The sequence below is a fragment of the Coregonus clupeaformis genome, chromosome 34, assembly GCF_020615455.1.
Source record: "Coregonus clupeaformis isolate EN_2021a chromosome 34, ASM2061545v1, whole genome shotgun sequence".
In the NCBI taxonomy this organism is placed as follows: Eukaryota; Metazoa; Chordata; class Actinopteri; order Salmoniformes; family Salmonidae; genus Coregonus; species Coregonus clupeaformis.
Window position 1 is genome coordinate 37,336,139 of NC_059225.1, and position 288,358 is coordinate 37,624,496.

The 288,358-nt window shown below is 43.7% G+C and overlaps 2 protein-coding genes and 1 pseudogene across 2 annotated transcripts; 2 read left to right on the forward strand and 1 right to left on the reverse strand.

The window, feature by feature from the left end:
* Positions 1–1,799, forward strand: part of LOC123482481 — a 43,399-nt pseudogene extending 41,600 nt beyond the window's left edge.
* Positions 1,800–36,013: 34,214 nt separating this feature from the next.
* adck1 (aarF domain containing kinase 1) lies at positions 36,014–217,020 on the reverse strand. The gene is made up of 11 exons (XM_041848296.2): positions 216,942–217,020; positions 199,557–199,699; positions 195,242–195,325; positions 142,318–142,521; positions 99,199–99,357; positions 98,789–98,947; positions 98,328–98,444; positions 67,133–67,282; positions 51,306–51,503; positions 38,782–38,975; positions 36,014–36,766 (listed from the first exon to the last, which is right to left on the reverse strand). The coding sequence occupies exons 2-11, from the start codon at positions 199,689–199,691 to the stop codon at positions 36,598–36,600; spliced, it is 1,569 nt and encodes a 522-aa protein (XP_041704230.2). The 5' UTR covers positions 199,692–199,699; positions 216,942–217,020; the 3' UTR covers positions 36,014–36,597.
* A 68,392-nt stretch (positions 217,021–285,412) lies between these two features.
* On the forward strand, positions 285,413–286,994 carry LOC123482482 (saxiphilin-like). Its single transcript, XM_045210358.1, has 4 exons — positions 285,413–285,509; positions 285,713–285,868; positions 286,248–286,331; positions 286,623–286,994. The coding sequence occupies exons 1-4, from the start codon at positions 285,413–285,415 to the stop codon at positions 286,715–286,717; spliced, it is 432 nt and encodes a 143-aa protein (XP_045066293.1). The 3' UTR covers positions 286,718–286,994.
* The last annotated feature ends 1,364 nt before the right edge of the window (positions 286,995–288,358 follow it).

Genomic DNA, 288,358 nt, shown 5'->3' on the forward strand with positions numbered 1-288,358 from the left:
CAAAGATGGGTGGCTCAGTTAGCAGTGTTTGACTTCAAGGTCAAGTACTGCCCAGGACGCTGCAAAGCAGCTGCAGATGCCCTCTCTTGGCAGCCGTTTGTAGGGGAGCCTGAGCCTGGTAATGATGATGCAGAGTATGACGATTGTGTGGCCATTTGCAATGTCATTCGAAAGGGGACAGGTTTGGAACCAGACTTAGTGACAGCAGGAGCCAAGTGCTATTAGATCAGACAGATTCGTGCCTCAGAAGCCAGGGTGGCTACTGATAGTAGTGAGTCTCGGGGTAACACACCAACACTTCCTGGTTACTCTAAAGATGAGTTCCGCAAGTTTCAGGACACAGACCCTACACTCAGCGGGTTCAGGAAGTTTTGAGACAGACAGAAAAAACCTACTCACAAGGAGAGGTCAGGATTAACTAAGCCAGTTATGTCGATGCTGAAGCAGTGGCATCGAGTAAAAGAGCAAGATGGGTTGTTGTACCATGTGATTGAGGACACCCATGTAGGTGAATGTCACCAGCTCTTGTTGCCAGCTTGCTTGAAAGAACCAGTACTTGAAAGTGTACATGATTGCATGGGACACCAGGGGATAGAACGCACAGGGAACCTACTGAGACAGATATGTTTCTGGGTTGGGATGTATGAAGATGTCGAGCAGTAGTTGAAGAAATGCCAGAGATGTATTCTGACAAAGATACCATAGCCCAAAATACATGCACCAATGAAACCCTTCCTAGCTTCACGGCCCCTTGAAGTTGTTGCAGTGGATTTCACCATCCTTGAACCTGCGTCTGATGGACATGAGAAAGTGTTAGTGGTACCGGATGTTTTCACTAAGTTCACTCAGGCGTTCCCTACACGTGATCAGAAAGCGGATACTACAGCCAAGGTCCTTCTCAAGGAGTGGTTCATGGAGAAATGTTGAGAGTGAAGTAATCAGCGAGTTGTGTAAGCTTTATGGAGTCAAGAAAACCTGCACCACCCCCCATCACACTAAGGGGAACGTTCAGTGTGAGAGGTTTAATAGAATGCTCCATGATCTCCTGCGCACACTGCCTCCAGAAAAGAAGCGCCGTTGGCCTGAGCAGTTACCAGAGTTGGTGTATGCCTACAATGTGACACCCCATTCCACCACTGGGTACTCGCCGCACTACCTGTTTTTCGGGTTCCATCCATACCTTCCTGTTGATGCTTTGTTAGGTCAAGAGCAGGTGCTCGACAAGAAACATGACTGGTTGGTTGTTCACCAGGAGAGTTTGAATGAGGCACATGCAAGAGCAAGAGAGTACACAGAACAAAAAGCAGCAGAGAGAGTTGAACTTCACAAAGACAAAGTGTACTGTCCACCCATTGATGTAGGCCAGCTGGTTTACTTACGCCACCGACCTAAGGGTAGAAACAAGATTCAGGATGCTTGGGGTCCTACTGTGTATAGAGTGATCGAGGTACCAGGTACTACACATGCAGTCGAGCCGTTAGAGGGTGGGCCTATAAAAAGGGTACATAGGGTTAATCTAAGGCCATGTGTAAAATACCATCCTGTCCCTGCTCCTAGGCTAGTGAAGAACAGTTTGCCAGTAACCCCCATCACCCCTCCTGTTAAGTCTTTGCCAGAGCCTTCTGCTCCTGAGTTTGTAGTTTTAGAGGAAGTCTCCTATCCAAAGGTAACTCGAGGGGAAAACAGACAACCTGTGGGTAATGCTGATAGTGACAGTTATTTTTCTGGTAGAGAGGAACATGAAGATGTTACTGAGGAACAAGATGTTTCTGAGCCAGTTCATGCAGATGATTCTGTGAATGAACAAGAGGTTGCCCATTCCTGCTCCGCACAGAAGTACCAGAGCAAACGCTGGGGTACACTCAAACCCGTATAACGTTCCTAAATCAGCTTGTAATAATGCAGTTTCATTCAGTCCCGAAGTGTTGTCCCAGGTTATAACCTGTCTGGGTACTGTATTATTCAGAGAAGCTGTAAGAGAAGTTAGAAACTTGTGCTAAGTCACCGAGGATGTTGCCTTTGTGGCAGTGGAGAATGTAGCCAGGTGGTAAAAGCACATAGCTGTATTCATTTATATACACTAGATGGCACTGTCCCTTTAAGAGATCCATAAATAATGTGTGCAAGCGGTTATGGGATTGCGCATGAGCAGTGTGTAAGAGTGTGAGCAAGCAATTACACTTGAGAGCTGTTGAAATCTATCGTGGGTCCAACGCTACTTCAGGTGGATTGACATGAGGATGTTAGCTTCTTGCTAGCTGAATACCAGTGCTCTCAGAACCACGTGGAGTTGATGATAACATTATTTGAAGCTGCTGTATGGGTTAGATGAGGATCTACTGTTCCATGTGGGGTTAGGGTATCATGTGGACAGTGTTTAAAGCAAAGCCACTACCGTTTATGCATTTCACTTTGTACTTATTGTACTCAGATTGTTTACTAACAAATGTATTTCACTTGATTGTGATTTAGACTGAACTTTACTTTATGATGGTTTCACCTTGCGGTGATTTCCCTCCTACATGATCCTATTTTATATTTAAGCTTCTACAGAATAAACAATCCCACATTAGTTTGTGTCCTGTGCTGGGTTTACTTTCGCCAGGCTACATATATCTATGGTAAAATAGACAGGATCTTTGCTGGTCTGAGGGAGATAGACAGGCTCCACCGTAGACAAACGGCTCACTCAGTACAAACTGCTTCTTTACAAAAACCTTGTAAACACGTATGACTGTGTAGCTGAGTGCTGTGAAGTGAAAAGCTCTCACACACACTCTCCCTCTCTCTGCCTGTCTTTCTCTAATTGCATGCACCAATTTGAACAATTCTCTACTCGCCTCTCTCTTTAGACAATAGTCATGTGTGGATAGACATCATAAAGTGGGAGCTGTATTGATCCAGCAGGAGGTTTTTGACACCATAGGCTTGCAGATACCAGTTGGGCTGGTCAGAGCTATGATATGTCTGGGTGTCTGAGCCCGTGTATTTAACAGAAAGGAATACCCCACATTAATAATGGATGGAGAACGATGGGAGACAAGAATGCTTAATTGAGGACTGGATGGCGTGATGGCTGAGTGGGAGGAGGAGGGAGGAAGGGAGGAGAGTGCTCAAGTGCCCTCCTTCCCTTAGTTTCACCCTGCAGACAGAGAGCGGGAGAGAGAGACAGAGAATAAAGCAGACAAACAGAAAGAGAGAGATAGACGGAGAGGGGTGGGTGGGTGGGTGGGGGGGGGGGGGTACAGAGGAGAGAGTGAGAGACATAGACAGACAGACAGATAGACATACAGACAGACAGGTCCATTAGGATTTGTATTGCCCTCCACCGGCGTGTCCTCTGGGTGCAGAAACTGAGTATGTTTAGCCACCAAAGTGCTATTGATCAGATCACGGTGTTATCTCCCTCGCTTGAGCGTGTATAAGTCATGGCTTCCCTGAGGGACCTATGGTATGTGTGTGTGTCTGAAAAGCTGAGAAGTGCTGTGACCACACACATACACCAGCAAAGTCAGGTTGACAAGCCAATGACCTGCTGTGTCAAGCCATTGAGACTCTCTATAATACAGAGTGCTTACTCAGCATGTTAGTTCACTCCTGTTCAAATCAATATGTAACAACTACCAGTGTCATCCAGGACACTTAGGGAGAGATTTCACTCAGTGGTGGAAAACGTACTAAATTGTCATACTTGAGAAAAAGTAAAGATACCTCAATAGAAAATGAATCAAGTAAAAGTGAAAGTCACCCAGTAAAATACTACTTGAGTAAAAGTCTAAAAGTATTTGGTTTTAAATATACTTAAGTTTCAAAAGTAAATGGAATTGCTAAAATATACATTAGTATCAAAAGTAAAAGTATAAATGATTTTAAATTCCTTATATTAAGCAAACCAGACAGCACCATTTTTTGTTTTGTTTTTTATGATGGATAGCCATGGGCACACTCCAACACTCAGACATAATTTACAAATGAAGCATTTGTGTTTAGCAAGTCCACCAGATCAGAGGCAGCAGGGATGACCAGGGATGTTCTCTTGAAAAATGCGTGAATTGGACCATTTTCCTGTGAAAATGTAATGAGTACTTTTGGGTGTCAGGGAAAATGTATGGAGTAAAAGTACATTCTTTTCATTAGGAATGTAGTGAAAGTAAAAGTAAAAGTTGCAAAAAATATAATTAGTAAAGTAAAGTACAGATACCCCCCAAAAATACTTAAATAGTACTTTAAAGCATTTTTACTTAAGTACTTTACACCACTGCTTTCACTGTCCATCAGATTCAGGACTCTTCAGACATTATTCATCCCAAGGAGAAATACAAACAAAACGACACACTGTACATACACATACTGTATGTACAAAATGGCTGTTGAAGAAACATGTTGTTTAAATCTGAGAGTTGTGAAAATGGGTGTCTATTACCAATACCTCTCGTGTTACCAATACCTCTCTGCAAGTCAGTCAGCCTTAAATCGATTCTGCTGGGAGTTTTGGATGTACAGTATGGTATGTTTTGACTGTTCATCGGTCTGTCAGATCTGAAGTGGAGGAGAGCTGGAGGGATCAATGAGGGATCATTTTCTCCTCTTCTCCTCCGCCAGTCACTCTTTCTGTAAGCTTTGTCTAGGCCTATTGATTGGGTATTGTGTGTCATGCTCACTGCTACCCTTCATTTCCTACCAAGATAAACTGAAGAAGAGAGAGGGAGAGCGAGTTTGTGTATGTACAGTATGTGTGTGTGTGACAAACTTCTACAAGACATAATTATATTTAGCCGTCAAATTGTTCAATAATGCCTAGCAGACCAAAAGACAGAATGCAACACATTACAAATAATTTATCCTATTTTCCCACATATTTCGAAATGTTTTCTACTAACAAAGTCAAACGCAGCACGACGGCGTAGGGAAATGTGTCCATGTCACCAGCTAATTGCATCGTTGTCCATCCTATTAAGCAATGTAAAAGGTGAATGCAATTTGCCTGTCAGTGGATCTCACAACGTTTTATGTAAGCCACTTGGGATGTTGTTGATGCCAGTCCCACTCAAGCCAGCAGAAATACACTTACATAACCAAATGTGCCAGCACCAACTAGGCCTGTCCCACTCTCTCCACATGTTTACAGAGGGCCCGGTTCTCTGTAATGACCTTGTTAAAAAATCTTCTAATCCTCCCTCCTTTCCCTTTATCTGCAAAGAAGTGGACAGGTGAAAGCAAATCCCCTGTATAAGCATCAATCATACCACGTTAACCTATCCTGTATGTTTTCAGCTCATTGCTGATGGAGAGGAGACGAGGAGAGGAGGCCTCTGTAGACTATTGAGGCACACCCCAGCAGTTCCCCCAGCAAGCCTCTCTCTCGGTGGCTTCCAGCACCGATGAAGGAGAGGAGATGACAAGTAGGGGAGGCATGCGTAGACTACTGAGACACACCCCAGCTGTTTCCCCTCGCTAGCCTCTCTGTGGTTTCCAGTACCGATGAAGGAGATGAGACGACAGCCTCTGTAGACTAATGAGACACACCCCAGCAGTTCCCCAGCTAGCCTTTCTGTGGCTTCCAGCTCCGGTATAGGAGACGAGGAGAGGATGAATCTGTAGACTATTAAGAGACACCCCAGCTGTACTGTTTCCATTAGCTAGTGTTATGGTAAGGTGGCAGCATCAACCGGGTCAAGGGCTGTGCTCTGTAAGGAAGCCTGGATAAGTCGACAGGTGAGAGCTATCAGGATGATTGGCATTCTGTGACCAGAGGCCTCTCGGCCTTCCAATGTTTGTTGTTGTTCTGTGTTAGCTAACCTCTTTAGTTTAGGCATGCCTCTTTGTAGTTTTATTTTTGTATATATTTATTTTGGGTCCCATTTTGAACAAATACTAATCTGCTTGGACTGCCCAACCATGCGAGTCATGACTGAGCTGGCCTTGAACCATACCTGAAGGTAAGGGCGCTGTCAACACCTGGTCGCATATGCTTACTTCTCACCTTTATGCACACATCAAATCAGGTCACAGACCATATAGCTAGGCCTAAGACCCCTAGACATAACGAGTGCAGCAAAACTAGTAGGCTAGTTAATGGTTTCGTAACACTAGCCTGTCTATCTGTGGCTTCCAGCACCAATGAAGGAGACAAGGAGAGGATATACAATGCATTTGGAAAGTATTCAGACCGCTTGACTTTTTCCTCATTTTGTTACGTTACAGCCTTATTCTAGAATTTATTAAATCTTTTTTTTTACTCATCAATCTACACACAGAAAATATCTTATTTACATAAGTATTCAGACCCTTTGCTATGAGACTCGGAATTGAGCTCAGGTGCATCCTGCTTCCATTGATCATCCTTGAGATGTTTCTACAACTTGATTGGAGTCCACCTGTTGACATGATTGTGTTGAGGCGCGAAGAAGTTGTTGCACACAGAGTTGCAAAGAAAAAGCCATATCTCAGACTGGCCAATAAAAAGAAAAGATTAAGATGGGCAGTCTGAGATATGCCTTTTTCTTTGCAACTCTGCCTGGAAGGTCAGCATCCCGGAGTGGCCTCTTCACTGTTGATGTTGAGACTGGTGTTTTGCGGGTACTATTTAATGAACTGCCAGTTGAGGACCTGTGAGGCATCTGTTTCTCAAACTAGACACTGTAATGTATTTGACCTCTTGCTCAGTTGTGCCCTGGGGCCTCCCACTCATCTTTCTATTCTGGTTAGAGCCAGTTTGCGCTGTTCAGTGAAGGGAGTAGTACACAGCGTTGTACAAGATATTCAGTTTCTTGGCATGGAATAGCCTTCATTTCTCAGAACAAGAATAGACTGACGAGTTTCAGAAGAAAGTTATTTGTTTCTGGCCATTTTGAGCCTGTAATCAAACCCACAATTGCTGATGCTCCAAATACTAAACTAGTCTCAAGAAGGCCAGTTTTATTGATTCTTTAAATCAGCACAACAGTTTTCAGCTGTGCTAACATAATTGAAAAGGGTTTTCTAATGATCAATTAGCCTTTTAAAATGATAAACTTGGATTAGCAAACACAACGTGCCATTGGAACACAGGACTTATGGTTGCTGATAATGGGTCTCTGTACGCCTATGTAGATATTTTATAAAAAATCAGCTGTTTCAAGCTACAATAGCCATTTACAACATTAACAATGTCTACACTGTTTTTCTGATAAATCTGATGTTATTTTAATGGAAAAAAAAATTGCTTTTCTTTCGAAAACAAGGGAATTTCTAAGTGAACCCAAACTTTTGAACGGTAGTGTATATATATATTTTTTTATTCATTTGCAAAAATTTCTTAAAACCTTTTGGTGCTTTGTCATTATGGGGTATTGTGTGTAGATTGATGAGGGATTAAAAAAAAAAATCAATTTCAGAATAAGGCTGTAACGTAACAAAATGTGGAAAAAGTCGAGGGGTCTGAATACTTTCCAAATGCACTGTATCTGTAGACTATTGAGACACACCCCAGCTGTACTGTTTCCCCTAGCTAGCCTCTCTGAAGATTCCAGTTTAGATTAAGGAGAGGAGACAGTGAGGCTGTATCTGTAGGCTATTGAGAAACACCCCTGTTTCCCCTAGCTAGCCCCTCTGTAGCTTCCAGCTCCAATGAAGGCGACAAGGAAAGGATGTATCTTTAGACTATTGAGACACACCCCAGCTGTTCCCCCTAGCTAGCCTCTGTAGCTTCGAGCACACGTAAAAGAGACAAGGAGAGAATGTATTTGTAAACTATTGAGACACAACCCTGTTTCCTCTAGCTAGCTTCTCTGTGGCTTCCAGCTCGGGGGATGCTAATTACATTAAACACAGATAACGAGCCACTTTGATGATCGATTAGAGAGGAAGTTGGAGATATGGCGCAGCGGCGTGTAAAGTGAATCCTGACACCACCCACGAGAGAGCAAGAGAGAGAGAGGGAAAAAAAAACACTACTGCTTTTGCTCTGGATGTGAACTTGAGAAGAGAACATAAATACATCATGTTTATCCTATTTGATGGTGTGCACTACACAGCGGGAGTACAATAATGACATTCTATGTGCTCTGTGGACATTCTGTGGTTCTGTGAATGCCCCATACCACTAACTGATAGATACATGTTTATTTATTTCATTATTCCATCTGGAGGGAAAGATTGCAGACTCATGCAGATGCTGGGTCAGCACAACATATATCTGGATAATATGAAGCTGGGAATGATATTGTAGTGGAGAAGAACACATTGAAGCTAATAATAATGCACAGATCACTAGTTCAAAAGGGTTACATTCTCGTCTTTGTGCTGGACCATTATGTTCATAGGGTCCTTTAGAAAAGTGTCTGGAGCCCTGGGGAGTACAATATAGCAGGTACCAGATACCTGTGTTTAATGTTTTAGACACACACCCCTAATCTCGCTCTGTTTCTAAGGCTACAGGAAAAGCTATTTCTTTCATTGTTCAGATTAAATTGTTCGACAGGTATGCTTTAGCACTCTCATCCTCAATCCATCTCACTGTACGATGATGGGAATAGGAGAGTAGTCACCAGATGTCCATGATACAGAGGAAAACATTTGCTTTATCAACAGAATTGATGAGCAAGTATATGAGCTACTTGTTTCTTAATTTAGGATTAGTTTTAAAGTTAGGAGTGAGGTTGGGGTCAGGATTAGGGATTTAGGTTTAAAGGTTGAAATAATGTTTGTTTTTTGTTGAGATAAAGCATCATACTTCTGTCCTTTGTATCACAGTCAGATAGTGATGCCCCAGAACGGCTTGTAGGAAGTAAATGCTGTTCTGCTGCTGGCTCAAAGCAGCCATGTTGTTAATACTAATGTAATTTCATGCTATCAAATGAATTCGCTTCCAACTGATGCAGAAACACAGTACAAGCACACTGATTTGTATTGCATTTCTGCCAGATAGTAGTTGCTATGATTTCTGTTTGGTTGTGTTGGTTTGTAATATCTCTGTCAAATGGCCTAACTGTATCACAGAACCACCTGGTACATACAGTATACTGCAGTGCGATGTACAGTTTGTCCGAGTATTTATCTAATACGTTTGTGTAGTCATTTCTGGGCAGGATAAATGGAATGATTAATCTTAGTCATTGTTTGGTCAGACCTCTGTGGTGACGCTACTGGGGAAACAAGTACACACACACACACACACAAACTTCCCCATACACACCCACAGGATCTGACCCAATGAAAAACAGACTGTCAGCTGTGAAATTGCTTTAACCAACCTCCACTGCCACGCATGCTTAGACTGGAAAGTCACTGAGGCACATTGACAGGCAGCAGTCCCCCCTCCCACAGAGAGTTAGGGAAGGAAGGAAAAAACACTCTCATCCTGATTGTGTTTCTCACTCTAATCTGTGATAAGTCAATTCTGTTTGAAATTATATTTCTTGACAAGCTGCTTATAATACCACAGAATGAGATTAGATGAGGGATTGAGGTCTCGGGCCTCCACCTTGATTGCACTTTTATAATGTTTAGATTTTCAGTGTTATTTATATTATTAATTTTAGCTTATGATTAGGGGCAAGATACCCACTGGGCACAAGCTGGTTGAATAAACATTGTTTCAACATAATTTGTCAACGTATTGTGATGTGAATTCTATTGGAATTGCAAAATGTCATCAACGTGGCAGTAAACTGTTGTTTTGAGGGTGAAATTTCAACCACAGAATTATGTCATCATGTTAACCACTTTTCATCATAGACGAACCTTGTCTATGTTGAATTTGGACTTTCGAAACAACGTCAGATCTTCAACGTTATATCCACCCTCAGAAAACACTATAGGCTGGGCAGCACCTCCTACTGGAGAGTTGATCTATCTACAGCTATCCATTTTGTTTCCCATCCAGGGTTTTAACCAAGCCCATCTTTGATATTTATCACTGACTACCACCAATGTGCTATCGTGAGAATGATTATTGAGAGATCTCTTAATAACTAAATAGATTCACTGTTGCTATCGAAGTCATTCCAAAGGGTAGTTTTAACAGAGCAAATGAAATGTAACCACACTCTATAAGTCATACGTCTCATCAATTATACTATATAGCATTTGCAAAGTCATCAACAGCTATTATTTGAATTCATCCCAGGGTTCAACAAAAAATAGACAATACATAAAGTGCCTTCGGAAGGTTTTAAGACCCCTTGACTTTTTCCACATTTTGTTATGTTACAGCCTTATTCTAAAATGGATTAAATAAATAAAAATCCTCAGTAATCTACACACGATACCCCATAATGACAAAGCGAAAACAGGTTTTTAGACATTTTTGCAAATGTATTAAAACTTAAAACCAGAAATAACTTATTTACATAAGCATTCAGCCCCTTTGCTATGAGACTCGAAATTGAGCTCAGGTGCATCCTGTTTCCATTGATCAACCTTTAGATGTTTCTACAACTTGACTGGAGTCCACCTGTAGTTAATTCAATTGATTGGACATGATTTGGAAAGGCTCACACCTGTCTATATAAGGTCCCACAGTTGACAGTGCATGTCAGAGCAAAAACCAAGACATGAGGTCGAAGGAATTGTCTGTAGAGCTCAGAGACAGGATTGTGTCGAGGCACAGATCTGGGGGAGGGTACGAAAAAATTTCTGCAGCATTGAAGGCCCCCAAGAACGCAGTGGCCTCCATCATTCTTCAATGGAAGATGTTTGGAACAACGAAGACTCTTCCTAGAACTGGCCGCCCGGCCAAACTGAGCAATCGGGGGAGAAGGGCCTTGGTCAGGGAGGTGACCAAGAACCTGATGGTCACTCTGACAGAGCTCCAGAGTTCCTCTGTGGAGATGGGAGAACCTTCCAGAAGGACAATCATCTCTGCAGTACTCCACCAATCAGGCCTTAATGGTAGAGTGGCCAGACAGAAGTCCCTCCTCAGTAAAATGCACATGACAGCCCGCTTGGAGCTTGCCAAAAGGCACCTAAAGACTCTCAGACCATGAGAAACAAGATTCTCTAGTCTGATGAAACCAAGATTGAACTCTTTGGCCTGAATGCCAAGTGTCACTTCTGGAGGAAACCTGGCACTATCCCTATGGTGAAACATGGTGGTGGCAGCATCATGCTGTGTGGATGTTTTTCAGCGGCAGGGAGTGGGAGACTAGTCAGGATCGAGGCAAAGATGAACAGAGCAAAGTACAGAGAGATCCTTGATGAAAACCTGCTCCAGAGCGCTCAGGACCTCAGACTGGGACAAAGGTTCACCTTCCAACAGGACAACGACCCTAAGCACACAGCCAAGACAACACAGGAGTGGCTTCAGGGCAAGTCTCTGAATGTCCTTGAGTGGCCCCGCCAGAGCCCGGACTTGAACCCGATCGAACATCTCTGGAGAGACCTGAAAATAGCTGTGCAGCAACACTCCCCATCCAACCTGACAGAGGTTGAGAGGATCTGCAGAGAAGAATGGGAGAAACGACCCAAATACATGTGTGCCAAGCTTGTAGCATCATACCCAAGAAGGCTCGATGCTGTAATCGCTGCCAAAGGTGCTTCAACAAAGTACTGAGTAAAGCGTCTGAATACTTATGTAGATTTGATATTTCGTAAAAAAAAAATATATATATATATATATATATATATATATATATATATATATATATATATACACAGTGAGCTCCATAATTCATTGGACAGTGACTTTTTTTTGTTATATTGGTTCTGTACTCTAGCACTTTGAGTTTGAAAGGATACAATAACAATGAGGGAAGTGCAGACTGTCAGCTTTAATTTGAGGGTATTTTCATACATATCGGATGAACCGTTTATAAATTATAGAAGCTTTTGTACATGGTCCCCCCCATTTTCAGGCATCAAAAAACATTGGACAGTTTAACATAATGTAGAATAAAGTAATCGTTGTTAATATTTGGTTGCATATCCTTTGCATGCAATGACTGCTTGAAGTCTGCAATGCATCGACATCACCAAACGCTGGGTATCTTCCCTGGTGATGCTCTGCCAGGCCTGTATTGCAGCCTTCTTCAGTTCCTGCTTGTTTCAGGGACTTATTGCCTTCAGTCTCCTCTTCAGCATGTAAAATGCATGTTCAATTGGATTCAGATCAGGTGATTGACTCAGCCAGTCAAGGATTTTCCACTTTTTGGCCATCCAAAACCCCTTCGTTGCTCTAGCAGTATGTTTAGGGTCATTGTCTTGTTGCATGATGAAGTGCCGTCAAATGAGTTTGGAGGCATTTGGTTTTATCTGAGCAGATAAAATATTTCTGTAGACTTCAGAATTCATTGTTCTACTTCTGTCTGCAGTCACATCATCGATGAAGACAAGTGAGCATGTTCCACTGGCAGCCATACAGGCCCAAGCCATAACACCCCCTCCACCATGTTTCACGGATGAGGTGGTATGCTTTGGATCATGGGCATTTCTTTTTTTTCTCCACACTTTCCTCTTTCCACCACTCTGGTACATGTTCATCTTTGTCTCATCTGTCCACAATACTTTTTTCCAGAACTCTCGGGGCTCTTTTAGGTGCTTTTTAGCAAACTGTAATCTCGCCTTTCTGTTCTTCAGGCTTATCAGTGGTTTGCATCTTGTAGTGTACCCTCTGTAGTCCTGCTGGTGTAGTCTTCTACGTATGGTAGACTTTGACACATCTACACCTGCATCCAGGAGAGTGTTTTTGATCTGTTGGGCTGTTGTCAGGGGGGTTTTCTTCTCCATAGAGAGTATTCTCCGGTCATCCACTACAGCGGTCTTCCTCGGTCTACCGGGTCTTTTGACATAATTTAGTTCACCGGTTGTTTTTTTTTTGTTAATGACGAACCAAACTGTTGACTTGGGCATGGCCAGGTTTTTTTTGCAATGTTCCTGATTTTCATTTCTGAGCCTTATGATGGCCAGCTTAATTTGCATTGACACTGCTGTCTTCCTCATGTTGTCACACCCCAACAAAAACCTCCAAAGGCAATAGCAAAGTCTAGAATCAATACTATTCATCAACAGCTCTTCTGCATTCACTAACGACACATATGAATACACCTGCCTAACGACACACATCTGTGAAGCCAATTTAACAAATACTTGTAGTACCTTAAAATGGGGGGACCATGTACAAAAGGTGCTGTCATTTCTAAACGGTTCATCCGATATGTATGAAAATACCCTAAAATTAAAGCTGACAGTCTGCACTTCACCCTCATTGTCATTGTATCCTTTCAAACTCAAAGTGCTAGAGTACAGAACCAAAATAACAAAAACATTGTCACTGTCCAATGAATTATGGAGCTCACTGTATATATAAATTAGAAGAAAAACAACAACCTGTGAAGTAGATTGATGAGGGAAAAAATAAATGTAATCCATAGTAGAATAAGGCTGTAACGTAACAAAAATGTGGAAAAAGTCAAGGGGTCTGAATACTTTCCGAAGGCACTGTACAGTGTAGGCGTAAGGTTTCAAGCTTTGGTTGATGTCAAATTGAATCTTCAATTTAATAATGAATGTCGGATTCACGTCTACATTTCAACCAAAAATCTATGTTAAAGGATAGGATCAAATCAAACTTTATTTAAAATGCATTTAAAGTTTCATTTGATTTATTTATATGCTTGCGGAAGTGTCCGTAGGACAAGAGAAGTTAACCTCAGCTACAGTATCACATGACTCTAAGGAGGAGGGAAGTGGCTCATTCACAGAGACAGTATGGTCAGTGGAGACAGCAAGGTTGCCTGTGACCATACTTGGTTGGTCTTCCAATCCATTAGTGGGATCAACCGATCCACCAAGTCTACTCCGAGTAGCAGGGGTACACTTTCAAAGCTGGTAACATACACAGGGTGAACAAGCAATACGTCTTGGAAGTGTAGTTTCAGCATGAGTCGCATTGTGAGAGGCGAGGTAGTCTGGGTGAAACCTCGAAGTGAAGTATCGCATTGTTCCGTTTTCAACAAACGTTTAGCTGGGTTCAAAGCCCTTTTGAGATCATTGAACAACGTTTGACAGATGAGCGATATTGTCGAGCCCGAATCAATTAGCGCATGACAGGTTAAGCAGTCCTCCAGGACTGTTTCCAGGTATGGGCTGTTTGAGTCGCGTTTTGTGGTCATATTCCCCACAAAGTGGAGTGGTCGTTCGTAACGACTTGATGTGTCATTTCTGTTCATGGTGAAAACAGATTGACTTATTGGGTTTCGAGTGGAATTGGCTCTTGCGATGTGTTTGACCATTTTCTTCGCAACATTTGTATCAGAGACTATAGACAAAGCTTGTGGGCTTGTGTCTTGATCAAGCGGGCCATGGATAGGGTCTCGAGTGAGAGTGGGAGTAATTTGATTGTTAACGTCCTTGCTAAGGATGTTATTTCTGGCGGACCTGTTGTCCGGCAATTCCACGTCTAGTCATAGTGACTTGTCTTTTTTCTGTTTATCAAATTCTTTCCGGTTCTTTATTTCTCTTAGCAGAGCTTTTAGCGAGTATTGGCGTATGCTTCTGTCATCATTGAACCCTTTTTCACCCTTGTTACCCTTGTGCTCGGACACGTTGGGTGGATTGGGTGCAGGAACTAAGCTATCCGGTCGATTATAGCGGTAGTCATTTCACTGACAACGTACTTTACAGTTATTTCGAACGCGGTGGGTATTGGTATCGTGGTTTTGTGGTAGAAACAGTTGTTGAACGTCATCTCTTGAAGCTTCAATACTTGATAATGCACCCTCTAACTGGAGTGAGTGCTCCTGTTCAAACTCCAAAATGTAGATGTCAGTGCTCTTAGCGCTGCGCACTTTTGATGCCTCAAAACCTGTGCTCGCAAGCTCTCCGACTTCTGAGCTTGGCAAACCAACGTGGGCTGTAGGGCCCAAGTAGGTAATGAAGTTGGGATACATGTTTGACAGAAATATTTGTTTGAATGGTAACAGCTCTTCCATTCCTGTTTCAGTGAGTCAAGGTATTGGAGTGGCCATCAAAAAGACCTCAAGCCTATAGAACAATTTAAAGGCAATGCTACCAAATACTAATTGAGTGTATGTACACTTCTGACCCACTGGGATTGTGATGAAAGAAATAAAAGCTTAAATAAATAATTCTCTCTACTTTTATTCTCACATTTTACATTCTTAAAATAAAGTGGTGATCCTAACTGACCTAAGACAGGGAATTTTTACTAGGATTAAATGTCAGGAATTGTGAAAAACTGAGTTTAAATGTATTTGCCTAAGGTGTATGTACATTTCCGACTTCAACTGTAAATCGGCCGGTCCTGGCTCGTAGCATTCAGTAGTTCACTCTACACACTGACTTTTCGTCAGATATACAACACCGGAGGCAACCTCTAGTACCTTGTTCAAATGGAAACACACACACCTCAACAACAAATCCTGCCGACGGCTCTACTGGTGTATAACGTCATGTGCTGCGCAATTCATATAGACTGAATTCAACATTAAGGCTTCATTCTATCTTAGATTCCTTTCACGGGGTGCTCCAATATGTCGAGACTTGACTTACTTTAATGTATGACTGTTATTTTTCGAATCAAATTCCTAATCAGTTAATTGTTACGTGATTAATTTAATTGATTGACAATTAAACATAGTTAGGTGATTCAATAAATGTCACTTCACGACACAAATTGTATGTTGGATTCACATCTCCAACTAAAGTAGCCTAAAGCTAAGGCTCTTACAAACTAATGTAACAGGTTTTATTCAACCTTAAAATGAGTAACTCATCCATGGCCACATTTTGAAGTTACTGTAAGTCTTATGTAATCATAGAAAGCATGTTCAAGATAGCATGCAAAAGTCGCAGGTCTGTGGGGATCTTTACAATAAAAATATCTGTGCAGAATCAGCCTTGATCACTTGCACTATATTTACTTTTAATGTAATCTCAACTACAATCCAGATCATTTGTGCTATTAGATGAAGCACAGTGATAACACATTAAGTTGTATATATACAAAATATCTGACATTGTACTCCCATTTGAACTTTGTTGTGCTTTTATATGGTTGAAAGTTTAGTGATAACACATTTAGATGACAACTAAACCAAAAATCAGACATTGTTTTTCCAGTTGACTTTGGTTGTTCTTTTAGACGGTTGAAAGCATAGTGATAAAACACTGGGAATTCAACAAACTTCTGGCTGTCTTTTTGAGAGGGTGTATAAAGGTTGAAATCTCATTGATCAACATCTCAACCAAAAATTACACACATTTCCATTTTGAAATGACGTGGTGTGCCCAGTGGATATATTTCTCTGTTCCACGAGACGACAGGACAGGACAGGACAGAGGAATGGTGGGCAGAGATGAGAGGAGGAGGGAGAACGGAAAATAAGGATAAAATTGCCGTAATCCTACAGGATCACCATCTGAGCAAAATAATCTTGGTCTCAAAAACGGGGCTTTAACAACTGCAAACATGCAGACAGTGGGAAAAGTACTTCCACCCACCAGCAGCAGTATGGGGAAGTCTGTGTGTAGATTTTTGCATTGTTGTGCATATGCATGTGTGTGTGTGTGTGTGTGTGTGTGTGTGCGAGTGCAAGTCTCTCTCTGTGTGTGTGTCTCTAATGTTTCTCAGTACAGAAGGAATGAAATTGAAGCTTAAACCTAATGTGCTTTTCCATTAGCAGATTACAGGACGTCTTTCATGGTTGCCTTTTCACTTAAATCTGGGGCCGGGGCTTAAACCACTGTTACTGGGTGGATAGCCTCAAAATGTCAAGGGCCGCATAATGGCTTTCCTATAGAAACAGAATATATAGGCCTATAGATCTAGAACATAGAACACTTTCTAGATCTAGAAAATAGTAAATACAACCTTTTCTATATTGGACTATTGATCCAACGCGCTTCATTTTATCCCAGATATAAATAAAACGTCATCGATGACTTCAGTGACTCAGAAGTCTGCAAGCTCTGCAATAGGCTCTCCAATTCCCTGTGCCGGACTTGACACCTTAACACTGCCATAAATTAGAGAGGAGGAGAACGTATCTCTGGCCCTCTAGTATGGTGAAAGGAATGCCTTTGTTTCAGATACTTTTTGCCACCCAAAAACTTCAACATCCAACAATGAACATTGGGACAATATATTTAAACATCCACGTTGGGAATGATGAGAAATGGAATATGGAAAATGTATGTCTATTTTGTGATGTCATTCAAAATTGTATAAAGGCGCTGTAACAAATAATAATAATTCTTCTTATTTAAAAAAAAAAAAAAGATTCCCCTTTATTACTATCCAACCCCGCCACCCTTTCCCTACTTGGAGTAAACTAGTGAACAACAATGCTTAGGCCTCTACTTCCAGCTTATACTTACTATCTACATTTTATGGACACAGTGAATTTTACAATAATTATATTTTGTTTGTTTTTTCTCCTGAACTTCTTCTACTCTCAACCTCTCCGATCATTATCATGATGTCCATCCGGTTTGCTTCTATATGCCATATCTTTCTAACTGTGCTCTTTCACAAAAGCTCCCAACCTACAACCTATATACTTAATATGGACACAGTATGCTTACATTATTAGTTATCTTGTTATTATTTGTTGTTAGTTGTTATTAGTCCCATCCTTCAATTCCATTCAACACCTCCCATCTATCTCTTAACACCATCCATCCAAGGATTTCTATTTGCCATATATATTTCAACTGTACTGTGATGTCTTACAAAAGTTCTGAACCTTTCTATTCTCATTGTTTCTACAGATTGTGAATTGAAAATAATCATTTTTGCTAAAAGTATTATTATATTATTGATCGATTGACTATGACTTTTCAGATCACCCTATCTGCAAGGTTAGCTCAGGTAAATATTGCAATCCTTTAGCCATTCCTGGACCTGTGTCCAAAAACAAGCTACAAATGGACAGTACCAAAACATATGATCTAATGATTCTGTCTCTTCGCAGCAAAATCTGCAGAGCTGGGAAGATTGTATCCCCCATATAAATAACATTCTATTGGTAGCAAGAATTTTATATAATAATTTAAATTGAAAGATTCTAAGTTCTGAATCCGGTGTCGTTTTGCGTATCAGTTCATAAACACTCTGCCATGGGATCGGTACGTCAAAAATCTCTTCCCAACTATTTTGCAATCTATATGGGATGGCTGTCAATCCTTTGGTCCTTAAATTAAACTGATATACTTTTTTATTTATCACAGTTTTCCTTAACCAATTATGTTCTTTAATGCAAGGCTGACAGACAAGTTCCTTACTTTCTCCCCCTTTCACTTTCCTCTTCCATTTTTGCGGTAAGGCTGCAATTATTTGGTTGTAATTTTGGGTAGAGCAGACATTTCCATATGTTTTTGTTAACTGCATTAACTCCACCAGTCCTACCGATGATATCATTTACGAAGATTATACCTTTTTTAAACATTGGTCGTTTCTGGAGGATTAAATTGAAATTGCATCCAACTTTCTATGGCTTGTTTTAGAAATAGTGATATTTGGGAGATTATTTCCTTTTCAAATAACTGAAAGTGAGTGGTTGTAATCTGAATAAAGGGAAAAAGGCCATTCTTGAACATTGGGTGAGACAATCTTACTAATTTGCTAGAGAACCAGTTCGGATTGAAGTATAACTTTTGTATGACTGAAGCTTTTAGTGATAGGTCTAATTCTTTAATATTTAATAATTTCTGTCCTCCGAATTCATATTCATTATATAAATAGGCCCGTTTAATTTTGTCTGGCTTGCCGTTCCAAATAGAATTTAATATTTTTTTCTCATATAATTTAAAAAACGGTTTGCTAGGCGTAGGCAAGACCATAAGCAAATAGGTAAACTGGGATAATACTAAAGAGTTAATCAGGGTGAATTTTCCACACATTGACAGGTATTTACCTTTCCATGGTAGCAAGATCTTATCTATTTTTGCTAACTTTCTATTAAAATGTATTGAAGTGAGATCATTTATTTCCTTTGAAATATGTATTCCGAGTATATCCACATCACTATCAGACCATTTTATTGGTAAACTACATGGTAATGTAAAATTTTTATTTTTTAGTGATCCAATACGTAATATAGTACATATGTCATAATTTAATAATAAATAGATATGCCGATAGTGGACAACCTTGTTTCACTCCTCTTGACAGTTTAAAACTTTCTGAGAAATAGCCATTATTTACTATTTTACACCTAGGGTTACTATACATGATTTTGACCCATTTTATAAGAGATTCTCCAAAATTGAAATGCTCCAGGCATTTATATATAAACCCCAGTTATACTTCATCAAATGCCTTTTCGAAGTCTGCTATGAAAAGCAGGCCTGGTTTCCCAGATTTTCCATAGTGTTCTATTGTTTCCAATACTTGCCTTATATTATCTCCAATGTATCTTCCATGTAAAAAACCTGTCTGATTAGAATGAATAATATCCAACAATACCTTTTTAATTCTATGCGCTATACATTTTGTATCACAACACTGAAGTGTAAGGGTCCTCCAATTTTTTAAATGGACTGGATCTTTATATTTTCCACTTGTATCCTGTTTCAGTAATAATGAGATCAGACCTTCTTCTTGAGTGTTAGATAATCTATCATTTACATAGGAGTGGTTAAAACATGCTAATAACGGTCCTCTTAGTATATCACATTTTTTTTGGGTATACCTCGACTGGTATGCCATCCAACCCTGGAGTTTTCCCGGACTTAAAGTCTTTAATTGCATCCAGAAGTTCCTCCTCAGTAATTTCACCTTCACATGAGTCTTTCTGTATGGCTGTTAATTTTACATTATCAATAGAAAAAAAAATCTCTACAATTAGCTTCAGGTAGAGGAGATGGAGGCAACTGAAAATAAAACATATGCTTAAAGTACTTTGTTTCCTCCTTCAAAATATCATTTGGTGAATCATGGGTGACTCCCTCAATTGTAACCAGTTTCATAAAATTATTTTTGGTAGCATTCCTATGTTGAAGATTAAAAAAGAATTTGGTGCATTTTTCCCCATATTCCATCCAGTTTTCTTTATTTTTATAATATATTACACTATATTACATAGATCATTCTTGAATAAGTTTCTCCATTTCTTTTTGTTTTTCCTCGAATTTATTCTGAGCCTCTATGTTACAGTTTTTATTGCCATCTATCTGTTCTGTTAGATTTCCTTTGTTAGTATAAACTCTTAAAATTAATGTATATTTTGTGATGTCTAATGGCATTATAACGAAAACTTTGACTTGAAGAGCTTTTACACTGTGTATATCAGGCTTACATCCTTTAAGTTGTGTAGAAAATATGAAGGAGGAAGACAATGTTTTCGTGAAGAGAGGAATGTGATTTTAGCTTTCTAACAAGATCATAGTGATAATACTTTTGCCTCAGAGAGCGTGTCAGTATGACAGAAACGCCCCTCTTTACCAGAGTGCATTAAAGATTGAGTTAAGAATTATCAGATCAGACGGACCTCAAGCTGCAGCTTTTGTCCATATTGGTCCCGACCCTGAAAATCAACACGAGGTGAAGACGACAAAGTAACAATCAATGTTACGGCCGAGTAGCTGTTCTAAGTACTGTATCTAAGAAGGTGAATTTAAGTGGGATCATCATGTTACTCTCTTCAAACCATCGTCTACTACACTGCTCTCATCACCCCACAGGGGATCATTGACACGGCTGATTAGCCGTCCTCAGAAGACCACTTCCAGAACGAGTGAAAGTAAACAGACAACTAAGAAGAAGGACATTGTGACCTCGTGGACAATTTGAGCCTTACATCTAAAAGGCCATGTTACGGATACAGGTATCCTGTGTCCTGTGTTTTTCTCTCCTTCTGCCCTAATCACAGGTGTCCTGTATGTTCCTGATTGGTGGTCGTTGAGGTGTCTGCTGATTGGACCAATCAGTGAACATTCCTGTTAATTGCACCACCTGTTATTCGTTTGTACAATCACACATCCCATGTTATAAAAACCAAACTTGTGTGTGTTGCAAGAGAGAGAGATTTTTGCCATATGTGAGTATGGACACGGTGGTGTCCTGTGTGTTGTGTACTCACTAAGTTGTTGGTTACCCTATTGGTAACTTTGTTAGAAGCCATTTCTTTATGTGAGTGTGGATACTGTTGTGTCCTGTGTATTGTGTACATACTTTATTGCTGATTACCCTGTTTTGTAGCGTGGTGTGTTTCTGGGAAAAGGGGAGTTTAAGCTAGATGCCCTTGGGCGTACATTACCCGTAGGAAGAAATCTGTCTATAAACACCAGTTAGACCTGAGCGGACCACCCACTGTATTTTTGTATGGTAGCAGTAGCCTAGCGGTTCTTGAGGCAGGCAAGATCAGTTTAGGGGGTTTTACACTATTGTTTCATTTCTTGGGTCCTGCTCAGCCCTTTTTCCCAAACCTTTACCGTGTGTTTAGTAATAAACCATTTATGTTTGACGGTAGTTCATGGTTGTTGTGTCATTTTTGGTTCTCACTGTTCCAGGTCACACTTATAATTTGCATAATTTATGTTACGGGTCTCATGTCCATCCACCCTAGACGTTTAGAGCCACGGGGTTCGTAACATAAAGTGGGGGCTCGTCCGGGATCTATCCCGTGTTACTCATGCAAATTAGCAAGTGTCTGGTTCAGTGTTGAGCTTGGCAGCTGTACTACCTGTTTTTTTTGTGTTCAGTAGTCGACGGCTCGTGTTGCTAGTAGGATGGCTACTTTTGAGTTAGAGGCATTTTTGGAAAACCCTACGTGGGGGTTTTTGAGAATTGCCGTGAGAGTGGATCTACAGGCTTTGGCTGACCACTTTTCTGTACCCATACCGAGGGGTTTAGTGAAAGCAGAAGTTAGGGAAGTAGTGCTAGCGATATTGTTAAACGAGCGAGTGCTTGAGTTACCGCCGCCTGAGTCTACTGCTCCTGTAGGGGATGTGGTTGCTGTTCCTGTAAGCCCATCAGTGTCTGAGGACGAGGCTAAGGCTCCAGCCACATTGCCCCGTTATGACCCACTCTCCCCACTGACTGACAGTGATGCCAGGATCGTTGTCCGCTCGACACGGCTCCAAATGGAGGCGGAAGAGCGGGCACAAATCAGGCAAGACAAGCTGGAGATGCGTAAGCTAGAGGCAGAACAGGAGACGCGTAAGCTAGAGGTAGAACTGGAGACGCGTAGGCTTGATCAAGAACTGGAGACGCGTGAGGCTTGATCAAGAACTGGAGACGCGTAAGATGGAACTGGAGGTGCGTAAAATGGAACTGGAGGCAGAAACAGCGAGGTTAGTCGCTGCTCGTACTATGCCTGCTAGTGAGCCATCCTCACCAGCTGTGTCGGCTGCTACGTTTGATATTAGTAGGCAGATCACCTTGGTACCTGTGTTCAGGGAGTCAGAGGTTGATTCCTATTTCAGTGTGTTTGAACGTATAGCGGTAGCATTGAAATGGCCCGAAGAGGTATGGTGCCTATTACTTCAGTGTAAACTAACAGGTAAAGCCCAAGAGGTTCTGGCAGCGCTACCTCTTGAAGACAGTTTGAATTATGAAGTGGTCAAAGCTACTGTTCTTCGGGCCTATGAGCTTGTTCCTGAGGCATATCGACAGAGATTTAGGTCTCATAAAAAGTCTCCTACTCAGACTTATGTGGAGTTTGCTAGAGACAAAGGAAATCTGTTTGACAAATGGCACAGTGCTAGTAAAGTAACTGATTTTAACTCTCTACGGGAGTTAATCTTGTTAGAAGAGTTTAAAAATTGCTTACCGGAACGCATTGTAGTTTATCTGAACGAACAGAAAGTATCCTCACTGTCGAAGCGTCTGTTTTGGCAGACGAAGTTTGTGTTGACGCATAAGAGCGTGTTTTCGGCTCGTACGGAGAGCAGGGCTGCGGAGTTGCTAACTTTTAGTCCTAGTCGACCAGCAGTACATCCAGCACGCCCAAAAGATGTGCGTCACTGTTTCTATTGTCATAAGGTGGGACATTTGGTTAGTGATTGCTTTTTGCTTAAACGCAAGCCGGGGATGACTCAGCACGCCAGGCCGCCAACGGGTGTTGGGCTGATTAGTACGGTTGTAGGCCAGAATCAAGACAGAAGCCTCATAGTGAATGTGGTTTGAAAGTCCCTGTCCCAGATCACAGTTATGAACCGTTCATTTTGAGGGGTTTGTTTCTATATCAGATGACGAAGCGTCTCAGCGTCCAGTTAGAATCCTCAGAGATACTGGTGCGGCGCAGTCGTTCATACTCGCTGATGTGTTGCCCTTGTCTAATAATACATATTGTGGTTCCAATGTGTTAGTACAAGGAATTGAAATGGGATTTGTCCCAGTGCCATTGCACTTTGTGAACGTACACTCTGAGTTAGTCAGTGGATTGTTCAGAGTGGGCGTACGTCCTATGTTGCCAGTAAAAGATGTGACATTTATAATGGGCAACGATATTGCCGGAGGAAAGGTAATACCCGTATTGGAGGTAATGGATAAAAGTGACCAGTCTCTCTCCGAGGAGCTGGCACAGGGTTATCCAGATGTGTTCCCCGCTTGTGCTGTCACACGTGCTCAAGCACGACAAGTGGGTGAAGTGGTAGATTTGTCAGACACGATTCTTTTCAGAGAGTGTGACCCAGAGGATAGTTCGGGTGCTACCTCTGGTAAGCTGGTGCAGTCTGACCAACAGCCCAGAGAAAGGAAGAAGGATGTGGAACTTGTTGCTGAGGCAATACAGTTACCAGTTACTCGTGAGCAGCTGATCGCTAACCAACAGGTTGACATTAGCCTGGCTAAATGTTTTTCTAGTGTTGTCTCAGAGGAGGAGCTAAAGAGAAGAAAAACATGGCATACTTCATTGATGGTAATCTCCTCATGCGTAAATGGACATCCCATGTTGACGCTAAAGGCGGAGATTGGAATGCTGTTTACCAAATAGTGATTCCTACAGCCTTTCGACAAAATGTTTTATCCTCGCTCATGATCACCAGTGGTCCGGACATCTGGGAGTCACCAAGACTTATGATCGAGTTTTGCGACATTTCTTTTGGCCTGGCTTAAAACAAGATGTGGCTCGGTTCTGTCGGACTTGCCACACCTGTCAAGTAGTTGGGAAACCGAACCAGGTTATTTCCCCAGCGCCTCTGTGTCCCATACCGGCCATAGGTGAACCATTCGAACATGTGATGGTTGATTGTGTTGGACCATTACCAAAAACAAAATCTGGTAACCAGTTTATGTTGACAATTATGTGTGTGGCCACCAGGTACCCAGAGGCCATTCCTCTGCGAAGGATTACTGCTCCAGTGGTGAGTAAAGCGTTGATCAAATTCTTCTCAACTTTTGGATTACCTAAGGTGATACAAACTGATCAGAGTGCAATTTCCTTTCTACACTTTTCAAACAAGTGTTAAAATCCTTGTCAGTTACACACCGTGTGTCAAGCGCATATCACCCAGAGTCTCAGGGTGCGCTTGAACGTTGGCATCAGACACTGAAGTCTATGCTCCGTAAATATTGCATGGAATCTGAGAAAGATTGGGATGAGGGAGTTCCTCTAGTGTTGTTTGCTGTCCGTGAGACAGTACAGGAATCCCTAGGGTTCAGCCCAGCTGAACTGGTGTTTGGACACACCATGAGAGGACCTATGAAAGTCCTTAAGGATCAGTTTTTGTCACAAGAGTTGTGTGTGAAAGAAAATGTGTTGGACTACGTTAGTCGCTTTCGTGAGCGCCCACATGCTGCCTGTGCTCTAGCAAAGGAAGCGCTGTCTTCCCTCACAGAAACGGATGAAACGACACTATGACACACAGGCTGTTTCTCGTTCACTGCAGCCAGGTGACCGAGTTCTTGTGTTGTTGCCTGTGCCAGGAGCGTCATTGTCAGCACGTTTCTCTGGTCCTTATGTCATTGAAAAGAAACTAACTGAAACTGACTATGTGATACAGACTCCTGATAGAAAACGCCAATCTCGTGTGTGCCACGTTAACATGTTGAAGACATACCACACCAGACCCGTCACTCAGGTAGACAGTCCAGAGAAACTGGCCGAGTTGGCTGTCTCTGTTGCTGCTACGGCTGTAGTGGGAGGTCATGTTAATGATGTGGACGGAGATGGTTTGGAGTTGCGCAATACTCAGCAGCAGTGTGCTAGATTGCCTAATTCAGAGATGCTGCTGTCTCTCCCGTCAAGCCTGATTCATTTAACGGACAGACAGTCAGATGATATTGTGAGACTATTACACAGCTTTCCATGTCTTTTTAATGATGTTCCTACATGTACAAATGTGTTAGAACATGACATTAATGTTGGAAACGCTGCACCTATCAAGCAACATCCGTATCGTGTCAACGTCGCTAAGAGAAAGATAATGAGGGGTGAGGTCGGTTATTTGCTGGAGAATAACTCTGGCTATGCCAAGTTCAAGTCCTTGGAGTTCTCCGTGCATTCTGGTTCCTAAACCTGATGGGACATCCAGATTATGTACGGACTATCGGAAGGTCAATGCTGTCACAGTGCCCGACTCGTTCCCGTTACCCAGACTGGATGACTGTATTGATACTGTTGGTGCTGCTACTTATGTAACCAAACTAGATCTTCTAAAGGTTACTGGCAGGTGCCGTTAACCCCCACGTGCCTCCGACATCTCTGCCTTTGTGACCCCAGATCACTTCCTACAATATGCTGTCATGGCATTTGGGATGCGGAACGCACCAGCCACTTTCCAAAACGCCTGGTTAACACAGTATTGGCTGGAGTTCCTAATTGTAGTGCTTACCTGGATGATCTGGTCATTTATTCAACTGAGTGGTCTGATCATGTTAACACTCTAAGGGTAGTGTGTGAACGTCTAGCAACCGCTTCTCTAACCCTGAACTTAGCAAAGTGCGAGTTTGGGAAGGCCACTGTTACGTATCTTGGTAAACAGGTCGGCCATGGTCAGGTGCGCCCTGTAGATGCCAAGGTCTCAGCTATAAACGCATTTCCGCACCTACCACCAGAAGAGAGCTACGCCGTTTTTAGGGATGGTTGGCTACTACCGTAGTTTCTGTAAAAATTTCTCTGCGGTAGTTGCTCCATTAACGGATTTGCTCAGTCCAGCGAGGAAATTTGTATGGTCTGAAGATTGTTGTACTGCTTTCAACACTGCTAAAGCACTCTTGTGTAGTACTCCTGTTCTTGCTGCGCCAGATTTTGAACGGCCGTTTAAACTGGAGGTAGATGCAAGTGCCAGAGGTGCTGGTGCTGTTCTACTGCAGCAAGACCAGAGTGGAGTGGACCATCCTGTCTGTTATTTTTCACGGAAATTTAACAAATGTCAGACAAACTATTCCACCATTGAACAAGAAGCTCTAGCTTTGTTGTTAGCTCTGCAGTACTTTGAAGTTTATGTTGGTTCCAGTGCATTACCAGTAATAGTGTATACTGACCATAACCCCTTAGTTTTTTCTCCACCGGATGTACAACCAGAACCAACGCCTTATGCGTTGGGCACTTGTCGTGCAAAATTATAATTTGGAGATCCGCCACAAAAAGGGGGATGGATAATGTGTTGGCAGATGCTTTGTCTCGTGTGTAATGATCTAGGTTTTTTTTTTTTGTTATCCGGCAGGATGATTTGTGAATTTGGGTGTTGTGATAGTACGTGTTTCGCAAACCATTGTGGTTTGCTCTTTTAAGGTGGGAGTGTTACGGATACAGGTATCCTGTGTCCTGTGTTTTTCTCTCCTTCTGCCCTAATCACAGGTGTCCTGTATGTTCCTGATTGGTGGTCGTTGAGGTGTCTGCTGATTGGACCAATCAGTGAACATTCCTGTTAATTGCACCACCTGTTATTCGTTTGTACAATCACACATCCCATGTTATAAAAACCAAACTTGTGTGTGTTGCAAGAGAGAGATTTTGCCATATGTGAGTATGGACACGGTGGTGTCCTGTGTGTTGTGTACTCACTAAGTTGTTGGTTACCCTATTGGTAACTTTGTTAGAAGCCATTTCTTTATGTGAGTGTGGATACTGTTGTGTCCTGTGTATTGTGTACATACTTTATTGCTGATTACCCTGTTTTGTAGCGTGGTGTGTTTCTGGGAAAAGGGGAGTTTAAGCTAGATGCCCTTGGGCGTACATTACCCGTAGGAAGAAATCTGTCTATAAACACCAGTTAGACCTGAGCGGACCACCCACTGTATTTTTGTATGGTAGCAGTAGCCTAGCGGTTCTTGAGGCAGGCAAGATCAGTTTAGGGGTTTTACACTATTGTTTCATTTCTTGGGTCCTGCTCAGCCCTTTTTCCCAAACCTTTACCGTGTGTTTAGTAATAAACCATTTATGTTTGACGGTAGTTCATGGTTGTTGTGTCATTTTTGGTTCTCACTGTTCCAGGTCACACTTATAATTTGCATAATTTATGTTACGGGTCTCATGTCCATCCACCCTAGACGTTTAGAGCCACGGGGTTCGTAACAGGCCATCTGAAAGAGAAGGACCAATCGACCCCTTCCCACGAAGGCCTGGGTCCAACAGAGATACACAACGAAGACCCCCAACACGTAAATACATGCATTACTTCTTACCAAATGGGCAGCAGTTCAGGGCAAAGTATTAGGATTACTGTGAGCGTAGGTCCATGTGTATCCAAGTGTTTTCTCTCTCTTTAACTCACCATCTTTTGTAACAAGTGTCATATTGTGTTAGTCCGCCAGGGACCTGTTTTCATTGTATTTAGTTGATAATCCCTACATATACCGTGTACGTGTTTGTATCTTGTGTTATCATTTTAATTAGTTAGTAAATAAATAATTACATCAATTTGTGTGGTACGGAATGATCAGTAAGACCTGGGTTCGAGCAGACTCAAAGAGTCTACGATTTTCAGAATGAGACTGATATGAGGTAAATGATTACATTTACATTTACATTTCAGTCATTTAGCAGACACTCTTATCCAGAGCGACTTACAGTTGGTGAATACAATTGATTAATAAATGACTGTTAAATGATAAGAGAGATCTTCAGAGTTAATTCGGGAAAAGGTAACTCGTTAAACAACTTTTCCCGTGATGCCCCAAATTCCTAATGAGTTAATTGTTACATGATTCATTTAATCTAGTAACAATTAAACATAGTAGGTATTTATTCGATAAGTAATAGTCCTCACAATAATGAAAGTCACGTCACGACAGCAACTATCAGCGAAGTGAGGCCATCAGTCAATCAGGAGATGAGGTCGACATCTGACACACTGACATGTAAACAGATTTCAATGATAGCAAGGGAGCAGAGTGGACAACAACAATGAAAGGGAGGGAGAAAGTGAAAGAGGGGGTAGTGGAGTAGGAGAGGGCGAGTGAGGGGTGGAGGAGAGAGGGAAAGAGAGGGGGATGGAGGGGGAGAATGAATAAAGGAGTGGAATAAATACATTTTTTACAGTGGTGCTCTGAGGGAGAGAGAGAATTGTACAGTGGAGCTCAAAAAGAGAAAGGCACCATTACTGGGTAGATTAGTGTTGGCAGCACTGGGCAGGTCACAGTGACAGAGATGGATGGTTCTCTTCTGGCATCCAGACACAAGCTGGACACACACACACACACACACACACACACACAATCTCCCTGCCTTCATGGGCCAGCGTCATTAGGACAAGGGGAGAGAGATGAGGAGGTGGTTGTCTGCCGGCTCCTACCTAGGGAGAGAGCACCCAGGCTGGGAGAGACATACAAACTGTGTGGGAAGGCTAATCAAATCAAGGCTAAGGGTGACAGACAGGTCATCTGTGAGAGGTGTGAATTTCAGTCATAACATACACTACATTATCAAAAGTATGTGGACACCTGCTCGCCGAACATCTCATTCCAAAATCATAGACATTAATATGGAGTTGGTCCCCCCTTTGCTGCTATATCAGCCCCCACTCTTCCAGGAAGGCTTTCCACTAGATGTTGGAACATTACTGCGGGAACTTGCTTCCATTCAGCCACAAGAGCATTAGTGAGGTCGGGCACTGATGTTGGGCGATTAGGCCTGGCTCACAGTCGGCGTTCCAATTCATCCTAAAGGTGTTTGATGGGGTTGAGGTCAGGGCTCTGTGCAGGCCAGTCAAGTTCTTCCACCCCGATCTCGACAAACCATTTCTGTATGGACCTCGCTTTGTGCACGGAGGCATTGTCATGCTGAAACAGGAAAGGGCCTTCCCCAAACTGTTGCCACAAAGTTGGAAGCACAGAATCGTCTAGAATGTCATTGTATGCTGTAGCGTTAAGATTTCCCTTCACTGGAACTAAGGGGCCTAGCCCGAACCATGAAAAACAGCCCCAGACCAATTATTCCTCCTGCACCAAACTTTATAGTTGGCACTATGCATTGGGGCAGGTAGCGTTCTCCAGGCATCCGCCAAACCCAGATTTGTCCATCGCACTGCCAGATGGTGAAGCGTGATTCATCACATCAGAGAACGCGTTTCTAATGCTCCAGTTCCAATGGCGGTGAGCTTTAAACCACTCCAGCCAACGCTTGGCACTGCGCATGGTGATCTTAGGCTTGTGTGCGGCTGCTCTGCCATGGAAACCCATTTCATGAAGCTCCCGACGAACAGTTATTGTGCTGACGTTGCTTCCAGAGGCAGTTTGGAACTCTTATTGAGTGTTGCAACTGACATGTTTGTCTATGGAGATTGCATGGCTGTTTGCTCGATTTTATATACCTGTCAGCAAGGGTGAAATAGCCGAATCCACTAATTTGAAGGGTTGTCCACATACACTATATATACAAAAGTATGTTATACATTGTCTGCAGCAGATACTGTATTTACTAGAAATTACAGTCAATGTGGTTGATAGTCAGCCAGATCACCCATGATGCAAGTCAGTATTCGATGTCCATCCATGTCTGAGGACTTCGGGAGATGAAGTGGAAATTGGCCACTAGGGGCAACAGTGAGCGCTGATTGGCTTCAAGTAGGTTTTGGTTTTTGACAACCGCAAACTTCAAGGAGTAGGCCATTCAAGGAGTTGGTCTGATGTGACGTCATCGGCCTCCACCCTTATATGCGGAACATTAGAGGACAAAAGAGATAAGTTTGTTGATACTTTTTTATATTCCAGTCATCAACGTTTTCACTAACCACTCAAGTGGCTGTAGGGTATAAATCCTGCAGGATGTATTCAAACACAACCATGACGAATTCCAACTCACCTGACTTGGCATTGAAAATCACCACACATAGGATCTCATTAACTCCATCATAACCCTGCATTCCAAGAACAGGAAAATATTATCAATTTCTGCAAGTGCTAAATTTGTCAATTATGCAATTTGTGTGGATGTAATCCATACCGCAAAGTTAATAAGCACACTTGACTCTTGCTGGGAGTGGGTGGGTGTGTTAGCAGAGATTGGTTGCCATGGGACTTGATGCTGTAAATGAGTGTGACATGGGACTCAGCAGTTCCATTTCAGCCATGGTGGCCATAGTCACAGTCACCACACACACACACACAAACACACACAAACAGAGAGAGGAAGTCCTATGCACAGAGCCCACCTGTTGGAGTGATAAGTGAGTCTGGCAGGAAAGGACAGCATGAACACAAAGGATTAGTCAGGACTGTGTGTGTGTGTGTTAGCAGGCCAAAGCTAAAGGAGGTTATATTGGCTATAGCATAAGTGGCAAACAATATATAGGGCAGAGAGTGAGAGAGGGAAGCGACAACAGCGAAGTCCTGTATGGCAATACTTTGAGAAGTTAAATGAGAAGGTGGTGAAATGCAAACTTTGCGAGGTGGAATTGAGCTACAGTGGCATTACAGTTGCAATGCTTAACCATCTGAAAGGGAGGCACCGTGAGACCCAAACCGTTGCTGACAGCAGCGCAGGCCCCCAACAGACAGACAGGCTCTTCACACGAAAGAAGTGTGATAAGGGACGGAGTGAGTAAATCACAGCACTGATTACAGAAACGGATGGTCGGCTTCAATGCCCTGATGGCATATCTAGAACCAGACAACAAGATACCATGTCGAAAAAACCGTGACACCCTGGATTGAGAAATGGTACAATGATTGCTCTGCAGGTACAAAGCACAAGCTCTCAAACACCATACATGGCTCAACAGATTGTTGGACGTCTATGAACACGCTGTCATACATCACTGCAACACGCCATGACATTAATGAGAAGTGGGACATGAAGTCCCATGAACTGACCACTGAGAACATGGAGGAGAGACACAGCAGAGAACCTAAAAATGGCATTAAATACCATCGTTGCTGAGTGGGTGGGGACCAGCAGTAAGGTGATAGCCTTGACTGCAGTATATGGAACTGCACTGCCCCCTAGCGTTCATATGCAAGACCATTATCTGCATTGTGATTTTTTTTTAAAATCGTTTAAACAATCAGAAAATTGCAGTTGAAATGTTAAGACAATTTTTACACTTGTCATATCTCTAAAAAAGGATGTATTTGGGTGTTCTTGGAGCCTTTGTTCAGGTTTTTTCTGTGCCCCTGCAATTGCAGAACGAGCATGAGGAAGTTTATCGCTGGTGGGGTAAGTTTCTCAAAACCAAGTGAAATCGCCAAAACAAAAGTGTCTGGTGACTTCTATAAACTGCCATTTACAGTGCCTTCAGAAAGTATTCACACCCCTTACATTTTTCCACATTTTGTTGTGTTACAGCCTGAATTTAAAATGGATTACATTTAGATTTTGTGTCACTGTCATACACACAATAACCCATAATGTCATAGTGGAATTATGTTTTTAGACATTTTTACAAAATAATAAAAAAATAAAAGCTGAAATGTCTTGAGTCAATAAGTATACAACCGCTTTGTTATGGTAAGACCAGGGAGGTTTTCCAATACCTTGGAAAGAAGGGCACCTATTGGTAGATGGATTAAAAACAAAAACAAAAAAACAGACATTGAATATCCCTTTGAGCATAGTAAAGTTATTAATTACACTTTGGATGGTGTATCAATACACCTAGTCACTACAAAGATACAGGTATTCTTCCTAACTCCGGAGAGGAAGAAAATCGCTCAGGGATTTCACCATGAGGCCAACGGTGACATTAAAACTGTTAGACTTGAATGGCTGTGATAGGAGAAAACTGAAGATGGATCAACAACATTGTAATTACTCCACAATACTAACCTAAAGGACAGAGTGAAAAGGAAGCCTGTACAGAATAAAAATATTCCAAAAAAATGCATTCTGTTTGCATGCAATAAGGCACTAAAGTAAAACTGCCAAAAACTTGGCAAAGAAGTGAACTTTATGTTGTGAATACAAAGTGTTATGTTTGGGGCAAATTCAATACAACACATCACTGAGTACCTCTCTTAATATTTTCAAGCATGGTGGTGGCTGCATCATGTTATGGGTCTGCTTGTCATCGGCAAGTACTAGGGAGTTTTTTTTTGGATAAAAATAAATGGAATAGAGCTATGCACAGACAAAATCCTCGAGGAAAACCTAGTTCAGTCTCCTTTCCAACAGACACAGAGACAAATTCACCTTTCAGCAGGACAATACACTAAACACAAGGCCACATATACACGAGTTGCTGTACAAAATACAGATTTAGTTTTTTTTTTAAAGTGAACTTGTCCTCTAAGACCATGACTTTTCCACAATTTTTGTTCCTCTCACTCCATCTTTCTCACTACTACCTCACAACCCCCCCCCCTTCCAGAACAGACAATGAAACTAACAGAGAGAGCAGTGTGTGTGTTCAGTTGGGATTATTTCCATTTATTTATATTCCCCATGCAAACTCATTATGAGTGAACAGTAACTCATCTCTCCTCCACCAATAAATAGGATAAATAAAATAATTCACAGAAAAATCAACAAACTAACACATATTCAAAGATGACAAAAAATTAAATGTGATACTAAATTGTATCACTTATTTTCAAATTAAATCCGTATAATAAAATGATAGCAATACCAATGCTAAACATAATGTCTTGGTACAGTTTGTTGACAATGGTTAAGGTAAAATTAAATTATAGTTAATAAAATAATATGTTACAGAAAGGCCATAACCAGCAGATATAAATCACATTACAAAAAGCTGGACAGTAACAGCAAGATGTTCTGAGGAGATTAGAGAGCGAGGTAGAAGAGGGAGAGAGGAGGGAGAGAGGTAGAAGAGAGAGATAGGTGAGGGAGAGAGAGAGAGAGAGGTAGAAAAGAGAGAGCGGTAGAAGAGAGAGATAGAAGATGGGGAGAGAGGTAGAAGAGAGAGATAGACGAGGGAGAGAGCGGTAGAAGAGAGAGGGAGGTAAAGAAAGAGGGAGAGAGAGAGGTAGAAGAGAGGGAGGTGAAGAAAGAGGGAGATTGGAATTGTTGCAGAATCAAGGGGGAAAAGCAGAGGAATGTAATGTGGAAAACGGTCCATCCATTTCTGAACAGAAATATGACACTTAAAATCAGCATCAGTGCACATTTACAGTCCATACAGTACTGAGGTAACATGAATAAATACAAACTGTTGTTGCCATTTATGTACAGTGAGTGGCTTTGACCATATCCCACTGGGCCCAGCTGTCAGTTCAACATCTATTTTTGATTTACAATTGATTGAGTTGTCAACGAATGTGAATTCAATGTGAAATCAACCAAACAATGAACCATGTCATTGGATTAAGGTAGAGAGTTGGGTGAAAAAATAAAACTATTGTAAATCCAATGAGTTTTCCAGGTTGATTAAACGTCATCACATAACATATTTTTGTTCAAATGACGTGGAAACAATGTTGATTCAACCAGTTTTTGCCCAGTGGAATATGACCACTGAAATGATTTATTATGATTTTACAGATCCTACACTGATCAAAAATATAAATGCAACGTGAAGTGTTGGTCCCATGTTTCATGAGACTAAAAATAATAATCCCAGAAACGTTCCATATGCACAAAAAGCTTATTCATCTAAAATTCTGGCCACAAATTTGTTTCCATCCCTGTTAGTGAGCATTTCTCCTTTGCCAAGATAATGCATCCACCTGACAGGTGTGGCATTTCAAGAAGCTGATTAAACAGCATGATCATTACACAAGTGCACCTTGTGCAGGGGACAATACAGTGAGGGGAAAAAGTATTTGATCCCCTGCTGATTTTGTACGTTTGCCCACTGACAAAGAATTGATCAGTCTATAATTTTAATGGTAGGTTTATTTGAACAGCGAGAGACAGAATAACAACAAAAAAATCCAGAAAAACATGTTATAAATTGATTTGCATTTTAATGAGGGAAATAAGTATTTGACCCCCACTCAATCAGAAAGATTTCTGGCTCCCAGGTGTCTTTTATACAGGTAACGAGCTGAGATTAGGAGCACACTCTTAAAGGGAGTGCTCCTAATCTCAGCTTGTTACCTGTATAAAATACACCTGTCCACAGAAGCAATTAATCAATCAGATTCCAAACTCTCCACCATGGCAAAGACCAAAGAGCTCTCCAAGGATGGAATGGGCTACAAGACCATCGCCAAGCAGCTTGGTGAGAAGGTGACAACAGTTGGTGCGATTATTCGCAAATGGAAGAAACACAAAATAACTGTCAATCTCCCTCGGCCTGGGGCTCCATGCAAGATCTCACCTCGTGGAGTTGCAATGATCATTAGAATGGTGAGGAATCAGCCCAGAACTACACGGGAGGATCTTGTCAATGATCTCAAGGCAGCTGGGACCATAGTCATCAAGAAAACAATTGGTAACAAACTACGCCGTGAAGGACTAAAATCCTGCAGCACCCGCAAGGTCCCCCTGCTCAAGAAAGCACATATACAGGCCCGTCTGAAGTTTGCCAATGAACATCTGAATGATTCAGAGGAGAACTGGGTGAAAGTGTTGTGGTCAGATGAGATCAAAATGGAGCTCTTTGGCATCAACTCAACTCGCCGTGCTTGGAGGAGGAGGAATGCTGCCTATGACCCCAAGAACACCATCTCCACCGTCAAACATGGAGGTGGAAACATTATGCTTTGGGGGTGTTTTTCTGCCAAGGGGACAGGACAACTTCACCACATCAAAGGGACGATGGACGTGGCCATGTACCGTCAAATCTTGGGTGAGAACCTCCTTCACTCAGCCTGGGCATGAAAATGGGTCGTGGATGGATATTCCAGCATGACAATGACCCAAAACACACGGCCAAGGCAACAAAGGAGTGGCTCAAGAAGAAGCACATTAAGGTCCTGGAGTGGCCTACCCAGTCTCCAGACCTTAATCCCATAGAAAATCTGTGGAAGGAGCTGAAGGTTCGAGTTGCCAAACGTCAGCCTCGAACACTTAATGACTTGGAGAAGATCTACAAAGAGGAGTGGGACAAAATCCCTCCTGAGAAGTGTGCAAACCTGGTGGCCAACTACAAGAAACGTCTGACCTCTGTGATTGCCAACAAGGGTTTTGCCACCAAGTACTTAGTCATGTTTTGCAGAGGGGTCAAATACTTATTTCCCTCATTAAAGTGCAAATCAATTTAAAACAATTTTACATGCGTTTTTCTGGATTTTTTTGTTGTTATTCTGTCTCTCACTGTTCAAATAAACCTACCATTAAAATTATAGACTAATCATGTCTTTGTCAGTGGGCAAACTTACAAAATCAGCAGGGGATCAAATACTTTTTTCCCTCACTGTAAAATACCACTTTAAAATGTGCAGTATTGTCACACAACACAATGCCACAGATGTCTCAAGTTTTGAGGGTGCGTGCAATTGGCATGCTGACTGCAGGAATGTCCATCAGAGCTGTTGCCAGAGAATTGAATGTTCATTTTTCTACCATAAGCTGCCTCCAACGACATTTTAGAGAATTTGGCAGTACGTCCAACCGGCCTCACAACCGCAGACCACGTGTAACCACGCCAGCCTAGGACCTCCACATCCGGCTTCTTCACCTGCGGGATTGTCTGAGGGGGGGGGTGGGGGTGCTGAGGGGTATTTCTGTCTGTAATAAAGCCCTTTTGTGGGGAAAAAACTCATTCTGATTGGCAGGGCCTGACTCCCCAGTGGGTGGACCTGCCTGCCAAGTGGGTGGGCCTATGCCCACCCATGGCTGCACCCCTGCCCAGTCATGTGAAATCCACAGATTAGGTCCTAATAAATTAATTTCAATTGACCGATTTCCTTATACGAATGTAACTCAGTTAAATGTTTGAAATTGTTGCATGATGCGTTTATATTTTTGTTCAGTATACATTCAGCGGACACTTTGTTGTAAAAAATAGAACTGATATGATTTTACAGTACATGTATTCACAACAATCGCTTACAGCGCTCCATATGATAGTCCTCGCTGAGCACAAACTGTTCCTGAACTTTCCTCTTCAGCCAATGGACTAACAGCAGAGTAGTACCAGACGCTTGACCCAGCCACTTTCTTTTATTTTCTACTTTCTTTTCTGTCTGTCTGTTCTATTGATACCTACCTCTCTCTATCCATCTATTTACACAGTTGTTACACTGTCTCCGTGCGTTTGGAGCGGATTGCCTGTGCGTGTGTATGCATGTGTCAAGTTTCATGACTCTACGTCCCAAAGGCCATAGTGTGAGGGTGTGTATGTGTGTGTACTCTAAGTGTGTGTGCATGCGTACGCCCATAACTGTGTATGTGTCTGTCTGTCTGTGTCGTCGCCTCTCTTCTCTGATCAGTGTGTGTAGTGTAGACAGCTGAGCAGTGAGCCGACCCAGTCTCCTAGTGTTGAGCCCTTGACCCACAGGAACAGTTCGTACAGGCTGATTTGCCACAGGGTCAGAGACTCCGACATGGTGATCTGGAGACGCCGTGCCCTCGACTGCGCCTTGCTCCGCTTGTGCCTGACAGGAAACAGGATGTTATGTTAGGAGCCAGTAAGTTAGGAGTGAGAAGAAGAAAGGGGGAGATGGGGAGAGAGAGAGAGAGAGAGAGTGCGAGAGAGAGAGAGAGAGAGAGAGAGAGAGAGAGAGAGAGAAAGAGCGGGAGAGAGAGAGAGACAGTTTGAGCGAGAGAGAGAGACAGACAGACAGAGAGAGACAGAGAGAGATTGAGAGAGAGAGCAAGAGCTAGCGAGAGCGAGAGAGAGAGAGGGATGGAAGGGGACAGAAAGAAAGAGGATGAGACAGTGTGTACAGTGCAGTACAGTATAACAGGAATCCCAGTGCATAACACCATGGTGAGATTATAACATGACTGACTACTGAATGTTTTATAAGGATCATCCTCCACCACACTGTAGTGTTGTCACAGCGCAGACTGGGGAGACATTATTAACTCTGCTGTACCAGACAGCTCTCTCTGGTGTGTGTATGTGTGTGGCCTTGCCCTGTGGTAGGACAATGTGTTCTCCTTGAGGAAAGAGTTGAAGTGACATCTTGTCTAAGCCATCATTCCTCCTCTCCCAACCAATTACACAGCACATGGAAAGCCATCGCAAAGTCTCTCTCTCTTATTATATTTGTTTTCTTTCAAATAATTTGATCGTCAAATTGAATCTGCCTGAAGGGCCAGAGCAAATGGGCGGGGTTTGCACTTTTGGGACTATTTTTGAAGCAGGGAAGCTCAATTAAGCCCAATATTTCCCCATCTAATGCCCTGTAGATCTGCATTCTGTGTTCTACTACTGCTTAGTTTTAATAGAGAGCTGCTGAAGCAAAACACTGAATTTCACGTCTCACTGCCTCCCCCTCTTCTCCCCTCTCCTCCATTGCACCCCTCTTTTCCTCATCTATCCTCCCCTCTCTCCTCATCCCTCTTCTTTCAATCTCCTCGCTCCTCCTTTCCACCCCTCTCATCCCCTTTTTTTCCCCAGAGGAGTCCAGCACCCTCCCCCCATCCCTCCCCCATCCTCTCTGTCCTAATGATTTTTCTCAGAGACAATCATGGAGTTGTTCGTTAAAATGGTAAGACTGAATCAATATGGCCACTGCTGACTGCCACTGAAAGTACAATATAATCACAGCATTCAGCCAGCCAATTACACACACAGACATACAGAGAGGAAAGGGGAGGGGAGGGAGGAGGACAGTGAGGAGGGGGAAGGAGAGAGAGTAAGACATTTTGACATTTTCCTAAAGCTTAAATAATGATTACTGAAACTGATGTGATACAAATGTGTGTGTCAAAGCGTGTGTGTGTTGCTTGTCTAAGGGGATGCAAATAGATTAGTGGTGCGTGTAGTGGATTGATACAGAGCAGCAGATCTATCACAGAGGGACTGGAACCCTCAGGTCTGCAGAGTTAGGGCTTGGGGTTAGATTTCAGGGGTTAGAGGTCAGAGTCTACCTGGCTACAGCCCTGGTGCAGCATCGGGACATGTTGATAAAGGAGGAGGATGAAACTCTGGTCTGCAGGGTTAGGGGTTAGAGGTCAGGGTCTACCTGGCTACAGCCCTGGTGCAGCATCGGGACATGTTGATAAAGGAGGAGGATGAAACTCTGGTCTGCAGGGTTAGGGGGTTAGAGGTCAGGGTCTACCTGGCTACAGCCCTGGTGCAGCATCGGGACATGTTGATAAAGGAGGAGGATGAAACTCTGGTCTGCAGGGTTAGGGGTTAGAGGTCAGGGTCTACCTGGCTACAGCCCTGGTGCAGCATCGGGACATGTTGATAAAGGAGGAGGATGAAACTCTGGTCTGCAGGGTTAGGGGTTAGAGGTCAGGGTCTACCTCTCTACAGCCCTGGTGCAGCATCGGGACATGTTGATAAAGGAGGAGGATGAAACTCTGGTCTGCAGGGTTAGGGGTTAGAGGTCAGGGTCTACCTGGCTACAGCCCTGGTGCAGCATCGGGACATGTTGATAAAGGAGGAGGATGAAACTCTGGTCTGCAGGGTTAGGGGTTAGAGGTCAGGGTCTACCTGGCTACAGCCCTGGTGCAGCATCGGGACATGTTGATGAAGGAGGAGGCAGCGGCTCTGGTCTGCAGGGTGGTCTCGATGCCTCTGAGAAGATCGTTGGTCTTCAGTAGCAGCAGCATCTGACGGGGCACGCGGTTCAGCAGGTCACTGATCTGGGGGAGGTAGAGAGCTGCGTTCGCCCTGATCTCCACGTCCTGAGAGAGAGACGCACAGACGCACACATAGACATGAGAAATACGAAAAAATAAAATGAACAATACTCAAAGCACATACATTCATGTTTAAAACAACGGATTGATAATTTGTCAGACATTGATCAGGAGATGCAATTGAAGAGGTAGAACAAGAAGTCTCTCGCTCTCTCTAAAGTGTGAAGTCAGCTGTGATTCCTCCCTCCCTCACCCCCTTCTCTCTGTCTCCTTGGTCCAGCCTCTTTCAGTCTCTCAGAGTCAGAGTGAGCAGTCAGTCGGTGTGCGTCCCAGAGGATGTGTTTTTGTTGACAGGGCTTAGAGAGATCACAGACTGGTTGCTTTCTGCTGACTCATTTAATACAGTCTCTCCGTCTCTGTAACAGCAATACAGACACACCGTTTACACTGCTAGAAATGCTATTGACTTACTTCTAAAAACAGACGCAAACGCATGTAGACACACACAACTTTTCCCCCAAAGTTTGCTAAGAGTCGCTAGCAAGCTGATTAGTCGGCTGTTAAAACCAGTAAAAGGGTGCTTTGCTATTCTTGGGTAGCGGAATGACTTTGGCTTCCCTCCAGCTCGAGGGAGAGGGATAGTGTTAAAGGAAAGGAAGGGTAGACAGAGTGTCTGATCTGTAGACTGTTTAATTCCAGGATCAAAGCAGCCAGTCTGGTCCCTGGTCATCAGTGGTTCAGTATACCAGACAGCAGTAGAGAACATTTTGTCTTAACCAGCTACACTTAACTCACCTTGTCAGGAAAAAAACCTAAATAGTATGCCTAACAAAATAGTTATTAGACTGTAGTGTTTGTGTGCGTGCATACAATGCTATTTCTCTGTAAACAAATTAACAACAGACTTTCAGCATGTTTATAGAGAGGGGCACACAACATGTACTGCACGTACTCAAATTACTGATGATTGGTTGAAAGAAATTGATAAGATAATGATTGTGGGAGCTGTACTGTTAGATTTCAGTGCAGCCTTTGATATTATTGACCATAACCTGTTGTTGAAAGAAACATATGTGTTATGGCTTTTCAACCTCTGCCATATTGTGGACTCAGAGCTATCTATCTAATATAATGGAAGCTTCTCTAATGTTAAACATGTAAAGTGTGGTGTACCGCAGGGCAGCTCTATTGGTCTTCTACTCGTTTCTGTTTTTACCAATGACCTGCCACTGGCAATCACCAAAGCCTGTGTGTCTATGTATGCTGATGATTCAACCCTATACGCATCAGCAACCACAGCTAGTGAAATCACTGCAACCCTAAACAGAGTTGCAGTCAGTTTTAGAATACAGTATCAGTCAAAGGTTTGGACACACCTACTCATTCAAGGGTTTTTCTATATTTAAAAAAAACTATTTTCTATATTGTAGAATAATAGTGAAGACATCAAAACTATGAAATAACACATATGGAATCATGTAGTAAGCAAAAAACTGTTAAACAAATCAAAATATATTTTATATTTGAGATTCTTCAAATAGCCACCCCTTTGCCTTGACAGCTTTGCACACTCTTGGCATTCTCTCAACCAGCTTCACCTGGAATGCTTTTCCAACAGTCTTGAAGGAGTTCCCACATATGATTAGCACTTGTTGGCTGCTTTTCCTTCACTCTGCCGTCCGACTCCCAAACCATCTCAATTGGGTTGAGGTTGGGGGATTGTGGTGGCCAGGTCATCTGATGCAGCACTCCATCACTCTCCTTCTTGGTAAAATAGCCCTTACACAGCCTAAACCAGATGGGATGGCGTATCGCTGCAGAATACTGTGGTAGCCATGCTGGTTAAATGTGCCTTGAATTCTAAATAAATCACAGACAGCGTCACCAGCAAAGCACCCCCACAAATTAACTTTTAAGAAGGCACACCTGTTAATTGAAATGCATTCCAGGTGACTACCTCATGAAGCTGGTTGACAGAATGCCAAGAGTATGCAAAGCAAAGGGTGGTTATTTGAAGAATCTCAAATATAAAACACATTTTGATTTGTTTAACACTGTTTTGGTTACTACATGATTCCATATGTGTTATAGTAAAAATATGTGTAATAGTAAAAATAAAGAAAAACTCTTGAATAAGTAGGTGTGTCCAAACCTTTAACTGGTTGTGTAGGTGGCTAGTAATAAACTAGTCCTGAACATCTCCAAAACTAAGAGCATTGTATTTGGTACAAATCATTCCCTACGTTCTAGACCTCAGCTGAATCTGATAATGAATAAATGTGGCTGTTGAGCAAGTTGAGGAGACTAAATTACTTGGTGTTACCTTGGATTGTAAACTGTCATAGTTAAAACATATTGATTCAATGGTTGTGAAGATGGGGAGCGGTCTATCCGTGATAAAGAGATGTTCTGCTTTTTTGACACCACACTCCACAAAGCAAGTCCTGCAGGCTCTAGTTTGATCTTATCTTGATTATTGCCCAGTCATATGGTCAGGTGCTGCAAAGAAGGACATAGAAAAACTACAGCTGGCCCAGAACAGAGGCAGGTCTTGTTCTTCACTGTAATCTGAAGGTGAATACCAATACTATGTATGCCAGTCTCTCTTGGCTAAAAGTAGAGGAGAGACTGACTGCATCTCTTCTGGTTTTTATAAGAAACAATGTGTTCAATTCCAAATTGGTTGCATAGTCAACTTACACACAGTACTGACACACACATACCCCACCAGACATGGCAACAGGGGTCTTTTCACAGTCCTGAAACCCAGAACAAATTCAAGAAAGCGTACAGTATTATATAGAGCCATGATTGCATGGAACTCCCTTCCATCAAAGATTGCTCAACTGAACAGCAAACCTGGTTCCAAAAACAGATAAAAGCATCACCTCACCGCATAACACCTCTCCACTATCTGACCTAGATATTGTGTCTATGTACTGATATGTAGACTATGTGATGTTTTAAATTGATGTAGTTCTGTCCTTGAGCTGTTCTTGTTATTGAATGTTCTTTATTATTTAATGGTTCATGTTTTGTGTGGACCCCAGGAAAAGTAGCTGCTTCTATCGCAACAGCTATTGGGGATCCTAATAAAATACCAAATACCTCTCCCTCCCTCCCACCCTCCCTCCATCCCTGTTAGAAGAGCAACTCTGATCCTGCTACTGTAAACCGGTCATCTTTAAGTATGTTGATATTTCAAAACAGAGAAACAGAGAGAAAGAGGGAGGGATAGAGAGAGAGAGCATACCGTACCTACAAACCAAACAAACCACTGCTGAGTCCGTAACATGGGCTACACACATACAAGATATACAGTGAGCATACAAAACATTAAGAACACCTGCTCTTTCCATGACATGGGTTGACCAGGTGAAAGCTATGATCCCTTGTTGATGTCACTTGTTAAATCCACTTAAATCTGTGTAAATTAAGGGGAGGAGGCAGGTTTAAGAATGATTTTTAAGCCTTGAGACAATTGAGACATGAATTGTGTACGTGTGCCATTCAGAGAGTGAATGGGAAAGACAACAAATGTAAGTGCCTTTGAACGGGGTTTGGTACTAGGTGCACCGGTTTGTGTCAAGAAATGCAACGCTGCTGGGTTTTTCACGCTCAATAGTTTCTCATGTGTATCAACAATTGTCCATCACCCAAAGGACATCCAGCCAACTTGACACAACTGTGGGAAGCATTGGAGTCAACATGGGCCAGCATCCCTTTGGAACGCTTTCGACACCTTGTAGAGTCCCCATAATGAAAAGTGAAAACACGTTTTTAGACATTTTTGCAAATGTATTGAAAATGAAATATAGAAATATCTCATTTACATAAGCATTCAAACCCCTGAGTCAATGTTAGAATCACCTTTGGAAGCGATTACAGCTGTGAGTCTCGCTGGGTAAGTCTCTTAAGAGCTTTGCACACCTGGATTGTACAATATTTGCAAATTATTCACTAAACATTCTTCAAGCTCTGTCGAGTTGGTTGTTGATCATTGCTAGACAGCCATTTTCAAGTCTTGCCATAGATTTTCAAGCCGATTTAAGTCAAAACTGTAACAAGGCAACTCAGGAACATTCAATGTCATCTTGGTAAGCAACTTCAGTGTATATTTGGCCTTGTGTTTTAGTTTATTGTCCTGCTGAAAGGTGAATTTGTCTCTCAGTGTCTGTTGGAAAGGAGACTGAACTAGGTTTTCCTGTAGGATTTTGCCTGTGCTTAGCTCTATTCCGTATTTTTTCATCCTAAAAACTCCCTAGTCCTTGCCAATGACAAGCATACCCATAACATGATGCAGCCACCACCATGCTTGATAATATCAAGTGTGGTACTCACTGATGTGTTGTGTTGTATTTGCCCCAAACATAACACTTTGTATTCAGGACATAAAGTTAATTTCTTTGCCAATTATTTTAGTGCCTTATTGCAAATAGGATGCATATTTTGGAATATTATTTTTTTCTGTACAGGCTTTCTTCTTTTCAAATCTGTCATTTAGTTTAGTATTGTGGAGTAACTACAATGTTGCTGATCCATCCTCCGTTTTCTCATATAAACAGCCATTAAAGTCTAACTGTTTTAAAGTCACCATTGGCCTCATGGTGAAATCCATGCACCATTTCCTTCCTCTCCGGCAACTGAGTTAGGAAGGACGCCTGTATCTTTGTAGTGACTAGGTGTATTGATACACCATCCAAAGTGTAATTAATAACTTCAATATGCTCAAAGTGATTTAAATGTCTGCTTTTTTTTAATTTTTACCCATCTACCATTAGGTGCCCTTCTTTGCAAGGCATTGAAAAACCTCCCTGGTCTTTGTGGTTGAATCTGTGTTTGAAATTCACTGCTGAACTGAGGGACCTTATAGATAATTGTATGTGTGTGGTACAGAGATGAGGTAGTCATTTGAAAATCATGTTTAACACCATTATTGCACACAGAGCATGCATGTGACTTCTTAAGCTAATTTTTACTCCTGAACTTATTTAGGCTTGCCATTACAAAGGGGTTGAACACTTATTGACTCAAGAAATTCAGCTTTTCATTTTTAATTAATTTGCAAAAGTTTCTAAAAACATAATTCTACTTTGACATTATGGGGTATTGTGTGTAGGACAGTGACAAAATGTAAATTCAATAAATGTTAAATTCAGGCTGTAACACAACAAAATGTGGAAAAAGTCAAGGGGTGTGAATACTTTCTGGAGGCACTGTAGAGTGTAAATGGCATGTTATAGAAGTCACCAGACACTTTACATTTTTTTATTTCACTTGGTTTTGAGAAACTTACCCCACCAGCAATAGACTTCTTCGTGCTCTTTCTTTAGTTGCAGGGGCACATATAAACCCTGAACAAAGGCTCCAAGAACACCCAAATACATCCTTTTTAGAGATGTGACAAAATAGTCTATGCAACTTAATTGTACTCCTGAAATTATTTAGGTGTGCCATAACAAAGGGGTCGAATACTTATTTGACTGAAGACATTTCAGCTTTTCATTATTTATGTTTTGATTTATTTTAATAATAATAAATAAAAACAATTAAAAACATAATTCCACTTAGAAATTATGGGTTATTTACAAAATCTCAAATTAAATTCAGGCTGTAACACAACAAAATGAGGAAAAAGTCAAGGGGTGTGAATACTTTCTGAAGGCACCAGAAAATTTGCCTGAACATTTGCCGCATTGCAAAACAACTATTTATTATTTTCCCTTTAAAGACCATCTTTCATTCCTCCACTCTGGTTAAAAGTGTACTTTGGGGGAATATATGGTGGCATTGAGGTTTTGCACGATGACTGGCTGCAGATTCTATTCTATTCTAACTGGCCATTCTCCTCCTCTTCAACAACCTGCCATGTTAATAGCTGTCTATCAACTATATGACTTAGAGAGAGAGCTCGGGAAACATGTCAAAGCTGCGTTTATTTGACTTTGTTTATCCCATAAGCCCCTTAAAAGGAGGAGGAAAGGAGGAGGGGTGGAAGGCTTAGGGCCTAAATTAAGTGGCTTGAAGCCACTTAATTTAGGCCCTAAGCCTTCCACCCATCCTTCTGCTGCTACTGTGGCTGGTATGTGTGGGACTCACATTGGTTCCAGAAACAACGGAAGAATAGTCCAGATTATATAAATGCACACAGAAAAAAAGTGTTTTTTATGGAAGAAAAGTTGGCAATCAGAAATGAAAGACTGAACCCCATCACACCCTCATCCTTCTCCTATCCCCTAGCTAACCCACAACCTTCACTCCTAACCGTAAACTTTTTCAATCCTGGCGAGAGGCGTGTCAACAACAAAGAGAGCCAAGTGATGGAAGATGCTTAAGTAGACTAAAGTAGAATTTACTGGAATCCAAATAAACAGATATATCAACCCCCGACCATGTGCCCCTTGGCCTAGAGTTCATCCAGTGTGTGGTTGTGTGTGTGTGTGTGTGTGTGTGTGTGTGTGTGTGTGTGTGTGTGTGTGTGTGTGTGTGTGTGTATACGTAATATTATAATCCTGACCAGAGTATAGCGGAATAATGTAACAGCCTAAAGTAACAGTTAACGGAAATCAAAATAAACACATCAACATTATCGATCGTCTGGGCCGATGCCTTATCTGTCCTGGATGCATTCTTTGGTGTTACTCCCCAGCCCTCAAACCTGAGATACGAGTCTGGCCCGACACACTAAACCACGCTCGGACTAAACACTTCCTGACTCATGTACACCAACTACGCATTGGTCGATTTAAATGCACACAGTCTCCTTACTGGACGACTTATATGCATGCCATCTACTTATTGGTAGATTTACACCACGCATTACGACCTCAGTCACACAAATACAGAGCGCCCTGTGTGTATGTGGGCATAGATCTGTTTGGTAGGGTGAAATACTGCCTGCACCTAGCCCATTACTCCTCCAGTGTGTGTGTTTGTTTATGATCGCCGTTCAGTCAGTCCCTCTGATTTATTCTTCTGTATTCCCCATTACTATTGTTGTGTTAGTGAGTGAGTATGCAGTGTGTGTGTGTGTGTGTGTGTGTGTGTGTGTGTGTGTGTGTGTGTGTGTGTGTGTGTGTGTGTGTAGGAGTAATAGCTATAGGGTGAATCTCAAGTCTTCCCTCGATTCCTTGCATTCTCTGTTCTCAAAACATCAGAGGGAAGTGAAAAGAGCATTTAAGGGACGATCTGTGTAGCGTATTTTGGAATTCAGTACATGGATTAAAGCTGCAGGGTCTTGTCTTTCACTTAGCTCTGTCTGGTCTAGGTGTCACAGCTACTTTCCTATTTCACAATAAACTCAATTTCAGATAACAGACGCTGGGCAAACACCTACTGCTGATGCCACTGTGTGTGTGTGTGTGTGTGTGTGTGTGTGTGTGTGTGTGTGTGTGTGAGAGAGGCATTGGGAGGATGAGATGTGTTTCCTTGGCTAAGCACACTCCCACTTCCTCCTCAGAAGTCAAGAGAGTGTGTGTGTGATGAGGGTGTGATGGGTTTCAGTCTTTCATTTCTGATTGCCAACTTGTCCTCCATAAAAATCACTTTTTTTCCTGTGTGCATTTATGTAATCTGGACTATTCTTCCGTTGTGTGTGTCTGTCTGAGAGGCAGGGGAACAGACAGGTACAGGAGGGTGTGTGATGTTAAAACAGAAACAAAGAACAGAACATTACAAATACAGGGTGACTTGGAAATGTAATCAAGTCAAGTAAGGTCTATATAATTACAGGATATTCCAAATCAAAATGCTATTGTCATGAGAACCTAAGTGGCACTCAGTAGAATGCAATCATCTCTGAACATTTGGTGGCAACATGGATGATAATTATCATAACGCTGTATACCTCTCTGGCTTTGGCACACACATGACACATGGGCGTCTACACGGCGCACACACAAACGATTTTGTGTTCCATGGTTAGCCCAGTAGAAGATGGAAGGGACATGCTTTGTGGACTAGACAATTAACACAGTGACATTTGAAAGGCTTTGACTGACAGACTGATTTCATGTGTTCCCAACAATTACCTAAGAGAATGGATGTGCTTTTCTCTTTCTTCAATCTCTGTCTGTTCTCCCTTCATCTCTTCTTTATCTTTCCCTTTTACTCTCTGTATCGCTGCTGTTGAGCTTCTTTCTTTCTCTTTCTTTCTTTCACTTTTCTCCATTCTCGCCCATTGCTTTACTCTTCAACCCCCTACTCTTTCTGTCAGTCTCCCCACCCATCTCTTCCCTCCCTCCCTTCTCTCTCTTTCTCTCTGCCGGCAGCGGTGATTGCTGCTTCCTATTCAGCCTCAAAGCAATAGTTATTTTTTCATGCCACAATAAATGTAAATTGCGTTCATTCCAATTCACTGCTAATGTTCCCACTTTTGTTCTGTTTGGGAGCCTAACAAACCGACTGGAAGGAGCGCTACATTGCCTCAGAGATGTGTGTCTGTGTGTCATCAGCTTTCACCATGTCTTTCTGTCACTTCACATAAGGATTTCTGTAGAGTTCTTAGTGATTGGAAAAGAACAAGCCATACAAGGAATGATAAGGAAACGTGTAATTTTATTAACTGCATAATGATCTTGATCGAGGAGGGGATTGAATGTCTCTAGTCTGGGTACATGTCTTTTTAGCTAACATTCCACTCCATGTCATTTGCCAAAGAGACTGGACTTTCGGCAATCTCAACATTCAATATGCAGCTGGATTTACAGCAGAGTTGCTCATTGGTTGTTGGAAATAACATTAATATTTTCCATGACAACATGTGGAGCCTCAAAAATTGAATTTGAATTATAACGAAGTGAAACAAACGTTTAGCTGTTAGCTAGGCAAGTTATTGTATTTTGAGGCTTAAGATCGAAGCAAAGAGGTTTTGTGTTTGGAATTGCAGTATGTATTTAGTTCGAGAATTTAGATGTGAGCTAGCAACTTTTGACAGACTGGTTTCGTCTGGACAAAAAAGGATACCAACGTCTTCTGTGATGGAATTTTTTTTGGGATAATCGTTGTGATTGGAGGATAGCTGTGAGGGTTATCGAATCAGGATCAACTCCTCTGTTCTCCTTGAGCTCATTAATAATAGAATATTAATATTTGAAGGTGGCAGAAAGGCCAGTCTCTTTGGCGATGACAAGGAGTGGCAAGAAGTGGAATGTTCTAGGCTAAAGTGACTAGTACTCAGGCTAGAATGTCTCTGCTGTAACCAAGAAGCTTGATATCTAGCCACTTCACTAGCAAGTTAGCAAACCAAATGCAAAGCTGGAGCCCTGCGCTGGATATAATTTAGTTGACACATCTTAGATTTCTTATAGTTATGCTTAACTTATAGTTATAATCAGTGACGTAGCACGCAGCCCCCAACCCCAAAAAGAAAAATGATTATATATATATTTTTTAACGGTATTGAAAATCTACCGTCGGTATTTCGAAATACCCCGGTATGCGGTATAAACATATATCGCCCAAGCCTAAATGCATTGCATAGGAACTCACTTTTACAGATGAGGAAAGACAGCCAACCAGACAGGGTCCGATACATAGAGCCAGGGCCATAGAGATCGATAGAACAGAGGGAAATACAACAGGAGTGTGTCTGTCCTTATGACTAGGGCCTGTCCAGTCTCACTGATCACGTCACCCTGCTCTTACTCCTTTTTCTCTCTGCCCCCCTCTTTCTCTCCCTCCCTCCCTCCCTCTGATGAAAGCTCTCTCTCCATCAGTCTCTCTCTGCCTCTGTAATTATGCGCCCCACTCAGCCCTGATAGAAAAGCCACAGCACTGAACCCAGCTTATTACTGAGACACACACGCACACACACATACGCACATACACACATTTAGTGGCTATACCAGAGCTTTTATCTGTTCTCTCTCAGATATGAAGGCTCAATTGAAGTACTGAATAACTACTATGTCCTAAAGTTCAGCATATTGCTCTTTCAGATGGGATCTGATGTTAAACTCACCACAATACACTCCAGCTGGGAGCGCTGACCTCTCTCTTCCCTCAACCTTCCCCTCCTCTTCTCTTCTCTCCTCCTTCTCATCACTCGAATTAGTAATCTGAATATGAAGGGGTCCCTGAATAATTGTTGCTGTCACAAAAGGGGTCCCCGGCTCCAAACATTTTGAGAATCCCTCCCCTACACAAGCTAACAGCTGTACAGGCGAGGTGCTGCTGAAAACTTAAGTAATGACATAACCGAACACACACACAGATAGTGACTGTACAGTATTCTCTGTCCATCATTATGATTACAGGTAAGAAAAGAAAGAAAGAAAGAAAAGAAAGAAAGAAAGAAAGAAAGAAAGAAAGAAAGAAAGAAAGAAAGAAAGAAAGAAAGAAAGAAAGAAAGAAAGAAAGAAAGAAAGAAAGAAAGAAAGAAAGAAAGAAAGAAAGAAAGAAAGAAAGAAAGAAAGAAAGAAAGAAAGAAAGAAAGAAAGAAAGAAAGAAAGAAAGAAAGAAAGAAAGAAAGAAAGAAAGAAAGAAAGAAAGAAAGAAAGAAAGAAAGAAAGAAAGAAAGAAAGAAAGAAAGAAAGAAAGAAAGAAAGAAAGAAAGAAAGAAAGAAAGAAAGAAAGAAAGAAAGAAAGAAAGAAAGAAAGAAAGAAAGAAAGAAAGAAAGAAAGAAAGAAAGAAAGAAAGAAAGAGAAAGAAAGAAAAAGGAGAAAAATGTCATAACAGAGAGCGAGAGTGTGGCCGGCGGCACATAGGCCTGTTAAGATTTTTTTATTGCGCAATTTCTTTGCTACACTAATCTATGATGAGCCTTTGGCTGACCATGTATTCCTGTCGAAGAGAGGAGGGTCTCAGCTTTCTGTACGTATCATTTTTATTCTCAACTCTCAATATTCAGCTCAATAGCAACGATTCTACAACCACATATTTGATATGGCTTTGAGATATGAAACGCGCTCTGGCCATTGCGAGGTCTCATGGGTAGTAGCCTCCAACTGCTACTTTTTTAGGTCAATACATTTACTGTTGGATGAATACATAGATACTAGGAGTATTATATTTGTAGTCAGCGATCTAGCTAATGTGTTTTGAGTTTCCACTTCCTCAGCTGTTGAACCCCAAAATAATTAGCCTATGATATTAGTTAGTGCACATAAAGATACATGTAATTCATCTCTATTGAAATAAAAAATGCTGGAGTCCTATTTTGACAGTAAAATATAGCAACTATAGTCTAATTGACAACCCAAAATTCATGACAATCACAGGATTAGGTTGCACATAAAAATATATTGAATCATGCATTCCTGCTTGTACGTGTTAGATGAAACAACATATTTCTTGAAAACCTCGATAGTCTATTTATTATATTTTGTAACAAAGCCCTATGAATTATTTCACAAGATGATTACTCATGATTTGGGTCTGACCAAATCAGGGCTGGTGCCACCAAATGTAAAAGTTAGTGGCACCGGTTACAACAGGGGAAAATGTTAGTCTCGAGCCCTGTAATAGTAATTAACACTTAGGGTAGGTGTTGACTCAAGGGAAATATTTGAGTGTCTAAGTTTTGTTTTGAAACTGTAAAAAGTAATGCCGCTTTCAGACAGTGTATGTGCATACTGAAAAACAACCATCAAATGTTCTCTTCCTCCCCTCTCACTCTCCCTATCCCTCCCTCCTTTCTCTCCCACTCCCACTCCCTCCCTGCCTCCATCTCTCCCTCCCTTTTACAGGGCCTATTATCATGTGGCTCCAATGCAATGTTCTTATCGTCTCTTTCTTATGCTAATGTGCCGGCGGCTCCCTTTCTGCCCGTGTCAGAGCTGTATGTTGCCAACCTGACTTTATAATTACACTTAATTACACCAGAGCAGACTACTGACAAACATCCCCTTGTAGTCTGACTGGAAGAGGGGATGGAGCGAGAAAGGGTATGAGAAAGAGAGAGAGAGAGAGAGAGTCAAAACAGAACACAATATGTTGTCATAAATGTGCTCTCCTTGGAGGTTGTGATTGTACAAGTTTGGTATCTAGTTTGTTGTGTTCTGATAAACAGTATTATGGCAAATAGCCTTGCTATCATGATTATTATTATACATGTAATATTCTGGCAGTACATACTAGTGTGAACCTGTGCCCGTGTTGCACAACACAGTCCCTATCACTCCACAGATGGCACTGTACCACCCATAGACACACTCCTGCTTGGTCCCGGTCCCCCGCATTTGCATGCATGAACACACACACCCAAAAAAAATGCGTATGTGTTTACCTCCGTGTGTACGGTGTGAACTGTGTGTGTACCTCAAAGTGTGACGTGTGTGTATGTGTACATGTGCGTGTGTACAGTGCTTCGGAGAGTGTGTCTACACTACCTCGCGTGTGTGTGTGTGTGTGTGCGCGCGAGTGAGAATGGGTACCTCAGAGTGTGTGACGGGGGTGTTGCCGATGCCTGCGTTGACAGAGGTCCAGGAGCGTGCAGTGAGGACACAGGCGAAGAGGGGGTACAGGTCCCCCACCCCCAGGCGTCGACTGTACCTCTCAATCCCCTTCACGTCTCCCTTTATCAGGGACTGCCACAGACGACAGTAGTCTAGCCTGAAGTCTGGCAGCAGGATCTGGAGGGAAAAGAAAGTACAGGGGCTTAAAAATACATCAGTAGTCCAGCTCTCACTGAGAGTATCTAAAATAGTGAGACTTAAACTTCCACTCTAAAAACTGAACCTGTGAAATAAAAAACGAAAAGTATGTATGTCTGTGTGTGTGTGTGTGTGTGTGTGTGTGTGTGTGTGTGTGTGTGTGCGCGCGCGCAGGCGAGCGAGAAAGAGAGCGAGAGGTAAGACACAATCATTCTGATGCATTAAGGCAACTCTTACTCACTCTATACGTATGTGTGTGTATACAGTGCATTGGGAAAGTATTCAGACCCCTTCACTTTTTCCACATTTTGTTACGTTACAGCTTTATTCTAAAATGTATTAAACAGTTTTTTTCCCCCACACAAAACCCCATAATGACAAATGTTTGCAAATATATAAAAAATCAAAAACGGAAATATTACACATACATAAGTATTCAGACCCTTTACTTAGTACATTGTTGAAGCACCTTTAGCAGAGATTACAGCCTCAACTCTTCTTGGGTATGACGCTACAAGCTTGGCACACCTGTATTTGGGGAGTTTCTCACACTCTTCTCTGCAGATCCTCTCAAGCTCTGTCAGGTTGGATGGGGAATGTCGCTGCACAGCTATTTTCAGGTCTCTCCAGAGATGTTAGATCGGGTTAAAGTCTGGGCTCTGGCTGGGCCACTGAAGGACATTCAGACACTTGTCCCGAAGCCACTCCTGCATTGTCTTGGCTGTGTGCTTAGGGTTGTTGCCCTGTTGGAAGGTGAACCATCGCCCCAGTCTGAGGTCCTGAGCGCTCTGGAGCAGGTTTTCATCAAGGATCTCTCTGTAATTTGCTCCGCTCATCTTTCCCTCGATCCTGACTAGTCTCCCTGCTGCTGAAAAACAGTCCCACAGCATGATGCTGCCACCACCATGCTTCACCGTAGGGATGGTGCCAGGTTTCCTCCAGAAGTTACGCTTGGCATTCAGGCCAAAGAGTTCAATCTTGGTTTCATCAGACCAGAGAATCTTGTTTCTCATGATCTGATTCCTTTAGGTGCCTTTTGGCAAACTCCAAGCGGGCTGTCATGCGTAATTTACTGAGGAGTGGCTTCCGTCTGGCCACTCTTCCATAAAGGCCTGATTGGTGGAGTGCTGCAGAGATGGTTGTCCTTCTGGAAGGTTCTCCCATCTCCACAGAGGAACTCTGGAGCTCTGTCAGTGACTATCAGGTTCTTGGTCACCTCCCTGACAAAGGCCCTTCATCCCTGATGGCTCAGTTTGGCCGGGCAGCCAGCTCTAGGAAGAGTCTTGGAGGCCACTGTGTTCTTGGGGCCTTACAATGCTGCAGACATTTTTTGGTACCCTTACCCAGATCTGTGCCTTGACACAATCCTGTCTCGGAGCTCTACGGACAATTCCTTCGACCTCGTGGCTTGGTTTTTGCTCTGACATGCACTGTCAACTGTGGGACCTTATATACAGTGAGGGAAAAAAGTATTTGATCCCCTTCTGATTTTGTACGTTTGCCAGAAAAATCCAGAAAAACACTTAAAATGTTATAAATTGATTTGCATTTTAAATGGGGGAAATAAGTATTTGACCCCCTCTCAATCAGAAAGATTTCTGGCTCCCAGGTGTCTTTTATACAGGTAACGACCTGAGATTAGGAGCACACTCTTAAAGGGAGTGCTCCTAATCTCAGCTTGTTACCTGTATAAAAGACACCTGTCCACAGAAGCAATCAATCAATCAGATTCCAAACTCTCCACCATGGCAAAGACCAAAGTGCTCTCCAAGGATGTCAGGGACAAGATTATAGACCTACACAAGGCTGGAATGGGCTACAAGACCATCGCCAAGCAGCTTGGTGAGAAGGTGACAACAGTTGGTGCGATTATTCGCAAATGGAAGAAACACAAAAGACCTGTCAATCTCCCTCGGCCTGGGGTTCCATGCAAGATCTCACCTCGTGGAGTTGCAATGATCATGAGAACGGTGAGGACTGAAATCCTGCAGCACCCGCAAGGTCCCCCTGCTCAAGAAAGCACATATACAGGCCCGTCTGAAGTTTGCCAATGAACATCTGAATGATTCAGAGGAGAACTGGGTGAAAGTGTTGTGGTCAGATGAGACCAAAATTGAGCTCTTTGGCATCAACTCAACTCGCCGTGTTTGGAGGAGGAGGAATACTACCTATGACCCCAATAACACCATCCCCACCGTCAAACATTGAGGTGGAAACATTATGCTTTGGGGGTGTTTTTCTGCTAAGGGGACAGGACAACTTCACCGCATCAAAGGGAGGATGGACGGGGCCATGTACCGTCAAATCTTGGGTGAGAACCTCCTTCACTCAGCCAGGGCATTGAAAATGGGTTGTGGATGGGTATTCCAGCATGACAATGACCCAAAACACACGGCCAAGGCAACAAAGGAGTGGCTCAAGAAGAAGCACATTAAGGTCCTGGAGTGGCCTAGCCAGTCTCCAGACCTTAATCCCATAGAAAATCTGTGGAGGGCGCTGAAGGTTTGAGTTGCCAAACGTCAGCCTCGAAACCTTAATGACTTGGAGAAGATCTGCAAAGAGGAGTGAAACAAAATCCCTCCTGAGATGTGTGCAAACCTGGTGGCCAACTACAAGAAACGCCTGACCTCTGTGATTGCCAACAAGTGTTTTGCCACCAAGTACTAAATCATGTTTTGCAGAGGGGTCAAATACTTATTTCCCTCATTAAAATGCAAATCAATTTATAACATTTTTGACATGCGTTTTTTTCTGGATTTTTTGTTGTTATTCTGTCTCTCACTGTTCAAATAAACCTACCATTAAAATTATAGACTGATCATTTCTTTGTCAGTGGGCAAACGTACAAAATCAGCAGGGGATCAAATACTTTTTTCCCCTCACTGTAGACAGATGTGTGCCTTTCCTGTCAATGTCCAATCAATTGAATTTACCACAGGTGGACACCAATCAAGTTGTAGAAACATCTCAAGGATGATCAATGGAAACACTATGCACCTGAGCTCAACTTCGAGTCTCATAGCAAAGGATCTGAATACTTATGTAAATAAGGTATCTATTGTTTTTTGTTAATACGTAAACTGTTTTTGCTTTGTCATTATGAGGTATTGCGTGTAGATTGATAATACAGTGCCCTCCACAATTATTGGCACCCCTGTTTAAGATGTGGTCGAGGACTTCCAAAAATTCTCCTTTTTTTTTAAACAACATAGAACCCAAATGCAAAAAAATAGAAAAATCCAACCTTTTATTTAAGTACATTACTTTGGTGTAAAATAAAAAAATCACACATTTAGAAAAAAAAATACTTGAAATCATGTGTCCCACAATTATTGGCACCCCTGATGTTAATACTTTGTACAACCCCCTTTTGCCAACAAGACAGCACTTAATCTCCTCCTATAACATTTCACAAGATTGGAGAAGACAGAGAGAGGGATCTTTGACCATTCTTCTTTGCACAATCTTTCTAGATCATCCAGTGTCCTGGGTCCTCTCTTATGCACTCTCCTCTTTAGCTCACCCCACAGGTTTTCGATTGGGTTGAGGTCTGGGGACTGAGATGGCCATGGGAGGACCTTGAGTTTGTGACTGCTGAACCATTTTTGTGTAGATTTTGCCACATGTTTTGGATCATTATCCTGCTGAAAGACCCAATGACGACCCATCTTCAGCTTTCTGGCAGAGGCCATCAGGTTTTTATTTAAAATGTCCTGGTAGTTCAAAGCGTTCATAATGCCATGCACCCTAACAAGGTTCCCAGGGCCTTTGGAAGAGAAACAGGCCCACAGCATCACAGATCCTCCACCATACTTCACGGTGGGCATGAGGTGCTTTTCGGCATACTCATCTTTTGTTTTACGCCAGACCCACTTAGTTGCCAAAAAGCTCAATCTTAGTCTCATCTGACCAAAGCACACGATCCCAGTTGAAGTCCCAGTGCCGCTTAGCAAACTCCAGACGTTTACGTTTGTGAGTGTTAGTGAGAAAAGGCTTTTTCCTTGCATGCCTCCCAAACAGCTTGTTGGCATGTAGAGAGCGTCTGATGGTTGTTTTGGAGACTTTGTGACCCCAAGATGCCACTCTTTGATGCAATTCTGTGACAGTGAGCTTAGGACTTTTTTTTTACTTCTCTTACCATCCTCCTCACTGTGCGTTGTGGCAAGATAAACTTGGGACCTCTTCCAGCCTTGTTTGTCACTGTTCCAGTTGTTTTAAACTTCTTAATGATTCCTCTGACTGTAGATACGGGCAAGTTAAGGCGAGTGGCTATTTTCTTGTAGCCATTGCCTGACTTATGAAGGTCGACACAAATCTGCCTTACTTGAATGGTGTGTTCTCTTGTCTTTGCCATGTTGACAAATGGGTAAGATAATTAGGCCTCTGTGTCACGTCATATTTATACCCCAGGGAAACAGGAAGTCATGAATGACTAATTAAAAGTTCCTAGATACCCTGACCAACTTTAGCAACTACAGAAAAATATATTTTTTTAAAAATCAATTAAAATTTTCAGCGGAATTGTTAGGGGTGCAAATAATTGTGGGACACATGATTTCAAGTTAATTTTTTTCTAAATGTGTGATTTTTTTTTTTACCACCAAAGTCATGTACTTAAATAAAAGGTTGGATTTTTCTCTTTTTTTGCATTTGGGTTCTATGTTGTTTAAAAAAATGAGAATTTTTGGAAGTCCTCGACCACATCTTAAACAGGGGTGCCAATAATAGTGGAGGGCACTGTATATATATACAGTACCAGTCAAAAGTTTGGACACCTACTCATTCCAGGGTTTTTCTTTCTTTATTACTATTTTCTACATTGTAGAATAATAGTGAAAACATCAAAACTATCAAATAACACATATGGAATCATGTAGTACCCAAAAAAGTATTAAACAAATGAAAATACACTACCGTTCAAAAGTTTGGGGTCACTTAAACATTTCTTTGTTTTCCATGCAAACATACATGAAATGAGTTTGAATAGGAAATATAGCAAAATTAATAGGAAATGTAGTTATTGACAAGGTTAGAAATAATGATTTTTAATTGAAATAATAATTGTGTCCTTCAAACTTTGCTTTCGTCAAAGAATCCTCCATTTGCAGCAATTACAGCCTTGCAGACCTTTGGCATTCTAGTTGTCAATTTATTGAGGTAATCTGAAGAGATTTCACCCCATGCTTTCTGAAGCACCTCCCACAAGTTGGATTGGCTTGATGGGCACTTCTTATGTACCATACGGTCAAGCTGCTCCCACAACAGCTCAATAGGGTTGAGATCCGGTGACTGTGCTGGCCACTCCATTATAGACAGAATACCAGCTGACTGCTTCTTCCCTAAATAGTTATTGTATAGTTTGTAGCTGTGCTTTGGGTCATTTTCCTGTTGTAGGAGGAAATTGGCTCCAATCAAGCGCCATCCACAGGGTATGGCATGGCGTTGCAAAATTGAGTGATAGCCTTTCTTCTTCAAGATCCCTTTTACCCTGTACAAACCTCCCACTTTACCGCCACCAAAGCACCCTCAGACCATCACATTGCCTCCACCATGCTTGACAGATGGCATCAAGCACTCCCCCAGCATCTTTCCATTTGTTCTGCGTCTCAAAAATGTTCTTCTTTGTGATCCGAACACCTCAAACTTCGATTTGTCTGACCATAACACTTTTTTACAATCTTCCTCTGTGTTCTTTTGCCCATCTTAATCTTTTTATTGGCCAGTCTGAGATATTGCATTTTCTTTGCAACTCTACCTAGAAGGTCAGCATCCCGGAGTCGCCTCTTCACTGTTGACGTTGAGACTAGTGCTTTGCGGGTACTATCTAATTAAGCTGCCAGTTGAGGACCTGTGAGGCGTCTGTTTCTCAAACTAGACACTCATGTATTTGTCCTCTTGCTCAGTTGTGCGCCTCCCACTCCTCTTTCTATTCTGGTTAGAGCCAGTTTACGCTGTTCTGTCAAGGGAGTAGTACACAGCGTTGTACGAGATCTTCAGTTTCTTGGCAATTTCTCGAATGGAATAGCCTTCATTTCTCAGAACAGGAATAGACTGACGAGTTTCAGAAGAAAGTTATTTGTTTCTGGCCATTTTGATTCTGTAATCGAACCCACAATTGCTGATGCTCCAGATACTAAACTATTCTCAAGAAGGCCAGTTTTATTGCTTCTTTAATCAGCACATTTTTCAGCTGTGCCAGCATAATTGCAAAAGGGTTTTCTAATGATCAATTAGACTTTTAAAATGATAAACTTGGATTAGCAAACACAACGTGCCATTGGAACACAGGACTGATTGTTGCTGATAAATGGGCCTCTGTACGCCTATGTAGATATTCCATAAAAAAATCAGCCGTTTCCAGCTACAATAGCCATTTACAACATTAACAATGTCTACACTGTATTTCTGATCAATTTGATGTTATTTTAATGGACAAAAAAATTGCTTTTCTTCCGAAAACAAGGACATTTCTAAGTGACCCCAAACTTTTGAACGGTAGTGTATATTTTATATTTCAGATTCTTCAAATAGCCACCCTTTGCCTTGATGACAGCTTTGCACACTATTGGCATTCTCTCAACCAGCTTCATGAGGTAGTCACCTGGAATGCATTTCAATTAACAGGTGTGCCTTCTTAAAAGTTAATTTGTGGAATTTCTTCCTTCTTAATGCGTTTGAGCCAATCAGTTGTGATGTGACAAGGTGGGGGGGTATACAGAAGATAGCCCTATTTGGTAAAATAAAAGTCCATATTATAGCAAGAACAGCTCAAATAAGCAAAGAGAAACGACAGTCCATCATTACTTTAAAACATGAAGGTCAGTCATGTCAAGAACTTTGAAAGTTTATTCAAGTGCAGTCGCAAAAACCATCAAGCGCTATGATGAAACTGGCTCTTAAGAGGACCGTGACAGGAATGGAAGACCCAGAGTTACCTCTGCTGCAGGGGACAAGTTCATTAGATATACCAGCCTCAGAAATTGCAGCCCAAATAAATGCTTCAGAGTTCAAGTAACAGACACATCTCAACATCAACTGTTCAGAGGGGACTGTGTGAATCAGGCCTTCATATTTGAATTGCTGCAAAGAAACCAGTACTAAAGGACACCAATAATAATAAGAGACTTACCTGGGCCAAGATCCACGAGCAATGGACATTAGACCAGTGGAAATTTGTCCATTGGTGTGGAGTCCAAATTTGAGATTTTTTATTCAACCACCGTGTCTTTGTGAGACGCGGTGTGAATGAACGGATGATCTCCGCATGTGCATTTCACACCGTAAAGGAGGAGGTCGTCGGGTAAGCTTGGCGTCGGGTAAGCTTGGCTTTATACATAGCTTGGGCTTTGTCGAGTAAGGCTTAAACTATGTATTTAGATTGTAGTTAGGTATTGTAGGTAGGTATCGTGGGTTGTTGTATGTAATTATTGTAGGTTAGTATTGTATTCGGCTGTGCCGGGTGTAGCACGAAGCTAGCTAGCTAGCTAACTCACCACCTGGACTAGCTGGCGAGTAGCTATTAGCAACGGTATAGTTGTTTCACGCCTGAGAGTGCCTGTAATTACGCCAGCTGGCTGCCTACAACAATTACATACAATAATTGCCTACCATTCAGCTGTTTTCTAACCTCATTGTCTGAACCGTTAACGTTAGGTAGCAACTGTGCTTGAAATTTAGCTAGCTTGTTGCTACCTGGATAGCTACTAGTAAACAATAGCTGGAACGACCGAGCGAACAGACGCGAACTGGCTGAGTCAATTCAGTGGCTAGCTTTGCACTTGGCTAGCTAACAGTAGCTGCTAGGGGTAAGTCATAACCTACACTTGTGTTTTGTTTTTTACATATTGATAGCCCGAGTCGTTCAAGGAATTCGGGACATGGGTGACTAGTTAACGTTAGTTTGGCTCTCTCTGTGTGTTCGTGCCGTGAAAGGAGAGGTTCTTCTTTGTCTGAAAGCAATGGCTAGCTAGTTTGCTAACTATTCTAGCTAACTAACTGGCTGAATAAGTTGACGACGGACTCGCTCAAGCTGTCGGGACTAACCCACAACGTTAGACACGGACGATCTGCTTGCGTGTTGATACACTGGTGGTTTGTTGTGGCTGAGTATTGGCGCTAAACCGTGTTGTTGGAGACCGGCATGCTAGCTGGCTGTGGCGTCTTATGACGAGGTGCCCGGACGTTTTTCACGGAATAATACTGCACCTAGTTAGCTAGCTGAATAAACTAAGTTAGTCTATTCCTAGAAAACATTGAACCGCTGTAGTTTACAACAATTATAGTTTCTGAGGTGGAAGTTGGGAGAGTTATATTTGGGAGTTGTGGTGAGGGAGGCCCCGCTCTCTCCTTTCCCAGATGTTTAGTTCATTTCATTCCGATCTCCTCTGCATTATTGTAGCCATCTGCTGCAGCCTGTCAACTATGCCTCTGCCTATCCCTGTTCTCTCCTCTCCGCACAGGCTACACAAACGCCTCACACCGCGTGGCTGCTGCCTCTCTAACCTGGTGGTCCCTGCACGCACGACCCACGTGGAGTTCCAGGTCTCAGGCAGCCTCTGGAACTGCCGTTCTGCTGCCAACAAGGCAGAGTTCATCTCAGCCTATGCTACCCTCCAGTCCCTCGACTTCTTGGCGCTGACGGAAACATGGATTACCACTGAAAACACTGCTACTCCTGCTGCTCTCTCCTCGTCTGACCATGTGTTCTCGCATACCCCGAGAGCATCTGGTCAGCGGGGTGGTGGCACAGGAATCCTCATCTCTCCCAAGTGGACATTCTCAATTTTTCCCCTGACCCATCTGTCTATCTCCTCATTTGAATTCCATGCTGTCACAGTCACTAGCCCATTTAAGCTTAATATCCTTGTCATCTATCGCCCTCCAGGTTCCCTTGGAGAGTTCATCAATGAGCTTGACAAGTTCCTTTCCTGAGGATGGCTCACCCCTCACAGTTCTGGGGGATTTCAACCTCCCTACGTCTACATTTGACTCATTTCTCTCTGCCTCCTTCTTTCCACTCCTCTCCTCTTTTGACCTCACCCTCTCACCGTCCCCCCCTACTCACAAGGCAGGCAATACGCTTGACCTCATCTTTACTAGATGCTGTTGTTCTACTAATCTCACTGCAACTCCCCTCCAAGTCTCCGACCACTACTTTGTATCCTTTTCTCTCTCCCTCTCCTCCAACACTACTCACTCTGCCCCTACACAGATGGTAATGCGCCGTCGCAACTTTCGCTCTCTCTCTCCCGCTACTCTCTCCTCTTCCATCCTATCATCACTTCCCTCTGCTCAATCCTTCTCCCTCCAATCTCCTGATTCTGCCTCCTCAACCCTCCTCTCCTCCCTTTCTGCATCCTTTGACTCTCTATGTCCCCTATCCTCCCGGCCGGCTCGGTCCTCCCCTCCAGCTCCGTGGCTTGATGACTCATTGCGAGCTCACAGAACAGAGCTCCGGGCAGCTGAGCGGAAATGGAAGAAAACTAGACTCCCTGCGGACCTGGCATCTTTTCACTCCCTCCTCTCTACATTTTCTTCATCTGTTTCTGCTGCTAAGGCCACTTTCTACCACTCTAAATTCCAAACATCTGCCTCTAACCCTAGGAAGCTCTTTACCACATTCTCCTCCCTGCTGAATCCTCTCCGGCGCGGCTCACTCTTGGATTGCGTCCTACCTGACCGGTCGCTCCTACCAAGTGGCGTTGCGAGAAGCTGTCTCCGCACCACGTGCTCTCACCACTGGTGTCCTCCAGGGCTCAGTTCTAGGCCCTCTCCTATTCTCGCTATACACCAAGTCACTTGGCTCTGTCATATCCTCACATGGCCTCTCCTATCATTGCTACGCTGACGACACACAACTAATCTTCTCCTTTCCCCCTTCTGATAACCAGGTGGCGAATCGCATCTCTGCATGTCTGGCAGACATATCAGTATGGATGACGGATCACCACCTCAAGCTGAACCCTGGCAAGACGGAGCTGCTCTTCCTCCCGGGGAAGGACTGCCTGTTCCATGATCTCGCCATCACGGTTGACAACTCCGTTGTGTCCTCCTCCCAGAGTGCGAAGAGCCTTGGTGTGACCCTGGACAACACCCTGTCGTTCTCCGCTAACATCAAGGCGGTGACCCGATCCTGTAGGTTCATGCTCTACAACATTCGGAGAGTACGACCCTGCCTTACACAGGAAGCGGCACAGGTCCTAATTCAGGCACTTGTCATCTCCCGTCTGGATTACTGCAACTCGCTGTTGGCTGGGCTCTCTGCCTGTGCCATTAAACCCCTACAACTCATCCAGAATGCCGCAGCCCGTCTGGTGTTCAACCTTCCCAAGTTCTCTCACGTCACCCTGCTCCTCCGCACACTCCACTGGCTTCCAGTTGAAGCTCGCATCTGCTACAAGACCATGATGCTTGCCTACGGAGCTGTAAGGGGAACGGCACCTCCGTACCTTAAGGCTCTGATCAGTCCCTACACCCAAACGAGGGCACTGCGTTAATCCACCTCTGGCCTGCTGGCTCCCCTACCTCTGCGGAAGCATAGTTCCCGCTCAGCCCAGTCAAAACTGTCCGCTGCTCTGGCACCCCAATGGTGGAACAAGCTCCCTCACGACGCCAGGACAGCGGAGTCACTCACCACCTTCCGGAGACATTTGAAACCCCACCTCTTTAAGGAATACCTGGGATAGGATAAAGTAATCCTTCTACCCCCAAAAAAAACAAAAAAAAAAAAAAAAGTGGTTATAAAAAAAAAAAGGTGGTGTAAAGTGGTTATCCCACTGGCTATAAGGTGAATGCACCTATTTGTAAGTCGCTCTGGATAAGAGCGTCTGCTAAATGACGTAAATGTAAATGTAAATGTGTTATGGTGTGGGGGTGCTTTGCTGGTGACACTGTCTGTGATTTCTTTACAATTCAAGGCACACTTACCCAGCATGGCTACCACAGCATTCTACAGCGATACGTCATCCCATCTGGTTTGGGCTTAGTGGGACAATCATTTGTTTTTCAATAGGACAATGACCCAACACACCTCCAGGCTGTGTAATGGCTATTTTACCAAGAAGGAGAGTGATGGAGTGCTGCATCAGATGACCTGGCCTCCACAATCCCCCGATCTCAACACAATTGAGATGGTTTGGGATGAGTCGGACCGCAGAGTGAAGGAAAAGCAGCCAACAAGTGCTCAGCATATGTCGGAAAAGCATTCCAGGTGAAGCTGGTTGAGAGAATGCCAAGAGTGTGCAAAGCTGTCATCAAGGCAAAGGGTGGCTATTTGAAGAACCTCAAATATAAAACATATTTTGATTTCTTTAATACTTTTTTGGTTACTACATGATACCATATGTGTTATTTCATAGTTTTGATGTCTTCACTATTCTACAATGTAGAAAACAGAAAAATTAAAGAAAACCCTTGAATGAGTAGGTGTGTCCAAACTTTGACTGGTACTGTATATATCTTTTAATCCATTTTAGAATAAGGCTGTAACGTAACAAAATGTGGAAAAAGGGAAGGGGTCTGAATACTTTCCGAATGCACTGTATATATATATAAGTGATAATGTGTGAGTATGTGTGTATGTGCATGTGCGCACGACAAGAGCGTCCTGATACATTAACCACACACTCTTCTCCGCTGTTTTTACAGAGTAAAAAGCTCAGCCAATCCCCATCAAAGGAACACTTGCTCATTAGCATACCAATGAAGCACTGCAGCACTTTATGAGACTACCACATGATTAACACACAAACACACACACACACCATTAACATGGAGGTAGCGTGTAACATGGAAAAATTGCCCCCAATAGAAATAACAAACAAAGCGGAGAATTAACATTCTGTCCAAAGCCAGGCTCAGATCTCAACTCATTCCTGCTAAATTGGTTCCATTATGGTCAAAGGAAGGAAGAGAGAAGAGTAGGTTCTCTCTCATTCTATTTCACTCTCTCTTTCTTGTTCATCCTTTCATAAGCCATCATCAGATGCGCATATTCATCACCAAATGATCTTCATGATTGCATTTACAACCACTACATCTACCATCCAGGGATTAGAGGCCCAGGGATTTGTATGCATGGTGCACCTGTGTGTGTGTGTGTGTGTGTGTGTGTGTGTGTGACTGTCAAACACTCTGATGGATTTGTCTGATGGTGAAGCACATCTTTGCAGTTTATTGAAAAGCTTTTAGTCTGCTCTAGCGTGAATGCATGTCAGTCGGTGCCGTTTAAGATGAGGGAGGATGTTTTTTCTTTTTTTATGAGCATGGGCTTATTTCTATTACAGCATATTGGATGACTGTCATTCATATTCCATTCACCCAGCTCAACGTCAATAGGTTTAGGCTACTTACTACATGATACTCAAATGTTCCTCATAACTATCACAAGGTTGCTACAACCTAGCCTAAGAATGAAAGTTTATAACATAGGCGCACAGGTTGAGAGAAACATTTGCATAATCAAGGTGACAGACAGTGACACATTCAATATCGCCTTGCACATTCTTGCCTGCACCTTGCTGATCTAAGGTGTAATCATTAGTTCAACAGTTGCAAACAAGAGTTTCTATTGGACAAATTCAGGTATGTTCATCCCCGTTTGCTTCCATTTAAGAAACATTTTTCAACTGAATCGGCGGAATGAATACAACCCTATCACCCGCAAACACAGTTCACTTTCATAGCAGCCACATAAAAACAGCTTGATCACTTTGTTCGTTGTATAATTCCTTCTCGCATCTACGCGCACTCATCCTCTCACCTTTTCCTTTCGCTTGTGGACTTCATTGCACAACATAACAGCTGCCTGACCAGGCGAAAAACCTTTCCAAACCAAACCTTCATAGCATAACCGCTAAACACAGCCTACATCGTTGTTACCATTTTAGCTAACGTCATAGTCAACATACAGTGAGGGAAAAAAGTATTTGATCCCCTGCTGATTTTGTCCGTTTGCCCACTTACAAAGAAATGATCTGTCTATAATTTTAATGGTAGGTTTATTTGTACAGTGAGAGACAGAATAACAACAAAAAAAATCAGAATAACGCATGTCAAAAATGTTATAAATTGATTTGCATTTTAATGAGGGAAATAAGTATTTGACCCCCTCTCAATCAGAAAGATTTCTGGCTTCCAGGTGTCTTTTATACAGGTAACGATCTGAGATTAGGAGCACACTCTTAAAGGCAGTGCTCCTAATCTCAGCTTGTTACCTGTATATAAGACACCTGTCTACAGAAGCAATCAATCAATCAGATTCCAAACTCTCCACCATGGCCAAGACCAAAGAGCTCTCCAAGGATGTCAGGGACAAGATTGTAGACCTACACAAGGCTGGAATGGGCTACAAGACCATCGCCAAGCAGCTTGGTGAGAAGGTGACAACAGTTGGTGCGATTATTTGCAAAAGGAAGAAACACAAAATAACTGTCAATCTCCCTCGGCCTGGGGCTCCATGCAAGATCTCACCTTGTGGAGTTCCAATGATCATGAGAACGGTGTGGAATCAGCCCAGAACTACACGGGAGGATCTTGTCAATGATCTCAAGGCAGCTGGGACCATAGTCACCAAGAAAACAATTGGTAACACACTACGCCGTGAAGGACTGAAATCCTGCAGCGCCCGCAAGGTCCCCCTGCTCAAGAAAGCACATATAGAGGGCCGTCTGAAGTTTGCCAATGAACATCTGAATGATTCAGAGGAGAACTGGGTGAAAGTGTTGTGGTCAGATGAGACCAAAATGGAGCTCTTTGGCATCAACTCAAATCGCCGTGTTTGGAGGAGGAGGAATGCTGCCTATGATCCCAAGAACACCATCTCCACCGTCAAACATGGAGGTGGAAACATTATGCTTTGGGGGTGTTTTTCTGCTAAGGGGACAGGACAACTTCACTGCATCAAAGGAACGATGGACGGGGCCATGTACCGTCAAATCTTGGGTGAGAACCTCCTTCCCTCAGCCAGGGCATTGAAAATGGGTCGTGGATGGGTATTCCAGCATGACAATGACCCAAAACACACGGCCAAGGCAACAAAGGATTGGCTCAAGAAGAGGCACATTAAGGTCCTGGAGTGGCCTAGCCAGCCTCCAGACCTTAATCCCATAGAAAATCTGTGGAGGGAGCTGAAGGTTCGAGTTGCCAAACGTCAGCCTCGAAACCTTAATGACTTGTAGAAGATCTGCAAAGTGGAGTGGAACAGAATCCCTCCTGAGATGTGTGCAAACCTGGTGGCCAACTACAAGAAACGTCTGAACTCTGTGATTGCCAACAAGGGTTTTGTCACCAAGTACTAAGTCATGTTATTCAGAGGGGTCAAATACTTATTTCCCTAATTAAAATGCGATCAATTTTACATGCGTTTTTCTGGATTTTTTTGTTGTTATTCTGTCTCTCACTGTTCAATTAAACCTACCATTAAAATTATAGACTGATCATGTCTTTGTCAGTGGGCAAACGTACAAAATCAGCAGGGGATCAAATACTTTTTTCCCCTCACTGTAGCTACTAGGGCCCTGGTAGCAATAAATTAATCAAACAAAAAGCTTACATTGACTTGGAAGAGTTCCAGTGTTGGATAGCCATAGCCAGCAAGCTAACACAGCATCCCTCCCTGTTCGAGTAGGCTAAACTAGCTAGCTCCATTTGCTAGGTAAGTAAGTGAAAAAAATATGAAATATCTCACTCTCTTGCTCTCTGTTCCACTCTCATCCTTCATTTTTGAAGAATATATTTGTTCAAAACTGTGCAACTATTGTCTTTCTCTCTCTTTGTGTCAACTACTCACCACGTGTTATGCACTGCAGTGCTAGCTAGCTGTAGCTTATGCTTTCAGTACTAGATTAATTATCTGATCCTTTAATTGGGTGGACAACATGTCAGTTCATGCTGCAAAAGCTCTGATTGGTTGGAGGACGTCCTCCAGAAGTTGTCATAATTACTGTTTAAGTCTATGGAAAGGGGTGAGAACCATGAGCCTCCTAGGTTTTGTATTGAAGTCAATGCACCCAGAAGAGGACGGAAACTAGCTGTCCTTCGGCTACATCATGATGCTACCCCAGAGAGTGCTGTTGAGGCTATTGTAGACCTTCATTGCAAAACAGTGTTTTGATTCATGATTTGGTGACATGTGAATATATTTAGTGTAGTTTTATCTAAAAAGGATAACTTTTATAATGTTTCACTATTTAAATTTTTATGAAATTCACTGAGTATGGTCCTCCCCTTCCTCCTCTGAGGAGACTCCACTGGTCAGTGTGTGTGAGCACGTTCATGACTGCGCTTATCTCTGTTTGCGTGTGTATGTCTATACTGTTGACCCAGGGTGTCGGGTAAAAAATTTGGTGTAATATGTGATGAATGGTGTTCTTCCAGGTTCCTCCGTCGGCCTGGCTAGAACCTGAAATGCCTTATCTGATATAGGGCCTTATCCTGTAACAAAATATACACCCTCCACACAAACACACACAGACTCTCTCACACACACACATGCACACTCACCCATTCCCCCCCTCCCCTCCACACACACACAAACTCTCACCCACCAACCCTATTTTCGCACGCATACACACCTCTCACACACACACACCCCCCCTCCCCTTTCTTACCTGATACAGGCCGTGGTCCAGTAAGACAATCTCAGTCTTCTTGGTGTTGGGACACCTCCTCACCAACACGTTGCCTGGGTGGGGGTCACAGTGGACGAAGCCCTGCACAAATATCATCTCACTGTACATCTTCCCCAAGTTCTGAGAAATCTGGAGGGATGGAGGGAGGGAGATGATAAGTGTGGTGCAAGAGATAGCGTGTTTGTGTGCGTTTCCATTCTGCAATACACTATAGCTAACCTACAGTGGGGGAAAAAAGTATTTAGTCAGCCACCAATTATGCAAGTTCTTCCACTTAAAAAGATGAGAGAGGCCTGTAATTTTCATCATAGGTACACGTCAACTATGACAGACAAATTGAGAATTTTTTTCTCCAGAAAATCACATTGAAGGATTTTTAATGAATTTATTTGCAAATTATGGTGGAAAATAAGTATTTGGTCACCTACAAACAAGCAAGATTTCTGGCTCTCACAGACCTGTAACTTCTTCTTTAAGAGGCTCCTCTGTCCTCCACTCGTTATCTGTATTCATCGCACCTGTTTGAACTTGTTATCAGTATAAAAGACACCTGTCCACAACCTCAAACAGTCACACTCCAAACTCCACTATGGCCAAGACCAAAGAGCTGTCAAAGGACTCCAGAAACAAAATTGTAGACCTGAACCAGGCTGGGAAGACTGAATCTGCAATAGGTAAGCAGCTTGGTTTGAAGAAATCAACTGTGGGAGCAATTATTAGGAAATGGAAGACATACAAGACCACTGATAATCTCCCTCGATCTGGGGCTCCATGCAAGATCTCACAAGAACGGTGAGCAAAAATCCCAGAACCACACGGGGGGACCTAGTGAATGACCTGCAGAGAGCTGGGACCAAAGTAACAAAGCCTACCATCAGTAACACACTACGCCGCCAGGGACTCAAATCCTGCAGTGCCAGACGTGTCCCCCTGCTTAAGACAGTACATGTCCAGGCCCGTCTGAAGTTTGCTAGAGTGCATTTGGATGATCCAGAAGAGGATTGGGAGAATGTCATATGGTCCGATGAAACCAAAATAGAACTTTTTGGTAAAAACTCAACTCGTCGTGTTTGGAGGACAAAGAATGCTGAGTTGCATCCAAAGAACACCATACCTACTGTGAAGCATGGGGGTGGAAACATCATGCTTTGGGGCTGTTTTTCTGCAAAGGGACCAGGACGACTGATCCGTGTAAAGGAAAGAATGAATGGGGCCATGTACCGTGATATTTTGAGTGAAAACCTCCTTCCATCAGCAAGGGCATTGAAGATGAAACGTGGCTGGGTCTTTCAGCATGACAATGATCCCAAACACACCGCCCGGGCAACGAAGGAGTGGCTTCGTAAGAAGCATTTCAAGGTCCTGGAGTGGCCTAGCCAGTCTCCAGATCTCAACCCCATAGAAAATCTTTGGAGGGAGTTGAAAGTCTGTGTTGCCCAGCGACAGCCCCAAAACATCACTGCTCTAGAGGAGATCTGCATGGAGGAATGGGCCAAAATACCAGCAACAGTGTGTGAAAACCTTGTGAAGACTTACAGAAAACTTTTGACCTGTGTCATTGCCAACAAAGGGTATTTAACAAAGTATTGAGAAACTTTGGTTATTGACCAAATACTTATTTTCCACCATAATTTGCAAATAAGTGGGAGAACTTGCACAATTGGTGGCTGACTAAATACTTTTTTCCCCCACTGTATATCATCAGCATTATAAAAATAAAAAATAAAAAGACTATCTGTATATGTATGATGGGCTGGTATAGATTGGGCATTTCACTTTATTTCTATTCGGTATCTTAACATTTCTATAGCATACAAGACGATAACAGATATACAGAGCCAGACAGGTTTATAAATCCTACACAATCATTCCATTCGTTTTCTGTTCAGTTGTGATATGGATCTACACAGAGCAACGCAATCTTGAAAAAGTAGGGAAGACACAGCAGCCTGCAGCAATGCCACTTTTACAATGAGGCTGCACAGTTTGACCTGCATCCTGTACAACCAAATACATAGCCAAATATGCACCCAATAACACACCACACACAGGTGTCTGTTTGAGACAATCAGTCCGGGGGGCTGTGTGTGTGTTGCAGAGATGAGTCACAGCATATTGAGTCACTGCGTGGTGATGTGTGTGTGACAGTCTCACAGAGGAGAAGCAGGGCACGGGGTGTCAATCAAAACTACCAGACAAAACATTCAACAAGAAAAGAAACAATCACTTCCATCTCTGACTCACTGTGTAGTTACGTTGTCAAGAGCTTGATTATTGGAGAGAAGGCGGATGAGAGGGTGTGTTTGTTAACACACGTGTTTGGGAAGGACAGAAGTAAACATGAAAAAGTACACAATTTCAAAAGCCTTAACCCACTTTACCCAGCCAAGGGAACCCCATGAAGTGGTCCTCGTCTTTGGGCTAAGTCGACTGACGTCAGAACCCCCACTAGGCCTCACACAGCCTGGGCCTTTCCTGACCAGTGTATGTTTGTGTGTATTATGTACAATGACACATCTTTAGGATGCAGCTCGTAAGGAGCGCATTACCATCACCCTCAGGCAGATAGATATGTGTTCTCTCTCTCCCTCTCCCCCTCTCCATTTACTCCTGAGGTGTTAAAGCCTGGTTTCTCTCTAGGTTTCTTCCAATGTTCCTGCCTTTTTAAGAGCTTTCCTAGCCAATGTGCTTCTACATCTGCATTGAATGCTCTTCGGGGTTTCAGGCTGGGTATCTGTATAGCACTTTGTGACATCTGCTGTTGTAAAATGGGCTTTATAAAAAAAAAAAAATGGCTTGATTGATTTGAAGGGAACAACGGCAGGCAATGGAATTTGATACCTGCAACCCTCCTGTTGCCGGCTCACTTCCCGCCAGATCAGACCTGGGATTTTAACTGCTAGGCTATCTGCCGCCCCTCTCGAAATCACACTTTTCAACACAATCTGATGTTAAGTCCACAACAATGTTTATACACCGAGTGTACAAAACATTAACAACATCTGCTCTTTCCATGACATAGGCTGACCAGGTGAAAGCTATGATCCCTTATCGATGTCACTTGTTAAATCCACTCTAATCAATGTAGATGAAGGGGAGGAGACAGGTTAAAGAAGGATTTTTAAGCCTTGAGACATGGATTGTGTATGTGTGCCATTCAGACGGTGAATGGACAAGACAAGTGCCTTTGAACAGGGCATGGTAGTAGGTGAGAGGCGCACCGGTTTGTGTCAAGAACTGCAACGCTGCAGGGTTTTTCACGCTCAATAGTTTCCCCTGTGTATCAAGAATGGTCCACCCCCCAAAGGACATCCAGCCAACTTGACAACTGTGGGAAGCAGCGGAGTCAACATTGGCCAGCGTCCTTGTGGAACACTTTTGACACCTTGTAGAGTCCATGCCCCATTGACTCGGTACTGGTAATCCCTGTACATATGTTATTGTTATTCACTGTGTATTTATTCCTCGTGTCACTTTTTTTTTCTTTATCTTTAACTCTGCATTGATGGAAAAGGACCCGTAAGTAGGCATTTCACTGTTAGTCTACACCTGTTGTTTACAAGGCATGTGACAAATACAATTCTATTTGATACCACATCTGGAGAGCACTTTTGAGGTCTGGGTAAAATCTAATACATTTGGATTTTGAGTGTAGTTGCCCTTTAGTTCAAGTGCACATAGTGTTAATGTAGCGCACGTGATAGAGTTTGCAAAATGAATGCCCACTGTTATTTGGGAAAGCCATTTAGTTGATTTCCAAACATGACACATTTGATAGAAAAACCGAAAGTAACTAATTCTAATACCAGGCTGTTTTTCACGTTATAGTATCAAAAAAGTACAGACGTTTCGGTACACCATGCAACACTAGCCCCTACTCAGTACAGAAAGAGGGGGAGGGAGACAGTAGGAGAGACAGCAGCATCTACAAAAATGTGTAATTGATTAAAGGGCATGTCCATGGAGTACAAAATGAGTTTACAGAGCAGTGCCAAGAGTCCCCTCTGCTCACCTTACTCGCCCTCTCCCTCTCTGTAATTCACTTATTTTCCCATCATGCCAGAGCGGGAGAGAGAGAATATGAGGTGTCTGTGAGCTGACAAGTGTCTTGTCATTGGGCAGAATACAAAAGAGAGATAAGCACATCCCTGTCAGCACACTGTTATCCATGCTCATATCAGCTTCAGGGACTGTGTTTGTTTGTGGACTTAAGGTTTGGGTTAAGGGTTAGGTTTAAAATCAGATTTTAAGAAACTAAATTGTAGAAACAGGCAGGGTTTATGACTTTGTGGCTGTGGTAACTAGCGTTAGTGACGACCCTACTATGTGAACTCCTAGTGGCATTTAGAATTGGTTAGCCTAGGCTATTACCCCTCTAAACATAGACCGGTTCCACACTGAAAATATGCAAAAATATTTGTTTGCTAAAGACAAAAGGTATTTTCATCAGAATCAATAAGCCTAGGCCTGCTCACCAAACAGATGTCCTGGCCATACAGTGCATTTGGAAAGTATTCAGACCCCTTGACTTTTTCCACATTTTGTTACGTTACAGTCTTATTCTAAAATTGATTAAATTGTTTTTTGTGCTCATCAATCTACACACAATACCCCATAATAACAAAGCAAAAACAGGTTTTTAGAAATGTTTGCAAATGTATAAAAAAAAAAAAAAATGAAATATCACATTTAGGTAAGTATTCAGACCCTTTACTCAGTACTTTGTTGAAGCACATTTGGCAGCGATTACAGCCTCAAGTCTTCTTGGGTATGACGCTACAAGCGTGGCACACCAGACGGATTACCAGGACGTGTACTCCGAGCATGTGCTGACCAACTGGCAAGTGTCTTCACTGACATTTTCAACATGTCCCTGACTGAATCTGTAATACCAACATGTTTCAAGCAGACCACCATAGTCCCCATGCCCAAGGACACTAAGATAACCTGCCTAAATGACTACCGACCCGTAGCACTTACGTCTGTAGCCATGAAGTGCTTTGAAAGGCTGGTCATGGCTCACATCAACACCATTATCCCAGAAACCCTAGACCCACTCCAATTTGCATACCGCCCCAACAGATCCACAGATGATAAAATCTCTATTGCACTCCACACTGCCCTTTTCCACCTGGGCAAGAGGAACACCTACGTGAGAATGCTATTCAATTACTACAGCTCAGCGTTCAACACCATAGTGCCCTCAAAGCTCATCAGTAAGCTAAGGATCCTGGGACTAAACACCTGCCTCTGTAACTGGATCCTGGACTTCCTGTCAGGCCGCCCCTAGGTGGCAAGGGTAGGTAACAACACATCTGCCCGCTGATCCTCAACACGGGGGCCCCTCAGGGGTGTGTGCTCAGTCCCCTCCTGTACTCCCTGTTCATTAAGTTTGCCGACAACACAACAGTGGTAGGTCTGATCACCGACAACGATGAGACAGCCTATAGGGAGGAGGTCAGAGATCTGGCCGTGTGATGCCAGGATAACAACCTCTCCCTCAACGTGACCAAGACAAAGGAGATGATTGTGGACTACAGGAAAAAAAGAGGACTGAGCACGCCCCCATTCTCATCGACGGGGCTGTAGCGGAACAGGTTGAGAGCTTCAAGTTCCTTGGTGTCCACATCACCAACGAGCTATAATGGTCCAAACACACCAAGACAGTCGTGAAGAGGGCACGACAAAGCCTATTCCCCCTCAGGAGACTGAAAAGATTTGGCATGGGTCCCCAGATCCTCAAAAAGTTATACAGCTGCACCATCGAGAGCATCCTGACTGGTTGCATCACCGCCTGGTATGGCAACTGTTCGGCCTCCGACCGCAAGGCACTACAGAGGGTAGTAAGTACGGCCCAGTACATCACTGGGGCCAAGCTTCCTGCCATCCAGGACCTCTATACCAGGCGGTGTCAGAGGAACGCCCTCAAAACTGTCAAAGACTCTAGCCACCCTAGTCATAAACTGTTCACTCTGCTACCGCACTGCAAGCAGTACCGGAGCGCCAACTCTAGGTCCAAAAGGCTTCTCAACAGCTTCTACCCCCAAGCCATAAGACTCCTGAACAGCTAATCATGGCTACCCGGACTACTTGCACTGCCCCCCCACCCCCACCCCATCTTTTTACGCTGCTGCTACTCTGTTAATTATTTATGCATAGTCACTTTAACTCTACCCACATGTACATATTACCTCAACTAGCCGGTGTCCCCGCACATTGACTCTGCACCGGTACCCCCCCTGTATATAGCCTCCCTACTGTTATTTTATTTTACTTCTGCTCTTTTGTTCTCAACACTTTTTTGTTGATGTTGTTTTATTTATTTAAACAAATAAATGCATTGTTTGTTAAGGGCTGTAAGTAAGCATTTCACGGTAATGTATACACCTGTTGTATTCAGCACATGTGGCAAATACAATTTGATTTGATTTGATTTGTATTTGGGGAGTTTCTCCCATTCTTCTCTGCAGATCCTCTCAAGCTCTGTCAGGTTTGATCGGAGCGTCATTGCACAGCTATTTTCAGGTCTCTCCAGAGATGTTCGATCGGGTTCTAGTCTGGGCTCTGGCTGGGCCACTCAAGTTAATTCAGACTTGTCCCGAAGCCACTCCTGCGTTGTCTTGGCTGTATGCTTAGGGTCGTTTTCCTGTTGGAAGGTGAACCTTCACCCCAGTCTGAGGTCCTGAGCGCTCTGGAGCAGGTTTCCATCAAGGATCTCTCTGTACTTTGCTCCATTCATCTTTCCCTCGATCCTGACTAGTCTCCCAGTCCCTGCTGCAGAAAAACATCTCCACAGCATGATGCTGCCACCACCTTGCTTCACCGTAGGGATGGTGCCAGGTTTCCTCCAGACGTGACGCTTGGCATTCAGGCCAAAAAGTTCAATCTTGGTTTCATCAGACCAGAGAATCTTGTTTGTCATGGTCTGAGAGTCTTTAGGTGCCTTTTGGCAAACTCCAAGCGGGTTGTCATGTGCCTTTTACTGAGGAGTGGCTTACGTCTGGCCACTCTGTCATAAAGGCCTGATTGGTGGAGTGATGCAGAGATGGTTGTCCTTCTGGAAGGTTCACCCATCTCCACAGAGGAACTCAGGAGCTCTGACAGAGTGAGCATCGGGTTCTTGGTCACCTCCCTGAACAAGGCCCTTCTCACCCGATTGCTCAGTTTGGCCGGGCAGCCAGTTTAGGAAGAGTCTTGGTGGTTCCAAACTTCTTCCATTTAAGAATGACGGAGGCCACTTTGTTCTTGGGGACCTACAATGCTGCAGACATTTTTTGGTACCCTTCCCCAGATCTGTACCTCGACACAATCCTGTCTAGGAGCTATACGGACAATTTCTTCGACCTCATGGATTGGTTTCTGCTCTGAAATGCACTGTCAACTGTGGGACCTTATATAGACAGGTGTGTGCCTTTCCAAATCATGTCTAATCAATAGAATTTACCACAGGTGGACTCCAATCAAGTTGTAGAACAATGGAAACAGGTTGCACCTGAGCTCAATTTCGAGTCTTATAGCAAAGGGTCTGAATACTTATGTAAATAAGGTTCTTTTATTTTATACATTTGCAAAAATTTATTAAAACCTGTTTTTGCTTTGTCATTATGGGGTATTTTGTGTAGATTGATGAGGAAAAAGTAATTTAATCAATTTTAGAATAAGGCTGTTACGTAACAAAATGTGGAAAAAGTCAAGGGGTGTGAATACTTTCCGAATGCACTGTATTTCATCCACATGCAGTGTTCAATGTAGAATTGTTAATCCATTTAGAAAATTCAAAAAAACAGGCATAATGAACTAAATCGAAAGTCTGTATATCGAAAAGAAAAGATAGATAGATTTTGGTTTGTAACCCTGAAAAATGTGTCTTTCAACTTCAAATGATCACTCTCTGAGAATAACTGTTCCAGATGCCAATCACCTCGCACTATTCTGCTTTATTTTATTATGTTATATTACATCATGTTTTTTCACTATAAAATAGACACAACCCCAGGTATCTCTGTTCTCTCTCTCAGAGGGTGGATGAGAAGAGGATAATACATTTTTAAAAATGAGGGGGATTCTTCCTCAGGGATACACCTTTTTAGCGTCAGTCTAAAAATAGTAACATCACAAGAGAGAAAGACTGGGGGAAGGACGTCAGTGGCAGCCAGTGAGAGTCTCTCTCACACGCAGACCCAAGAAACAGACACAGTACAGGTACACACACACACACACACACACACACACACACACACACACACACACAGAGGTAGACCGTGGCCCCTGTGTGTACCTCTGTGCTGTACAAGACACCACGCTGCTATGGTCCCTCTGACACACCATTCAACCTGTCTGGAGAGCACTGCATATAATTAATCACACACACACACACACACACACACACACACACACACAGCAAACCCACAATGTAGATAATAAGGACACAGACAGCAAACAAAAGAACTGATAAGGAACGGGTATCCACTAATGGCCATTAATTAGAACTCCATTTGTCATTGGGGAGAGGGAGGGAAGTCACACACACACACAAGGACACAAAAAGAGCATCCAGATCTCATATCACAGCAGACCCAAGAAAAATACATGTTATGGAGGACAATTTTCCTTGTTTGACTATATTTATTTATTTATTTATTTATTTTTCTTGTGGGGAATTTGGGGGATTTTAGGTCCCCACAAGGATATAAGAACCAACCAACCTTTTCACACACACACACAAACAGTAACTCAAGTGGCTGAAATATGCTAGTAGGCTAACTAAATCAGTAGGAGGAGACCCAGAGGGAGAATTAGCAGTGTAAAGTCGCAATCATGTCCTTCTATAAGACTGACACACTGTAGCATGCTGGAGGAAATCCCACAGCATATGTTTACACACAGTCTATTAGATGCTACTCATCAAGGCGTTTAGCCTGTCCCTGGCACTACTAATGACAAATCAAGAATTGGCATGCTTGACTCAATAGTCCATAACCAAAAGTATTTGGGTGCAGGAGTCAATATAAACTGGGAAAGGAAAACCTGCACTCACCGAAAAAGTATTTACGTTTTATATGTTCTTTAGCAGCAAACGTACGTGTTTTGGCGACAGTGTTTCTAATGGTGCAACGTGGATCAGAAGACTCTTTAAGCTAATGAAAGGCTAAATCAATGGTATTTTCTTGTCTTGTTTCTAAAAACAAATTGGAAAGCGTGTCACTTTAAGTCAGCATGCATAATACGTTATTACTTGTTGTAAGCATAATACTATCTTTTGGGGCCTTACTGCTATTAGCCCACACAAACGCATTGAATAACAGATTCACTACATGGAACAACAGATAGTCCCCCCAAAATATCTAAAGGAAGTTTGTTCTGAAGTGTGTCTTATATCTGAGAGATATAAAAAAGATCAGGAAACATTTGTTATTTTGTTTGACATTTAACCCCTTATTTTTGGCACTAAACAGTCTCCATATATACTTCCATTAATTTTTTCAACTGGTACCGGGGGACCTTCAGATGCCTGTGGGCATCCTAGAGCAAAGCAATCGACATGTACGTGTTCGTGAGAGTCTGACCTTTCCACAGAAGGGTCATATTAGTGTGCAGCCCAAACTGTTCAGACGCTACAGACAGAAGGCAGATCAGCTATACCGACTTCAGACGAGTCCCAAGACGCTTGTGGGGGTCGTAGAGCCAAACGTAGAGCAAAACAATCGTGTTCATGAGAGTCTCATCTTTCCATAGAGGGGTCATAATAGTTTTGTAGGCCAAACCGATCGGATGCTACAGACGATTTTGTGAGAAGATCGATTTTAGGGATGTTTAATGGTCTGACAAACACCGCACTAGCTCTGTCACCTTTCAACGCAGATGCGGAAGTGCGATATCGGCGGATGTGGTGGATTGAGATTTATTTTTTTTAAACAGTTCTCTATCTTAAATTTACAAATGTTATTATTATACTAATTAGATTCCCACAGGGAGCGGACATTGACTCTAGGGGGTTAAAGGTAGACTCCGCGATATGACGTAGATACAGAAAGTAAATAGCATAGTGGTTCAGTTTCCGCAAACAATAAGCCAACAGAGTGAAGCCAACCCTGAGTGAACCTGTGCACATGCGCAGATACTGTGTGTGACTGTGAAAGTCTTGAATCTCATATCTTATCTCAATATCTTGCGGTGCTGCTCTTGGCAACATCATTTTGCAGAGTTTACCTTTAAATATATATATATATATATATATATATATATATATATATATATATATATATAACACACAGTGAGGGAAGAAAGTATTTGATCCCCTGCTGATTTTGTACGTTTGCCCACTGACAAAGACATGATCAGTCTATAATTTTAATGGTAGGTTTATTTGAACAGTGAGAGACAGAATAACAACAAAAAAATCCAGAAAAACGCATGTCAGAAATGTTATAAATTGATTTGCATTTTATTGAGGGAAAGAAGTATTTGACCCCTCTCAATCAGAAAGATTTCTGGCTCCCAGGTGTCTTTTATACAGGTAACGAGCTGAGATTAGGAGCACACTCTTAAAGGGAGTGCTCCTAATCTCAGCTTGTTACCTGTATAAAAGACACCTGTCCACAGAAGCAATCAATCAATCAGATTCCAAACTCTCCACCATGGCCAAGACCAAAGAGCTCTCCAAGGATGTCAGGGACAAGATTGTATACCTACACAAGGCTGGAATGGGCTACAAGACCATCGCCAAGCAGCTTGGTGAGAAGGTGACAACAGTTGGTGCGATTATTGGCAAAAGGAAGAAACACAAAAGAACTGTCAATCTCCCTCGGCCTGGGGCTCCATGCAAGATCTCACCTCGTGGAGTTGCAATGATCATGAGAACGGTGAGGATTCAGCCCAGAACTACACGGGAGGATCTTGTCAATGATCTCAAGGCAGCAGGGACCATAGTCACCAAGAAAACAATTGGTATCACAATACGCCGTGAAGGACTGAAATCCTGCAGCGCCCGCATGGTCCCCCTGCTCAAGAAAGCACATATACAGGCCCGTCTGAAGTTTGCCAATGAACATCTGAATGATTCAGAGGAGAACTGGGTGAAAGTGTTGTGGTCAGATGAGACCAAAATGGAGCTCTTTGGCATCAACTCAACTCGCCGTGTTTGGAGGAGGAGGAATGCTGCCTATGACCCCAAGAACACCATCCCCACCGTCAAACATGGAGGTGGAAACATTATGCTTTGGGGGTGTTTTTCTGCTAAGGGGTCAGGACAACTTCACCGAATCAAAGGGACGATGGACGGGGCTATGTACCGTCAAATCTTGGGTGAGAACCTCCTTCCCTCAGCCAGGGTATTGAAAATGGGTCGTGGATGGGTTTTCCAGCATGACAATGACCCAAAACACACGGCCAAGGCAACAAAGGAGTGGCTCAAGAAGAAGCACATTAAGGTCCTGGAGTGGCCTAGCCAGTCTCCAGACCTTAATCCCATAGAAAATCTATGGAGGGAGCTGAAGGTTCGAGTTGCCAAACGTCAGACTCAAAACCTAAATGACTTGGAGAAGATCTGCAAAGAGGAGTGGGACAAAATCCCTCCTGAGATGTGTGCAAACCTGGTGGCCAACTACAAGAAACGTCTGACCTCTGTGATTGCCAACAAGGGTTTTGCCACCAAGTACTAAGTCATGTTTTGCAGAGGGGTCAAATACTTATTTCCCTCATTAAAATGCAAATCAATTTATAAAATTTTTGACATGCGTTTTTCTTGATTTTTTTGTTGTTATTCTGTCTCTCAATGTTCAAATAAACCTACCATTAAAATGATAGACTGATCATGTCTTTGTCAGTGGGCAAACGTACAAAATCAGCAGGGGATCAAATACTTTTTTCCCTCACTGAATTAATATATATATATATATATATATATATATATATATATATATATATATATATATACACACACACATATATATATATTTTTAACTTCAATTGGGACTTGCTCGCGTGACTCTGGAGAGAGCTTGTTGTTCTATCCTCGTATGTAGCAATGTCACATAGATAATTTAATAAATTTTTTGACAAAGCCTTTTCATTAAAATATACCTATTTTTTATTCATTTTTAAATGAATATTTTCGCAAGTAATCGAATACTAATGTCCGTTCGGATATTCGAATAACCGTGCCAATCCTTAGTTGTAATAGTCACTTAATTCCTTTCAGCGTGTCCACTCGCAGGCTCGTGTGTGTGTGAGTGTGTGTACCTGCGTATTTGTGTGTGCGCGCGGGTTCGTGCGTCAATGTGTCTGCATGCAAGAGGTCCGCTATACCAAATCTGAACAACACACGCACATCAAGGTACTTTTTTGGAGGTGCTGGTGTTATAAGTGAACTCATGAAAAATTTAATAAAAAAGAAAATGCCACACACATTCATATCCCAGGTGGGGGTGGAAGGTCCTATATATAGGGACAGTAATCAGTGACATCCCGTCCTGTTTCAGGAACAGGAAGTGATGTCACTGAGCACTCCTCGTATATACAGTGAGGGAAAAAAGTATTTGATCCCCTGCTGATTTTTTACATTTTACCACTGACAAAGACATGATCAGTCTATAATTTTAATGGTAGGTTTATTTGAACAGTGAGAGACAGAATAACAACAAAAAAATCCAGAAAAACGCATGTCAGAAATGTTATAAATTGATTAGCATTTTAATGAGGGAAATAAGTATTTGACCCCCTTTGCAAAACATGACTTAGTACTTGGTGGCAAAACCCTTGTTGGCAATCACAGAGGTCAGACGTTTCTTGTAGTTGGCCACCAGGTTTGCACACATCTCAGGAGGGATTTTGTCCCACTCCTCTTTGCAGATCTTCTCCAAGTCATTAAGGTTTCGAGCCTGACGTTTGGCAACTCGAACCTTCAGCTCCCTCCACAGATGTTTTATGGCTAGGCCACTCCAGGACCTTAATGTGCTTCTTCTTGAGCCACTCCTTTGTTGCCTTGGCTGTGTGTTTTGGGTCATTGTCATGCTGGAATACCCATCCATGACTCATATCCAATGCCCTGGCTGAGGGAAGGAGGTCCTCACCCAAGATTTGACAGTACATAGCCCCGTTCATCGTCCCTTTGATGCGGTGAAGTTGTCCTGTCCCCATAGCAGAAAAACACCCCCAAAGCATAATGTTTCCACCTCCATGTTTGACGGTGGGGATGGTGTTCTTTGGGTCATAGGCAGCATTCCTCCTCCTCCAAACACGGCGAGTTGAGTTGATGCCAAAGAGCTTGATTTTGGTCTCATCTGACCACAACACTTTCATCCAGTTCTCCTCTGAATCATTCAGATGTTCATTGGCAAACTTCAGACGGGCCTGTATATGTGCTTTATTGAGCAGGGGGACCTTGCGGGCGCTGCAGGATTTCAGTCCTTCACGGCGTAGTGTGTTACCAATTGTTTTATTGGTGACTATGGTCCCAGCTGCCTTGAGATCATTGACAAGATCCTCCTGTGTAGTTCTGGGCTGATTCCTCACCGTTCTCATGATCATTGCAACTCCACGAGGTGAGATCTTGCATGGAGCCCCAGGCCGAGGGAGATTGACAGGTCTTTTGTGTTTCTTCCATTTGCGAATAATCGCACCAACTGTTGTCACCTTCTCACCAAGCTGCTTGGCGATGGTCTTGTAGCCCATTCCAGCCTTGTGTAGGTCTACAATCTTGTCCCTGACATCCTCAGAGAGCTCTTTGGTCTTGGCCATGGTGGAGAGTTTGGAATCTGATTGATTGATTGCTTCTGTGGACAGGTGTCTTTTATACAGGTAACAAACTGAGATTAGGAGCACTCCCTTTAAGGGTGTGCTCCTAATCTCAGCTCGTTACCTGTATAAAAGACACCTGGGAGCCAGAAATCTTTCTGATTGAGAGGGGGTCAAATACTTATTTCCCTCATTAAAATGCAAATCAATGTATAACATTTTTGACATGCATTTTTCTGGATTTTTTTGGTTATCGTTTCATGTTCAAATAAACCTAACATTCAAATTATAGACTGGTCATTTTTTTGTCAGTGGGCAAACGTACAAAATCAGCAGGGGATCAAATACTTTTTTCCCCTCACTGTAGGACCTTCCACCCACCCCTTTCTTCATGGATGCCTGATGAAGAAGCCAGGTCACCCGTGATACAAGTCAGTATTCGACGTCCCTCCATATCTGAGGACTTCGGGAAATGACATGGAAACTGGCCACTAGGGGCAACAATGAGTGATGTTACCTTCAAGTAGGTTTTGGTTTTGCTAAAGCATTGTGGACGGGGATGGCGGATGGGCGTAAGAATCTGCCTCTGATTCCAAAGGTTGCAAGTTCGAATCCAGCGATAGAAAGTTGTTTTTGAGAGATTTTTTTAGATTAACCATTTGGAGTTAATGCCTGTGGCAGCCAGTGGGGAGGTGTGCTACCACTGACCAAGGTTAGGTTTCTAGTACAGAGGCTCATGAGACAGGGTAAATTGAAAACAAAATAGTTTTTATTGCCTATAAGGTTCCAACCTAAACAATCTCTTCAAGAATCAAACTTAAATGTTCAGCAAATAAAACTTGCAACCAGAGCTACATGCTCTCTCAGTCCTCTCCCCCAGTGAGGGGAAACCAGCAGCTGTCAAGGCAAAGGGTGGCTAGTTGAAGAATCTCAAATATAAAATATATTTTGATTTGTTTAACACTTTTTTGGTTACTACATGATTCCATATGTGTTATTTCATAGTTTTGATGTCTTCACTATTATTCTACAATGTAAAAAATAGTTAAAATAAAGAAAAACCCTTGAATGAGTAGGTGTGTCCGAACTTTTTACTGGTTTTCTATATATGAATCATATGTAATTGGAGCTTTTGAATGGTGGCCAAGGTGACATGGGGCATTGTGATGTCATGACTGGTACTCATGCGCGCATGGCACGCCGATACATTGACGCACGAACCCCCGCGCACACGTGACTCATCGAGCCTGCGAGTCGACATGCTGAAAGAAATTAAGTGACTCCATTGCAACTCATTGAATTACTAATGCGGCATCTCAAATGGCAGCTTATTCCCTATATAGTGCACTACTTTTGACCACAGCCCTATAGGCCCTCGTAACAAGTAGTGCACTATATAGGGAACAGGGTGCCATTTGGGAGAGCCTATTGCTATGGGTACAGTGCTGTGATGTGGGGTCATTTAGGTTTAATGGCGCTCTCTTAGAAGAATTGAGAAGCATACCTTCACTCCAACACTATTCTGTAGGCTGATTATCTAATGCTGTCAAAGCATCAATTACTCACCAGTCCAGCAGGCATACACTACAACTACGTCAATGTATTCACTTAACATGGTGTGTCATGGCACTTGCAATGGTTTGAGTTTTGTAACACAGAGTGACCATGCTAATGCTAACGCAAACATATCACAGGTCCTCCAATACCAATTGGTCTGTAGCGCAGTGCTAACACAGGCATAGCACAGGCATAGCACAGGTCCCCAAGACCAATTGGTCTGTAGCGCATTGCTAACACAGGCATAGCATTAAAAATGGGAACAACATTTTTAAAACATACTCCTCAAAGAGAAGACATCCCATAGTCAGAAACAAAGCCATGGCCTGACACGGTTTCCTCAAAGACAGTGTGTCGTCTGAAACGATATAGCAGATGCAAGTTGACGTGCCTCCAGACACTCCTGATCTGTGTTGTCTGTAATCTCTACTCGTCTCATGGGATTACAAGTCTGGATTGTCATATTCTCTCTCCAAATCCCAGTTTATAAACACACAATCCCCAGTTTATTCCATCTTAACATCTGCACTGTGCATGTCATTTAGACAGCGGAGACTATTGTATCTATGAAATCATTACAAATACTCTGCATGGCACTTGGTTGAAAATTGGAAAACTGCAGATGGCTACTGCCTCGCATGCAACGCAAATAAAGACAGTTTACTTTAAATCCGGATAGAGAACTATCTGACGTCATAAAAATAGTGTATATCTCTTTGTCTCCACACACACTGTACAGGGCCACTGTAGCGGCGGGCCTGGGCATTAGCCAATAGTGAGCGTTATTAGACATAATAAATGAGTCTGTCCGGCCAGGTGAGAATGGATAGAATTATTAACTGGCCCTGGCATCTGTGTGTGTGTGTGTGTGTTTGTGTGTGCGTGCAGACGGGCAGGCGTGCGCACGTGTGCGAGTTGCCGCCGAGTGTGTAATCAAAAGATTGATGACGGCCCAAATATACTTTTCTCTGGACTCGACCCCGACATGCACGGAATGGATGAACGGATCTACTTTTTCATTTTTCCAACCACAGAGATGATTTGGGAGACAAAATATTTGTGAATGTATCCAAGACATGTATTACGCTGTTTAGAATGATGATGCAGAGTTTCTGCACACTCTGTGTGTGTGTTTGTGCGTGTGCTTGCTATAACATGATCTATGCAGAGGAAAGTGAACAGACGAGCAGTTCTCTCTCTCTCTCCCTCCTCTCCTCCTCTTCTGTAGGTCTTAATACCATTAACAGTTGGGGAAAACGAGTTAAGTGTCCTCCTCTACATCTCACTTACTCAGCCAGGCTCTCGGAGTTGCTAGCATAATGTAGCGTGGCCTGGCTAGCCTCTGCCTGATGAACCCTCTCTACAGGGCGCTCTCTCTCTCCAATCCTCACAACTCTCTCTCTCTCTTTCCCTGCCTCTTTTTCTTTCTATCTCCATCTCTTTCTCTGTGTTTCTCTATTGAATCGTCTAAACTTTCTCTGTCACAATGTTTCTCTATTGAATTGTCTAAACTTTCTCTGTCACAATGTTTCTCTATTGAATCGTCTAAACTTTCTCACATTTCTCTATTGAATCGTTTAAACTTTCTCTCTCACAATGTTTATCTATTGAATCGTTTAAACTTTCTCTGTCACAATGTTTCTCTATTGAATCGTTTAAACTTTCTCTCTCACAATGTTTATCTATTGAATCGTTTAAACTTTCTCTGTCAATGTTTCTCTATTGAATCGTCTAAACTTTCTCTGTCACAATGTTTCTCTATTGAAACGACTAAACTTTCTCTCTCACAATGTTTCTCTATTGAAACGACTAAACTTTCTCTCTCACAATGTTTCTCTATTGAATCGTTTAAACTTTCTCTCTCACAATGTTTCTCTATTGAATCGTTTAAACTTTCTCTCTCACAATGTGTCTCTATTGGACTCAAAGATGATACAGACTCCCAGACATGAATCATACTGATCTCTCACACTGACGGTATCCCCGGGCCTCCCACACACACTCTGGGGCACATACCAACACAACATCACTGGCGTGTGTGTGTGTGTGTGTGCGGGGATGCCCGGGGATGCAGTCAGTGTGAGGGATCAGTATGATTAATGTCTGGGAGTCTGTATCTTCCTTGTATGCGTGTGTTGATGATCAGTAGAATAATATTTGTGTAATCTATGCTCTTAATCATACTCTCTCCTTCTCTATCCGCCTTTTATTGATCAAACTATAAAGAGCGGGAGGAAGATACACTCTGATAAGTGTGAGTCAACGAGCACCACTTCAGAGTTACGGGTATCTCTCCAGATGTGCGCATATACGTGCGTACTCGTGCATACACACCCACACACAGAAACACAAACACACACTCTTCCGTGCTGGCACACTGGGTCGCTGACAGCTGTGTGACTAACAGTATTCATAAGTGCATCAATAACAACAGTAACATGTCTGAGTGTCTGCCAGATGGAGCACAGCATCACAGCAGGCTTGATGGCAGGCAGTATCACTGCTCAGTCCTCACTCCTCAGGAGGGCGGGGGGTGGGGTTGGTTCTTCTAACCATGTGGGGACCTAAAATCACCCAAAGTCCCCACAAGGATAGTAAAACAAGGAAAAATATCCCTTGGTTAGGGTAAGGGTTAGGGAAAATAGGATTTTAAATGGAAATACATTTTAGGTCCCCACGAGGATAGAATAACAAAATGCGTGTGTGTGTGTGTGTCTGCATACGTGTGTGTGTGTTTGCCTGCATGTGTGTGTGTGCGTGCACAAGTGTGTAATGGCTCCACAGACAACACCTGTGGGCCAAAGCTGATGGAATATTACTAGTGTGACACACACATACACACAGAGCAAGTATTTCTTGTACCAATGGAACACTAATCAATGCTTGTTCTACCAGCGGAATACTTCTGGTAGTTAGATTTACTACTGATCCATTACCGCTATGTCTGCCCATTGATTTGCCAATACCTCTGGCCTACTAGGATATGCATGCTTGATGCGCGGGTTGACTCATAACCCGGGCGGATTTAGGGTAATGGAATATTGGGAAGTGATATCACGGGCTGGTTGAATAAAGATGAAACAATAACTTTTAAAAAATCCATAAATGTATAATTCTTGTACAATTGATATCGATAGCCTAAAATAATGAAAGAAAAACCTCAATGTAGCCTATTGTCACGCTCGTTGAAGGACGGGTCAGACCAAGGCGCAGCGTGAAATGCATACATGTTTATTATAAAGATAAACACACGAACAAAAACAACAAAACAACGTAACGTGAAGTCCTCAGGCTAAACACAATACAAGCCTCTACACGGAACAAGATCCCACAAACATAGTAGGCAACTGGGCTACCTAAGTATGATCCCCAATCAGAGACAACGAGCGACAGCTGTCTCTGATTGGGAATCACACCCGGCCAAACATAGAAAACCAATACCTAGATTCTACACATAGAAAACATAACATAGATACTGAACATGCACACCCTGACCAAACTAACTAGAGTTCTATAGGTCAGGGCGTGACACCTATCTGGTATTAGCGCATAGGCCTACGTTTTAGGGCCTAACTGTACGCGTGCCAAATAGCCTACACCCCTATCACCAAATGCTTTTTGGAATGGGCCAGAAAAAGTTCATGTCGATCCACGGAGGAAAAAACTACAACGTCGAGTTAAATTCAATAAGAGAAAAGCTTTGAAATGGAGTTGAAAATAAAGAGAAGGGAGGGCCAGAAAAGTAGCCTAATGTTTGGGAAAGATTTGGTGAAGTGCTAAAACAGGATGATAGCAGTGCCAGCTATGTTACGTGTGTAAAATTAAGAGCCTAGTTGGTTTAGCCACGGAAAAAGACAGGAACCTTCCTGCTAGCCATATTTGGTTGAGTTAATGGCTGGGCTGGACATGTCAAGAGATGAGTTCAGATTGGTCTGCCATGTAGCACACTTCTGTCTATAATGAGCTGCTTAGTATGTGTAGGTAATCCTTTTAACACATGTTTTTTAAAGATAGCTCTCCACATTCTGGAGGTCGGAGTTTTGAAATCAGTGCCCAGTGGAAGCAGAGTATGATAGCTAAGGAGATTGAGAAAATTCAGGCATTTGATTGCAAATGCGGAGGGAGTCGAAAAGAGAACACAGAAGGCTGTTGTATAAAACACCTGTCTCCGGATCACATCTTCAAACTATGGGCAACCATGGCATCCGTGACAGAGAGGGAGAAGCGTTAATCCATGTATACGGGTAAGAGAGTCTAGCTAGCTACATTTTCAGGTATTATACGTTTCTAATTTTGTCAGAAAGTCGTTTTCATTGCAAGTTAAAGCGTACTATTAGCTAGCCAGCTAAGATTAGTTGGCTCGCTAGCTAAAATTAGGTGTATGATCTGTGTAGTAATATTCGTATCTCAGAGCCATTTGCATTGCTAGTTAAAGCCTAATGTTAGCTAGCTAGCTAACATTTAACCTAGTTGGTTAGCATTTAGCTACCTGTAGATTAATGCAGGGTAGTAACGTTATGAGTCGGGATTATGGTTCATTGTTTAGCTAGCTAGCTACATGTCTAAACAAAATACTCCACTATGCAAGTAACCATTTCACTGTAGTGTTTACACCTTCTGTATCCTGTGCATGTGACAAATAAACTTTGATTGTACATTTTAGTCATTTAGCAGACACTCTTATCCAGAGCGACTTACAGGAGCAATTAGGGTTAAGTGCCTTGATCAAGGGCACAGACAGATTTTTCACCTAGTCAGGTCGGGGATTAGAACCAGCAACCTTTCGGTTACTGGCACAACGCTCTTAACCAGTAAGCTACCTGCCGCCCCATTGTATTTGATATAGTGTGTGTTTACCAGAGACGGTAATGTGAAGAACAACATGACCTGCACCAAAGTCAAATTAGGATATGACGTTAGGCCAATGAGACTGTGTCCAAGTTCCAAAATGATCTGGTAGAATGCCCTGCTTTTATTTCGGCACACTTAGAACCGTAAGCTATTTTCTGTAATTAGCTCGTAAATAATGATATTGTTGTGAGTTTATTTTCCTGTAATAATGAATACAAATTAGCTAAAGTTAAGACATTGTCAGCTATATGATATGGTCATTATTTAAACTGGCTAGCCAGCTAACTTAATGTTAGCTAGTTAGCTAACAAGCTAGAAACTAACCAAAACACTGTTTAGAAAGTTGCTTTTAGTTGCCTAGTTTGTTAGATTGACATACTGTACACTAAATTCATTTTTAAACAGATGGGTTTATTGGTGTTGAAATACACCAGTTATGCTATTTTGGACCACCAGGCTGCTCATGTCATGCAGCCTTTCATTTTTGAGTTTATAACTTTTCATAACGACAACGACAAGTTTGATGTCGGACGACAATAGAATGTTCATGACGTCATTGCGACAATTGTATAAAGACATGTCGATAGACGTAGTATAAACCAGCCTTTAGCCTTGAAATCTTTGGTTGTTTAGTACACTACCGTAGCACATGGCCTCACATGTGAATCCTTAAAGAGATGGGTGGGGCTAAGGCTTAAGAGGGTCTGAACGATGCTGAATGGGTGTAGACAAACAAGAGCTCTCCAGTAGGTGTACCAAAACATTAAAGGGCCATTTTCTCAAAAGTGGGGTTACAAGTTTATCAACTTTCAAAGCAGAAATACTTTTTCATTGTTCCTCAACTGTAGAGCATGATATACCATTTTCTATCTCTGAGTCTCAACTTTAATCAAATGTATAAAACACCATTAAAATGTTGCTACATAAGACCGAATCGAGCCCTTCAGTCACATATGCATCCAAGCTTAACTTAAATCTTATCAGAAACATGTTGGATCGTTTTCACAGCATTCTATTTCCGTTCCAAAGTACGTTCATCTCTAGGAGACAGTACGCAAGTATAAACACCATGGAACCACGCAGCCATCATACTGCTCAGGAAGGAGACGCGTTCTGTCTCCTAGAGATGAACGTACTTTGGTGCGAAAAGTGCAAATCAATCCCAGAACAACAGCAAAGGACCTTGTGAAGATGCTGGAGGAAACAGGTACAAAAGTACCTATATCCACAGTAAAACAAGTCCTATATCGACATAACCTGAAAGGCCGCTCAGCAAGGAAGAAGCCACTGCTCCAAAACCGCCATAAAAAACCCAGACTACGGTTTTCAACTGCACCTGGGGACAAAGATTGTACTTTCTGGAGAAATGTCCTCTGGTCTATTGAAACAAACATAGAACTGTTTGGCCATAATGACCATCGTTATGTTTGGAGGAAAAAGGGGTAGCTTGCAAGCCGAAGAACACCATCCCAACCGTGAAGCACGGGGTTGGCAGCATCATGCTGTGGGGGTGCTTTGCTGCAGGAGGGACTGGTGCACTTCACAAAATAGATGGCATCATGAGGAAGGGATATTATGTGGATATATTGAAGCAACATCAAGACATCAGTCAGGAAGTTAAAGCTTGGTCGCAAATGGGTCTTCCAAATGGACAATGATCCCAAGCATACTTCCAAAGTTGTGGCAAAATGGCTTAAGGACAACAAAGTCAAGGTATTGGAGTAGTCATCACAAAGCCCTGACCTCAATCCTATAGAAAATTGGTGGGCAGAACTGAAAAAGTGTTGCGAGCAAGGAGGCTTACATACCCAACTCAGTTACACCAGCTCTGTCAGGAGGAATGGGCCAAAATTCACCCAACTTATTGTGGGAAGCCTGTGGAACGCCATCCAAAACATTTGACCCAAGTTAAACAATTTAAAGGCAATGCTACCAAATACTAATTGAGTGTATGTAAACTTCTGACGCAATGGGAATGTGATGAAAGAAATAAAAGCTGAAATAAATCAATCAACTATTATTCGGACATTTCACATTCTTAAAATAATGTGAATATCCTAACTGAACTAAGATGGAATTTTTACTAGGATTAAACGTCAGGAATTTTGAAAAACTGAGTTTAAATGTATTTGGCTAAGGTGTATGTAAACTTGCGACTTCAACTATAAATCAAGAAATCTTGCCGCCATCGTTGACCTGTGCGCATTTTCAATTTTAGCGGGTTAGGGTCGGATATGGGCCTCAGATTGTGGGTGGATGGGTTATCAGCAGTTGCGGGCATGTGCGGGTGAACAAACAGCTGACCCGCACACCACTATACTAGGACCCCTTTACGGTTGGGTGTGGGCATGTGCCACTCCTCCCTCTCTCTATCCTTCCCTCTATAGGCTGCTACATACAGTGCATTTGGAAAGTATTCAGACCCTTTACTATGAGACTCGAAATTGAGCTCAGGTTCATCCTGTTTCCATTGATCATCCTTGAGATGTTCCTATAACTTGATTGGAGTCCACCTGTGGTAAATTCAATTGATTGGACATTATTTGGAAAGGCACACAACTGTCTATATAAGGTCCCACAGTTTACAGTGCATGTCAGCGCAACAACCAAGCCACGAGGTCGAAGGAATTGTCCGTAGAGCTCAGAGACAGGATTGTGTCGTGGCACAGATCTGGGGAAGGGTACCAAAACATTTCTGAAGTTTGGAAACACCAAGACTCTTCCTAGAGCTGTCCGCCCGGCCAAACTGAGCAATCGGGGGAGAAGGGCCTTGGTCAGGGACGTGACCAAGAACCCGATGCTCACTCTGACAGAGCTCCAGAGTTCCTCTGTGGAAATGGGAGAACCTTCCAGAAGGACAACCATCTCTGCAGCACTCCACCAATCAGGTCTTTATGGTAGAGCGGCCAGACGGAAGCCACTCCTCAGTAAAAGGCACATGTTAGTACACTTGGAGTTAGCCAAAAAGCACATTCAGGGCTCTCAGACCATGAGAAACAAGATTATCTGGTCTAATGAATTGAAGATTCAACTCTTTGGCCTAATTGCCAAGTGTCACGTCTGGAGGAAACCTGTCACCATCCCTACGATGAAGCATGTTGGTGGCAGCATCATGCTGTGGGGATGTTCTTCAGCGACAGACCCAGGGAGACTAGTCAAGATCGAGGGAAACATGAACGGAGCAAAGTACAGAGTGTTCCTTGATGAAAACCTGCTCCAGAGTCTCAGGACCTCAGACTGGGGCGAAGGTTCAGCTTCCATCAGGACAACGACCCTAAGCACACAGCCAAGACAACGCTGGAGTGGCTTCGGGACAAGTCTCTGAATGTACTTGAGTGGCCCAGCCAGAGCCCGGACTTGAACCCTATCTAACATCCCTGGAGAGACCTCAAAATAGCTGTGCAGCAACGCTCCCCATCCAACCTGACAGAGCTTGAGAGGATCTGCAGAGAAGAATGGGAGACACTCCCCAAATACAGGTGTGTCAAGCTTGTAGCGTCATACCCAAGAAGACTTGAGGCTGTAATCCAAGATGGCGTAGCAGTGCGGTCGTGGTCTTTGTTGTGTGTCTGTGTATATAGCCTGTTTTTTTATTTTTATTTTTTATTTTTCGTACATATTTCCCCATCACACTTTTCATCCTTCTACAAAATATACTTTCCTGCAACCCGCCTCAATCAATGTGGAACGGATTCTATTATTGACTTACCTTTTATCTAGAATCTTCAGTTGAAACCAGCTAGCCAGCTAACTAGCTACTTGCTATTAGCCACCGTTAGCGGTTTTCACCCAGAACATCGGATTTTCTGCCGGAATAACTGAATCACTGGACATTAACACCGGATCGCAACTAGCTAGCCGCAACCGAATGGATTTTGCTGTTTGGCTAATCACCATTGGCCCCGAAGCAAGCACCAGTTAGCCTTGAGCTAGCCTCGAGCCAGGCCCATATCCCGGCTATCTACCTCTCTGTCTATCAGACGGGAGTAGCCAGCTAATTAATAATAATAATAATAATAATAATAATAATAATATGCCATTTAGCAGACACTTTTATCCAAAGCGACTTACAGTCATGTGTGCATACATTTTTACGTATGGGTGGTCCCGGGGATCGAACCCACTACCCTGGCGTTACAAGTGCCATGCTCTACCAATTGAGCTACAGAGGACTAGCTACTTGCTATTAGCCACCGTTAGCGGTTTTTCACCATTGTCCGTGGCCTGCACTACCTACCAGCCAGCTCTAGCCTGGACTATTATCGGCCAGTCTGCACTGTCTGCACAGCGCGTTATCGACCCAGAACATATCGTTTGTTCTGCCGGAATCACTGAATCACTGGACCTTTAACACTGGATCATCGCAACTAGCTAGCTGCAACCAAATGGACGTTGTTGTTGGCTAATCAGCCTTGAGCTAGCCGCGAGCCAGGCCCATCTCCTGGCTATCTACCTCTCTGTCAACCGGACGGGACCTCCTAGTGTTGACACGGAGCCCCGCCGATCCAACATGACTGGTCTGCCGACAAAATCGTCTGATGTGGTTACAACCGGCTTCCCGTTACGACGTAGACCACGAAGATCCATCTGCTAGCCCCGGCCCGCTAGCACACGCAAGCCGTGGCCTCTCGCTCGCCAGTGCTATAGCAGCCCCCGAACTACCTCCGAACTCTCCTATTGCTGTTCACCGGACCTTATGATAACTCAGCTATACAGCTGATGCCTGTTGGACTGTTCCGTTATACGGTACCGCATCCTGTTCATGATTAGCCTCAGCCCAAACTTTGTCGCCATTACCAGCTGTTGTCTTAGCTCTCTCGAATAACACCTGTGATTGCTTTATGCCTCTCTCCCATGTCAATATGCCTTGCTTATTGCTGTTTCAGTTATTTATTTTTGTACTATTTCACTGTAGATCCCCCAGCCCAGCTCAACCTGCCATAGATAGCTCCTTTGTCCCACCCCTCATACACGCGGAGACCGACTCAATCAGTGTCTCCAATGATGCTATCTCTTTCATTGTTACCCAACGCTTAGGTTTACCTCCACTGTACTCATATCCTTCCATATCCTTTTCTGTACATAATGCCCTGAATCTATTCTACAACGCCCGGAAACCTGCCCCTTTTTTCTCTGTACCCAACGCACTAGAAGAACAGTATTTAAAGCCTTTAGCCATATCCTTATTCTACTCCTCCTCTGTGATGTAGAGGTTAACCCAGGCCCTGTATCCCCCAGTATCACTCCTACTCCCCAGGTGCTATCATTTGTTGACTTCTGTAACCGTAAAAGCCTTGGTTTCTTGCACGTTAACATCCGAAGCCTCCTCCCTAAGTTTGAGTTATTCACTGCGTTAGCACACTCCGCCAACCCTGATGTTCTAGCAGTGTCTGAATCCTGGCTTAGGAAGGCCACCAAAAATTCAGAAATGTCCATCCCAAACTACAACATTTTCTTTCTAGATAGAACTACCAAAGGGGGTGGAGTTGCAATCTACTGTAGAGATAGCCTGCAGAGCTCTGTCACACTATCCAGGTCTGTGCCCAAACAGTTTGAGCTTCTACTTCTAAAAATCCACCTTTCCAGAAATAAGTCTCTCACTGTTGCCGCTTGCTACAGACCCCCCTCAGCCCCGAGCTGTGCCCTGGACACCATATGTGAACTGATTGCCCCCCATCTATCCTCAGAGTTCGTACTGCTTGGTGACCTAAACTGGGATAAGCTTAACACCCCGGCCAACCTACAATCTAAACTAGATCCCCTCAATCTCACACAAATTATCAATGAACCTACCAGGTACAACCCTAAATCTGTAAACATGGGCACCCTCATAGATATCATCCTGACAAATGTACCCTCTAAATACACCTCCGCTGTCTTCAACCAGGATCTCAGCGATCACTGCTTATTGCCTGCGTCCGTAATGGGTCCGCGGTCAAATGACCACCACTCATCACTGTCAAACGCTCCCTAAAACACTTTAGCGAGCAGGCCTTTCTAATTGACCTGGCCCGGGTATCCTGGATGGATATTGACCTCATTCCATCAGTAGAGGATGCCTGGTTGTTCTTTAAAAGTGCTTTCCTCTCCATCTTAAATAAGCATGCCCCATTCAAAAAAATCTGAACTAAGAACAGATATAGCCCCTGGTTCACCTCAGACTTGACTGTCCTTGACCAGCACAAACAGATCCTGTGGCGTATGGCATTAGCATCGAACAGCCCCGCGATATGCAACTTTTCAGGATCTCAGGAACCAATATACACAATCAGTTAGGAAAGCAAAAGCTAGCTTTTTCAAACAGAAACGATGTCGCTCTTGCTGCTGGTGACGCTCGGATCCACCTCTATGCGGACGACACCATTTTGTATATTTCTGGCCCTTCATTGGAGTGTTAACAAACCTCCAAATGAGCTTCAACGCCACACAACACTCCTTCCGTAGCCTCCAACTGCTCTTAAACACTAGTAAAAATAAATGCATGCTCTTCAACCGAACCCTGCTTGCACCCGCCCACCCGACTAGAATCACTACTCTCGGCGGGTCTGACCTAGAGTATGTGGACAACTACAAATACCTAGGTGTCTGGTTAGACTGTAAACTCTCCTTCCAGACTCACATTAAGCATCTCCAATCAAAAGCTAGATCTAGAATCGGCTTCCTATTTCACAACAAAACCTGCCCTCGTAAAACTGACTATCCTACCGATCCTTGACTACAAAATAGCCTCCAACACTCTACTCAGCAAATTGGATGTAGTCTATCACAGTGCCATCCATTTTGTCACCAAAGCCCCATATACTACCCACCATTGTGACCTGTACGCTCTTGTTGGCTGGCACTCACTACATATTCGTCGCCAAACCCACTGGCTCCAGGTCATCTATAAATCACTGCTAGGCAAATCCCTGTCTTATCTTAGCTCACTAGTCACCATAGCAACACCCACCCGTAGTCTGTGCTCCAGCAGGTATATTTCACTGGTCATCCCCAAAGCCAACACCTCCTTTGGCCGCCATTCCTTCCAGTTCTCTGCTGCCAATGACTGGAACGAACTACAAAAATCTCTGAAGCTGGAGACACTTACAGTGGGGAAAAAAAGTATTTAGTCAGCCACCAATTGTGCAAGTTCTCCCACTTAAAAAGATGAGAGAGGCCTGTAATTTTCATCATAGGTACACGGCAACTATGACAGACAAATTGAGAAAAAAAATCCAGAAAATCACATTGTAGGATTTTTAATGAATTTATTTGCAAATTATGGTGGAAAATAAGTATTTGGTCACCTACAAACAAGCAAGATTTCTGGCTCTCACAGACCTGTAACTTCTTCTTTAAGAGGCTCCTCCGTCCTCCACTCGTTACCTGTATTAATGGCACCTGTTTGAACTTGTTATCAGTATAAAAGACACCTGTCCACAACCTCAAACAGTCACACTCCAAACTCCACTATGGCCAAGACCAAAGAGCTGTCAAAGGACACCAGAAACAAAATTGTAGACCTGCACCAGGCTGGGAAGACTGAATCTGCAATAGGTAAGCAGCTTGGTTTGAAGAAATCAACTGTGGGAGCAATTATTAGGAAATGGAAGACATACAAGACCACTGATAATCTCCCTCGATCTGGGGCTCCACGCAAGATCTCATCCAGTGGGTTCAAAATGATCACAAGAACGGTGAGCAAAAATCCCAGAACCACACGGGGGGACCTAGTGAATGACCTGCAGAGAGCTGGGACCAAAGTAACAAAGCCTACCATCAGTGACACACTACGCCGCCAGGGACTCAAATCCTGCAGTGCAAGACGTGTGCCCCTGCTTAAGCCAGTACATGTCCAAGCCCGTCTGAAGTTTGCTAGAGTACATTGGGATGATCCAGAAGAGGATTGGGAGAATGTCATATGGTCAGATGAAACCAAAATATAACTTTTTGGTAAAAACTCAACTCGTCGTGTTTGGAGGACAAAGAATGCTGAGTTGCATCCAAAGAACACCATACCTACTGTGAAGCATGGGGGTGGAAACATCATGCTTTGGGGCTGTTTTTCTGCAAAGGGACCAGGACGACTGATCCGTGTAAAGGAAAGAATGAATGGGGCCATGTATCGTGAGATTTTGAGTGAAAACCTCCTTCCATCAGCAAAAGCATTTCAAGGTCCTGGAGTGGCCTAGCCAGTCTCCAGATCTCAACCCCATAGAAAATCTTTGGAGGGAGTTGAAAGTCTGTGTTGCCCAGCGACAGCCCCAAAACATCACTGCTCTAGAGGAGATCTGCATGGAGGAATGGGCCAAAATACCAGCAACAGTGTGTGAAAACCTTGTGAAGACTTACAGAAAACGTTTGACCTGTGTCATTGCCAACAAAGGGTATATAACAAAGTATTGAGAAACTTTTGTTATTGACCAAATACTTATTTTCCACCATAATTTGCAAATAAATTCATAAAAAATCCTACAATGTGATTTTCTGGATTTTTTGTTCTCATTTTGTCTGTCATAGTTGACGTGTACCTATGATGAAAATTACAGGCCTCTCTCATCTTTTTAAGTGGGAGAACTTGCACAATTGGTGGCTGACTAAATACTTTTTTCCCCCACTGTATCTCCCACACTAACTTTAAGCGTCAGTTGTCAGATCAGCTTACCGATCACTGCACCTGTACACAGCCATTATGAAATTAGCCCACCCAACTACCTCATCCCCATATTGTTATTTATTTTGCTAATTTGAACCCCAGTATCTCTATTTGCACATCATCTTTTGCACATCTATCATTCCAGTGTTAATACGAAATTGTAACTATTTTGCACTATGGCCTATTTATTGCCTTACCTCCATAATTTACTACATTCACACACACTGTATATATATTTTCTGTTGTATTTTTGACTTTATGTTTTGTTTACCCCATATGTAACTCTGTGTTGTTGTTTTTATCACACTGCTTTGCTTTATCTTGGCCAGGTCGCAGTTGTAAATGAGAACTTGTTCTCAACTGGCTGGTTAAATAAAGGTGAAATAAAAAAAAATCGCTGCCAAAGATGCTTCAACAAAGTACTGAGTAAAGGGTCTGAATACTAATGTGAATGTGATTTATTTTTTAATACATTTGCAAACATTTCTAAAAACCTGTTTTTGATTTGTCATTATGGGGTATTGTGTGTAGATTGATGAAGGGGAAAAAAAACAATTAAATCCATTTTAGAATAAGGCTGTAACGTAACAAAATGTGGAAAAAGTGAAGGGGTCTGAATACTTTCCGAATGCACTGTATCCTTTTCTCTCACCATCTCTGCTCGCTCTCCCTCTCTCTGTTCATTCGCCCTACTGTGTCTCTCCTCCTTGTAATTTCTTACTCTGTTTTCACTCCTCTTTCCCTCTTTCTTTTCTCCCCCTTTTTTTCCTCGCTCCCATCCTCTCTGACGCTGTAAAGTAAGGCATGAAATGAACTGTTATAAAGAGTAATGGCTTATTTTGCGGCTGTAGGTGCAGCACTGAAACATAAATCTGAAATCCTGTGTGCATATGGGTGTGTGAATGCAAGTGTACATGTTTCTGGGGTACATTGAGGCGTGATTGATCGCATACATAAAGAGTACATCAAACGTTTCATTTTAATAGAGATGTATCAAACTATTCAGCAAATCATCAGCCAAATAATCATCAGCACGTGTTAACTGGAATGGAGCTTTAACCCTGTCCACACACGAAAACACACACACCCGAATGGGTGAGCAGAGGGCAGGAGAGGAAGTAGCAGTCATGTACACTTCTCCTCTTTTTCTGTCTCTTTCTGTTGCTCCTTCTTTCCCAGAGATTTAAAAAACAGACGTGGCAAAGACAGAGAGTGGGGAGAGAGAAAGAGAGAGAGAGAAAGAGAGATGGACAGAAAGAGAGCGAGATGGACAGAGAGAGACATAAAGAGAGAGTGCCAGAGACAGATGGAAAGAAACAAAGAAAGAGAAGAGAGAGAATGATTGTTTCTTATCAGAAAGACATCACACAGTAACAGAAAAACAATAAGAGCAGAGCTGCAATCTCCCAGCCAAATACGTCAGTGATAACGCACACTGTATTATCAATCAATAAACCATTAGTGTCTCTCTGCTGATTCTATCTAAAGCCCACACAAGCCACTTCCCTGATAGACACACACACACACACACACAGGTGTGTATAAGCATGCATAACGATCAACACGCACAGACAGAAGGATCAACACACACACACACACGTTAACAGATACACAATGACAAACGTACACGCACAAACCCCCCGCCCCCACATGCACCCCTCCCCCCCCCCGACACACACACACACGTCTGACTGTACGGTATTTTATCAAACCAGTCTCCTATGATTCCAACCACGCCTCCTAAGTATTAGCCAGCTCTCCACAGACTCCCATGGCTTTTGTGTTCCCCCATTGTGCCCAGGTGTAATGATCGGTATCGCACCCCTGCCAATGTGCCGCCCAGGCCTGAATGCAGCAGAATTAAACAGTACTCCGTCAGCCACGGCGCCCCTGCCACAACAATAGGCGGCAAACGAGAATAAATGTAAGCCATCTGCAGAGAACAGTCTTTAATATGAAAAAGAGATTTCTTTAATTCCCTCTTCATTTGGTGATGGGGGGATAGAGGGAGGGATGGAGGAAGAAAGAGTGAAGGGATGGAGGTATAATACATCAGCCTAGAAAGCTCAATTTGTTCTCTCTCTCCCTCTCTGCACTGTTTCTTTCTCTGAAAAAGTTTGACAACATTATGCATTTACGATAGTAAATAGTCAAGTATGGCCTTTTACTGTGGGCCTCACTCATGTTCCCAAAACGAGGACGAAAATGTAGGAAAATACACAGAAGTGAAGATTAGCTCATGATATGGGTCATATTCATTACGCATCAAACACAAGAAAATAGACAAACAAGGAGGGACTACATGGATTTGCCCAATAAGAAACGTTCATTTTCGTTGTTCGTCAAGATAATTTTTTGCTACGTTGTGACTTAATGAATGTGGCCATGGTGTCGTACCTCATTGACGTTGATGCTGTGTCTCCTCATATAGTCTCTGTCGTTGACCTGGCCTCCCTCGGCAAAGTCCATGGTCAGAATCCGCCTGGTAGACAGGTCCCAGTGGATCTTAGGTACCTGAGAGAGGGGGAGGGATGGAGGAAGGGAGGATTTTTCACAATTGCATGATAACATGATAGCAACCGTTAAATTAGTTGCTATTGTTTTCTCTCACACCTCCCTAAAACACACACGCACACACAGTCATCATATCTCTGGGAACATTCACTATCACACTGATCAATAGTAGCTGCTCTTAATCAATCATGCCCTCTGGACAGGTACTAAGCCACATTCAACTGAAGCTGAAAGTGGAATAGGGAAATAGACAGTTATATACTACAAGGAAAAATATACTGTATACTCAGGCAGAGTAACAATAGTGTAATAATATGACATTTCTTCCATCCCAGTGTGTGTACCTTGAGCCAGGGGAAGTGTGCGAGCATGGCCGCCACCTTCTCAGCATTGCGTCCCTCGTTGAGGAAGTCCAGCTCTAGAGGCATGTTCTTCTTAGCCTCCTCCACCAGCCACATGAAGGCAAAGTCTGGGAACAGCCAGTGGACCATGTTCAGCAGGACCTATAGAGGGGGAAAAAGCACGTACACACACAATATATATATGCACAGAGAAATGCATGCATGTATACACACATACACACGAGAGATAGAGACAGAACGAGAGAGAGAGAGAGAGAGAGAGAGACAGACAGAGAGAGAGAGAGACAGACAGAGAGTCACAGAGAGAGAGAGACATTATTGAGAGACCAGTGATGAGATAATAAAGTCAGAAGATACGAGGATGGTTATTGAATACAGACAGTCAGACTCACCTCCATGACCACGATGTCCTTGGAGCTCTGTGTCTGGACCTTGGGGTGTTGGACCTTCACAGCCACTGTCCTCCCATCGTGCAACACTGCCTTGTGGACCTGGGCCAGCGACGCCGCGCCCTGGGGTTTCTCATCGAAGGAGGTGAACAGATCAGAGAGCTGAGGAGGGAGAGAGAGAGGAGCGAAGGAGAGAGATAGTTAGAGAGGAGCAGCACCCCCGGGATGTGTGTTTTTAAGTGCATACATCCATCTGTGTTTGTGTATGTGTGTGTGTACATGTGTGTATGTATGTGCGTATGTTGTGTATAGTGGAGCCCCTTATCAATCAGTGAGTCAGGGCTTTGCTGCATGACTGGCCTTTTCTAGAGCCCCAGGAACAACAGCCATCAGGCTGTTACAGGCTGTATCCCTCTCCACTTCTTATGGGCAAGAAATACAGATGACATCTCTGTAATTCTGTTCCGTTGCGTCCTCAAGGCTGGCCTACCGGCTTCATCACTATCCCTCACTGTTTTTCTCTCTCCATCTTTCAATTAAATGTAATTCAAAGGGTTTTATTGGAATGGGAAACGTATGTTTAAACAATAAATAGAAGTAAAATAAACAATCAGAAATGAACAGTAAATCTTGCACTCTCTCTCGCTGAAATGGTGGCTCCACCTTGGCTCTCAGTGGGCTAAGGTGAGCCTCTGCCAAACTCTCTGGCCCCTCTAGGTATGTAAGGAACGGGGCCACAGACAGACAGATGTGATGCTACCTACCGCCTGTAGAGCAAAACGTGGGCACAGTTTCAGCAGGTTGCACTGTCAATGACACCCAGCCCACATCACACCCAGCCTTCACTCATCTAGCCTCTTCACACCAAAGAGAGCACACTGGGCACTGCAAAAAACACACAACCCAATGACCCCAAACAACACACAGACAGACACACTCATACAGTGAGGGAAAAAAGTATTTGATCCCCTGCTGATTTTGTACGTTTGCCCACTGACAAAGACATGATCAGTCTATCATTTTAATGGTAGGTTTATTTGAACAGTGAGAGACAGAATAACAACAAAAAAATCCAGAAAAACGCATGTCAAAAATGTTATGAATTGATTTCCATTTTAATGAGGGAAATAAGTATTTGACCCCTCTGCAAAACATGATTTAGTACTTGGTGGCAAAACACTTGTTGGCAATCACAGAGGTCAGACGTTTCTTGTAGTTGGCCACCAGGTTTGCACACATCTCAGGAGGGATTTTGTCCCACTCCTCTTTGCAGATGTTCTCCAAGTCATTAAGGTTTCGAGGCTGATGTTTGGCAACTCAAACCTTCAGCTCCCTCCACAGATTTTCTATGGGATTAAGGTCTGGAGACTGGCTAGGCCACTCCAGGACCTTAATGTGCTTCTTCTTGAGCCACTCCTTTGTTGCCTTGGCCGTGTGTTTTGGGTCATCGTCATGCTGGAATACCCATCCACGACCCATTTTCAATGTCCTGGCTGAGGGAAGGAGGTTCTCACCCAAGATTTGACGGTACATGGCCACGTCCATCGTCCCTTTGATGCCGTGAAGTTGTCCTGTCCCCTTAGCAGAAAAACACGCCCAAAGCATAATGTTTCCACCTCCATGTTTGACGGTGGAGATGGTGTTCTTGGGGTCATAGGCAGCATTCCTCCTCCTCCAAACACGGCGAGTTGAGTTGATGCCAAAGAGCTCCATTTTGGTCTCATCTGACCACACCACTTTCACCCAGTTCTCCTCTGAATCATTCAGAAGTTAATTGGCAAACTTCAGACGGGCCTGTATATGTGCTTTCTTGAGCAGGGGGACCTTGCGGGCGCTGCAGGATTTCAGTCCTTCACGGCGTAGTGTGTTACCAGTCTCCCGAGTGGCGCAGTGGTCTAAGGCACTGCATCGCAGTGCTAGCTGTGCCCCTAGAGATCCTGGTTTGAATCCAGTCGTAGCCGGCCGCGACCGGGAGACCCATGGGGCAGCGCACAATTGGCCCAGCGTCGTCCAGGGTAGGGGAGGGAATGGCCGGCAGGGATGTAGCTCAGTTGGTAGAGCATGGTGTTTGCAACGCTAGGGTTGTGGGTTCGATTCCCACGAGGGGGCCAGTATAAAAAAATAAAAAATAAAAATGTATGCACTCACTAATTGTAAGTCGCTCTGGATAAGAGCGTCTGCTAAATGACAAAAATGTAAATGTAAATGTAAATGTTTTCTTGGTGACTATGGTCCCAGCTGCCTTGAGATCATTGACAAGATCCTCCCGTGTAGTTCTGGGCTGATTCCTCACCGTTCTCATGATCATTGCAACTCCACGAGGTAAGATCTTGCATGGAGCCCCAGGGCCCCACAGTTATTTTGTGTTTCTTCCATTTGCGAATATTTAAGAGTGTCCCTTTAAGAGTGTGCTCCTAATCTCAGCTCGTTACCTGTATAAAAGACACCTGGGAGCCAGAAATCTTTCTGATTGAGAGGGGGTCAAATACTTATTTCCTCCATTAAAATGCAAATACATTTATAACATTTTTGACATGCGTTTTTCTGGATTTTTTTGTTGTTATTCTGTCTCTCACTGTTCAAATAAGCCTACCATTAAAATTATAGACTGATCATTTCTTTGTCAGTGGGCAAACGTACAAAATCAGCAGGGGATCAAATACTTTGTTCCCCTCACTGTACATACATACAGTGCACATATGCATGCGAGCAGGCACACACAGGACCAATAACTTGTGACATCCAGTGAGTGTTGGATGATTTATTACAACTCTAGAAGTGTGTTGGTGTTGGGCTGTCTATCTGGGATTCTGCCCTGTGTGCCAGTCATCACAGGTGTGTGTATGTGTGTGTCAGTCAGGATGGCGACAGGAGTGGACACAGCCAGACAAACAGGCGGTGAGCGGGCATAAAACGGGCAGCAGAGCGGGCAGAGACAGACACGGGCAAGAGGCCAGGGTCTGTTTCTGCCCTGCGGTTCCAGGTGAGCTGTGCCACTGGTGCCATATGACAGGTGGCAGTGCCAGGGAAAAGTGGGCACTCCTGGCACGCCCGAGTCTGACGAGTTACCTTCTCCCATACAGATGGGGGAAACCCATCCGTATACACACACACACTCTTTATGTAGTGTTGTGTTGTCTCTCTTGTTGTGATGTGCGTTTGGTCCTATATTTATCTATATTTATTTGTTTAATCCCAGCCCCCCGTCACCGGAGGAGGCCTTTTGGTAGGCCGTCATTGTAAATAAGAATTTGTTCTTAAATGACTTGCTAGTTAAATAAAGGTTAAATAAAATAAATAAATAAATTTAAAAAACACACACGTGTACACACACACACACAGACACTCACCATGGGAACCTGGCACACGAAACACAGACTCACCTTCTGACCTGCTTAACTGCAGATGGGGGAAACCCATGACTAAACACAACCACTAGCAAGCGTGCACACACACGCCACAGGAATTTGGCACACACGTAGAAACACATGGCTAGAACAAAAGGACAAACTCACACAGTACTGCTCAAGCACATGGATAAGAGCTAGGCTGTATACTGCACACCTATTACCAGGCATCTGGTAGCCTTACACGCCTCCCCTCGAGTAGCCAAGCCCATATTTATATTATACATTTATCCTCCAATAACAGTACTGATCTCTCCTCTCATCCAGTCTAGTAATGGGTATTCCCTCCTTTCATTAATATCACTGATCACCAAACTGGGGGTTACCCGCTCTCCTCCTCCTCCACTCCCTCTCTCTCTTCTCCCCCCTCCCTCTCTCCCTCCCTTCCTTCCTTCAGCTGCAGTAGCAGTTGCGTCAGTAATTAGCGAAGGGGGTGCGAAGGTTAAGCAGCGACAGTCCTCTGGGACCGGACTCATTAGGAACACACTCACTGTTACAGTATGCATACAGCCTGCCTGCCTGCGTGTCACATTAAATACACTCCCCACTGAGGCAATCTATTGTGCTGTAATAGCCTGTGTGATAGCCTGTTAACATAACAAGGTGTCACAGGCAATATGCTCCCCCACCGCAACACAGCTATAGGCCTAATGATGGTGGGTGGGATAGTGTGGTAATATACCAAGGTGTCACATACAATATGCTCCCCCACACAAAACGATTTATGGTAGGCTATGTATGGTGGTGTATTCATTTAACTGGGTGTCACATGTAATATGCTCCCCCCCAGGAACAACACTGTATTATAATAGTTTATGTGAGACTGCCACAGCACTCGCTCTAGTATCATAATAATAATAATAATAGTATAGGGTACTTATTCAACAGGGTGGCATATGCAATATGGTTGCCACACATACAGGTGTATTATCTTAAATCACTCTGTTGTCACAAATACATTTCCTGCAACTGCAAACTTGTAGTGTATTCAAGGTTTAAAAAGGATTCTAAAGTTAGCAATTTTCCCTTTATAATTTCAGACTTGATTTGCCCGAACTAAAAATGTATCAACCCCTACAAAAATGTACATTTATTATAATCAACATAATAATTAACATGTCCTGTTGCAGCAGGATGATTTTCCTGCTGTGAGAAACTGGTCAAATTAGGAGAGAACATCTGTATACTGCATGCATCACAATGACTGGGATAGTTAACACATAGGAATGTGTCACATTCAAATATGTCACGTGTGTCGCATTCAAATGATAAGAACCCTACAAAAAGATGTAATCTATCTATAAAGACCACAACAATGTCATCACAACACCCCACCACTTCTCATTGTTTTCCTATCCTCTCTCTCTCTGTTCCTTTCTCCGCAGCGTCCCCCACGCCTGCCTGCCTGCATTGCTGACCCGGCCTGTCCTTTTGTGAAATTATCGGATAATCTGCGTCTTTTCGCTGCTGCCCTGCGGCGGGTGGCAGACAGCAGAGCAGCTTATCTAATGCCTCAGATGACTGGGCAGGCAGATCAGCGGGTGGCTGCGATTGGCCAGATAACTTCAACCTGACCCCTGACCCTCAGACCGATGGCCAATGGGAAGGCCACCGGCGGTCATGACTGTTAGAGACGCAATATCATCTCAATCAGACCAAGAAATAAAACAATAGAGAGAGGGGAGGAGAAGTTGGATGGGCGGGAGGGTATGAGAGAGGGAGAGATCAGGCCTAGAGATGCATCTCTAGAGAAAGATGCTTTGGGTCGAGACCCATAACACATAACCGAAGACCAATACAATCATACCGCAACACAAAATACAGTAGGCCAGTCAACTACACATGCCAACCACATAACCCTCATGTCTTTAAAAGCACTTCACTGCCTTCACACTCGGCAGTAAATGAAATGTCCATTATCTGTAGAAGCTGCTGCCCTGCTGGGTTATAAATATGGATGCCTGAAGGTGAAAAAGAGCTGTATCTGTTTATCTATACGTCTGAGTGTTCCCTCTTACACCACAGGCTCTCCCTCTCCTCTTCTTTCAACAGCTTTCTCCCTCTCTTCTCTCTCTGTCTCTCTTCCTCTATAGTATCTGTCAGTTTCCCTCACCCTCTCCACTCTATAAAGCGGCTGAATTACCCTCTGTAGGCGGAATGAACATTAACATTTTTATAGTAAAATGTATTTTCAATTATTATTTTTTTTAAATCCTCTCCCCTAGAGGCAAAACCATCTTTTTCCCTTCCAGGGCCACATTACTGTGGACCTCTTTTTGAAATTGGTGATGTTATCTTAATCATTGAAATAGAAAAATGCTATAGCGTTCTACATGTAACGCCTGTTGTCCCTCTCTTCCAATGGAAATTGTTTTTTGTTTTCCGAGGCTATGCATTTAAAATGGACACATGGCCAAATCTAATAATTCCATATTGGGGAAAAAGGGCTTTATTCATTCTCATGGCTAGGGCAAGGATAAAATATGGAATTAGAAAAAATAAAATAATAATAAGTGTGCTCTGTTGTTGTTTATGAAGTCGGCCTAGCTGATAATGTGTGTCCGTTTAATTAAATTGCAGTTAGTACGGTAAACATTGTTACTCTAGTTTCGACCAATCCAATTATTCTAATAACTAGCTGTGAGTGACATCATTCGGAGACTGAAAAACATTTCTGAGAGGAGATAGGCTATACGGACACGCCTGGTGCCCAAACTGATGACTTATGACGCGCAGCTGAGAGTCGAGTGGAGACGAATGGATTCGGTTCAGTCAGTCGTCCTGATGAGTCCTTGACAGCTAGTTAGCTGGCAACAGCAGCAGCATGGCGCTAGTTAAAAAATATATAGTAAAAATGTTTATTTTGATGGGTGAGGGAGAAATAACTTGAAGTATTTCTCACCATCTGGATGTCACCGTGACATGCCAATTAGCGAACGTAACGACAAGCCAGTGCGAATGACCAGCGCAACAGTGTTGTATTGAGATGCTTCCCACCGGGCAACAGTTGCTGTATCACATGTCGCCGGCGGTAGTTAACGCGGCCAATTTGTTCCATCCCACTTCATTTTATTTCAAGTAGGATAGCAGCCTATTTGAGAAATAGCTTGTAATAGTGGTAGTAACCATCTGGATGTCACCGTGATACAGTCTAACGTTACACTGCTCAATTGGGTGAGTTTACACTGCAAGCTGGCAACACCAACATGGGGCATAGTGTCCTTCCCTCCCTCTTGCCGAGCACTGCTGTCCGGCAGTAAGGAAAAGTAGCTAGATAGTGTAGCCAACATCAGGCCAGGGTGACCATTAAAGTACAAATATTGTAAAAAATTAACAATTACTCAGAGAAAAATGGAATGATTCTGAACACTCTTCCAAGTCCCAACTTCGGCACACAAGCATAAACTAGCTTGATGGGAAGGGCTCATCAGGATGACTGACTGACTGTACCAAATCAGTTCGTCTCCACTCGACTCTCAGCTGCGCGACATACGTCATCAATTTGAGAGCAGCCTATAGGGAGTTAACCCAATAACGTCACCTTGAAAAGCAGAACCAATTGACTGACTGGGTTTGAAAAAGGAAAGTGTTTGAAAACGAGGTCAGGTCAACCTCAAATTGCACATCTCTGTCACCATATCCCTCCCTTTCTGTTTCTCTTTTTTCCCCCTTTCTCTCTGCAGGTGGCCAGTGTAACCACAGGCCTAGGAGGTAGAATGATAGACTTTTCTGCAGCTCCAGCCTTTTTATTCAGGACTTGTCGGCTCCGAGGATAAAACAAGGACAAAAGCACTTAACTGCCAGCCTCGCTATCTCCTGTACTGAAATTATACAGTACAGAGGAGTCTCTCTCTTCCTCTTTCTTTCTCCCTCTCTCTAGCTCTTGCCCCCTCTCTCTTCCCTCCCCCTCCCGCTCTTTTCTCTCTCCTCTCTTTCTGTGTACCTCTCTCTCTCACTCCCCCCTTCATTCTCTTCTCCCTCATGCTGCGCCTTATCTGAAGGAAATCTACGGACCATGGACCCTGCAGAGCACAAATCCCAGAGGGGGGTCGCGTTGAACCCTAGGCACCTGCTGAGACCAAGCCTCAAGGTTATCGCCTACCATGACACCACACACGCAAGAATATACATGCACAAAGCAGAAACACACACACATTCATGCCTTCACAAGCACAGGTACACACACACGGAAGGATATACAGTGCCTTCAGAAAGTATTCACACACACATGTTGTTGTGTACAAAGTGGGATTAGAATGGATTTAATTATGTTTTTTTTGTAGACGATCTACACAAAATACTCTAATGTCAAAGAGGAAGAAAAATTCTAAAGTATTTTTAAAAAAATGGAAAATAAAACACTACTATTTTGATTAGATAAGTATTCAAACCCCTAAGTCAATACATGTTAGAATCACCGTTGGCAGCGATTACTGCTGTGAGTCTTTCTGGGTAAGTCTCGAAGAGCATTGGAAAAATTCTTCAAGCTCTGTCAACTTTGTTGTTGATCATTGCTAGACAGCCATTTTCAAGTTTGCCATATATTTTCAAGCAGATTTAAGTCAAAACTCTGCAACTCAGGAACATTCAATTTCAACTTGGTAAGTAACTCAAGTGTATATTTGGACTTGCGTTTTAGGTTATTGTCCTGCTGAAAGGTGGATTTGTCTCCCAGTGTCTGTCGGAAAGCAAACAACCAGGTTTTCCTCTTTGCCTGTGCCTAGCTCTATTCCTTTTCTTTTTATCCTGAAAAACTCCCTAGTCCTTGCAAATGAGAAGCATACCCATAACATAATGCAGCCACCACCATGCTTGAAAATATTAAGAGTGGTACTGAGTGATGTGTTGTGTTTGATTTGCCTCAAACATAATGCTTTGTATTCAGGATTATTATTTGCCAAATTTTTTGCAGCACTATACTGAACAAAAATATAAACTCAACATGCAACAATTTCAAATATTTCACTGAGTTACAATTCATGTAAGGAAATCAGTCAATTTAAATAAATGAATTAGGCCCTAATCTACGGATTTCACATGACTGGGCAGGGGTGCAGGCCCACTTGGCAGCCACGCCCAGTCAATCAGAATGAGTTTTTCCCCCAAAAAGGGGGGAAAACCACAGGTGAAGAAGCCGGATGTGGAGGTCCTGGGCTGGCATGGTTATGCGTGTTCTGCGGTTGTGAGGCTGGTTGGACGTACTGCCAAATCCTGTAAAACGACGTTGGAGGCAGCTTATGGTAGAGAAATGAACATTCAAATCTCTGGCAAAAGCTCTGGTGGAGATTCCTGCAGTCAGCGTGACAATTGCACGCTCCCTCAAAACTTGAAACATCTATGGCATTTTGTTGTGTGACAAAACTGCACATTTTAGAGTGGCCTTTTCTTGTCCCCAACACAAGGTGCACCTATGTAATGATTATGCTGTTCAATCAGCTTCTTGATATGCCACACCTGTCAGGTGGATGGATTATTTTGGAAAAGGAGAAATGCTCACTAACAGGGATATAAACAAATGTGTGCACAACATTGAGAAATAATATTTTTGGCAATATGGAACATTTCTGGGATGTTTTATTTCAGCTCATGAAACATGGGACCAACACTTGTTCAGTGTACTTTAGTGCCTTGTTGCAAACAGGATGCATGTTTTTGAATATTTTTAGGCTTCCTTCTTTTCACTCAGGTATTTAGGTTAGTATTGTGGAGTAATTACAATGTTGTTGATCCATCCTCAGTTTTCTCCTATCACAGCCATTTAATTCTGTAACTGGTTTAAAATCACCATTGGCCTCATAGTGAAATCCCTGAGAGGTTTCCTTCCTCTCCGTCAACTGAGTTAGGAAGGACTCCTCTATCTTTGTAGTGACTGGTTGTATTGATACACCATCCAAAGTGTAATTAATTACTTCACCATGCTCAAAGGGATATTCAATATCTGCTTCTTTTTATTTTACCCACCTACAAATAGGTGTCCTTCTTTGCAGGCATTGGAAAACCTCCCCGGTCTTTGTATTTGAATCTGTGATGGAAATTCACTGCTGAATGAGGGACCTTACAGATAATTATATGTGTGGGGTACAGACATGGGGTAGTCATTGAAAAATCATGTTAAACACTATTATGGCACACAGGGTTAGTCCACACAACTTATTATGTGACTTGTTAAGCCCATTTTTACTCCTGAAGTTATTTAGGCTTGCTATAACAAAGGGGTTGAATACGTATTGACTCAATACATTTCAGCTTTCATTTTTAATACATTTGTAAAAATTCCTAAAAACATAATTCCACTTTGACATTATGGGGTATTTTGTGTAGATCAGTGACAGAAAATCTAAATGTAATCCATTTTAAATTCAGGCTGTATCACAACAAAATGTGGAAAAAGTAAAGGGGTGTGAATACTTTCTGAAGGCACTAACACACACAGACACAAATACATTAGCACAGCGCTGTGACCTAATACAGCAAATACTAACACATACTTTGTGTATGTGTGAGTGTGACCTTACTAGCCTGTGTACCAGGCTTGGGCAATACAGTGCCTTCGGATAGTATTCAGACCCCTTGACTTTTTCCACATTTTGCTACGTTACAGCATTATTCTAAAATGGATTAAATAAAACAAATTTCTTCAGCAATATACACACAATACCCCATAATGACAAAGCGAACAGGTTTTTAGAGATTTTAGCAAATGTTTTATAACCAAAAAACAGAAATACCTTATTTACATAAGTATTCAGACCCTTTCCTATGAGACTTGAAATTGAGCTCAGGTGCATCTTGTTTCCATTGATTATCCTTGAGATGTTTCTACAACTTGATTGGAATCCACGTGGTAAATTCAATTGATTGGACATGATTGGGAAAGGCTCACACCTGTTTATATAAGGTCCCACAGTTTACAGTGCATGTCAGAGCAAAAACCAAGCCATGAGGTCGAAGGAATTGTCCGTAGAGCTCCGAGACAGGATTGTGTCGAGGAACAGATCTGGGGAAGGGTACCAAAACATTTCTGCAGCATTGAAGGTCCCCAAGAACACAGTGGTGTCCATCATTCTTAAATGTTAGAAGTCTGGAACCACTTCTTCCTAGAGCTGGCCGCCCGGCCAAACTGGGCAATCGGGGGAGAAGGGCCTTGGTCAGAGAGGTGACCAAGCACCCGATGGTTACTCTGACAGAGCTCCAGAGTTCCTCTGTGGAGATGGGAGAACCTTCCAGAAGGACAACCATCTCTGCAGCACTCCACCAATTAGGCTTTTATGGTAGAGTGGCCAGACGTAAGCCACTCCTCAGTAAAAGGCACATGATAGATCACTTGGAGTTTGCCAAAAGGCACCTAAAGACTCTCAGACCATGACAAACAAGATTATCTGGTCTGATGACACCAAGATTGAACTCTTTGGCCTGAATGCCAAGCGTCATGTCTGGAGGAAACCTGGCACAATCCCTACGGTGAAGCATGGTAGTGGCAACATCATGCTGTGGGGATGTTTTTCAGTGGCAGGGACTGGGAGACTAGTCAGAATCGAGGCAAAGATGAACGGAGAAAAGTACAGAGAGATCCTTGATGAAAACCTGCTCCAGAGCGCTCATGACCTCAGACTGGGGCGAAGGTTCACCTTCCAACAGGACAACAACCCTAAGCACATAGCCAAGACAACGCAGGAGTGGCTTTGGGACAAGTCTCTGAATGTCCTTGAATGGCCGAGCCAGAGCCCGGACTTGAACCCGATCTAACATTTCTGGAGACCAGAAAATAGTTGTGCAGCAACGCTCCCCATCCAACCTGATAGAGCTTGAGAGGATCTGCAGAGAAGAATGGGAGAAACTCCAAATACAGATGTGCCAAGCTTGAGGATGTAATCGCTGCCAAAGGTGCTTCAACAAAGTACTGAGTAAAGGGTCTGAATACTTAAGTAAATGTGATTTCAGTTTTTTATTTTTTATAAATATGAAAGAAATTCTAGAAACCTGTTTTTGCTTTGTTATTATGGGGTATTGTGTGTAGATTGATGAGGGGGGAAAAACAATGTAATCAATTTTAGAATAATGCTGTAAAGTAACAAAATGTGGAAAAGGTAAAGGGGTCTGAATACTTTCCGAAGGCACTGTATAAGGGGTACTTAGAAATAGCCACGGGATGGATTTTCAATATCGTCAACACCATTGAACGTTTTTTAATACATTTGAATATCTGTAGCTACTTTTAAAAAAAAGTATTATATTTTTTATACCGGCAGTCAACTTATCTGTTAGGAGATAAAGCAGTACACACACACGGAAAGATATACATGCACACCACACAAACTCACGCAAGCATGCATAAACATGGATGGGATTTCTGCGGGCAGCAACATGGCGCCCAACTCTAAGCTTAGACAAATATTCTCTCTCACTCTCTGAGTAATGCTGGCAGGGAGAGACTACAGCAGGTATGAGTGGCCAGAGCTTTGATGACTGGTCTAAGACGAGACCTATCCTAGCAGCCTGCTGCTCCACTATCCCCAGGCCACACACACACACACACAAACACGCACACACACGCACACACCACAAACGCATGCACAGCCAGCTGTGATCCAAAGTGACATTTGAACAGGAAAATGCTTTAGGAGCAAGCGTTTCATCTGGGCATGTTTAAACAGGCAAATTAACTTAGATCTCTGCCCTCCAGGCTATGGACTCATTACATGTTTGGGCCATAGGAGAGGCTGAAACTGCATCCCAAATGGCACCCTATTACCTATGGGCCCTGGTAAAAAGTGCACAAAATAGGGACTAGGCTGCCATTTGGGACTCAGCCTGAGATGATTGTTCCAGCTTTAACAGGGGCCTGTAAGTTGCTCTTTAGTGAGTCTGCTGATAGTACATCTATCAGACAGAGAGCTCTCAGGGAAACATATTACTAAAGCTATACACCTACCTGCCGGGGGGACAACGGGCAGAAAATGATGTTTCCATTCCATGTCCTGGGATTGGACACGTTTGGAATATCTCACACACATGAAAGCACCACACACTGACACTGACAACAATGTTGGCACTTGGCACACATAACCGAATACATTAGCACCATGTTGTGACATGATGTACAGTCCGAATACAGCAAATGCTAACACATAGTTTGTGTATGTGTGCATGTGACTTTACTAGCCCGTATACCAGGCTTGGGCAGTATACCATATATACCGCATACAGGGGTACTTGGAAATAGCCACAGAATGGTTTTCCAATACCGTCAAAACTATTTCTTTGAAGTTTTATTTATTTATAAATTAGAATATTTGTAGCTGCTTTAAGTCAACTTGTGCAATATGTTAGGAGATAACGTATTTCACCTGTGACATTATTTTTCATTATGAAGCTTAACCGTAGTCCCCAGTCATGTTGATTAGTTTACAAGCACACAACGACGAGAGACCGGAGCCTTGTGAGTCACTCACTCACTGTTGTGCAGCATGTGCCAGGTGCTCTGGATAAGAGCGTCTGCTAAATGACGTAAATGTAAAATGTAAATGATCTAGTAACAGTATGGAATTCAAAACTAAATGTTTGCCAGCTAGAAATCTTATAGCTATTATGTTAACCGTCTAAAAATACTCTGCAGTTGTTCATTTGGTTTGCTAACTTAGTAGCTAGCTAGTTATCTAGCTAAGTGGTTCACTTCTTACAAAATCAAACTTCCCTTGGTAAGAGCAGAAAATCCCCTCCTGGATTAAGATAAGTGCTGTCTTATATTGGTTTTGTGCATGCATCAAACTGTGAGTAGCATTTTCTTTTTTACTTTTATAACTTTATGAGCTGGGATGTCTGTCCTGCAAATAGTTTATGTCAGTGACTGTATAAAATACTGTAAGTCCCGTGTGGCTCACATGGTAGAGCATTTAGTTTGCAACGCCAGGGTTGAGGGTCCCATTTGCTATGGGATTTTACATGTCCTTGTTATCATTGCTAACATTTGGATTACTGAGGCTCAGTGGTGTTTGAAATTAGCGCCCCCTGTGTTCAGTGACAGTATTACCAGATATCCCAGGATAGCATAAGGTCGGTATGAAGGTACGCAATCTGGATACCGCCCAAGCCTACTGTGTACTATATCGTACCAACACACTCACCAGTCATATTCTCTCATCCCATTCACATCACACAAACATTATATACCAAAGCAATCTGTTATCCCTAAAGCAGTCTCGGTTACAATCTTGGAAAGTGAAATAAGGCCTAGCAGTGTCTACACATCCAAACAGTGGAATATTTGTCTTCAGTGGCCTGACTGCTGTAGCCTGTTGGCTTAGTCACTTTAGCATGGCTGATAGAGGTAATGACTAGTTTTAAGCGACAAAACACACAAACAGCCCAACAGCAGAGTGTGTCTAGCAGCCACTGACGGCAATGTTCTGTTTGCTGCCGCTGACACTAATAGTGGTGAACATTGTTGCTTCTTTACAAGGTGAAATTAAAAAATGCTATAATCTTTTATTTCTCTCTCAATCATCCCTTTCTCTCTCGTCCTCTCCGGCGTTTACAGATGAGTGGAGTACCAGCCCACTTTGGGAACGGATAATACATGAGGTGGAGTCTCTCGCTCGCTCTGTGTGTACGTGTTTTAAAAGGGGACATGAAATCAGTTTCTAAGGGGTAATGCCAGGGTGTATGTTGTAATTTAGAAACTTCCGGATGAAATTGCAGTGCTCCACAGAACACACAGCAGGCAGACAGAAAGACACTGGAGGACAATCAGTTTGTTTTCACTCTCTGAGAGGCAGAGATCCATGTCAGGTGTATGTTATGCAGATAGGTCAACATATAGAAGGCAGGGATGGAGGGAATTTGAATACACATTCCCGTTAAATATACTGTCATGTTGAATCAGTATCATCACGCTGAATAGAGCACTGTGAAGTCTCTAGTCTATAGTAAGAACCCTACAATCATTCATACATCGATCAATTATGCATTTTTATCACTTTAAAAAGTTGAAGGGTGAGTGTAGCCTTCAGAGTCACCTTCACCCTCCATATTCCCATTCAGACTGTTTAAAACTAGAACCGCTGGGCCTCGATGGACCACCCTTCAAGCTAAAGGCAGTCATTCTGACTGCAACATTTTAACAGTGTAATTAATATATTTCATATATGCTATGGCAAAAATAATAATTTGGCTGTGTTTATGAAGGCCTTGGGTAACATTAGAATATGATTTGTATTGTATTCCAAATAACACAATAGCATATATTAGTTTATGATACTGTAGGCTAGATGTAAAAACACAAAAACACCAAAAAACTTCAACATTCAAGTGTTCAACAAATGTTACTTGTGGAGTGTCTTTGTTACAACTATGAAACAGAAAGCATATGCATTGGAACATGGTAACAGCTTAAAAAATACCCCAACCACCAAGACAGTCAAAAGATGCGTGGTCAAATGACGAAAACATCAGTAGCCTAAATGTCACTATAAGCGCCAAGTGTCTTTGATAAATAGTGAAACTCGGGACAAAAGCAATAAAGGCACTATAATTAATATAAGTTTAGATACTGTATGACATCAGTCGAAAATAGCAAATTAGTCAGCTCATGCTTGTGTGCATCTTCACGTAATGGCATCAGTTGGATTTCATTTAGCTGTTATCCTTGTCCTATCAGTTTACACCATTTTTGTAACTTTCACTTGCTTGACACACTTTGACATACGGTATCTTTGTTTGGTTGTAGAACGTAATAGTCTCTGGTGTTCTCTTTATTGTGTGCGGCTGTCTTGTAATTCTTCCGCACCGTTGTACCACAATGGCTGTGCAGGTGCCTTATTTTGCGCAGAGGGAAGGAGCTCCCGTCTCACTTTGTTCATGGTGCCGGCCAGACTTGATTTCTTTGCAAGCAACTTGTTCGCCAATGACAGTAAAGTGAAGAAATTGTCCATGGTGACATTTCTCCCCTTGCCAACGTAAGGTTCCACAAGCCTCATCACCACATTCTCCGACACTCGCGCCTGCTGCCCGATGTGGATATTTTCCCAGATATTGAAAGCCGTGCAGCACGTACAATTACCCACGCTCTCACTGTGTAGCCTACTCCAAGTACGCCAGAGTAGACTGATAAGACCGCTTGGATTTTGGTGGACTGATATTGGGTACATACCATTTTAAGATTAGAACTATAATTAGAATGGATCAATACAATAGAATGGCCCGCCCTGTTCTACATTCACAATTGGTGATTACATACAGTAGGGAAAAAAAGTATTTAGTCAGCCACCAATTGTGCAAGTTCACCCACTTAAAAAGATGAGAGAGGCCTGTAATTTTCATCATAGGTACACGTCAACTACAGTGGGGAGAACAAGTTTTTGATACACTACCGATTTTGCAGGTTTTCCTACTTACAAAGCATGTAGAGGTCTGTAATTTTTATCATAGGTACACTTCAACTGTGAGAGACGTAATCTAAAACAAAAATCCAGAAAATCACATTGTATGATTTTTAAGTAATTCATTTGCATTTTATTGCATGGCATAAGTATCTGATCACCTACCAACCAGTAAGAATTCCGGCTCTCACAGACCTGTTAGTTTTTCTTTAAGAAGCCCTCCTGTTCTCCACTCATTACCTGTATTAACTGCACCTGTTTGAACTCGTTACCTGTATAAAACACACCTGTCCACACACTCAATCAAACAGACTCCAACCTCTCCACAATGGCCAAGACCAGAGAGCTGTGTAAGGACATCAGGGATAAAATTGTAGACCTGCACAAGGCTGGGATGGGCTACAGGACAATAGGCAAGCAGCTTGATGAGAAGGCAACAACTGTTGATGCAATTATTAGAAAATGGAAGAAGTTCAAGATGACGGTCAATCACCCTCGGTCTGGGGCTCCATGCAAGATCTCACCTCGTGGGGCATCAATGATCATGAGGAAGGTGAGGGATCAGCCCAGAACTACACGGCAGGACCTGGTCAATGACCTGAAGAGAGCTGGGACCACAGTCTCAAAGAAAACCATTAGTAACACACTACGCCGTCATGGATTAAAATCCTGCAGCGCACGCAATGTCCCCCTGCTCAAGCCAGTGCATGTCCAGGCCCGTCTGAAGTTTGCCAATGACCATCTGGATGATCCAGAGGAGGAATGGGAGAAGGTCATGTGGTCTGATGAGACAAAAATAGAGCTTTTTGGTCTAAACTCCACTCGCCGTGTTTGGAGGAAGAAGAAGGATGAGTACAAACCCAAGAACACCATCCCAACCGTGAAGCATGGAGGTGGAAACATCATTATTTGGGGATGCTTTTCTGCAGAGGGGACAGGACGACTGCACCGTATTGAGGGGAGGATGGAATGGGCCATGTATCGCGAGATCTTGGCCAACAACCTCCTTCCCTCAGTAAGAGCATTGAAGATGGGTCGTGGCTAGGTCTTCCAGCATGACAACGACCCGAAACACACAGCCAGGGCAACTAAGGAGTGGCTCCGTAAGAAGCATCTCAAGGTCCTGGAGTGGCCTAGCCAGTCTCCAGACCTGAACCCAATAGAAAATCTTTGGAGGGAGTTGAAAGTCCGTATTGCCAAGCGACAGCCCCTAAACCTGAAGGATCTGGAGAAGGTCTGTATGGAGGAGTGGGCCAAAATCCCTGCTGCAGTGTCTGAAAACCTGGTCAAGACCTACAGGAAATGTATGATCTCTGTAATTGCAAACAAAGGTTTCTGTACCAAATATTAAGTTCTGCTTTTTTAATGTATCAAATACTTATGTCATGCAATAAAATGCAAATGAATTACTTAAAAATCATACAATGAGATTTTCTGGATTTTTGTTTTAGATTATGTCTCTTACAGTTGAAGTGTACCTATGATAAAAATTACAGACCTCTACATGCTTTGTAAGTAGGAAAACCTGCAAAATCGGCAGTGTATCAAATACTTGTTCTCCCCACCGTATGACAGACAAAATGAGAACAAAAAATCCAGAAAATCACATTGTAGGATTTTTAATGATTTTATTTGCAAATTATGGTGGAAAATAAGTATTTGGTCAATAACAAAAGTTTCTCAATACTTTGTTATATACCCTTTGTTGGCAATGACACAGGTCAAACGTTTTCTGTAAGTCTTCACAAGGTTTTCACACACTGTTGCTGGTATTTTGGCCCATTCCTCCATGCAGATCTCCTCTAGAGCAGTGATGTTTTGTGGCTGTCGCTGGACAACACGGACTTTCAACTCCCTCCAAAGATTTTCTATGGGGTTGAGATCTGGAGACTGGCTAGGCCACTCCAGGACCTTGAAATGCTTCTTACGAAGCCACTCCTTCGTTGCCCGGGCGGTGTGTTTGGGATCATTGTCATGCTGAAAGACCCAGCCACGTTTCATCTTCAATGCCCTTGCTGATGGAAGGAGGTTTTCACTCAAAATCTTACAATACATGGCCCCATTCATTCTTTCCTTTACACGGATCAGTCGTCCTGGTCCCTTTGCAGAAAAACAGCCCCAAAGCATCATGTTTCCACCCCCATGCTTCACAGTAGGTATGGTGTTCTTTGGATGCAACTCAGCATTCTTTGTCCTCCCAACACGACGAGTTTTTACCAAAATATATTTTGGTTTCATCTGACCATATGACATTCTCCCAATCCTCTTCTGGATCATCCAAATGCACTCTAGCAAACTTCAGACGGGCCTGGACATGTACTGGCTTAAGCAGGGGGACACGTCTTGCGCTGCAGGATTTGAGTCCCTAGCGGCGTAGTGTGTTACTGATGGTAGGCTTTGTTACTTTGGTCCCAGCTCTCTGCAGGTCATTCACTAGGTCCCCCCGTGTGGTTCTGGGATTTTTGCTCACCGTTCTTGTGATCATTTTGACCCCACGGGGTGAGATCTTGCGTGGAGCCCCAGATCGAGGGAGATTATCAGTGGTCTTGTATGTCTTCCATTTCCTAATAATTGCTCCCACAGTTGATTTCTTCAAATCAAGCTGCTTACCTATTGCAGATTCAGTCTTCCCAGCATGGTGCAGGTCTACAATTTTGTTTCTGGTGTCCTTTGACAGCTCTTTGGTCTTGGCCATAGTGGAGTTTGGAGTGTGACTGTTTGAGGTTGTGGACAGGTGTATTTTATACTGATAACAAGTTCAAACAGGTGCCATTAATACAGGTAACGAGTGGAGGACAGAGGAGCCTCTTAAAGAAGAAGTTACACGTCTGTGAGAGCCAGAAATCTTGCTTGTTTGTAGGTGACCAAATACTTATTTTCCACCATAATTTGCAAATAAATTCATAAAAAATCCTACAATGTGATTTTCTGGATTTTCTTTTCTCAGTTTGTCTGTCATAGTTGACGTGTACCTATGATGAAAATTACAGGCCTCTCTCATCTTTTTAAGTGGGAGAACTTGCACAATTGGTGGCTGACTAAATACTTTTTTCCCCCACTGTAATTATGCATTATTCGCTTCCCCTTGCTCATCAACTTACTCATTCACCCTCTTTTCCCCATCATACTTTACTTTCATTTAATCTGTTATATGTGTGAAATTAGTTTCGGTATAGTGTAGGTTCAGTTGGGAGGCAATTGTCGGGGTGATTATCAGCTGGGCACGTTCAACTGTCTGAAGAAGGAGCAGAGCAGGCCCTACTGTTGGAAGAAGGAAGGGCAACAGGGGAAACCCATTCAAAAAAATGACATGCCTTCCTAAAACTGGTTATAACTCCAGTTCTGTTTGTGATGGCAGTGTGTTATATAGACTTATTTAGGAAAAGTCAAGGACAGAGGGGGGCATGACTTAAAAAATGGCAGAGTAAAAAAAAGAAAAAAAGAATGAGCAGCCAGAGTGACTGCTTCAGCGGTTCTAATGTTAAGCCGGTAGGCAGAGACAGTGGCAGAGAGGGATGGCAGACAGAGAGGAGTCCGAGTCCCAGGCCACACCATACATCATGATCACATAGACCTGTCAAAACTTACTGGGACCAGTAATGATCGCTACTAGCGCCAATCCTCCACTCTGAACCTAAAACTCTACAGTTCACAACGTGTATTGTCTGACCTGCTTAGGAAGTTAAGAAAGACAAGACAGAGGGTCCATCAGAACAATAATGGTGGATGGTTGCTCTAGAAGGCATTTGGGATAAAATAAATCAATAAATAACAATATTGGTTAATTCAAAACAGTGACCTATTGTCAAGGCATCATCCTGAACATTTAAACATTGTGAACAATGAACATGCTAAAGCCAAAAGTCCTAGACACCTGTTAAGCACTTTCCAAGCTTCTATACCGTAGACCAGGGGTGAGCAAACATTTGGCTCGAGGGCCACATCGAGATTTCCAATTTCAACAGAGGGCCACACGTTTTTTTGACCGATTTGTTTGTCAAAATCAATTTGCGGGCCAGAAAAAGGGCAGTTACTTGAAATATATATTAGGTTCATTTTAATTTTTACATACTACAATTTCTCCAGCCCGCTGGCCGTGGTTTGCCCAGCCCTGCCGTAGACTATACATAATATACCTCTATACAATATATCACTATATATTCACATACTTGCTACTGTTCCCTATACATTCATTCATGTCATTTACAGTCCATTGGTTCCTGGCTACAGTCCTCCAGACTTAATGATGTTCCTATTCTGTCGTGGGGGAACACAGTGAGTCTGAGTAGAACAGCATGGTAATGTGAATGTGAGGCTCATAAGCTTGAGCACTGTGCAGCTGGAGAGATGCAAGTCTGCCACAGGGAATAAAGGAATAATGGAGGAGAGAGAGAGAGAGGGAGAGGAGGAGAGATGGAGAAGAGAGAGAAGATATGGGAGGAGAGGTGGAGAGATGGAAAGAGAGAGCTGTGGGGAGGAGAGGAGAAGAGAGAGAGGAAGAGGAAGAGAGAGAAAGTAACAGTGTCTTTATGGTACTACTATGTTAATCTCTTAATATGGAGAGAACAGAGCCAAGAGGCACCCCTCTGCTTTTCAATCCCCTCTCTACATGTGCCTCAGCGGTAACGTTATGAACGCAGTTAGAAAACATTCTAGAGCTATTATCGGAACATTCTAATGCAGCCATATTCTCAAACGGTTACCTGAACATTCTCAAGCTACTAAATTCCTACCCAGTCATATTCTAAAAATATGTTACCGGTATATTCTAAAGCAGTAACGTTCTAAAAGCTGTTACAATCTCAAACAGCTGGATTCTTGACAACCCATAGTGCTTGCTGATAGGCTGAGGAGCGTTTGTGCCATACCAGCACCACCATGAAAATCATCTCTGCCTTGTGCCTCAGGCAATAGAGTAACATATGCACAATATCATGGCCTCAGAAGCATTATTGCTTTATCGACACATAGGAGATTGTAAAGCACTTATTCCACAGTAGTTATGGGTACATTGGATAGCAGCTACATTCTCAAGCTGTCCCTGTGCATTGGAGAGGCCTGTTCGATGTGACAGAGGCTACAACCAACAGCAGACAGGAACTCTGCATGTTCAACTGTCTCTATTATCAACTCTAAATGGTTAAAACACAATGGCGCTGCGATCACTCCTGAGCTACATTTGCTCCTATATGAATTAATTTTTTTGTATAAAATTAACAAGTCTTGTAGCTGGATATGTTTCCACTATTGTCGTAACCATATCCTTTGTCAGGCCAAACATGTTTATCGCTAAAAGGCTAGCTATTAGCTTCGGTTCCCAATCTTCCTATATATTTGAGTGATGAACGAGACTTGAGAGTATTGTAACGTAACGTGAGACTACCAGGCTACCTTTAAACACAGGGTGAACATTTGTAAAGTTTTGAATTTCCCAAAAAAATTGAACATAAATGCTGTCTGTGCCTTAGAGTGTTCTACCGCTGTACTACCTCAGAGAATCATGTGAGGGGCTAATGTTCACATCATGTTTGAGTGTTAGGTCAGGAGTGAGACGATCAGGGTTAAACTCATCATTAAATCATGTGATTATGAATTATGAATTATATAACTACAGTATGTGGGTCTGATGCAATGATTATGGAGATTACACATCAGAGCAGTGTAGATGGAAACACATTAATTATGCAAATATGCCAAACTGTGATAAAGTCCTGGTAAAACAGCACGTATTCCCAGCGTGGAACATCTAGGAATCCTTAATCAGTTGTAGATCTATACTCCACAATCTGCCTGCGTGCTTGGGGCACCTCACCTTGGCCATAGAATAAGGCTCATCATGTATGCTAATTTCACAGATTATCAATATGCAAATGTGTGCACGCTGGCCCTAGTCCCAGAGGTGGCTCCTGCGGCAAAAAAAAAAGTCTGACGTTCCCAAAATGAATTATGGGACAAACAAAACAGTCTCTAAGGGAACAGCAGTTGAACAACACCACAGTGTCTGTATCAGAAAGGCAGTGTCCAATACGACTCTTGGCAACGCAACAGAAACAACCAGAACATCACCAACTGCATCTCTTATTCTGACACTTGGCTGAGGCTCGGTGGGGCTCTTAAAGAAACAGCAAAGCCACAGTGTAGTGGGTCCATAGCTTTGTCCAGATACAGTATAACTAAAGAAAAGTTATTTGTGTTTGCTTTTCATGACTTGAAAGCATTGCAGAGATGTGTTTGAGCTAACTTTCCAACACCTACTCTATGTCATTGTCATGTAAAACAGTAGGCTACATTTGCCGACCCATGCTTTTAGTTTGGTGAAACAGCATATTGCAGAGCCATGCTTTTTTTGGTGAAACAACATATTGCAGAACCATGCTTTTAGTTTGGTGAAACAGCATATTGCAGAGCCATGCTTTTTTTAGTCTTTTCACGAGAGAGGAGAGCTGACAGCTTGTGGAGCCAACAGTAAGGCCCAGTCCAGATACACACAGTGGGACTGCATATGTCACCACAAATGGTACTAGGGGGGGAAAACAAACACAAAACGGAAACAGTGCAAAAACGGAAGGAAAAACAGAACTCTCCTCTCTCTCTTCTCTCAAAGAGCCAACCGGTTTACTATATTCATCAACACTGCTTCTTCTCAAGCTGTTCCATGACACACACTGTGACACAGACTGTTGAGAGTGCAGAGTGAATATTCATTTCTAAACTCTAATGAAGGACCGTTTGTTAGATATATATTTTTTTACATAAAACGTAATTATATACAGTGTTTTCAGAGTATTCAGACCCCTTCCCTTTTTCTACATTTTGTTATAAAACACCCCATAATGACAATTTATTAAACATAAAAAACATAAATACCTTATTTGCATAAGTATTCAGACCCTTTGCTATGAGACTCGAAATTGAGCTCAGGTGCATCCTGTTTCCATTGATCATCCTTGAGATGTTTCTACAACTTGATTGGAGTCCACCTGTGGTAAATTCTATTGATTGAACATGATTTGGAAAGGCACACACCTGTCTATATAAGGTCCCACAGTTGACATTGCATGTCAGAGCAACAACCAAGCCATGAGGTCGGTCGAAGGAATTGTCCATAGAGCTCCAAGACAACCAAAATATGTCTGCAGCATTGAATGTCCCCAAGAACACAGTGGCCTCCATCATTCTTAAATGGAAGAAGTAGACCTGGCCACCCGGCCAAACTGAGCAATCGGGGAAGAAGGGCCTTGGTCAGGGAGGTGACCAAGAACCCGATGGTCACATTGACAGAGCTCTACAGTTCCTCTGTGGAGACAGGAGAACCTTCCAGAAGGACAAACATCTCTGCAGCACTCCACCAATCAGGCCTTTATGGTAGAGAAGACAGACAGAAGCCACTCCTCAGTAAAAGGCACATGACAGCCCGCTTGGAGTTTGCCAAAAGGCACCTAAAGGACTGTCAGACCATGAGAAAGAAGATTCTCTGGTCAAATGAAACCAAGATTCAACTCTTTAACCTGAATGCCAAGCACCACATCTGGAGGAAATCTGAAAACATCCCTATGGTGAAGCATGGTGGTGGCAGCATCATGCTATGGGAATGTTTTTCCATCGGCAGGGACTGGGAGGATAGTCAGGATCGAGGGAAAGATGAAAGGAGCAAAGTACAGAGAGATCCTTGATGAAAACCTGCTCCAGAGCAGGACCTCAGACTGGGGCACCTTCCAACAGGACAACAACCATAAGCACACAGCCAAGACAACGCATGAGTGGCTTCAGGACAAGTCTCTGAATGTCCTTGAGTGGCCCAGCCAGAGCCCGGACTTGAACCCGTGCTGTGCAGTGACGCTCCCAATCCATCCTGACAAAGCTTTAGAAGATATGCAGAGAAGAATGGGAGAAACTCCCTAAATACAGGTGTGCAAAGCTTGTAGCGTCACACCCCAGACGACTCGAGAATGTAATTGCTGCCAAAGGTGCTTCAACAAAGTACTGAGCAAAGGGTCTGAATAGTTATGGAAATGTTTTTAATACATTTGGAAATGTATTTTTAATACATTTGGAAAATATTATAAAAACCTGTTTTTGCTTTGTCATTATGCGGTATTGTGTGTAGATCTACCCCCCCCAAATTGTAAAGTGGTTATCCCACTGGCTATAGGGTGAACGCACCAATTTGTGAGTCGCTCTGGCTAAGAGCGTCTGCTAAATGACGTTATGTGCCCTTGAGCAAGGCACTTAACCCTAATTGCTCCTGTAAGTCGCTCTGGATAAGAGCGTCTGCTAAATGACTAAAATGTAAATGTAAATGTAAAAATGAAAAAAAACAATTTAATCAATTTTTGAATAACTTAAATTGTGGAAAAGGTCAAGGGGTCTGAATACTTTCATGACTCTCCCTGGGTGAGGATCAAAGGCCTCACATCAGCTTGAAAAATGGCCGACAACAACCAGACCCTCTTACCCACAACGGGGGGTTGTGCCGGTCTTGACACCTTTACACTGCCATAAATTAGAGAGCAGGACAATCTATGTCTGGCCCTCCAGTATGGTGAAAGGAATGCCTTTGTTTCAGAGACTTTTTGCCGCCCAAAAACATCAACATCCAACAATGAACATTGGGACAATATATCTCAACATCCACGTTGGGAATGATGAGAAATGGAATATGGAAAATGTATGTCCATTTTGTGATGTCATTAAAAATGGTATAACGGCGTTATAAGGAAAACATTGTGACTTGAAGAGCTTTTACACTGTGGATATCAGGTTTACATCCTTTAAGTTGGGTAGAAAATATCAAGGAGGAAGACAATGTTTTCGTGAAGATAGGAATGTGATTTTAGCTTTCTAACAAGATCATAGTGATAATAATACTTTCGCCTCGTAACTTGCCATGCCCGAGGGAGCTCAGAGAGCGTGTCAGTATGACGGAAACGCCCCTCTTTACCAGAGTGCATAAAAGATTGAGTTAAGAATGATCAGTTCAGACTAGACGGACCTCAAGCTGCAGCTTTTTCCATATTGGTTCCGACCCTGAAAATCAACACGAGGTGAAGACGACAAAGTTGCCTCCACTAACAATCAATGTTACGGCTACGTAGCTGTTCTAAGTACTGTATCTAAGAAGGTGAATTTAAGTGGGACCATCCTGTTACTCTCTTCAAACCATCGTCTACTACACTGCTCTCATCACCCCACAGGGGATCATTGACACGGCTGATTAGCCGTCCTCAGAAGACCACTTCCAGAACGAGTGAAAGTAAACAGACAACTAAGAAGAAGGACATTGTGACATCTTGTGGACAATCTGAGCCTTACATCTAAAAGGCCATCCGAAAGAGAAGGCCCAATCGACCCCTTCCCACGAAGGCCTGGGTCCAACAGAGATACACGACGACCTCCAAGACGTAAATACATGCATTACTTCTTACCAAACGGTTGGCAGTTCGGGGCAAAGTATTAGCATTACTGTGAGCGTAGGTCCATGTTTATCCAAGTGTTTTCTCTCTCTCTTTAACTCGCCATCTTTTGTAACAAGTGTCATATTGTGTTGGTCCGCTAGGGACTGTTTTCATTGTATTAAGTTTATAATCCCTACCTATACCGTCTACGTGTTTGTATCTTGTGTTATCATTTTTAATTAGTTAGTAAATAAATAATGAAATCAATTTGTGGTACGGAATGATCAGTAAGACCTGGGTTTGTGCAGACTTAAAGAGTCTACGACTTTCAGAATGAGACTGATATGAGGTAAATGATTAATAAATTACTGTTAAATGATAAGAGATATCTAGATAACTTGAGTTAATTCGGGAAATGGTAAATCGTTAAACAACTTTTCCCGTGGTGCCCGAAATTCCTAATGAGCTAATTGTTACATGATTAATTTGATCTAGAAACAATTAAACATAGTAGGTAACTATTCGATAAATAATAGTCATCACAATAATTAGAGTCACCTCACGACAACTGTATATACAAAAGTATGTGGACACCCCTATCAATTAGTGGATTTGGCTATTTCAGCCACACCCGTTGCTGACAGGTGTATAAAATCGAGCACACAGCCATGCAATCTCCATAGACAAAAATTGGCAGTAGAATGGTCTTACTGAAGAGCTCAGGGATTTTCAACGTGGCACCGTCTTAGGATGCCACCTTTCCAACAAGTCAGTTCGTCAAATTTCTGCCCTGCTAGAGCTGCCCCGGTCAACTGTAAGTTCTGTTATTGTGAAGTGTTAACGTCTAGGAGCAACCACGGCTCAGCCGCGAAGTGGTAGGTCACACAAGCTCACAGAACGGGACCGTTGAGTGCTGAAGCGCGTAAAAATAGTCTGTCCTCGTTTGCAACACTACCGATTTCCAAACTGCCTCTGGAAGCAACGTCAAGAAGTGTTCGTCGGGAGCTCCTTAAAATGGGTTTCCATGGCTTAGCAGCCACACACAAGCCTAAGATCAGTGGTGTAAAGCTCGCTGCCATTGGACTCTGGAACAGTGGATACGCGTTCTCTGGAGAGATGAATCGCTTCACAATCTGGCAGTCCGACGGACGAATCTGGGTTTGGCGGATGCCAGGAGAATGCTACCTGCCCCAATGCATAGTGCCAAATGTAAAGTTTGGTGGAGAAGGAATAATGGTCTGGGGCTATTTTTCATGGTTCGGGCTAGGCCCCTAAGTTCCAGTGTAAGCAAATCTTAACGCTACAGCATTCAATGACATTCAAATCAAATTTTATTTGTCACATACACGTGTTTAGCAGATGTATTTCAGGTGTAGCGAAATGATTGTGCTTCTAGCTCCGACAGTGCAGTAATATCTAACAAGTAATATCTAACAATTTCACAACATATACCCAAAACACACAAATGTAGTAAGGAATGGAATTTAAGAATATATACATACAGCTGCAGAAAAAATTAAGAGTCCACTGTAAAATTATCAGTTTCTCTGGTTTTACTATTTATAGTTATGTGTTTGGGTAAAAATTACATTTTTGTTTTATTCTATAAACTACTGACAACATTTCTCCCAAATTCCCAATAAAAATATTGTCATTTAGAGCATTTATTTGCAGAAAATGACAACTGGTCAAAATAACAAAAAATATGCAATGTTGTCAGACCTCGAATAATGCAACGAAAATATGTTAATGTTCATTTTTAAACAACACAATAGTAATGTTTTAACTTAGGAAGAGTTCAGAAATCAATATTTGGTGGAATAACCCTGATTTTCAATCACAGCTTTCATGCGTCTTGGAATGCTCTCCACCAGTCTTTCACATTGATGTTGGGTGACTTTATGCCACTCCTTGCGGAAAAATTCAAGCAGCTCGGCTTTGTTTGATGGCTTGTGACCATCCATCTTCCTCTTGATCACATTCCAGAAGTTTTCAATGGGGTTCAGGTCTGGAGATTGGGCTTGCCATGACAGGGTCTTGATCTGGTGGTCCTCCATCCACACCTTGATTGACCTGGTTGTGTGGCATGGTGCATTGTCCTGCTGGAAAAACGAATCCTCAGAGTTGGGGAACAATTTCAGAGCAAAAGGAAGCAAGTTTTCTTCCAGGACAACCTTGCACGTGGCTAGATTCATGCGTCCTTCACAAAGACAAATCAGCCCGATTCCAGCCTTGCTGAAGCACCCCCAGATCATCACCGATCCTCCACCAAATGTCACAGTGGGTGCGAGACACTGTGGCTTGTAGGCCTCTCCAGGTCTCCGTCTACCCATTAGACAACCAGGTGTTGGGCAAAGCTGAAAATTGGACTCATCAGAGAAGATGACCTTACTCCAGTCCTCTACGGTCCAATCCTTATGGTCTTTTGCAAACCTCAGCCTGGCTCTTCTTTGCTTCTCATTGATGAAGGGCTTTTTCCTAGCTTTGCACGACTTCAGCCCTGCCCCTAGGAGCCTGTTTCGAACCGTCCTCACCGTGCACTTCACCCCAGCTGCCATTTGCCATTCTTTTAGTAGGTCACCTGATCTCATCCTACGGTTGTTGAGTGACATTCGAATGAGTTGGTGGTCATCCCAGTCAGTAGAGAGTCGTTTTCGCCCTCTGCCTGTCTGTAGCTTTGTTGTCCCCAATGGCTGCTGCTTGACCTTGTTCTTATGAACTGCCGTGTTTGACATTTTAAGGATGGAAGCAACCTGACGCTCACTGTATCCCTCTGCCAGTAAAGCCAGAATTGAACCCTTCTTGTCCTCACTCAAAACTTTCTTTTTCAACTCTTTTGGCATGGTCAATAGTTATTTTTGGATTAATATTTTGAGGTACTATTAGCACTGTTTTTGCCATCCAGCTGGTCCTATTGCAAGAGGATAGTGATGACCACAGCAGTGGTTTTTATACTTTTCCTCGTTAAATAAGATTTGGTTCATGTGATCACCTAATCAGTACCTAAGTCAGTAGAATGAGGTGTGCCTGTGTTGTAATTCAACAGACACTGGAATGGAATGGCTGTCATACATGTAGAAATGCTGATTTAAGAACAATTTGCAGTGGTCTCTTAATTTTTTCCACAGCTGTATATGGACAAGCAATGACAGAGCGGCATGGACTAAGATACAGTAGAATAGTATAGAATAGAATACAGTATATACATATGAGATGAGTAGTGCAAGATATGTAAACAGTGACTAGTGTTCCATTCTAGACGATTCTGTGCTTCCGACTTAGTTGCAACAGTTTGGGGAAGGCCCTTTCCTGTTTCAGCATGACAATGCCCCCGTGCACAAAGCGAGGTCCATACAGAAATGGTTTGTTGAGATCGGTGTGGCCTTACTTGAGTATCTTACCTACTGTAGGGTTTCAGATGTTTTTGGAAGATGGTCAGGGACTCTGCTGTCCTAGCATCAGGGGCAAGCTTGTTCCTCCATTGGGTGCCAGGACAGAGAAGAGCTTTGACTGGGCTGAGCGGGAGCTGACCTCCCGTAGGGGTGGGACTGCTAAGAGACCAGTGGTGTCCGAACAGAGTGCTCGGGTTGAGATGTAGGGATTATGCATAGCCTGAAGGTAGGGAGGGGCAGTTCCCCTCGCAGCTCTGTAGGCAAACACCATGGTCTTGTAGTGGATGCGAGCTTCGACTGGAAGCCAGTGGAGAAGGGTTCCCCAATACGCGGCCCGAGAGTGATTATAATAATAATCATAGGGGTCAGGGATGAGGTAGGTGAGGAATGGGAGAAGGTCTCCAAAGATAGTCTGGAAGAGGGGATGGGGTCGAGTGGGCAGGTTGTCAGGCGGCTGGACATCACAAGTCACAGGATTTCATCTGGAGAGAGAGGGGAGAAAGAGGTCAAGGCGTAGGGTAGTTCTGTGTGATTTGGACCAGTGGACTCAATAGGCTGAGTGAATGACCTTTTTTTCAAAGTGGTTGACAAAGTCGTCAGCAGAGAGGGAGGAGGGAGGGAGTGGATGATTAAGGAGGGAGGAGAAGGTGGAAAATAGTTTCCTTGGGCTGGAGGCAGAGGCTTGGAATTTAGAGTGATAGAAAGAGGATTTAGCAGCGGATACATAAGAAGATAATGTGGAGAGGGAGTGGAAGGATGATAGGTCCGACGGAAGTTTAGTTATCCTCCATTTTTTGTGAGCACGCAGAGAGTCACTCAGCCACGGAGCAGGAGGGGAGGGTCGAGCCGGCCGGGAGGAAAGGGGATAACGAGCTGAGATTAGATGAGACAGAATAACAACAACAAAAAATCCAGAAAAACGCATGTCAAAAATATTATAAATGTATTTGCATTTTAATGGTGGAAATAAGTATTTGACCCCCTCTCAATCAGAAAGATTTCTGGCTCCCAGGTGTCTTTTATACAGGTAACGAGCTGAGATTAGGAGCACACTCTTAAAGGGAGTGCTCCTAATCTCAGCTTGTTACCTGTATAAAAGACACCTGTCCACAGAAGCAATCAATCAATCAGATTCCAAACTCTCCACCATGGCCAAGACCAAAGAGCTCTCCAAGGATGTCAGGGACAAGATTGTAGACCTACACAAGGCTGGAATGGGCTACTAGACCATCGCCAAGCAGCTTGGTGAGTAGGTGACAACAGTTGGTGCGATTATTCGCAAATGGAAGAAACACAAAACAACTGTCAATCTCCATCGGCCTGGGGCTCCATGCAAGATCTCACCTCATGGAGTTGCAATGATCATGAGAACGGTGAGGAATCAGCCCAGAACTACACGGGAGTATCTTGTCAATGATCTCAAGGCAGCTGGGACCATAGTCACCAAGAAAACAATTGGTAACACACTACGCCGTGAAGGACTGAAATCCTGCAGCGCCCGCAAGGTCCCCCTGCTCAAGAAAGCACATATACAGGCCCGTCTGAAGTTTGCCAATGAACATCTGAATGATTCAGAGGAGAACTTGGTGAAAGTGTTGTGGTCAGATGAGACCAAAATCGAGTTCTTTGGCATCAACTCAACTAGCTGTGTTTGGAGGAGGAGGAATGCTGCCTATGGCCCCAAGAACACCATCCCCAACGTCAAACATGGAGGTGGAAACTATGCTTTGGGGGTGTTTTTCTGCTAAGGGGACAGGACAACTTCACCGCATCAAAGGGACAATGGACGGGGCCATGTACCGTCAAATCTTGGGTGAAAACCTCCTTCCTTCAGCCAGGGCATTGAAAATGGGTCGTGGATGGGTATTCCAGCATGACAATGACCCAAAACACACGGCCAAGGCAACAAAGGAGTGGCTCAAGAAGAAGCACATTAAGGTCCTGGAGTGGCCTAGCCAGTCTCCAGACCTTAATCCCATAGAAAATCTGTGGAGGGAGCTGAAGGTTCGAGTTGCCAAACGTCAGCCTTGAAACCTTAATGACTTGGAGAAGATCTGCAAAGAGGAGTGGGACAAAATCCCTCCTAAGATATATGCAAACCTGGTGGCCAACTACAAGAAACGTCTGACCTCTGTGATTGCCAACAAGGGTTCTGCCACCAAGTACTAAGTCATGTTTTGCAGACGGGTCAAATACTTATTTCCCTCATTAAAATGCAAATCAATTCATAACATTTTTTACATGCGTTTTTCTGGATTTTTTTTTGTTATTCTGTCTCTCACTGTTCAAATAAACCTACCATTAAAATTATAGACTGATCATGTCTTTGTCAGTGGGCAAACGTACAAAATCAGCAGGGGATCAAATACTTTTTTCCCTCACTGTATATATATATGTTCTTAAATTCCATTCCTTACTAGATTTGTGTGTATTGGGTATATGTTGTGAAATTGTTAGATATTACTTGTTAGATATTACTGCACTGTCGGAGCTAGAAGCACAAGCATTTTGCTACACTCACAATATATATCTGCTAAACACGTGTATGTGACAAATACAATTTGATTTGATTTGAATGTCATTGAATGCTGTAGCATTAAGATTTGCTTACACTGGAACTAAGGGGCCTAGCCCGAACCATGGAAAATAGCCCCAGACCATTATTCCTCCTCCACCAAACTTTACATTTGGCACTATGCATTGGGGCAGGTAGCGTTCTCCTGGCATCCGCCAAACCCATATTTGTCCGTCAGACTGCCAGTTTGTGAAGCGATTCATCACTCCAGAAAACGAGTATCCACTGTTCCAGAGTCCAATGGCAGCGAACTTTACACCACTCCAGCAGATTCTTGGCATTGCGCATGGTGATCTTAGGCTTGTGTGTGGCTGCTAGGCCATGGAAACCCATTTTAAGAAGCTCCCGACGAACAGTTCTTGTGCTGATGTTGCTTCCAGAGACAGTTTGGAACTCGTAGTGTTGCAAACGAGGACAGACGTTTTCTACGCGCTTCAGCATTCGACTGTCCCGTTTTGTGAGCTTGTGTGGCCTACCACTTCGCGGCTGAGCCGTTGTTGCTCCTAGACATTTCTACTTCACAATAACAGCACTTACAGTTGAGAAATTTGATGAATTGACTTGTTGGAAAGGTGGCATCCTATGACGGTGCCACGTTGAAAGTTTTATACACCTGTCAGCAACGGGTGTGGCTGAAATAGCCTAATCCACTAATTTGAAGGGGTGTCCACATACTTTTGTATATACAGTTGTCGTGACGTGACTAATTATTGTGATGACTATTATTTATCGAATAGTTACCTACTATGTTTAATTGTTACTAGATTAAATTAATCATGTAACAATTAACTCATTAGGAATTTGGGGCACCACGGGAAAAGTTGTTTAACGAGTTACCGTTTCCCGAATTAACTCAAGTTATCTAGATATCTCTTATCGTTTAACAGTCATTTATTAATCATTTACCTCATATCAGTCTCATTCTGAAAGTCGTAGACTCTTTAAGTCTGCACAAACCTGGGTCTTACTGATCATTCCGTACCACAAATTGATTTAATTATTTACTAACTAATAAAAAATGATAACACAAAATACAAACACGTACACGGTATAGGTAGGGATTAGAAACTTAATACAATGAAAACGGGTCCCTAGAAGACCAACACATTATGACACTTGTTACAAAAGATGGCGAGTTAAAGAGAGAGAGAAAACACTTGGATACACATGGACCTACGCTCACAGTAATCCTAATACTTTGCCCCGAACTGCCGCCCGTTTGGTAAGGTCTTCATCGTGTATCTCTGTTGGACCAAGGCCTTCGTGGGAAGCGGTCAATTGGGCCTTCTCTTTCGGATGGCCTTTTAGGTGTAAGGCTCAGATTGTCCACAAGATGTCACAATGTCCTTCTTAGTTGTCCGTTTACTTTCACTCGTTCTGGAAGTGGTCTTCTGAGGACGGCTAATCAGCCAGGTTGATGATCCCCAGTGGGGTGATGAGAGCAGTGTAGTAGACGATGGTTTGAAGAGAGTAACAGGATGGTCCCACTTAAATTCACCTTCTTAGATACAGTACTTAGAACAGCTACTCAGCCGTAACATTGATTGTTAGTGGAGGCAACTTTGTCGTCTTCACCTCGTGTTGATTTTCAGGGTCGGGACCAATATGGACAAAAGCTGCAGTCTAGTCTGATCTGATCATTCTTAACTCAATCTTTTATGCACTCTGGTAAAGAGGGGCGTTTCCGTCATACTGACACGCTCTCTGAGCTCCCTCGGGCGTGGCTAGTTACGAGGCGAAAGTATTATCGTCACTATGATCTTGTTAGAAAGCTAAAATCACATTCCTATCTTCATGAAAACATTGTCTTCCTCCTTGATATTTACATAAAGAATGTATACCTGATATCCACAGTGTAAAAGCTCTTCAAGTCACAATGTTTTCATTATAATGCCTTTATACCATTTTTAATGACATCACAAAATATACATTAATGTTCCATATTCCATTTCTCATCATTCCCAACGTTTGGATGTTGAAATATATTGTCCCAGTGTTCATTGTTGGATGTGGAAGTTTTTGGGCGGCAAAAAGTATCTGAAACAAAGGCATTCCTTTCACCATACTAGAGGGCCAGACATAGATTGTCCTCCTCTCTAATTTATGGCAGTGTTAAGGTGTCAAGACCGGCAGTCTCCCCCTTGTGGGTAAGAGGGTCTGGATGTTGTCAGACATTTTTCAAGCTGATGTGAGGCCTTTGATCCTAACCCAGGGAGAGTCATGAAAGTATTCAGACCCCTTGACCTTTTCCACAATTTGTTAAGTTACACCCTTATAAAATTGATTAAATTGTTTTTCTCCCACATCAATCTACACACAACACCCCATAATGACAAAGCAAAAACAGGTTTTTAGACTTTTGTTTCAAATGTATTAAAAATAAAAAACGGAAAACATATTCAGACCCTTTACTCAGTACTTTGTTGAAGCACCTTTGGCAGCAATTACATTCTTGAATCTTCTGGGGTATGACGCTACAAGCTTTGCACACCTGTATTTACGAGTTTCTCCCATTCTTCTCTGCAGACAAATAGGAAAAATGTGTTAGAACCTCTGTTAAATTACACATTTCTCGAGGTAGAAGAGCGCCTTTATCGCAATGCTACGTCATACCAGCCAAATTTCTGTCTGCTTGAACAGCAATAGCTCAGATACACATGAAAACACTAAATGACCCAGGGAATCGATGGAACATTGCTCAGAGATGCACAAAAACAATATAACGTTAAATAAGACATCTCAGTCTTCACACCGCCCCCCCACACTTTTTTTTTAACATGCACTTGTCTTTTCCTACTAGTACTGACTTTTGAGTAAAATGTTTGTTACTACGACTGTGATATGTGGTTGTCTCACCTTGCGATCTTAAGATGAATGTCCACCCTCTGGAAAAGAGTGTCTGCTAAATTACTAAAATGTAAATGTAAAATGAGTACGATGGGATTGTATAGGATGGTGTGTGGTGTAGGATGGGGTTGTCCTGGGCTATGGCAGGTCACTTGCTAACCCCCAGCATTTGGCAGTGAGAAAGAGGATGATGAGTCACAAGAGGAAGAGCCCAAAGAGCCCATACGGAGACAGGAAGGACAGGGTGAGCCTGCCCTCTTTGTGGCCATGTGTAGATGGAGGCGGTGTGTGTTGGGCGGAACAGAGGCCATCTTGTCACACTCATATGGCCCTACACAACATGACCACGCACTGCTGCCAAGCACGCTGACATGTATCTTTTCTCTAAGGGCTGGCACCGTTCAGGCAGTGTCAAATGATGTGACACAGACATACACACAGACAGGGAGGGGGGCGGTCTATCTTATTAGTTAGCATTGTGTGTTTATAACGGACTTCACAGTTGATGCATCACCTCTGGATGTCCAGTCAGCAATCATTAAAGTGATGCTCCAGAGGTTTTGTATAATGTCAGCGAATACTTTTGAAAGTAGCTTTGCAATTGTGTACAACGTAATCTGTTTCGTATGACATGATACGTCAGGCAGAAAAAATCTAATATGTTTGCAATTTGTATATGTTACGAATTCCAATTCGTATAATATGTTACGAGTCTGTAAGTGCTGAAGTTCCCATTCAATCTCTTGAAGACTAAAAAAAGCAAGACACACACACGCACAAGCATGCACACACATAAACACCATTAGGGAGGCGATGTACATTTACATGCTCAGCTGGCTGCAAGTTTAAAGTTTTATTGTCACATGTAAAACAGTAGGGGAAAGTGGGGTTAGTTGAGCCACCCCTTGTTTCTAGGAAACCATCCACAAAATTAATCATGTGACCAAATATTTAGGAAGAGGTAATTCATTTCATGGAGTCTGTGAAGGCAGAAACCACATGGAAAAAGTGGTAAGCAAGTTAGGTCCAAAAAAATGATTTTCACAAATTCAAATTAATTTGTGTTATAGGTTTCATGATGCTTGCATTCAAACCAAAGCAGATTATTTTATACATCAGTTGGGGTCTCTATAAGCTACAATATGAGGTCCTAAACCTAGCATGAAAGTCCATCCTTGTAACTGTGTGGGCTAATATAGTCAAAATATTTGCCATGGGGTAAGTTGAGCCAATGGCCACCATACCACATACAAATGATGATTTCATTTTGTCCATTTTATGCATTATGGGCCCGATCCAGACTACGCACGTCTTTCCTATACACTTCAGTATTTGGTATTCAGACTTACCTTATTTAATTCAACCGATGAAAACCCTCCCACTTGCTGGCCAACAGATTTTCTTGTGGAGTTTTCATTCAATGGGGTTTTCAGTACATTTATCTTAAGCCAGCTCTTTAAATACGGTGCACCTTTAATTATAATTTTGTCGACAGACTCAATATAATACATCGACAGAACGGGTTCAGAATATAGGGATCAATGAAAGAAAGCCATCTATGCATATTCGTCTCTGTTTCAGCACCAACTGGTAGATTTATTTAAAAATACTCTGATCTTGTAGATTACTTAAGCACATTTTAGGGTTATGAAAGTATGCATGAATTAAAAATAACAAAAATGTGAGAGCCTTTACGCATGAAATACTGTATATTGATGAATAATAAATAGTGGTTTGATTCATCCTGAAAGTTATTATATTCAAGTTCAATCCATGAAATATTGGAAGGTGAAAAAAAAAGTGTACAATAGTCCTATAAATCTACCATAATTCTCACTAATCATGGAACTGTATGACAACGGTCCAGTCGTCGTGAACCGTGCGCCAGGCTCCAGGTTTAACCTGCTACGTGTGGTCCGAGTTACATAATGATTCAAATAGGCTCCACGTCCTAAATTATTGCAAAACGCTCGCCTAATATGATCCACTAATGTTAGCGACCCTCAGGAACAATTTACAAGGATGAACTGAAAGATAAACTGAATGGAATGATGCAAAAATAAATGTATGTGTGTATTACTGACGGTGGCTCCCGATAGTCGCTAATATTTAACATGATACAAATTGTCAAATTAAACTGAGAAAAGCCTGGGCATATAATCAAACCATTCTAAAGCACATACATCAACTCGGCAGGTTCAGCCCTACAGAAGCCTAAAGCTTGGGTCTCCAAATTTCATCCACGCAAATTATAAGGGAACACAATTAGAATTCGGAATAACGGCACAGCTATTTATATCCTATTTCAATGCGCAATACGTCATGTTGATATGATTTTCAGTTTGCTTCCATATGGCTGGTTTCACGTTCGTCTCCAGGGATCATAAGGAAAAATAATTTAAAACAATTGCTATGTGTATTTACAATCCCCTTCTCCAAACTGATTACTGATTTACCTAGCTCTTATCAATAGATCTTATCAAGTTGTAAATTACAGTGCATGGTGTTATTTCTAATCAGAAAAAATTAAGTAGATTGAAACCGGCAGGTTCGCTAGACCTCAATCATCGTTTCTTCGCGCGTAAAGGTGGTGTCATTATTAGGGAATAAGGTCAGAATATGGCGTATCTGTATACACACCTCCTCCACACCCACGACTACTGGATGAATAGCATGCTATTCTCAAGCTTAAGTTCAAGGTCAGGATACGCATAGAGAGAAAAGTCCATAAATAGGGAATTACGTTCCATTTACACACGCTTAACTCAGATCAGGATCTGGGCCAATATGCATAGCATTTTTACAATGTGTCATGCATATGAACTCAAGATAGTGCATATTTATTGTTACAGAGCAGATGTCATCATGCCCCGTATATACAAACACAAAACAAGAAGGGGTCTATCCCCCCTTGAGGTTCTTGAGTTGAGCAGCCAAGGAAGAAGTTCATTCAAGCAGCAGCAAGAGATTTAAAAAAATTGTCTGAATGACACTGAAGAGGTACATTGACAAAAAAGTAAACAAACTTGTACCTGTGCAAAAGAGAGGCTATGCACAGTCACACATGGGGTCTGAGATTGCTAAACGTATCAAGAATCTCGCAGACCAGTTTCATGGGCTTAGTAGCCTCAAATGATGAGAACTTGCCTACGAATTGGCACATTGAAACAACATCCCTGTCCCAGACAACCGGTCAAGAAATGGAAGGGTAAGTGATATTGAACAGAGAGATGTAAACTGAGTGTACAAAACATTAGGAACAACTGCGCTTTCAATGACAGACTGACCAGATGAATCCAAGTGACAGCTATGATCCATTATTGATCGACTTCAATCAGTGTAGATGAAGGGGAGAAGACAGGTTAAAGAAGGATTTTTAAACCTTGAGACAATTGAGACATGGATTGCGCAAGTGCCATTCAGAGGGTGAATGGGCAAGACAAAATATTTAAGTGCCTTTCAACGGGGTATGGTAGTAGTTGCCAGGCGCACCAGTTTCAGTGTGTCAAGAACGGCAACATTGCTGGGTTTTTCACGCTCAACAGTTCCCCGTTTCTATCAAGAATGGCCCACCACCCAATGGACATCCAGCCAACATGGGCAAGCATCCCTGTGGAACGTTTGACACCTTGTAGAGTCCATGCCCCTACGAATTGAGGCTGTTCTGAGGGAAAAAGGGGGTGCAACTCAATATTAGGAAGGTGTTCCTAATGTTTTATACACTCATTGTATATCTCAAGGTATGCATACATTTAAGATACACAATATACCACACCCCCATACCATGAATTAAACTTTGATCTACCAGCACCATCTTCCACTGTCCCCAAGGCTGCTCAACTTACCCCGTCCCTATGCTCAATATACCCCATAAGTTGTGCCAAGAAACAACTTTTTTGGGACAAGATATATTTTCAAAACAGTCATGTTTACATGAATTCTGATTATTTCCAAGGATACACAACATCCTGAAATACACTGAGTGTACAAAACATTAAGAAAACCTTCCTAATATTGAGTTGCATGATTGAAGTGGATTTAACAAGTGACATCAATAAAGGGTCATAGCTTTCACCTAGATTCACCTGGTCAGTCTGTCATGGAAAGAGCAGGTGTTCTTAATGTTTTGCACACTTAGTGTATATGTAGATATCTTTGTTATATGAAAGAATACTATATTTCCCTTGACGCAGTGATGCTGAATATAGAAATGGCTCAACTTACCCCACTCTCCCCTACAGTGAAATTCCTAGCTCTTTCCCAATAATGCACAATAGAGGTAGTAATATAGATAAATAATAAAACACAAGTGAAATGTGAGAAAAAGAAAAGAAACACGAGAATATATACATGTCTTATATACAGGTCTTATATACACGTCAATGCAGTGCCAGTACCGTTATTCCAATGTGCAGGGTGCTGGAGTGATTGAAGAATGAATGTACATGTAAACAGAGGTAAAAGTGGCAGGTGGCTAAATAAATACTAGCCTAATGGTAATAATAATTGTAATAAACAATATAGCAGCAACAAAATGTAATATTAATCACTATAATCAATCTATAAACTATGGCAGCAGACATACAGTGCCTTCAGAAAGTATTCATACCCCTTGACTTATTACACATTTTGTTGTGTTACATCCTGAATTCAAATTTGTTTTCCTCACCCATCTACACAAAATACCCCATAATGACAAAGTGAAAACATGTTTTTAGAAATGTTTGCTAATTTATTGAAAATGAAATAAAGAAATCTCATTTACATAAGTATTCACACCCCTGAGTAAATACTTTGTAGAAGCACCTTTGACAGTGATTACAGCTGTGAGACTTTTTAGGTAGGTCTCTAAGAGCTTTCCATACCTGGATTTTGTAACATTTGATTTTCAAGTAGATTTAAGTCAAAACTGTAACTCGGCCACTTAGGAACATTCACTGTCTTCTTGGTGAGCAACTCCAGTGTAGATTTGGCCTTGTGTTTAAGGTTATTGAATTAATCTCCCAGTGTCTGGTGGAATGCAGGCTGAACCAGGTTTCCTCAAGGATTTTACCTGTGCTTAGCTCCATTCCATTTATTTTGTATCCTGAACAACTCCCCAGTCCTAAACTATTACAAGCATACCCATAACATGATGCAGCCACCACTATGCTTGAAAATATGGAGAGTAGTACTCCGTAATATGTCGTATTGGATTTACCCCAAACATACCACTTTGTATTCAGGATAAAAAGTTCATTGCTTTGCCACATGCAGTAATTCTTTAGTGCCTTGTTGCAAACAGGATGCATGTTTTGGAATATGTTCATTCTGTACAGGCTTCCTCCTTTTCACTCTGTCAATTAGGTTAGTATTGTGGAGTAACTATAATGTTTTTGATCCATCCTCAGTAGTCTCCTATCACAGCCATTAAACTCTAAATGTTTTCAAGTCACCATTGGCCTCATGGTGAAATCCCTGAGCGGTTTCCTTCCTCCCCAACAACTGAGTTAGGAAGGATGCCTGTATCGTTGTAGTGACTCAGTGTATTGATACACCATCCAAAGTGTAATGAATAACTTCACCATGCTCAAACGGATATTCAGTGTCTGCTTATTTAAATATACCCATCTACCAATAGGTGCACTTTCTTTGCAAGGCATTGGAAAACCTCCCTGGTCTTTGTGGTTGAATCGGTGTTTGAAATGCACTGCTCGACTGAGGGACCTTACAGATAATTGTATGTGTGTGGTACAGAGATGAGGTAGTCATTCAAAAATCATGTTAAATGCTATTATTGCACACAGTATGAGTCCATACAAATTTTGTGACTTGTTAAGCAAATTTGTACTCCAACTTATTTAGGCTTGCCATAACAAAGGGGTTGAATACTTACTGACTAAAGACATTTCAGCTTTTAATTTGTAAACATTTCAAAAAACATAATTCCACTTTGACATTATGGGGTATTGTGTGAAGGCCAGTGACAAGAAATCTCAAATGTAATCCATTTTACATTTTCCACAACAAAATATGGAAAACGTCAAGGGGTGTGAATACTTTCTGAAGTCACTGTATGTGGTGCTCCTCTCTCTATCATACTTCACCCCTCCTTCTCCATAAGTCCCTTGATGTCCATTCTACCTTCTACCTCCCCTTCCTTCCCTCCCTCTTATGAAATGCAGGAGGTTAGTTTACATGTTCCAGTCACCAGAGGACTGCCACTCTGTGACTAGTTTGCCATCTGTCAGTGACTGCTCCGAGTTAAACCAACCAGACTTCCCTACTAGGGTGGGTGTGTGTTGGTTCTTCTATCCTTGTGGGGAGCTAAAATCCCTAAAAGTCCCCACAAGGATAGTAAAAAAAGAACAGTTCTCCCTTGTGGGGACATGTCCCACATCCCCATGAGGACAAAGGCTATTCTAAGCTTAGGGTTCAGGTTTACAATTAGGGTTAGTGTAAGGGGTTAGTGGATAGGGTTAGGGAAAATAGGATTTTGAATGGAAATCAATTTTAGGTCTCCACGAGGACAGAATAACAAAATGTGTGTGTGTGTGTGTGTGTGTGTGTGTGTGTGTGTGGAGTGTGAGACACTGATTGGTTCACTCAGTCAGTAAAGAGGATGTGCACGAGGGAGCAGCGGCAAAACACAAACTAATCGCTAAACAAACACACTCCTGCCAACCACTGAACGCTCACTTCCTGCCACAGTAGCAATAGCCTACTTTGTGTCAACTTGAAGCCTGAACAGCTCCTAATTCAAGCACACTTCTCTCATATTATTATTTGTTTAAATCATAAAAAACACACTCTTTCCACCCTACCAAATGTTCGAAAATGACTTTTACGGCCAAAATAATAAAAAAGTATACTTTCTCCAAGAGGCACATCTTCTTCAAGGGTGCTACAGTATAGGGTGCAGGCCTTAGCAGGCTGCTAGAGCGAGAAAAGTTCTGTCCTATAACAGAAAAGGAGGGTAGAAATGTTGTATTTTGGTGGTGTATTTCGAGAGCGAGAGCACAAGAGAAAAATTCGGCCCCTAGTCTGCCCTCTGGCAGTGATGTCTTAAGCATTAAACCTCCATGAAACACACTGTAGGCCCTCTGAACATAATGACTAAGGTCTTGCTTGTTCAAGACCATGTGACAGAGTTCACAACCTCGGTACATCAATGGTATAGTATAATTACAAACTGTGACTGACATGTTTTAGTACCACTCATCCAGGGTAAAAAATTCAGCTATCTATCTAAAGTACCAGTCCCTTACGGTCATTGTGATACCTGACACTCATATTGTGCGCGCCCTTGCACACACACACAAACAAACACACACACTGTGTGTGTGTCGGGAATATCAGAGGCAACACATTGATAATTCCCTACCCTGTATTGAGAGAGAAGGTATTTACACATATTCAGGAGCAGGAAATGTGTGTGGATGTCACGCCTTGCTGCTCCTACAACCTTAATCTCTTCCGAGGTGCTGAATGATGATGTGAGCGCCGGGAAAAATCTAGAATAGGCCCGCAAATGAATGCCTTCTCACACAAATAGCCTAGCCCTGATTTGACTTCCTATGCTGGCTGGAAACAAAGACAAAGTAATATCTGCCGCAGCAGATTACACACACACACACTGCTGAGAGTAATCAGTAAAAATAGTTTTGAAACTTTTCTAACCATATGAGGAACAACAGACGAGTGACAAAGAAATGTTGAGGTATTTTTCTAATTAGGAATAACTTGTCAGTTGGAAAGAATTCTTTAAAAAAACGTAGAAAGCTGTTGAAAATTTTAATTCACAATGAACATGATGTCTGGCATTTATTGAGAACTGAACAAAGCTAAAGAAAGCAGAAATCTGTCAGACATGAAAGATAAACTTCAGTGCATCCTCTGACTCGCGTACTGTAGCTAACACGTGTTTAATGAAAATCTCAGGACACATTAAGTTAAACCTGACAGCCTTTGATGTTAAGCAGGAGTCTGTTTAAGTGTTTAGTACAGTTCCTCTGTCTGGATGAAGTCATCGCAGGATCAATTATCTGCAATCAGACTCATTCATTGGACAGCAGCTTTCCAAAACCAACTTCTCTACTCCACTTCTATGTGTTGTCTTGTATTTTCCTTTCTTCTTGAATGTAGTTTTAAAATGTGCAAATAAAACTAAAATAAGTTTATCTGGAAGACTAGTCTGGTAGTATCTCTAGGAGCAGGTCCAGGATCAATTATTTGCTGTAAGAGAGAGACACTACCTGTCGGTCTGCCTCCAAGCTACACCTCTCTGTACTATCAATAACTCCTTATCTATATAGAGCCAGGGGATGTGGGAAACAGCTTTGGCTTTCAACTGAACAACTCAGTCATAAACAGAGGTGCATGTGTGTTTTTACTATCCTTGTTGGACCAGAAGTCCTCACAAGGATAGTAAAATAAGGAAAAGTTGGACAAGTGGGGTCATTTCGCCAGTTCCCACAAGGAAAAAGGCTATTTTAGACTTAGGGGTTAAGTTTAGGGTTACAATTAGGGTTAGAATTAGGGTTGAGGTTAGGTTTAGGAGTTAAGGTTTGGGGTTAAGGGAAATCGGATTTTGAATGGGCATCAATTGTTTGGTCCCCATAAGGTTAGTAAAACAAATGTGTGTGTGCATGAGGAAAAAGGGATGGAGGAGTAGAAAAGAGAAGAGAGACTGATGGATAATTTGGCTGCTGCAGTGAACCCAACTAACCATCTAACATGCGCACACACACACGCACACAAACAGAGCGAGATCAGAAAGTGACAGAGGGACCAAAGAAAGTCGTGCCCAAATAACAGAACAATTACCTCGTCTCAGCCACAGTCTAAAAGCCTGTCATAACAAAACAGACACAAGACCCATCTACAGTATAACCAAAACGCTTCTGGAACCAACAGTCTTTATTTAGAACCAATGTGCTTTCAGAACCAAGGGCCTGATTTACCAACCAGATTTACCAAGCATTTCACCAGACAATGTTTCCACTTGTTTAGTTCACAGTGGGATAAAAATGCTACAAACAAAGCTGAAAAAGTATACTGTCCCCATGTTCACCATCAATAAACATACACACACCCATCTACCCCAGGATCTACCACACATGCCAGAGCCCACCCACCCCCCAGCCCTACCTCCTTCCCCAGGTCTTCTCTGATGACCTGCTGGATCTCCTCCATGGAGCTCTCTGGTGCTCTGCTGTGCAGGACTTTGAGGGTGGAGGTGTACTCCTCAGGTAAGAGGTAGTCAAGGGCTCCCAGGTGTTGACCCACCTTGATGAAGGTGCCTCTGTTGGCGCAGCACAGGTCACGCAGCCTCTCGGCTGACCGACGGTGCACCTGCAGGGGGGGGGAGAGGACACACATCATTGGAATAATGGTTGGCTACTCATCATAGTCATCAATTTCATTGTCGTCATCATCAACATCATGGCCATAAGTCAAGGTCATCATAGTCAACGTAGTCATTGTTAGCGTCAGTGTCATGAATGCCATCATCGTTATCAAAACAGACTGAGTATTGTACCAACAGGGCACGAAAGTAGATGCCAAATACAAATACAAACACACGTTTAGCATTATCTCTCAAGCACATTGTTGCATCTGAAGGGCCATTAAGTGTAATGTGATTTCTGTGCGTGTGTGAACCAGCTGGTGGAGTTGATAATGCTTATAGAGTGTCGCTCTAAAGTGGACATGTATGCAGTGTGCACCATTTCTACATGCAGTCGAGTTTCCCTGGTTTCCAGTGTTTTAGTCATTTGTTGAGGAGTGAACATGCTCAATGCACACAGACAAAACACATCCACACACTTTAACCCTACATAACTTAAGCATAATCCTCTCACAATACAGTGGGTGGGAGATTGGAGGGTTGTCCGGTGGGCATTTGAGAGAATGTGTGCGTGTAAGAAAGAGAGAGAGAGAGCGAACGCCGGGCCAGATCCACTTGAGGCAGCAGCCTACCTTCTCTCCAATTGGACGTGACAGATCCCAGAATTGTTTAATTTATTTTTTGTTTTAGTTGGTAGATCACTTTAATATTGCAGATAGAGTGTGGCTTCCATCAATGTAATTGTCTGCATAATTTCCAATCCCTCATACAATTTTTTGCAGCGATGGGACAAGACTGTAACTACCAATTGGATACGACGAAATTGGGAATGAAACATTTTTTTTGCACAAATAAAAACATGTTTTTGAAAATAAGCAAAGAGAAATAACAGTCCATCATTACTTTACGCCATGAAGGTCAGTCAATCTGGATAATTTCAAGAACTTTGAAAGTTTCTTTAAGTGCAGTCGTAAAAACCATCAAGCGCTATTATAAAACTGGCTCTCATGAGGACCGCCACAGGAAAGGAAGACCCAGATTTACCTCTGCTGCAGATAAGTTCATTAGAATTATCAGCCTCAGAAATTGCAGCCCAAATAAATGCTTCACAGAGTTCAAGTAACAGACACATCTCAACATCAACTGTTCAGAGGAGACTGCAAAGAAACCACTACTAAAGGACACCAATAATAAGAAGAGACTTGCTTGGGCCAAGAAACACGAGCAATGGACATTAGACCAGTGGAAATCTGTCCAAATTTGAGATTTTTGGTTCCAACCGCCATGTCTTTGTGAGACGCAGAGTAGGTGAACGGATGATCTCCGCATGTGTGGTTCCCAACTTGAAGCATAGAGGAGGAGGTGTGATGGTGTGGGGGTGCTTTGCTGGTGACACTGTCTGTGATTTATTTAGAATTCAAGGCACACTTAACCAGCATGGCTACCACAGCATTCTGCAGTGATACACCATCCCATCTGGTTTGTGCTTAGCGGGACTATCATTTGTTTTTCAACAGGACAATGACCCAAAACACACCTCCAGGCTGTGTAAGGGCTATTTGACCAAGAAAGAGAGTGATGAGTGCTGCATCAGATGACCTGGCCTCCACAATCACCCGACCTCAAACCAATTGAGATGGTTTGGGATGAGTTGGACCATAGAGTGAAGGAAAAGCAGCCAACAAGTGCTCAGCATATGTGGGAAACCTTCAAGACTGTTGGAAAAACATTCCTCATGAAGCTGGTTGAGAGAATGCCAAAAGTGTGCAAAGCTGTCAAGGCAAAGGGTGGCTACTTTGAAGAATCTCAAATATAAAATATATTTAGATTTGTTTAACACTTTTTTGGTTATTACATGATTCCATATGTGTTATTTCATAGTTTTGATATCTTCACTATTATTCTACAATGTATAAAATAGTAAAAATAAACAAAAACCCTTGCATGAGTAGGTGTGTACAAACTTTTGACTGGTACTGTATATATTTTTAAATATATTTTCCTTTATTATTTTCCCCTAACCCTACAATCCCTCCCTTCATTGGAGTAAACTAATGGACAACAACTCTTCGGCTTCTACTTCCAGCTTATACATCCTATATACATTTTACGGAAACAGTATAGTTTACAATATTTATTTTTTGTTTGTTTTTAGTCCAGTCCTTCAGCTCCACTCAACACCTCCCATCTATCTCTGAACACCATCCAATTTTGTTTTCTATTTGCCATATATTTTTCAACTGTACTGTGATGTTTCACAAAAGTTCTGAACCATCCTATTCTCATAGATTCTACATTTCTGATAAGACTATTACATTATAAATAAATTGACTATGAATTTTTAAAATCACCCAGCAGTGCTATTTGCAGAGTTAGCTCCAGGTAAATGTTGCAATTCTTCAGCCATTCCTGAATTTGCGACCAAAAACAAGCTACATTTGGACAGTACCAAAACAAATGATCTAATGTTCTGTCTCTTCGCAGCGAAATCTGCAGAGCTGGGATGGATGTATCCCCCAAATATACAGTACATTCGGAAATGATTCAGACCCCTTCACTTTTTCCTCGTTTTGTTACGTTACAGCCTTATTCTAAAATTTATTAAATATTTATTTTTTTCTCAGCAATCTACACACAATACCCCATAATGACAAAGTGAAAACAGGTTTTTAGTAATTTTTGCAAATGTAAAAATAATAATAACTGAAATACCTTACAAACATAAGTATTCAGACCCTTTGCTATGAGACTCGAAATTAAACTCAGGTGCATCCTATTTCCATTGATCATCCTTGGGATGTTGCTACAACTTGATTGGAGTCCACCTGTGGTAAATTCAATTGATTGGACATTTGGAAAGGCAGACACGTCTATATAAGGTCCTACAATTGACAGTGCATGTCAGAGCAAAAACCAAGCTATGAGGTGGAATACATTTTCCGTAGAGCTCCGAGACAGGATTGTGTCGAGGCACAGATCTGGGGAAGGGTACCAAAAAATGTCTGCAGCGTTGAAGGTCCCCAAGAACACAGCGGCCTCCATCATTCTTAAATGGAAGAAGTTTGGAACCACCAAGACTCTTCCTAGAGCTGGCCGCCCGGCCAAACTGAGCAATCGGGGGAGAAGGGCCTTGGTCAAGGAAGTAACCAAGAACCCGATGGTCACTTTGACAGAGCTCTAGAGTTCCTCTGTGGAGATGGGAGAACCTTCCAGAAGGACAACCATCTCTGCAGCACTCCACTAATCAGGCCTCTATGGTAGAGTGGCCAGACGGAAGCCACTCCTCAGTAAAAAGCACATCACAGCCCGCTTGGAATTTGCCAAAATGTACCTAAAGGACTCTCAGACCATGAGAAACAAGATTGTCTGATCTGATGAAACCAAGATTGAACGCTTTGGCCTGAATGCCAAGCGTCACGTCTGGAGGAAACTTGGCACCATCCCTACGGTGAAGCATGGTGGTGGCAGCATCATGCTGTGGGGATGTTTTCAGCGGCAGGGACTGGGAGACTAGTCAGGATCGAGGGAAAGATGAACGGAGAAAAGTACAGAGAGATCCATGATGAAAACCTGCTCCAGAGCCCTCAGGACCTCAAACTGGGACGAACGACCTGAAAATAGCTGTGCAGCAACGTTCCCCATCCAACCTGACAGAGCTTGAGAGGATCTGCAGAGAAGAATGGGAGAAACTCCCCAAATACAGGTGTGCCAAGCTTGTAGCGTCATACCCAAGAAGACTCGATGCTGTAATCTCTGCCAAAGGTGCTTCAACAAAGTACTGAGTAAAGGGTCTGAATACTTATGTAAATGTGAAATTTCAGTTTATTTTTATTTTGTATAAATTAGCAAACATTTTTGCTTTCTCATTATGGGGTATTGTGTGTAGATTGATGAGAAAAAAACAACAACAATTTAATCAATATTAGAATAAGGCTGCAACGTAACAAAATGTGGAAAAAGTCAAAGGGTCTGAATACTTTCTGAAGGCACTGTATAACATTCTATTGGTTGCAAGAATTTTGTATAATAATATAAATTGAAAGATTCTCTGCTTTGAATCTGGCATTGTTTTGCGTATCAGTTCATAAACCATGTGCCATGGAATCAGAACATCAAAAATATATTCCCAAGTATTTTGCAATCTATATGGCACATCTGTCAATTTTTGTTCCTTAAATAAAAAGTATACCAGTTTCCTTCATCACAATTTTCTTTAACCAATTTTTGTCTTTAATGCAAGGCCGACAGCCAAGTTCCTTACTTTCCCCCCCTTCCACTTGCCTCTTCAATTTTTGCGGTAATGCTGCAATTAGATGGTTGTAATTTTGAGTAGAGCAGACATTTCCATATATTTTTGTTAGCTGCATGTGTGACATAACTCCACCAGTCCTATTTATGATATCATTTACAAAGATTATACATTAAAAAAAGAAAATACATTTTAAATATTGTTTTTTTTTTATCAATTAGTATATTTGAGTTTAACCATAATATTTGCTGTAATATTTGTTCTGTCTTTTCTATGGCTTTTTTTTTTAATAGCGATATTTTTTAGATCATTTCATTTTCAAATAACTGAAAGTGAGAGGTTGTAATCTGAACTAAGGGAAAAATGCCATTCTTGAACATTTTACTAATCTGCTAGAGAACCAGTTTGGATATAAATATAACTTTTGTATGACTGAAGCCTTTAGTGAGAGGTATAATGCTTTCATATTGAATAATTTCTGCCCTCCGAATTCATAATCATTATATAAATAGGCCCGTTTAATGTTGTCTGGTTTGCCATTCCAAATAAAATTGAATATTTTTTGCTCATATAATTAAAAAAACAAGTTGCTAGGTGTAGGCAAGGCCATAAACACATAGGTAAACTGGGATGACTAAAGAGTTAAATCAGGGTGATTTTTCCACAAATAGACAGGTATTTTCCTTTCCACGGTAGCAAGATCTTATCTATTTTTGCTAACTTTCTATTTGAATTTATTGTAATGAGATTATTAATTTATTTCGGGACATAAATACAGAGTATGTCCACTTCACCGTCAGACGATTTTATTGGTAAACTATACGGTAATGTAAAAGTTGTATGTTTTAGTGATCAAAACGTAATATAGTACACTTATCATAATTTGGTTGTAATCCAGAAAGGTTAGAAAAAGTATCTAGATCATCTATGAGGCTGTGGAGGGATCCAAATTGTGGATTTAAAAGAAAACATGAATCATCAACGTACAATGACACCTTTGTATTTAAGCCCTGGATTTCTAGGCCCTTGATATTATTGTTGGATCTGATTATAATATCTAACATTTCGATGGGCATAATAAATAGATATGCCGATAGTGGGCAACCTTGTTTTACTCCTCCTGGCAGTTAAAAACTTTTTGAAAAGTAGTCATTATTTACTATTTTACACCTAGTGTTACTATACATAACTTTAACCCATTGTATAAGAGATTCTCCAAAATTGAAATAGTCCAGGCATTTATAAATAAATTCCAGCCATACTTTATCAAAACCCTTTTCAAAGTCAGCTATGAATACCAGGCCTGGTTTCCCAGATTTGTCATAGTGTTCTATTGTTTCCGGTACTTGTCTTGTATTATATTCAATGCATTGTCCATGTAGAAAACCTTTCTGATTAGGATGAGATAACATCCGACAATACCTTTTTAATTCTAAACTCTATGCACTTTGCTAGAATTTTTGCATCACAACACTGAAGTGTAAGGGGCCTCCAATTTTTTTCATGGACTGGATCTTTATATTTACCACTTGGCTCCTGTTTCAGTAATAATGAAATCAGACCTTCTTGTTGAGTATCTGATAATCTAACATTTGTATAGGAGTGGTTAAAACATGCTAATAACGGTCCTCTGAGTACATCAAAAAAGGTTTGGTATACCTCAACTGGTATGCCATCAAGCCATGGAGCTTTCCCAGACTTAAAGGCTTTCGTGCATCAAGAAGTTCCTCCTCTGTAATTTGGCCTTCACATGAATTTTTCTGTACAGCTCCAAGATAATTACATAGTCAGGCCATGAGGAGACCGTTCACTTCACCGTGGAGCCAAACCAAACATGGGCTGTTTCACCCCCAAACAACCCACACACTCTGAGTGAGCTACTGAGGAAATAGAGGAAGGAGAGAGGAAGGGAGAGGAGGAGGAATAAAATAAGGTGAAAAGAAGGAGAGGGAGTGATATGATGGAAGAGAAGTTGGTGATAGTATGAAACAGGGCATGAAGTAGAAAGGAGGAAAACATTGGCAATAAGAAGTAGGATGAGAAGAAGGGGTGGATGAGGAGAGAGGGGGAAGGAGAGAGATGGGATGGGGGAGGAGGTAAAAGGAAAGAGCGGAGGAGAGGAAGGTTGTCGAATTTTCCTCTCCATTGGTTTATCCTCTAGGGAAAAACCATGCCACCTGTCACCCTACCAGCCCTGTTACCACAAACATACACACACACACACACCCTCTCAGTCTCTCTCTCGACTTCTCCATCTCCCCTCTCCTATTTCAGTCACTGCATTTACTTCACTTTCCCATTGGTGGCAGTGTAGCAGAGGTAGAATGCCATCGTCTGAGATTCTTATGGGGCGTGAAGACAGCGCCGCTCAGGGAGCCAAGGCTATGGCCCACTCTCAAAACATGGGGTGACCAATTGGAAGCCTTGGAGAGCAAAGCATATTAGCACATCCTCAACATGCTACCCAGACACACACACGCACGCACACACACACAGAGAAAGAGAGTCCCCATGCTCCTGCCTCCTAGCTATCCCCATTGCCAGCCCCTCACTCACTCCCTCTCTCTCTATCCTTCCCTCCATTTCTCTATGTCTTTACCCCTCTACCTCCATGTATCTCTCCCCCTCAGCTTCTCACCTTAAGCTATCCCCAGCCCCCTCACTACCTCTTCTTACTTCCATTTTTTTCTCTAGCCCTCTCCATCCATTTCTCTCTCCCTCTGCTTCTCAGCTATTCCCAGCTCTGTCTCTCTCCCTTGCAGCTATTCCCAGCTCTCTCTCCCTCACTCCCTTGCAGCTATTCCCAGCTCTCGCTCTTTGCAGCTATTCTCAGCTCTCTCGCTCTCCATCGCAGCTATTCCCAGCTCTCTCCCTCGCAGCTATTCCCAGCTCTCTCTCCCTCACAGCTATTCCCAGCTCTCTCTCCCTCGCAGCTATTCCCAACTCTCTCTCCCTCACTCCCTTGCAGCTATTCCCAGCTCTCGCCCTTTCTCTCTCCATTGCAGCTATTCTCAGCTCTCTCGCTCTCCCTCGCAGCTATTCCCAGCTCTCTCCCTCGCAGCTATTCCCAGCTCTCTCTCCCTCACAGCTATTCCCAGCTCTCCCTCTCTCGCAGCTATTCCCAGCTCTATCTCTCTCCCTAACAGCTATTCCCAGCTCTCTCTCCCTCGTAGTTATTTCCATCTCTCCCTCTCTCGCAGCTATTCCCAGCTCACTCGCTCTCCCTCACAGCTATTCCCAACTCTCTCCCTCTCCCTCGCAGCTATTCCCAACTCTCTCCCTCTCCCTCGCAGCTATTCCCAACTCTCTCGCTCTCCCTCGCAGCTATTCCCAGCTCTGTCTCTCTCCCTTGCAGCTATTCCCAGCTCTCTCTCCCTCACTCCCTTGCAGCTATTCCCAGCTCTCGCTCTTTCTCTCTCCATTGCAGCTATTCTCAGCTCTCTCGCTCTCCCTCGCAGCTATTCCCAGCTCTCTCCCTCGCAGCTATTCCCAGCTCTCTCTCCCTCACAGCTATTCCCAGCTCTCTCTCCCTCACAGCTATTCCCAGCTCTCCCTCTCACAGCTATTCCCAGCTCTCCCTCTCTCCCAGCTATTCCCAGCTCTCCCTCTCTCGCAGCTATTCCCAGCTCTCTCTCTCTCTCCCTCACAGCTATTCCCAGCTCTCTCTCCCTCGTAGCTATTTCCATATCTCCCTCTCTCGCAGCTATTCCAGGCTCTCCCTCTCTCGCAGCTATTCCCAGCTCTCTCTCTCCCTCACAGCTATTCCCAGCTCTCTCTCTCCCTCACAGCTATTCCCAGCTCTCTCTCCCTCGTAGCCATTTCCATCTCTCCCTCTCTCGCAGCTATTCCAGGCTCACTCGCTCTCCCTCGCAGCTATTCCCAGCTCTCTCCCTCACAGCTATTCCCAGCTCTCTCTCCCTCGTAGCTATTTCCATATCTCCCTCTCTCGCAGCTATTCCAGGCTCTCCCTCTCTCGCAGCTATTCCCAGCTCTCTCTCTCTCCCTCACAGCTATTCCCAGCTCTCTCTCCCTCGTAGCTATTTCCATCTCTCCCTCTCTCGCAGCTATTCCAGGCTCACTCGCTCTCCCTCGCAGCTATTCCCAGCTCTCTCCCTCGCAGCTATTCCCAACTCTCTCGCTCTCCCTCGCAGCTATTCCCAACTCTCTCGCTCTCCCTCGCAGCTATTCTAAACTCTCGCTCTCCCTCGCAGCAATTCCCAACTCTCTCGCTCACCCTCGCAGCTATTCCCAACTCTCTCGCTCTCCCTCGCAGCTATTCCCAACTCTCTCGCTCTCCCTCGCAGCTATTCCCAACTCTCTCGCCCTACCTCGCAACTATTCCCAGCTCTCCCAATCTCCCTCGCAGCTATTCCCAGCTCTCGCGCTCTCCCTCGCAGCTATTCCCAGCTCTCGCGCTCTCCCTCGCAGCTAATTCCAGCTCTCGCTCTCTCCCTCGCAGCTATTCCCAGCTCTCGCTCTCTCCCTCACAGCTATTCCCAGCTCTCGCTCTCTCGCTCACAGCTATTCCCAGCTCTCGCTCTCTCCCTCGCAGCTATTCCCAGCTCTCGCTCTCTGCCGCATTTATTCTCAACTCTCTCGCACCTATTCCCAGCTCTCTCTCTCCCTCACAGCTATTCCCAGCTCTCTCTCCCTCGCAGCTATTTCCATCTCTCCCTCTCTCGCAGCTATTCCCAGCTCACTCGCTCTCCTTCGCAGCTATTCCCAGCACTCTCTCTCCCTCGCAGATATTCCCAGCACTCTCTCTCCTCGCAGCTATTCCCAGCACTCTCTCTCCCTCACAGCTATTCCCAGCACTTCGTCTCTCCTTCGCAGCTATTCCCAGCACTCTCTCTCCCTCGCAGCTATTCCCAGCTCTCTCTCCCTCGTAGCTATTCCCAGCTCTCGCTCTTTTCTCGCAGCTATTCCCAACTCTCGCTCTCCCTCGCAGCTATTCTCAACTCTCGCTCTCCCTCGCAGCTATTCTCAACTCTCCCACAGCTATTCCCAACTCTCTCGCTCTCCTCGCAGCTATTCCCAACTCTCTCTCCCTCACTCCCTTGCAGCTATTCCCAGCTCTCGCCCTTTCTCTCTCCATTGCAGCTATTCTCAGCTCTCTCGCTCTCCCTCGCAGCTATTCCCAGCTCTCTCCCTCGCAGCTATTCCCAGCTCTCTCTCCCTCACAGCTATTCCCAGCTCTCCCTCTCTCGCAGCTATTCCCAGCTCTCTCTCTCTCCCTAACAGCTATTCCCAGCTCTCTCTCCCTCGTAGTTATTTCCATCTCTCCCTCTCTCGCAGCTATTCCCAGCTCACTCGCTCTCCCTCGCAGCTATTCCCAGCTCTCTCCCTCTCCCTCGCAGCTATTCGCAACTCTCTCCCTCTCCCTCGCAGCTATTCCCAACTCTCTCGCTCTCCCTCGCAGCTATTCCCAACTCTCTCGCTCTCCCTCGCAGCTATTCCCAACTCTCTCGCTCTCCCTCGCAGCTATTCCCAACTCTCTCGCTCTCCCTCGCAGCAATTCCCAACTCTCTCGCTCTCCCTCGCAGCTATTCCCAACTCTCTCGCTCTCCCTGGCAGCTATTCCCAACTCTCTCGCCCTCCCTCGCAACTATTCCCAGATCTCCCGCTCTCCCTCGCAGCTATTCCCAGCTCTCGCGCTCTCCCTCGCAGCTATTCCCAGCTCTCGCGCCCTCCCTCGCAGCTATTCCCAGCTCTCGCGCTCTCCCTCGCAGCTATTCCCAGCTCTCGCTCTCTCCCTCGCAGCTATTCCCAGCTCACTCGCTCTCCTTCGCAGCTATTCCCAGCACTCTCTCTCCCTCGCAGATATTCCCAGCACTCTCTCTCCCTCGCAGCTATTCCCAGCACTCTCTCTCCCTCGCAGCTATTCCCAGCACTCGCTCTCCTTCGCAGCTATTCCCAGCACTCTCTCTCCCCGCAGCTATTCCCAGCTCTCTCTCCCTCGCAGCTATTCCCAGCTCTCGCTCTTTCTGCAGCTATTCCCAACTCTCGCTCTCCCTCGCAGCTATTCTCAACTCTCGCTCTCCCTCGCAGCTATTCTCAACTCTCCCACAGCTATTCCCAACTCTCTCGCTCTCCCTCGCAGCTATTCCCAACTCTCTCTCCCTCACTCCCTTGCAGCTATTCCCAGCTCTCGCCCTTTCTCTCTCCATTGCAGCTATTCTCAGCTCTCTCGCTCTCCCTCGCAGCTATTCCCAGCTCTCTCCCTCGCAGCTATTCCCAGCTCTCTCTCCCTCACAGCTATTCCCAGCTCTCCCTCTCTCGCAGCTATTCCCAGCTCTCTCTCTCTCCCTAACAGCTATTCCCAGCTCTCTCTCCCTCGTAGTTATTTCCATCTCTCCCTCTCTCGCAGCTATTCCCAGCTCACTCGCTCTCCCTCGCAGCTATTCCCAGCTCTCTCCCTCTCCCTCGCAGCTATTCCCAACTCTCTCCCTCTCCCTCGCAGCTATTCCCAACTCTCTCGCTCTCCCTCGCAGCTATTCCCAACTCTCTCGCTCTCCCTCGCAGCTATTCCCAACTCTCTCGCTCTCCCTCGCAGCAATTCCCAACTCTCTCGCTCTCCCTCACAGCTATTCCCAACTCTCTCGCTCTCCCTGGCAGCTATTCCCAACTCTCTCGCCCTCCCTCGCAACTATTCCAGCTCTCCCGCTCTCCCTCGCAGCTATTCCCAGCTCTCGCGCTCTCCCTCGCAGCTATTCCCAGCTCTCGCGCCCTCCCTCGCAGCTATTCCCAGCTCTCGCGCTCTCCCTCGCAGCTATTCCCAGCTCTCGCTCTCTCCCTCGCAGCTATTCCCAGCTCTCGCTCTCTCCCTCGCAGCTATTCCCAGCTCTCGCTCTCTCCCTCGCAGCTATTCCCAGCACTCTCTCTCCCTCGCAGCTATTCCCAGCTCTCGCTCTCTCCCTCGCAGCTATTCCCAGCTCACTCGCTCTCCTTCGCAGCTATTCCCAGCACTCTCTCTCCCTCGCAGATATTCCCAGCACTCTCTCTCCCTCGCAGCTATTCCCAGCACTCTCTCTCCCTCGCAGCTATTCCCAGCACTCGCTCTCCTTCGCAGCTATTCCCAGCACTCTCTCTCCCTCGCAGCTATTCCCAGCTCTCTCTCCCTCGCAGCTATTCCCAGCTCTCGCTCTTTCTCGCAGCTATTCCCAACTCTCGCTCTCCCTCGCAGCTATTCTCAACTCTCGCTCTCCTCGCAGCTATTCTCAACTCTCCCACAGCTATTCCCAACTCTCTCGCTCTCCCTCGCAGCTATTCCCAACTCTCTCTCCCTCACTCCCTTGCAGCTATTCCCAGCTCTCGCCCTTTCTCTCTCCATTGCAGCTATTCTCAGCTCTCTCGCTCTCCCTCGCAGCTATTCCCAGCTCTCTCCCTCGCAGCTATTCCCAGCTCTCTCTCCCTCACAGCTATTCCCAGCTCTCCCTCTCTCGCAGCTATTCCCAGCTCTCTCTCTCTCCCCTAACAGCTATTCCCAGCTCTCTCTCCCTCGTAGTTATTTCCATCTCTCCCTCTCTCGCAGCTATTCCCAGCTCACTCGCTCTCCTCGCAGCTATTCCCAGCTCTCTCCCTCTCCCTCGCAGCTATTCCCAACTCTCTCGCTCTCCCTCGCAGCTATTCCCAACTCTCTCGCTCTCCCTCGCAGCTATTCCCAACTCTCTCGCTCTCCCTCGCAGCTATTCCCAACTCTCTCGCTCTCCCTCGCAGCTATTCCCAGCTCTCGCGCTCTCCCTCACAGCTATTCCCAACTCTCTCGCTCTCCTGGCAGCTATTCCCAACTCTCTCGCCCTCCCTCGCAACTATTCCAGCTCTCCCGCTCTCCCTCGCAGCTATTCCCAGCTCTCGCGCTCTCCCTCGCAGCTATTCCCAGCTCTCGCGCCCTCCCTCGCAGCTATTCCCAGCTCTCGCGCTCTCCCTCGCAGCTATTCCCAGCTCTCGCTCTCTCCCTCGCAGCTATTCCCAGCTCTCGCTCTCTCCCTCGCAGCTATTCCCAGCTCTCGCTCTCTCCCTCGCAGCTATTCCCAGCACTCTCTCTCCCTCGCAGCTATTCCCAGCTCTCTCTCCCTCGCAGCTATTCCCAGCTCTCTCTACCTCGCAGCTATTCCCAGCTCTCGCTCTTTCTCGCAGCAATTCCCAACTCTCTCGCTCACCCTCGCAGCTATTCCCAACTCTCTCGCTCTCCCTCGCAGCTATTCCCAACTCTCTCGCTCTCCCTCGCATCTATTCCCAGCACTCTCTCTCCCTCGCAGCTATTCCCAGCACTCTCCCTCGCAGCTATTCCCAGCACTCTCTCTCCCTCGCAGCTATTCCCAGCACTCTCTCTCCCTCGCAGCTATTCCCAGCTCTCTCTCCCTCGCAGCTATTCCCAGCTCTCGCTCTTTTCGCAGCTATTCCCAACTCTCGCTCTCCCTCGCAGCTATTCTCAACTCTCCCACAGCTATTCCCAACTCTCTCGCTCTCCCTCGCAGCTATTCCCAACTCTCTCGCTCTCCCTCGCAGCTATTCCCAACTCTCTCTCCCTCACTCCCTTGCAGCTATTCCCAGCTCTCGCCCTTTCTCTCTCCATTGCAGCTATTCTCAGCTCTCTCGCTCTCCCTCGCAGCTATTCCCAGCTCTCTCCCTCTCCCTCGCAGCTATTCCCAGCTCTCTCTCCCTTTTAGCTATTTCCATATCTCCCTCTCTCGCAGCTATTCCAGGCTCTCCCTCTCTCGCAGCTATTCCCAGCTCTCTCTCTCCCTCACAGCTATTCCCAGCTCTCTCTCCCTCGTAGCCATTTCCATCTCTCCCTCTCTCGCAGCTATTCCAGGCTCACTCGCTCTCCCTCGCAGCTATTCCCAGCTCTCTCCCTCACAGCTATTCCCAGCTCTCTCTCCCTCGTAGCTATTTCCATATCTCCCTCTCTCGCAGCTATTCCAGGCTCTCCCTCTCTCGCAGCTATTCCCAGCTCTCTCTCTCTCCCTCACAGCTATTCCCAGCTCTCTCTCCCTCGTAGCTATTTCCATCTCTCCCTCTCTCGCAGCTATTCCAGGCTCACTCGCTCTCCCTCGCAGCTATTCCCAGCTCTCTCCCTCGCAGCTATTCCCAACTCTCTCGCTCTCCCTCGCAGCTATTCCCAACTCTCTCGCTCTCCCTCGCAGCTATTCTAAACTCTCGCTCTCCCTCGCAGCAATTCCCAACTCTCTCGCTCACCCTCGCAGCTATTCCCAACTCTCTCGCTCTCCCTCGCAGCTATTCCCAACTCTCTCGCTCTCCCTTGCAGCTATTCCCAACTCTCTCGCCCTACCTCGCAACTATTCCCAGCTCTCCCAATCTCCCTCGCAGCTATTCCCAGCTCTCGCGCTCTCCCTCGCAGCTATTCCCAGCTCTCGCGCTCTCCCTCGCAGCTAATTCCAGCTCTCGCTCTCTCCCTCGCAGCTATTCCCAGCTCTCGCTCTCTCCCTCACAGCTATTCCCAGCTCTCGCTCTCTCGCTCACAGCTATTCCCAGCTCTCGCTCTCTCCCTCGCAGCTATTCCCAGCTCTCGCTCTCCCTCACAGCTATTCCCAGCTCTCTCTCCCTCGCAGCTATTTCCATCTCTCCCTCTCTCGCAGCTATTCCCAGCTCACTCGCTCTCCTTCGCAGCTATTCCCAGCACTCTCTCTCCCTCGCAGATATTCCCAGCACTCTCTCTCCCTCGCAGCTATTCCCAGCACTCTCTCTCCCTCGCAGCTATTCCCAGCACTCGCTCTCCTTCGCAGCTATTCCCAGCACTCTCTCTCCCTCGCAGCTATTCCCAGCTCTCTCTCCCTCGCAGCTATTCCCAGCTCTCGCTCTTTCTCGCAGCTATTCCCAACTCTCGCTCTCCCTCGCAGCTATTCTCAACTCTCGCTCTCCCTCGCAGCTATTCTCAACTCTCCCACAGCTATTCCCAACTCTCTCGCTCTCCCTCGCAGCTATTCCCAACTCTCTCTCCCTCACTCCCTTGCAGCTATTCCCAGCTCTCGCCCTTTCTCTCTCCATTGCAGCTATTCTCAGCTCTCTCGCTCTCCCTCACAGCTATTCCCAGCTCTCTCCCTCGCAGCTATTCCCAGCTCTCTCTCCCTCACAGCTATTCCCAGCTCTCCCTCTCTCGCAGCTATTCCCAGCTCTCTCTCTCTCCCTAACAGCTATTCCCAGCTCTCTCTCCCTCGTAGTTATTTCCATCTCTCCCTCTCTCGCAGCTATTCCCAGCTCACTCGCTCTCCCTCGCAGCTATTCCCAGCTCTCTCCTCTCCCTCGCAGCTATTCCCAACTCTCTCCCTCTCCCTCGCAGCTATTCCCAACTCTCTCGCTCTCCCTCGCAGCTATTCCCAACTCTCTCGCTCTCCCTCGCAGCTATTCCCAACTCTCTCGCTCTCCCTCGCAGCTATTCCCAACTCTCTCGCTCTCCCTCGCAGCAATTCCCAACTCTCTCGCTCTCCCTCGCAGCTATTCCCAACTCTCTCGCTCTCCCTCGCAGCAATTCCCAACTCTCTCGCTCTCCCTCGCAGCTATTCCCAACTCTCTCGCTCTCCTGGCAACTATTCCCAACTCTCTCGCCCTCCCTCGCAACTATTCCCAGCTCTCCGCTCTCCTCGCAGCTATTCCCAGCTCTCGCTCTCCCTCGCAGCTATTCCCAGCTCTCGCGCCCTCCCTCGCAGCTATTCCCAGCTCTCGCGCTCCCTCGCAGCTATTCCCAGCTCTCGCTCTCTCCCTCGCAGCTATTCCCAGCTCACTCGCTCTCCTTCGCAGCTATTCCCAGCACTCTCTCTCCCTCGCAGATATTCCCAGCACTCTCTCTCCCTCGCAGCTATTCCCAGCACTCTCTCTCCCTCGCAGCTATTCCCAGCACTCGCTCTCCTTCGCAGCTATTCCCAGCACTCTCTCTCCCTCGCAGCTATTCCCAGCTCTCTCTCCCTCGCAGCTATTCCCAGCTCTCGCTCTTTCTCGCAGCTATTCCCAACTCTCGCTCTCCCTCGCAGCTATTCTCAACTCTCGCTCTCCCTCGCAGCTATTCTCAACTCTCCCACAGCTATTCCCAACTCTCTCGATCTCCCTCGCAGCTATTCCCAACTCTCTCTCCCTCACTCCCTTGCAGCTATTCCCAGCTCTCGCCCTTTCTCTCTCCATTGCAGCTATTCTCAGCTCTCTCGCTCTCCCTCGCAGCTATTCCCAGCTCTCTCCCTCGCAGCTATTCCCAGCTCTCTCTCCCTCACAGCTATTCCCAGCTCTCCCTCTCTCGCAGCTATTCCCAGCTCTCTCTCTCTCCCTAACAGCTATTCCCAGCTCTCTCTCCCTCGTAGTTATTTCCATCTCTCCCTCTCTCGCAGCTATTCCCAGCTCACTCGCTCTCCCTCGCAGCTATTCCCAGCTCTCTCCCTCTCCCTCGCAGCTATTCCCAACTCTCTCCCTCTCCCTCGCAGCTATTCCCAACTCTCTCGCTCTCCCATGCAGCTATTCCCAACTCTCTCGCTCTCCCTCGCAGCTATTCCCAACTCTCTCGCTCTCCCTCGCAGCTATTCCCAACTCTCTCGCTCTCCCTCGCAGCAATTCCCAACTCTCTCGCTCTCCCTCACAGCTATTCCCAACTCTCTCGCTCTCCCTGGCAGCTATTCCCAACTCTCTCGCCCTCCCTCGCAACTATTCCCAGCTCTCCCGCTCTCCCTCGCAGCTATTCCCAGCTCTCGCGCTCTCCCTCGCAGCTATTCCCAGCTCTCGCGCCCTCCCTCGCAGCTATTCCCAGCTCTCGCGCTCTCCCTCGCAGCTATTCCCAGCTCTCGCTCTCTCCCTCGCAGCTATTCCCAGCTCTCGCTCTCTCCCTCGCAGCTATTCCCAGCTCTCGCTCTCTCCCTCGCAGCTATTCCCAGCACTCTCTCTCCCTCGCAGCTATTCCCAGCTCTCTCTCCCTCGCAGCTATTCCCAGCTCTCTCTACCTCGCAGCTATTCCCAGCTCTCGCTCTTTCTCGCAGCAATTCCCAACTCTCTCGCTCACCCTCGCAGCTATTCCCAACTCTCTCGCTCTCCCTCGCAGCTATTCCCAACTCTCTCGCTCTCCCTCGCAGCTATTCCCAGCACTCTCTCTCCCTCGCAGCTATTCCCAGCACTCTCCCTCGCAGCTATTCCCAGCACTCTCTCTCCCTCGCAGCTATTCCCAGCACTCTCTCTCCCTCGCAGCTATTCCCAGCTCTCTCTCCCTCGCAGCTATTCCCAGCTCTCGCTCTTTTTCGCAGCTATTCCCAACTCTCGCTCTCCCTCGCAGCTATTCTCAACTCTCCCACAGCTATTCCCAACTCTCTCGCTCTCCCTCGCAGCTATTCCCAACTCTCTCGCTCTCCCTCGCAGCTATTCCCAACTCTCTCTCCCTCACTCCCTTGCAGCTATTCCCAGCTCTCGCCCTTTCTCTCTCCATTGCAGCTATTCTCAGCTCTCTCGCTCTCCCTCGCAGCTATTCCCAGCTCTCTCCCTCGCAGCTATTCCCAGCTCTCTCTCCCTCACAGCTATTCCCAGCTCTCCCTCTCTCGCAGCTATTCCCAGCTCTCTCTCTCTCTCTCCCTCACAGCTATTCCCAGCTCTCTCTCCCTCGTAGCTATTTCCATCTCTCCCTCTCTCGCAGCTATTCCCAGCTCACTCTCTCTCCCTCGCAGCTATTCCCAGCTCTCTCGCTCTCCCTCGCAGCTATTCCCAACTCTCTCGCTCTCCCTCGCAGCAATTCCCAACTCTCTCGCTCTCCCTCGCAGCTATTCCCAACTCTCTCGCTCTCCCTGGCAGCTATTCCCAACTCTCTCGCCCTCCCTCGCAACTATTCCCAGCTCTCCCGCTCTCCCTCGCAGCTATTCCCAGCTCTCGCGCTCTCCCTCGCAGCTATTCCCAGCTCTCTCTCCCTCGCAGCTATTCCCAGCTCTCTCTACCTCGCAGCTATTCCCAGCTCTCGCTCTTTCTCGCAGCTATTCCCAACTCTCGCTCCCCCTCGCAGCTATTCTCAACTCTCCCACAGCTATTCCCAACTCTCTCGCTCTCCCTCGCAGCTATTCCCAACTCTCTCGCTCTCCCTCGCAGCTATTCCCAACTCTCTCTCTCACTCCCTTGCAGCTATTCCCAGCTCTCGCCCTTTCTCTCTCCATTGCAGCTATTCTCAGCTCTCTCGCTCTCCCTCGCAGCTATTCCCAGCTCTCTCCCTCGCAGCTATTCCCAGCTCTCTCTCCCTCACAGCTATTCCCAGCTCTCCCTCTCTCGCAGCTATTCCCAGCTCTCTCTCTCTCCCTCACAGCTATTCCCAGCTCTCTCTCCCTCGTAGCTATTTCCATCTCTCCCTCTCTCGCAGCTATTCCCAGCTCACTCGCTCTCCCTCGCAGCTATTCCCAGCTCTCTCCCTCTCCCTCGCAGCTATTCCCAACTCTCTCGCTCTCCCTCGCAGCTATTCCCAACTCTCTCGCTCTCCCTCGCAGCTATTCTCAACTCTCTCGCTCTCCCTCGCAGCTATTCCCAACTCTCTCGCTCTCCCTCGCAGCTATTCCCAACTCTCTTGCTCTCCCTCGCAGCAATTCCCAACTCTCTCGCTCTCCCTGGCAGCTATTCCCAACTCTCTCGCTCTCCCTGGCAGCTATTCCCAACTCTCTCGCTCTCCCTGGCAGCTATTCCCAACTCTCTCGCTCTCCCTGGCAGCTATTCCCAACTCTCTCGCCCTCCCTCGCAACTATTCCCAGCTCTCCCGCTCTCCCTCGCAGCTATTCCCAGCTCTCGCTCTCTCGCTCGCAGCTATTCCCAGCTCTCACTCTCTCCTTTGCAGCTATTCCCAGCTCTCGCTCTCTGCCGCATTTATTCTCAACTCTCTCGCACCTATTCCCAGCTCTCTCTCTCCCTCACAGCTATTCCCAGCTCTCTCTCCCTAGTAGCTATTTCCATCTCTCCCTCTCTCGCAGCTATTCCCAGCTCACTCGCTCTCCCTCGCAGCTATTCCCAGCTCTCTCGCTCTCCCTCGCAGCTATTCCCAGCTCTCTCCCTCGCAGCTATTCCCAGCTCTCTCCCTCTCCCTCGCAGCTATTCCCAGCTCTCTCCCTCTCCCTCGCAGCTATTCCCATTTCTCTCCCTCGCAGCTATTCCCAGCTCTCGCTCTTTCTCGCAGCTATTCCCAACTCTCGCTCTCCCTCGCAGCTATTCCCAATTCTCGCTCTCCCTCGCAGCTATTCCCAACTCTCTCGCTCTCCCTCGCAGCTATTCCCAACTCTCTCGCTCTCCCTCGCAGCTATTCCCAACTCTCTCGCTCTCCCTTGCAGCTATTCCCAACTCTCTCGCTCTCCCTCGCAGCTATTCCCAACTCTCTCGCTCTCCCTCGCAGCTATTCCCAACTCTCTCGCTCTCCCTCGCAGCTATTCCCAACTCTCTCGCACTCCCTCGCAGCTATTCCCAACTCTCTCGCACTCCCTCGCAGCTATTCCCAACTCTCTCGCACTCCCTCGCAGCTATTCCCAACTCTCTCGCTCTCCCTCGCAGCTATTCCCAGCTCTCGCCCTCTCCCTCGCAGCTATTCCCAGCTCTCGCCCTCTCCCTCGCAGCTATTCCCAGCTCTCGCCCTCTCCCTCGCAGCTATTCCCAGCTCTCGCCCTCTCCCTCGCAGCTATTCCCAGCTCTCGCCCTCTCCCTCGCAGCTATTCCCAGCTCTTGCCCTCTCCCTCGCAGCTATTCCCAGCTCTCGCCCTCTCCCTCGCAGCTATTCCCAGCTCTCGCCCTCTCAGCTATTCCCAGCTCTCGCTCTCAAGAAGTAACATAATGATGTACATCCAAAGAAGTGTGTCTCTCTCATTATCATCATCATCATCATCCCATAGCTGTGTTTGTTTGACAGGGATGATAATAACTGCAGACATTAATGACATTAGCACATACACACAAACCATTAGAGGAGCAGTGATAAAACACTGCCAGGATTCTACTGGGTCATTATCAATGTTCATCACAGCCAGAGCACTAACATGAGCCACAAGGGGTTACCACAGACACAACATACACACACACACCTTAGACAGCCAGAGATTTACACATAACAGGCTCTGGACCAGTCTTATCAGAGATTTCCACATAACAGTATATGTGCATTGTACCTACTACTATGACCAAATGTTCATACCAACTGATCAGGCCCTAAACCGGGACCTTGAGTCATCTATACAGCAGTTTAAAACCCTGTTCTGTCATGTTACATTGAAGACCTCAGAGCTCTCCCTAGCCCTGCTCTGTCGTTAGCACACCACAACACTCATCTAAGGTGATGGTTAAATCTGTCTCGCGCCGCCTGTGGCCCAGAGGCAAGATGGCTAATCAATGATGTCTAATGCAGTCTTTCTATGTCAAACAGAACAGGAACCAGGCCGTTGTGGATTACTGCTCCAGAGCTTCAATACAATCTGGGTGTCACACAATGGGAGAATGGTGTGTGTGTTTAAGTTGTTTTTAATGATTTAACCAAACACAAAGTGCTTTCAACTCACACACAAAGCCTTGACAAAAGGTCCAAATGTTTTGTTTCATGTGGGAGCATGAGTGAACATTTAAAATGGAGGCCTAGTCCACCTCATTCTTTGTCCTGGAGTGGCCAGTACAGAAAGATTAGATATTCATAATGTCGTAACCATCTCAATTTGTACTTATCGAAGCATTGTCCTACAGCACTTAGTGGACAAATAATTTTGTGAAATCTCTTTGCATATTTTGAGAAAATAATGAAAGTTCAGAGTAACGTTTTACCGCAAACTGACACAGAACAGTTCCAAGTAGAAAACCAACGGGGTGGTACTTCTCTTCAAGCTGTTGTTTTGTCCTGCTCTGTACCGCCCTGAAATGAAAAGATTATCTCTGTGTGACTCCATTAATATAAAACCGCTTATTCTGTGACTTCCTTTTGTATTCAAGAGACTGAGACAGAGGAGGGACAGGGGGCAAAGGGAGAAAGAGGGGGAGACAGCATACAGGTAAGCATGGGGTCTGTGGAGAAGATGTGGGGCCCCTGGTGGAGCCAAGACATAAAGCTGTCTGGTACTACAGTATAGGGCCATGAAGCCCCTAGTGGAGTCATGACATAATAATGTATGTAGTTATGTCTTTGAGCTGTTCTTGTCTATTAATGTTCTGTATTATGTCATGTTCCATGTTTTGTGTGGACCCCAGGAAGAGTAGCTGCTGCTTTCGCAACAACTAATAGGGATCCTAATAAAATACCTAAATACCAATAATGCTGGATGGTACTACAGTTTAGGGCCATGAGGCTATACAATAAGTGCATTTAAATCAGTAGGTTCCTCAAACCGCAGTCCCTTGATCCCCACAGCAACCCTCAGATGGTCACTAGGAACCACTGCCATGCCCGCGTCCTCTCTGAATGAGCTGCTTGCTAGTCCAAGCCAGCAGTGTGTGAGTGAAGGAGTGAGTGAGGGAGTGAGTGAGTGAAGGAAGGAGGGAGTGAATGAGTGAAGGAAGGAGGGAATGATAGGATACCTGCCGTGTGTGGTGACAGGTAGCCTAGCAGTTAAGAGTGTTTGGCCAGTAACCGAAAGGTCGCTGGTTTGAATCCCCGAGCCGACTACGTGAAAAATCTGTCGATGTGACCTTTAGCAAGGCACTTAACCCTAATTGCTCCTGTAAGTCGCTCTGGATAAGAGTGTCTGCTAAAATACTAAAATGTCAAATGTAATGAAGTTTAGCTGTGTTGGCTAGATGTAAGGTCTGATCAGATAGAGAGGATAAGAGGAGTCAGCACTAAGAACCAGACTGGAGTTTATTGACTATAACAGAGAGGAGACACACACTCACAAACAGTCACAGACTCAGGATTTTCCATTGTGTGTGTTGACTTTGAAGATCAATTACCTACATTGAAAGAGAGCGCTGAGAAACAGGCCCTCTCAGTGTTGCCATTAATTACACAACAGGCTCAATAGCCGACAAGCCATTCCTTTCAGTTAGGGTTTTAAGGGTTTAGGTGTAGGCTGCTCCTCTGTGTCTGGAGATTGGATCCTCAAGAAATAACCAGTGGGACCAAGTGGGAACTTCAATATCGATGACTGATGGTTTAAACACAACACAAGGGACGTGTTCTCTTGTCTTCTCATTTGGGTTTTAATCAACCCTCCTCTTACAACGTAAAGTGCTTTGAGGACCGATCCATTACTATCATCATGAGGATATGTAACCAGGAGGCATAGTATTGACGGCTACTGTATGACGATTCCTTACAGGCGATGCGTCGGGTGACATTTAAACGACACATCCTATTAAGAGACAGCGGATGAAGGATGGATGACAAGACAGGAGGTAGTGCATCAGTAGTGCTGCTGTCTGATGACAACGTAAGAGCGTTGACTGTACTTCATGATCTGACTTCCTCCTAATGACGAGAGACTAATGGACCTTCTCTTCGAGTGTCTATAGGGTCTGACAGAGACAGAGACAAAGAGTGAGAGAGGACAGAGAGAGAGACAGAGAGAGAGAGAGAGACAGAAAGAGTGAGGCAGAAAGAGAAACAGAGAGAAAGAGTGAGGCAGAAAGAGAAACAGAGAGAGAAACAGAGAAAGAAAGAGAAGCAGAGGCAGAGAGAAACAGAGAGAGGCAGAGAGAGAAACAGAATGAGAAACAGAGAGAAAGAGAGAGAGAAACAGAGGCAGAGAGAGAAAGAGAGAGAGAAACAGAGAGAGAGGCAGAGAGAGAGGCAGAGAGAGGCAGCTCAGGAAGAGCTGCCTACGCAATACCACCTTCGCTCTTCCTCAGTCTCGCTGTTGTTCTCCCCTTCTCTTTCCAACCGTACGTGGCGCTACCTCATCATAGTTTCTTTAGTCTAGTGAACCTGTCAGTCATTAGGACCACTCAGCCTGCACCGGGGGTTAGACATACTGTAGACAGCCAGCCATGTGCAGGTGCAGATCCTGAATACCTGTCCTCTCTCATTTAAACAGCAGGAGGTCTCTGGGTCCAGCTGCTATAGACGTCCTCTCTCTTTGTCTGCCTGTAAGCTTAGGTAAGACTGTGTGTGTGTGTGTGTGTGTGTGTGTGTGTGTGTGTGTTCGTACGTGTATACGTCCCTGCGTTTGCATATGTGCAGATGGCCCTGTAATTAAAGGGTTGACTCTGGGGCCTGGTTCAATCTGCCTTGGTTCCATCAACCAGCCTTCAGATACCATTAGGCACAGATGGTTAATAGTTTACTAGGAATCCTGCTTCTTTGTGCTGCTCCACTGTACTGTCTCCATGATGATTGGCTGCAGACTACTGGGGTCAGGCAGGGTAACACAGGCAGATAGTAGATTAATAATGGCAAAATCACAGAGCTCAACTGTATGAAGATACAGTGGAGGATGAACAGGTGCATGCACAGACACACATATCCTAAATATTCACATGGACAAAAAAACTTAGTTAAACATGAAAAAATATGCTTAGGGCCTAGCATAGAAATAGAAAAGTCTATATAGGAGCTTGGAGGGTTGATCTCACCCCTCCGTACAGAGAACAGCAGTTCTGGGCTGGGCTTGTGTGGGTTGGGGCTGGAGCAGTAATAGATTTTTCGCTGCCACACACGTTACATGACCGTGATTAGTGGAGTATGAACAAGGCTTATTTATTATTGGACACGTGTGTACGCTGTGTGTGTGGTCTGTGTGTGTGTGTGAGTGATTAGTGGAGTATGAACAAGATCTATTTATTATTAGGATGCTGATGATTAGCTCGTTACTCAGCTCACAGCAGACCATCTAGTTCCCTGTCATCTATTTCCCTCGGTGTGTGTGTGTGCGTGCATGCCAGGGTTTCCTCTTTTGCCCCTCCAAAAAAATGAAAAGCCAATTTTCTTTCAAATTGCCGGCCAGAATGAGAGGTAGAAAAAAAATCCCATTGCAAAATAATGCTTTTTATTAATTGATGGAAATACCAGTCGATGGAAATACATTTGACCGTGCTTATCTGTCTATAGGTTAATTAGCATAATTGAATTGAATTGGCCTGGGTGTATTTGTTAGTCATCATGTATCTTATTTATCCAACACAACTATCACACGCACACAGCATACAGAGCCTATTTTGAGTGGGATTTCTCCTGCAGCTCCTCAGCTGGTTGTTGCTGGAGTAAAACATGTTTTTAGAAGCCCATTCATTCATTGAGCAACAATTCTAAATGCAATCGTGTGTTAAAAACGGTTTTGGTGCACAACAAAAAATACTGGTAATTGAAGGGCGTCTCTCATTCACCATTCAAGTGAAGGCAACAGGCTGTCAGCGCGTCACCCACCACTTTACAATGTGAGCTGGAGGCAGCATTCATTTTGAAAACATACTTCATTGTTTGAAACCTGAATGTTTTACTTCATATTATGAAGCATGTCTCAAATTGGTTCAAAGTAGCCTATAGGCAAAATTCAACCATGGAAACGTGGAGGCAATTATTTTATAAAAACTTCATAGGTGGAGCATGAGTTTAAGGAAGCTTACAATTTATCCTACCATTTCTACCGATCTGCGTGCCAGTTATGATTTTCATATGCTCATTTGTGGAACAGTTTCATTTCAATAATAATAAATACAGCCATAAAAAAAACATATCTCAGACTGGCCAATAAAAATAAAAGATTAAGATGGGCAGTCTGAGATATGGCTTTTTCTTTGCAACTCTGCCTAGAAGGTCAGCATCCCGGAGTCGCCTCTTCACTGTTGACGTTGAGACGGGTACTATTTAATGAAGCTGCCAGTTGAGGACCTGTGAGGCGTCTGTTTCTCAAACTAGACACTCTAATGTATTTGTCCTCTTGCTCAGTTGTGCACCAGGGCCTCCCACTCATCTTTCTATTCTGGTTAGAGCCAGTTTGCGCTGTTCTATCAAGGGAGTAGTACACAGCGTTATACGAGATCTTCAGTTTCTTGGCAATTTCTCGCATGGAATAGCCTTCATTTCTCAGAACAAGAATAGACTGACGAGTTTCAGAAGAAAGTTATTTGTTTCTGGCCATTTTGAGCCTGTAATCGAACCTACAATTGCTGATGCTCCAGACTCAACTAGTCTCAAGAAGGCCAGTTTTATTGCTTCTTTAATCAGCACAACAGTTTTCAGCTGTGCTAACATAATTGCAAAAGGGTTTTCTAATGATCAATTAGCCTTTTAAAATGATCAACTTGGATTAGCAAACACAACGTACCATTGGATTACAGGACTGATGGTTGCTGATAATGGGCCTCTGTACGCCTATGTAGATATTCCATACAATAGCAATAGCCATTTACAATATTAACAGTCTACACTGTATTTTTGATCAATTTAATGTTATTTTAATGGACAAAAAAATAGTTTTTCTTCCGAAAAAAATGACATTTCTAATATACATGTTTATATTGGAGAAGGCGACGCATATTTAAGTAGCGACGCATTTAAGTTGATAATGTTGTGAGATGCCGCAGGTGGAGAACCCGGATGTGGAGGTCCTGGGGTGGCGTGGTTACATGTGGTCATGAGGCCGGTTGGATGTACTGCCAAATTCTCTGAAGCGACATTGGAGTCGGGTTATGGTGGACATTCTTGCAGTCAACATTCCTATTGCACGCTCCCTCAAAACTTGAGACATCTATGACATTGTGTTGTGTAACAAAACTGCACATTTTAGAGTGGCCTTTTATTGTCCCCAGCACAAGGTGCACCTGTGTAATGATCATCCTGTATAATCAGCTTCTTGATATGCCACACATGTCAGGTGGATGGATTATCTTGGCAAAGGAGAAATGTTCACTAACAGGGATGTAAACAAATTTGTGATCTTATGTAGCTAAATTGGACATTGTGTTTTTTACATTGGAAAAAAGTAAAGACTCAGCGCTACAAAATGGTATATCATACACAATAGCTGAGGAACAATGGGAAAGTAATTCTGCTTTGAAAGATAAACTTGTAACCACACTTTTGAGAAAATGGCCCTTGAATGTTTTGGTATACCTACTGGAGAGCTCTTCTTTGTCTACACCCATTCAGCATCGTTCATACCCTCTTCTGGCTGTACCGGGTGACAAGCAACACACGCCTAGTTTCCTGAAACGAGTCACATTTGTGCACAACATTTTAGAGAAATAAGCTTTTTGTGAGTATTGAACAATTTGGGGATATTTTATTTCAGCTCATGAAACATGGGACCAACACTTTACATGTTGCGTTTATATTTTTGTTCAGTATATTTATTTTCTTAAGGGGGAAGGTGTTACAGGCTTTGGTTTTTCCATTTGATATTTCAAGGTTGGACGTTAGCACGTGGGGCACACCGATTGGTGTCACCTCGTTAGTCTGTATTACACCTGTGCTGGTTGGTCATCTCGTTAGAGGGAAGGTGTTTCACCTGTGCTGGCCCAGGTGCTATTTAAGAATGGCTGGCCCAGTGGTCCAGTTGTCTTGAGAGACGGAGGGCTCTCCCTATTCGAGTTCCAGACAAACAATACATTATCTGATCAGATCAATACATTTGCTGATCTTCCCTGTTTTGCTCCACTCTTTGGTTTGCTTCCTGTCTGTGTTTGGTGTGGGTTTTTCTTCTGTTTACCTCTTCTTGGGCAAATTTAGTGGGCCTTCATGGTGGGTGTCTTTTAGGTCCCAGTTGTTGTTGCTAGTCAACTTTCAGTGGACAACCCCATGAGTGTCTTTCCGAACCCCTCCTAAAACCCCTCCTGTTTAGTCTTGGTTGTTGTCAGTGGCTCTTTGTTAGTTCCCCTTTCTGCTTGAGCAACTCTTTTTGGTTTTCTTGCTGGGGAACGAAATCACATTTTCAACTCTACCGATAATTTTGTCGCCAAAACTGTGGCATTAAATAGCAAATGTGCCTCCTCTGGTCTTGGCATGTGTGTTCTAGCCAACAGATAAAGTGCAGGTAGACTGTGCGGGTAGGCTAGTCTACATGATGAGTTCAGATTATTTTTATTTGTCAAACGGCAGCCAAGCATCGATCACCATGTCACCAGAATAAGACCCTCAATATCTTTTGGAAAGGAACATCAAGCTCATCACGTGCACTTTCACCACCCTGTGAAGTTCATCTTAACTTATTTCATCTGTAGCCTAATAAACTGCATGTTTTCCCGAGTCGTAGGACCACACACCATATCATTGCATGACTCCCAAGTTTGCCTCGATATGGTTATTATATCAATATTTGCGTCTAAAGAAGTTTCCACCGTCATTTCTCACATTATTAATTCTACTGACACAGAAAGATCCCACCATGTCGATCGAAGAAATTATCTGTTGGCATTTATAAAATTGTACTGAAACGTCCTGTTTCCAACACAGCTGTTGGGATTTATTTTTATACGGTATGACTTTACTTGTCATATAAAATGCAATGACTTTTTTCTTACTGTGATGGGTAGAAAACTCAAACGAATAGCCAAAAATACAGAATGTCAGATGTTAAAAACAAAGGGAGGAGGGAGAGAGAGGGAAGAGGAGAAGAAAGGAACAGTAGTGATTTTGCTGGGAGCGTCAGCTAATTTCATGCTCTGCATTGTATTGTCACGCATCAGTAATTCCAGCACTGCTTCAAGATGCACGCACTTGAACGGGCCTACCACAAGACACTGGGTGGCATACACACACTGCCTCCACATGGGCACTGAAACAGGCCTACCATAAGCCATAGTATAGGGTGACACACACACACACCCACGCGCATACACAGTCGCCCGACGTACCAGCAGAGGACCATCTAGTGTTTCAACAACATAGCTCTATCCATCACGTGTGTCTGTGTAGCCTATCTGCTAGGCCTACGCCTTAATGAAATGCTAAAGAAGATAGCAGAAAGAGATGTAGAGGTAGAGAAAGGAGGGCAGTGAGAGAGAGAGGTAAATTGCAGAGAGAGAAATAGGGGGAAATTGAAGAAAGCTGTAGAGAGCAGTAGATCGCAGAAAGAGAGAGGAAATGTCTTTGGTATCAGATTTGTCTTTCTTTCCCACCCAGTGACACAAAGTGTCACAGGGGCCTCCTCAGTACTCTCCAGGGTCCCCTATTGCTTAACCTGTGATGCACAATGACATTCATATGGATATATAATACAATCATCACCATTAGAGCCATTTCACCAAGTCCAGCAGCTAGTAAAACTTCATCCATTTTCACTTTCTTCTCCCTTCTCTCCTCGACTCGCTCTCTTCTCCTCAACAAAAGTAAAAAAGTTAAATATTGTAATATAGACCTATCTGTTTCATGAGTCAGAGAAATGTTGACTCCTGTGCAGGCTCATTTAACCTACCTAGTCATGTTAGTCCAGAGGTGTTTGGCTTTAAAATTTGCATTAGGTAAGGGAAGTATTTCAACTATTCCCAAAAAAAGTATTATAAATGTATATTATTAGTATAAACTCTATCACATTTTAAATTCAACCATTGGAATATAATACTATTTCATGGAGTTGGACATATAGACTCCATACAGTAAGACATCACAATACACTGCCTTCTTGGAGTCTTTCAAAAATCAAATTTGCAACAACAGAGCACATTACAGTTTATAACCTGATACATTTAAGATACGAAACACACAACCCATCCAAGTCCAAGCCATTCGATTTGAAAAATTCTATTTTTCGTTCTTTACAATGTGAATGAATCTGGCGTGAGCGTGCCGAGGTCACAAACTCTATTTTGTAATAATGTAAACAGAGCTGAGGTATTGTTTAGGGCCACCCCTGGTCCTGGACCACTCTCTCTCTCTACTATTGTAAAGATGCTTCTTCCATCACGGCTAAACAAGGGACATTAAATTGTATTTACCACTAGCTTAATCAATTACACAATCTATCAACAGGAAAAGCTTCAGAAGGGCCGCTCACAAACCCTACATTATTGCAGGAAATCACCTCAATTGTCCACAAGTGCACCAACAAAGAAAGTTGTCAGAATTCATTCATGCACGCGGTTAATGCAACACACCTGAAAGGCCCTGAAGTCAACACACCTGCAATACACAATCCTCTAAACATCCCACATGGGAAAACAAAAACATTTCATGTAATTTAGGCCTAATCGTTGCTTATACCCTATAATGTCTGCCCCAGGTCTTTCCTGAAACCATCGTTGTCATAGACCAAGAACACGCCATACTATAGTGTGTGTGTGTGTCAGTTGGACTAGAAGTCCATACATCGTTGCAGAAGCTTTTCCTGTCCCTAGATATACGGCCGCCAACATTCGTAGAGTAAACAGCAAAAATAATCATTATGCAAATGAGCTCACCCTGCGAGCAGAGAGAGTCCCTGCCGAATCCCTTCACCGCTGCAGGCTTCAGGCACACACACACACACTCACAAACATCACACACACTCCCCACACACATATCCCCTAGTCCCTTCTGACAGATTAACACCACAATGGTTCCGGGAACATTCTAAAAGGAAAGTGTCAGAGCTCCGACGCTCCATTGTCTGATGCAGTAATTAAAGCGTTCCGATTCCGACAGTTATCAAGCAGATGTCACCGTCCTCCCCATCCCCATCCCCATCCCCAGCCCAGAGCTGGGAGAGAGAGATGAGGTAAGAATGATACAGTCATGCTGTGTCCCAAATGGTACCCATAGGGCTCTGGTCAAAAGTAGTGCATTTTATAAGGAATAGGATGCCATTTCAGACACAGAGTCTAGTTCCAGGGAAATAACCTCTACTCTCAATGCTGAGATCTGGACAAAAGGCAGTCTGATGGAAAGTACATGAATATGATTTAAAATGGCAATTTTTTTTCTGGCCTACTTACTTAAAAAGCGTTTACAAATGCAAATTGTGTGCGATTCCGCAACTTTCTATAATGGGGAGGGGGGGGGGACGCCCTACAGCTTGTTTGTTCACACATGGTTTGAATGTAATCGTATGGCAGCCTTTTATTTCTGTACCAAAACATGCCAGAGAAGATGACAGCTTCTAACTCTCTCTCTCCATTTCTCCAACAGAGGCATGGGGTAGTATACTGTAGCTAGCGCCAGAAGAGATGGTTGTAAATTCTTGTTCTTTCTAATCGACTACAATTGCTGAATTTAGCTTTTAAGACTTTTAAAAATATATATTAAATGTGAAAAGAGTGGGAAAACTAACAATAGACACACATAACACTCATGTCATTATAATAATAGCATTCTGGGAAGGAGAACATCCCAACATCTCCCGTGCGGCTCACACAATGCTAATGTTTCTGCTTCATCTAGCTCTAATATATGGACCGATTAGCCATTATAGCCAGAGGGAGAACTGGCCTGGTTACTACAGAGCAGTAAAACACTGGGAATATATACTAGAAAATATTCATCATATATAGTATATTTATGTTGAGGAAATGTTTGTCCCTCTCCAATGTTGACTGACTGCGGCTGTCTTTACGTTCTATAGTTAAGCAATAAGGCACGAGAGGGTGTGGTGTATGGCCAATATACCACGGCTAAGGGATGTTCTTAAGCATGACGCAACGCGGAGTGCCTGGATACAGCCCTTAGCCGTGGTATATTGGCCATATACCACAAACCCCTGAGGTGCCTTATTGCTATTATAAACTGCTTACCAACGTCATTAGAGCAGTAAAAATACATGTTTTGTCATACCCGTGATATGCGGTCTGATATACCACGGCAGTCAGCCAATCAGCATTCAGGGCTCAATATCTGATATAGTATCGGGTAGCTATCAAATTTCCCCTTTGGGGATCAATAAAGTAGAATTGTACTACTGTAATGGAATAGGTAAAGTCATGGTCTGAACCAGGTATGTAAGCTGGATGGTAAAATGGCTACTCTACTACCATCTACCACTCCACCAGTATCTTGTTCTCTAGTCAAAACATAAATCCTATTACATGACATCCTTTCTATCTTCTCTCGGTTTCTCACTCAAATCCATGGCTCCTCAGGGACAGAGGCCTAGGTCAGGGCCACTTCCAGAGGGACATGGGGCTGAGAGAGGCTCTGTCCCCAGAGACAGGACTACTGAGTGGGCCTCTTCAACTGTGTGTGTGTGTGTTTTCATTTCGAGACAATCTTTATCCTGTTGTAAGAATGACATTAGAATGGTGTTAGACAGAAAATAGACTGAAAATCTTCCTCCATACAGACTCTCTAGTCTGGCTCCAAATGTACAGTGTTTAATTCTCCACTAACTCCAATCAAACTCCTTTTATTGGCCTTGTTTACGTTAATGGATCAACGCAGGGCTCTGCCATAAGTGCTGGCGAATGTGAGTGTCAGTCTTGTAATGGTTATGGTGAAAGTGGTGGCCTGGGCTACATGTGCTAAAAGCATTTTAATTAGCTTTCCACTAGCCTATTAAATCAACGGCGCTAGAGTTAAAAAAATCAATTAGATATTGATAATGAAATGAACAATGTCACTCAAAAACTAGGCCTAAGTTGAACAGGAGATAGAGGAATGAGGCAGCCTTCTCTAGACACAGTACACACACACAGACAAACACACACACAGTGTCAGCCTGTCAGTGTGCTACTGTTCAGGCTGCCACTGCCCGAGGTAGTGGTGGAGGGAAAAAATAGACAAACTAAAATGACAATTTCAGTATTTATGTGTGTTGTTGGAACTGGGCTTGTCAGCGCTACTCTGAACGGCATGATGCCAATGTTAAACGCTCCAATTTTCACCCGTCAACTCGTCCAAGGATCCCTCAGCCTTGTTGGGGGAAACAGTGTGGCTAAGAGGACTTGAAGGTCGTGAGCTATGCATCCCCGTATTTACATATGTCCCTCACAACAACGGTTCAGAGCTGCCTGGCCTACTGCACAATGACAGCACAGGCTTATCAAAGCAGACGCTTAGTGCAGCAGCTCTCTCTCTCTCCTCATCTCTTCCTCTGTAACACAACACAATGCTGCCTGACTGAAGGACTATGGTCAGTGCTGCTCTCTAGTGGTGAAGAGTGCAAACAGCATGATCAATGTTGCAATACTCTAGTCTTCTGCATGGGTACTCAAGTACTATTTGAGAAGGTCCAGTCACACAAACTTCCTAGCTGGCAAAGTTCCAGATGGCTATTGTCATTTATCGGCGTAGTAACACACCCTCATATCGCTACCCACGCGACACCAAACTGTTCACACCCCTTGTTGGCGGAGGGAAACAGTCGCAGTTTCAAAGCTAATTTCCCACAATTCTACACATTTTGCCATGGGGCAGAGAACATTTTTTGCAGTTTTAAAACGAATTTCCTGCATTTCTACCAATTAAGTGTTATTATACTGTTTCAACTACTAAAATAACCAATTTACAAATAGTGTCTTATGTTGTTAACATGATTCTAGAGAGTGATAATGGGCATTGCTTAGTGACTTTTGGGCACCTCCTTTCCACTACATCTCCCTAATGAACTGAACCATACTGAAGCCACTTCTTCCGTCCCCAATCTCTCTCCAGCCTGAAGGAGGCGCGCACACATGTGCACACACACAAAACACACACTCTGGAGAGTAGGGCCAATGCACAGTAAATGACAATTACACTTCCCCACGGAGCCCGCCAGCCTGCTCTCCCATCTAATGTTTCTCATTAATAACTGTAGCGGAAAAGCCAATAGGGCAAATAACACACTCTCCAATACTCAGAGGGATAAGCCAATCAATTAGACTAAAGCCACTCCTTCACCCAAACGCCCTAATGAATGAACAATGTAATGCAAAGTCAATGGGATCATAGCTTTTATTTAACTACCTAAAGGAGAAAACACATTTCACTCAGAATAAGGTCAGTGATGGTTCCTTCTAGAAGGGCAGTCAACTGAACAAACTACCAGCTCAATTATTCATAGAATATTGAAATTGATGTCTGATCACCTTAAGTTTTTGTGATACTCAGTGAATAAATTGCAGGTGCTGCCACACACAAAGGATTAAGGCCTTAGCTTGACTGTATGGATTCTACTGTATTTAGAATGACTTTGGCCTCACACTGTTTAATTCAAGGTTTTTCATCTTTGATAGGCTATCTCTTGAAAAAAGCCAATCCAACTCACACACCTTAGATTTGACAGCACCTCTCCAAAAATACACTGATGAACACACTAATACAGTACCTGCTTTGCAGCTCTCTGTATCCCACCCAATCAGGTATGACTTCCTTTGATGCTTAATAACTCTGTCCCTTAGAGTAGTCAATAAGCTGTTTAATATGAACCCAATTCAAACACCTTAGATCTGGCAACACACTACTATAGCCAAACACCTGCTTCTCTCATATAGAGAAACCCACTCAATCAGCTGTGACTTCCTTTCATTCCAGCCTCTGTCAGAGCGCTGTGCTGAGCATACATCCCACTGCGTGTTCATATGACTGGAGCATCTCACAGAGACTCAGCCTAACACCAACTGTGTCATTACCTTCTCAATAGAGAAAAGAAATGGTTTGCCATCGAACCATCTAAACTTGCTTTTTCCATTTCAGAACCTCGCTCGAGATAGCTTTCCTTTCAGAGGCCGTGTTTGTTTTAATGGGGGGGTAGAGAGTTCCAGTTTTCAGCAGAAGAGGTACTGTGAGTGTCTGTTTGCCCTGGAGAGAGGGTGTCGTGTGTTGAATTAGCTTGAAACCCGCTGCAGATGTGTGGAGTGAATCGGGGCTTTTTGAAACAGCCACCTTCAAAATGGCCGCCCTCGAAATAGAAAATCAGTCTTGTTTATGTGGCTGCCTTTTCGCTGCGCAGCTGAGAAAACACAGGAATCAGCTCTGTTTGTCCCCTCTCTGTGACATAGCTTTATCCGTTTTTTTCTCCTCCTCCCTCTCTCGTTCTCCGGAGCGGCCCCTTTTTTTAAACAGCGCTGATTTTGTAAAGACGAGCGTAACAATGAAACATCTGTGTGACTTCTGGCACGGTCGCTAGCCGCCATTTCCTGGTACCCAGGGTGCATTTCTCATCTCTCGGCATGGTAATCAAACACTGCTTCTCTCCGCCGCTCTCCCATCAACATCACTTTCTGTCTGATAGAGTTAAAGCTATACGCACTGAGAGCACTTCTTACATCTGCCTAGAATGGAATGGAATGGAACAATAGAACCAACCCTCTTATCGTCATGCATATTAACCCTGGAAGACCCACGGTTGTAAAAAGGTAATGTGTTCTAAATTGCATCCTGTACCGGTCCTAAACAAAAAACTTGTGTCAAACATTAGAGCATCTCCTTAGACCCAGGTGTATCTCTTAGTAGTATTTGTTGTGTGTTGGTGTTGGTATGATTAGTGGCATCAGAGGCCTCTGAAACATTGGAAACCTGTCCACTTGTCTGAGACCACACTTTTCTCCTAAAAAAACATTTTGTAAGCCATCCGTGCAAGTACATGATTTGCAATATTTTTTCATTTCTGATGCTTTTGACCAATTGTAATGTAATTATTTAATGCCCTTTCTCATTTCAGTGTTACTCTTAATCTCCTGCACCTCAGCAACGGTCGGGTGTGCGACAGATCCTTTCAAAATGCAAGAAAATACAATAAAATCCATACCATTTTTGCAACGTTGCCAGAAAATTGTTCTACAAACTTGAAATAAAAAAATAAAAAAAGATTATTCTCATAATCAGAGGTCTTAGTATCTCTGAAAGGTAATAAAGAAAATCCCAACTATCACTATTTATAAAACAAGCCAAGGAAAGTTGGTTACAATTTCAATTTATTCCTACAGAAACGACAGAACAAGTAATGCAACAAATATTGTGGTTAAACTCAAATATACTAATAGATAAAAAAAACATTATTTTTTTAAAAAATGTTTTAAAAAAAGGTATAATCTTCTGAAATTATATCATAGTTAGGACTGGTGGAGTTGTCGCACATGCAGCTAACAAAAACATATGGAAATGTCTGCTCTACCCAAAATTGCAACCAAATAATTGCAGCATTACCACAAAAATGGAAGAGGAAAGTGGAAGGGGGGAAAAGTAAGGAACTTGTCTGTCGGCCCTGCATTAAAGACCATAATTGGTTAAAGAAAATTGTGATAAATAAAAAAGTATACCAGTTTCACTTAACCTCTACGGGATCGGTGTCACGTATACGGGACGGTTGAGCTAACGTGCGCTAATGTGATTAGCATGACTGTTGTAAGTAACAGCAAACTTTCCAGGACATAGACATGTCGTTTATGGGCAGAAAGCTTTAAATTATTGTTAATCTAACTGCACTGTCCAATTTACAGTAGCTATTACAGTGAAAAAATACCATGCTATTGTTTGAGGAGAGTGCACAATAACAAAAACATATCACTGCAACTGGTTTGATACATTCACCTCTGAAGGTAAATAATGAATTTATATTCAGTAATCTTGCTCTGATTTGCCATCCTAAGGGTCCCAGAGATACATTTTGTATTACCATATCACTTTTGTATGTTCTATATAGGTATGTACTTGAAAATGTATCAATTGACCAATTAGGCACATTTGGGCAGACGTGATACAAAATAGTCCAGTGTTGCAATGCTTCACTGGATCAATCTGAAACTTTGCACACATACACTGCTGCTGTCTTATGGCCAAAATCTAAATTGCGCCTAAACTGCAATATTATATAGTGGCCTTTCTCTTTTTTTGTATTATCTTTTACCAGATTTAATGTGTTATATTCTCCTATATTAATTTCACATTTCCACAAACTTCAAAGTGTTTCCTTTCAAATGGTAAACGACGCCGGATTAAAAACGTAGAATTGTTCAAATTATTATATAATAATATATATAATTACCAATATAATGTTATTTATATGGGGGATACAATCTTCCCAGCTCTGTATGTTTTGCTGTGAAGAGACAGAATCATTCGATCATTTGTTTTGGTACTGTCCATTTGTAGCTTGTTTTTGGTCCCAGGTCCAGGAATGACTGAAGGATTGCAATACTGGGTGAACTGAAAAGTCATAGTCAATCGATCAATAATATAATATTACTTTTAGCAAAAAAAAATAATTTACAATCTGTAGAAACAACGAAAATAGAAAGGTTCAGAACTTTTGTGAAACATCACAGTACAGTTGAAAAATATATGGCAAATAGAAATCCAATATGGATGGTGTTAAGAGATAGATGGGAGGGGTTGAATGGAGCTGAAGGTTGGGACTAATAACAAAATAACTAATGTAAAACATACTGTGTCCATAATAAGTATATACAGTGGGGGAAAAAAAGTATTTAGTCAGCCACAAATTGTGCAAGTTCTCCCACTTACAAAGATGAGAGAGGCCTGTAATTTTCATCATAGGTACACGTCAACTATGACAGAAATTGAGAAAAGAAAATCCAGAAAATCACATTGTAGGATTTTTATTGAATTTATTTGCAAATTATGGTGGAAAATAAGTATTTGGTCACCTACTAACAAGCAAGATTTCTGGCTCTCACAGACCTGTAACTTCTTCTTTAAGAGGCTCCTCTGTCCTCCACTCGTTACCTGTATTAATGGCACCTGTTTGAACTTGTTATCAGTATAAAAGACACCTGTCCACAACCTCAAACAGTCACACTCCAAACTCCACTATGGCCAAGACCAAAGAGCTGTCAAAGGACACCAGAAACAAAATTGTAGACCTGCACCAGGCTGGGAAGACTGAATCTGCAATAGGTAAGCAGCTTGGTTTGAAGAAATCAACTGTGGGAGCAATTATTAGGAAATGGAAGACATACAAGACCACTGATAATCTCTCTCGATATGGGGCTCCACGCAAGATCTCACCCCGTGGGGTCAAAATGATCACAAGAACGGTGAGCAAAAATCCCAGAACCACACGGGGGGACCTAGTGAATGACCTGCAGAGAGCTGGGACCAAAGTAACAAAGCCTACCATCAGTAACACACTACGCCGCCAGGGACTCAAATCCTGCAGTGCCAGACGTGTCCCCCTGCTTAAGCCAGTACATGTCCATGCCCGTCTGAAGTTTGCTAGAGTGCATTTGGATGATCCAGAAGAGGATTGGGAGAATGTCATATGGTCAGATGAAACCAAAATAGAACTTTTTGGTAAAAACTCAACTCGTCGTGTTTGGAGGACAAAGAATGCTGAGTTGCATCCAAAGAACACCATACCTACTGTGAAGCATGGGGGTGGAAACATCATGCTTTGGGGCTGTTTTTCTGCAAAGGGACCAGGACGACTGATCCGTGTAAAGGAAAGAATGAATGGGGCCACGTATCGTGAGATTTTGAGTGAAAACCTCCTTCCATCAGCAAGGGCATTGAAGATGAAACGTGGCTGGGTCTTTCAGCATGACAATGATCCCAAACACACCGCCCGGGCAACGAAGGAGTAAGAAGCATTTCAAGGTCCTGAAGTGGCCTAGCCAGTCTCCAGATCTCAACCCCATAGAACATCTTTGGAGGGAGTTGTCATAACACAACTGATTGGCTCAAACACATTAAGAAGTAAAGAAATTCCACAAATTAACTTTTAAGAAGGCACACCTGTTAATTGAAATGCATTCCAGGAGACTACCTCATGAAGCTGTTTGAGAGAATGCCAAGAGTGTGCAAAGCGCTCATCAAGGCAAAGGGTAGCTATTTCCCATGTGGCTATTTGAAGAATCTAAAATATATTTTGATTTGTTTAACACTTTTTTGGTTACTACATGATTCCATATGTGTTATTTCAAATTTTTGATGTCTTCAGTATTATTCTACAATGTAGAAAATAGTAAAAATAAAGAAAAACCCTGGAATGAGTAGGTGTGTCCAAACTTTTGACTGGTACTGTATATTTGCGGGAAGTGATGCAGACAATTACATTGATGGCAGTTACAATCTGCAATATTAAAGCTGATCATGATTGCAAAGGAAGGTATAGCTTCAAGATCTGGAGCCAAAGTAACATTTCCACAAAGTATGACCTACCACGTTGTTCTGTTCAAGTTTGTATCTCTGCTATGAGCATTGTGACTGAGGTGGATGGTTCTTTCCCTGATGCACACCAAACACTCCCTAACAGATGGCACTATTAACCCCCTTTATCCAAACATGTAGCTCCAACCCCCCACCCACACACATACATATACCCCTTCGCTACTGTAGCCAGTTCCCCTATGCATTATTCATGAGGGCTAAGTAAGCTACATTTAATTTGCCAATCAGCTGCTGGCGTTGTGGGTAATGAGGTGCTAATAGCTGAGGAGCCTGTATTCCCTGAGCCAGAGGCCCTCCAAGTGCCTGGGAGAGACGGAGAGACGGGGAGAGACGGAAAGAGAAAGTGTTGAGGATTGCATAATCTCACACACTGATAACACTATCTGCATCAGCCAGCTCTCAGCTTTGTTGTTGCCTTGTCCTCTCCTCAGCGTTTTGTTGATGTGTAGACTATTCTTCTTCTGCTTGGTCTTCTAATCAGCAGAGTCAGCGAGGGACCGGGACGGGGTGAGTCACTGTTTGAATGTGAAGACTGCAAAGTGGTGTGTTTTGTTGTTGTTTGTAGAGAGTTGGCTACGCCGGAGACGCGTTGAGTGAAACTCCAATCAATCAATGTCTATCACTAGTAAATATTAATTGTAGCATTGTCTTTGGCTGGTAAATATAAATTCTATCAACGGAGAGATGGAAGGACTTTCAGTGGATCATTTCTAGAAAGGTTGCACCTAAGGTAATCTGACTCATATGAAGATAATTTGGCAGCGGATTTATGTTTCATTATACAACCAACACACACACACTATAGGCCTAGTTCATTCATCACACACACACACCTCACTATCACCTTGACAATAGGCAGTCAGCAGAGTGAGAGAGTAAGTGCCATGAGGCCCTCATATCCGACGTTGCCATCATGCCCTCTCAACAGAACCTGTGAGAGATGCAGTTTCAGCAGCCCAGCAATAATGACTTCCCACATCTCAGCACTTTACATTCACACACTGATTAATTACCAGCCATTAGCCATATCTGGGTAGATGCTTGTTTACACACACACATGCAGCCAATGCCACACATGCTCACACACACACACACACACACACACACACACACAGACATGGAAACGCACACACACACTTGCATATAGGCATACACACACACACACCTCCCCCACACACAGCGTGAGTGTAATTGGCTATTTCCCCTTTGGGAGGCAGCAGGTATAGAGAGAGAAGGTCAGCCTGTGGGCAGTGTTGTGTTCATACACTCTCACACGCTCTTTGATTGATATTCACTATTGATTTCCACTTACGGGCTCTTAGAGGCCCCTGACGGCCCCTGGTAGGCCTTGCTGTGTGATTTATAATGTACAGACACGGTACATCACAGGCTAAACTACTCTCTACAGGGGCTTTGTTGTCTTAGGTTGACCCACTCAAACACATAACTAACAGAAGCTGTCCACGCACTGTACACACACAAGCAGTAGACACAGTGCACGCACACACCCACGGACGCACACACGCAGACAGACAGACAGACGACAAACACACACAGACAAACAGAGGCAGCATGAGAGAAGGTATCTATTACAATATAGTGTCCACTGTCTGTGCAAATTGCCAAAAATATTGAGAAATGGGTCCATTTGGTCCTGGTTAATATAAAGCCTGAAGGTTAAAAAAATATTGCGCCCAGACTGCCAACACTATTAACTGAATATCACTATGGGCAATCTGGTTCAAAGACAAGCAACAACAGGTTAAGTCTCTCATATTTGGGAAGAAAAAGGAAAAAAAGGAAAATAGTATTGCCACCTTGGGGTTTAAATGTAAAAGTGGGAAATTAATTCATTTGTCCTGCATGCTCTGTTTTAGAGGGGTGGGAATTGGAGGGAGAAGCCGTATGTAGGCTGTTTCCTCCTTTTCACCCTCTCATTATTGATGGGGGAAAAACTCGATACAGCTACATATCACAATAATTTCTCAACAATATTATATTGATATTCAACTCCTAGTATTGATTTATAAAAAATAAAATCATTGTTCACCGTAATATCTTTAAACAGTGAGCCAACATGTTTATTTTCTGCACTTTTATTTCCATGACTGATCAAAACTAATTTTCTCACGTTCTTTCGTCTTTCTGCAGCAGACATACAGTGCCTTCAGAAAGTATTCATACCCCTTGACTTATTACACATTTTGTTGTTACAGCCTGAATTCAAAACGGATTCAATATAAATGTTGTTTTCTCACCCATCTACACACAATACCCCATAATGACAAAGTGAAAACATGTTTATTGAAAATGAAATACAGAAATCTCATTTACATAAGTATTCACACCCCTGAGTCAATACTTTATAGAAGCACATTTGGCGGCGAGTCTTTTTGGGTAAGTCTGTAATTGCAAACCTGGATTGTACAATATTTTAAAATTCTTCAAGCTCTGTCAAGTTGATCACTGCTAGACAGCCATTTTTCAAGTCTTGCCATAGATTTACAAGCCGACTTAAGTAAAAACTGTAACTAGGCAACTCAGGAACATTCAATACAGTCTTGGTAACCAACTCCAGTGTAGATTTGGCCTTGTGCTTTAGGTTGTTATGCTGAAAGGTGAATTAAGTCTCCCAGTGTCTGTTGGAAAGCAAACTGAACAAGGTTTTACTCTAGGACTTTGCCTGTGCTTATAGCTGTATTCCATTTCTATTTTTCCAAAAAAACTCCCTATTTCTTGCCGATGACGAGCATACCCATAACATGATGCAGCCACAACCATCCTTAAAAATATAAAGAGTGGTACTCGGTGATGTGTTATGTTTGGTGCAAATCCAACAACGCTTTGTATTTACATTTTTTGCAGTATTACTTTAGTATGCATGTTTTGGAATATTTGTATTCTATACAGGCTTCCTTCTTTTCTTTGTGGTCCTCTGTAGCTCAGCTGGTAGAGCACGGCGCTTGTAACGCCAAGGTAGTGGGTTCGATCCCCGGGACCACCCATACACAAAAAAATGTATGCACGCATGACTGTAAGTCGCTTTGGATAAAAGCGTCTGCTAAATGGCATATTATTATTATATTATTATTTTCATTTAGGTTAGTATTGTGGAGTAACTTCAATCTTGATCCATCCTCAGTTTTCTCCTATTACAGCCAATAAACTCTGTAATTGTTTTAAAATCCCAATTGGCCTCATGGTGAAATCCCTGAGCAGTTTCCTTCCTCTCCGGCAACTGAGTTAGGAAGGATGCTTGTAACTTTGTACTGACTGGGTGTATTGATACCCCATCCAAAGCCTAATTAATAACTTCACCATGCTCAAAGGGATATTCAGCGTATGCTTTTTCATTTTTTACACATCTACCAAATCGGTGCCCTTCTGTGTGAGGCATTGTGGTTGAATCTGTGCTTGAAATTCACTACTCGATTGAGGGACCTTATAGATACAGTGGGGGAAAAAAGTATTTAGTCAGCCACCAATTGTTCAAGTTCTCCCACTTAAAAAGATGAGAGAGGCCTGTAATTTTCATCATAGGTACACGTCAACTATGACAGACAAATGGAGAAAAGAAAATCCAGAAAATCACATTGTAGGATTTTTAATGAATTTATTTGCAAATTATGGTGGAAAATAAGTATTTGGTCACCTACAAACAAGCAACATTTCTGGCTCTCACAGACCTGTAACTTCTTCTTTAAGAGGCTCCTCTGTCCTCCACTCGTTACCTGTATTAATGGCACCTGTTTGAACTTGTTATCAGTATAAAAGACACCTGTCCACAACCTCAAACAGTCACACTCCAAACTCCACTATGGCCAAGACCAAAGAGCTGTCAAAGGACACCAGAAACAAAATTGTAGACCTGCACCAGGCTGGGAAGACTGAATCTGCAATAGGTAAGCAGCTTGGTTTGAAGAAATCAACTGTGGGAGCAATTATTAGGAAATGGAAGACATACAAGACCACTGATAATCTCCCTCGATCTGGGGCTCCACGCAAGATATCACCCCGTGGGGTCAAAATGATCACAAGAACGGTGAACAAAAATCCCAGAACCACACGGGGGGACCTAATGAATGACCTGCAGAAAGCTGGGACCAAAGTAACAAAGCCTACCATCAGTAACACACTACGCCGCCAGGGACTCAAATCCTGCAGTGACAGACGTGTCCCCCTGCTTAAGCCAGTACATGTCCATCTGAAGTTTGCTAGAGTGCATTTGGATGCTCCAGAAGAGGATTGGGAGAATGTCATATGGTCAGATGAAACCAAAATAGAACTTTTTGGTCAAAACTCAACTCGTCGTGTTTGGAGGACAAAGAATGCTGAGTTGCATCCAAAGAACACCATACCTACTGTGAAGCATGGGGGTGGAAAGATCATGCTTTGGGGCTGTTTTTCTGCAAAGGGACCAGGACGACTGATCCGTGTAAAGGAAAGAATGAATGGGGCCATGTATCGTGAGATTTTGAGTGAAAACCTCCTTCCATCAGCAAGGGCATTGAAGATGAAACGTGGCTGGGTCTTTCAGCATGACAATGATCCCAAACACACCGCCCGGGCAACGAAGGAGTGGCTTCGTAAGAAGCATTTCAAGGTCCTGGAGTGGCCTAGCCAGTCTCCAGATCTCAACCCCATAGAAAATCTTTGGAGGGAGTTGAAAGTCTGTGTTGCCCAGCGACAGCCCCAAAACATCACTGCTCTAGAGGAGATCTGCATGGAGGAATGGGCCAAAATACCAGCAACAGTGTGTGAAAACCTTGTGAAGACTTACAGAAAACGTTTGACCTGTGTCATTGCCAACAAAGGGTATATAACAAAGTATTGAGAAACTTTTGTTATTCACCAAATACTTATTTTCCACCATAATTAGCAAATAAATTCATAAAAAATCCTACAATGTGATTTTCAGGATATTCTTTTCTCATTTTGTCTGTCATAGTTGACGTTTACCTATGATGAAAATTACAGGCCTCTCTCATCTTTTTAAGTGGGAGAACTTGCACAATTGGTGGCTGACTAAATACTTTTTTTCCCCACTGTAATTGTATGTATGGGAAACAGAGATGGGGTCGACATTCAATAATAATGTTAACCACTATTATTGAACACAGAATGAGTCCATGCAACTTATTATGCCATTTGAAATAACATTTTTACTCCTGAACTTATTTAGGCTTGCCATAACAAAAGGGGTTGAATACTTATTGACTAAAGACATTTCAGCTTACATTTTCTATTAATTTCTAAAATTTGACAAAGAAAATCCACTTTGATATTATGGGGTATTGTGTATAGTTCAGTGACACAAAATCATAATTTAATCAATTTTTAATTCAGGCTGTAAAAACAAAATGTGGAAAAAGTAAAGGGGTGTAAATACTTTCTGAAAGCAATATGTTTGTAACGTCAAATCGAATCGCAACACATATACAATCGTGAGAATCGCAAAATACATATCGTATCAGCACCTAAGTGTCGTATCGTGAGGTCCCAGGCAATTCCCAGCCCTACCATTCATCCCCCATTTTATTCTTAGTGTGTCCCAAAACCACACCCATTCCCTATATAGTGCACTCCTTTAGGGAATACGGTGCCATTTGAGATGTAATGACTGAAAGATTGACACGATGATGCTCTGGCCCTAACTCTCATTTTATTACCACCCCCACCAAATCCACCTCCATTCCACCTCACCTCTCCTAAAATGTGAAAAAAACGTATGGAAAGCCCAGAGATAAATGAGGGCTTTCAGAATGGGTCCATACTAATGGTAATCAGGATGGGAAAGCTACAGTACTGTATAGTCTGACCTTGGTCTGGTCTCTCTCTACCAGCCTGCTATACAGTCATTAATCACATCACAACTATGGCGGCCATCTTATGAACTCACCCCAGACTCATAGATGAGATTATCACTTACATCCCTTCTTACAGCACAATAGTTTGATAGTGCGTGCAGAGCAGGAGTGTGTGTGGGAAGGGTAGGAAGTGTGTGTGTGCGCATGCATGTGTGTGTGGTAGGACTTAGAAATGTGTGTAAGGAAGTGTGTATCTCTCTTTCTCCTTCTCCCTGTCAGTCTCTTTCCCCATCTCTCACTCAGAGTTGATCAGATCAGAAGCTGGAAAAGCCTCTCTCACTTGGACCAGCCCACTCATTCACACACTGCTTGAGAACACTACTTTAGCCAAGCGCTTGCTTGTGAGTTTTAAGGAGAACGCTTGAAGGACGAGAGCAACAGAGCTGGATTAGTATAAGGAGGATCCAGTCATGTAGACTGATAACCATGTGATTAGTGGGATCTACTGGGGTTGTAGACTAGAGTATGTCTCTGCAGTCACTCAACTGGAGGACTGAAGCACGATTACATAGTACATTAACCCAGTTATACCAGGAGTAAAACAATCTGGCCTAAACCCCAATGTTAAAAGGTTAAGTGGATATAGCTAATGCACTCCTTCTTTCCTTATGTCTGTCTTCAAAATCAATCCCCATTACCTTTTCATTTCAGCACCATGGACAGCGGTCAGTCATTTCTGACTTATCTTTCCCTCTCACTAACTCATAAACGATCCCTAAAATGCACTCTTACTCTTTCACACACACACACAAAGACCGACAGTGTGTAGCAGTAGTGTGTAAGGGAGCCGGGGCCTTTGGGTCTGTTTAGTACCTCTTGTGTAGCTCTCCTCCCAGAGAGCAGCAGCTGGTTCCCACTCATCCCTGAACTACAGCAGGTCACACACACAGCATGGGCCATGAGACACACACACACAGCAGGCAGGTTAGATGGACGGGCACTGTGCTGAGTGTAGGGGGTTGCTGCTCTCCTCTCTCACTCTGACACCCTGTTCTTCCCTTTAGAGAAACAGAGAATGACTGCCACAACACACAGAGAGAGGGGGAGAGAGAGAGAGAGAGAGAGAGAACATTGTAGCAAGCAGCCAGGTACAGTAGGTGTGAGATGATGCAGGGGGAAGGCTGCAACAGCAGGGGTTGAGGTAGTGCAATTTACCCCCTTCAGCTAGAGATCTACCCCCTACCCTCCTACAGCTAGAGATTTACCCCCTACCCTCCTACAGCTAGAGATTTACCCCCTACCATCCTACAGCTAGAGATTTACCCCCTACCCTCCTACAGCTAGAGATCTACCCCCTACCCTCCTACAGCTAGAGATTTACCCCCTACCCTCCTACAGCTAGAGATTTACCCCCTACCCTCCTATAGCTAGAGATTTACCCCCTACCATCCTACAGCTAGAGATTTACCCCCTACCCTCCTACAGCTAGAGATTTACCCCCTACCCTCCTATAGCTAGAGATTTACCCCCTACCATCCTACAGCTAGAGATTTACCCCCTACCCTCCTACAGCTAGAGATTTACCCGCTACCATCCTACAGCTAGAGATCTACCCCCTACCCTCCTACAGCTAGAGATCTACCCCTACCCTCCTACAGCTAGAGATCTACCCCCTACCCTCCTACAGCTAGAGATCTACCCCCTACCATCCTACAGCTAGAGATCTACCCCCTACCCTCCTACAGCTAGAGAGAAAATACATTACACACAGCTGCTCCTAGAGAGAGCGAGAGACAGAGGGCGAGACAGAGACAGCAGCACCCCTGGAGGTGATGAATAATGTAGTAAGGCTGTAGTGCTACGCTGTTCCTAGGTGTTGTTGTTGTCATCACGGTAACACCAGGTATCCCGCATTGTAATCACAACGGCCCAGAGTGCGGATATCCTACTGCTCTGACCTGATTGTGTATGTGTGTGTGCTAGCTAAAAGGGTCTGTGTGTTCATAACACTGTTCCCCACAGCCTCTGATCTATAAAAGGGGCTAAAATGAAGTTGGGAGGCAGAGTACAGATGGTCAGACACATTGGGAAAATATATCAGTATACTGTATTGGCGATGCTTAGCCTAGCCAATAAAGACTTTGGTTTACGCCTGAAAGCAGTAGCGGTTTAAAAACAGTGTGTCTGACAGACACGACACTCGAATCAATAGCTTTTAAAAGGCTACCGGTAAGCAAAAAGCCATGACTGACAAGAGCCTTTTTAGCACCAAGACTGTAGGTGACACTGGCCTTCCCAGGCGGCCATCTTAGATAAGCAGAACATAACAGCAGCTAATTGGTAATTTTGTCATTTCTTGTTTCGATTTTTGATTACTTGTGTATTTGTATTGTATTTGCGAGACATTCTACTGCACTGTTGGAGCTAGTAACATAAGCATTTCGCTGCACCTGCTATTACACCTGCAAATCTGTGTACATGACCAATAAACTTTGAATGAATTTGTTTTGATTTACTGTTAACCCATCAATTCCTTGTTCCCAAACAACTGCTGACTAGGCTGCAGTGGAAGAAATTAATTATTGATTAAAAAATGTTGCCCTCACTCCCTCTGTCTGTCTCTCTCCCCCTCCCTCCACCTCTTTTCTCTTCCTCAGTTTTTCCTCCACTGCAAGTGACAAAGACAGCCATTTCTCTAGTTCACACCGCTGACTATTGACTTGTGAGCAGTGAAAAAGTCCCAGCTGAGAGAGCCGAGGGAGGGAATAGAAATCTGACTGCAGACAGGTGAGGAGAGAGAATAGACACCAGTGAGGTTTCACTGCTCAGTCTGCTGTAGTCACACCCGACGGTGCACACAGACACACACACACACACACACGTACGTACGCACGCACGCGTCACACACACAGACACCATGAAGGCCATTTAAATTATTCTCATGGACTGGCAAACAGACCTGCAAACTACAAGGTAAGGTGAAAGAAAATATTATTATTTTGGTAAAAAAATGTCCCATGCCAAGGTGGAGTCCTAAATTAGTTTACAGCAGTCAGGGTTTAATAAGGAAACCAGAGATGAATCTATGTTCAAAGATAGCCTTTGATGTTTGTTGGCTTAATAACTACCTATAGTTTGTATCAAACCAGTGCATCTACCCACTTGACACTGACTAACAATCCCTGCCTTGCCTATCCCCACTCAACTGTAACAATCCCTACATGCATGTGGCATAAATACTCCCCTTAGAGCCCCAAGTGTTTCCTCTTCAGACCACATAGTTAGGAGGAAAAACTCCTGGCCCTTAAGAGACATCAAACAAGTGCACCCCCTACCACTCACCCCCACTAGACACACACACCCCAATGAACACTAATAATCCCTAGCTTGCTCATCTGTGATGCCCCAAACCTTCCCTTGGCTGTCTGTATAAGGTCTTAATTGTCAATGCATGGCCCTCAGTGCTCCAGACAACCTTTGATGAGGCCTGCCAGAGACAGTCAGAGTGGCTGGTGCGGTAAGTGGCTGTTGACGCAACCTCTTCAACAGGAGCACCGAACAGCTGGCCTCTGCGCCACAGATAGGCAGGGGGAGAGAGGGATCGAGAAAAGAGAGCGAGAGTGCTAACTGAGTGGAACCAAGCTCATTACCCGAGCATTCACACGGACCGGTTAGTACCGAACACACAGCACCTGGGGAATCACAACATCTGAGCCAATGACACACTAGAGCTAACAACACCTGGACAACACGCCACTACAGCTACATCGAAGGCAACAACACACAATAGCAACAATGTCTGGAACAGTACATACTACTAACTACACAATCTACAAGCTCAATACCTGAGCAGCTACATACTGCACATGGTTAAGCGGAGGCCTAGGCTATACAATTTAATAAAACGTCCAATCTATTTTTATGTGACTGTCCTCGAAATCCACAGGATAAAGACAAATACCAGGCAATCATAGTATTTCATCTAAATAGAGTACACACACACACGTCAGCATTAACACAGTAATAATCGACCTGTTTACTCCGGTATATTATTATAAAAGGTTATAAAAAAGGTACGTTCACAGTTTGTCTATTGACATGTAGACAGTTGTCGCAGTGACATCATGAACATTCTATTGTCGTCCGACATACATTTATTGTTGTCGTTATGAAAAGTATAAACACAAAAACATCAGTCTCTGCATGACATCAGCAGCCCAGTCCTCCAAATAGCATACTTGCTCTATTTTAAAACCAATAAAACTATCCGTTTAAAAATTATATTGTAAATATCAATCAAGCAAGCCAGGCAAATAAAAGCAACTTTTTGGTTCGTTGCTAGCTAGCTAGCTGACTAGGCAGTTCAAATACTGAACAGAACATAGCTGACAATGGCCTAACTTTAGCTAATTTTTATTAATTATTACAGGAATAAACTCACAATAAGATCATTATTTACAAGGTAAATAATTGGTAGAGCAAGCCAGACAACTAAAAGCAACTTTCTAAACAGTTTTGGTTCGTTGCTAGCTAGCTAGCTGACTAGGCAGTTCAAATAATGAACAGAAAATAGCTGACAACGGCCTAACTTTAGCTAATTTTTATTAATTACTACAGGAATAAACTCACAATAAGATCATTATTTACAAGGTAGCTCAGTTGGTAGAGCATGGCGTTTGCAACGCCAGAGTTATGGGTTCGTTTCCCACGGAGGACCAGTATGAAAAAAAAAATTATGCACTCACTAACTGTAAGTCGCTCTGGATAAGAGCGTCTGCTAAATGACTAAAATGTAAAAATGTAATGGTGAGCCAATTAAAATAAATAGCTTACGGTTGTCAAGTGTGACTGTGATGAAATAAAACTGAGGCATTCTACCGGGGAATTTCAGAACACCTGCAGGTCTTGTTGCTGTGGCTTGCCAGTAACTATGACAACGGAGGCTGCGACCGTCGCAGACACAAACTACCGTTGCAACGACAGTCTACAGACATTCCACAGGAGTATAAATTAAATGTAGTTTTGACCAAAGACTAATCGCATTCTATTTGTCTACGGACATGTCGTTAGACAAAGTATACACCTACCTTAAAACAGAGGAACGAACAGCATAATGAAGGTAAAACGGCACAAGGCCACACACACACACTTCCTCACCGACATGGCTTCATCATAATTAGGCAGCAGACCGCCTCTCTGGATTAAATCACAGCCCTGCATTAATTCTAATCAGAGTGTGTAGCCAGCCTTGACCAGAGGGCCCCGAGGGTGTATGTGTGTGTCCCTATCCCTCTGTGCACACACACACCCTGGCCGAGGCAGTCATGTTGAACCACGCTCTTCAGGGTTCATTGCACCCCTCAAATGGCACACACACAGCAGCACAGGTGAGAGACTTTGACCTTTCAGAGCGTGGGTCGGCTGAGTGTTGCTGTCTGAGCTGGGCTTTGCCGTTTTTAAAGGAGAACTGGGAATGGCACAAAACCTGTTATCCGGTATTTACACTTAACAGCTTCAAACTGAACCCTTGCATTTCAAGGCCCACGTCAGTTCACAACAATACTCTGAGGTGCATACAGTGAGCTCCAAAAGTATTGGGACAGTGACAAATGTTTTGGCTCTGTACTCCAGCACTTGATACAACTAAAAAGGTTAAAGTGCTGACTGTCAGCTTTAATTTGAGTGTACTTTCATCCACATCGGGTGAAACGTTTAGAAATTACAGCATGTTTTGCACATAGTTCCCCCCCCCCACCCCCCAATTTTAGGGGACAAAAAGTATTGGGACAAATTCACTTGTGTATTAAAGTAGTAAAAAGTTTAGTATTTGGTCCCATATTCCTCGCACGCAATGATTACAAACTTGTTGGATGCAATTGCTGTTTGTTTTGTTTGTGTTTCAGATTATTTTGTGCCCAATAGAAATGAATGGTAAATAACATGGTGTCATTTTGGAGTCACTTTTATTGTAAATAAGAATATAAATGTTTTTTTATTATAATTTTTTGGTACTTTTTACCCCTTTTTCTCCCCTATTTCGTGATATCAAATTGGTAGTTAGTCTTGTCCCATCGCTGCAACTCCCGTATGGACTCGGGAGAGGCGAAGGTCGAGAGCCACGCGTCCTCCGAAACACGACCCCGCCAAGCCGCACTGCTTCTTTACGCACTGCTCGCTTAACCCCGAAGCCAGCCGCACCAATGTGTGGGAGGAAACACAGTACAGCTGGCGACCGAATTCAGCGTGTAAGCTCCTGGCCGTCACAAGGAGGCGCTAGAGCGCGATGGGACAAGGACATCCCAGCCGGCCAAACCCTCCCCTAACCTGGACGACGCTGGGCCAATTGTGCGCCGCCTCATGGGTCTCTCGGTCGCAGCCGGCTGCGACACAGACCGGGATCGAACCCGGATCTCTAGCACTGCAGTGCCTTAGACAACTGCGCCACTCGGGAGGCCAATAGAATATGTTTTTAAACACTTCTACATTAATGCAGATGCTACCATGATTACGGATTGTCCTAAATGAATCGTGAATAATGACGAGTGAGAAAGTTAGATGCACAAATATCATACCCCCCCAAAAAAAATGCTAACCTCCCCTGTTATTGTAATGGTGAGAGGTTAGCATGTTTTGGGGGTACGATATTTGTGTGTCTAACTTTCTCACTCGTTATTCACGATTCATTCAGGACTATCCGTAATCATGGTAGCATCCACATTAAAATGTAGAAGTGGATGAAAATACCCTCAAATTAAAGCTGACAGTCTGTACTTTAACCTCATAGTCATTTTATCATCAGGTGTGTGTCATTTCAGTTTTTATGGTTTACTTCATTTGCTGCTTAAAGTTGTCTTTCTCCCTCTCCCCCTGCTTCTTGCCGCTTCCCACACCAAGCCCTGCCCCCGTCACTCAAGGAGAGAGCAGTTGCTCGACCACAGAGTCACGAGCACTTTCTTGCCATTCACTCTGCAGTCTGCATGGTCAGATTGATGCAACAAGATGTTGGTGACATGCTGCTTTCCACAAGCATTCTATAATTACACTATTAGTTTGTGTATCTTACTGTCTGCAAACTACTGTCTGCTAGTTTGTCTTTTCTTAGCAAGTTGTGGCTCAAATAAATCTTGTTAGCCGCTAATGTTAGTTGCTAGTAAGCTGGCTAGCTAGCTTGCTAAATGTACTTAGAGTCAGAGAAAACATAGCTATCTAATACAGCATGGTACCAGTGCTGGTATATGCCTAGATATGCATGTTGTTTGTGTAAATGGTATCTTCTACATTTTACTTCTACATTTTTACATTTTAGTCATTTAGCAGACGCTCTTATCCAGAGTGCATACATTTTCATTCTGGCCCCCCGTGGGAAACGAACCCACAACCCTGGCGTTGCAAGTGCCATGCTCTACCAACTGAGCTACAGGGGACTAAAAGATGAATGGGCAAAGCATGAATATGTTAGCTAGCTACAGTGCATTCGGAAAGTATTCAGACCCCTTCACCTTTTTCTCATTTTGTTACATTACTGCCTTATTTTACATTTACATCATTTATTCTAAAATGGATTTGGCATTCAGACCAAAGAGTTCAATCTTGGTTTCATCAGACCAGAGAATCTTGTTTCTCATGGTCTGAGAGTCCTTTAGGTGCCTTTTGGCAAACTCCAAGCGGGCTGTCATGTGCCTTTTACTGAGGAGTGGCTTCCGTCTGGCCACTCTACCATAAAGGCCTGATTGCTGGAGTACCACAGAGATGGATGTCCTTCTGGAAGGTTCTCCCATCTCCACAGAAGAACTCTGGAGCTCTGTCAGAGTGACCATCGGGTTCTTGGTCACCTCCACTTTCCGAATGCACTGTTACATAACACTAATATGTGAGAACAATGTTTTTTGTGAAGAAATGTTTCATTTTGTCGTTATGATAAGGTTGGTATCAACATGTGAAAATCGTTGTGGACATCTGTTTCAGATAAAGTTGACTACAAAACCCACATTTGCATGGTCTCTCTATGGGCTGGCTGGCTATGTAGCTAGCTAGAAAACATAGCTACACACAATAATAACTAAAGTCAATATCAGCATGTGAAGTAGCTAGTTAGCTGTAAAATCACCTAAACAAACTGCACTGTTACGAGATGTCGCCAAGCCAATAGATGGCGCTGATGCTATGTGTATCTAAGTGTGATACTATACAGTACGAGTGAGCCAAGTTAGGCATTACTTACTATGCACTGAATGGAGCTGTATGCATGCTACACAATGATGCTGAAGTAAAGACATTCTTATCAACATTACCTTGCTCTTGTATAGAACAAACACCACACAAAACATGCACTACCAATATAGCAGTCTACATTCTCACAATATTCAACCTGCAGATCGATGTGCCTCACAGAGTAGTCTGACATTCGTAACGGCACCATGCAATGCACCCTGGACTGAAGAGGCAGAGAAATAGGATAAATGTGTTAGACTCTGTTAAATTACATTTCTCGAGTTAGAAATATCGCTACAATATGATCAATGGCTCATTCGAGATAAGATAACCTCCTGCGTTATGACATCGGCCATCTGACATGTATGATAGACGTTTTCGTCATTGTGTAGTGAGAACAGCTTTATTGCAATGCTACATCATACCAGCCGAATTTCTGCCTGCTTGAATGGCAATAGCTCAGATACACATGAAATGACCCAGGGAATCTATAGAACATTGCTCAGAGATACACAGAAACAATATAACATTCAAAATGGGTGAATCTTTACTTTAAATAAATGCAGAAAATCGGCAATCAATATAAACGTTCTACCAACGTGACCATGTTAGTTTTGGGAAGCTTATTTGATTCGGTGTTCAGACATACAGTATAAAGTATGTATAGGGTTTTATGTAATCCATCTCAAGACATCTAGTGGCCCTTTGGGTACTTTACCTTATCACATGTAAAATATATGAAATAATTAAATAAGATAACTTTTTATTTTTTACAAAATATTTCATGACAAAGCTGTAAAACATTATCCTACATGAACCATTAACTTAGTGAATACCATTGGTGTTTAATATGAGAGTTTCAGCATGAAATATCCATTATAATTTTTTTACACATTTGTATTTATTTTACTATGTCAATATGTATTTGTTGTCAATGTTTTGGCATCAAACTGGTGGCAGTTGTGAAGAAAAGTCAATAGTTGGAAGAGTTGTAGAGTTAATTGAAAATAATGCAATTGTTGATTAGATGCTTTATTTCTTTGCCTATTTTCTCTTGAACGATATGGTCTATCTACTAGAAACTCAAAGACAATATGGACATATATACAGTATATAAAAATTATACTATATATATGATAAAAAAAAAGTATAAATTACCAAAGTTACAATAGATTTTGGTAGCTTTGCAAACCTAATTTCAACTCGAGAATTTGAATAATCATTCTATTTCCATGACTCCAACAGTTCACCAATTAACTAGGCCTAGATTTTTTTGCCCATATCATGCAGCCCTGCATGGCACAGTGTGGAAGTGATAACAAAAGTGCAGGAAATGCAGAGATTTATGAAAAGGCTGAAAATTATTTATGTTTGAAGTTGGACTGAACAGTATAAAACAAATCAGAATGGAGAAAGCCCCATTTAAATCACTTATAATGTATGTGTTTCCACCCTAGGGTCATGCATTACCCATAAAGCATATTTAGAAATTGTATTATTTAAAAACATAAAATACCGTCAAAAATATGAAAGAGATATATATATATATATATATGATATATTTTGGCCATATCGCCCAGCCCTAGCCTTACCTGGGATTTGAGCGCCCAGTACTCCTCTGATCCATACTCCACATGTTTCAGAGACGTCATGTAGTCATAGCTGATCACGACAGTCTACAAGGAAAACACAGTCAAAAATAGTTATTTGTTCATTCATGTGCTTGTGTGGTTGTGTACTGACAGTGGATTCAGCCCGAAGTCCGGGTGGTTGTGGTTATTGACCATAGCTGCAGCCTGTCCAAAGTGGATCAGAGACTGATGTGTTTGTGTTATGGGTGTAATGGTCCACCAAACCCACGGTTCGGTACATATTGCGGTTTTGAGGTCACGGTTCGGTACAGCGGGAAAATGAAATGCCAACAGTTACTGTAGTTCATTTTTGTTTATTTAAGGAAACAAAGTGTTCATATTCCGGATTTAATACATGATCATCAGTCATATAATGCCTGATGAGAAGCACAATCAGGAATAACAACACTTTGTATTTTCTTAAATATAAAAACACACGTTCATTCATCAAAACACCAAAATAAAGTGCAATATGCATGTGAAATCAATATGTAAACATGGTTCAGACATTGTATAGGCCTATGCTATAATGTTTTCATACAAAGAGAAAAATATGAGCACTTGTGTCTCTCATTTCCCACTCCGAGGTAATGTGATAGGCTGTCACTTTTAAAAAACTCCCACACCAGTAGAAAACTACTTTTCAAGCTGAAAGACGATGGCCAGAGCTTATCCATGACGTTGCACAACAATGTAAGTCAATAAGTTATCGTTTTAATCAGTTTAGTTGAAGTGACAAAACCGAACTATCGGCTTTGTGCAAATTCGTGCCAATAATGTGTCTTTCCCTATGAAATGACGTGTAAATTATTTTTATCCTGTTTCTTTCAGGGCTAGGTTTTATTTGAATTGTACCACCCACCAGCATGACATTGTTTATTAATCAGAAATACCTTCACACAGTTCGCAAGTCGCCACTGAGCTGAGCTACAGCAAAGATGGTGGATAAATGAATATAGTTCACTCAGGTCGCTTACCATTAAAATAAATTGTTGTTCCGGTCTACTTAACGGGGTGGGTCTCCCATAGACACCAATGCAATAGCAGCTGGTAGGGCTGTCCCAGACAAAAAAAAAAATCTTAGTCGACCTAGAGTCGTCTGTTCTTTCAACCAATTGATTGGTGTAAATTTTAAAACGTGTATTTTTCCTTATATAGATACACACTATGTTTTAATAAAATCAACTATATGTAGGCTACAGAGCTTGTCTGATGCTTTAAGGACACTGTGAATAAATAATTAAGACAAACAAATGACTTGAGGGAGCCAGAGATCAAGATAGCCTGTTTCCGACCCTCTTCAGCTGCTGCTGGCCTTCGCAGATTCTGCTGTTAAGCTCCTAATAGGCTACACCAGGGGTCGGCAACCTTTTCCATTTGGACTGCCAATTTATCTTACCATTTCTACCGATCTGCGTGCCAGTTATGATTTTTATATGCACATTTTAGTGGAACAGTTTCATTTAATTTATAATAAAGTCTTGGTATCTCAAACTCATTATCATGTGGATAATCAAAATTCTAAATGTAACTTCTATTGCCATTGCCAACTATGTAAAAATAGCCTACATAAAGCCTATAACTCACATTGGCTACCCATGGCCTGTCTGCAAGGAACTTGTAACACTGTGTCAACTATTAACTTGGGTCAGCCCTGACGATTGTGCTAGCAAACATGCAACACTGTATAAAATATTCTGGCGTTTCCGTTCCAGTGAGCTCCGGACAGACATACAAACATAGCTGTAGGCTATTTGCGCATGGGATAAGAAGTAATCAGGTAGGCCTATTTTATGACGTTTCCACTGGATCAGAGCATGACATTTCCCCCCCCCCTTTCACGCAGATTGGTCATCGAAAGAGAGCTGGAAAGATTTTTCAAATAGGCTACGTTGAGGAACTATTGCCATTCTCAACGGATGTAAAAACAGACATAGTTTACTTGCTGTTTGAGGTGAAGAAAAAAGTACTTTGAGAAGTTCCACAGTGGTGGTGAGTTAAGACAATCAGATCCCCAAATGGGTACATTTATAGGCCAGGGAGCCTATGCCTACTTCTATGTATAATCAGGTGTGTGTCCTTACTCAAAATTGGCAGGAGCGCTACAAACAAACAACAATGAATAAATTGACAACTCCTAAATGGAAAGAAATAAACCAACACTTGTTCCTCCCAATTGTAGCCTAGGTTGTGCGGTCCGCAAACAATGTGTCCACTCAGACAATGAGAAAAGTAAAAGACTGTAATAATAATGATAACATATTGATGCATTAACAGAAATTACAGTAACCAAACAAACATCGTAGATTAGAAATTATGGGAATTAACGGTAAATGTACTACTGGTGATCCTGGTTTGCCATCCCCGAGTCCTACGCAATGGATTGGTCCACTGAGACAGGCGTGAATCCGACAGGTGTCTCATGTGCCATATATATTTATTTATATTTTAGACTGATTTACATCAACAACCTGGGGAATAGTTACAGGGGAGAGGAAGGGGGATGAATGAGCCAATTGGAAGCTGGGGATGATTAGGTGACCATGATGGGTTAAGGGCCAGATTGGGAATTTAGCCAGGACACCGGGGTTAACACCCCTACTCTTACGAGTCAGGTCACATGTTTAACGTCCCATCCGAAAGACGGCACCCTACACAGGGCAATGTCCCCAATCACTGCCTTGGGGCATTGGGATATTTATTTAGACCAGAGTAAAGAGTGCCTCCTACTGGCACTCCAACACCACTTCCAGCAGCATCTGGTCTCCCATCCAGGAACCAACCCTGTTTACCTTCAGAGGCAAGCCAGCAGTGGGATACAGGGTGGTATGCTGGTTTACCACATCAGTCACCGGCTTCATTAATAAGTGCATCGACGACGTTGTCCCCACAGTGACCGTACGTACATATCCCAACCAGAAGCCATGAATTACAGGCAAAATCCGCACTGAGTTAAAGGCTAGTGTTGCCGCTTTCAAGGAGCGGGACACTAATCAGGAGGCTGAAAAGATCCTCAAAAAAGATCCTCAAAAAGTTATACAGCTGCACTTTTGAGAGCATCTTGACTAGCATCACTGCTTGATATGGCAACTGCTTGGCATCCGACCGCAAGGCACTACATAGGGTAGTGCGCACGGCCCAGTACATCACTGGGGCCGAGCTCCCTGCCATCCAGGACCTCTATACCAGGCGGTGTCAGAGGAAGACCCACAAATTGTCAAAAACTCCATCCACCAAAGTCAGACTGTTCTCGCTGCTACCACATGGCAAGCAGTACCGATGCACCAAGTCTAGAACCAACAGGACCCTGAACAGCTTCTACCCCCAAGCCATAAGACTGCTAAATAGTTAGTTAAATAGTTAACCGGACTATCTGCATTGACCCTTTTTGCACCAACTTTGACTCACATACACTGCTGCTGCTGTTTATTATGTAAATGTTTTCCTAGTTATATGTACATATCTACCTCAATTACCTCGTACCCCTACACATCGACTCGGTACTGGTACCCTGTGTATAAAGCCGTTGTGTATTTATTGTGTATTTATTATTACGTGTTTTACTTTATTATTTCTTTCTCTCTGCATTGTTGGGAAGGGCCGGTAAAGTAAGCATTTCACTGTTAGTCTACACGTCTTGTTTACGAAGTATGTGACAAATAAAATTTGATTTGATATCCACTGCGGAGTAGTTTTTTTGCGTTTCCATCTGGCTCCGGTGGCAGGAATACTTGGTGGTGTCAGCATAAATGTGTCAACATGTTTGAAGTGTTGGCAGCTGCATAGACAATTCTTGTTGAGCAGTGGCGACATACTCTTTCTGTCCATCACCGTTGTAATCTACTGGGAAGCCAAAATGTTCCCAAACTGGAGATTTAAACAATGGAGAATCCTCCTGGTTTATTGACCCCACCACTCACCATCGTACAGAACTAGTTCCCGGCTGCGCTTCACAAAAGGATCGTTAGAAATGCGCCAATTAAGATTGGAATTTTATTGCAACATGCACATAGGTTGTAGTTGTTTTATCTGAATAGCTTATTTTGTTTTTTTCAGCACAGATTTGCTCAAGAGGCATACAATGCAGCGTAGGCATAACCTATAGGCATAGTGTTTTAATTTTATATGTAGAAACCGAGGTACGAATACATGTACCGTTACACCCCTAGTTTGTGTGGTTGGTATACTATACTGACCAGACTGATGTGTTGGTGTACTCATGGTTATGTGCTGTGGCCCTACAGTAGGGTCTGTGTGGTTGTGGTTATGTACTGACCGTAGCTGCGGCACGTCCGAAGCGGACCAGGCTGATGTCATTGGGGTTCAGTTGTTTGTTGTTGTAGAGGTAGAAGCCTGACGACGCCACCACTGCCGTTGCAACAGACGACACTCTCAGCAGCCGGCCAGCCATTGGAGGCACTGGAGGAGTGAGGGAAATATGGTCAAACAAAATGTATTTTACAGTCTGGTATACTCAACTAATAATAAAGAAACAGTTGATAAAGTATACACTGAACACAAATATAAACGCAACATGTAAAGTGTTGGTCCCATGTTTTATGAGCTGAAATAAAAGATCACAGAAATGTTCCAAACGTACAAAAAGCATATTTGTTTACATCCCTGTTAGTGAGCATTTTTCCTTTGCCAAGATAATCAATTCTCCTGACAGATGTGGCATATCAAGAAGCTGATTAAACAGCATGATCATTACACAGGTGCCCCTTGTGCTGGGGACAATAAAAGGCCTCTCTAAAATGTGCAGTTTTGTCACACAACGCAACAGAAGTCTCAAGTTGAGGGAACGTGAAATTGGCATGCTGACTGCAGGAATGTCCACCAAAGCTGTTGCCAGAGAACTGAATGTTCATTTCTCTACCATAAGCCGCCACCAACTTCATTTTTTAGAATTTGGCAGTACCTCCAACCGGCCTCACAACCGCAGACCATGTGTATGGCGTCGTGTGGGCGAGTGGTTTGCTGATGTCAACGTTGTGAACAGAGTGCCCCATGGTGGCGGTGGGGTTATGGTATGGGCAGGCATAAGCTACGGACAACAAACACAATTGCATTTTATCAATGGCAATTTGAATGCACAGAAATACTGTGATGAGATCCCATTGTGAGGCCCATTTTTTTTTTATGTATCTGTGACCAACAGATGCATATCTGTAGTCATGTGAAATCCATGGATTGGGACCTAATTTATTTATTTCAATTGACCGATTTCCTCATATGAACTGTAACTCAATAAAATCTTTGAAATTGTTGCATGTTGCATTTATATTTTTGTTCAGTATATACTGTATATAAAACATTTCCAAACCTTCAACTAATAAACAAATATCGTTTACAAAGTTTCAAACCCTAAAGGGTACTTTCATGTAAAGTAGCTTTTAAAAAAGACTAGGTGGGGAGAGATGCAAACAGGACGCAAAGTGGTGTTTCTAAATATGAACTAATATTCAAGCCCTGTAGATTGAAGAGGACAGTCTTCAATACTATGTCACTGAGTGAAGCAGCTAGTGCATATAAATAATAGATTTATTTAACAACTCCAGAGGGTTTCAAGCAATAGTCACCACTGTCATACTTAAAATGAACACAAGCAGGCTGGCATTGAGTGACATAGGGAAGTGACACGAGCATGGTGACAGTCTTATGTTGTGAACTTGACATTAGTTGTTACATCCGCCATGTGCACATACACACACACACACACGTTAAATACTTTATTTTAATCCACCAATCAAATTTACATTAAAAAAGGATCCAAACATTCCAAAGGTCCCTGTATGCATAGCAATCAAGGGTACAGAAAGCACCTCCTTCTCCAAACAGCTAGGCTGCCCACGACAGCTGAAACAGAGCAGTACCTAGCCAACTGCTTTGCCCTAGCTTTTGGCCACGCACTTTAAGCCAATGTACATGGCCAAATATCAGTGCAACCAGCTTGCACCTACACCCAAGGCTTTCCAAGCGCGCCACGAGGGGCTGGTATTTAAGAAAGGCCAGCTCCATGCAGCCATCAAATGAGCAGCCCAATTCCAAAATAAGCACCGCCCTCTGGCCTCCCCACCACAACAACATCTGGCGTATTTGGCACACAGGAAAATGCATCATCATCAAACCAGCTGAAATGTAGATGCTGAAACGATATATCGTGCAGCCCTAAGTGGGACCTTCCTCCTCCATATGTCCAGAAAGAGGCTCCGGCTAATTCCCTAACTGTCGCGTCGTCTCTGTTGAGCATGTTCAACAGGTGAGTCAGTCTGGTGGCAGTGTAAATCCACTCAACATTCGGGACACCCAAACCCCCTCTCTTTGGCTCAGGAAGATAAAGTGGTGTGTGTGTTTAAGCATAGCCACTTTCTCACCACTTGAACGGTTTTGTTATTAATTTCACTCAGAACCTTCTTTGGGATATGCACATTGGCAAGATGTTGAATCTTTGCTAGGCCATCTCTCTCACAGCATCTAGCTTCATGACCACAGGCAGAGGGGAAATGTCTATCATTTCAAGCCTGGTTGGATATTCATGGACAAGCTCCTCAACTTATTCCTCCCACTCAACAGCAACATTAAAACTTATGTCCATGATAGCTGTATGTTTCATGGTGAGAGTACGGTGATTGGTTCATTCATTAGTGGAAATGTTGGGGGCTTATCAGTTTGTCTTGTACCAGCGGTTGCCTCCCCTGCATCTTTCATAGAACACTGCACAGTGTGTCTTTCACTTCCTGCCTAGACAATTTCATGGGCATCCTGTTTTTATACCAACCCTGAGAGGGATTGGTTCAGTCAGCTGCTTCCCACAGATAACTTGGAGAAAACAGCCTTTGTACACATCGGATATAATGAGGCAGTTTTATTTCCTCAAGTGCATTGATTTTTACACTATGCGATAAAGTACCAAAGGCATCTCTGAAGTCCAAAAACAGTGTAAAACTTTGTGGATTCATGCTTGGAGCCATCAATTCCAGTTTTTAGGCAGAAAACAAGCTCATTCATGCCCTGTCTGTCTGTATATGCCTTTTGTATGGGAGAGAGAATGCCTGTATCTACAAGACATAGTAGTATGTGGGCAAGTAAGCATTTCATGAACACTTTATTACATTTTTACATTTACATCATTTAGCAGACGCTCTTATCCAGAGTGACTTACAAATTGGTGCATTCAACGTATGATAGCCAGTGGGACAACCACTTTTTTTTTTATGGGGGGGGTGGTAGAAGGATTACTTTTATACTATTACAGGTATTCTTTAAAGAGGTAGGGTTTCAAGTGTCTCCGGAAGGTGGTCAGTGACTCTGCTGTCCTGGCGTCGTGGGGGAGCTTGTTCCACCATTGGGGTGCCAGAGCAGCGAATAGCTTTGACTGGGCTGAGCGGGAACTGTGCTTCCGTAGAGGTAGGGGGGCTAGCAGGCCAGAGGTGGATGAACGTAGTGCCCTCGTTTGGGTGCCATTCCCCTCACAGACAATGTGAAAGAGGGAGTTGTCTCTCCATGTATACTGAACAAAAATATAAATGCAACATGTAGAGTGTTGATCCCATTTTTCATGAGCTGAAATAAAAGATCCCAGAAATGTTCCATACGCACAAAAAGCTTATTTATCTCAAATGTTGTACACAAATTTGTTTACATCCCTCTTAGTGAACACAACACAATGCCACAGATGTCTCAAGTTGAGGGAGCGTGCAATTGGAATGCTGACTGCAGGAATGTCCAACAGAGCTGTTGCCAGATAATTTAATGTTCATTTCTCCACCATAAGCCGCCTCCAACGTCATTTTAGAGAATTTGGCAGTACATCCAACCGGCCCCACAACCGCAGACCACGTGTAACCACGCCAGCCCAGGAACCCCACATCCGGCTTCTTCACCTGCGGGATCACCCTTCCTTCTATGAACTGTAACTCAGTAAAATCTTTGAAATTGTTGCGTTTATATTTTTGTTCAGCATAGATGGATCATCTGGAACATTGTATTTGTTGGAGTATTCTGTGGATTCCATGAGTCCGGTACCTTTCCATTAAATCAGACAGGCATTAAAGATATGTATGAGAGCATGAGAGGACTGGGGCCTTGTGGCACCATCTTATCCATTTGCCTTGTTTGGTAGGGAAATCAACCCATTATCTACCTTCTCAAGGGTGAAATTGCATGTCTCTGGGAAATAGCCTGGTTGTACCATTTAAATTGTTTCACACCAAAGGGGCGTGGTCAGCGGTACACTATCAGGCAGGGCTTGGCATTATATTAGTTCTGTACAAAGTTAACGGTGAAACGTCCATGCAGCATCTGCATACCAACCATTGATCTCAAATCAGTTTCATGGAGATATTCATTTAGATCTTCTTAGTTTTGAAGTATCCTACAGTGTTGTTTTGAATCATGTAAAGTGAGCGAATTATAGAGCAGATGTTTTTTGTTAAACTGTAGCATAACCTACCTGTGTATTTTGCATAGTGGCACGCACTGTTGAGTTTTGGCCACATGAGAGAAAAATGTGGTGGTGCTTTTGTGTCTTACACAAAAATTATACTATGCTATTATATTTGGTTCTGTTATGTAGAATAATATCATTATGTGATCTTGCAAACATCAATTCCGCTTTGATCTAACTTTATTAAACAAGCACCAAATCGCCTGAGCAGCTCCTGTTCTCTACGCGTAAAGTACAGAATATACACATGCGCAGAACCGTAATTTTTTATTTTATCCGCAGCCACTCAGTTATAATAAAACATTGCATGCATTTGTAAATCGCATTTGTGTAGTGTCAGCCTACAGTTGAGCAGAGCTTTTTTTTAGGATTCCGCAAATGAGGGAAAATGTTTTAGCCTTTTTATAAATGCATTTCATGCAATTCTATGTCGTTTACGTGATAGAAGACATTTTCATACCACAAAAATGACCGAAATTAGTGGCTACTCTGACAGTGACAAACAGAGCAATAAGAACAACCTTGTCTTGAATGCAAACAATAGCACAGGCCAATGAAGAGACACACAGATTGAACAATAAATAAATACAAATACACATACAACAGTGCCTTCGGAAAGTATTCAGACCCATTGACTTTTTCCACATTTTTATTCTAAAATTGATTAAATAAATAAAAACCCTCAGCAATCTACAGTCGTGGTCAAAAGTTTTGAGAATGACACAAATACTAATTTTCACAAAGTCTGCTGCCTCAGTTTTGATGATGGCAATTTGCATATACTCCAGAATGTCATGAAGAGTGATCAGATGAATTGCAATGAATTGCAAAGTCCCTCTTTGCCATGAAAATTAACGTAATCCCCCAAAAAACATTTCCACTGCATTTCAGCACTGCCACAAAAGGACCAGCTGCCATCATGTCAGTGATTCTCTCGTTAACACAGGTGAGAGTGTTGGCGAGGACAAGGCTGGAGATCACTCTGTCATGCTGATTGAGTTAGAATAACAGACTGGAAGCTTTAAAAGGAGGGTGGTGCTTCAAATCATTGTTCTTCCTCTGTTAACCATGGTTACCTGCAAGGAAACACGTGCCGTCATCATTGCTTTGCAAAAAAAGGGCTTCACAGGCAAGGATATTGCTGCTAGTAAGATTGCACCTAAATCAACCATTTATCGGATCATCACGAACTTCAAGGAGAGAGGTTAAAAATGGGTGTGAAGAAGGCGTCAGGGCGCCCAAGAAAGTCCAGCAAGCGCCAGGACGTCTCCTAAAGTTGATTCAGCTGCGGGATCGGGGCACCACCAGTGCAGAGCTTGCTCAGGAATGGCAGCTGGCAGGTGTGAGTGCATCTGCACACACAGTGAGGTGAAGACTTTGAGGATGGCCTGGTGTCTAGAAGGGCAGCAAAGAAGCCACTTATCTCCAGGAAAAACATCAGGGACAGATTGATGTTCTGCAAAAGGTACAGGGATTGGACTGCTGAGGACTGGGGTAAAGTCATTTTCTCTGAAAAATCCCCTTTCCAATTGTTTGGGGCATCCGGAAAACACCTTGTCCGGAGAAGACAAGGTGAGTGCTACCATGTCCTGTGTCATGCCAACAGTAAAGCATCCTGAGACCATTCATGTGTGGGGTTGCTTCTCAGCCAAGGGAGTGGGCTCACTCACAATTTTGCCTAAGAACACAGCCATGAATAAAGAATGGTATCAACACATCCTCCGAGAGCAACTTCTCCCAACCATCCAAGAACAGTTTGGTGACGACAAATGCCTTTTCCAGCACGTTGGCGCACCTTGCCATAAGGCAAAAGTGATAACTAAGTGGCTCAGGGAACAAAACATTGAAATATTTGGTCCATGGCCAGGAAACTCCCCAGACCTTAATCCCATTGAGAACTTTTGGTCGATCCTCAAGGAGGCAGGTGGACAAACAAAACCCCACTAATTCTGACAAACTCTAAGCATTGATTATGCAAGAATGGGCTGCCATCAGTCAGGATGTGGCCCAGAAGTTAATTGACAGCATGCCAGGGCGGATTGCAGAGGTCTTGAAAAAGAAGGGACTCTTTGCATAAACTTAATGTAATTCTCAATAAAAGCCTTTGACACTTATGGAATGCTTGTAATTATACTATACCATAGTAACATCTGACAAAAATCTCATAACACTGAAGCAGCAAACTTTGTGAAGACCAATACTTATGTCATTCTCAAAACTTTTGACCACGACTGTATACACCATACCCCATAATGATCAAGCAAAAATATTTTTTGAAATCTAAATAAAAAACAGAAATATCTTATTTACATATGTATTCAGCCCTTTTGCTATGAGACTCGAAATTGAGCTCAGGTGCATCCTGTTTCCATTGATCATCCTTGAGATGTTTCTACAACTTGATTAGAGTCCACCTTTGGTAAATTCAATTGATTGGAAATGATTTGGAAATAAACACACCTGTCTATATAAAAAGGTACCACAGTTGACAGTGCATGTCAGAGCAAAAACCAAGCCATGAGGTCGAAGGAATTATCCGTAGAGCTCCGAGACAGGATTGTGTCGAGGCAGAGATCTGGGGAAGGGTACCAAACATTTCTGCAGCATTGAAGGTCCCCAAGAACAGTGGCCTCCATCATTCTTAAATGGAAAATGTTTGGACCCACCAAGACTCTTCCTAGAGCTGGCCGCCCGGCCAAACTGAGCAATTGGGGGAGAAGGGCCTTGGTCAGGGAGGTGACCAAGAACCTGATGGTCACTCTGACAGAGCTCCAGAGTTGCTCTGTGGAGATGGGAGAACATTCCAGAAGGACATCCATCGCTGCAGCCCTCCACCAAATCAGGCCTTTATGGTTGAGTGACCAGACGGAAGCAACTCAGTAAAAGGCACGACAGCCCGCTTGGAGTTTGCCAGAAGGCACCTAAATGACTCTCAGACAACAAGATTCTCTGGTCTGATGAAACCAAGATTGAACTCTTTAGCCTGAATGCCAAGCGTCATGTCTAGAGGAAACCAGGCACCGCTCATCACCTGGCCAATATAATCCCTACGGTGAAGCATGGTGGTGGCAGCATCATGCTGTGGGGTGTTTTCTAGTGGCAGGGACACTAGTCAGGATCGAGGGAAAGATGAACGGAGCAAAGTACAGAGAGATCCTTGATGAAAACCTGCTCCAGAGTGCTCAGGACCTCAGACTGGGGTTCAACAACAGGACAACAACCCTAAGCACACAGCCAAGACAACACAGGAATGGCTTTGGGACAAGTCTCTGAATGTCCTTGAGTGGACCAGACAGAACCCAGACTTGAACCCAATCTAACGTCTCTGGAGAGACCTGAAAATAGCTGTGCAACGACGCTCCCCATCCAACCTGACAGAGCTTGAGAGGGTCTGCAGAGAAGAATGGGAGAAACTCCCCAAATACAGGTGTGCCAAACTTGTAGCGTCATACCCAAGAAGACTCGAGGCTATAATCGCTGCCAACGGTGCTTCAATAAAGTACTGAGTAAAGGTTCTGAATACTTATGTGAAATGTGATATTTCAGTTTATTAATTTTTTTATTTTAGCAAAAATGTCTAAAAACCTGTTTTTGCTTTGTCATTATGGGGTATTGTGTGTAGATTGATGAGGGGGGAAAAAAACTATTTAATCAATTTTAGAATAAGGCTGTAATGTAACAAAATTTGGAAAAAGTGAAGGTGTCTGAATACTTTCCGAATGCACTGTATGTACGAGAGTTCCCAACTCTGTCTCACAGAGGGCAGTATTTAGAGTATTTTGCATTCATTTTATGAAGCCTCTCTGGGGTGAAGTACACCTTGTGCAGCAAATTAAACTGCATCATTCTATACATAGTGCTAAAAGACAACTGTTGGGCATCTAAGAAAAGTTTCTCCCACGTCTCTTCTTCAATAATGAGGCCAAGGTCATCTTGCCGTTTAGAACATACATTCAAGGCTTAATTTCCTATAAAAGGTCTTCACTCCCACTCTATCCTGCCATGGTTTGTCAGCTGCAGGTGAGGTCAAAGGTTGTGATCTACCTCCCTGTTCAGAAGCTATGTAGTGTCTGACTTGTAAATACTTGAAAAAGTGAGATTGGGGAAGATTGAACCTAGCAGCCAATATTTGAAAAGAGAGCATCACCCAATCCTCATATAATTGACGAAATGACCTTATACCTTTGTTGAACCAGAAAAAAATGATACCATGAAATGGAGTTTGCTTATATACTGATTTATTTCCTCCAGTCAGCTTGCGAACTTCTATCAATATATTAAGGGAATGTTTTATAAATGGATTATTTATGGAGCTACTAAATGCTTTGGGTGGTGATATGTAAGGCATGGTTGCCAGTGACATGGAATGAAGAGAATTTTATTCTATTTGGATCAGAACTGATGTCCTGCCACACCCATATTGCCTTCATTTGCGATGCCCAGTAATACATCTAAAATCGGGCAAAGAAAGACCACACTTTGAATACGGTCTGCACACAGTATTGAGTTTAACTCTGTGGGGCTTCCCTTTCCATAATAATTTAGAAATCAGTGTTAATTTGTCTGAAATGTGTTTAGGCAGAGGCATGGGTAGAGTTTGGAACAGATACAAAATGTTGGCAAAATATTCATTTTGATACAATTAACACGTCCAATTAGTGAAAATTGGTAGATCATGCCACCTATCTAGTTCATCCCCATCCTTTTTAAGTAATGGCACATCATTTACTTTAGCCATTTCTATGGGAATTTGCAGTCCTAAATCAGTAATTATCCGAGACCTCCAGGAAAAGGGTTGATTTAAGATCTGATTTTGTGTCGCAGCCTTGAGTAGCATAATTATGTTTTTTTGTCAGATTGATCTTGTAGCCTGAAAAGGATACAAATTCATTCAAAGTTTCTACTACTGCTTGGAGTGATTGCTCTGCTTTGGACAAGTAGAGCAAAATGTTGTCCGCGTATAGAGAAAGTGTGTTCCCATTCACCTAACCGAATACCATGGATAGCTGGCTGAAACGCAATAGCGTCCGCTAAGGGTTCAATAGCCAGGGCAAAAAGGAGTGGTGAAAGGGGGCATCCCTGTCTGGTCCCACGAGAAAGCTTTAACTGAGAGGAGATATTGTTGTTAGTCAGAATCCGGGCAACAGGATGGTTATATAGTAGTCTGATAAGTCCACCATATATTTTGGACCTATATTCAAACGTTTTAAAACTTCCAGAAGATAACTCCATTTGACCCGATCAAAAGCTTTTTACACGTCCAATGCAGCCATCCCCACAGGCTCCTGTATACCCTCCACACAATACATGATATTGAATAATCTCCTAATATTGTTTGACGATCTGTGTTGTACAAAGCCTGTCTGATCTACATTAACCAGGCCTGGTATGACCCCATCAAGTCTATGGGCTATGAGTTTAGCAATAATTTTATAGTCTGTATTAAATAGGGATATGGGCCTATAAGAGCTGCACTGGGTGGGGTCTTTCCCGGGATTAGGCAATACAGTAATGAGGGCTTGCTCTAGAGTGTCTGGGAGCTTGCCTGTCATTATAGCATGGCTGAACATATTACATAGTGGCTCAATTAACTTGGGAAGGAAAGCCTTGTAAAATGCAATGGAAAATCCAACCAGCCCAGGGGCCTTCCCCCCGGCATTGCTGAAAACAGCCTCCCGAATTTCATCAGATGTAATTACCTCCAGATTATCACTGTCCTCATTAGGCAAGGACTTACATTTTACTCTATCCAGAAACCCATGCATAACTTCTGACAAACCTCCTTCAGACATGTATAGGTTCTCATAAAAGCTCTTGAATGCCAAGTTAATATAATCAGGACTCTGGACTTCCTTCTTATTTACCAGGCAAGTAACTTTCCTGCCTTATCCCCATGTTCGTGAGTGGATTTCCTGCTTTACACGTTAAGGTGTTGTATTCTAGCTGCTTGGTCAGTTTTTGTTTTTTTGTTGCATCCGCAAATGTTGTGCTATGTTCATTCTCAAGGTCTTTAATTTCTCTTTTCAGGGATTCTACTTTGGCTGTATATATATCTTCCGCACACTGGCTGTATACAATATGATCTGTCCCCTTAAATATGCTTCTAGGGCCTCCCATACAATTGCAAGGGATGCAGAATTAGTACTTAAAAATATATCAATTTGTATATATATTTTTTTTTTTTACAAAAGTAGTGTCATTGAGGAGATATGAGCCTAACCTTCCACGTTTAGGGGGGAGTGTTATCTAGTAATAGGTATAGAGATTAGCAGTGGTGAATGGTCCGATAAGGATCTGGCTAGATATTCATAAAATGGGAATCAAGTGTCCTTTACCCACCGGTAATAGGAAAATATCAATTCTTGAGTAGCTATTATGGACAGGAGAGTAAAATGAGTATTCATTGGCCCACTGATTGATATGTATTCATATATCTGAGTCCAAATGTTTTCATTTCCCTTTTCAACATCCTAGCTGCCTGTGTGAGGTTAGTCACCTTAGAGGAGGAACAAAATTAAGGTCTCGTCCAATGAGAAATTAAGAAATAGATCTTGATTAAATTTAGGGTCATCATAGTTTGGCCCATTCACAATGCACCAGGGCACAGAATCAATACAGCCTTGTATAATCACAAACCTACCCCCCTTATCCTTAATCTGTGATTGTCATTGAAAGGTACAGGAGACTGGTTGACTAGTATGGCTAGAGTATCCCCTCTAGAGTGATAAGTAAAAGAGGAAATTCTTTTCTAAGCTTGCTGTGCTCAGCATCTGTTAAATGAGTCTCCTGTAGAAGGCCTATATCCACCTTATGCTGCTTCAGGTATTTTAAGATACGCTTACGTTTCACAGGGCTGTTTATACCCTTCAAATTCCATGTTATGGGATCATGAGTATTAGGGGCAGACATGTTTATGGTTTAGATTAGAGCATAATAGAATGAGAGAAATATATTGAGTGGGGACAAAAATGTAAAACAAATGAAAAGGTGCAATATCTGGTATATAAGCCTACTCTCCAACCTGTGTGAGTAGTATCAATTCCCCTCCCCAACAGAGAGTAAAACAACCCAAGCTTTTCGACGCTATTACAAGTGGTACCATTTCCCACTTACCTAACCCTGCTATGTATAGTGTCCACACGATAAATGGAACTATAAAAACTTTTTAAAAGTGTATTGCCGTCACCTCTGTTGACTAACAATCTATCAAGACAAACTATAATATACAGGCAGAAGGCGAGCCCTCTGCTGGCCCAATATGTGAAAAGTTTTGCTTACACTTCCCCGCATGGTACCATTGCATTGGCATTACTGATTTATGGCTAGAACTAACAGTAATCCTCAACAAGAAAAATGAAACGTCAGCTATGTATAAGGTTATACATGTCACATTTCTATTTAGCTAGCCAGTTTGTGTTCTCAAGTTATAGCTGGCTGGAAACCCCAAACAGTAGAACGCCGGCGTTGGTATAAGTAGTTAGGAAAAACAAAGCAAATTGTCAGCCGGGCAGGAAAAAGAAGAGTAATAACAAATTATAATACACCCCAAGTTACTAAAAATACTAAATACTAAACCCAAATGTACTGATAGTCAGCTCATATGTGAGAATCAGCCAAGCCCAACCGCAGCCCATTGTTTGGTACCAACAGGCTAAGCGCTAACCAGCCATCAACAGGTAGCCAGCTAGTAGCCATATCATGATCAACAATAGCCCAAAAGCCCAACATAACATGATATTTGAGCAAAGGTTGTGTTGCCAGTCAGATAAGGCTACTGAATATAAAACAAATTAAAATGCTAATCAGCCTGTATAAGTTATACTAACTGTCATTGACAGCTAAGTTAACGTTAGTATAGCTGGCTAAGTAGCCAACGTTAGTTAAAGAAAAACAAAGCAAATTGTAAGCCAGGCAAGCAAACATCAGCCAGATCCAGCCAACATGCCCATCATAACGTTACAATCAAAAGCAAAGTAATACAAATTACAATACACCCAGCCCTACGTTGCTAAGCACACAAGGTGATTATTAAACCCAAATGTATTGGTAATCAGCCCGTCAATATGTGGGAATTAGCCAAGCCAAACCGCAGCCCATGGTTAGGTACCAGCCAGCTAGCTAAGCGCCAACCAACCATCAACAGGCAGCTGCTAGCCAGTAGCCACATCATAGTAAACAAAAGCCCAATAAAACAAGATATTTAAGAACAGAGAAATAATATTTTAGCAAAAGGTATGTTGCTAGTAAGATATGGCTACTGAATATAAAACACAAATTAAACATCCAGTTGGTGGCCATATAACCAGCCAGCCGTCAGTGAGACAAGCCAGCTAAATCCACCTAAAAACACCAATATTAGAGAATGACAGTAGCTAGCTAGCCAGCCCAGCGAGGTAGCATACCTGGGCCGCTGTTGAAACATCCATCAAGCAGAGTCCAATCTGTGTTTTTTGGGGAAAATGGCTCGAAATATCACATTTTCAGTCCTCATGATGGAGCAGAAGATGTGAATAGTTCAGGGAATTCCCTCTTCGGGTATATGTTGGCTGCCTTCACCGTGTCAAATATGCATTCCCCAGTGTTGGTTCGAATCTACAGGATAGCCGGGTTGCGCAGGCCATATGTCAGTCCAGATGGTCTCAGCAGCCTCTTGATTGTAGTGAATGTCATCCTCCTCTTGTGGAGCGCTGGTGAGACATCAGGAAAGATCATGATATGGGACTCCCCAAACCGTATGTCCCCCTTTGCTCTGGAGGCCTTGAGTATGCTGATGGTAGCGGAGCAGCTTGATAATGAAAGATCTGGGAGGCCCTCCCTGGCCGGGTGACCTTTTCTGATGTGTACGGTGAGCCCTTTCGATTTTAAGTGGGTGAGTTGAGGTGGGTAGGTCCAGTAGCTTGGTTAGCCAGTCTTGTAAGAATGCAATTGCATTGCGTCTTTCAACTCCCTCGGGGAAGCCTTTGATTCTGAGTTTGCTGCGCCGCTGAAAATTCACAAGGACATCAACCTTTTCCTCTAGCTTCAAGATGGAGTCCACTAGCTTCTTGTCCGTTTCCTCCACATCTTTGCGTACATCCACAATTGCAGTCTCATGGTCAGAGTGCCTGGTTTCCAACTGGGTTAACCACTCACTTGTGGCCCGTTGTTCTTGGTGTAGTTTGTTGAGTCGGGCAGATATGTGGTCCTCTGTAGCTCAGCTGGTAGATTACGGCGCTTGTAACGCCAAGGTAGTGGGTTCGATCCCCAGGACCACCCATACACAAAAAATAAAATAATGTATGCACGCATGACTGTAAGTCACTTTGGATAAAAGCGTCTGCTAAATGGCATATTATTATTATTATTATTATATGGTGTCTTGTATTTGAACGATGGCCTTATCCATCTCCATCTTGAACAAGGCAGGCGCTGCCTCATTGTCCATTTCACAGGGAGGTAGTTGAGGCTTTAGGAAGGTCTGTCTTTTTAGGAGGAATCTTGTTTTGTAGGTGTAGGCGATAGTGTTATGTCTAATTGCTTTTTTAGTAGGTTAACAATAGAAATGTGGTTGAAAAATTAAATTATATATTAATTTCTCAGAGCGCTATGCACAACGTGTCCTCTCAGTGTGCCACCATTTTCCCCGTCCAACCCTAACCCTTTAACCTAACTCCTAAACTTAACCCCTAGCCAAGCTTACATTCACCACCTAGCTAACATTAGCCACCTAGCCAGAATTTGTAACAGTGTACATTTTGCACATTTGTAACATACAGTATTGTACGTTTTGCAAATTCGTAACATAATACGATTTGTCCACATCCTCATCTGCTCTGTAAAGTTTAATTCAGTTCAAGGTCTTGCACAGAATTCACTACACCAAAGAAAAACGTATGTAATTCCTCCCAGACACAAATGACACGTGATAGATGTTCAATCACTCCGGCAGACCACACTCATGTTTTATTCATGTTCTAAGCTGAGTATTGGTCATCCTTTTTTAATACTCTCTCTAAAATTCTAGATATTGACCTGCAGCCTTGTCCTTTGATAGCTATATTTGGAGTTCCATCTTTGTTGCCTAGTCTCACTAAAAGTAAAGCAGACATTGTAGCGTTTGCTTACCTCATAGCCCGCCGGCAGAACTTGCTTAATTGGAAATCCTCCAAACCTCCCACTGTATCAGCCTGGTTGAAAGATCTAATGTATTTTCTACATTAGATTCTACATTAGATTAAATACACTTTGAGAGGTTGTACTGATAACATTTTCTTGAGATGGCAGCCTTTAATTTCCTTTTTTGAACAGCTGCATTCTATTGATCAGGAGTAAGAATGTTGGCCAACAGGGGATATGAGAGGGAAGGGATAATATGTTGTGATTTTTTTATGTATTTGTATATATATATATATATATATATATATATATATATATATATATATATATATATGCATATACAGTTCTGGAAAAAATTAAGAGACCACTGCAAAATTATCAGTTTCTCTGGTTTTACTATTTATAGGTATGTGTTTGGGTGAAATTAACATTTTTGTTTTATTCTATAAACTACTGACAACATTTCTCCCAAATTCCAAATAAAAATATTGTCATTTAGAGCATTTATTTGCAGAAAATGACAACTGGTCAAAATAACAAAAAAGATGCAGTGTTGTCAGACCTCGAATAATGCAAAGAAAATAAGTTCATGTTTATTTTTAAACACAATACTAATGTTTTAATTTAGAGTTCAGAAATCAATATTTGGTGGAATAACCCTGATTTTCAATCACAGCTTTCATGCGTCTTGGCATGCTCTCCACCAGTCTTTCACATTGATGTTGGGTGACTTTATGCCACTCCTGGCGCAAAAATTCAAGCAGCTCGGCTTTGTTTGATGGCTTGTGACCATCCATCTTCCTCTTGATCACATTCCAGAAGTTTTCAATGGGGTTCAGGTCTGGAGATTGGGCTGGCCATGACAGGGTCTTGATTTGGTGGTCCTCCATCCACACCTTGATTGACCTGGCTGTGTGGCATGGCGCATTGTCCTGCTGGAAAAAACAATCATCAGAGTTGGTGAACAATGTCAGAGCAAAAGGAAGCACGTTTTCTTCCAGGACAACCTCGTATGTGCTTTGATTCATGCGTCCTTCACAAAGACAAATCTGCCCGATTCCAGCCTTGTTGAAGCACCCCCAGATCATCACCGATCCTCCACACTGTGGCTTGTAGGCCTCTCCAGGTCTCCGTCTAACCATTAGATGACCAGGTGTTGGGCAAAGCTGAAAATTGGACTCATCAGAGAAGATGACCTTACTCCAGTCCTCTACGGTCCAATCCTTATGGTCTTTTGCAAACCTCAGCCTGGCTCTTCTTTGCTTGAAGGGCTTTTTTCTAGCTTTGCACGACTTCAGCCCTGCCCCTAGAAGCCTGTTTCGAACTGTCCTCGCCGTGCACTTCACCCCAGCTGCTGTTTGCCATTCTTTTTGTTGGTCACTTGATGGCATCCTACAGTTGTTGAGTGACATTTGAATGAGTTAGCGGTCATCCCGGTCAGTAGAAAGTCATTTTCGCCCTCTGCCGGTCTGTAGTTTTGTTGTCCCCAATGTCTGCTGTTTGAACTTGTTCTTATGAACCGCCGTCATTGACATTTTAAGGATGGAAGCAACCTGACGCTCACTGTATCCCTCTGCCAGTAAAGCCAGAATTGAACCCTTCTTTTCCTCACTCAAAACTTTCCTTTTCAACTCTTTTGGCATGGTCAATTGTTATTTTTTTATTCATATTACTTTTGAGGTACTATTAGCACTGCTTTTGCCATCCAACTGGTCCTATTGCAGGAGGATAGTGATGACCACAGCAGTGTTTTTTATACTTTTCCCTCATTAAATAAGATTTGGTTCAGGTGATCACCTAATCAGTACCTAATTCAGTAGAATGAGGTGTGCCTGTGTTGGAATTCAGCAGACACTGGAATGGAATGGCTGTCATACATATAATAATATAAATAATATGCCATTTAGCAGACGCTTTTATCCAAAGCGACTTACAAGTCATGCGTGCATACATTTTTGTGTATGGGTGGTCCCGGGGATTGAACCCACTACCCTGGCGTTACAAGCGCCGTGCTCTACCAGCTGAGCTTGTAAATTCAAAGCACTTACACATAATAATAATAAAATAATTAGCTATACTGCATATAATAAAAACACATATTTGCTAGTTCAACTTTTATATAACACTGTTTATCCTAATAACTTCACGGACAATGAATATTCAACACAGTAGCTAGATTGGTGCAACTTAGTGCAACTCTATAAAATAAGATTATGTGAACTAATAATATGTATTGTTCATCAGGCATTACCAAGGAAAACATACATGTAGAGATGCTGATTTAAGAAACATTTGCAGTGGTCTCTTAATTTTTTCCAGAGCTGTATATTTATATATTATTATTTCCAATTGTATGTTCTAATTTATTAAATTTTTGTATGTATGCTGCTTTTGTTGTTAAGGGGAGGGAGGTGTTTTAACAAGTATAGAGGGATAAAAGGATGTATCTGTTCAATTTGTAATTTGTCAAAAAGAAAAAAACATAATACGAATTGCAATTCATAACATATCATCCGACATGGTTGACGGACATCCACAAATGAATACATACCATACGAAACGTAGCATTTCATACTAAATGGAGTATCACGGATTTAAATACAGAATAATACAAAACGCTCTGAGACCAGGTTGGTGAGACAGACAGTGTTGAGGCTGAGGCAGGCTGTAATGCAGAGACAGAGCAAGAGAGGAAATCCAGGCATTTGATTTGGACAGTAAAGTGTTGGTTTATATCGGTAGTTGGTCGTCTTATCTCGATCGCCCACTTGAGTTTATAGTTTACCCATCTTTTTTACCACTAGCTACATAACTGGTCACAGTCACGCATAAGATGACAGCAGCGTCAACCTGAGCCACAGCTATATATTCTATCAATTACATCAATGAACATTTCAATACTTCCAGTATCGGTTTTCTGTGTAATATAACAGAACAGTGGCTGTGGTTGGACACAGTGTATGGCATTCACTTATGCAAGACGTTTTGTAGCATGCGTTAGGGAACAAGACAGCTAGCACTGTTCTAAAACATATCCGTTAGGTAAAATAATAGAATTCATAACTAGCTAGCGGATAGCTGCAAACCAGTACTTCGTATCTCGGTAAGATGTTTTACCTTAATCACGGCCAAACGTTACACGCACGCTGTCATTCACCCAGTTTCTCGCTTCGACCTCTCAACTCGTCACTTGTTTATAGTTTCGATTAAACTGAAGCCTATATGCATTATGGGGGTTGAAGTCTTGAGTTCTGTACAACTACTAGATTTATAGGAATCTAACAACGTTTATTGTTGTAATTATGTCAAATACTTTTTTGGGGGTTTAATGCACTACTTGCAAATCCCTTCTGTTATTTTTCACAAAAGCTCATAGATCTTTTTTCAGACAAATCTGTCAGGACTACAAATAAGCGCACTGTGCGATTACGTCAAAAGCAAGCGACATGTTAATTTCCTACATAGAAATAGCTTAAATAGATTGAAGAGACAAATTCAAAGCACTTACACATAATAATAATAAAATAATTAGCTATACTGCATATAATAAAAACACATATTTGCTAGTTCAACTTTTATATAACACTGTTTATCCTAATAACTTCACGGACAATGAATATTCAACACAGTAGCTAGATTGGTGCAACTTAGTGCAACTCTATAAAATAAGATTATGTGAACTAATAATATGTATTGTTCATCAGGCATTACCAAGGAAAAGTTAAACACATTTCCCCAAAATTTTGGTAAGCTTTACTGAGCTGTTATGTGGAAATGTGAATTTTAGGTGTGATTGAGCCTACTTGAGCTGTATCCAAAGATGCTGTTTTGGAAATAGAGGCTTCCTGAATGGTACTTTGTCAGATGATTATAGCCTACCTACCTTCATCACTACCAGTTTTTTTAGGGCTGCTGATAAACTGTGTATGCAGTGTGGACACAAAGAAACAAACACACATTTGTGCATGTGCCCATACACACCCACCCACACATACAGTACACACAGAGGTGAGATATTCCCCTCTCTCATTCTCACATACACACCTCTCTCTCTCTCTCTCTCTCTCTCTCTCTCTCTCTCTCTCTCTCTCTCTCTCTCTCTCTCTCTCTCTCTCTCTCTCTCTCTCTCTCTCTCTCTCTCTCTCTCTCTCTCTCTCTCTCTCTCTCTCTCTCTCTCTCTCTCTCTCTCTCTCTCTCTCTCTCTCTCTCTCTCTCTCTCTCTCTCTCACACACATACACACGTACACACACACAAAAGAGGGAGAGAGAGGCATACAGAGAGTGAGAGAGAGAGAGAGATAAAAGAGAGAGAGAGAGAGAGAAAGAGAGAGAGCACAGTTAAGAACAATAACTAACACTAATTTTTCCTGTAGGCCCTACTTTTCATGCTGAGTAATAGCAATGTCTTGAAAGTCCCTCTTTTCATCTCCCAGGTGAATAAATACTGAACATGCCTGCTTCACTAGTACTTTGCTTTCAAGTTCCAATCTCTTTGAAGGATTTTTCAAACCCTTTTGATTATTTTTATCCTATTGACTGTACAATTATGCCGTAAGCACACAATTTCCCTTTTTTACCCTGCTATTAAATGAAACTGAAGATAAAGTAACAAAATCATTACAGCATTTATCTTAATTGCCTCGGGTATTGTGCGAGGATGTGTGTGAGGGTTTTGCTGAGTGTGGCTTCTTTTCTTGCACTCAGTCGCTGCTCAGCAGGAGGTGGCCTGTAGCTGAGGCGCACTGCAGAGGATTACACACATGGATATTCACCGGGGATTTACACAACCTTCACTTTGCAGTTAGTTTCCTGCCAATCTGTATCTGCCTCTCTTCAACTCAACTGAGACTTTTTTTATAGACAATTTATTTATTCTACTTTTTTATTTTTTGTACACAAAACAACCAAGGCATTAAACAAAACAAAAACACAAATACATAGGGAGATTTTTTTCCTGATAAATGTAATGCTATTTCATGGCCATGTTAGTACTTTATGTGCCATTAAGGAAACACAAAAATCATTCCCATATCTTTTTGGAGTTTGTATTATTTGTCTCCAGCCTCTTTTCTAACATGATTTCATACACTGTTGTTTTTATCAACATATTAATCCAGAGCTTTTCCAACCTAAACATAATATTTCAAATTCTGTCTGGTTAATCCCTCTTATTTCAGACTTCTTACTCAACAGACAGTCTTGGTGACCTAGGTACATGGAATCCAAGGCAATCTCCCATGCACTGTAAGGCTTTGTCCCATAGGGCGTGCACAACTCGGCATTCCCACAGTGCATGTATGAGAGTTCCTTTTGCCCCTTCACATCGCAAACACACATCATCCTATGACAAACCATCCTATGTAACCTTCAAATTGAAATATTTTAAATTGTATACCTTTTCCCTATGCTTCTCTGACATTTTGCCCAATATTTGAAATAATTTACATCCATGTCTTCTTATCTAGCTCACATTGTAAATCCCTTTGCCACACAATTCTCAAGTTTTCATAGGTGTCATTTTTAACCTTTAACAGCATTTTGTAACATAAAGAAGCTGATTGTACAGGTAGAAAATAAATATTCCACATTGTTGACTTTTTTCATAATGGCACCACCTAGTGTTGACACACCGCTTTAATTTGCATATATCTCCATAGGTCATGATCAAAACGTTTATATTTATTCCCCATTTCTTCAAATGACAAAAATACCTAATTCTTGTGCAGGTCTCCCAAAGTATGAACCCTTCTCTTACCCATTTTCCCCACATTATTGACAGTTTACCCACACAAATAGCAGGATTATATCATACAGAAGCATACTGTATCTATGTGGAGACTCTTTGATCCTTTTATGTATTGACAAACACACTGCCCTAGAATGGCACAGAATTTGATTGATGCCCTGAATATCTGTATTATTGGCTATCTTTTGGAATAGAATATGTAATGGTCCAAAAGGAGTTGTCAAACCACTTTCCAATGTAACCCATCTCTCCTCAACCTCCTCTCTCCTCCAGTGCTTAGCCATTCTGGATAGCTCGAAAGCCAAATTGTACAGTTCCGCATGGATTTTCTGCATACTGATGCATGGTCTTTTTCCACACACATATAAAGTCTTAATAATACCATTACACTGCTTAAAAATGTATGATGGAATGCATATCGCTAGCATCATTGAAATATAATTAATCTTAGGAACAACCATCCATTTTAATGAAATACATTTTTCCACATAAACTAAGATTTCACATCTTCCACTGGAAGCATATTGATATCCACTATCTTATTAAACTCTGATGTCAATATAATCCCCAGATATTTCATACCCGATTGCATCCACTTGAAATTAAAAGGGGTAACCATTGCTGATGGGCATATTGTAGAGACTGGCATAGCCTCAGATGTATGCCAATTAACCTTATATCCAGAAATAACAGAAAATATCTCCACAGTTTTGAGCAGTGGTGAGATTGATGACATGGGGTGTTTAATCAGCAACAAAATGTATCAACAGCATTTAAGAACAAATTATGTTCCTCTCCCCCATTATAAACTCCCTGAATATCTGGATTTCCAATTACAGAGATAGCCAGATGCTCGAACACTATCAAAAACAGTAAAGGAGAAAGTGGGTCTCCCTGTTTTGTAGATCTACAGTGCATTCAGAAAGTATTGAGACCCCTTGACTTTTTCCACATTTTGTTACATTACAGCCTGACTGAAAAACAGCTTCTATCTCAAGGCCATCAGACTGTTAAATAGCCATCACTAGCCGGCTACCACCCGGTTACTCAACCCTGCACCTTTGAAGCTGCTGCCCTATATACATAAATAAAATAAAATCAAATGTTATTGGTCACATACTCGTGTTTAGCTGATGTTATTGCGGGTGTAGCGAAATGCTTGTGTTTCTAGCTCCGACAGTGCAGTAATATCTAACAAGTAATATCTAACAATTTCACAACACATACCCAATACACACAAATCTAAGTAAAGCAATGGAATTAAGAATATATACATATATGGATGAGCAATAAACATTATTAAAGTGACTAGTGTTCCATTTACTAAAGTGGCCAGTAATTTCTAATCTATGTATATAGGCAGCAGCCTCTAATGTGCTAGTGAAGGCTATTTAACAGTCTGATGGCCTTGAGCTAGAAGCTGTTTTTCAGTCTCTGTCCCAGCTTTGATGCACCTGTACTGACCTCGCCTTCTGGATGATAGCGGGGTGAACAGGCAGTGGCTTGGGTGGTTGTTGTCCTTGATGGTATTTTTGGCCTTCCTGTGACATCGGGTGCTGTAGGTGTCCTGGAGGGCTGGTAGTTTGCCCCAGGTGATACGTTGGGCAGACCGCACCACCCTCTGGGGAGCCCTGCGGTTGCAGGCGGTGCAGTTCAAATCAAATCAAATCAAATCAAATTTTATTGGTCACATGCGCCGAATACAACAAGTGCAGACATTACAGTGAAATGCTTACTTACAGCCCTTAACCAACAGTGCGTTTATTTTAAACAAAAAAAGTAAGAATAAAACAACAACAAAAAAAAAAGTGTTGAGAAAAACAAAGAGCAGAAGTAAAATAAAGTGACAGTAGGGAGGCTATATATACAGGGGGGTAACGGTGCAGAGTCAATGTGCGGGGGCACCGGCTAGTTGAGGTAGTTGAGGTAATATGTACATGTGGGTAGAGTTAAAGTGACTATGCATAAATACCGTACCAGGCAGTGATACAGCCCGACAGGATGCTCTCAATTGTGCATCCGTAAAGGTTTGTGAGGGTTTTAGGTGCCAAGCCAAATTTCTTCAGCCTCCTGAGGTTGAAGAGGCACTGTTGCGCCTTCTTCACCGCACTGCCTGTGTGGGTGGACCATTTCAGTTTGTCAGTGATGTGTACACCAAGGAACTTGAAGCTTTCCACCTTCTCCACTGAAGTCCCATCGATGTGAATAGGGGGGTGCTCCTTCTGCTGTTTCCTGAAGTCCACGATCATCTACTTTGTTTTGTTGACGTTGAGTGAGAGGTTATTTTCCTGGCACCACACTCCCAGAACCCTCACCTCCTCCCTGTAGGCTGTCTCGTCATTGTTGGTAATCAGACCTTCTACTGTTGTGTCGTCTGCAAACTTGATGATTGAGTTGGAGGTGTACTTGGCCACGCAGTCATGGGTGAACAGGGAGTGCAGGAGGAGGACGAGCACGCACCCTTGTGGGGCCGCAGTGTTAAAGATCAGCGAAGTGGAGGTGTTGTTTCCTACCTTCACCACCTGGTGGCAGCCTGTCAGGATGTCCAGGACCCAGTTGCACAGGGTGGGGTTCACACCCAGGGCCTTGAGCTTAATGATGAGACATGGCATCACTGGTCACTTTAATAATGGAACACTAGTCACTTTAATTGGTTTACGTACTGCTTTACTAATTTCATATGTGTATACTGTATTCTATTCTACTGTATTTTAGTCAATGCCACCCTGACGTTACTCATCCTAATATTTATATATATATTTCTTAATTCCATTATTTTACTTTTATTTTTGTGTGTATTATTGTGAATTGTTAGATACTACTGCACAGTTGGAGCTAGGAACACAAGTATTTCGCTACACCCGCAATAACATCTGCTAAATATGTGTATGTGACTAATAAAATTTGATTTGATTTGAGATGTTCGATTGGGTTCAAGTCCGGAGTCTGGCTGGGCCTCTCAAGGACATTCAGAGATTTGTCCCGAAGCCACTCCTGCGTTGTCTTGGCTGTGTGCTTAGGGTCGTTGTCCTGTTGGAAGGTGAACCTTCGACACAGTCAGGTCCTGAGCGCTCTGGAGCAGGTTTTCATCAGGATCTCTCTGTACTTTACTCCGTTCATCTTTCCCTAGATCGTGACTAGTCTCCCAATCCCCACAACATGATGCTGCCACCACCATGCTTCACCTTAGGGATGGTGCCAGGATTTCTCCAGACGTGATGTTTGGTATTCAGGTCAAAGAGTTCAATCTTGGTTTCATCAGAGAATCTTGTTTCTCATGGTCTGAGAGTCCTTTACGTGCCTTTTGGCAAACTCCAAGTGGGTCGTCATGTGCCTTTTACTGAGGAGTGGCTTCCGTCTGGCCAATCTACCATAAAGGCCTGATTGGTGGAGTGCTGCAGAGATGGTTGCCCTTCTGGAAGGTTCTCCCATCTCCACAGAGAAACTCTGGAGCACTGTCAGGGGGACCATCGGGTTCTTGGTCACCTCCCTGACCAAGGCCCTTCTCCCCCAATTGCTCAGTTTGGCCGGGCAGCCAGCACTAGCAAGTGTCTTGGTGGTTCCAAACTTCTTCCATTTAAGAATGATGGAGGCCACTGTGTTCTTGGAGACCTTCAATGCTGCAGATATTTTTTGGTACCCTTCCCCAGATCTGTGCCTCGACGTAATCCTGTCTCGGAGCAATTCCTTTGACCTCATGTCTTGGTTTTTCCTCTGACATGCACTGACAACTGTGGGACCTTACAGTGCCTTGCAAAAGTATTCATCCCAATTGCCGTTTTTCCTATTTTGTTGAATTACAATCTGTAATTTAAATTTATTTTTATTTGGATTTCATGGACATACACAAAATAGTCCAAATTGGTGAAGTGAAATGAAAAAAATTAATTGTTTCAAAAAATTCTAAAAAATAAATAACGGAAAAGTGGTGCGTGCATATGTATTCACACCCTTTGCTATGAAGCCCCTAAATAAGATCTGGTGCAACCAATTACCTTCAGAAGTCACATAATTAGTTAAATAAATTCCACCTGTGTGTGATCTAAGTGTCACATGATCTGTCACATGATCTCAATATATATTGTGATGTCACGAGAGGCTGTGTCCTGGAGGGACGTTACATCCCCCTGAGGTGGCTGCAAACCCAGACAGCTATGGCTCCATCTGCTGGTATGGTCGGGAACTCCACCCCTCTATGGCCAATCTTCCCACGCGGCTGAAACAAATGAGGAGCTGATGAGCTGAAGGTTGGGGAAGGGAAGAGACACAGTCTCCAACCTGGGCTCTCTGGAGGACAAGAGTGCTGCACGTCCACTTCCATGAGGAATATAAGGATTTGGAGATACTTACCTTTGGGAAATACTCACCTTTGGATATATGCACCTGTGGAAATACGTGAGAGACATTTGGAAGGACTTTTTGCTGGGTTGGCCACTAGCTGCAACGTGGACTACAGTAAGGCTGGGGAAAAGTTATCTGAGCGAGTGAGAATTATGATTTTGGATGTGGAAGAGACATCCCTGAACTGTTAACCCTTAAAGAGCCACAAGAGAACAGAATTTTGTTATATTTTCGTTAATTTCCCAAGACCTATAATAAAATCCTTGTTTTGTTTGAACCTTGTCTCCTTGCACTACTTGAGCAATCCCGCTGAAAGCTGTGTAGCCTCTCGTGACGTCACAGATGGTGGAGAATACAGGCACGCTCAAGCGTTAATAGTGCATGTCAGAGGAGGATACCGAAGGTTTGATCACCCAGTTTTCCAAGTTGGCCGTAGGCTCCCCGCCGACTGAAATGGAGGACATATTGAAAGCCCTTGTTGCTGGCCAGCACGCCCAGATGCAAGCAAACGTGGCTCTCTTGGAGGAGCAAAAGAAAGCCAACCTTCTGAAGGCAGAGGAATTGCAGTTGCAGAGACAGAGGGTGGTCCAAAATACCCGCCCAATAAAGGCAAGTGACTTTATATCTAAGATGGGAGCTACCGATGACATTGAGGCATACCTGCATGCATTTGAGGCCACGGCCACTAGGGAAGCCTGGCCCAAGCAACAGTGGGTTGGTCTGTTAGCCCCCTTTCTAACCGGGGAATCGCTGAATGCTGTCCGGGACCTGGGCCCTGACCAGGTTACTGACTATGATGCCCTGAAGTCTGAGATCCTCAGCAGATATGGACTCACAAAGTTTGGTATGGCCCAGCGCTTTCACGGCTGGACCTTCCAACCAGACCAACCTCCTCGGGCGCAGATGCATGAACTTGTCCGAATCGCAAGGAAATGGCTGGATCCGCAGAGGAATACAGCAGCGGCGGTGGTGGAGGCCGTTGTGGTGGATCGTTACCCTACGCGCCCTGCCTTATGAGGCAAAAACGGTTCATCAGTCAACAGGCCTTGACCACGGCTGATCTGACCGTGGAAGCTGTGGAAAAGTACCAGGCCACAGCGGAGATGCTGAATGCTTCCCGAAAAGACCCCAGGAGTGCGGCCCCACCACAAATGGGAAGAACCCGTCCAAAGGACCCCAAGGTCTCGAACCCAGCCACGTCAGGACTTATCCCGGCTCCAGGGGGAGCCAGAAACCAGGCGGGTCCAAGAAGAGTACACCAGGAGGGGGAAACTCGACAGTGTTACCGGTGTGGGGAGATGGGACATATCTCCTGGCAGTGTGGGAAACCAGCCGATGAACCTATGCCCACTGCGGAGTCCTCCAGCTCAGCACCCACACACCGTTTTGCCTCGCTCTTGGGAGTCGTAGATGGCGGCCCAGATCGACCCCCCACCTGCCCGGTAACTGTGAATCACCATGATGTGGAGGCCTTACTGGATTCTGGTAGCCGGGCCACCCTGGTGCGTAAGGATTTGGTGGGCCCAACGTGTCTGACCCCGGGAAAGTCCTCCCAGTTTCCTGTGTCCATGGGGACACCAGAGAATACCCCATTACTGAACTTACAATGACCAGCACACGGGGAACCATACACACGACGGCGGGGGTGGTTGATTCCCTCCCCGTCCCTGTCCTAATTGGACGAGACTGCCCAGCCTTTTACCCACTCTGGAGAGAGTCTCAGGAGAGGATAACCCGAGTACCTCGGAAACGGAGAGGCAAGACTCATCCTGGGAAGGCTCCGGTGCAATCCTCCGAGTTACTCACTCCCGCCCGGGCTCTGATAGGGATGGCAGGTGCCCAGACCGACACAGAGACGGAGCTACAGAATCTGGACAAAGAACTGTCTGGTCTGAAGGGGACCGCTGAGAGGTATCGTTTGTTAAAGCAACAGTTAGACATGAAGACAGAAGAGTTAGATATCCTCCAGGCTAAACTCCAACAGAGCTCCTTCCCTAAGCAACAGGAGGAGCTGGAGAGGCTGCGCAGGACCATCGAGGAGTGTGAGGAGACCCTGCGCAGTAGTAAGGAGGTCCAGAAGAAGGCAGAGGAGAAGTACAAGGTGTTGGAGAACAAGATGAAGAATGCGGAGGCAGAGAGAGAGAAGGAACTGAAAGCTGCTCAACAGAAGCTAAACTCTGCTAAAACCAAGGCTGATGCGTTCAGTAAGAAACTCAAGGAGAGACAACAGGAGGCTGAGTCCCTGGTCCTAGAGTTGGAGGAGTTGAAGAGAGAGCAGTCTGGCAAGCACCACGGCAATGCGGACGCCCTCTCCCGGCGTGATGCCTTCATCGCTGCCTTTACCCCGACGAGGACGTCGGTCCCGAGGAGGGGGATGTGTGATGTCACGAGAGGCTGTGTCCTGGAGGGACGTTACATCCCCCTGAGGTGGCTGCAAACCCAGACAGCTATGGCTCCATCTGCTGGTATGGTCGGGAACTCCACCCCTCTATGGCCAATCTTCCCACGCGGCTGAAACAAATGAGGAGCTGATGAGCTGAAGGTTGGGGAAGGGAAGAGACACAGTCTCCAACCTGGGCTCTCTGGAGGACAAGAGTGCTGCACGTCCACTTCCATGAGGAATATAAGGATTTGGAGATACTTACCTTTGGGAAATACTCACCTTTGGATATATGCACCTGTGGAAATACGTGAGAGACATTTGGAAGGACTTTTTGCTGGGTTGGCCACTAGCTGCAACGTGGACTACAGTAAGGCTGGGGAAAAGTTATCTGAGCGAGTGAGAATTATGATTTTGGATGTGGAAGAGACATCCCTGAACTGTTAACCCTTAAAGAGCCACAAGAGAACAGAATTTTGTTATATTTTCGTTAATTTCCCAAGACCTATAATAAAATCCTTGTTTTGTTTGAACCTTGTCTCCTTGCACTACTTGAGCAATCCCGCTGAAAGCTGTGTAGCCTCTCGTGACGTCACAATATATACACCTGTTCTGCAAGGCCCTCGAGTCTGCAACATCACTAAGCAAGGGGTACCACCAAGCAAGCGGCACCATGAAGACCAAGGAGCTCTCCAAACAGGTCAGGGACAAAGTTGTGGAGAAGTACAGATCAGTGTTGGGTTATAACAAAATATCCAAAACTTTGAACATCCCACAGAGCACCATTAAATCCATTATTAAAAAGTGGAAAGAATATGGCACCACCTGCCAAGAGAGGGCCGCCCACCAAATCTCACGGACCAGGCTAGGAGGGCATTAATAACAGGCAACAAAGAGACCAAAGATAACCCTGAAGGAGCTGCAAAGCTCCACAGCAGAGATTGGAGTATCTGTCCATAGGACCACTTTAAGCCATACACTCCACAGAGTTGGCCTTTATGGAAGAGTGGCCATAAAAAAGCCATTGCTTAAGGAAATAAATAAACAAACACGTTTGGTCTTCACATGTGGAAGACTCCCCAAACATATGGAAGAAGGTACTCTGGTCAGATGAGACTAAAATTGAGCTTTTTGGTCATCAAGGAAAACGCTATGTCTGGCGCAAACCCAACACCTCTCATCACCCCGAAAACACCATCCCCACAGTGAAGCATGGTGGTGGCAGCATCATGTTGTGGGGATGTTTTTCATCGGCAGGGACGGGGAAACTGGTCAGAATTGAAGGAATGATGGATGGTGCTAAATACAGGGAACTTCTTGAGGGAAACCTGTTTCCCTCTTCCAGAGATTTGAGACTGGGACAGAGGTTCACCTTCCAGCAGGACAATGACCCTAAGCATACTGCTAAAGCAACACTTGAGTGGTTTAAGGGGAAACATTTAAATGTCTTGGAATATCCTAGTCAAAGCCCAGACCTCAATCCAATTGAGAATCTGTGGTATGACTTAAAGATTGCTGTACACCAGTGGAACCCATCCAACTTGAAGGAGCTGGAGCAGTTTTGCCTTGAAGAATGGGCAAAAATCCCAGTTGCTAGATGTGCCAAGTTTATAGAGACATACCCCAAGAGACTTGCAGCTGTAATTGCTGCAAAAGGTGGCTCTACAAAGTATTGATTTTGGGGGGGTGAATAGTTATGCATGCTCAAGTTTTCTGTTTTTTTGTCTTATTTCTTGTTTGTTTCACAAAAAAAAATATTTTGCATCTTCAAAGTGTTAGGCATGTTGTGTAAATCAAATGATACAAACCCCCCAAAAATCAATTTTAATTCCAAGTTGTAAGGTAACAAAATAGGAAAAATGCCAAGGGGGGTGAATACTTTCGCAAGCCACTGTATGTAGACAGGTGTGTGCCTTTCCAAATCATGTCCAATCAATTGAATTTACCACAGGTGGACTCCAATCAAGTTGTAGAAACATCTCAAGGATGATCAATGGAAACAGGAGGCCATGAGCTCAATTTCAAATCTCATAGCAAAGGGTCTGAATACTTATGTAAATAAGGTATTTCAGTTTTTTATCTTTAATACATTTGCAAACATTTCTAAAAGCCTGTTTTCGCTTTGTCATTATGGGGTATTGTGTGTAGATTGATGAGGACATTTTTTATTTAATCCATTTCAGAATAAGGCTGTAACGTAACAAAACGTGGAAAAAGGGAAGGGGTCTGAATACTTTCCGAATGCACTGATAATTTAAAACATTTAGAAATCATTCCATTAGTCTGTACAGCTGCCCTTGGACTGAAATACAGGACATCAATCCAATTCATAAACCCAGGACCAAAACCTATACTACTGAGGACAAATGTAATACCTTCTCTTCATTAAGAGACAAAGCAGTGACAGGCCAGGATGCAGACTTATTCAGCCACATGAGATGCGACAAACATCTGTAGCTATCACCTGAGTTCCTATTTTTGACTAAGCCAACCTGGTCAGTGTGGAAGATATTGGGAATAGTTTTCTCCAGTCTAGAGGCCATAATCTTAGATAGCACCTTTCCATCTACATTACTAAGGCTGATGGGTCTATACCTTCCAGGGTCGGTCAATTCTTTAGCCTTTCTGGGGATTAAAGTTATTAGTGCTTCCTTTTTTATGCATTCTTTACCCCATTTTCTCCCCAATTGGTAGTTAGAGTCTTGTCTCATCGCTTCAACTCCCCTATGGACTCGGGAGAGGCGAAGGTCGAGCGTCCTCCGAAACATGACCCTGCCAAGCTGCGCTGCTTCTTGACACACTGCTCGCTTAACCCGGAAGCCAGCCGCACCAACGTGTGGGAGGAAGCACAGTCCAGCTGGTGACCAGAGTCAGCTTGCAGGCACCCGGCCCGCCACAAGGAGTCGCTAGAGCGCGATGGCCAACCCCTCCCCTAACCCGGACAACGCTGGGCCAATTGTGCGCCGCCTCATGGATCTCCCGGTTACGGCCGGCTGTGATACAGCCCGGGATCGAACCCAGGTCTGTAGTGACGCCTCAAGCACAGCAATGCAGTGCTTTAGAACGCTGCGCCACACGGGAGGCCTTATTAGTGCTTCCTTAAATGAATAAGGAAGAGTATTCAATTGCACTGCTTCAGTGAATACTTCAGTCAGTATAGGGGCTAGTATATCTACTTAAGACCTTCCAGGGTCGGTCAGGTCTTTACAATTTGGAGGAATTAAAGTCATTAGTACTTCCTTAAATGAAACAGGAAGAGTATTCAATTGCACTGCTGCAGTCAATACTTCAGTCAATATAGGGGCTAGTATATCTACATAAGACTTGTAATACTGTACTGGTAGGCCATCTAAACCTGGTGATTTTCCATTACTTAGCTGGGCAATAAACTTTCTAACCTCCACCTCTCAAATGGGTGCATCCATACACCCAGCTTGTTCTGAAGAAATTTCAGGCAAATTTAATGCACCAAAAACATTATTGTAATCTGCATCCACTGGGTTATCCTCTGACTGGATTAGACTCCTGTAAAACTCATAGAAGTCAGTAGCCTACAGAGTAATATGAGAATGCAATTGCTGAATTTATGTTGATATTCTAAACTCATTGTTTTTGATAACTTTCAAATGTAGTAACAGGTCCATGTGGAATAAACAAACCTTTACATAATACAATAGAAGCAGTGTTCTGCTATTATAACAATGTGCACGTTTCATCTTTCATTGTCATTCCCAGATGATCCATATACTGTGCTAATTGGCATTTTGTCTGGTGGTAATGGGGCTACCTTGGCAAACATGTCAGAGTGGTCAGACCTTCCTGGTGTCCTGTACACAACAGGATTACCCCGATCCTGGTGCAGAATACATAGGGGTTCTCCCTCCCTATATTGACTGATACCATTCTATTCAATAATAAAAAAAGACAATACAAGTCAAGATTGTGTCTAGTAAAAATGTTATGCCGAGTGCCAGGTTTCTCTACATTCAGCGATATCAGAATCAAGCCCGTCTGCCAGTCTGGACTTCATCACATCATTTTGCATCATTTTTGTGCTGGCTCCATACATGTTTCTGTGAACACATACACACATAGTCACCGTTCTATTACCAATGGCAGTTAGGATAGGTGATATCTGACACACAAACAGGTACTATGTTGAAGTTTGAACAGACCTAATTCTGTTCTCCCCATCGACGACCGTTGCTACTCTGTTAATTATTTATGCATAGTCACTTTAACTCTACCCACATGTACATATTACCTCAACTACCTCAACTAGCCGGTGCCCCCGCACATTGACTCTGCACCGGTACCCCCCTGTATATATAGCCTCCCTACTGTTATTTCTTTTAACTTCTGCTCTTTTTTACTCAACACTTTTTTGTTGTTGTTTTATTTAACTTTTTTGTATTAAAAAATAAATGCATTGTTGATTAAGGGCTGTAAGTAAGTATTTCACTGTTGTATTCGGCGCATGTGGCCAATAACATTTTATTTTATTTTATTTGAAGAGGTGAGGCTGGAGGTGGGGTCTTTGCCAGAAACCCATTGATGGGCATAGCAGCGTAGATCACCTGCTGGACCCTCATCAAAAATGCAGGTCGATCACACACACATACACACACACAAACAGAGCACTGATTGGAACCAACCTAATCGCTGCGTTCACCTTTCTATTTCACTTCAGATATCATAAAATGTGAAGTAAAATAGAATGGTGAACACAGCGATCAGGCTGGTTCCACCAGCCTAGGCTATTCCCTCAACATTATATGCATCTAAGAAGTAGAAAATAAGCAACAAATAATGTCAGTTTACATATATTACGTTTCACAATTGGGTTATCAAATGTATCAAAGTAATGAAGTGGGTTACCTTCTGTATTTGTACAAATGATGAGCCTGTGAAAGCTACTGCCGCTGACAGGGAAAGGTTCCTGGCAGGATACTTGCCAACATGTGGCTGACTGTTCCATTCATAGGAATGCTCACAGCGAAGGCATGTCTGCATGATGCTGATGTGGGCCCCCTTGCTGGGCTTTTCTATGCTGCAAACTCGACATCTCTCGAACAACTGCAGCAGGCAATCTTATGAGGTGGTGTTGACTAGGAGGGCCTGTGACAGGGTGATATAATTGACAACCAAGTGGTATATTGCATTTTGTTCTAAAGAAAGGACAATGCACTTCACAACCAAAATGACCCTATTAGTTGTACCTACTATTCTATCAAGCCGGGTATTTTTTAATACATCTTTTCACATTTCACATAACACACATTACCTGTCATTGTTGATGAAGCTGTCTGTGTCATCAGGGAAGTAACTTGCGTCACTATCAGAGGCCTCATGATGCCGTGTCCTTTTCATAGGAGTCGAGGGAGGTCCAAAAGGCTTCTTAACAGCTTCTACCCCCAAGCCATAAGACTGCTGAACAGCTAATCAAATGGCTAACCCACCCCCCCACCCTTTTTACACTGCTGCTACTCGCTGTTCATTATCTATGCCTAGTCACTTTACCCCTACATACATGTACATATTACCTCAATTACCTTGACTAACCTGTACATTTTACATTTTAGTGATTTAGCAGACACTCTTATCCAGAGCGATTTACAGTTAGTGAGTGCATACATTTTTCATACTGCCCCCCAACATGCTCTACCAACTGAGCTACAGGGGACTACCAACACACTGGAAGGAAATTAGAGAAAGACAACAGAAGTCCTCTCTCTTCTTTTAAATGATGTTTCAGTCCTGTTTCCTCCCCTGACCCATTACCTGGGACCCTGGATAATCTTCAGAGCGTGTTCAGTCCAGTGTGACCCCATCAGGCAGTTCCACTACAACAGGGTCACAATCGTCAGGGTCTACCTCAAAGTCCCAGCAGAACTTTTTGGTCAGGTGGGCCTTGAACCCCCGCACATTGACTCGGTACCGGTACCCTCTGTATATAGCCTCGTTATTGTTATTTTATTTTTACTCATTTCTTTTTTTACTTTAGTTTATTTAGTAAATATTTTATTAACTCTTATTTTTCTTAAAACTGCATTTTTGGTTAAGGGCTTGTAAGTAAGCATTTCACGGTAAGGTCTACACCTGGTGTATTCGGCGCATGTGACAAATAAAATGTGATTTGATTTGAGACTCTGGCAACAATGAGGAGGTGTCGCAAGGGTACTTGTGTTGCATGACACAATTTGTTTTCGAGATCTTGCCTGACAAGCTGTGAAAATAGCAAGTGAACAGTGAATTAAATGATTTTTTGGAGCTCACTAAACGATTGCAACCACATTGCTGGACCTGTTATGATTCCCACCTTTGCTCCTTCTGGTATGTCCCGGCACCCAACTGTGCCCTTTGTCTATCAGAAAAACAGGGCCGACGATTATCATCACCCCTCAATAATAAACATAGCTCGAGAAATAAATGTCATCTCGTTTGGAAGCTATGCTTTACAGACTGGGTCCAGATTGGATTAGATTCAGGTCGATGACGCCGTTACACTATGCAATCAACTGTGACATGTTTTGCTATGGCCCTGAATTGGTTTGAGTTTGTTGCTGCTAGTTAATACAATTTTGTAGTCAGACATGAGTTAGCTAGTATCACCATAGCTGCATCCAATATTTATTTGTGCCCTAGACATTGGTTGCACCTCAGAGGCTAGTGACTGTTTAGTCTAAATTACACTAACTTAGAGTGGCATGGAAATATGATGACATTGCTAAAGTACGCAAATAATTAGCAGGAAACAACTTTGCCATATTATGATGTTGTCATATTTACTTTAGAGAGATGGCAATGTTGCCATTACTGTTACTCGCAAAGTTTTTCAAAAATAGCTAGCAATTCTAATTTCAGCTAGCTAAAATACATGGGTCCCCCCAAATCTTAGTACGCTGATTTTGTACGTTTGCCCACTGACAAAGAAATGATCAGTCTATAATTTTAATGGTAGGTTTATTTGAACAGTGAGAGACAGAATAACAACAAAAATATCCAGAAAAACGCATGTCAAAAATGTTATGAATTGATTTTCATTTTAATGAGGGAAAAAAGTATTTGACTCTTAAAGGGAGTGCTCCTAATCTCAGTTTGTTACCTGTTTAAAAGACACCTGTCCACAGAAGCAATCAATCAATCAGAATCCAAACTCTCCACCATGGCCAAGACCAAATAGCTCTCCAATGATGTCAGGGACAAGATTGTAGACCTACACAAGGCTGGAATGGGCTACAAGACCATCGCCAAGCAGCTTGGTGAGAAGGTGACAACAGTTGGTGTGATCTTTCACAAATGGAAGAAACACAAAATAACTGTCAATCTCCCTCGGCCTGAGGCTCCATGCAAGATCTCACCTCGTGGAGTTGCAATGATCATGAGAACGGTGAGGAATCAGCCCAGAACTACACTGGAGGATCTTGTCAATGATCTCAAGGCAGCTGGGACCATAGTCACCAAGAAAACAATTGGCAACACACTACGCCGTGAAGGACTGAAATCCTGCAGCGCCCGCAAGGTCCCCCTGCTCAAGAAAGCACATATACAGGGCCGTCTAAAGTTTGCCAATGAACATCTGAATGATTCAGAGGAGAACTGGGTGAAAGTGTTGTGGTCAGATGAAACCAAAATCAAGCTCTTTGGCATCAACTCAACTCGCCATGTTTGGAGGAGGAGGAATGCTGCCTATGACCCCAAGAACACCATCCCCACCTTCAAACATGGAGGTGGAAACATTATGCTTTGGGGGTGTTTTTCTGCTAAGGGGACAGGGCAACTTTCACATATCAAAGGGACGATGGATGGGGCCATGTACCATAAAATCTTGGGTGAGAACCTCCTTCCCTCAGCCAGGGCATTGAAAATGGGTCGTGGATGGGTATTCCAGCATGACAATGACCCAAAACACACGGCCAAGGCAACAAAGGAGTGGCTCAAGAAGAAGCACATTAAGGTCCTGGAGTGGCCTAGCCAGTCTCCAGACCTTAATCCCATAGAAAATCTGTGGAGGGAGCTGAAAGTTCGAGTTGCCAAACGTCAGCCTCGAAACCTTAATGACTTGGAGAAGATCTGCAAACAGGAGTGGGACAAAATCCCTCCTGAGATGTGTGCAAACCTGGTGGCCAACTACAAGAAACGTCTGACCTCTGTGATTGCCAACAAGGGTTTTGCCACCAAGTACTAAGTCATGTTTTGCAGAGGGGTCAAATACTTATTTCCCTCATTAAAATGCAAATCAATTTATAACATTTTTGACATGCGTTTGTCAGGAATTTTTTGTTGTTATTCTGTCTCTCACTGTTCAAATAAACCTACCATTAAAATTATAGACTGAGTGGGCAAACATACAAAATCAGCAGGGGATCAAATACTTGGTTGAGGGCGATGAAACATTGGAGCCCCCTTCAATGAAGGGAAGCGTAGTGGGCAGAGGGGCAATTTGCCCATGGAGCTTTGCAAAAGGGGGCATGATTTGTTGATATAATTGTAATCCAAACCCAACCTTTTCCAAACTCCTTTTTAGACCAAAATTATTCTATTTACACTTTGTAGTCAATTTTGACACTAGAATAAATGTTTCTGACTCATATCGATGCCACATAGTCCGTTTTCAAAGAGATTTGTTGTTTTTTAGTGGCAGTCGCTCTTTAAAAGCAACTTGGCATCGAAGAAAGCACCGGCATCAGTGGGATCTCGCAATTTGCAACAAAAAAAAAGCGTGCGATCAAACAAAGTTTCGGACATCATTGATCACGTGGTAAATGTTACTTTGAAACTATCAGTCTATGCTATGAAACGAGCAACCTGTTTTTGTTTTTAAAAACCTTTATAAAAGATGGTGGCTCCATTGCATGAATTAGGATGTTAAATAACAAAACTGAACAGTCTATGCTTATCGAAACTCATTATTTAAAAGTTAGAAACACAATGTAGCCAGTGTTCCAAAGAAAACGATTTTAAAAAATGTTTTTATCTAGAATGGGCTTTGATCCTGTGCCTCCACAAGATGAGAGACTCACTCGCCGCTGGGCTGTGCCACCATCAAGTAAGAAAGGGAGAATAATATTTTGACTAAGTCTGTAAGTAGTGTACAGCAGAGGTATACGTTTTGGAAGCTACTGACTGAGGGATCAAACAAAACTTTGTATATCCTTTATCACGTGTTAACTGCTTATCAACTTTGCTTTGGGTTTGAATTAAACTTTTCCAACTCACTCTTAAATATTAACAAAAAACTTTGGATCCATAATTTGATAATGACCAATAACAACTATTAAAGCTGTTTAATTTACAATCACTTTTTTGAGAAAGAAAAAACATCTAAATAGGCTTTCTCAAGATTCAGTACTAGTGTGCTACGATTTCAGGATAGATTCCTTTGCTGTGTGGCTCTATGCCCTGAGATATCTTTCCATCTGCTAAGAAGGTGAAATATCTAGAGAAAAATCTTCCAGCAGAGGTCGGGGCTCTCAGTTCCGAGTTCCGACACTTGTCAGATGGTAGTGTGACGTCCGAAGCTACAAACGTCATCATCACGTGGTATTGTTACTTTGATACAAGCATCGATACATTGTGTCGAATCAGTAGTGCTTTGAAAACTGCATCGGCGTGTCGGAGCTCCGGTATCAATCATCCCATCACTACTTTTAGTGTTTGTCCAGTGAGTTTCCTCAATGAGAAATCCCCTCAAATATTTTGTTTTCAAAGATAATAAAACAAAAGATCATAAAACAAAAACACTGTAGTAAATACTACAGCACGGGTTGGAACCTAAATTATTTTCCAATCGTTTAGTTCTGAACAGAACCATTATTTTTAAAATTCCGTTCCACTGGCACGAAAAAAATGTCTGGAACGTAAATAACGATATTAACCGGTTCCCATGATTTTAATAATACCGGTTCTGTTCTGGAAAGTATCGATCACTTTCTTAGTTGCTACATAGATTTTTGGACTTATAAATGAATAACATATTCCCATTGATTCTAGAAGAATATAATTTATGAATGGGTCATGAGATTAGATCAACTCTCGTACCCCATCAGAACCCAAATATAAGCTTGTTTTACTCCAATGTTTGTACACAACGTAAACATAAACAAACACTGTATAGCTTCAAAACATGGACAACTATAACTTAGATATTATGGATGGTCAGTCCTTGCATCCATAGCTCTGTCTATGAATTTGAGAGTGGCTGCACTTCTCCAGGCCCATCCCTCAGCGTTGTTATTGTTAAAACTGCAGAGTCTAGCTTTAAGCACTATTGCTTATAACCACTTATACTTTTTATGAAAACAGCAGTCGGTTTCCCGGACACAGATATAGTACTGAACTAAAAAGTATGCTCAATGGAGATTTTCCATTGATAGTCTAGGACTAGACTTAATCTGTGTCCGGAAAAGCGGCTCTATGTCTTTGAAACTAGATCTAGTTGAATCAGTTTCATAACAATGTTTTGCTGTTCGATAAAAAGAAGATGCAATAATCAGTGTGACATCCAGAACTCAGTGCAGGTGAGCAGAGAGCCTATGGACAAGGCTGTCAGATCCTCTTAGGAGAGAGAGAGAACAAAAGTTAATGGATACACTGACACCCATCTCCCTGTTGATTATGTACCCCCTCCCCCCATCCACCACACACACACACACACACACACACACACACACACACACACACACACGCACGCACGCACACACACACGAAGCACTCTCACTCTCTCGCTCTCTCCCTCTCTCTGTCACTCACACCACCATCCTTCCCCTATCCAGGTGCAGAGGACAGAGAAGCGAGGGAGGGGGGGAGTGTGACTAGATGTGAGAGGACAGGAAGGAAGAGCGGGTGTTTGAGCGTCTCTGTACTGACCCTAATAACAGGTTTTCAACAACACCATAGACTCTACCAGGACAGGCTAATGAAGGATTAACTGCCTGCTCATCTCCACACAATGACAGACAATATAAATATCACCTGCCAGCTTCATGAGATAGTCACCTGGAATACATTTCAATTAACATGTGTGCCTTCTTAAAAGTTAATTTCAGGTGAAGCTGGTTGAGAGAATGCCAAGAGTGTGCAAAGCTGTCATCAAGGCAAAGGGTGGCTATATGAAGAATCACAAATATAAAATATATTTTGATTTGTTTAACACTTTTTTGGTTACTACATATATTCCATATGTGTTATTTCATAGTTTTGATGTCTTCACTATTATTCTACAATGTAATAGATAATAAACGGAGTAGCAGCAGCGTAAAAGATGGGGTGGGGTGGGGTGGGGAAGACAATGCAAATAGTCCGGGTAGCCATGATTAGCTGTTCAGGAGTCTTATGGCTTGGGGGTAGAAGCTTTAAGAAGCAATTTGACAGAATCATTAGATCATTTGTTTTGGTACTGTCCATTTGTAGCTTGTTTTTGGACACAGGTCCAGGAATGGCTAAAGGATTGCAATATTTACCTGGAGCTAACCCTGCAGATAGCATTACTGGGTGATCTGAAAAGTCAGTCAATCGATCAATAATATAATAATACTTTTAGCAAAAATGTTTATTTTCAATTTACAATCTGTAGAAACAATGAGAATAGAAAGGTTCAGAACTTTTGTAAAACATCACAGTACAGTTCTACATGGCAAATAGAAATCCAATATGGATGATGTTAAGAGATAGATGGGTGGTGTTGAATGGAGTTGAAGGATGGGACTAATAACAACTAATAACAATAAAGTAACTAATAGTGTAAGCATACTGTGTCCATAATAAGTATATAGGTTGAGAGCTCTTGTGAAAGAGCACAGTTAGAAAGATATGGCATATAGAAGCAAACTGGATGGACATCATGAAAATGATCGGAGAGGTTGAGGGTAGAGGAAGTTCAGGAGTAAAAACAAACAAAATAGAATTATTGTAAAATTGACTGTGTCCATAAAATGTATATAGTATGTATAAGCTGGAAGTAGAGGCCTAAGCATTGTTGTTCACTAGTTTACTCCAATTAGGGAGCACACCAAGACAGTCGTGAAGAGGGCACGACAAAGCCTATTCCCTCTCAGGAGACAAAAAAAGATTTGGCATGGGTCCTCAGATCCTCAAAAGGTTATACAGCTGCACCATCGAGAGCATCCTGACTGGTTGCATCACTGCCTGGTATGGCAACTGCTCGGCCTCTGACCGCAAGGCACTACATAGGGTAGTGTGTATGGCCCAGTACATCACTGGGGCCAAGCTTCCTGCCATCCAGGACCTCTATACCAGGCGGTGTCAGAGGAAGGCCCTAAAAATTGTCAAAGACTCCAGCCACCCTAGTCATAGACTGTTCTCTCTGCTACCGCATGGCAAGTGGTACCAGAGTGCCAAGTGTAGGTTCAAATTGCTTCTTTTTTTCTCTCTTTAGGGGGTAGATCAGCTTTAATATTGCAGATAGATTGTAACTTCCATTAATGTAATTGTCTGCATCACTTCCAATCCCCCATATGTTTTTTTTTTCTCGCAAATATATATATATATATACAGTGAGGGAAAAAAGTATTTGATCCCCTGCTGATTTTGTACGTTTGCCCACTGACAAAGACATGATCAGTCTATAATTTAATGGTAGGTTTATTTGAACAGTGAGGAACAGAATAACAACAAAAAAATCCAGAAAAAACGAATGTCAAAAATGTTATTAATTGATTTGCATTTTAATGAGGGAAATAATTATTTGACCCCTCTGCAAAACATGACTTAGTACTTGGTGGCAAAACCCTTGTTGGCAATCACAGAGGTCAGACGTTTCTTGTAGTTGACCACCAGGTTTGCACACATCTCAGGAGGGATTTTGTCCCACTCCTCTTTACAGATCTTCTCCAAGTCATTAAGGTTTCGAGACTGACGTTTGGCAACTCGAACCTTCAGCTCCCTCCACAGATTTTCTATGGGATTAAGGTCTGGAGACTGGCTAGGCCACTCCAGGACCTTAATGTGCTTCTTCTTGAGCCACTCCTTTGTTGCCTTGGCGGTGTGTTTTGGGTCATTGTCATGCTGGAATACACATCCATGACCCATTTTCAATGCCCTGGCTGAGGGAAGGAGGTTCTCACCCAAGATTTGACGGTACATGGCCCCGTCCATCGTCCCTTTGATTCAGTGAAGTTGTCCTGTCCCCTTAGCAGAAAAACACCCCCAAAGCATAATGTTTCCACCTCCATGTTTGAAGGTGGGGATGGTGTTCTTGGGGTCATAGAGAGCATTCCTACTCCTCCAAACACGGCGAGTTGAGTTGATGCCAAAGAGCTCGATTTTGGTCTCATCTGACCAAAACACTTTCACCCAGTTCTCCTCTGAATCATTCAGATGTTCATTGGCAAACTTCAGACGGGCCTGTATATGTGCTTTCTTGAGCAGGGGGACCTTGCGGGCACTGCAGGATTTCAGTCCTTCGCGGTGTAGTGTGTTACCAATTGTTTTCTTGGTGAATATGGTCCCAGCTGCCTTGAGATCATTGACAAGATTCTCCGTGTAGTTCTGGGCTGATTCCTCACCGTTCTCATGATCATTGCAACTCCACGAGGTGAGACCTTGCATGGAGCCCCAGGCCGAGGGAGATTGACAGTTATTTTGTGTTTCTTCCATTTGCGAATAATCGCACCAACTGTTGTCACCTTCTCACCAAGCTGCTTGGCGATGGTCTTGTAGCCCATTCCAGCCTTGTGTAGGTCTACAATCTTGTCCCTGACATCCTTGGAGAGCTCTTTGGTCTTGGCCATGGTGGAGAGTTTGGAATCTGATTGATTGATTGCTTCTGTGGACAGGTGTCTTTTATACAGGTAACAAACTGAGATTAGGAGCACTCCCTTTAAGAGTGTGCTCCTAATCTCAGCTCGTTACCTGTATAAAAGACACCTGGGAGCCAGAAATCTTTCTGATTGAGAGGGGGTCAAATACTTATTTCCCTCATTAAAATGCAAATCAATTTATAACATTTTTGACATGCGTTTTTCTGGATTATTTTTCTGTTATTCCGTCTCTCACTGTTCAAATAAATCTACCATTAAAATTATAGACTGATAATTTCTTTGTCAGTGGGCAAACGTACAAAATCAGCAGGGGATCAAATACTTTTTTCCCTCACTGTAATTGGAATAAAGGAGGATTTACTTGTCAGTTCAATAAAGCATAGATTCTGCATTACTGACTAAATTCAACTATGGTTATGGGTTGTGTAGATTGATAGAACAGTCAGTGTTGATTTTGTGATGTAAGACTGGGATTTAGTAGTTTGCGGGATTCGAATTGAACGACTCACTTACTCAACAGGAATAGTGGGATGAGTAAAATAGTCATTTTTTGTGTTGCCTAATGAGTTGATAGTTTAAAAACTATGGACTATTGAATTGAATATGGATATGAATTAATTGTATGCTTGTCAACTATAACAAGTATTTGTTTTATTAATTAAAGCCTAATCAGAAAGGACAGTCACATAAATGTAATAGTGGACTGGCAATTGCGATAGAGCTGTGGCCATGATTTGAATTAATAACAAAGGAAAGCAATTTAATAGGGAAGTTAGAATTTCAACAGTGAATTGTTTGGGTAGACTGAAAGGAAAGCAATGTCTTTTAGTGAGTCATAATTATGAAAGAGTGGTGGTTTGTGAATAGAGTGGTGGTTTGTGAATAAAGAGTGGTGGTTTGTGAATAGACTTTACTAATGCCATGTTCTAGTTGGCGGGTAAAAGAGACAGTCCAGCGAGTACGAATCGAGCTGTAAGAGACATTTGAAGCAGAAATCTGAATAGTTGAATGGAAAACATTTATTTGACAAATTCAAATTGTTATTACTTTATTCTATAGTTTGTGTAACACCAGTGACGTATGCAAATAGTTAATGAATTCTAAAACTATACTTTTTTTCGTTACATGGACCAGTGGAGTGTAGGTAGTTTGAACTATTATGCTGATGGGATAGCACCAACTTTATGTAGGTTCTAGATTTGTTAAACAACAAGTTTGTATTTTAAACTAAATCAATGCTACAATTATAACATTATCAGAAAAAGGCACAATCTAATGCGAAACAGTTATTACATATGTCATTGATCCAGTAATGATACAAGGATAAGAAGAATATTAAAAGAAAGGCAAGGGACAAAATCTCATTTTTGGAAAGAAGAAGAGTATGAAGAGATATTAGGAAGAAGAATACCATTAACTGAGGAATATAAAAGCTTTTAGCTGAGAAAGCTAACAGAAATAATGTACCTTGCATCCTAATATAAACACTGAACCAAACATAAGATTAGCAACAGAAAAGGCCAACAATACAAGGAGTAGGGATGGCAGGAACAGCAGTAGCAAGCATGAAGAGAAGGTTCCCAGAATATAGTGAAGAGATTGGTAAAATCTCTGATAAATGGGAAAAAATGTCACGCCCTGGCTCTGGGACTCTGTTATGTTGAGCCAGGGTGTGTGGTTTCTATGTGTTTTGTGTGCTAGGGTTATTATCTAGTTCTTTTGTTTCTATGTTGGCCGGTGTGGTTCTCAATCAGAGGCAACGTGTATCAGCTGTTGCTTGTTGTCTCTGATTGGGAACCATACTTAGGCAGCCTGTTTTCCACAGTGTGTTGTGGGATCTTGTTCCGTATGGTTTGCATTGTAACCAAGGACTTCACGTTTCGTATCGTTTGTTGTTTTGTTCGCTATTAATAAAGTATGTTCACTCATCACGCTGCGCATTGGTCCACTTCCTCCAGTGATCGTGACAAAAAAGAACCAGGAAACTAGCAGCAAAATGGCCAAAGGAGGGAACATTTGATGTAACAGTGTGTGAGGAAATGGATACCCTAATAAAGAACTATAACACAAGAGAGAAAGGGGAGAAAAGAGAGAAGAAGAGAGAGAAAGAGAGAGAAATCTTGAAAATATTCTGGGAGGAAGGAAAGAGTTGGAGGGACTGCATAGCCAAGGCTAGGAGGATAATAATGGAGAGGGAGAGTGAACCGAAAAAGGCTGGTTTAACTACACCACCACCATACACACAGTATTCTCAGGTCACAGGTCTAGTCTCAATAACAGGGAATGTAGAGATAGAAGAAGAAAAAGGGAAGCAACAGTTTTCCACACCAAAAATTTTGATATAGACTATTAGGGAGGGCTGAGGGGCATGCCAACGAAACTGGAAAATTATGGGATAGATGAACAAGAGAATGGTGGGCAAAAAGAGTGGGATGATGCAAGTAAGGAGGAGGATGAGGAACTAAAACAGTGGGCTGACTCTGAGCAAGAACAGAGTGAGACAGAGGGATGATTATCACAGCAAGGAGCCACAGGAGGCAAAACTATAGTAACAGAATTAGGTGAGGCACTGCAAGCCCATCTGGAAAAATCTAATTTAAGAAGCAGAAGGACAATAAAAAAGCCAGAAAAGTATGGAGCCCAATATTCCATTTTGGTAAAGGGGACACAGGTTCACTATGTGCCCTGGGGATCGCAGGACCTGGAAGGCCTGGTGACTAGACTGCCTAACCTGCATGAAGGAGCAGGGAAATGGATTAGAACATTTGAAGAACAAACGATGGGGAAGCTACTGGCGGTGGGAGACTTGAAGGCATTGCTGGCCAGGGTGGTGGGAGTGGCAAAAATGGAGGACCTGTTGCAGGTGGGTGGCCTCATGCAGGCGGTGCGGAGGACGGTACTGGATGGAGTGGCCTTTGACAATTATAGGCCATGACTATGGCACACTCTGAGAATAGAGTATCCAGCCAAAATAGACCCTAAAGCACTAAGAGGGGAGCCATTGGGGGATAAAGAAAACCCGGCAGGTTACCTGGAGGACCAACTCAAGAGGTGGCGACAAGAAACAGAAAGAGATCCAGAGGGGGATCCACTGATGACAACACTGTTCAGGACATCATTGATGGAAGCAATGCCAACGCCAGTCAGAAGCAGACTAGAAGATGTGGTGGGACTAACGTCAAAGTCACACAAAGAGTTCTGCGACTAAGTTATCCACGCAGTGGAGAAATACAGGAAGGACAAAGAGAAACTGACAGAGCAAGGGAGAGACATTCAAAGAAAACCGACACAGATGCAGCTGGAAGAGCTGATGAAAGGAAAAAAAGAAAACACAAGCCCCAGTGATCACTCCAGCGCCGCCTGAAGAGGGCATCATGGCACCTGTCATCCAGGGAGGTCAACAACCATCGCCTCAGCAGCAAGGCCAAAGAGTTCCTGCCTTACCAATAGTGAATGTGTATACACACCAATCCCCTGGGCAGTGGCAAAACAGAGGAAATGGAAACAGACCAAGGAATCAATGGTACCGACCACAGCAGCAGACACACCAGAATGGTGGACCAAGAAGACCAGGTGTCTGCTGGAGGTGCAATCAATCAGGACATACAAGAAGGAATTGTCCCACCTAGCCGTGGTGGCCTAGGCAACCACAACAGGGTAATTGGCAAGGAAATGGGCCCAGCTTAGCTGAATAGCGGCAGTCTCAGACACAGGCTCCACAGGGCCCAGTGAACCCGTGGGGAGGACCAAATCATGGATACTAGGGATGCCCAGGGAATCCTGAAGGGGAGGGTCAGCTAGTGGCAGTAACTATGCAGGCTGATGAAGAACCTATGCTACAGGTTCAGGTGAATAATAGGCACCCCAAGGATGATAGATACTGGAGCAACTTATGTAGGCAAATATGCACAGACAATAGAATTTTCATGACAAATGCAGTTAATACATATGACAGTTCCAGTAAAATAAGAAGCAGGAAAAAGCTACATGTATACCTATATTAGTATCAGAACAAACTCCAGTTACTCTATTAGGAAGAGATGCACTGTGTAGAATGGAGGTCCAAATTAAATGCATATCAGAGAGACTAATAATAGTTCAGGAAGGGGTATGTCCACAGAAGATAATGGACCAGACCATCATCACATGAGTAAACTATTTTGGTAGAAGAGGGGCCACAGGGCATGTGGGAAAGTGCAACCACCGAGGCAAGAGATAGCATATTTGGGGATTTGAGTTTTCGAAGTCACAAAGCATGTTGGGCGTGATCAAGTGGGAGCAGTGTGACTTGGGAAAAGCCTAGGGGTTTTAATCTCATGAGACTTTATTTCGTTTTCTGTGTACTGGATTGTGTAATTCACCGGGGAAGGGAGCAGTCACGAGGGATGTTCTTGAGGGTTTTCTGAGTGGGGGGATCAGGAGATGTGGACTGGTAAATTCAATAGAGAATTGCGAATTTCGAATTTGAATTGTTTAGACTGGTTAAGAGGTATCAAAATGGGGGGTCCCGAGACCATTAAAAGGCCTGGCCATTTTTGTTTGTTGTTTTACTACATGTTTTTCAAATAACCACAAACAACCCACTTAGTATGAAATGTTAGCTGTATAGGATTTTTAGGGTTCTTTTCACAGGATAGAAGTGATATATGTTAAAGGACCAAACACATGTAATTTGAGGTTTTATTTACTGCGTGATAAGTAAATACATGTGATTTATTTTGAAAAGAGCTGTACTAAGGACTTACTGTACACTTGGGAGACAAAATGTATGAAATGTTTTACCGGTTGTTTATGATTAGTCTATTATAGAATGAAACACTTATTTGAAAAGTTTGAATGACCTCTGACCTTTGTCCTGACTTTCTAGTGTGATTTGATCACCCACACTGGAAAACCGAGTGACATGGGATGATGAGTTTAAGGTAATTTATTATACCGAGTTAAGGGTAATTTATAATACTGATAATTATGAAGAAGTTTATAATTTGGCAATAATCCTAAATATCATTCCAAACAGGACAAGGATGAAGTGAGAGAGTTAGTCCTGAATGAGGGATATTCCTTGAATAATGTAATGGGATACAATTAAGTTAAGATATTCTCAAAGGTTGTCATTTTAATGTAATTTATTATTTTGGTTTAACAGGCAATGTTGTTTTGTTTTTTGGACGCATGAATCACGATGTGTCATGTGTCCAAAGTGGGGAGTAGTACTGGTCGGAAGTACTGGTCGCATGTTTTTTGGGGGGTAAATATGCAAGTTGTATTAAGTATATGAGCATTAGTAATAATATGTTATGGGTTAGGTTAAATGTTTATGTGATAGGAGGCAGTGTGTAGATGAAGCCTGTCTATGAAACGAGTGGACTGCAACAAGCTGCAAGAAGGTGCGCTTCCTAATCTCAAGGCTTCTCCTGACTGATGAGAAGACATGGTACAGTAGCATAAGTAGCATACTGTGTCTCACCTAACCTAACAATGTTCTTAAGACTTTCTTCAAGGTAACTCTGCCCAATTGAGCAGGAGAAATTGAGCATTTTCTGCGCCCTGAAGACTATGTGACGGTAAAAGACTACAGAAGAAAGAGCTGGAAAGACCCTAGGTGGGGGGCCTGTACCAGGTGTTGTTGGCTACCTCAATGACGGTAAAAGAGACAGATACTTAGATCCATGTGTCCCACTATAGGAGTGTCCCAACCCCAGGAGAGGAAGATGGCCCTGCCATTGTGAAGCATTGTTGTCTTTTGTGTTTGTCTGTGTTTGTGTGTCTTTGCAGCAGTAACTCCGAGCTTCCCTATGGGTAGGCTGGTAGACGGACACTCTTCGCAGACCGATGTCGATGGATTGAGAGGGACTGGCTGATCCGGAGACCCTAGTGACGGAAGAAGGTTAACAGCTAAAGTGACCATACATCGTCATCCAGGTTACACCAATGACGGTACGGATAGAGGGGAGCGCGACCTGGTATCATCTAAACCATTGTACCAGAGTACCACGAGGGAACCAATTATTTAGAGATGAGGGAGCTGAGGATGCTGGAGCTGGCGAGAATCAGGAGATTGGCAGGATGGCAATTACTGATGAGCTACGTGTTCTTGCTGATTCCCTCGGCGGAGGGGCAGACCTTCGAGACCTACGAGACTTTCAAGACCTTCTAGATCTTCAAGATATTTCAGACATCCAAGACGCACCAGATATCCCCATCATTGATTTCTCTGCCCTTGACTAGTCCCCCTGAGAATAAGGGAAATGGCATACTGACAATAGTAAAGAGCAAAAGAACAAGACAGAGAAGAGAAGCAGACATGATTAAAATGTATATTCCTGCACAAGCAGGAACCATAACTAAAATACAGGAAGGGATCACTATTAGAGTACGAGGGTTAAATGGTTATTGGTGTGGGAGGAACCAGCACAAGGATTATGGGGAAGTCACATGAGGTTGTGTGACCTTAAGATAATGAAAGAAAAAGACAGGTGGATCATAGACATAAGGATAACAGCCCAAGACTTAGATAAACTATTCGATGTAGTACTTATAAGTGCTACATTTCCAGGGGGCAGGGTTGTTAAAGTAGTTATTCCTTGGGAAAGTGCACTAAACCCTGTACATGTTAGAGCCATACCAAATGCAGAAGAAAGGGAATGAAAGGAACCGTTAAACAATGACTAGTATAGATGAGTACAATATATTAGATTAAAATTAAATAAAGATAATAGTCTAATAATTAACAGTAGTTCCAAATCCCCAGGACTGTGCTATGACTCAACCACAACTTCTGTCATCTAAGGAATTCGGGAAATACCATATTGCCCAGCAGAATGTTTGTCATATTTAGGAAATCCTAAATATAAACAATGTTATAATCAAGCAGGATGGGGAGAGAAGTGTAAGCAATTAGATGTTAGAATAGGAACAAGGAAAAGGGAAACACCAGAGAAATATCAAATAAACTATGAGCAAATATAGGAGTGTTACAATAAAGCAATTGGGTTATATAATTTGGGAGAATTCAAGGGAGAATGTGAAACTATATGGCATTTATACAGACAGCCTTTGGAATGCAGACACCCCTCAAAGAAATATATCAGGCAGCAGGGTAAAGTATTAGAAATTGGTATTAAGAATGATTGGTGAAACATAATAATTTGTCATATAGTCAATGCTTATAGGGATTCTTTGGATTGGAAATGAACTTAACTAAACTGTTATGATTTGTCCTTTCTCGAGGTTACTACGGATGGTGTCTAATGCATAGCAGAGATCATTCCGTCCAGAACGGTGTGAACCTCAATAAAAACCAAAAACCCTCTACCCGGCTGAAGAGGAGCAACAAAGGTGTTGAAGACGTTCCTGTCCAGCACCACCTCTACCAGGAGACCTGAATCAGAACCAGCATCCAATCGAAGCAATCAACTGCCTTTTCTCTTATGCCTTTTCTCTCAAGAATGTGACAGGAGTTCATGTGGAGTGAGCAGGAAGAGAGATCTATTCTAATACAACATTTCTCATAGTTTGGGTATACTGGTTGGCAAAACGGACAAAACAGAATGGAGGTAGAGGTGGGGCGGCTCAGGTGTGACATTGGAATTGGGACATTGCCATGGGCAATCCAAGATGAACTATGAAGCTATCTGAAGAACATAATGAAGACACGCCAGAAGATTGAGTGCCGGAGGAAGAAGGGATTGTTATTTGAGGTAGTAGGTTGATTAAGGAGGTATTATACACTGCTAAATTTATAGTAATTTTAACTAAGAATGCATTGAGATACTGATCTGTTGTTATTCTCCTTATGAGGGAGCTAATGCTAGAATTATGGATAATTATACTGTATTTTAATATAAATATACATTCTGCCAGTGTCAATATGTGCCAAGGTGAGAGTTTTAACTTTGAGTGATGGAGCCAAGGTGACTAACTAAGAATTGTCATTCTAAATTTGTTTTGGGTAGTTAATTTGATTATGATTATGAATTGTAGCTGACTGATTGATCAGAATGAAGTTATGTGATTTAAAGATGTTGACACTATTCTCAACATGTCCTAGATATTACGGTTAAAACAAAGTTGCATTTATATTGGAATTGGTTTGAGTAGAAACTTCTGAATTTTTATGTTTGAAAACTATAACCTTAAATGCCAGGATTGTGTCTGATATCATTATATACTTTTGTGATGTTGTGGGACAATGAGTCCCACATTGTGGGGATATGAGGAAGATTTTTCTAGTGGACTATGAGATAAAACTGAGTTAATCACGAACATGAAGTTAGAATTCTCTGTTGCTAGGCAAGAAACTTGTAGTAGATGCGAGCTTCAACTGGAAGCCAGTGGAGTGTATGGAGGAGCGGGGTGAAGTGAGAGAACTTGGGAAGGTTGAACACCACACGGGCTGCAGCGTTCTGGATGAGTTGTAGGGGTTTATAGAAAGAAGACATTTCCCTCTTTAATACTGTAGGTATGTAATTCAACATTCGTTGAGTCTGTTGTTGCTAGCGATATTCATAAAAACATTTAAATAAATCCACTTCAGTGACTTACAATCAGTGCATTCAACTAAATAAATAGATAAATAGATGGTCACCATAGATAAAACAACGACCTATCACGATCATTGCAAGTGTACCGGACGTCACACTACCTGCTTAGCGAGTACCACTTCCTCCTGATTTGGCTCATACTGAGACTCAAACCGAGAACCCCTGCCTTGCTAGCACATGTGACCGCCCTCCCGAAGCGTCTTACAAGTCGGCGGGGACATTTCAACCTGAGGAGTGAGTTTCCCAATGTGCAACACAAGCAAAACCTTCAAAATTGCCACTATCTGCAAAATCAGGTCTAGTATACTTAGCTACATGAGCACTTTTATACTTGCATAGCATGATGGTAGAGAGAAAGAGCACTTTCAAACTTGAGCATTGACTTAACTCAAGTTCATGGTGAGGGGAGGACAGCTCATAATAAAGGATGGAATAGAGTGAATGGAATGGTATCAAACACATGGACATGGAAACCAATGTGTTTGATACCATTCCATTCATTCTGTGTCGGCCATTGGTATGAGCCTGTCCTCCACCACCGCTCAAGTTCCCGTTCAAGTTTGTTTGCCATAACTACAGTGCCTTGCAAAATAATTCATCCCCCTTGGCGTTTTTCCTATTTTGTTGAATTACAATCTGTAATTTAAATTGATTTTTATTTGGATTTCATGTAATGGACATACACAAAATAGTCCAAATTGGTGAAGTGAAATGAAAAAAATTACTTGTTTCAAAGAATTCTAAAAAATAAATAAAGATAAAGTGGTGCGTGCATATGTATTCACCCCCTTTGCTATGAAGCCCCTAAATAAGATCTGGTGCAACCAATTACCTTCAGAAGTCACATAATTAGTTAAATCAAGTCCACCTGTGTGCAGTCTAAGTGTCACATGATCTGTCACATGCATGATCTGTCAGAGAGCATCTGGTCAGCGCGGCGGTGGTACAGGAATCCTCATCTCTCCCAAGTGGACATTCTCTCTTTTCCCCCTGACCCATCTGTCTATCTCCTCATTTGAATTCCATGCCGTCACAGTCACTAGCCCATTTATCGCCCTCCAGGTTCCCTTGGAGAGTTCATCAATGAGCTTGACGCCTTGATAAGTTCCTTTCCTGAGGATGGCTCACCCCTCACGGTTCTGGGTGACTTTAACCTCCCTACGTCTGCCTTTGACTAATTTCTCTCTGCCTCCTTATTTCCACTCCTCTCCTCTTTTGACCTCACCCTCTCAATGTCCCCCCATACTCACAAGGCAGGCAATACACTTGACCTCATCTTTACTAGATGCTGTTCTTCTACTAATCTCACTGCAACTCCCCTCCATGTCTCCGACCACTACTTTGTATCCTTTTCTCTCTCGCTCTCCTCCAACACTACTCACTCTGCCCCTACACAGATGGTAATGTGCCGTCGCAACCTTCGCTCTCTCTCTCCCGCTACTCTCTCCTCTTCCATCCTATCATCTCTTCCCTCTGCTAAATCCTTCTCCCTCCGATCTCCTGATTCTGCCTCCTCAACCCTCCTCTCCTCCCTTCCTGCATCTTTTGATGTTCTATGTCCCCTATCCTCCCGGCCGGCTCGGTCCTCCCCTCCTGCTCCGTGGCTTGACGACTCATTGCGAGCTCACAGAACAGGGCTCTGGGCAGCCGAGCATAAATGGAGGAAAACTAGACTCCCTGCGGACCTGTCATCTTTTCACTCCCTCCTCTCTTGTAACGATCCCGGCAGTCTGAGTCGGGTCCTGTCTGTGGACTAGTTTTTCTGCTCGTGATCTCCAGTTTCCCGAGGGTTCTGGAACGCTCCGGGGAGCTCTCTTGATTTCCGCACCTGCATCCCATCAGCAATCTGCACACCTGGTCCTGATCATCACCCTTCTTAGGCTCTGGCCTAACATCCATTCCCTGCCGGATCGTTAGCCATGAACAGTAGGTTTACCAGAGTATCAGTCTTAGAGCTTCTAGCGTTAGTTTTGTTGTTTTGCACCTTGTTGGTTTGTTGTTTACTTACCTCCGTTTTGTTCCATCTGCAGTCACTCGTCCGGAACCTTCATCCAACCTCTGCCTGGTGGTCGGCGGCTGCCGAGCCATGATCGGATCAACCACTGCACCCCCAACAACTAATCAACGCCGCCCGCTCTGTTCCCTGGATTATTCAGCATCACTCTTGAATTTGTAAATAAACACTCACCTTCGTTTCAACTTACCTTGTCCTGGTCTGCTTCTGGGTTCTGGCTTTGTAACTCGTGACAGAACGATCCGGCCAGTAATGAACCCAGCGGACCTGGACTCTGTTCGCCATGCCATTACCCATCAGGAGAAGATGTTGGGCCATCATAGCACGGAGCTACAGGAGATCGCGTTGGCAGTTCGGAACCTTTCTACCGGTCTGACGGAGGTCCAGAACCAGCGCAAGTTTCCGGTGGAGGATCCACTACCGGTTTCACCCATCTCGCCTGCCGCGTCTGGAGCGGTGTCCTTCCGTGAGCCCAAGGTTCCGGCGCCGGATAAATATGAGGGGAGCTGGGAAGATGCCGTTCTTTCCTTATGCAGTGTGGGTTAGTGTTCGATCTACAGCCCTACTCTTATGCCACAGACAAGGCTAGGATAGCCTTTGTGATTGAGTTGCTGCGTGGTCGAGCGCTGGAGTGGGCTTCAGCCGTTTGGGAACGACAAGACCCCTGCATGGCTTCATACCAGGGGTTCACGGCCGAGCTGAGGAAGCTCTTTCGACCATTCCGTCCGAGGGGGGGACGCAGCTAGGCGCCTGTTTTCGCTTCACCAAGGAACTGCAGCGTGGCCGACTTCGTGATCGAGTTCAAGACGTTGGCTGTGGAGAGTGGGTGGAATGAGGAGTCTCTGCAAGCGGCCTTTTACCAGGGTCTGTCGGAGCAGCTCAAGGATGAGTTGATCTCCTATCCGGAGCCTAGTGACCTGGACAGCTTGGTAGCCTTGTCTATTCGGGTGGATAATCGAGTCCGAGAGCGAAGGAGGGAGAAGCAATGGGGTCCGTCCAATCGATCAGCTTCTCAGGTTCCAGTCGGGTCGGGGATTGGACCAGAATACGTCGATCATCGTCCACCACACAGGATTAGTGGAGAGGTCCTGTCTCCCGATTCGGAACCAATGCAAGTGGGGCGGCACGGGTTAACCAAGGAGGAACGCCAACTCAGACGTAGGACTAACTGTTGCCTCTACTGTGGTGGTTCGGGACATTACCTCGCCACCTGTTCCCGGCGGTCGTCAAACTGCGCGGCTCGCTAAAGTTGGGAGGACTTTTAGCGAGCCAGTTTCGACCTCTCAATACCTCTGTCAGACCCCGTTTCCCGGCTACCCTTGTGAACAGGAATCAGAGCTTAGCGATTAACGCTTTATCGATTCAGGTGCCGGCGGAAGCTTTCTTGATGCCGAGTTGGTGGAACAGCTGGGGCTTTCCAAGGAGCAATTGCCGGAAGCCATTGAGGCGACCACTCTGAACGGCAGTAGTCTGGCACGTATCACGATGAGGACTGAACCGGTTAAGATGCTGTTGTCGGGGAATCATTCGGAGATGATTTCATTCTTCATTCTGCCGTCTTCCCATGTTCCTCTGGTCCTTGGATACCCCTGGCTGAAGGAACACAATCCCACGTTCGATTGGGTGACGGGCAAGGTAACGAGTTGGAGCCTTGATTGTCATGCTAACTGTCTCAAGACTGCCTGTCCCCATTCGGTTCCCAGTCAGGTGATTGAGGCTAAACCCCCAGATTTGTCCCTGGTTCCCGAGACATATCACGATTTGGGGGAAGTGTTCAGTAAGCAGAAGGCTCTGTCACTCCCCTCCCCACCGACCATATGATTGTGCCATCAACCTGTTCCCTGGAGCTGTCTACCCCAAGGGAAGGTTATACAGTATCTCCCGCCCTGAACGTGAGGCTTTGGAGACCTACATCAAGGAGTCCCTAGCTGCTGGTCTCGTTCGTCCCTCGTCATCACCCCTGGGGGCAGGATTCTTCTTTGTGGGTAAGAAGGATGGCTCTCTTCGACCGTGTATTGATTATCGGGGGTTGAATGACATCACGGTCAAGAACAAGTATCCCCTGCCCTTGATGAGTTCTGCCTTCGACTCCTTACAGGGTGCTACGGTGTTCACCAAGCTAGACCTACGCAATGCGTATCACATGGTCCGGATCAGAGAGGGAGACGAGTGGTTGACGGGTTTCAATACACCGATGGGTCACTTCGAGTATCAGGTGATGCCGTTTGGACTGACCAATGCTCCAGCGGTATTCCAGAGTATGGTGAACGACGTCCTGAGAGATATGATCGGTCTCTTTGTGTTTGTTTATCTGGATGACATTCTGATCTTCTCGAAGGAACCTTCCGACCACGTCCAGCATGTCCGGCAGGTTCTGCAGCGATTGTTGGAGAATCGCCTGTTCGTGAAGGCCGAGAAGTGCGAGTTTCACGCCCACACGACATCCTTTCTCGGGTACATCATCTCCAGGGGAGAGATTAGGATGGACCAGGAGAAGGTTAGAGCGGTCCTGGAATGGGCCCAGCCCGGTACGAGATTGCAGCTCCAGAGATTTTTGGGGTTTGCGAATTTCTACCGCAGATTCATCCGGGATTACAGCCGTGTGGCCGCTCCGTTAACTGCCTTGACTTCCAGTATCAGGAGCTTCAAGTGGAATCCGGAGGCGGATCGAGCGTTTCTGGATTTGAAGAGGCGATTCACCAACGCACCGATTCTCTCTCAACCGGACACGGCCCGTCAGTTCGCCGTTGAAGTGGAGCCGCGTCTGATGTGGGAGTTGGCGCCATCCTGTCGCAGCGATGCTCCACGGACAGTAAACTCCATCCCTGCGCCTACTACTCTCGTCGCCTTTCGCCTGCGGAGAGGAATTACGATGTGGGTAACCGGGAGCTTCTCGCGGTGAAACTTGCCTTGGAGGAGTGGCGCCACTGGTTGAGGAGGCGGAGCAACCGTTTATTGTCTGGACTGACCACAAGAATCTTGCTTACGTGCAATCGGCTAGACGTCTCAACTCCCGTCCAGGCCAGGTGGTCGTTGTTTTTCGGACGATTCAATTTTTCCCTGACGTTCCGACCTGGATCTAAGAACGGCAAGGCGGACGCCTTGTCTCGGATGTTCTCCAAGACGGAGGAGAGTGGGTCCAAGACCGAGACAATTCTCCCCGGAACTGCGTCGTGGAGCGGTTAGGTGGAAGATTGAGGAGGAGGTGATGGCGGCCCCTTCGGACGCAGCCCGGTCCCGTAACGGTCCACCCGGTCGGTTGTTTGTGCCTGAGTCGGTTCGTCCTGCGGTCCTCAAATGGTCCCATCGCCAGCAAGATGGCTTGTCACCCTGGCGTGGCTCGGACGATGGCGTTTCTTCGCAGACGTTTTTGGTGGCCTGCCATGGCCGAGGATACTCGGGGTTATGTTGCTGCCTGTCCAGTGTGTGCGCAGAATAAGAGTACCAATCGGCCCAGCTCTGGACTACTTCACCCCCTTCCTATTCCCCGGCGACCATGGTCGCATCTGGCCCTGGACTTTGTCACTGGGTTGCCCGCTTCTGAGGGGAACACGGTCGTTCTGACTATCGTGGACAGATTCAGCAAGTTCGCCCCACTTTGTGCCAATTGCCAAGCTTCCCTCTGCCTCGGAGACGTCCGAGATCCTGGTTAGGGAGGGTTTTCAGGGTCCACGGTTTGCCCAGTGATATCGTTTCCGACCGTGGCCCTCAGTTTACCTCTGCTGTCTGGAAGTCCTTCTGTTTGGCCATTGGAGCTACAGTCAGTCTCACATCTGGTTTTCACCCCCAATCTAATGGTCAGGCGAGAGAGAGCCAACCAGAAGATGGAATCCACGCTACGCTGCCTGGCCTCTTCCAACCCCACCTCCTGGGTCTCTCAGTTGCCTTGGGTTGAGTATGCCCACAATACTCTCCCTACATCTGCCACTGGGATGTCTCCCTTCCAGTGCCTGTATGGCTACCAACCTCCCTTGTTCCCTTCTCAGGAGAAGGAGCTCTCAGTGCCTTCTGTTCAGGCCCATATTCGTCGTTGCCACCGGACCTGGCATCGGGCCAGAAAGGCACTCCTTAGAGTTTCGGACCGGTATCAGCTCCAGGCGAATCGTCGCCGGATCCCCGCTCCCACCTATACCATCGGAGATAGGGTCTGGTTGGCACACGGGATCTTCCTTTACGGACTGAGTCTAGGGGAAGTTGTTACCGAAGTTCATTGGCCCGTTTGTGGTGGAGAAGGTGATCAATCCGGTGGCAGTTCGACTCAAACTCCCGAGGACGCTCAGAGTCCATCCCACCTTTCATGTCTCCTGCCTCAAGCCTGTTTTCCTCAGTCCTCTGTTGCCTCCTCCGCCTCCTCCTCCTCCTCCTCGGATGATCGGAGGTGGTCCTGCCTACACGGTGCGACGCATCATGGATTCCAGACGGCGGGGCCGGGGTTTCCAGTATCTCGTGGACTGGGAGGGGTATGGTCCTGAAGAGAGGAGTTGGATTCCGCGGCGACAGATCCTAGATGCTGACCTCATCCGTGACTTCTACCGCCTCCATCCTGGCGCTCCGGGAGTCCGCCCGGTGGCGTTCGTCGGAGGGGGTACTGTAACGATCCCGGCAGTCTGAGTCGGGTCCTGTCTGTGGACTAGTTTTTCTGCTCGTGATCTCCAGTTTCCCGAGGGTTCTGGAACGCTCCGGGGAGCTCTCTTGATTTCCGCACCTGCATCCCATCAGCAATCTGCACACCTGGTCCTGATCATCACCCTTCTTAGGCTCTGGCCTAACATCCATTCCCCTGCCGGATCGTTAGCCATGAACAGTAGGTTTACCAGAGTATCAGTCTTAGAGCTTCTAGCGTTAGTTTTGTTGTTTTGCACCTTGTTGGTTTGTTGTTTACTTACCTCCGTTTTGTTCCATCTGCAGTCACTCGTCCGGAACCTTCATCCAACCTCTGCCTGGTGGTCGGCGGCTGCCGAGCCATGATCGGATCAACCACTGCACCCCCAACAACTAATCAACGCCGCCCGCTCTGTTCCCTGGATTATTCAGCATCACTCTTGAATTTGTAAATAAACACTCACCTTCGTTTCAACTTACCTTGTCCTGGTCTGCTTCTGGGTTCTGGCTTTGTAACTCGTGACATCTCTACATTCTCTTCCTCTGTTTCTGCTGCTAAAGACACTTTCTACCACTCTAAATTGGAAGCCTCTGCCTCTAACCCTAGGAAGCTCTTTGCCACCTTCTCCTCCCTGCTGAATCCTCCTCCTCCTCCCACTCCCTCCTCCCTCTCTGTGGATGACTTCGTCAACCATTTTGAAAAGAAGGTTGACGACATCCAATCCTCATTTATTAAGTCAAATGACACTGCTGGTCCTGCTCACACTGCCTTACCCTATGCTTTGACTTCTTTCTCCCCTCTCTCTCCAGATGAAATCTTGCGACTTGTGACGGCCAGCCGCCCAACAATCTGCACGCTTGACCCTATCCCCTCCTCTCTTCTCCAGACCATTTTCCGGAGACTTCTCCCTTACCTCACCTCGCTCATCAACTCATCCTTGACCGCTGGCCATATCCCTTCCGTCTTCAAGAGAGCGAGAGTTGCACCCCTCCTCAAAAAACCTACACTCGATCCCTCCGATGTCAACAACTACAGACCAGTATCCCTTCTTTCTTTTCTCTCCAAAACTATTGAGCGTGCCGTCTCTAGCCAACTGTCCTGCTATCTCTCTCAGAATTATCTTCTTGATCCAAACCAGTCAGGTTTCAAGACTGGTCATTCAACTGAGACTGCTCTTCTCTGTGTCATGGAGGCTCTCCGCACTGCTAAAGCTAACTCTCTCTCCTCTGCTCTTGTCCTTCTAGACCTATCTGCTGCCTTTGATACTGTGAACCAGCAGATCCTCCTCTCCACCCTCTCCGAGTTGGGCATCTCCGGCGCTGCTCACTCTTGGATTGCGTCCTACCTGACAGGTCACTCCTACCAGGTGGCGTGGCGAGAAGCTGTCTCCGCACCACGTGCTCTCACCACTGGTGTCCCCCAGGGCTCAGTTCTAGGCCCTCTCCTATTCTCTCTATACACCAAGTCACTTGGCTCTGTCATATCCTCACATGGTCTCTCCTATCATTGCTACGCAGACGACACACAATTAATTTTCTCCTTTCCGATAACCAGGAGGCGAATCGCATCTCTGCATGTCTGGCAGACATATCAGTGTGGATGTCGGATCACCACCTCAAGCTGAACCTCGGCAAGACGGAGCTGCTCTTCCTCCCGGGGAAGGACTGCCCGCTCTATGATCTCGCCATCATGGTTGACAACTCCATTGTGTCCTCCTCCCAGAGTGCAAAGAACCTTTGCGTGACCCTGGACAACACCCTGTTGTTCTCCGCTAACATCAAAGCGGTGACCCGATTCTGGAGGTTCATGCTCTACAACATTCGCAGAGTACGACCCTACCTTACACAGAAAGCGGCACAGGTCCTAATCCAGGCACTTGTCATCTCCCGTCTGGATTACTGCAACTCACAGTTGGCTGGGCTCCCTGCCTGTGCCATTAAACCCCTACAACTTATCAAGAACGCTCCATCCCGTCTGGTGTTCAACCTTCCCATGTTCTCTCATGTCACCCCGCTCCTCCGCACACTCTACTGGCTTCCAGTTGAGGCTCGCATCTACTACAAGACCATGGTGCTTGCCTACGGAGCTGTGAGGGGAACGGCACCTCCTTACCTTCAGGCTCTGATCAGACCCTACACCCAAACGAGGGCACTACGTTCATCCACCTCTGGCCTGCTAGCCCCCCTACCTCTACGGAAGCACAGTTCCCGCTCAGCCCAGTCAAAGCTATTCGCTGCTCTGGCACCCCAATGGTGGAACAAGCTCCCCAACAACGCCAGGACAGCGGAGTCACTGACCAACTTCCGGAGACACTTGAAACCCTACCTCTTTAAGGAATACCTGGAATAGTATAAAAGTAATCCTTCTACCCCCCCTCCTCCACCCCCCTATAAAAAAACATTAAATAAAAGGCGTTGTCCCACTGGCTATCATAAGTTGAATGCACCAATTTGTAAGTCGCTCTGCTAAATGACGTAAATGTAAAATGTAAAATATACACCTGTTCTGAAAGGCCCCAGAGTCTGCAACACCACTAAGTAAGGGGCACCACCAAGCAAGCGGCACCATGAAGACCAAGGAGCTCTCCAAACAGGTCAGGGACAAAGTTGTGGAGAAGTACAGTCGTGGTCAAAAGTTGTGAGAATGACACAAGTATTGGTCTTCACAAAGTTTGCTGCTTCAGTGTTTTTAGATATTTTTGTCAGATGTTACTATTGTATTCCACAAGTGTCAAAAGCTTTTATTGACAATTACATTAAGTTTATGCAAAGAGTCAATTTTTGCAGTGTTGACCCTTCTTTTTCAAGACCTCTGCAATCCGCCCTGGCATGCTGTCAATTAACTTCTGGGCCACATCCTGACTGATGGCAGCCCATTCTTGCATAATCAATGCTTGGAGTTTGTCAGAATTTGTGGGGTTTTGTCCATGGACCCAACATTTCAATGTTTTGTTCCCTGAGCCACTTAGTTATCACTTTTGCCTTATGGCAAGGTGCTCCATCATGCTGGAAAAGGCATTGGTCGTCATCAAACTGTTCTTGGATGGTTGGGAGAAGTTGCTCTCGGAGGATGTGTTGGTACCATGCTTTATTCATGGCTGTGTTCTTAGGCAAAATTGTGAGTGAGCCCACTCCCTTGGCTGAGAAGCAACCACACACATGAATGGTCTCAGGATGCTTTACTGTTGGCATGACCAAGGACTGATGGTAGCGCTCACCTTGTCTTCTCTGGACAAGCTTTTTTCCGGATGCCCCAAACAATCGGAAAGGGGATTCATCAGAGAAAATGACTTTACCCCAGTCCTCAGCAGTCCAATCCCTGTATCATCTGCAGAATATCAGTCTGTCCCTGATGTTTTTCCTGGAGAGAAGTGGCTTCCTCGCTGCCCTTCTTGACACCAGGCCATCCTCCAAAAGTCTTCGCCTCACTGTGCGTGCAGATGCACTTAAACCTGCCTGCTGCCATTCCTGAGCAAGCTCCGCACTGGTGGTGCCCCGATCCCGCAGCTGAATCAACTTTAGGAGAAGGTCCTGGCGCTTGATGGACTTTCTTGGGCGCCCTGAAGCCTTCTTCACAACAATTGAACCTCTCTCCTTGAAGTTCTTGATGATCCGATAAATGGTTGATTTAGGTGCAATCTTACCAGCAGCAATATCTTTCCTGTGAAGCCCTTTTTGTGCAAAGCAATGATGACGGCACGTGTTTCCTTGCAGGTAACCATGGTTAACAGAGGAAGAACAATGATTTCAAGCACCACCCTCCTTTTAAAGCTTCCAGTCTGTTATTCTAACTCAATCAGCATGACAGAGTGATCTCCAGCCTTGTCCTCGTCAACACTCTCACCTGTGTTAACGAGAGAATCACTGACATGATGTCAGCTGGTCCTTTTGTGGCAGGGCTGAAATGCAGTGGAAATGTTTTCTGGGGATTAAGTTAATTTTCATGGCAAAGAGGGACTTTGCAATTAATTGCAATTCATCTGATCACTCTTCATAACATTCTGGAGTATATGCAAATTGCAATCATAAAAACTGAGGCAGCAGATTTTGTGAAAATTAATATTTGTGTAATTCTCAAAACTTTTGACCACGACTGTACAGATCAGTGTTGGGTTATAAAAAATATCAGAAACTTTGAACATCCCATGGAGCACCATTAAATTCATTATTAAAATATAGAAAGGATATGGCGCCACAACAAACCTGCCAAGAGAGGGCCACCCACCAAAACCCACGGACCAGGCAAGGAGGGCATTAATCAGAGAGGCAACAAAGAGACCAAAGATAACCCTGAAGGAGCTGCAAAGCTCCACAGCGGAGATTGGAGTGTCTGTCCATAGGACCACTTTAAGCCGTACACTCCACAGAGCTGGGCTTTACGGAAGAGTGGCCAGAAAAAAAGCCATTGCTTAAAGAAAGAAATAAGCAAACCCGTTTGGTCTTCGCCAAAAGCCATGTGAGAGACTCCCCAAACATATGGATGAAGGTACTCTGGTCAGATGAGACTAAAATTAAGCTTTTTGGCCATCAAGGAAAATGTCTGGTGCAAACCCAACACCTCTCATCACCCTGAGAACACCATCCCCACAGTGAAGCACGGTGGTGGCAACATCATGCTGCTGTGGAGATGTTTTTCATCGGCAGGGACTGAGAAACTGGTCAGAAATGAAGGAATGATGGATGGCGCTAAATACAGGAAAATTATTGAGGGAAACCTGTTTCCGTCTTCCAGAGATTTGAGACTGGGACGGAGGTTCACCTTCCAGCAGGACAATGACCCTAAGCATACTGCTAAAGCAACACTTGAGTGGTTTAAGGGGAAACATTTACATGTCTTGGAATGGCCTAGTCAAAGGCCAGACCTCAATCCAATTGAGAATCTGTGGTATGACTTAAAGATTGCTGTACACCAGCGGAACCCATCCAACTTGAGGAAGCTGGAGCAGTTTTGCCTTGAAGAATGGGCAAAAATCCCAGTGGCTAAATGTGCCAAGCTTATAGAGACATACCCCAAGAGACTTGCAGCTGTAATTGCTGCAATAGGTGGCTCTACAAAGTATGCACACTCAAGTTTTTTTGTTTGTTTCACAATTAAAAATATTTTGCATCATAGGCATCTTGTGTAAATCAAATGATACAAAATAGGAAAAATGCCAAGGGGGTGGTGAATACTTTCGCAAGCCAATGTAATTAGTACATTGGATATCTTATTCACTCAGCGAGATGGGAGCAATTAGAACACTTTATTACTTGAAACTGTTTGTCTAACCATAGCCATTTGTTGTGCTTAATCTGATTTAGTCTCAAATGGAACCCTATTCACTATATAATGCACTACTCTATGGGCCCTGGTCAATAGGACACTATATAGGGAATAGGGTGCCATTTTGGTCACACTTACTTTGAACTGTTTATCTAATCAAGAAGTTTTCCTAAGATTGTCATCGGCAGTAGACAAGGTGTAACTGAGGTGTGTGTGTATGTGTGTGTGTGTTTCTGTGTGTATGTGTATCTGAGGTGGAACTGTATAAAACAGTTCCTTCTTTCTCATTTCCAGCACAAATAAGTTCTACATTCAGTTCAAGTCTTACATTTTGCTGTAATTATGTCACTTAGCAGATGTTTTTATCCAAAGTCACTTACAGTGCAGTGAGTGCATAATGTTATTAACATGAGACAAGCACTGCTTATGCATGTGTTATGTATGGGTTATGACGTTTTATGAAGTCCTTATGTAGGTACCCTTCAGATAAAATGTTACTGTTATTGACAGTGTCACACTCTGGCCTTAGTTATCTTTGTTTTCATTAATATTTTAGTTAGGTCAGGGTGTGACATGGTGAAGTATGTGTTTTGGTTTGTCTAGGGGTTTGTAGGTTTATGGGGTAATGTCTTGTCTAGGTGTTTGTATGTTGATGGCTGCCTAGATTGGTTCTCAATTGGAGACAGCTGTGGTGTATTGTCTCTAATTGGGAGCCATATTTAAGGCAGCCATGGGCATCATGTGTTGGTGGGTAATTGTCTAAGTTGAACGTTTGTTGCTTGTCTGTGCACTTACGTTATTTAGCTTCTGTCACGAACAGAAGAGGACCCAAGAGCGCAAGTTCAAATTCAGAGTTCTTTATTCAAGGTTACAGGCGGGAAGAGGAGTCCCAGGGGTGTCAGGGGTCTTTCAGGGTCCTCCTGTGGGTACCTGTGCTCCGGGGGTCACCAAATGTCCGGGGGTGTCCAGTCCAAGTGCTTAGTGTGTGTGTTCCCCAGTGATGGAGCGGCGTATCGGGCTGAGGGTGGTGAAACGTCTGGGCACGCTCATCTGGTGGTCGGAGACCTGGGGGAACACACACACACAACAGCAATATGAATGGCAGGCAGAAGTACAGATCAGGGCTGGGCAAATATCGTGGTGAGAGACAGAAGGCAGAAACGAGTTACCGGAGGGGCTGAAGATCGGAGAGTAGTCGAGGTCCAGAAGGCAGGTTGGGATAGACGGGGGCAGTAGAACAAGGAGGCAGTCAAGAAAGGATCGGTATCACAAACAGGAGTCAGAGCGCAGACAGGCAGGTTACTGGTCCGGGTTTGAAGACGATCTGACAGGGCTTGGCTGAAAACCAGGGCTTGATATACTGGGAGAGGTAGTGGGGAAATGCAGTTCAGCTGGCAGAGTAATTAGAACAGAGTGAGGCAAGGTGAGGATGGTGAGTGGGAAATGCAGTGCAGCTGGCCAGGTAACAAGAGCAGAGCAGGGCAGGTGGAGCTAGTTAGGCTGAGTAGAGAGAGGGAGGTGAGCAGAGTGGAAGATAATTGAATGCAATTAATGTTGCTACCAGGGAGAGAGTGCTCATGACAGGACCCCCCCCCCAAGGGACGGCCCCAGAAGTCCCAAGAACAACATCATGCCGGGAGGGTGGAGGGGAGCAGGCGGCGGGTCAGAACTCCTCCGAGCGGTCCGAGTGAATCTCCTCATCCTCAGAAGGAGCTGGAGGGTCACGGTCGGGAGACAGGACAGGCACTGAGACAGGAGCAGGGCGGGCCGGGACGGCTAGGAACCCTCTTGGACCCGGCCCCTACGGATTGCAGGCTGATCAGGATGTAGTCGGTGGAAGTCAGTGATAAGGGTCCGGTCCACTATCCTCCTGGCCGGGATCCAGGTCCTCTCCTCTGGACCATATCCCTCCCAATCAACGAGGTACTGGAGACCCCTACCCCTTCGCCTAGGGCGGAGCAGCCGCCGGACGGTGAAGACAGGACCGCCATCTACGAGGCGCGGAGGAGGTGGCGCCGGAGCTGCAGGGACCAGGGGACTTTCATGGACCGGCTTGACCTTGGAGACGTGGAAGGTGGGGTGGACCCGCATGGAGCGGGCAACTGAAGTCGGACCGCCGTTGGACTGATGACTTTCTGCACAGGAAAAGGACCAATGAAGCGAGGGGCCAGCTTTCGTGATACAACCCGCAGCGGCAGATCCCGGGCAGACAGCCAGACCTTCTGACCAACCCGGTAAGTAGGTGCTGGGGTCCTCCGTCGGTTGGCACCGACGGCGTAGCTGGTTCCAGACTTCAGGAGCACAGTGCGAGCCTGGGCCCAGAGTGCGGCGGCAGCGGCGGGCATACGCAAGAGCAGACGGACAGGTGGCATCCGCCTCCTGGCTGGCAAACAGTGGAGGTTGATACCCGTAGACACACTGAAAGGGGGAGAGCCCGGTGGAGGAACTGGTGAGTGAATTATGGGCATATTCCACCCAGAGCAGGTGTTGAGCCCAGGCCCGGGGATTTTGGGAAGCCACACACCTCAGTGCCTTCTCCAGCTCCTGGTTCATGCGTTCAGTCTGGCCGTTTGACTGCGGGTGGAATCCAGACGATAGGCTGGCGGTGGCCCCAAGGAGATGACAGAACTCCTTCCAAAAGGTTGCTGAGAATTGCGGGCCCCGGTCTGACACTATATCCTGGGGTAGGCCATGGATACGAAACACATGTTCCAGGACCACCTGGGAGGTCTCTTTAGCAGAGGGTAGTTTGGGAAGGGGCACGAAGTGGGTCATCTTACTAAAGCGGTCAACAATGGTAAGGATGACTGTGTGTCCGTCAGAGGGCGGAAGGCCCGTAACAAAGTCCAGTGAAACGTGGGACCAGGGCCTCTTGGGTATGAGTAGGGGTTGCAGCAACCCAGCAGGAGGCTGGTTGGGAGTCTTGTTTCGGTTACAAGTGGGACAAGCTCGGATGAATTCTCGGACATCCCGTCTCATCCCCCGCCACCAGAACCGCTGGCGGACCAGATGAAGGGGTGCGAGTGATGCCGGGATGACAGGCCAGGACGGGATTCGTGCCCCCACTGAATCACAGGTGACCTGAGATTTGCTGGAACAAACAGACGGTTGGGGCGCTGGTGCTTGGACCTGGCTGGTCCCGAAGAGCCTCCATGACCTGCTTCTCGATCTCCCAGGTGAGGGCCGCTACGACCAAGTGGCTGGGAAGAATGGGAGCTGTCATGGCGGTGGTCTCGTCCTTCTGAAACATCCGGGGAAAGAGCATCAGGTTTGATGTTGCGAGATCCCGGGCGGTAGGAGAGCGTGAAATTGAAGCGCGTAAAGAACAGAGACCACCGCTGTTGACGGGAGTTCAGCCTCCTGGCTGTTTGGATATACTCCAGGTTCTTGTGGTCTGTCCACACTACGAATGGTTCCTTTGACCCCTCTAACCAGTGCCGCCATTCTTCAAGAGGGCGAGCTTGACAGCCAACAGCTCGCGGTTCCCAATGTCGTAGTTGCATTCGGCAGGGGTTAGCCGACGGGAGTAGAAGGCACAGGGGTGCATCTTGCCATCCTCAGCTGCTCTTTGAGAAAGCACTGCACCCACTCCCACGTCCGAAGCATCTACCTCCACCACAAACTGCCTTGCTGCATCTGGCATCTGGAGGATGGGAGCAGAAGTGAAACATGTCTTGAGGATATTGAAGGCCTTATCAGCAGCTGATGTCCATTGGTACGGTTGTTTAGTGCTGGTTAGCGCGTGAGGGTGCAGCCACTGTGCTATAGTTTCTGATGAATCTCCTATAAAAGTTGGCAAAGCCCAGGAACTGTTGCAACTTCTTCCGAGACTCAGGAACTGGCCAGGAAGTGACAGCCGACACCTTCGTGAGATCCATCTGAATGCTGCCCTCGGTCACCACATACCCCAGGAATGAAACGGTCTTGGCATGGAACTCGCACTTCTCTGCCTTCACGAAAAGAGAGTTCTCCAGCAGGCGGCGCAGGACCAACCGGACGTGGTGCGTGTGTTCTGACAGAGTCTTTGAGAATATTAAAATATCGTCAAGGTACACAAATACGAACGTATTTAGCATGTCCCTGAGGATATCATTCACTAGGGCTTGAAAAACTGCTGGGGCATTGGTGAGGCCGAAGGGCATGACGAGATATTCATAGTGGCCGGTTGGTGTGTTGAACGCTGTCTTCCATTCGTCTCCCTCCCTCATCCGCACCAGATGGTAGGCATTGCGAAGGTCCAGCTTAGTGAATACAGTGGCTCCCTGCAGCAGTTCGAAGGCAGACGAAAGTAAGGGCAGTGGGTAGCGATTCTTAACCGTGATGTCGTTTCAGACCCCGGTAATCTATGCATGGACGAAGAGAACCGTCCTTCTTGCCGACAAAGAAGAATCCCGCTCCTGCGAGGGAAGACGACGGTCTAATTATCCCCGGAGGCAAGAGAGTCATTAATGTAGTCCTCCATGGCCTTTCTTTCCGGGGCTGACAGTGAATACAGACGACCCTTGGGAGGTGCTGTGCCAGGCAGGAGATCAATCGCGCCCAGTCATAGGGTCTGTGTGGGGGTAGAGATGTCGCCTTGGATTTGTTGAACACCTCTTTCAGGCTGTGGTAACAGGCCGGAACATTGGATATGTCGGAGGTAGCGCTAGATCCTTCCCGGTGAACAGGGCAGGGTGGCCCCCCTTAAACAGGTCTGGTGACAACTCCTTCCCCACTCACGGACTGTTCCTGTCTCCCAGTCGATGTGGGGGTTGTGCTGACGGAGCCACGGGTATCCAAGAATGAGTGGTTGGCCAGGTGAGTGTAGGAGGTGAAACTGGATGGACTCCTGGTGGTTTCCTGACAGCAGGATTGTCACAGGGGCGGAGATATGAGTGACAGTGCCAAGATGATGCCCATCCAGGGCTCGTGCAGGGAATGGGTTGTGTCAGTTGATGATGGTTCACGCCCAGTTGCTGTGCAAGCTCAGGGTCCATGATGTTTGCTTCGGCTCCGGAATCCACAAGGGCGGCCAATGTATGAGTCTTGTCAGAAAGCTGAAGGCGGAGATGAAGCAGGGTCTTTCGGATGGAGGGAGACTGAAGGCTTGTTGAGCTCACCCGGATCTCCCCTACACCTGGTGAGCTGCGGCTTTTGCCGGACAAGTAGCGACACGGTGATTCTCGCCACCACAGTAGAGGCAAAGGTTGGAGCTTAGACGGCGCCCGACGCTCCTCGGGAGTCAGAGAGGCACGGCCAATCTCCATGGGCTCAGGCTGATTGAGTTGGCTATGGGACTTGACAGGCAGGGGCTGGACAGAAGCGGTATCGACCCGAGTACGGATGGCAGGTTGACTGAGACGGCCCTTCTCCCTCCTCCGGGTCTGTATACGGCGGTCAATGCGAACGGCAAGGTCAATGGCGGCATCAAGCGTTGAGGGCGGGTCATGGGAAACAAGCTCGTCCTTGATATAGTCCGCCAGGCTATGGAGGAAGGCTTGTACCAGTGCCTCTGGGTTAAACGAGCTTTGACTGGCCAGGGTACGAAAGTCAATGGAGAAGTCTGCCACTGTCCGATTGCCCTGACGGATGGTGAGCAGAGCTTGTGACGCTTCGGCTGTTGGCGAGCCTAGGTCAAAGACCTTTAACATCTCCTCCTCAAAGGCACTGAAGGAGGCACAGGCTGGGGTTTGCCCGGTCGAATTCCGCCGTTCCCCACAACCGAGCTCGACCGGTGAGATGTGTGATGACATACCCCACCTTGGCTCCCTCTGTTGAGAAAGTCCTGGGCTGTAGTGCAAACTGGATTCGGCAGCTGCTCAAGAATGGTCTTACTTGCTTCTGGTTGCCATCAAAACGTTCCGGGTTCCCAATCCTTGGTTCAGGAGCGTGGGGATCTGGTGGCAGCACTGCCGGGCCTGCAGCATTGGGACCTCCAGCGGAGGGATGAAGGAGTATCGGTGGTACAGGAACAAAAGGACCAGGGGGGTGCAGGTGGAGTAGCCGGGCTTGAGAGTAGTTGCAGGGCTTGGGCTAGCTGTTGTTGCTGCAGTTGGAACTGTTGTTGCTGCTGGTTGAATAGCTGGAGAAGGGAAGCGATGTCGCCAGCCATCCGATTTATGTCTCCCTCAGAGCGTTCCAGTCGCTGTAGGGCAGTCCTCTCTGGCTCTTCCTCCATCGTGGTCAGGGAGTGCGCTGGGTCCATGATGGTCAGATCGTTCTGTCACGAACAGAAGAGGACCCAAGAGCGCAAGTTCAAATTCAGAGTTCTTTATTCAAGGTTACAGGCGGGAAGAGGAGTCCCAGGGGTGTCAGGGGTCTTTCAGGGTCCTCCTGTGGGTACCTGTGCTCGGGGGTCACCAAATGTCCGGGGGTGTCCAGTCCAAGTGCTTAGTGTGTGTGTTCCCCAGTGATGGAGCGGCGTATCGGGCTGAGGGTGGTGAAACGTCTGGGCACGCTCATCTGGTGGTCGGAGACCTGGGGGAACACACACACACAACAGCAATATGAATGGCAGGCAGAAGTACAGATCAGGGCTGGGCAAATATCGTGGTGAGAGACAGAAGGCAGAAAGCGAGTTACCGGAGGGGCTGAAGATCGGAGAGTAGTCGAGGTCCAGAAGGCAGGTTGGGATAGACGGGGCAGTAGAACAAGGAGGCAGTCAAGAAAGGATCGGTATCACAAACAGGAGTCAGAGCGCAGACAGGCAGGTTACTGGTCCGGGGTTTGAAGACGATCTGACAGGGCTTGGCTGAAAACCAGGGCTTGATATACTGGGAGAGGTAGTGGGGAAATGCAGTTCAGCTGGCAGAGTAATTAGAACAGAGTGAGGCAAGGTGAGGATGGTGAGTGGGAAATGCAGTGCAGCTGGCCAGGTAACAAGAGCAGAGCAGGGCAGGTGGAGCTAGTTAGGCTGAGTAGAGAGAGGGAGGTGAGCAGAGTGGAAGATAATTGAATGCAATTAATGTTGCTACCAGGGAGAGAGAGTGCTCATGACAGCTTCACGGTCGTTTGTTGTTTTGTAAGTTTTGGATAGTGTTCGGTTTCGTGTTTTTCTCTCTTCCATTAATAAAGAGATGTATTTTGCACACGCTGCGCCTTGGTCCACCTCTATGCTTGACGATCGTGACAGACAGTCAGAATTCCTATTTATTTAGCCAGGAAATCCCTTATTTGTCAAGGGAAGGGGGATACCTAGTCAGTTGCACAAATGCGTTCCACTGAAATGTGTCTTCTGCATGCAACCCAACCGCTCTGAATCAGAAGAGCTGCCTTAATCGATATCCACGGAGCAGTTGTTGTTGGGGGTTAACTGCCTTGCTAAAGAGCAGAACACCAGATTTTTCAAACTTGCCGGCTCAGGGACTCGAACCAGCTACCTTTTGGTTACTGGCACAACGCTCTTAACCGCTAGGCTATCTGCCACCCCTAAGTTTCAGCTGAAATGGCACCCTATTCCATATGTAGTGAACTAGGACCCATGCACTACTTACAGTACTTTTGACCAGGGACCATATGGCTCTGGTCGAAAGTAGTGCACTATATAGGGAATAGGGTGCCATTTCAGACGCAGAAAGCTTTCGAACGCAAATGATTTCGGAAGCAGCCCAAGCTTCCAGAATGTATATCCAGCAATATATATTATGTCCACATTAAAATGTATGTTAACTGTGTGCCCAGAGTGCATGGAGCAACCCCAGACCCCCTGTGAGATTGCTAGAGATGCCGTGGACCCTAACTTGATTGGAACCTTCATCCCCCAGTGTGACAACACACCCCTCAGCAGTGCTCGGGCTCTACAGGTTACCACACACACACCCGCACATAGGTTACCGTACCAGAAATAGATGAAGCCCCTAGAGTCGATTTCCACGGCCCCGTAAACATCTAATTAGCATAATACAATAATCCTTATCAAAATCCGTCGGTTTAAGCTAGAGATATTTTTTTGCATTGGTGCATCTCAATCCACCGCATCTGCCGATGTCTGCTGTGAAAGTTGGCAGAGCTGAGGTGGTGTTTGTCAGACCATGAGACATCCAGAAAATCAGTCTTCTCACGAAAACGTCTGTAGCGTCCGAACGGTTTGGCCTAAAACTAATTGTTTCCTGATATCTATCAGATATAGGACAGACACTTACATTTTACATTTTAGTCATTTAGCAGACGCTCTTATCCAGAGCGACTTACAGTTAGTGAGTGCATACATTTTCATACTGGCCCCCCGTGAGAAACGAACCCACAACCCTGGCGTTGCAAGCGCCATGCTCTACCAACTGAGCTACAGTGGACCTGTAGGACAAACCTCCTTTAGATTTTTTGGGGGACTATCTGTTGTTCCATGCATTGAATGTGTTATTCATTGCGTTTATAAGGGATAATAGCAGTAAGGCCAAATTCAATGTTTCATCAAATACATTTGTATATATTTTCTTAATATTTCAAGGGGTCTTAAAATAAAAAATCAAAGAGCTAAATGATCATTGGTATGACCTTCTTAAAACAATTCCATATACCTTAGTAGACTATGAACAGAACTATGAAATAACACATATGGAATCATGTAGTAACCATGTTAAACGTTTGAGCCAATCAGTTGTCTTGTGACAAGGTAGGGGTGATATACAGAAGATAACTATATTTGGTAAAAGTCCATATTATGGCAAGAACAGCTCAAATAAGCAAAGAGAAACGACAGTCCATCATTAGTGCAGTCGCAAAAACCCTCAAGCGCTATGATGAAACTGGCTCTCATGAGGACTGCCACAGGAAACACGAGCAATGGACATTAGACCGGTGGAAATCTGTCCTTTGGTCTGATGAGTCCAAATTTGAGATTTTTGGTTCCAACAGCCGTGTCTTTGTGAGACGCAGAGTAGGTGAACGGATGATCTCCCCATGTGTGGTTCCCACCATGAAGCATGGAGGAGGAGGTGTGATGGTGTGGGGGTGCACTTAACCTGAATGGATACCACAGCATTCTGCAGCGATACGCCATCCCATCTGGTTTGCGCTCAGTAGGACTATCATTTGTTTTTCAACAGGACAATGACCCCAAAACACCTCCAGGCTGTGTAAGCGTTCTTCATGAAACTGGTTGAGAGAATGCCAAGAGTGTGCAAAGCTGTAATCAAGGTAAAGCGTGGCTACTTTGAAGAATCTCAAATATAAAATATATTTAGATTTGTTTAACACTTTTTTGGTTACTACATGATTCCATATGTGTTATTTCATAGTTTTGATGTTTTCACTATTATTTTACAAGGTAAAACCCATGAATGTACTGTATTTACAAACTAAAAATGCACTCCAAATTAGCTTTTCGTTTCAAATGCTCAGCTGGTAGAGCACGGCGCTTGTAACGCCAAGGTAGTGGGTTCGATCCCCGGGACCACCCGGGTTCGATCCCCGGGACCACCCATACACAAAAAAAATAAAATGTATGCACACATGACTGTAAGTCGCTTTGGATAAAAGCGTCTGCTAAATGGCATATTATCATTATTATATTAACATGCTACAATTGAATTTGTGTTACAGAAAAATGTGTTATTGTGTAAATATTGTATTTACAACACGTTTTTAAAGTTTTATGTACATTTCCGCTAGATTACTGTTGGTGTGTGACCAGCACTGGACAGAAGATCCCAGGTACTGAGTGTCCACCAGGCACTGCCCGAATGAATTCTGCACGTGCACACACACACACACTGACAGACACACACACGCACGCAAAGGCACATACAGTCAAGCTCACACGCACCTGCACATAGTCACTGTACGCACACACACAGAATCCGAATTACTTCATTCGCAAAATACATTTGCACATACCCGGAATTTGACTTAGTGAATAGGTGCAGCCAGTAGTAGACAATGTACAAACAGAATACAGACAGAATACAGACTACAGATGCACGCTGAAGATCCCGGGTACTGAGAGTCCACCAGACACTGCTCGCTGTGAGAGTACATGTAGGAGGAGTGTGTGTTTGTGTGCTTGTGTGTGTATGTGTGTCTGTGTGTTTGACTTTACCTGTGTGCTTTGTATCTAGAATGCAAGGAGCGACCCCAAACCTGACAACCTGGCCCTCATTTAAAAGCTTCTGGAAGTTTCACTTCATTTTATATTAAGGTACAGAAATGAAGTGAAACTTCCAGAAGCTTTAAAATGAGGGCCAGGTTGTCAGGATGGGTAATCTACTGTATAAGTACACATTAATTAAAAGTAAGTACCCCTCAAGATACACTTCATTTTAACTAGTGTCGTGAATGAACCTTGTCAGTATGGCCTGGTGACTCCTCCAGTCTCCAGACAGAGCTATGGTAACACTGAGATGAAGATGAAGAAGAAGCAGAAGAAGGACAGGAAGTGGCCTCAACCACAAGCTGGAGAGCAGCAAAACCCAGACAGAGACAGAGAGGAAATGACTGTATGCAGATGAGGCGGCAGGTAGCTTAGTGGGTAAGCGTGTTGTGCCAGTAACTGAAAGGTTGCTGGTTCTGAGCCGACTAGGTGAAAAATCTGTCAATGTGCCCTTAAGCAAGGCACTTAACCCTAATTGCTCATGTAAGTCGCTCTGGATAAGACTAAAATCTTATCCAAAGACTAAATGACTAAAATGTAAATGATCCTCTGCCGGAGGGCGGAGGTTCATCTTATATGGCGACACCCCTGTCAGATCTAGGCCCTGGGATGGAGTTGGTGGGCCATGAAACAGATGACACCACGGATTGTCATCACCTACGAAGGAACCAATGTGTTACCTGACTCTGTGTAGACATCATGTGTAAAGGAGACAATGTTTTATGTAACTTTGCTTAAATGTCACGTGTAAGGGGGAGGATGTATTGTGTGGCTGTAGTCAAAGTAGGCATGGGCTTGACAATTAAGGGGTATAAAACCCAATGTAAAAGATGGGGAAAGGAGTGGAGCGGAGCAGAGATCCTGGGGAAGACAGATCAGGAGCTGATTGATGTATTAGACATTAGAAAACTTTTGGGGTAAGTTAAGGTCAGAACTTGATTGTTATTGTTAGACGTTTTTGCATTATAATTGCTACAGTGCATTCGGAAAGTATTCAGACCCCTTCACTTATGTTACGTTACAGCCTTATTCTACAATTGATTAAATCGTTTTCCCCCCTCATCAAGCTACACACAATACCCCATAATGACAAAGCAAAAACAGGTTTTTAAAAACAAATTTCTAAAAATAAAATAACAAAAATATCACATTTGCATAAATATTCAGACCCTTTACTCAGTACTTTGTTGAAGCACCTTTGGCAGCAATTACAGCCTCAAGTCTTCTTGGGTATGATGCTACAAGCTTGGCACACCTGTATTTGGGGAGTTTCTCCCATTCTTCTCTGCAGATTCTCTCAAGCTCTGTCAGGTTGGATGGGGAGCGTCGCTGCACAGCTATTTTCAGGTCTCTCCAGAGATGTTCGATTGGGTTCAAGTCCGGGCTCTGGCTGGGCCACTCAAGGACATTCAGAGACATTTGTCAAAGCCACTCCAGCATTGTCTTGGCTGTGTTCTTAGGGTCGTTGTCCTGTTGGAAGGTGAACCTTCGCCACAGTCTGAGGTCCTGAGCGCTCTGGAACAGGTTTTCATCAAGGATCTCTCTGTACTTGCTTCGTTCATCTTTCCCTCAATCCTGACTAGTCTCCCAGTCCCTGCTGCTGAAAAACATCCCCACAGCATGATGCTGCCACCACCATGCTTCAACGTAGGGATGGTATTGGCCAGGTGATGAGCGGTGCCTGGTTTCCTCCAGATGTGACACTTGTCCAAAGAGTTCAATCTTGTTTCTCATGGTCTGAGAGTCCTTTCGGCAAACTCCAAGTGGGGAGTGGCTTTCGTCTGGCGACTCTACCATAAAGGTCTGATTGGTGGAGTGCTGCAGAGGAACTCTGGAGCTCTGTCAGAGTGACCATTGGGTTCTTGGTCACCTCCCTGACCAAGGCCCTTCTTTCCCGGTTGCGCAGTTTGGCCGGGCGGCCAGCTCTAGGAAGAGTCTTGGTGGTTCCAAACTTCTTCCATTTAAGAATGATGGAGGCCACTGTGTTCTTTAAAAAAAATATTATCATTATCTTTTTTTATATTTTTTTAGGGGGTATATCAGCTTAAATGTTGCAGATAGATTGTAGCTTCTATCAATGTGATTGTCTACATCGTTTCCAATCCCCTATATATTTATTTGTAACATTTACAATTCTTCAGCCATTCCTGGACCTACGACCAAAAACAAGATAGTACTAAAACAAATGTGTCACACTCTGGTTCTAGGACTGTGTGTTAGAGCCAGGGTGTATCTCATTTGGTGGTGTTGGGGTTGGGTGAGTTTCATTTTGTTTGTGTTTAGTGGTGATTGGTCAATGACTCCCAATCGGAGGTAACGAGTGTCAGCTGTCGGCTCGTTATCTCTGATTGGGAGCCATATATATACTGTTGTGTTTCACGGTTTGTTTGTGGGTTTTTGTTCTATGTTCAGTCGATGTACTGAGGGACGTTACGGATCGTGTTTTGTTTTGTCGTTATTTCAACATTAAAGTCATGTTCACTCCCAACGCTGCGCTTTGGTCGTATTTCATAGGCGATCGTGACAGAAAAACCCACCACAACGAGACCAAGCAGCAGTTGGAATACGAGTGGTGGAGCGTGAAGAGCGAAGGTTGGGAGAGGACTATGGAGGCCTGGTCCACCGAGAGGAGAGACCCCCAGAAAATTTTTAGGGGGCTCACGACAGTCGGGGCAGAAGGTGTACGGCCTGGAGGAGTGCAAGAGGTTGGCAGAGATGGCCGCCAGTTTAAGGGGGCCACTGGTTACGAAGGGGATGGAAAGTGTGGAGGCACGGCGAGAGGTACTGGGGGGTGTTTCCAGTCCGGTCCGGCCCGTTCCTGATCCCCGTGTAGGGCCAGGGGTGTGTGTCCCCAGTGCGGTTCTGTCTGTCCCTGCTCAACGCACCGAGCCTACGGGGTGCGTCGTCAGCCCTGTCCAGCCAGAGCCGTCCGCCAGACAGGATCCGCCAGAGCCGTCCAGCCGGGATCCGCCAGAGCCGTCCAGCCGGGATCCGCCAGAGCCTTCCAGCCGGGATCCGCCAGAGCCGTCCAGCCAGGATCCGCCAGAGCCGTCCAGCCGGGATCCGCCAGAGCCGTCCAGCCGGGGATCCGCCAGAGCCGTCCAGCCGGGATCCGCCAGAGCCGTCCAGCCAGGATCCGCCAGAGCCGCCCAGCCAGGATCCGCCAGAGCCGTCCAGCCGGGATCCGCCAGAGCCGTCCAGCCGGGATCCGCCAGAGCCGTCCCAGCCGGGATCCGCCAGGAGCCGTCCAGCCGGGATCCGCCAGAGCCGTCCAGCCGGGATCCGTCAGAGCCGTCCAGCCGGGATCCGCCAGAGCCGTCCAGCCGGGATCCGCCAGAGCCGTCCAGCCGGGATCCGCCAGAGCCGTCCAGCCAGGATCCACGCACAAGCCAGGGGCGCGTGTCGTCAGTCCGGTTCCGGCCAGCGGGGCTAGACAGGCCCAGGGGTACTTTGGGGGGTTGGAGAGGAAATGGGGAGGAAGCCCGGAGCCGGAGCCTCCGCCGAGGAGGAATGCCCACCCAGCCCTCCCCCTGTTTGCTTGTAGTTAGGCGCGGTCGCAGTCCGCGCCTTTGAGAGTACTGTCACACTCTGGTTCTAGGACTGTGTGTTAGAGCCAGGGTGTATCTCATTTGGTGGTGTTAGGGGTTGGGTGAGTTTCATTTTGTTTGTGTTTAGTGGTGATTGGTCAATGACTCCCAATCGGAGGTAACGAGTGTCAGCTGTCGGCTCGTTATCTCTGATTGGGAGCCATATATACTGTTGTGTTTCACGGTTGTTTGTGGGTTTTTGTTCTATGTTCAGTCGATGTACTGAGGACGTTACGGATCGTGTTTTGTTTTGTCGTTATTTCAACATTAAAGTCATGTTCACTCCCAACGCTGCGCTTTGGTCGTATTTCATAGGCGATCGTGACAAAATGATCTAATGATTCTGTCTCTTCGCAGCAAAATCTGCAGAGCTAGGATGGTTGTATCCCCCATATACAGTGGGGAGAACAAGTATTTGATACACTGCCGATTTTGCAGGTTTTCCTACTTACAAAGCATGTAGAGGTCTGTAATTTTTATCATAGGTACACTTCAACTGTGAGAGACGGAATCTAAAACAACTATCCAGAAAATCACATTGAATGATTTTTAAGTAATTAATTTGCATTTTATTGCATGACATAAGTATTTGATACATCAGAAAAGCAGAACTTAATATTTGGTACAGAAACCTTTGTTTGCAATTACAGATATCATACGTTTCCTGTAGGTCTTGACCAGGTTTGCACACACTGCAGCAGGGATTTTGGCCCACTCCTCCATACAGACCTTCTCCAGATCCTTCAGGTTTCGGGGCTGTCGCTGGGCAATACAGACTTTCAGCTCCCTCCAAAGATTTTCTATTGGGTTCAGGTCTGGAGACTGGCTAGGCCACTCCAGGACCTTGAGATGCTTCTTACGGCGCCACTCCTTAGTTGCCCTGGCTGTGTGTTTCGGGTCATTGTCATGCTGGAAGACCCAGACACGACCCATCTTCAATGTTCTTACTGAGGGAAGGAGGTTGTTGGCCAAGATCTCGCGATACATGGCCCCATCCATCCTCCCCTGAATACGGTGCAGTCGTCTAACCTATAGGCCTTCAGTGTTTGGCAGGTTTGTGATTCTGAAAGGACAGCAACTGTAATACCAGCGCACTCATGTAGGAGAGTGCACTTTTTTGTGAAACAAGGGCCCAGGGGTGTAGTGGATTGTATACGCAGGTATAAACCCACTTTTGTTTCAGTGGGCATTGCTTATACTCACTCTTAATCCCTATTGATGCGTATCAACGTAGTGTAGTGGAGGTATACGACCTGTCAATAATGTAGTACAATAGAGAAATCATGCACAAAGTTGCCTACACAACCGCAAAGCACATGAAATATTATTCACATGCGGGCTGCACACAGCCTAGTTTCAGCGGAATATAATCTGCAGGCAGCAGGAGTGTGCAGCTCTCAATTGGTTTTGGCATGGAGCAGCTCACAGAAGAATGACATTGGTAGCCGGTAGGGTAGGAAGGTCGTTTCAACTTATGATATCTACCAGTAAATGCTAACTAAGGCAACAACGGCTATGCAAACCAGGTATCGAAGAAGTTTAGTCCGAAGTGTTGGTTAGTAGGCTATTTTTGATGCGCAATTGTAATCATGCCTGTTTGCATCAGGGGCGTAGACATGGATGGGCCTGGGTAGACATAGGACCACCCACTGGGGAGCCAGGGCCTGACAGGCCCACCCAATCACATTGACGTGGTTTAAGCATTGTTGTGGACTTTAGACCATCACATTTTTGTATTTTTTCTATATAAAAGTATGATTTTGAGATTGAAAATCTGAAAACTCTATAGGAAAAAAACAAAACAAAAACATAGGAAAACATAGTATTTTCCAGACAGAGTGCCTTTCCTTCACTGGGCGGGCCATTTGGGAACTTATTGGCAAAATTAGAGTATACCCACTTCTCCAGGCACCACTACACCACTACACCACTGCATAGGGCCGATGGAAAGACAGCAGTCGCACACAGCATGATGTTAACGGATAAGCAGTCCATAAACTCTGACATAATTAGCCAGTAATTACTTCCCATTGGAAAAAAACATTTCACGTTTAGCACACAAAGTAACATGTGACCTAAAGTTTAAAGTGAAACTGACAGCGTTTTAACTACTTTGCAGATATGAAACAAACAGACAATCATAATATCAGTCAATAATATCAAATTCCCAGTTTATGCTACAAAACCAACTACATGAGGTTTTAAAAATAGGTTATATTTGACGCAACGTTCCATGACGTACACTAAGGCATTGTTGGCAGAATAGATGGATGCAGTTCAATGCATGATTAGTATAATTCACCAATAGATTTCTTGGTAGTCCAAAAAATATTGCTATCAAGTTATAAATCACAGCTGGCCTGGTACATTGTTTGCTTCCTCCATTCGGGATGCACTGTTTCAGTTTTAATGACTCAATATTCTGGCCAAAAATGGATCAATGTAACTAAGGCTGGGAATGTCAATGCAATCAAACTAGCAAAGGCAATGATCACAAGTCAGTCATAACGTGGCTAATAGGCTAGCGTATCTATTTATGTAGCAAGCTAAAAACACGGAGCCTAACGTTAGCTAGATAGCTAGCTAGCTGCTAGGAGGATGTCATGTCATGCCATTGGAGGAGTGTGGGAGTGACTGACTTTTTTGCCTCATATCGTTTTTCGCTGGCACAGCTAGAGATGCAGGTGTCATCTGGTTAGCTAGCAAGAACTTGAACGACTGATATACAGTTAGAATATCTCTTGCGTTCGCAAATTATTCTATCTACTCCGATTTCAGAGAACTCTTGTCTGAGTGTGCCAGAGCGCAGAACAACTGATGAATTTACAAATGCGCAAGACCTGCTGAATATGACCGGTGTCAGCAAACATAGGCAAAAAAAGTTATAGTTAGTCAAGAACGCTCTAGATTAACATGTCAACAGCCTAACCAGCTATGCTACGGCAAGTACAATGGTCAGAGTGAGGTGTTCTCTCATTTTTGTCTGGTAGTAGCTAGCTAGAAAGCTAGCCAACTTTAGCCAGTTAGCTTGAGTGCTTGGTTGGGACAAGCATGCATTGGCTGGCAAGCTGCAGAAGGACGAGGAGGCTACAATTCCCCATCATTTATCAGTTGAATTTTGACAGCCAACTAGCTGAAAAGGTTTGAGAGGGTTTATCTAATGTTCCTTCGTTAGATTTTTAGCTCATCTTGCTCTTGCTAGCATTAGTTGTTGATCTTGTTGTAGTTGATGTGCATAACTGAGGGGGAGAGAGCCTACCTTTTCATGGTTGTTTGATCAATAGGACTGTAAAGTTCCCAAATGTAAAAGGACTCCCGTGGTGTTTACATATTTGCAGGAATCCATTCCGGTGCATTTTGTGGCTTTTAGTAAATGCATTCTAATAATATAAAGTCACCCTGTTGCAACTGCCTGTAAACACACAGTCCAGTTCAAAGTGAATGATGGCAGGCCCGTGTGGCAAATGGTTAGCTGTGATTGGCTCTAGCGCACCGGTCTGTGTAGACTCCGGTCCTAGACAAGACAGATGTTTTTATTCTGTTTTATTTACTGCAGTGTCTATTCATTGTTCTAACGCACAGCCACTTTCCCACTCTATATTGCTATAGAATTTCACAAATGCCTTAGTATATGTAATTTCCAAACATTCTAAGAATTTATGGAAATGTGAAAATGACCATATCTAAGTGGTCGTTTGTCAGATTTTTTAAAAATTAAGTTTCATATTCTTCCTCGGGGTGTACACAACTGGTCAAACGTTTTGGAACACCTACTCATTCAAGGGTTTTTCTTTATTTTTACTATTTTTTACGTTGTAGAATAATAGTGAAGACATCAAAACTATGAAATAACACATGTAGTAACCAAAAAAGTGTTAAACATAAATTTGATATTTGATATTCTTCAAATAGCCACCCTTTGCCTTGATTACAGCTTTGCACACTCTTGGCATTCTCTCAACCAGCTTCATGAGGTAGTCACCTGGAATGCATTTCAGTTAACAGGTGTGCCTTCTTAAAAGTTAAGTTGTGGAATTTCTTTCCTTCTTAATGCATTTGAGCCAATCAGTTGTGCTGTGACAAGGTAGGGGTGGTATACAGAAGATAGCCCTATTTGGTAAAAGACCAAGTCCATATTATGGCAAGAACTGCTCAAATAAGCAAAGAGAAACGACAGTCCATCATTACTTTAAGACATGAAGGTCAGTCAACACTGAACATTTCAAGAACTTTGAAGGTTTCTTCAAGTGCAGTCTCAAAAACCATCAAGCGCTATGATGAAACTGGCTCTCATGAGGACCGCCACAGGAATGGAAGACCCAGAGTTACCTCTGCTGCAGAGGATAAGTTCATTAGAGTTACCAGCCTCAGAAATTGCAGCCCAAACAAATGCTTCACAGAGTTCAAGTAACAGACACATCTCAACATCTACTGTTCAGAGGAGACTGTGTGAATCAGGCCTTCATGGTCGAATTGCTGCAAAGAAACCACACCTAAAGGACACCAATAAGAAGAAGACACTTGCTTGGGCCAGGAAACACAAGCAATGGACATTAGACCGGTGGAAATTTGTCCTTTGGTCTGGAGTACAAATTTGAGATTTTTGGTTCAAACCGCTGTGTCCTTGTGAGATGCGGTGTGGGTGAACGGATGATCTTTGCATGTGTAGTTCCCACAGCAAAGCATGGAGGAGGAGGTGTTATGGTGTGGGGGTGCTTTGCTGGTGACACTGTCTGTGATTTATTTAGAATTCAAGGCACACTTAACCAGCATGGCTACCACAGCATCCTGCAGCGACACGCCATCCCATCTGGTTTGGGCTTAGTGGTACTATCATTTGTTTTTCAACAGGACAATGACCCAACACACCTCCAGGCTGTGTAAGGGCTATTTTACCAAGAAGGAGATTGATGGAGTGCTGCATCAGATGACCTGGCCTCCACAATCCCCCGACCTCAACCCAATTGAGATGGTTTGGGATGAGTCGGACGGCAGAGTGAAGGAAAAGCAGCCAACAAGTGCTTAGCATATGTGGGAACTCCTTCAAGACTGTTGGAAAAGCATTCCAGGAGAAGCTGGTTGAGAGAATGCCAAGAGTGTGCAAAGCTGTCATCAAGGCAAAGGGTGGCTATTTGAAGAATCTCAAATATAAAATATATTTTGATTTGTTTAACACTTTTTTGGTTACTACATGATTCCATATGTGTTATTTCATAGGTTTGATGTCTTCACTATTATTCTACAATGTAAAAAATAGTAAAAATAAAGAAAAACCCTTGAATGAGTAGGTGTGTCCAAACTTTTGACTGGTACTGTACAGTGGGGAGAACAAGTATTTGATACACTGCCAATTTTGCAGGTTTTCCTACTTACAAAGCATGTAGAGGTCTGTAATTTTTATCATAGGTACACTTCAACTGTGAGAGACGGAATCTAAAACAAAAATCCAGAAAATCACATTGTATGATTTTAAGTAATTAATTTGCATTTTATTGCATGACATAAGTATTTGATACATCAGAAAAGCAGAACTTAATATTTGGTACAGAAACCTTTGTTTGCAATTACAGAGATCATACATATCCTGTAGGTCTTGACCAGGTTTGCACACACTGCAGCAGGGATTTTGGCCCACTCCTCCATACAGACCTTCTCCAGATCCTTCAGGTTTCGGGGCTGTCGCTGGGCAATACAGACTTTCAGCTCCCTCCAAAGATTTTCTATTGGGTTCAGGTCTGGAGACTGGCTAGGCCACTCCAGGACCTTGAGATGCTTCTTACGGCGCCACTCCTTAGTTGCCTTGGCTGTGTGTTTCGGGTCGTTGTCATGCTGGAAGACCCAGCCACAACCCATCTTCAATGCTCTTACTGAGGGAAGGAGGTTGTTGGCCAAGATCTCGCGATACATGGCCCCATCCATCCTCCCCTCAATACGGTGCAGTCGTCCTGTCCCCTTTGCAGAAAAGCATCCCCAAAGAATAATGTTTCCACCTCCATGCTTCACGGTTGGGATGGTGTTCTTGGGGTTGTACTCATCCTTCTTCTTCCTCCAAACACGGCGAGTGGAGTTTAGACCAAAAAGCTCTATTTTTGTCTCATCAGACCACATTACTTTCTCCCATTCCTCCTCTGGATCATCCAGATGGTCATTGGCAAACTTCAGACGGGCCTGGACATGCGCTGGCTTGAGCAGGGGGACCTTGCATGCGCTGCAGGATTTTAATCCATGACGGCGTAGTGTGTTACTAATGGTTTTCTTTGAGACTGTGGTCCCAGCTCTCTTCAGGTCATTGACCAGGTCCTGCCGTGTAGTTCTGGGCTGATCCCTCACCTTCCTCATGATCATTGATGCCCCACGAGGTGAGATCTTGCATGGAGCCCCAGACCGAGGATGATTGACCGTCATCTTGAACTTCTTCCATTTTCTAATAATTGCGCCAACAGTTGTTGCCTTCTCACCAAGCTGCTTGCCTATTGTCCTGTAGCCCATCCCAGCCTTGTGCAGGTCTACAATTTTATCCCTGATGTCCTTACACAGCTCTCTGGTCTTGGCCATTGTGGAGAGGTTGGAGTCTGTTTGATTGAGTGTGTGGACAGGTGTCTTTTATACAGGTAACGAGTTCAAACAGGTGCAGTTAATACAGGTAATGAGTGGAGAACAGGAGGGCTTCTTAAAGAAAAACTAACAGGTCTGTGAGAGCCGGAATTCTTACTGGTTGGTAGGTGATCAAATACTTATGTCATGCAATAAAATGCAAATTAATTACTTAAAAATCATTCAATGTGATTTTCTGGATAGTTGTTTTAGATTCCGTCTCTCACAGTTGAAGTGTACCTATGATAAAAATTACAGACCTCTACATGCTTTGTAAGTAGGAAAACCTGCAAAATCGGCAGCGTATCAAATACTTGTTCTCCCCACTGCATGTGTGTCTGTGACTTTATGCTTTGTATCTAGAGTGCAAGGAGAGACCCCAGACCCCCTGTGAGATTGCTAGAGATGCCGTGGACCGTAACTTGATTGGAACCTTCATCCCCCAGTGTGACAACCAGGGACAATACACCCCTCAGCAGTGCTGGGGCTCTACAGGTTACCAAACACATACACAAGCACACACACACACGTTACCCTACTGAAAATTTCACACAAGATTAACCCATTCCTTTTGCAGTCCTGACATGCTCCAATCCATGGCATGTGAAATGTCTTGATAACCTGTTTCCCAAACATTTGAATGTATTTAGGAACTAAAAATGCACTCCAGACTTGCTTTTCAGGTGTTAGTGAAAGCAAAGACGCAGTTAAATGCTTTTTCAATTCAATTTGTGTAAAATATGGGTAACACTTAATTTTAAGGGGTAATTATTCCTGTATTGTAGTTAACTGTAACAACTCATAGTTACAGTGTAATAACAACATGTCACTAGTAGAAAATGCGGTATGTAATTATAGAGGTGTAACAATGAAGACTTATTACCATGCTTGTTACAAATGGGCAGGTTTCCACTAAAATCACCAACGTAATGTAAGAACTGTCACAAAGGTTTTGATCCCTCGTGGATGAGCTGGATGTCTGAGAGATTATAGCCTATGCTCAATAGGCTCTAATTACTTACCGTTGAATGAGCACTGTTCAAACTATATCTCCGCTCAGTATTGTTGCAAGCACTTTCCCTCAAAACAAAGTTTACCATCTGGGATAACTTGGTTGTGCTGGTAAAAAGAGATCAGTAGGTCAACCTCACTGACTGGGATCTAATATGGGTGGCATCCCAGATGAGGAAAAACACACTTTTTCAAAGTACAGACAAGTAATGTTTGCCTAAATACAATGTAATTGCTAGTTGTTACACAGGATTTAGCTAATGAAAATGAAATGTATCTTGAGGGGTACTTACTTGTAATTAATGGGTATGGAAGTTTCACTTCATTTCACAATAAGGTACAGAAATGAAGTGAAACTTCCAGAAGCTTTCAAATGAGGGCCAGGTTGTCAGGATGTGTAATCTACTGTATAAGTACACATTAATTACAAGTAAATACCCCTCAAGATACACTTCATTTAAACTAGCTACATCCTGTGTAACACCTAGCAATTACATTGTATTTAGGCAAACATTACTTGTCTGTACTTTGAAAAAGTGTGTTAAAAAAAAAAAAATTCTCATCTGGGATGACCAATTTAACCTGATGGTAGACTTTATTTTGGTGGCAAGTGTTAGCAATAACGTTGAGTGGAGATACATTTTCAACAGTGCACATTTATTGTTAAGTAATTAGAGCCTTTTGAGCATAATCTCTCGGAAACCCAGCTCATCCATGAGGGTCACAACCTTGGTGACAGTTGTTACTGAATCGGATGCCGCTGACAAGAAACAAAACACTAAGTTTGGGAATTTAGTGGAAACCTGCCCACTTCTAACAAGCCTGGTAACAAGGAATCATTGTTACACCTTTGTAATTACAGACCGCAATTGCTACCAGTTACATGTTGTTATTACAGTGTAACTATTTAATCTTACAGTTAACTAAAAAATATTGTTACAGTGTAAATACACATGTAATTACATTTTAATAAGGACCTATTAAAAGGAAGCGTTACCAAAATGTGTTAGTGTGTAAATAGTCTTTATAACACGTTTTTAACACGCGTTAACATGTACATTTCTGGTAGGTTACTGTTGGTGTGTGACCAGCACTAGACAGAAGATCCCAGGTAATGAGCGTCCACCAGGACAATGCAAATAGTCCGGGTAGCCATGATTAGCTGTTGAGGAGTCTTATGGCTTGGAGGTAGAAGCTGTTAAGAAGCCTTTTGGACCTAGGCTTGGCGCTCCGGTACCGCTTACGTGCGGTAGCAGAGAGAACAGTCTATGACAATTTTTAGGGCCTTCCTCTGACACCGCCTGGTATAGAGGTCCTGGATTGCAGGAAGCTTGGCCCCAGTGATGTACTGGTCCGTACGCACTACCCTCTGTAGTGCCTTGCGGTCGGAGGCCGAGCAGTTGCCATACCAGGCAGTGATGCAACCAGTCAGGATGCTCTCGATGGTGCAGCTGTATAACTTTTTGAGGATCTGACGACCCATGCCAAATCTTGTCAGTCTCCTGAGGGGGAATAGGTTTTGTCGTGCCCTCTTCACGACTGTCTTGGTGTGTTTGGACCATGATAGTTTGTTGGTGATGTGGACACCAAGGAACTTGAAGCTCTCAACCTGTTCCACTACAGCCCCGTCGATGAGAATGGGGGCGTGCTCGGTCCTCTTCTTTTTCCTGTAGTCCACAATCATCTCCTTTGTCTTGGCACCACACGGCCAGGTCTCTGATCTCCTCCCTATAGGCTGTCTCATCGTTGTCGGTGATCAGGCCTACCACTGTTGTATATCGTCGGCAGACTTAATGATGGTGTTGGAGTCGTGCCTGGCCATGCAGTCATGGGTGAACTGGGAGTACAGGAGGGGACTGAGCACGCACCCGTGAGGGGCCCCCGTGTTGAAGATCAGCGTGGTAGATGTATTGTTACCTACCCTTACGACCTGGGGGGCGGCCCGTCAGGAAGTCCAGGATCCAGTTGCAGACGGAGGCGTTTAGTCCCAGGGTCCTTAGCTTAGTGATGAGCTTTGAGGGCACTATGGTGTTGAACGCTGAGCTGTAGTCAATGAACAGCATTCTCACGTAGCTGTTCCTCTTGTCCAGGTGGGAAAGGGCAGTGTGGAGTGCAATAGAGATTTTATCATCTGTGGATCTGTTGGGGCGGTATGCAAATTGGAGTGGGTCTAGGGTTTTTGGGATAATAATGTTCATGTGAGCCATGACCAGCCTTTCAAAGCACTTCATGGCTACATATGTGTATCTTGTGTTCTTTGGCACAGGGACTATGGTGGTCTGCTTGAAACATGTTGGTATTACAGACTCAGTCAGGGACATGTTGAAAATGTCAGGGAAGACACTAGCCAGTTGGTCAGCGCATGCTCGGAGTACGTGTCCTTGTAATCCATCTGGCCCTGCGGCCTTGTGAATGTTGACCTGCTTAAAAGTCTTACTCACATCGCCTACGGAGAGCGTGATCACATAGTCATTCGGAACAGCTAATGCTCTCATGCGTGCTTCAGTGTTGCTTGCCTCGAAACGAGCATAGAAGTGATTTAGCTCGTCTGGTAGGCTCGTGTCACTGGGCAGCTGTGCTTCCCTTTGTAGTCTGTAATAGTTTGCAAGCCCTGCCACATCCGTCGGAGCCGGTGTAGTACGATTCGATCTTAGTCCTGTATTGACTCTTTGCAATTGAGATGGTAAAAACAGATCAGTAGGTCAACTTTACTGACTGGGATCTAATATGGGTGGCATCCCAGATGTGGAAAAATACACTATTTCAAAGCATAGTACATGTAATGTTTGCTTAAGTACAATGTAATTGCTAGTTGTTAGATTTATCTCATTAAAATGAAGTGTATTTTGAGGGGTACTTACTTGTAATTAATTTGCACGCATACAGGACATTACCCATCCTGACAACCTGGCCCTCATTTGAAAGCATCTGGAAGTTTCACTTCATTTCACAATAAGGTACAGAAATGAAGTGAAACTTCCAGATGCTTTCAAATGAGGGCCAGGTTGTCAGGATGGGTAATGTCCTGTATGCATACAAATTAATTACAAGTAAGTACCCCTCAAAATACACTTCATTTTAATGAGATAAATCTTGTGTAACAACTAGTAATTACATTGTACTTAAGCAAACATGACATGTACTATGCTTTGAAATATTGTGTTTTTCCTCATCTGGGTTGACCAATTTAACCTGATGGTCCACTTTATTTTGGTGGCAAGTGTTAGCAGTAACGTTGAGTGGAGATATATTTTCAACAGTGTACGTTTATGTTTAAGTAATTAGTGCCTTTTGAGCATAATCTCTCGGACACCCAGCTCATCCATGAGGGTCACAACCTTGGTGACAGTTGTTCCTGAATCGGATGCAGCTGACAAGAAACAAAACACTAAGTTTGTGAATTTAGTGGAAACCTGCCCACTTCTAACAAGCCTGGTAACAAGGAATCATTGTTACACTTTTGTAATTACAGACCGCAATTGCTACCAGTTACATGTTGTTATTACAGTGTAACTATTTATTCTTAGTTAACTAAAATACTTGTTACAGTTTAAATACACATGTAATTACACTGTAAAAAAGACCTATTAAAAGGAAGCGTTACCAAAAATGTGTTAGTGTGTAAATAGTCTTTATAACACGTTTTTAACACGCGTTAACATGTACATTTCCAGTACATTACTGTTGGTGTGTAGCACTGGACAGAAGATCCCGGGTATGGAGTGTCCACCAGGCACGCCCCGCATCAACTGTTTAGGTACACAGACACACACACACGCACACACACAGTCACGATCACACACAGTCAAGCAAACACGCACATAGTCACTGCACGTACACACACACGCAGAAGTTCCCGAGTACTGAGAGTCCACCAGACACTGCTCGCTGTGAGAGGACAGGTAGGAGGAGTGTGTGTTTGTGTGTAAGTAAGTATTTGCGTGTGTGTATGTGTGTGACTTTACCCTTGTGCTTTATATCTAGAGTGCAAGGAGCGACCCCAAAACCCCTGTGAGATTGCTAGAGATGCCGTGGACCCTAACTTGATTGGAACCTTCATCCCCCAGTGTGTCAACCAGGGACAATACACCCCTCAGCAGTGCTGGGGCTCTACAGGTCAAATCAAATCAAATGTTTTTTGTCGCATAAACATATTTAGTAGCTGTTATTGCAGGTGTAGCGAAATGTGTTACCACACACATAAACACACACACACACAGGTTACCCTACACAAGATTAACCCATTCCTTTTGCAATTCTGACATGTTCCATTGCATGGCATGTGAAATATCTTGATAACCTGTTTCCCAAACATTTGAAAGGTATTTAGGAGCTAAAAATGCACTGCAAACTAGCTTTTCAGGTGTTAGTGAAAGCAAAGATGTGGTTAAATGCTTTTTTAACATGTTACCATTCAATTTGTGTTAAAGTAAAATTTGTTATTGTGTAAATATTGTATTTACAACACGTTTTTTAACATGTACATTTCTGGCAGGCTACTGTTGGTGTGTGACCAGCACTGGACAGAAGATCGATGGTACTGAGTGTCCACCAGGCACTGCCTGCATCAACTGTGCAGGTACACACACGCATACACACACACACACACACTAGAGGAGGCTGGTGGGAGGAGCTATAGGAGGACGGGCTCATTGTAATGGCTGGAATGGAGTAAATGGAATGGTACCAAACACATGGAAACAACGTGTTTGACTCCGTTCCACCATTGATTCCATTCCAACCATTACAATGAGTGCATCCTCCTATAGCTCCTCCCACCAGCCTCCTATGGCGCACACATGCAGGCACACACACAAACGCACATGCATGTGTTGTTGTTGTTTATGTTTTGTTTTGTCTGCTATTTTAGATGAACTCGTAGATGAAATTCGTTGGAAAGACGTTGAAAAGATGGTAGAAAGTCGTTGGAACGAAGACTTTGAAAAGACGGTAGAAAGACGCTGAAAAGACGATGGCATCCTTATCATGTCTACAAAATAAACGCTGAAGGAATGTAGAAACACGTTTGATGTTTTTAGTTTTGTTGCTATGCTGTAAAATCTATCTGAATCAGTCAATTTTCTGGGAAATGGAGGAAGGAGTATCAATCTTTTAAGCCAATAACATATTTTGCATACAACAGTACCATCTTATACAAGAAACCTTACATGTAAGTATGTTTAACTATTTGATTGTAACTTAGAATCATTACAGGATCATTACATACGCACACAAGCGTAGGCACACGCACTCTACATACATGTACTTTGTAATATTGTTGTATGGTGGTATTATTCATTTTGTACTGTAGATATGTAGTGGTGTAATAATGTTATATGATGTACTGTTTTATCTTTTGTTTTATATGTAATGTAAGTGCCTTAATGTGTTTGGACCCCAGGAACAGTAGTGGGGATCCCTAATAAATAAAAATACAAAATTACAGGAATGCATAATAGTCAACATAATAATAATAGTACCACAGCGACTTTAACTGTTTAACTCTCATTCCAGTGTTTATTAAATGTCCACAGGAATGAGTGATGAAGTTCCTGACTGATAAGGAGAAGGCATGGCAGGACTTTTTTGACTCACGCTTCCAGGAGAAGATCCATGAGGAGATACAGTAACCTGAAGAGGGAGGTGGAGAGCTGGATCGTTGAGATAAGTGAAGACTGAGGGACAAAGCTCAGAGGGACAAGGTATTTACAATGTACACAGCATTCTGCAGCGATACGCCATCCCATCTGGTTTGGGCTTAGTGGGACTATCATTTCTTTTTCAACAGGACAATGACCCAACACACCTCCAGGCTTTTTAAGGGCTATTTTACCAAGAAGGATGGAGTGCTGCATCAGATGGCCTGGCCTCCACAATTCCCCAACCTCAACCCAATTGAGATGGTTTGGGATGAGTCGGACCGCAGAGTGAAGGAAAAGCAGCCAACAAGTGCTCAGCATATGTGGGAACTCCTTCAAGACTGCTGGAAAAGCATTCCAGGTGAAGCTGGTTGAGAGAATGCCAAGAGTGTGCAAAGCTGTCATCAAGGCAAAGGGTGGCTATTTGAAGAATCTCAAATATAAAATATATTTTGATTTGTTTAACACTTTTTTGGTTACTACATGATTCCATATGTGTTATTTTATAGTTTTGATGTCTTCACTATTATTCTACAATGTAAAGAATAGTAAAAATAAAGAAAAACCCTTGAATGAGTTGATGTGTCCAAACATTTGACTGGCACTGTATCTATAATTCAATTTGCCAGAGCATTAGAAGTACACATATTTCGAATTGGTGTTGTTCATGCTGTTGCATGTTAGTACCATTTTGTTGTAGATCGTAATATTTGAAAAGTAATTTGCTAATAACATTTTCATGGTTATTATTACTAAGGTCTACGAGCTGTTGGTTATAGACCTTCCGCAGAGGAGGAGAGTCATTGAGAACCTCAGAGAGATGGACGACCCCATCGACAGTCTAGTGGAGAGAGAAGGGCGAAGAGGAGGATGCCCATGAGAAAGAGAGAGTTGAATGAAAAACATTGGGATGAAAAAGCAGAGTGGAGAGAGTGAGGATGCCGCAGTGGAGATGGAAGGGTGCAAG

Bases quoted from the DNA above. Each gene is read 5' to 3' on its own strand.
- adck1 (XM_041848296.2), bottom strand. From the start codon at position 199,691: ATGGCTGGCCGGCTGCTGAGAGTGTCGTCTGTTGCAACGGCAGTGGTG. The intron at 98,948-99,198 runs GTGAGTCTGACT...CCCCCTCTATAG, and splicing joins AGGACATCGTGGTCATGGAG to GTCCTGCTGAACATGGTCCA. The intron at 98,445-98,788 runs GTACACACACTG...CCCCTCTCTCAG, and splicing joins CACACTTCCCCTGGCTCAAG to GTACCTAAGATCCACTGGGA.
- LOC123482482 (XM_045210358.1), top strand. From the start codon at position 285,413: ATGTACATTTCCAGTACATTACTGTTGGTGTGTAGCACTGGACAGAAG. The intron at 285,510-285,712 runs GTACACAGACAC...TATGTGTGTGAC, and splicing joins GCCCCGCATCAACTGTTTAG to TTTACCCTTGTGCTTTATAT. The intron at 286,332-286,622 runs GTACACACACGC...CTGCTATTTTAG, and splicing joins TGCCTGCATCAACTGTGCAG to ATGAACTCGTAGATGAAATT.